We start from the raw sequence: 277,437 nt of genomic DNA, 5'->3' as shown, positions 1-277,437 counted from the left end.
CACGATTCTGCTATTTGGATGGAAACAGAAAGGCATCGTATAACAGTGTGTGCATCGTGTGTATGTGTATATCTATATAATAAGACATAAAGATTTTTGGAAATGTCTATATTTCAATGGCTGGGATTCAATGTTTCAGATGAATGGCTCATTAAATTATTTCCCGCCCAGTCACTCCCTTTTTCTCTCTCCCCTTCTCCCTCTGCAGCTCTCTATAACTCATTGTCTCTTTCTTTCTCCCGTCCATCTATCTTCCTCACTAATTGCCTCTCTCTCCCTCCAACCCACCCACACCTTAGCCAGCTCCCTTGTCGCCCCTCCATCTTTCCCCCCATCCCTACACGACCCGCTCGAAGCTCTCCATCGCAACCGACCCACTTGAAGCTCTCTATTGCCTCAAGCTCCATCGTCGCCTCCTCGTCGCCCCGTCACCTCTAACTCTATCGTCTCTGTCTGTACGCCTCCAGTTCCATCGCCTCCGCCTGTATGTGTGTGTGTATATGTGTATATGTATTTTTTGTGTGTGCGTGTGTATGTATATATGTGTATTTTGTGGTCATTTTGTATGTGTGCTGTAGTCATTTTATATGTATTTTGTGTGAGTATGCGTGTGTATGTATATGTGTGCGTATGTATGTACATTCTATAGTCATTTTGTGTGTGTGCGTGTGTATGTATATGTTTGTATTTTGCAGTCATTTTGTGTATGTGTCTTTATTTTGTTGTCTATATATACACAGATTTCGCCCACATTTTCTTCACGCAATGAGAAGTCTATGGACTCCGATGCCGAGCTCTTCACGCATAAGCTTTTTTGGGTGCGATTTATCTGTGAAATTATTATACTTATAAATAGATTTTTATTTTTGGTTTCAAAGTTTTATATATCATTGTTTTGATTTGAGAACGACTTATTATGATCCTTCCATGGTTTTGAAATTTGGTTGGAAATAGAAAGGCGTCGTATAATAGTGTGTGCGCCTTGTGTATGTGTATATCTATATAATATGACAAATGTTTTGAAAATGTCTACATTTCAAAGGCTGAGATTCAATGTTTCAGATGAATGGCTCAGATTAAATTATTTTTCGCCCAGTCACTTCACCTCTCTTCCTCTCCCTCTCTCTTTACAGCTCTTTTTTATGCACTGTCTCTTCCTTTCTGTCCCACTCTCCCTCTCTCTTTCTCTCTTTTTCCCACCCACCCGCCTCCCTTACTCACTATCTCTCTCTGCCTCTTTGTCCGTCCCACCGACCCACGCCGTAATCGTCTCCAATGTCGCCCCACCGCCTGTCGTAACCCCTCCATCTTTCCCCCCAATCCCTGCATAGCATGCCTGAATATCTCCATCACGGTCGGCTTGCCTGAAGCTCTCTATAGCCGCCATCACCTCAAGCTTCATCGCCACCTCCTTGGTGCCCCCCCGCCGCCTCCAGCTCAATCGCCTCCGCCTGTATGTGTGTGTATATGTATATATGTATTTTGTGCGTGTGTATGTATATGTGTGTGTTGTAGTCATTTTATATGTATTTTGTGTGTGTGCGTGTGTATGTATATGTGTGTCTTTTCTAGTCATTTTGTGTGTGTGCTTTTATTTTGTAGTCTATATATACACAAATCTCGCCCTCATTTTTTTCACCCAATAAGAAGTCTATGGACTCCGATGCTGAGCTCTTCACACTTAAGCTTTTTTGGGTGCGATTTATCTGTGAAATTATTGCACTTATAAATTGATTTTTATTTATAATTTCAGAGTTCTGTATGTCCCTGGTTGATTTGAGAATGACTTACTATGATCATTCCACGATTCTACTATTTGGATGGAAATAAAAAGGCGTCGTATAACAGTGTATGCGACGTATGTATGTGTATATCTATATAATAAGACACAAATATTTTTGAAAATGTCTACATTTTAGTGGCTGAGATTCAATGTTTCAGATGAATGGCTCAGATTAAATTATTTCCCATTTAGTCACTCCCCCACATCTTTCTCCTCCTCTCCCTCTACGGCTCTCTCTTACTTATTGTCTCTCTCTTTCTGTCCTACTCTTTCTCCCACCCACTCGCCTCCCTTACTCACTGTTTCTCTCTCTTTCTCCCACCCACTCGCCTCCCTTACTGTTTCTCTCTCTCCCTTCCACCCACCCACCCACGCCGTAGCCGGCCCCCGTGTTGCCCCTCCCTTTTCCCCCATCCCCACACAGCCCTCCTAAAGCTCTCCATCACTCCCCACCACCTCGAGCTCCATCGCCTCCGCCTGTATATGTGTATGTGTATATGTATATGTATATATGTATTTTGTGTGTGTGCGTGTGTATGTATATGTGTGTATTTCATAGTCATTTTATATGTATTTTGTGTGTTTGTGTGCGTATGTATGTATATGTGTGTGTATTTACATTTTGTAGTCATTTTGTGTGTGCATATAACTGCATTTTGTGTGTGTATTTATGTATTTTGTGTGTGTGCGTGTGCATGCATATGTGTGTATTTTTTAGTCATTTTGTGTGTGTGCCTTTATTTTGTAGTCTATATATACACAGATCCCACCGTCATTTTCTTTACCCAACGAGAAGGCTATGGACTCCACTACTGAGCTCTTCACGCGTTTAGTTTTTTGAGTGCGATTTATCTTTGAAATTATTGCACTTATAAATAGATTTTTATTTATGGTTTCAAAGTTCCGTATGTCCTTGGTTTGATTTGAGAACGACTTATTATGATTCTTCCACGGTTCTGCTATTTGGTTGGAAACAGAAATGCGTCGTATAACAGTGTGTGCGTCGTGTATGTGTATATCTATATAATAAGACACAAAGGGTTTTGAAAATGTGTACATTTCAATGGCTGAGATTCAATGTTTTAGATGAATGACTCACGTTAAATTATTTCTCGCCCAGTCACTCCCCCATCCCCCTCTCCCTTTCCCTCTGCGGCTCTCTTTTAGTCACTGTCTCTCTCTTTCTCCCACCCATCTGCCTCTCTCTCTCTCTCCCTCATTCTTACCCATGCGTAGCAGACCCCCGTGTCGCCCCACCGCCCGTCGTCACCCCTCTCTCTTTCCCCCCATCCCCGCTCGCTTAAAGCTCTCCATCGCCGCCATCGCCACAAGCTCAATCGTCGCCTTCTCGCTGCCCTACCACCTTCGCCTGTGTGCCTCCAGCTCCATCGCCTTCGCCTGTATGTGTGTGTATGTATATATGTATTTTGTGTGTGTGTGCGTGTATGTATATGTGTGTATTTTGTAGTCATTTTGTGTGTGTGCTGTGGTCATTTTATATGTATTTTGTGTGTGCGCGCATGTGTATGTATATGTGTGTGTTTATGTACATTTTGTAGTCATTTTGTGTGTGTGTGCGTGTAACTGTATTTTGTGTGTGTATTTATGTATTTTGTGTGTATGCGTGTGTATATATATGTGTGTATTTTGTAGTCATTTTGTGTGTGCGCCTTTATTTTGTAGTCTATATATACACAGATCCCGCTATCATTTTCTTCATCCAATGAGAAATCTATGGACTCCAATGTCGAGCTCTTCAAACGTAAGTTTTTTTGGGTGCGATTTATTTGTGAAATTATTGCACTTATAAATAGATTTTTATTTATGGTATCAAAGTTCTATATGTCCCTGGTTTGATTTGAGAACGACTTACTATGATTTTTCCATGGTTCTGCTGTTTGGTTGGAAATAAAAAGGCACCGTATAATAATGTGTGTGCGTGTGTATGTGTATATATATATGTATATGTTAGGGTTCAAAAGAAAATTCCTCTTTATTAATTAAACTTTTTTCCTTCTCATATGTATGTGTGAGTGTGTTTTTAACATTCCATTCAATTTAGTGAGAAATTAATTATTGGATTGGACCTCTTTTGATTTGATTTGATTTAACTGATTAAGTAATTTATAAGTAATTTAATTTATGTCCCAAACAGCACCAAATATGTCTTACCCTAGCCGATATTTAGTGTCACTAAAAGCGGGTAGATATTCATATGCATACATTTGTTGAAAAAGTTTACATATACACTGGATTCAGTATTTCCTATCACACAAAAATGGAAATTGTTAGCAAAAAATGTGATATATTTGGAAAAGATGTGTACCCTTTAAATTGAGACTGTAGGTCCTAAAAGTTTGGTTCTCATTATTCTGGGTTTTGCTTTGAAATATCTTTCTCAGTTCTTTCTCTCTTATTTTATAAACCTATAAAGTTGAAAGCTCTCACTCACAATATGTGTTATTTAAGAGTAATGCTATTCATCTCCATCAGAGATGAACAACAATGATTGCAGCGGTGGCAGGCCGAGAAGGGGCGGTAGTTTGAGAGAGAGAGAATGGTGGGAGAGATAGTGAAAGAGGGAGAGAGAAAGAAAGTGGTGGGTTTGAGAGACTGAGTGTGGGAGAGTAGTGATAGAGGGAGAGAGAGAGAGAGACAGTGAAATGGGTGGGATTCAAAAAGATAAAAAAAAATGAAAAGTTAAGGTTGCGTTCTCTTTATTGTTTTTAAATAATTTTTAGTTTTCAATTTTCTAAAATAATGAAAACACGTTCTCTTTGTTGTTTTTAAAAATGCATTTTTGAAAATAAAAAAAAAATTGTGAAGAAAACTCAAAACAACAAAAAGTTGTTTTGAGTGTTTTCATCCAAAATAAACTCAAAACTCAAAATATATTTATTTATTCATATTTTATTATTGTAATAGGAAAAAATATTATAAAATTTATTAACTTTAAAATGTATATATATTTTTAATAATATATTAACATTAAATATTTATAATTTACTTAATAATCAAATTTATTGAATAAAATATCATTAAAAAAATATTTTCAAAATTTCAAAAAGAACATGTTTTCTAATTTTTTGTTTTGAAAAATAATTTTTCAAAATGACAAAGAGAACGCGTTTTCAATTTTCTAAAAATAGACTACCAAAACAGAAAATTAAAAATAAATTCAAAACTCAAAACTAAAAATTAGAAAGCAAAAAGAACGCACCCTAAAGCTTTCTAAACGAGGAAGCTTTCTAGAATAGTGTGACCTTTCTAGAATAGTGTAAGTTTTAATTTTTTTAAATTTTTATTTAATTTTTAAGTATTATAAATATCAATACTTAATTTTTAAGTATTCTATTATTTAATTTTTTAAATAAAAAATACTAATATTGTAAGTTTTATTTTTTTTTTAGTTTGAAGAATTTGACATTTAAAATTAATTTTTTTAAAATCATGGATGATCAAATCTGTTTTTAGTGTAAAATTTATTCAAATAATAGTGTTGAAATTTAATGTAGTATTTAAATTTCAAAGTAGTATTCGAAATTTAATATTTTTATTTTTAGGTATTGAATTTTTAAAATTTATTCAATTTAGTGTGAAATTAGTTAATCTATTCTATTTTTTATTTTATTATAATAAAATATTTTTAATTAAAATAATATAAAAATCAAATAGTCAAGGGTTCCTGACCGTGCATGGTAGGTTTTTCGACCCTAAACCAGTGTGCATTTTAATGTTTGTTTTTTTTATGTAGTTACAATTTGATGTCTATAGTATTAATTGGTGTGTATTTTAATTTTAATTTCTTTTAAATTGTAGAGTAATGGTTTGTTGTACATTTTAATTTGAATTTTTTTTTTATATTTGATTTGTTTGAAATTATAGAATACAGGTTGGTATATATTGTTTGATAGTAATATTTTAGTATTTTTTATTATAAAACGTTAATAAGTGTACAATAACTTTAATTTCTATTTTTTGTTCAGTATTTATAATTTTTTTTTACTTGCTCTTATATTTTAATTTACAATATTGATGAAAATTATAAATTTTATATATTTGTTTCTTATTTGAGTTTTGTAAAGCGTTTAAGATTCAGGGTTACAAGCAAAATTATTACGTATAAATTATAACTGTATTTAAATTTTAATATTATTTATATTGTACCTTTAGGCACGGGTATACTCTAGTTATTATACAAGTTATTCAGTTATAATATATAAATACAACATTTTTTAATATTTTATATATAAACAAGTTAACAAAAATTACAATTATTGTGCATGACTAATTTCAATTGAATTATTATATATCAACAAAAAAAAATGACATGAATATATTTATTGCAATGGATATTTTCTCCAAAACTCATACCTTGCCCCCAAAACCAAAGTCTTCCATTGTACTTATGCTAATACTACTTTCTATGTGATGGCAAAACTCAACAATATCATCTTTATTTTCATATCCACTATAGATTTAATGTTATGGATTGATTAATTATTAAAAGTCTTCTCATACACAGATAAACATGAACTTATGTTTATCATGTCATATGCATTTGAGAAACTCCTACTTCTATGTCTACGACATGGGAGCTCACATATTAACTAATAATGTTCCTCATACATGATCATCAATTATCACAACAATCACTAGGTTTAAATGAGATTGATGGCATGAATTCTAGATCTCTAAACATTTTTATCGATCTTGACAGCCATTGTACCACACATTCATCAGCTAGCTAGCTGCATGTTTAGAAGTAACATTGTAAGTGGAGGAGCTGCTTTAACTTTGAATCATCAGCTAGCTCTCTGCAACAGGGAATGCGCTCCCAATATTGTTGGCTAAGCGATAGCACTTGATATTGACAGGGTACGGACCCAGCTGAACATGGTTGTCCTCCCCACCCACATAGAAACACAATGTGTAGAGCGCAATCTCAAACTCAGGGCTCACCCCAATCAACGTGCTTGACACAGATTTCAGCACACCGTTCCATTCAAACTGAATTGTAAGCAGCTGAGTGTCTGAGTCAGGCTGCAAGTTCACACAACACACAAGTGACATAATGTTTCAGCCTGGATAGATGTAATAAACACTATATATCAACCTGAAAATTGGTACGAGGGATATTCAAGAGAGCTGGTAAAACAGAGAGTAACAATTTCAGTTAGAAACCATTAGAGGAAAACCTCAGGGTTTACGATGATGTAGTTTGTTAATCCCATACCGAACCATGCCAAGTTGGTTAATGTGACTAGAAATGTTGCCATAAAACAGTTACCAACTTAAATCCTTTTCCATGACGATCCAGCAATACAAAATTTGTAAATGTTTCCTCTCTTTTTTCCCCCCTAATGAAATGAATGCACAACAGCCCATGCACATAACTGGTGAACTATATGTAGATCCATTGAGTTTCATACATATCCTAGAACTTGCAAATGCAAATGAACTCCTTGATCCTTTTTTTAATACAAATCTGGTTGTAATCATAATAGATGCTATTTTATGCAACCATACAGTATAGTTACATGAAAAACATTGAGGGGGTTGTGCCAAAACCTAATCACATAAACCATCTCATGCTACAAAAATTTGGAGCACATTCATTATGTGATAGGACATTCATGATGCCAACTGTTTCACAACAGACATCAAAATTAAGTTATGAAAATTATGCAAAGCCACTGGTGGCTCCGAAGAAACAAGTGAAAGAAGATCAAACAGAACGTATATTAAGTATGGAGTGGTTCATCTTGGACAGATATTTGCTCTCATTTTTGCTAGATTCAGACAAAATTCAACCAAAAAAAAAAAAGATGAGAATGTAAGACTTACTATCTGCCCGCGTCTACGAGGGAAAATATAACCTTGATAATCAACCCTTCCCTTTGCTTCTTCCAAATAAAACTGCAGGAGGAGAAAATAACAATACACACTAACACTTAGTATTCAAAAAGGAGAAAAATATTGTGATAAAAACATTTAGAGAAGGAAAGATAACTTAAAACCTAAAAATAAAAGGCCTAATACAAAAGGAGGTCTCTAGACTATTAAGAAATGTGGCCTTTAAGCCCTTCAACTAAAATTTTGACATATTCCCTCCTTCAATCAATTTTTTTTTTTTTTTTTGTGGTCACATTAAGTTCTTGGCATATCCATTAAAGTGTAAATTACACACGCGTTAAAGGAATGTGAAGGGGACGGAGGACAAACAAGTAAGCAAATTTTAGGGGCTTAATACATAAAGGGATCCCTGGATTATTAAGAATGTGGCCTTTGGCCCCTCAATTAAAATTTTGACATATTCCCTCCTTCAACCATTTTTTTCGTCACCTTAGGTCTTTCGATCAACTGAGAGTTAACGACCCAATTAACGACGACAAGTAAGACTAAACTTCTCTAACACATTAGATTAATTTATACACACCAAACTAAACCTTTGCACATCATCCCTTATAATAACCACAAAATTATATATAAAAAAACCCCAAATTTCTCAAATCCCTAACCCCTTTTCTCTCCTGCCTTTCTTCTATATTCTTTCTTCTCTCAGATGTACATCATCGTCACCATCTTCATCTTTTTTTTTTCCTTTTTGAGGGTCGCCGTCACCATCACAACCACTCCTCTCTTTCTAGTTGTCTATCCACCACAACGCCCCTCTTTTTCTCTTTCTTTCCTTCTTTCTTCTCCATCTCACTCTCAGCTCTACACCACCACCACCATCTTCATCTTATTTTCTTTTTGTCAACCACCACCACAATCACCAATTCACCATCACAACCACTCTTCTCTCTCTACAAAAAAGAAAAGAAAATGGAAAAAAAATCTTCATCTTGCAGCGCAAACCCACTATTTGCCCATGTCGCCACCAGCCATCATTAAAGCAAAATCCACCCAGTCGCTTCAGCCATGACTACCACCCAATCACTTAGACCTCCCTCTCCACCACCGCTGCCACAACTGCTTCTACACAACTACCACCCATTAAAAGCTCCACCCACCACTCCATAACATCAAAACCCACTTACCAGAAAATGCAAGACTAAATAAATTATGGATACAACACAATTGCAATTAAATAGCAAATTGCAACAACAATTTAAGAAACATTACAAAAATTTAGAAGTACATATTTTTCTTAATTGTCTCGGGAACTAAACAAAGAGGTAACAGAAACCAAACCTCATTCATCAATGGAAACAACCTCTACAAGCAAAGAACTATGATCTTCAAAAAAGAAAAAAAAGAACCGGACCTCATAAAAAAATGAGATATCAAACACAACAAAAATTGAATCAAGATCTTGGCTTGTCCAAAGACCTTGACTCATTTTCCACACCTAATCACATCACTGCTGCTGAAAGAGAGAGAGATGTTGAGCGGTTGGTTGTGGTGGTGGTGGTTGCGGAGGTTTTGGTTGTTTGAGATAGAACGGCTGGTTGTGGTGGTGGGGGTGGTGGTTGTGATGATTGGCCTAGGATGAGTGTTGGTGATTGCAGTGATTTTGGTGTTTTAATATTAGAGAGAGAGAGAGAGATGGGGTATCTTTTTGGTGGGACTTAGAATTTCAGTTGTAGCGCTGATGGCAACTAGGGATAGTTGATGCCGGTAAAGAGTTCATGGAGGCAAACAGGGCAACTTTAGGTGATAGGTTTGGAGGGGTGATAGTGGCAGGTGGAAAGATGGTGGTGGCTAAAGTCATGAGTTTGAGAGTTTAGGTTTTTTTTTTTTTTTTTTTAATTTTCAATTGACATCGCCTAAAATTGGTTTAATACATAAGGGGGTCCCTGGACTATTAAAATATGTAGCCTATAGCCCCTTAACTAAAATTTTAGCAAATTCCCTCCTTCAACCATTTTTTTCCATCACCGTATGTAATTGGTGTTAGCCTCCGTTAAAGGGTGACTTACAAGGGTGTTACAAGCATGTGAAGTCTCTATTAAAGGATGAATTACATGTGCGTTACAAGCATATGAAGGGGACTTAAGGTGACGGAAAAAAAATGGTTGAAGGAGGGATTATGCCAAAATTTTAATTGAAGAGGCTAAAAACCACATTTCTTAATTGTCCAAGGACCCCCTTACGTATTAAAAGCCAAAATAAAATACACATAACATGGATGTCATATGTGCAATGACTCATTCAAAGCTGTGTATCTTAGTCTCAAATGAATCTCAGCATGCCAATTAAATAAGGGTTAATTACCAAAATATGACTCACCTTTTACTGAATTTTCAATTATGTACCTAACTTGTACTTTTTTCAATACTAGGTCTAGACTTTCAATTTGTATCAAATATGTACCATCATTAGTCTATTGTTAAAAGATACCATTAAATGCTGACATGTCATTCTCAATTAAAAAATATGAATTGGCTGAATAAGGTGGCTTGGAATGCCACATCACTTCCCTCCAAATCACATGCTAAACACAATGAACTGAATCAGACATCTAAGTGATGCCAACTAAGAATTTGATACCTTCTACAAAGTGAATTTACATAGCATTCAAATAAAAGTTCAGTACATAATTGAAGTCATGGTAAAAGGTGAGTTTTTTTGGGGTAATTAACCCATTCATGGTGCAAGACCAATCATGAACTCACAATACACTACTTATTTTATCTGGAAGCCAGGGAAAAATGTTAGAAAGCATAAGAACATAAATTCTACTCTTTCTGTTCTTAGCCAATAATAAGATTTCCTTATTAAATTGATTAAACGGTACTTTTCCACTTCTCATCCATTTCTGTTAAGCAAAGAAAACTTAAACAATTACAATCATAAAGATTCATTTGCATAGTTGACTGATTTCCCATTGATTCTAGTTTTATGCTAGATAAGGACACCATTAACATAGAAAGCAAGATGGTTAAAGAGGTATGCACCTGAAGCCAGTTATGAAAGCCTGAAACTTCTTGCTCACCACAATGCTTGATTTCCCCAACAAAAACATGTTCAAATGCAGAAGAGCAACTCGATGTACCACCACGGCCATAAAGATCAAACCAGAGACCAGTCAACGTTCTCTTAAAGTCTTGATAATTCTCAGGCACAATGCCCTTGGATGACAGATACTTGTGAAGATATTTGATTGGTGCAGTTCTACTGATTTCTTCCATAAATGCTGCTTGCTCTTGGAGCTCTTGAGGTGTAACAACTTCTTTACACCCTGCCTTTGGATTATAATTATCTAGAAGAGAGCAGAAACGAGAAAAAGTAGGCCTCCTGAATATGTCCTCACTCAGCCAGGAGAACAGACTTCCTTCTGCCATGTCTTCCTTATGGAAAACCTTCTTCCCTTCACCACAGTCAATCTGATAGTCCTTCCCAGGTTCTAAACGGTTTAAATCAAGTTCCCAAAGTTTACTGCAAGCTTCTGAAAGGTTAGCAAGCTCTTCCTCTGAGGGCTGGAGGTTGTCACCATATTCAACCCCATTAGAGAATTCTTGCTCACTAACAGGGCGTTTGTATTCTTGCCAGTGATTCATTTGGACCTGTCAATTTATTGTTGGTAACATTTTGCATGAAATCAAGAGGTATTGATCTATACAGATTTCTTCAACACCAAAACATGGAAATAATGCATCCTCAGGCTATATTTGTGGGATTATTCTCACCTTGCAAGAATCATCACAAGCTCATTAATTCAAAATAGCATTTCAAAACCAAATCTTATCAAGCAGACTGATTAACCAATCTAAGGGATGGAGGTCGACACCATATGCAACCTTATTTGAGAAGTTCATTAATGACATAAAGCATCTTCTAAACCACATCTAATTGAGTTGACTAGTTAACTGAAAGAAGATTATGTTAGACTTGATACAATCAAAATTTATTACTAATTGGTTAGGTTCTTTAAGTAAAAAACTGATTATGATTAAGTAGTATGAACAGATAGTAGTGGTCTGCAAACTTGGGGAACCGAAACTCAGAAAGCTTACCTCTATCTTTCAGCAATTGAACAGTATGCATGAACTCTATTAGCAGTTTAGTAAACACAATCACACAACTTTAAAAGACACTGATGAATGGGATCATTTTTCAAAGTGAAGATGCAATATTGTCAAATTCTGATCCTAAAAGGTTTCCAAGATCTTATCTTAGTCACCAAGATCCTTACTGAATCCTGGTCCTATCATCTCAAGATGCTAGATAGTAGAACATAATTTATAGACTTAAGACCCAATTTATCAGCACAATGTCACCACTGACAAACTTGAACATCTGATCTTTACCCACTACCAGATAATGGTGCAACATGTGGAGTCCAAAATCCAGTCACAGAAGAGTTCACAAAACGGAACTTAAGTAAATAAAATATATAAAAAAAAAAGTGAGCGCATACTTGACAGACAAAGTCAAAAACAAACCACCTCACTTTTTATTAACTCAGGCAATGTTGGGGAATTCTACTCCAAAAATGAAACTACTATCTCTATTCCTATTTGATACATAATTATGAACATAAGGAGAAAAAGTACTTCAAGGCATTTGAACAATAAAAAAGTACTTATCAAGCAAACTGTATTTCCTTTGCATTAACTTTTTCTTTCTACTTTTCTTTTCTCTTCTTTTGGTAACACAGAATTACTTAATGCGACTGTGCAAGCTAGCACATCAAGAGTGAAATTTGTAGAAAAAGAATACATCCTCCTTGAACTCAGAGAACAAATAAAATACAGCCACTTCTCCACTCAATACTTAACACCCTTCATCTAAATGAATGACTGAATGATTTGAATGAGATCTTCGGACAGCCATCAAATTTGAAAAGGAGGCTCATACAAAGGTGTGTGATCTTCTTTTCAGTGGCTATGTCTGAAGATGGCTTACTACTCAAAGATGGTTGATTAATTCCCATGGTAAACAATTTAGTGCCCAAATAAACACCACTTTCAGCTTATGATCTTCATCCTTTTCATCCAATATATTAATATCTTTCCTTTATTTTCCTATTGTACTGGCACTTCAAAGGATTTTACTCTTAAATTAAGATTGCTTTCATGGTTTTCTTCTGAATTTTTGAGTAATCTTCTGAATCCTGATGACATTTGTCTAACGGTAGTATACGTATTCCTGATTCTTCACAAAATAATCAAATAAACCATTAGATAATTATTTGGTTTTGGAAAGATAATTGACATTACATTCATAGGGGTACCACTCAAACTACAAACTAAAAGGGGCAAATATATGGAAATCCCATGGACCTCAACAATAAACTCATGAATTACATTAAATGCACCAGAGTCAAGGCTGTAGTTAATGGGTTACATATAAATTTAAAGGATGAAATCTTTTGCACTGATAAGAAAAGAAAAAAAAGGGGGGACATAAAATCTTATTCTTCTTGGGACAAATAAAAAAAAAATGGCACCACCATACCATTTGTTTTTCTAGAGGAAGTGGGGTTTTGAGGTGTTAGGGTTGCACTAGGGCAGATGTTAATGCATAACTACAACAATATAAATGGTTGATGTAAAAGTAAGCATGCAGCATACAAGCCAACCAAGTTAAAATTCAACTACTAATGAAGCATCCCCATGCTCTGATTAAGAAAAAAAATATAGATACATGTTTATCAGGCCAAGCAACAGTCAAACTACTAAATAACATAAATAGGGCAGACATACTAGAGTGAGCATTATCACATTACGATGTCTTTACAAGTTGAGAACCAATCCATTTTCAATCTTAAATGACTAGGATATATGGTACAATCCAAATGCAAGTCAATTCAGCATAAAAAATAGGGTAAATTGCCCCCCAAACCCTGTGGTTTTGTCCATATCCACAGAGACCCCTGTGGTTTAAAAATGTTTCTAAAGGTCCCGGTGGTTTCCTTTTTTTGCTCAAAGACCCCTCTATTACAAATGTCATTAACTAAACTGAAAATAACTTAAATTAAGAAAAATTATATTAAATTAAGCTAAACTAAATTGTTGAATATTGTAATCATTTCATAGTTGACCCAGCTGATTAGCTGATTTATATGTTGTAGTTCAGACCTAATTCTTTGCCTAATTTTCTGCATACATATGTTCCACATTACTATAAATATAGATTAAAACTAAGACTCTTGCTCTCAGGCATTCAGCCAATTCTCTCTTCTCACATAAATAAAAACCTAAAATTCAAAAAAAAAGAATCAAATTCTAGTTGCCGGAACCCATTGCCAATGATGGGTGGTTCCACTTCTTTGTCTTCTTCAACCCATCATCCAAATGGTTTTCTAGTATGGGTTATGGAGAACCCATGCCAGAGACATGTTCCAAGCTGCAACATTTTTTTTTGTTATTATTTTTTATTTTAATTAAATTAAATTAATTTAACTTAATTAGGATTTAATTAATGTTGCTTGTAATGAAGGGGATGTTCGAGCAAAAAAGATAAACCATAGGGACCGCTTAGAGACATTTTTAAGCTAGAGGGGGTCCCCCATGCAAATGGTCTAAACAATAGAGGGTCTGGGGGCAATTTACCTACAAAATATTATGTTTTGTGCCTTCTAGGAATAAATGACCAAAAAACCTTATGGGTGGTGCGCTTTGGAGTCTTTTTTCCCACAGTTTGCCAACCATCATTGTTATCGTTGTCCTGTTTTATGTCCCACAAGAATAAAATCAAACTTGCATGGCAGGTTTCATAATAATACAACAGATAAAACTATCCTAAGCTAAATCTAGCCTTACATTCCAATGGCCTTGCTTGTGGTTTCCCTGTCTACCATCTTCACTCCTTTCATATCCCTCGTGAACAGCCTGCATTTAAGACAATAACAAGAACTTAATGATTTTTGGCACACTAAACTGCAACCTAAATAACATAAAATATGGCCAACTAGGTTCACTTGTGATTAAATTGTTGAACATACAATTAAAACCATAAATAATATGTGTGAAATGACTTACGTCAACGGATCCAAATTTTAAAGCTGGTCCAGAAGAAATTACACATTTTTGGTGCAGCACAGACCAGAATCACAAGGAAAGTTCCATGAAAAGAAGATAAGCAAATCTATATTGTGAACATAGAACCAAAATCATGTGATGTTCATCATGATTCAAGGGATGCATAAATCATACATAAAGTGGGTATGTAAGTACCATGCAAACAGTATATCCATTAGAATATCTTATGTTGACTGTAAAAGAGAAATTTATGCCATTTCTATTTAGTGTAACCTCTTGAAATACAATTCTAGAAAGTTGACATTAGCATTCATAATTATCTTGGGTGAATGAAAGTTGTCACAATTAGGATTCTTAGAGTTCACAGTGAGTTATTTTATTGTGATTTTACATTAAGAACTATGATTGACCATCTTAAATCAACTTTCTCAGACAAATCATGCATGGAGGAACGCTATTTGTATACAGCTCAGTTAGAATGTATCGAGTAACCTGCCACTGTTGAGCTACATAGTTACTTGGTTCTTGAAATGCTTGATACGTGGAACACAGTACAGGGATGTGGTATGCCACTTTTCCCAGGATGTGGTATAAGGGGGGTAGGCTACTTGTCTTTGCCTCCCCCCCCCGGGGAGGGGTTGCATTGTCTTTGTTATTTATTGCTAATTTGTCTCTCTTTATTTCCTGCTTAATTTTAGGCTTATCCTTTTTCTTCCAAAAAATAAATTTTATTTTTTACCATTACAATAATAACTTATTATTTGGTGTAGTTCCACTAAATAATTTTTACATTTTCTCCATTATAACCATGGTTGTCAAAGGCACAAGGTGCACTGAAGTGCAAACTAGTGCTTGGGGACTAGGCGCGAGGTGCAAGGTGAAGAGTGAGCCTTAGGCACATGAGCATTTATTCAAAATACTTACAAAATACTTATACACTGTTGTTTTCAATATGTACCTATAAGGAGGTAGAAGCATACTCATAAAATCATAAATGACAACTAGCAAACCCTATAACAACAACTAATATTATTGCAGAAAAACAATTCATTTCTTTTGCAATTAGTTTCTTCTAACTGCAAAAGAGATTAGAGGAAAGAAATTTATAGTAGAGCATATTGCAAAAAAAGAATTACAGAAAGACGATTACTTGCTTCTAATTTCTACTGCAATTAGAAGAAAGAAAAAAAAATTACAGCAGAAGGCAATGCAAAAACAGTTATAGAAAAACAATTAATTTCTTTTAAATTGCAAAAGAAATTAGAAGAGAGAGAGAGAGAGAGCACACAATAAAAACATTTATTTCTCAGCAAGAAAAAAAAATTCGAGTAGGACACACAGCAAAAATTATAGTGAATAATTGGTTTCTTCTAAATTGCAAAAGAAATTAGAAGAAAGAAAGAGAATTAAAGCACAACACAGATGTGGTTAGTTCTCCAGCGAGTGAACATCACTGCCAAAGGATCCTGACAATGAGTGGGAGATTTGGCAGACCTTTGGCTCACACCGCTAGGTTCATCTCTCACCGATATACAAGAATATCCAACCAAATCAACAAGAAATAAGATCTAAGATGACAAATGGACAAGAAATATGATTTTAATACACTTATATATACAAGGCAAGTGCCTCAGGCACCTTGCATGAGGGTTGTGCCTCGTGCGAATCTAGGCAAATTGGGAGACATTCTATGGTATTCCAAGACACCAAAACACCACTTCAGAACCAGTAAACATGCTATAGAATCAACCAACCACCCCCCTTCAGAACCAACCAACCACCTTTAGGTTTGATGGAAGATGGAATTAAACCCCCCACCAAGAAAAAAAAGAAAAAGAAACGAGGACAAAAAACATAACAAAGACCACATTTAATTGCCAAACATTTGATGCTCACACAAATACAATGCACTGAACAACTTTTAGGCCTTGCAATTAAAGAATGATGACCTTTCTTCATGTGATTCAATTTACAATCAGGGATAGTCATTTCATGGTTAACTACACAAAAAAGAATCTAGATTGGGATATAAATAAAATACACCTACTTGTACGCTAATTCACAAGCTACTACTAGTTCGATCAAGTAAGACTTTTAAGGAAAACAGAATTGTTGGGTGGGGGGGGGAGAGAGGCTAACCTTGCTGGGCGGTACAGAAGGGCGGGATCGAGGAGAATGCCGCTCTCCAGTGCTGGTACCAAAGTTTTGTTCCTGCGCAATACGCATTGAATCGCATTCACAATTTTTATGTTAACTCAAATCAAAGTTTCTTCACGACGATGTGCTTGCTCATTTCAGGAAATCAAAAACCCCTATCAATCTACCTCTTCAGTAGTCCACTGGTTTCGAGCGTAACCCGCGCGGCGATCACCGCCGGGATCGCAGTCATTCTGCTCCGCCCCCGACACCACCTGGGCATCAATTTCACCAATCAATCAATGAACAATCATCACAATCCCAATAACGAAGCAATGGTGCTAACCTGTGCCCATGTGGATCTGGATCGCTCTTCGGGCGAACCAGAGGCGGCCTCTTGATCCTCCGCATCGTTCCGGCCCAGCGCCATGTCCATCAAACCCTTCATCAGACCCTCCATTAAAGAAAGGGAAGCGAGGAAAAAACGATCCGAAATTGAATCGTTGCTGGAGAGAGAGAGAGAGAGATTAACAGTGAGCAGAAGAAGTTTGGATTTGGATTAATTGCTGGTGTGGACAGAGAAGAAGGTGTGATGGATTCATTGGTTGAATGTAGTTAGTTGGGTGCTAACGTGTCGGCAGAGGTCGAATGACCATCTCATCTCCAAGGTTGAATAAAGTTAGTATACGAGATCGGTAACGGTAAAAATAACGGCTAAATAAATTACATTTATATATATATATATATTTTGAGTAATGTTAGGAGTTATGATTCATAGTGATATCAGTATCGTATTAAATAGATGTCAATTGTCTCGTCTGCCTAACATCTTCTCCAATAAAAATAAACAAAATATGAATAGACATAATTCAATGATAAGATTTACATTAAAATGAGATTTTTAAATTAAGTTCATGTTTGTAAAAAAAAAAATTGTTAAAATTAGAAGAAATGTTGCTCTAAACCCCAATAATGAAATATGCTTAATCATTATCTCTAATTTCTAAGATTATTTTGAAATCATGGAGATATATTAGAGCAAAATTCGTTCAATACCTTTAAACTTATATGACTAGTTGTTTAACTGTTTTTCATTTCATGTGACTTCACTTGCAAAGCAACTTGATCATGAGAGACTTGTGGTCCAAAAGCTTGCAAGGGCCCACTTGAGGATAATGCCTTTTTTGTAACGCAACCTCTCAATTTAATGTCGATGCTCTCTCTCTCTCTCTCTCTCTCTCTCTCTCATTCTCTGGGATAAGAAGCGCAAAGCTTTACAGTTAGTCCTACCGCTGAATTTATGAAATAAGCAAAGGTGCCCAATTGATTTGCATCATAGTAACTGCATTACCTCTGGAAGACTGACTGCCTTTAGCATGCTTGAGCTTATCAACTTCTTCGGACAGCCTCTTAAGGGCATGTTTATGCTTCTCGAGCCCATCATCTACTATACCAGCTTGGCTTTCTCCTAATTAAAATACTGCAAGGATACAATAAGCAATGCAGTTTGCTGAATATCTAGTAAATATTGCCCTCATGGGTCATGCCATGTTTTTGCCAGGTTTGTAGATGGGGAAAAGGAATAAAAGGGCTGCGCCTTGGTAATTAACTAACATCTTATTTGCCACTCAAATTAGTAGCTGCACTGAAACTAGGTAGGAACTTGAGCAAGGATGAAGTATACACCTGATTCACAGACTTGAAAGACTCCACTATACACCTGATTCAAATGCTTTGCCTTCTCTGTCTTATGGTCATCCTTCTCTTTCTTCAACTCCTCTCTCTGCCTCTCCACAGTTTTCTCTAGAATCTGTGGGTACAAGTAATTCAAGAGGTGAACAGAAAGAAAAAATAGGGACAAAAAATGGAAAACTTGTGAAGAAGTTACAAATAGAATATTTTCATGCAGATGCAGACCTGTATCCTGGTGTCTTTCTCCCTCTCCTTTTCCTTCATTGCATGTTCAGCTGCAGCATCCCCCATGCCCCTCCTCCCTACTATTTGTAATAAAGAATGAACCTGATAGTTTGATGGCAAGATAATGCATGCCTTTACAGTAGACAAGAAGCTGTACCTTGCCTATAGTCTTCTAACTGTTCAGAAAGTGCTTGACACTCTTTGCTCAGTTCCTCCTCCTCCTTTGCCAAGTTTTCAAACTTTTTCTGCAGAATTGACAGAAAAAAAACATAAAAAAAAAAAAAAAAGTAAATGGAGGCCAAAATTAACAAGTAGTCGCAGCTTCAGACATCAATCAATATTTTGAAAATCAGGAGAATCAGAAGGATATATTCAAAAGTTTATCAAATAGTTATGAATACTGAACAATGTAGGTGTTAACAACCTTTAGTTGAGCTCCTAACTTCTTTGTGCTTCTCGATCTCAGATTTCAGAGAAGCCTGAAAGCCCACTGTTGATTTTGTGTGATTCAAAATTGTTTAAATGTTTTTTATTTGCATTTTTTGTTTTATCAAATTAATTGCATGCTGTTATATGAAATTGAGAATCATATTAATTATATTAATGTTATTTGAATTTAATTGTTATACATTTCTGTTATATATATCATGTGGGCCGAGTTTGTTATGGGTCGAGCCCATGTCCGTAGTTGCTGCTAGTCTAGCTCATTTTCAGATCTATTTGATGCTGCTATAAAAGGGATGTGTGACGCCCTAATCATTTTAGATTACACTCTCTCTCTTTCTGAAACCCTAAGTCGGCGATTTCTTGAAGCGAGACACTACCTGTGAATCCTTCTTTTTGGTTTCTAGTTTCGATCGGTTGGTTGGTTGTTTCCATAGTAAGATCGTGTGGTAAGTGATTGTATTGCTTTAATCTCTATATTGTTTTAAGCGCCTGAGGCGGAAAGATTGGTTGGCTGAAAGAACAGATCCCAAACCTTGATTGCGAGATCGGTTTAGAATAGATCCACACTTGTTCTTATTTTTGGATTTTGTTTTAGTTGTATTTGCAATATTGTTTTTACTTCCTTTCTTGAGATCTTATAATCGGTTGTAAACTTGAGATCTTATAATCAGTTGTAAACTTGAGAAATCTAGTGAATTGACTAAAGGCGGAGCCTCTACCGTGAGTATGATCTATTGATCCAAACACATATCTTGTTATGTCACTATTTGAGTGTGTGAGTTATGGTTGTAATCTTTCGTTTCTATTTACTACGCTTGATCTGTGTTTGGCCGAGTAAATAGGTTGGTTCAAAACCAACACCCACCAAAATGATGAAATATTGACTAAATGGTAAGCAACAAATATGACCAAATGTGAGTGGCAACAATTTGTATACTGCAGGAGATATTAGGTCTGGGTACCTCAATCTACAAACTATTGTTGGAAAATTTTGGTATATTCACATGTTCAAAATGATAAATGGTTAAATGAGAAATTAATTGAGAAACTGTTTTGGAGGCATGTGTATGTAATATAATATATAATTTATAAGTAAAATGAGAGAAAAATACAAGGAATGTACTTTGCATGCACTATGCATTGAATTATGAGGGTACACTATATGCGCACTATACCAGGCGACTGATTGAATTTCAATAATACAGTTACTGTACATGTACACTATGCACAACTATGCGCAAGGGTAGCTACTTATTTTATTATATAAATATTATATTATACTTTTAAGAAATGAGAGCTGCCACAGCCACTCCCTACCCTTCTTCCGTCATCTTCTTTTCTTCTTCCTTTCTTTTTCCTCTTCTATTCTTCATTCTTTATAAATAAAGGGCTTAGTCCATTGAAAAATAACAACAGAGTTTGTAGTAGAATTATTTTCTAAAAAATCTCATATTCCTCCAATTTTAATAGTGTTCCAATTCGCTATTAGGCTCTGAAGTTTATGCTAACTTCTCAGTTTGTAAACCGTTGTATCTTGGAAAACATACACTAACCAACCTCTAGCACATTTGGTGAGGTGGCGAAATACCGTATTTTATTCTATGTTGGTAACAATCTTAAATCAAACAATGAAAGGTAGAGAGTATGAGTATATTGAAGAAAAATTTTATTATATTTTTTTAACAATCTTAAAATAGATTTACTCACTGAAGTTTTGATTTACAATGGCTACCCCTATGAATTTTGATGGAACCTCTAATAACATGGCACAAAGATCTATTTCTGTGGTCCAGATGCCTATTACTATGCCTATGTACTATAGAGAAATGATTGAGAAATTCAATTGATTAAATTTTAAGAATTGGCAGCAAAAGATGTTATTTTACCTCACTACTTTGAATCTTGGGAGAATAACCTACCAACCTATCGCTGGATTAGAGTGAGTTTTTTCAAAATAGTGAGGTAAAAGAAGGAGAATAACCTGCCAACCTATTTTTAGGCCGAAGAGGTTAATACTGCTTGTAATATTTTAAATAGTTTTAATTCAAGGCAATGTATTAAGAAAACACCATTTAAGATATATTATTAGAGAAAACCTAACGTATCCTATTTTAGAATCTTTGGATGTAAGTGTTTTATTTTGAACACAAAGGATAATGTAGAAAAATTCAAGACTAAAAAGAATCTTTCTTGGGTAATCAAATTCTAGTAAGGCTTATAAAGTGTATAATATTAGAACAAATTCTTTAGAAGAATCCATTCATATAAAATTCAATGAATATTTTGAGGCTAAGAGAAATAATGAAGATGAAAAGAAGACAACAATAGATCCATCTAAGCAAATTTAGGTAAGTTTCCCAAGAATATAAATTTATAATTATCTTATGGATCAAAATATTAGAGAACCAAGTCAAGTTGTTGTGAGGACTAGGGCATTCTTGCATCAATATTGTAATAATGTGGCATTCATATCTAATGATTGAGCCAATTTGCATAGATCTAGCTTTAAGAAGATGAATTTTGGATCAATGCTATGCAAGGAAAATGAAGTTTGGAAATTAGTTTCTAGATCCAAGGATAAATCTATAATAGAAACCAAATGGGTATTCAAAAACAACCTTGATAAAAATGTTATCTTTAAATAACTTTACTGTATCATAGTTTAAAATACTGTGACATTTCTAATGATACTTATGATGGCTGTTATGTACTATTTCTAGTGCTTCATGACATTTCCATATTCATTACTTTTTGGTTATCATCCATCATGCTTATGTTTATATGGATTATTATGCTTGGATAATTTTTCTCATGATTTATATTATTTACATTTTTATTCTGTCCACTAACAATATCTCTTTTGATTATGACAAAAAATGGGAGAATAATGGAATTTTATGATATGAAAGAGAGATCTTATTTATGAGAGTTGTAATATATTTTGTTTATGGGAGAGAAAAATGCATGAGAATTATTATTATTATTATTATTTTTTTGTATGAGAGAATGAGAGATTTTGTATATGAGGAAATTGCATGTATAAGAGCTAAGCAATTAAGTTTAGCAATCATGTTTGGTTTTTAAAATTTTTAAAAAATATTTTATTTATTAAATTATATTCAAAACACTTTTACTTATGCTATTAGTATTTTTGAAAGGAGGAGTTTAAAAATATTTTATCAAATTAATCATCTCAAAAATTATATTTTTGCCATCATAAAAAATGGAAGAATATTGAGTCAACTTGCTTTATTTAATTTTTAATTAAGTTTTGATGATTAAACAAAATGATATTTTGTACCTAATTATTTTTGATTAATTTATAAAATATTTTGGCATAGTATATGCATTACCAAAACTATTATTTTTTATTAATTTTTTTTTCAAGTTATTTTAAAATGCATAAAAAAATTTATAATATATTTTTTTAAAATGTTACAATGAATAGTGAATAGTGAACAGTAAACATTGAACTATGATTCAACCGTTGTGAACAGTGATCGGACCGTTGTGAATAATAATCGAACCTTTGTGAATAGTGATTTTTTGAAAATGCCTATAAATACCCCAAACTCATTTGTAACATAATCCATTGCACATATTGCATATCCAAAACGCTTTCAAGCTAACATCTAAGCAATCTAAGACTCTCAAAACATTATTGCATATCAACCGAAGAGTCACAAGGCAAAAGGAGAAAAAGATTTACAAATCTACTTGAATTTCTCTATCAAATCTGAGGTCATTAATTTATTTATTTATTTAAATATTATTACCTCATATATTTTGTGCTTAATTGCTTATTTATTTTTGTCCAAATGTGAACAATTATTTGTAAATATTAAAACGATCATTGTGGATTGTATAGGTTTCTTAGAACCATTAAAATCTAGGTAAATGTAGTCTCTAAGATAAGTTAGGGTGGAAACCTTGGTGAGATTGGTTTAGTGGAACTCCAAAGGTAGTTAGACCTTGAGAAAATGGACTAAATATGTGAAGATATCGAACCACTTAAAATTGCTTATTGTCTCATAATTATTTATTCTTGCCATATCTTGTAATTCGCAATTTATTAATCTCAAACTCACATATAGATAGTTACAAAATCTTAATTTTTTTAAAAATAAATAATAAAAATTTTAATTAAGTAAATTGACAAAAATTTTAAACACTTAATTTATTTCCCTCTTGAGTGACCATATCCCATGGGACCTACAAAAATATTGTTGATTTTGCTTGTATGCTTATATATATATATATATATATATACAGAGCCGGCCTTAGGCCAGGGCTACAGCTCGAGACCCATAACAGATGGGGGCCCAAAATGATCCAGAAAAATTTAATAAAATATATATTATAATTATTTTTTATCCCTTTATTCTCTCTCCCCCCACCACTCACCCGCCAATCTAGAAAGTTGTCACATGTGCTTTACATTTGTCTCCAGTTATCTCCTCCACTTTCACAAAATTAATTTCTTTATCCCTTATTATTCTCTCTCCTCCCCCAACCCCCATCTACTTCACGCAAAAATCTAAAACCCAACACCATTAGTAGTAACATTTACTTGAAGTGAGTCATTCTTTATTTGGCTCCATTTTCTTTATTTGTGTTCTGGTTTGATATTACTCAATGAATGTACTCCTTGCCCATATTCACATCTTCAACATGTTTAAGTTAATTGCAATTAAATATTTGTAGTTTCAACCCCACGAAAAATGGAACAGTATATGTTGCGTCCTCTGATGGAACCATTAATTGCACTGATTTGGAGACTGGAATTTCACTGTCATTGATGGATAGAGTCAGCCTTGGGCCAGGGCTACCAAGGCTACAGCCTGGGGCCCATAACTGATGGGGCCCAAAATGATAAAAAAGTACTTTAATAAAATATATATTATATTTATTTTTTTGTCCCCCTATTCTCTCTCCCCCTCCACTCACCCGCCAATCTAGAAAGTTGTCCCATGTGCTTCGCATTTTGTCTCCAACTATCTCTTCCACTTTCACAAAATTAATTTCTTTATTCCCACATTGTTCTCTCTCCTCCCCTACCCTCCCCCACCCCCCATCTCTTTCACACAAAAATCCAAAACCCAACACCATTAGTAGTAACATTTACTTGAAGTGAGTCATTCTTTATTTAGCTCCATTTTCTATATTTGTGTTCTGGTTTGATATTGATCAATGAATGTACTCCTCGCCCGTATTCACATCTTCAACATGTTTAAGTTGATTGCAATTAAATATTTGCAAGTTCAACCCTATGAAAGATGGAATAGTATATGTTGTGTCCTCTGATGGAACCATTAGTTGCACTGAATTGGAGACTGGAATTTCATTGTCGTTGACGGATAGAGTCGGCCTTAGGCCAAGGCTATAGCCTGGGGCCCATAACTGATGGGGGCCCAAAATGATCAAAAAAAATTTAATAAAATATATATTATATTTATTTTTTGTCCACCTATTCTCTCTCCCCCCTCCACTCACTCACCAATCTAGAAAGTTGTCCCATGTACTTTGCATTTTGTCTCCAACTATCTTTTCCACTTTCACAAAATTAATTTCTTTATTCCCCCATTGTTCTCTCTCCTACCCTACCCTTTCCCACCCCCAATCTCTTTCACACAAAAATCTAAAACCTAACACCATTAGTAGTAACATTTATTTGAAGTGAGTCATTCTTTATTTGGCTCTATTTTCTTTATATGTGTTCTAGTTTGATATTGATCAATGAATGTACTCCTTACCCGTATTCACATCTTCAACATGTTTAAGTTGATTGCAATTAAATATTTGTAGGTTCAACCCCATGAAATATGGAAAAGTATATGTTGTGTCCTCTGATGGAACTATTAGTTGCACTGATTTGGAGACTGGAATTTCATTGTCGTTGATTGATAGAGTCGGCTTTGGACCAGGGCTACAAAGGCTACAGCTTGGGGCCCATAACTGATGGGGGCCCAAAATGATCAATTTTTTTTTAATAAATATATATTATATTTATTTTTTTGTCCCCCTATTCTCTCTCCTTCCTCCACTCACCCGCCAATCTAGAAAGTTGTCCCATGTGCTTTGCATTTTATCTCCAACTATTTCTTCCACTTTCACAAAATTAATTTCTTTATTCCCCTATTGTTCTCTCTCCAGATCTATCCTCCCCCACCTCCCATCTCTTTCACCCAAAAATCTAAAACCCAACACCATTAGTAGTAACATTTACTTGAAGTGAGTCATTCTTTATTTGGCTCCATTTTCTTTATCTGTGTTCTGGTTTGATATTGATCAATGAATGTACTCCTTGCCCGCATTCACATCTTCGACATGTTTAAGTTGATTGCAATTAAATATTTGCAGGTTCAACCCCATAAAAGATGGAAGAGTATATGTTGTGTCCTCTGATGGTACTATTAGTTGCACTACTTTGGAGACTGGAATTTCATTGTCGTTGATGGACCTTAAGTTCTTAACCCTAATGGATGATAAGTATCTCATCCAAAATCCAGTTGTTCTTTTTGATTCAGTCTTTTACTTCTCCTGATAAAGTTTTGGATGAAATGATGTAGTTTTTATCTCTGAAAATATAACTCTTTTTAATTTTTATTTTTATTTAATTTTTTTTATCAACTATGTTTAATCCATTTATTAAAGTGTCTTTACATTGTTTAGAATTCTTAGAGCTATTATGTATTACCGTGGAACTTAGTCTTATCTTTTAACTTAGATCAGTTCTCAAACTTAATGAGTTAATAAGATGTTATTATTCAAGTTTCTGATTTATAAATTCATGCTCAGGGGCCCATAATTAATAGGGGCCCAAAATGATAAAAAAAAATTTAATAAAATATATTATATTTATTTTTTGCCCCCTATTCTCTCTCCCCCCTCCACTCACCCGCCAATCTAGAAAGTTGTCCCATGTGCTTTGCATTTTGTCTCCAACTATCTCTTTCATTTTTACAAAATTAATTTCTTTTTTCCCCCATTGTTCTCTCTCCTCCCCTACCCTCCCCCACCCCCCATCTCTTTCACGCAAAAATCTAAAACCCAACACCATTAGTAGTAACATTTACTTAAAGTGAGTCATTCTTTATTTGGCTCCATTTTCTTTATCTGTGTTCTGGTTTGATATTGATTAATGAATGTACTCTTTGCCCGTATTCACATCTTCAACATGTTTAAGTTGATTGCAATTAAATATTTGGAGGTTCAACCCCATAAAAGATGGAATAGTATATGTTGTCTCCTCTGATGGAACCATTAGTTGCACTGATTTGGAGACTGAAATTTTATTGTCGTTAATGGACCTTAAGTTCTTAACCCTAATGGATGACAGGTATCTCATCCAAAATCGAGTTGTTCTTTTTGATTCAGTCTTCTAGTTCTCCTGATAAAGTTTTGGATGAAATGATGAAGTTTTCATCTCTGAAAATATAATTTTTTTTTAATTTTCATTTTTATTTAGATTTTTTTATCAACTACATTTAATCCATTTATTCAATTGTCTTTACATTGTTGAGAATTCTTTTGCTATTATGTATTACCGTGGAACTTAGTCTGATCTTTTAACTTGGATCAGTTCTCAAACTTAATGAGTTTATAAGATGTTATCATTTAAGTTTCTGATTTATAAATTCATGCTCTTTTCTAGGGCTATAGCCTGGGGCCCATAACTGATGGAGGTCCAACATGATCAAAAAAAAATTAATAAAATTTGTATTATATTTATTTTTTGTCCCCTATTCTCTCTCCCCCTACACTCACCCGCCAATCTAGAAAGTTGTCCCATGTGCTTTGCATTTTGTCTCCAACTATCTCTTCTATTTTCACAAAATTAATTTCTTTATTCCCCCATTGTTCTCTCTTCTCCCCTACCCTCCCCCACCTCCCATCTCTTTCACGCAAAAATCTAAAACCCAACACCATTAGTAGTAACATTTACTTGAAGTAAGTCATTCTTTATTTGGCTCCATTTTCTTTATATGTGTTCTGGTTTGATATTGACCAATGAATGTACTCCTTGCCCGCATTCACATCTTCAACATGTTTAAGTTGATTGCAATTAAATATTTGGAGGTTCAACCCCATGAAAGATATAATAGTAAGATATAATAGTATATGTTGTGTCCTCTGATGGTACTATTAGTTGCACTGATTTGGAGACTAGAATTTCATTGTCGTTGATGGACCTTAAGTTCTTAACCCTAATGGATGGCAGATATCTCATCCAAAATCCAGTTGTTCTTTTTGATTCAGTCTTCTAGTTCTCCTGATAATGTTTTGGATGAAATGATGAAGTTTTCATCTCTGAAAATATAACTCTTTTTAATTTTTATTTTTATTTAGATTTTTTTATCAACTACGTTTAATCCATTTATTGAAGTGTCTTTACATTGTTGAGAATTCTTAGAACTATTATGTATTACCGTGGAACTTAGTCTTATCTTTTAACTTGGATCAGTTCTCAAACTTAATGAGTTAATAAGAAGTTATTATTCAAGTTTCTGATTTATAAATTCATGCTCTTTTCTAGGACTACAGTCTGGGGCCCATAACTGATGGGGGCCCAAAATGATAAAAAAAAATTAATAAAATATATATTATATTTATTTTTTGTCCCATATTCTCTCTCCCCCCTCCACTCACCCGCCAATCTAGAAAGTTGTCCCATGTGCTTTGCATTTTGTCTCCAACTATCTCTTCCATTTTCACAAAATTAATTTCTTTATTCCCCCATTGTTCTCTCTCCTCCCCTATCCTTCCCCACCCCCCATCTCTTTCACGCAAAAATCTAAAACCCAACACCATTAGTAGTAACATTTACTTGAAGTGAGTCATTCTCTATTTGCCTCCATTTTCTTTATCTGTGTTCTGGTTTGATATTGATCAATGAATGTACTCATTGCCCGTATTCACATCTTCAACATGTTTAAGTTGATTGCAATTAAATATTTGCAGATTCAACCCCATAAAAGATAGAATAGTATATGTTGTGTCCTCTAATGGAACTATTAATTGCACTGATTTGGAGATTGGAATTTCATTGTTGTTGATGGACCTTAAGTTCTTAACCCTAATGGATGGAAGGTATCTCATCCAAAATCCAGTTCTTCTTTTTGATTCAGTCTTCTAGTTCACTTGATAAAGTTTTGAATGAAATGATGAAGTTTTCATCTCTGAAAATATATATTTTTTTAATTTTCATTTTTATTTAGATTTTTTTATCAACTACATTTAATCCATTTATTCAAGTGTTTTTACATTGTTGAGAATTCTTAGAGCTATTATGTATTACCGTGGAACTTAGTCTGATCTTTTAACTTGGATCAGTTCTCAAACTTAAGGAGTTAATAAGATGTTATTATTTAAGTTTCTGATTTATAAATTCATGCTCTTTTCCTGGGCTACAACCTGGGGCCCATAACTGATGGGGGCCCAAAATGATAAAAAAAATTTAATAAAATATATTATATTTATTTTTTGTCCCCTATTTTCTCTCCCCCCTCCACTCACTCGCCAGTCTAGAAAGTTGTTCCATGTGCTTTGCATTTTGTCTCCAACTATCTCTTCCATTTTTACAAAATTAATTTCTTTATTCCCCCATTATTCTCTCTCCTCCCCTACCCTCTCATTGTTCTCTTTCACGCAAAAATCTAAAACCCAACACCATTAGTAGTAACATTTACTTGAAGTGAGTCATTCTTTATTTGCCTCTATTTTCTTTATCTGTGTCCTGGTTTGATATTGATCAATGAATGTACTCCTTGCCCGCATTCACATCTTCAACATGTTTAAGTTGATTGCAATTAAATATTTTCAGGTTCAATCCCATGAAAGATGGAATAGTATATGTTGTGTCCTCTGATGGAACCATTAGTGGCACTGATTTTGAGACTGGAATTTCATTGTCATTGATGGACCTAAGTTCTTAACCCTAATGGATGGCAGGTATCTCATCCAAAATCTAGTTGTTCTTTTTGATTCAGTCTTCTAGTTCTCCTGATAAAGTTTTGGATGAAATGATGAAGTTTTCATCTCTGAAAATATAACTTTTTTTAATTTTTATTTTTATTTAGATTTTTTTGTCAACTACATTTAATCCATTTATTCAAGTGTCTTTACATTGTTTAGAATTCTTAGAGCTATTATGTGTTACTGTGGAACTTAGTCTGATCTTTTAACTTGGATCAGTTCTCAAACTTAATGAGTTAATAAGATGTTATTATTCAAGTTTCTGATTTATAAATTCATATTCTTTTCCTGGCCTCTTGTAGTTTTAGCTAACTCCTTAATCATATATTAATCAAATCCTCTTACAATGTTATGCCAAATTGAGAAATTTGTCATTTTGTTTTATTTTAGGAATTTTCTGCCCTGGAATTTTGTAAATTGTAATACATATTTTCATTAACTTTTCTTCTTTGTTATTTGATTCAACAAAAAACTTGATTGAGATTCTTGTTCTTTATAATTGGAAGTTTCAAGTGGAAGAAAATATGCTCAAAATCCTAGTTTTATTGTTCTTTGTTAATTAGTTTTATTTTTTTTATTATGTTGTGTTTATTATAAAAATCAAAAAATGTTTCCTAAGAAGCAACTTTCTGGAAATCTCAAGAGACAAAGAAAGAAAAAAGAAGAAGAAATTGCTCAAAGTTTAAGAGGATCTTTGAATAAATATTTTGTTAAACAAATCAATACTTCACTTGAAAATTTAGATGAAGATTTCCCAAATGAATGTGAACAACCAATTCAATTGGAAGAATTAGTAGAAAATGAGAATGAAGTGAATGAAGAAATTGGTGATCTAGATGAAAATGAAAATATTGATGAACCTTGCCATGAAAATGAATGTCCAGAAATAAGATTTGATTTGAACATTTATGATCCATGAGTTTGGGAAAATTTTGATGCAAAAATGAGAGATTTACTTGCAGAAAAAGGTCTCATAGGAGAAACTAATCTCAAATTCCCCATGGACGAACACAAAGGACATTTTTCTTCAAATTATTATCTTCATATGTTAACAAATGCGGAAACTAAGGATCGAAAATGGCTAGTGTACTCTAAGGAGTTGGATAAAGTGTTTTGTTTCTGTTGTAAGTTGTTTAAAACAATGAATTTTAGAAGTCAGTTAACTAGTGAAGGAACTAAAGATTGGAAACATCTTGGTGAGAAGCTTAAACAACATGAAAGTAGTATTGAACACCTTACTAACTTGAAGTCTTGTATTGAATTGCAAATCAGATTGAAAACAAATCAAACAATTGATATCGAATTACAAGAGTTAATCAAAAAAGATACACTACACTGGAAAAATGTTATTGTCAGAATCATCGATGTTGTGAAATGTCTTGTTATACATAATTTGGCTTTTTGTTGAACAAATGAAAAAATTTATGAAGATGGTAATTGTAACTTTTTAGGCATACTTGAAATGATTACAAAGTTTGATCCAGTAATGTAACACCACTTTCGACTCATTCAAGATAAGAAGATTCATTATCATTATCTTCAGGGCCGGCCCTGAGATTATAGGGGCCCTAAGCTAAATTTTTTATCGGGCCCTCTATGACTATATTTAAAAATAAAATTAATATAAATAAAAAATTATTATATAAAATTCACAATATTTCACTTTAAATTTACCTTTTTAGTAGTTTTAGATGAAAAATCAATAATTAAACAATTATAATTAATTTGTTCCAACATATGTTTTTCAATAGACATAAGGTCAATCCATTAGTGTAGATTCACTAATAAGAGAGAGATCACAAATATTGAAATATAAACACAAAATTAATTGGTAATTTAAGGGCTAATAAAAAAAATCAAAAGACATAACTGATAAATCACACAACGGGATGATGAGGACGAAAATGGAATCACTAAAAAGAATGCATAATTATGAAATCAATTGGATTGAGGACCTACACCTATGCAAATTGATGGCAGATGTAGTGATAATAGATGGATAAAAAATTGAGAAGGAGTGAAACTTAGGAAGACGATAGAGTCGCGACCATAGCCAAATACATGGAAACAGTTGTGATACAATCATATAAGGGAGAGATTGAGATTAATTAAAAATGCATGGAATAGTTGTAAGGGGATGGGTACTACTACTAGGCGCATAGGAATGAAATTGATTATTAATAAAGGAAGGTGAGAAATTGAGATTAATTAAAAATCATATTGATACTCATGGGATTAATTATTGATAAAATAAAGGTGAGAGATTGAGATTAATTAAAAATTTACAATGGTTTAAAATAGGCATGGCCGCTAACGTCTTTTTTATTTTTAAATTTATTATCTTTAATTAATTTTATTTTGTTAATTAATTTAAAATTTGAAAATTAAAATGGACATGGCCCCTGCTGGCTGAAAATGGGCATGGGCCCTAGGCTGCTGCTGCCTAGGCAGCCTATGCCCAGGGCCGGCCTTGATTATCTTAGCCATAAAATTCAAAATGAGTTGATAGCTATTTTAGCATCAAATGTTAAACATGCAATCAGTGAAAAAATAAAAACAACTAAATATTTTTCAATCATTCTTGATTATACTCTTGATGCAAGTCACAAAGAACAAATGACTTTAATATTGAGGTATGTCGATGTTTAAAGTACTCTAATAAATATAGAATAGTACTTTCTAGAGTTTCTAAATGTGGAAGATGTTAGTGTTAATGCCCTAATGCTAGATTTAGATGGCATCTGACATTTATATTTATGGGACTAATGATGTAATACTTGCAATATGTAATAAAATATGTTTTCATATTTAAGATCATATCTTCATTCATAGCTCCCCAATCATTAATATGAATGAGTCTTTAGATTTCCTATTGAAAGTCTTATTCTTAAGTGTTAAGAATATGTGACAATTGACATTTGTAATAAAGATATCTTAATGGTTATTCGCAGTCCTTAGGCTTCTCAGATGAGGACTATGATTAGTCGAGTATGGATTGACACATAAATGATGGCAAATCACATGCCATAATCATGAGATGGATATAGTATACATGTGGGTAGGTGTTAATGGAACGCTTACTGAATGTGACGTACGTGATAGATCACATGGTTCAGATGATCTATGCCATGTGATCTATCATAGAGTTCGATCGTGTTACTGGTTCTTAGACTAGAAACAACATAGTTGTTTTGTATGTCGGTGTTAGGAATTTTCCATTACTAAGTACCATTCGGTTACCGAGTGGGAGATGCACCGTGTGGTTCTTGTGTAATAGCGTACGGAAATAGGTGATTGCTAATGGGATTCATCGACCTTCGGCGTGAGGTGAACATCTTATGCGATCAGTGGTGGTTGTGGTTGTATAAATCCTTGACTAGGGTACACATGATTGGAAATATGTTTCTAATGTCGGAAGGTGTTTCGATATGTCATCTCAATTATACTACACTAGATCTAGGCATAGCTATCAAGTTAGTGAGTTCGATCAATCCATGACTCTCACTCGATCGGAATGTTAATCGATGGAAGGATTATATTACACGGGAATTGAAAGTTCAAATAGGTTCTCAAGAAGTATGACTTCATTACTAGTAGGATTGTACTGACATAATGTTAGTTGTCACTCAAGGTCTTTCGAGTTACATCGAGGAAATAGAGAGATCCTCATTGTAGACCAAAGTGTTTGGTTGGCGTCAAAGGTTTGACGTATCTCGATTGCTACTTAGTGGTGAACCTAGAAAGCCACATGCATATTCAAGTGTAGTGGTTAATTAAGTGATGAAAGTTATAATCTTCATTAAGGGTTAATAATTTTTACTGGGATATTAATAATGAGAATGGTTCTCATTGGATAATTAATTCTTACATAATATTTTATGTATAATAGTTATACATATATTATATTATATTATATTATATTATATTGAGAAAATTAATTTAAATTAAATATATGGAAATTAAAAGATAATTTCTATTATCTATATAATATATATGATATATTATTGAAAAGAAATATGCACTTCCATTATATATAATATATAATATATTTTATTAAAAATGGAAAGAACATTTCAAATTATATATGATATATAATTGAAATGGAATGAACACTTCAAATAATATATATGATATATTATATTAAAAAGAAAAATGCACTTTCATTATATATAATATATGTGATATATTATATTGAAAATAATATAGCCATCTCTTCCTATAAATAAGTAATCATGGAGAGAAATGAAAGTAAGAGAAATCATTTGGCCATAAGCTCTTATCCTTCTCATTCTAGTTGGAATTCTCTTAGCCATTACTCCCATTTTGCTCTTGATTCCATTGTTGCTAAGTGTAGCAAGTCCAACCTAATAGAAAGTCTACTAGTTTTTGGAATCTATTTATCTTTCATCTCCTACACTTAGCTTGGCTAGCACTTAAGCTAAGTTGTAGGATTCATTCCCTACTTAGAGAGTGGACTAATTAGGGCCCCCGTGCTTTCGAGGGACAGTTCAGTCTAACTGGCTAATTGTTTGGAAGCTGTTGGTGTGCAACCGTTGCTATCTTGAAGACGATTTCAAACTCTACATCGAACTACAAACCATCGTAAGGTATATATGGCATGATTTAATTTTGTATTGCATATGGTCATGGGAAACCAAGTCTTGTAAGGTGGTCTTGAACTTATTTCCGCTGCGTTCTTATTTATGTTTTTGAAAAAAAAATTAAAAACAATAAAACCCTTGCATCGATACACCAAGAGTTGACATTTTCCTTTAGAAAATACATCTGGATTAGGAATTTTTAATTAATTGCAAAATGTAATTGAGTCCCTTACAATTAATATTGATGATGTGAGGGGACAAGGTTATGATAATGGCTCTAATATGAAAGGAAAAAAATCTACGTGTACAAAAAAGATTACTTGATATAAATCTTAAAGCATTTTATATGCCATGTGGTTCTCATTATCTCAACTTAATAGTTTGTAATATGGCCAACTCATGTGTTAAAGCAAAATCTTTTTTTGGAGCATGTCAATGCATATATACGGTATTCTCTAATTCAACAAAGCGATGGAATGTGTTACTTGATTATATAGATGGTTTGATTTTGAAATTATTGTCAACCACACGTTGGACTTGTTTTATTTTTTGAAAACTATAGAATAAATGAGTTTATTTCTACCATAATTGATGCTAAAGAAATTTCCCTTGATATGGGAATTGAGCCTATATTTCCAAAAAAATGTCAAGTTTGTAGAAGAATACATTTTGATGAGGTTTCCAATAGTGATAGGGAACAATAATCAATTGAAGAATCATTTAGAACTAATTATTTTCTTGTTATAATGGATATTGCTCTTGGTGAATTGAAGAGTAGGTTTGAACAATTGCATTCTTTTGAATCTATTTTTGGGTTCTTATTTGATGCTGCAAAGTTGACTTCGTTTCATGATGATGAATTGAAAATTTTTTATGTGAATCTTGAAAATGCTTTAAAACATGGTGATGTTTTTGATATTGATGCAAGAGACTGATTTTCAGAATTACAGGTGTTGCAAGTGATGTTACCAAAAGAAGTATATGAAACAGATAAACCATAGACATCCATTAAAATTCTTGAGTTTGTAAAGAGTGTGGATATGTTAATTTCCTAATGTAATGGTTGCTTATAGGGTATTATTGACTATACATATGACTGTGGCATTTGCTGAAAGAAGTTTTTCTAAATTAAAATTATTGAAATTTTACTTGCGGACCACCATGACTCAAGATAGAGTAAATGGATTAGCGATATTATGCATTGAAAAGGATATGTTAGAAAACATTAAATATGATAGTATAATTAATGATTTTGCATATAAAAGTGCAACAAGAAGACATTTTAAATTATGTTTTGTGGTTGAGATTTCATTGCTATTTTTATTTTGTAGGTACATGTGATAATTGTTTTTGCTTCGATTAATTGTAGAGGATGAAAAGAAGATTAATCAAATCAAGAAATACTTACGGAGATTCAGGAGGAAGCATGTAGATTCAAATATGTAGTTTTCGTTTAATAATGCAATGTTTACAATGCGGGTACTCTTTTTTCTTCATTTGGGATTTTGTTCCATTGAGTTTTTCCCAAACAAGATTTTAATAAGACCCTAAAGTATTCCTCCTCATCTTTTGTAAATTTTTATAATTTTAATAAAATTAATTAGTTGATAACTTTTATTTTTTTATTTAATTTGTATAAAGTGGCACACTTGAGAAAATTTATCCCAGGCTTTAGAAAATCCAGAACCGACTATATATATATATATAATATATATGAGGTTAAATATCTTCATTTCTTAAAACATTTCATAGTTTGAATTGCAAAAAAACAAGTACCGTCCGGACTGAAATTATGGAAAATAGTTTTATTATATATATATTTTTTAAATTCTTATATTTAAAAAAGGGACAAAAACTGTAAGACTGGACCAGCCTAGACTACACCAGACTAAGCCAATCAGGTCCACGATATAAGTGGTCTAGTCTTTGGTAATCAATTTTGTAGATGTTTGGTCTCGACCACCCTACCTGGTCTAGTCCGGTCTAAACTGATTGCACACTCATAGTCATATCGGCAAAGAAACTACCATATATATATATATATGGGGTGACTTATAAAAACCCCAATCCCCATGACCTTCTTAGAATTAAACATCCATTTGATCCATCAAAATTTAGTTTGTTGAAATTAAATGGTGAATGTTGGAATTGGTCCAAATTGTTGGGCTGGCCTGGCCACTGCCACAGCCACTGCCGAAGATATTAAAATGGACAGGCTTGAATGCAAAATTGATTAGCGGGTCTCAATGTGCAACAGGACACCCACCCACCTACTTTGGATACTAATTAATACTCAAAGGTGAAGGTGGTGAAGGTGTGAGTAATATGTAAACAAACATGTAAATATATATTCACTTCACAGCATCATCCATTCTGTTAACGCTACCTGTGGGATGTAGATATTCTAATTAAAACTTCTCAATATCAGTTTTCATCTCTTGATTTTGTTATAATTCTCAAGAATTAATTCAATACACACTTTCTTTGAAAGATCATCAATTTGTATTACAGTTTGATTGTTTTTTTTTTTTTTTTTAATTTTTTAGGACAAATAATATATGGGCCGGTTTCTGATTTTTAATTTTTGTAAGACATTAATTGTTGTTAGTTAAAATATATAAGCAAAAATTTAATAAATACAAATACTAAACATATTTAATACTATATATTTATTTTGTGAGCGATACCATATATTAATAATTAATAACAATATTGGAGAGTGATGGTCACCAAATCCGGATTGAACAAGCAAGCACCAAGTCACCCATGCACAAGTTTGTGGGCTGGGAGATGATTAATTTATAATTAAGTTTGTTTTGAGCACACCGTTTCAAACCATGGACTATTCTAGCTAGCTAGAAACAAGGAATGAATGAATGAATGACAAAATAATCAACAAATTAAACTTTGATATATATATATATATATAAACTATCTAACAGAAATTATTAAAAGAGTAAAAATATCTATGATTCCATCACATAGAACTATCACAGTAGTAGTAGTAGTAGTAGTAGTAGTAATAATGATGATGATGATGATGATGTTATTGACTTCTTGTAACATTGGGCATCATTTAATTTGAAAAACCATTACTTTCCATCGAGGCTGGATCGGAACTGGGGAAAAGCGGATGTGGCAATGATCCAAGCGTTGGGTTGGCATTGATTGGATTGAATTGAATTGAATTGAATTGGCCAGGGAAAAGAACAGCAGAAGGAAAGCCAACAGATTGAAGGCATTAACAATAATAATAATAATAATAATAACAGCGTGTGGGATGGGAATGGGGATGGGGATGGGGATGGAAGGGGAGGTCTCTCTCAAGTGAAGGAAGGAAGGAAGGATGGAAGGAAGTAAACGCCATTAACTACACTCCAAGTTGCGTGGGGACTGATGAGTTGTTTGGTTGATTGGAGTTTGAGAAAGAAAGAAGGGCTTAATCATACAGCTCACGCTTACACTGCGCGCCTTTAAGACCCACATCTCCAAAAATCTTCTTCTTGCAATGAATGCTAGCAGCAGTATAATGATAATAATAAAGTAAATTTCGTATGCATTTGCTGATGGTTGGTTACGACAGGGATTTGGATGGGACAGGTCAATGGTATATATATATGGTAGAATCCAGACTTGTTTGCATGCATGCATGCACAATGGTTAAGACTCGTATGACAACTGTGTAGCTTGCTAGGTTGATATTTTGAAAGATTCATTCCCCACTTGAATCAATAATGTGCATGATGGCAGGAAATTACAAGGAGATCGACTAATATTGGAGTCTTTGAGGATATGAGCTAAAAACTAAAAAATAAAAAAAAGGGTTAATTTGTGAGTTAGTTAATTGAGTAGACAGACACCCTTCTATGCCTCTTAAGTCTCAATTGGTTCACCCTCCATGCATGATTATCGTCATGGAGGAGGAAAATGGCCCCTCCAATTCTCAAAATTTATAGGGAATTAATGTGCCATGGCAATTGACAAGAGAAGGAATAGGATGTCTTCTCTAATATGGTCAGTGTTAGTGTTGGTGTTGGTGTTTACAGATTATAAATTTTATTTATAGTTAGACTTTAATGAGTCCATGATTAAAATAGGCAACTCTATTAGCTACTCACGAGACCTTTCATCTATTTAGTGTTTACGGGATCTGTGTGTATGTGAGGTAGAATCTTATCATCATCGCTTTTTTTATATTTCACTTAAAAAACAAAACGAAATACAATAATAAAAAATTATTTTTATTTTAAACCTATGATTTCTAAATTTTAAGAAAGATTTTACCATTGCACAAATATTCATCCTCATTTAAAAAGTTGTTTTAAAAACAAAATAAACCGAAACCCCCCCTCCCCTTGAAGGTGATATTTCATTTGAAATATTTTATGGACAAAAATTATTGACAGATTAATACACTTCTCAAGAATTGATAAGAGCGTTGGTACGTAAAGTGGCAAGTCAAAAAAAAAAAAAAAAAATCATTTTAAGCGTTTTAGATACTTGAACTATCCTTTATAATCAAGTTTTTAATATTTAAAATAATTTTTTTAGACTTTTCACTTTATCAATACTTTTATCTATTCTTAGGAATTGTATTAATTATTTTTGTAAAATTTTCCTCTATTATGAATTAGACCTTAAGTTTTCTATTAGGTTAGAAATACTTTAGGAATATATTTTTTATAGGGTTAATAGAAACTGAATGTTAAAGACAAACTCCAACCATATTTATACAATTCTTTATTATTATTATTTTTTTTTGGATTACATTCCATTACTAGCGTTCTCAACCACCTTACTCCTAAAATTACAATAAGGAGGTAAATCATGGGATGTGCCAGAATGATCAGGGTGGTAGGCCTTGGCACCACTAATGCTACTCCTGAGGTCCTCCCCTAAAAAAAAACATTCTGCTTCCCCAAGAATCGAACCCATATTGAAAGCCCCCAGACAAGCTTGCTTGCCCCTTTGCCACTTGGCTATGCCCGAAGGGTAATTCTTCATTTATTTCTTTATACGTGGATTGCACGACTTATCTTTCTATTATATATATATGTATGTATGTATGTATGTATGTATACATAATTAAAGGAATTTTATATCTAGTGACTACTGACTATTGCTCTAAGAGTATAATAAATATACTTTGTTTTCAAATGATGTATCTTTATTACATCTTATACCTTTATTTAAAGAAAAATATACATGGTGTCGACATTTAGAATTAGTCGACTATGATTCGTTGGCCCGTCCTGATAGAATGATCTCGAGTATGAAGGAAAGAAAGTAATGACACAATCAATCAGACAATATGCAATAAGTTTTTACTAGATTCAGCCATAATTGTGTCTAGTCCATGACTGTTCTCTGATAATTTTGACAAAGTAACAGTCTGTATTTTTTTCATGTCTGTACAATAATTTTTGACCCCCTATTTATAATGTGAGGTATTTACAATTACATAGAACCACAAAGTGGTAACATGACACATAAGGGGACAAAATATCCTTATCAATTCCATGAAATCGGGAGTGGGCTCCGTATTACTAGGGATCTGGTTTGCATAAGGTAAAGTAGATGGGTCCCTCCTTCGGTTATTCAGTGACAATGTTGTTATGCGAGCTGAACAGTCAGCCAACAAGCTAGAGGCATCACTAGGAGCTCGCCCACTATTGTGGTCAGAGCTCGGGTTTCAGTAATAATGCGACCTTACTGAGATGTCTTCAGCCTTAGGTCTATTGGATTTCGAGAGGTTGGGCTCAATCTTTGGACTTATTCTCAGCTCAAAGCAGTCCAGACAATAGCCTAAGGCGATTCAAAAAATGTCCATAACACATGGTGCTTGAAGTTTAAGATAATTGCAAGAATATTACTCTTTGTGTTTGAGAAAATATAATAACTACCCTTGAAATTTAAAGTTACGTTGCAATTTTTCCTTACCATTAGTTAACTTTAGTTAAATATTCATAAATGATCAAAATGCCCTTATATTTACTAACTTCTTTCTCTTTCTCTTTCTCTTTAGAAATTAAATAGCTATTGTTATCTATGTTCTCTTCCAACGTGCTCTTTCTTCTTCTTCTTCTTTTTCTTTTACAACCCAACCTCCTTTACTCTCGCCATAGCCTGTTCAACCAGTGCCACTGTGGTCGTTGCCACCAACCACTTATGTTTTCGTCTAGTAATGAAATTGTTAATTCAAGAAAAAAAAAATATTAATTGAATAACGTGTATCTCAGTCGAGTAATAATTCAAAAAGAAAATGTCAAGTCTCGATACTTAAATTTATAATCAACTAAAAAGTTGATCTTAATCGAGTGACTTTAAGACTTAGTCAAGTAAACAAGAATATTAGTTGAGTAAGAACTATTGGACAAATAGTCAATCTATATGTACCTGGACTATTAATCGACTAATGAAAAAAGTTAATCGACTAAAGTTATATCTTAGTCAAGTAACAAAAGCGTTTAATCGAATATATATTTCAAATATTAAATAATTGAAAAATTGGTCAAGTAATAATGTATTTATGTAATGGAGTAATATCAAAGATTAATTAATCACTACTTAGCTTTTTTAAGCTCCAAATGGGTCTAGCTAAACCCATAAAACTGATTGTAAACGGTTCCAATTAATCCCACAAAATCTATGCATACAGTCCCAACTAAGCTCGCAAAAGCTAATTGTAAACTGTTATAACTAATCCTACAAAAGTTGTGTAAACAATTCCAACTGATCCCGCAAAAGTTGAATAGTAAGTTGTGAAAATTCTTAACGAAGAGTTAAGATAGTAGATATAGATAGTTAGTCAAATCACTATAAATTGTGTGTGCTGCATTCTTTACTTAGTTTTTATTTTTGTAAATTTTTCTTATAAAGTTTTGGATGATCTTAATTCATCCTCATTAAGAGTAATAGTTCTTCATGGTAGATTCGTACTTTCTCATCTACTTTAGTGTGGGCATTTTCAATTATGTCATGTGTATTAAAAAAGATATATTATACTTGGTATTCATGAGATTTTACTAAATTATATCATATATATCACATTAACATTCCTCTCCTAAATTAATGTTCACACATATGGATAATCACATACAACTTGTATCTCTTATCATATAAAGTAAATAAACAACAAATTTAATAAAAATGTTAGATAATAGGGTAAATTTCATGTAGCATCCCTTGGCTTAAAAAGAGGCATTGATTGTATTATTTGGGAAATAACATATATAGATCTGTTTCGACTTTTTTGGTCGCGCAATCCTTTCTCTTTGTCATCACATTATCACTATCAAACTTTTTATGAAATGATCAAAATACTCTCAAAATTTTCTCTTTATCTCCCTCCCCCCCCCCCCCCCCCCCCTCCCCCTCTCTCTCTCATTTCTACCTTAAACTAGAAAGTCTCCAAAAAGCCACAATTGAAGCATGGTTTCCTTTCTTTTCTCTCTTTAATTTCTTTCTTTGTTTTTCTAACATCTATTTTCTATTGCTAGCCTTTGAACTAGCCAATGAGGCAATTCGGAACTAGCCATCTAGGTTTTCAAATTTTGGTCTAGACTAGAAGATTGGATTAAAAAACATCTTCCAATTCAAAACCAAATACATTCAAATCTAGTCTTCTACTAACCTATGAAAAAAAAAAAAAACAAACAAACTAGTCTCAATCTGGTCCCAATTCTAGATTGAAGACTGAAAGTATAGTTTAATTCTTACCAAAAAAATCGAACCCAACCTAATAAAAGAAGGTTGAATGGTCTATTCATTTATACCTTAAGCTAGAAAGTCACTAAAAGGCCATAATTGAAGCATGGTTGCCTTTCTTTTCTCTCTTTAAATCCTTTCTTTTTCTGGCATCTATTTTTCTATCGCTCACCTTTAAACTAAGCCAACGAGGCCAAGTTTTCAATTTAGAACTAGCCATCTACATTATAATTGAAACCCAAATGAGAAAAAAAGAAATAAAGGAGAAAGAGAAAACACCTCATTCATCCTTTATTTATTTATTTATTTTGACAACGACAACGGTAGTAGCAGCGAGTAGGTTGAACATAAGGGTCTCCAAATTTTGGTCTAGACTAGAAGATTGGATTAAAGAACATCATCTAATTCAAAACCAAATACGTTCTGATCCAATTTTCTACTAACCTATGAAAAAAAAAAGAACTAGCCTCGATTTGGTCCCAATTCTAGATTGAAGGCTGAAAGTGTAGTTTAATTATTTTGGAATATTTATAAAGTTTGTGAATGTGTATACCTTTTAAAAAAATATTAGATTTTCTTGTTTCTTGAAGTTAATTTTGTGTGTAATACAATTAGTAGTGAATTACTTTTAAATTTACAATAGGAAATGGTAATTTTTTAGCTATTAATACATGTAAGGTGTATTTTTTTGGGTTCAAAATTCATATAAAAGATAAAAAAAAAAAAAAAAGAAGAAAGAAATTGGGACCAAACGAGACGAGATCAAATTGGTCCAATTTAGTTAAGTTTTCATTTATCTCAAACTGGTTTTCAATTTAGAATTTTTTTTTTAAAATTTCAACTTCAATTTATTCAATCTAAGATTGTGTTAGTCCATGCTAGACTAAATGAGCACCTCTAGTTGAACCTCTGATTCTTTTCTTCTTTTCTTTTGTTATTTTTTTTCCTATTCTTTTCTTCTTTTCTAGTATCTCTCTCTGTCTCATTCACTTTCTAAGTAGTGAATAAGTTGAGCTAACAAAGAAATAGAAATGACAAAAGGAGAAAAGGGTTTGGATTTTGTCTAATTCTTCTAACAATAAGGAAATTTATGTTATTTTGAAAAATATAAAACCCTTTTTGTAAAATTAAGTCTAGATAATAAGTATAGATAACTATTAGAAAAATGCTACTTGTACAAATAACTTGGCTACCAAGAGAATCGTCGAGAGCATCAAAATTCAAAAATACGTACCCTTACCTAATTTCTCGATGCAATCTCTAGATGAAGTCTCGAGCTTCATCCTGGATGAAGTCCGATCGAGCTTCATAATTAATGATGAAATCTGATCTATGAAGTTCAATTGGAATTCATCATTGGATGAAGTCCAAATCGATTGTCGGACTTGTACATCTCGTCGGTATATATAACATGATCCTAACTAGTAATACACTATGCATATACATTTCATTTCTTTATTTTGACCACGCGACAAAATTATTTAATATTCCCTTAACATCACATTTTGAGTGGGAGGGTGTGATGTAAATATGAAGCAAAATTCAAGAGGAAAATGCAAATTTGGTAAATAATTTTTGTAAATTGGGATGATATACACAAATTCATTCCTAATAATTTTATTATTATTATTATTAATTTTAAATAATACTACAACCATTAAAGAGTAAATTTTAACTCAAATACATATTTTAACTCTATGTACTTATACCATTTTTTCATTTAAACACTCAAACTTTTTATTATTTCAAAAATATTCTTGAACTATAAGATTTCGAGTTAATTACACTTCTAAAATTTTTATTATTTTAATTACACAATTGAATTCATTGATCTCTACAAATTTATGTGTAATTGACTTAAAATTATATAATTTAGAAATAAAGGTGTGCAATTGGTTACAACTGAATCGAATCGACCAAAAATCACTAATTGAACCAAGGCATATAATGCAACTAAAACGATCAAATCATCTAAACTAATCAAATTAACCGAAATTGAACTAACCGAATTTTGAGCTGCTATAATCAAACTAAAATTCTTACCAAAAAAATCAAACCTAATAAAAGATGGTTAAGTTGCTAATTTGGTTTGATTTTTTAATTAGTAATATTAAAAAAATTGAACCAAATAATTAACTTTTTTTAAAAAAAATAACCGAACCAAATCAAACATAATAATTGAATCGAATTGAATAATAAAAAATCTAAAGAGAAATAAATGAACCAAAATCAAACATAATAATTAAATCGAATTGAATAATAGAAAATCCGAAGAGAAATAAATGAACCAAATTGCTACTAATGAAAAATCGAATTAAAGTTTGATTTATTCAAATCTTTCATCACCCATGTTCAGAAATAAAATTAAAATAATAAAAAGTTTTTAAAATATTTTTTAAATAATAAAAAATTTAAATATCTAAACTAAGATATTTTTTGTTAATTTTTTTATGGGAGTAAGTGGACATAATCATAAAAAGATCAAAATGAATGACGTAGGAAGGAGGGAGAGGGAGACAAGAAAGTGGTCTCTCTCTCCGTATCTCAAGTCTGAACCCCAACTTGCATCATACAGCTCATCATCCATCCGCATCATTCTAGAATACACAGGCCTGGAGCCTCCGCCTCCGCCTCCACCCATCTTCCAATATCAACAAAATGCTTTACAATCAATCATATTTTCAAAAGATCTAACTTTTCCGGGAAAGCCGCCCTCCCCCATGCCACCGGAATCGATTCCCATCTCCGATTCAGTTCAGGGGTGGGTTTCCATGGCTGAAATCAAGCATATATAATTCGCCGCCACCCCACAACAAAATCAAATCGCAAGAAAGTGGAAGAAATTTTCCTGTATTAGAGCCAGTTACATTCTCTCACTGCCGTGGCCACAACACCCACCCCAGAGAATAAGAAGAAGAAGAAGAAGATGATGATGATGAAGAAACAGAAGCAGTTTCATAAACACCACCAACTCCAACACAAGCCAAAAGCAAGCAAGCAAGCAAGCAACCCTCGTATAACCATTTACATTTGTATATATATTCAAAATTTTCTTCCTCTCCGTCTTCGCCTTCGTCTTCGTCTCTGTAATGGAGCTCAGATTCTGGTTTTGGTCGTGATTAGGCGGCTGCGACAGCTCCTGTTTGGAGAGGGTAGTCTTGGGCCTTGGTTGGAGAGGAGTTACGCTGCGAATTCTTCTGGTTTTTCCTCAGAGCTCTCATGGAGTCTGAGAGGTTCCACTTCTTCTCCTTGGCTTCGTCTATGCCTATCTGTTCCCTTCTGCACTCTTCGCTGCAGAATGGAGTGTCCCCTCTGCAATTTCACAGACATAACCCTCAGACGGAATGAAGAGAGAAACCTAATTCAAGTTTAATTGAACACAACCAACACCAAGGCCCAAGTTGGAAAGAATTTCCTGTTTGGTTGCTGAGAAAAGCGGGGAAAATTAAAGAATTCCCCAATTTTGCCCGGAAATTTTCAACTACCAAGAACCGAAAATCACCAAAAACGAACTACTTTTGGACCAAACAAACGCACTGGGTTAAGAAGTGGAGTTAAATTAGGAGAAACTAATTACCTGTACATGAAGATGTCTTTGTTGTGGGGAAGGGGTTTGCTGCAGAGATAACACGCCTCCAAGAAATGGGGCTGCGGTTGCTCAAATCTCAGAGATCTGGGAGAAGAGGCGGTGGAGAGGGCCCGGCACAAGAGGCGGCGGCGGTGGCCGGCGGCTTCCGTGACGGAGAGAGAGGCGAGTCCGTCATCCTCTTCTATGAAACACGTCGACCTTCTGGCCGGCTTCGTGGAAGACGACTCCATGACTGAGAGAGAGAGAGAGAGAGAGAGAGAGAGAGAGATGGGACTTGGGAGCGAGGTCTGAGGACTGAAGTTTGGAGAGATAGGGGCTGTTACGAGTTATAAAGAGATACACGGAGAGGGATAGAGAGAGAGAGAGAAAGAAAGAGAGAGAGCAAAACTGGTGTAATCGACGGGTTTGGAGAAACGAGGGACTGAATCCATTGGCCAATGATTAAGCATCAGATATGCCCCTAATTATCTCACTAATTTACGGTTATGCCAGGATTGTGGGGGCGACGTCAGATTTGAACGGGGTGGCCAAAATATACCGACCCGACCCTGCCCTCGCATTATAGCGCTGCTGTGCTGCGATCATCGCAATTGCAATGGGTATGTTTGCAGTTTGATAAGGGCGGTGGTCGGGTCTTCTGTTGGTCCAAACTTGTAGGCCCAAACCCGCTCCACTTTCCAACGACCTTTCTTTTCCCCTTTTCTGTGGGATTTTTTATTTTATTTTTTATTTATTTTGTTTCTTTCTTCTCTTGTCTTCTCTGCTTCTGTAATAAGATGGGGCCCACCACGCCCCCTCCAATGCTCGTCAATTTCATCCACCTGCCTGCCTGCCTTCTGTCTGTACATTTTAAAAATAAATTAAACTCGAAAGCAGTGAGTGATGTCATTAAAGTTAATTACGAATTGTTATATGTATATACGTCTTAGACACGCACACACGATCACCATCATATTTTTTTTAAGAAATTCAATAAAAAAAAAAAAATCATTCATTTGGGAGATTGAAGTCAGTGGAAGAATAACAATGACAGCCAGTAAGGTGGGAGATAGCAATAACAAAATCCTATTATCTTTTAAATATCTTTTAATAAAATAATATTATAACAAAATAAATTTTAAATATTTTTCGTATGAAAAATATTATAAAATTTTTATTAAATTTTTTAAAATATATTAAATAACATATGCATCATTTTTTTGGGATTACGCTCTATTATTGGCGTCCTCAACCACCATGCCCATAAAGCTACACTGAGGAAGTAAATCGAGGGATATGTCCAAATGATCGGAGTGATAGGCCTTAGCACCACTAATATCACTCCTAAGGTCCCCCAGAAGGAAGCATTCTGCTTCTCCTAAAAATTGAACCCACACTAGAAATCTTCAGACAAACTTTCAGCCTATTCCTTTACCACTTGACTATGCCCCTAAGGAACATATGTGTCATTTTCTCTTACATGTAAGGTTTAATGTATGTTTATTTGGAATGAGTGAAATATATAAATATATATAAAAAATATCAGAGAAGAAATTATTTAATTTTTTTTAAAATCGTGAAATAAATTTAATAAATGTATTAAAAAGAATAGAAGTTATTATTCTTTTTTATTTATATCTTAATTAATAAATATTATCTTATTAGATTAATTAACAAGAGGGTTCGGTTCCGTTTAGGATGCACGCATCTTAAAAGAGTACTAGCCACGGCCACCGCAGTCGCCGGCCACTTCTTCTTCCATGACAATGGCATGCCAAGTTGAGAGCATTCCGTGAGCCTTGGGCGAGCCCCATGTCCCGTGACTTGACTTGCCCGCCAAGCAATGGCATGCCAAGTTGAGAGCATTCCGTGAGCCTTGGGGGAGCCCATGTCCCGTGACTTGACTTGCCAAGCATTAAGCATATACATATATATACATATGGGCCCTTTTGTAAAAGTATTGCCTTTTTAAGTTATTATGTCTGCCTGTAACTCTGTCTCTCACTCCCTAACATTAATATTTTTTCTTTTTTTTTTTTTTTTTTTGGGGGGGGGGGGGGGGGGGGGGTGGATCTGTCATTTCTTGATTCAAAAAGTTGCTCAGATATTGTATTTGTTGGATGTCTTCGTCACAACATGAAGTAAATTACATTTTTGTCTTCTTCTTCTATGAGATGAAGTTCAATTTATGACAATTTCTCTTCTAATGTATATCATTAATTGTAAATAACTTGCTGTTTTTTTATTAAGTCTCCCTTGAGCTATGTTTCTCTCCAAAATTGGAACAAAAACCCTTTTCTTCACACTAAAAATTTCAAATTTCAAGTCGATGAAAGAATGCCACCAATGATTGAACTTCTACAAACTAGTAGGCGGGTATATAAAAGGTGGTGTGGGGTAGGATGGAGTCTATACTCTTTTTCTAAATTTATCTTTGTCGGACAATTATTATGTTACTCAATACAGATAACATAACATTTTACTATATATATATATATATATGCATGTGTTTTCAACCACCAATATTAAAAGAGCTCTTAATGCATCCAAAACTAAAGGAATATTTAAAGCTTCCCAAACATTCAACTGTGAAATTTAGTTGCTCCAAAATCTTTCTTCTTTCATACGAATTTAAGGTCCATAATATAAGTTGGAATTTATATTTAATTCACTTGTACGTAAGTTGATTTCACATTGTGAGGGTTTTAATTTACTATAAGTGTGTTTTTGGCTAGTAAAATTATTTGTAATCGAGGTCAACTCTTGTACAAAAAGAACGATTTTAGTGCAACTTTCAAGTTTTTAATTTGAAGAGATACGACATAAACTTTTAAAAACGAATTTTCATAAAAATCTTAGATATTTTTATGCTTGCATATATTTGTTCATTAACAAGTTGAGGGATATATTTAAAATTTTATAAAAAAATATATATATCAAAATTCAAGAACAAAAATATGCATTTAGTTCGTGTAATTCATTAAAACTTGTATTTTATAAATTTATTTAAAATAATTAATATAAAATAGATGATATTTTGTGTTGATTGAAATAAATAAATAAATAAATAAATAATTCAAAAGTTCAAAATAAAACAACAAGTAGTACAAACACAACCTGTTATTGGATGCAGCGTTACACGTGCACAGCAGCAGCGCCACGCTGTTTGCCAGGTGTCTCCCATGCAGTAAGGCCGAAGAACGGCCATCCATCAGCTGTTTGCCAGGTGTGTCTTTTGCGTCAGCAGCTTCATTTATATATGTACTTCCGTTCTGTTTTGTACGACACACACACGGTAAGTATTGAGTGAAATGTAATTTTAACCCAACCAAAACGGCAAAACATAACGATTGACTGACGTAAAGAAAAAGAAAAAGGGCGTAGACTCTGCGTGGCCCTACCCACCCACCCGCCCGCAGCAGATCACGTCTCATAGTTTTGATTTGATGGATACATTTTTTATTATAAAATATTAATATTTACACTAAAAGCCTAAAAATATTTAAGGAGGTGAAATCATATATATGATCTTTATTTTTAAAATTACAAGTGCGGTTTTATTGGAGGCTTTTTTTTTGACATGTTTTATTTTTTAATTATATTATTACTTATATTGTGAGGAGAGTCACTTTGTGACTTTGAGGGTATGTCTTAACTAAAGATATAGACTTTATGAGTTTTTTTCTTAATAAATTCTTATTTATAAAAAAATTATTATCACCAATACAATATTTGTATAGGTTTTAAGTCTTTTAGGTGTCAAGTTTTTTTCATTTTATCAATCGCGTCATCTAATATAGTTTGTCACGATAACTAATAAAATATAATAACAATAAATGATAATCTATAATTGAAACTAAATTGAAAGTTTGATACTCCCATTAATTAATAAAATTAAAATTAAATCTAAAATTAAGAAAGAAATCTAATATTATTTACATGACTAAATAGATAATTTCAAAACATTTAAATATGGGCGATAAGCCACGTCCATTTGCCTTAACGTTTAAAAGTTTGACGAAAGATTTTAAAAGTCTGAGCTTGACTAGCTAGAACATTCGGACAAATTTTAAATTTTATTTAAACGTCTGAGAGTTATCTCTCATACATTTGAACCCTTCCGAAAGCTAAAAAGAATATTAAGATGCTTGAGTGAAATCTCTAGGATGTTCGAACAAGTGTTAGAGACGCTTGAAATAAGCAAATTCAATTGATATATTATTTACAAGATTGAACCCTAGTTTTCAAATATCAAAATAAAGACATCACTCTTTACATTCTTTAGGTCATCGGGCCTTCAAACATGGGCAAATGTTTTCTCTATCTTCTCTTCTATCCTCTCAAACAATTAGATTGATGGATCTATATTAACTGAGGTAAGGAGATGACGAAAAAGAGAAAAAAAATTAAAGACTTAAAAAGTATTAAAGATTTGCAAAAATGGTGAGTGTTCTTGCTAAAGCAAAAGGCATTGGTTGTGGTGCGAGTCCCTTGCATTTACATCTTTGTATTTATTTATTAATAGAAGTTATGAAAATGGATATTAATTTTCTTAAATTTATTTAGTTGTAAGTGATGGATCTCACACTTATTGTGAGGGAGTTTTTACTTGCTTCAATGATAGTTTTTGTTAAATAAAGAGATTGTGTATTTACTCACTTATAATCGAGGAGATTCTCACGTATCTTAATGTGAGAGAAGAAGAAGCGATCTTATTCGACAAGGGATTATATATGTAGGTTTTAGCTCCTTTATAAGATAGGGATTTTTTTATATATATATATAAATAAGATGGGGATTTTTCATACCGAACCTTTCAAAATTTACCTTAAAAGAAAGAAACTATAGGCTATAAGTCTCGAGACAACCAATTTAGTCCCCGGCTTGGCTTGGTTTAGTACATGGCCAACAAATTAGTTATTATAGAGATACGAATACTAGCGTAATAATTGGTAGGGCAATTAAGGGAGGAGAGAGGAGGAAACGAGGAAGAAGAGGAGAAAATGTGAGGAATATTGCTTTAATTCATCGTAATAATTCTGTATAAATGCCTAGAGCTAAATACATAACCACTTTTAGATCTTTAGGGAATTAAACAATTGCCTATAATATGTTCTTCGAGGCCCACTAAGAGAAATAACCAACGAGAACAACATGAAATAATGTAAAAATAATAACCAACACTAATAATAAAGATATGGACGTGAGTAACAACTGTCCTGACTTTGTCCGAAAACTACATACATCTCATGTATAGCATCGACATCAAATATTTATATACCATTATTGTATCTAAAAGTAATAAGGGTGTATAAATAAATAGGAATAAGAGTGATTCATAATAATGTAATGTAAAGTGATTAACTTTTGGCATTAAATTTGTAAATTATATACCAGTGGACACCAAAATAATTACTAAATATGAAAGCAAAATATAAGACTTCAACTTGAAATTGAAATTGAAATTGGGATGGGGCCAGGCTTACAAATGAATCTATATATTATTATTATTATTATATAGCAGACCTAACACTTCACACTTGTGTATAAAATAATGGGATTCGACAAGAGTGATGGTCACATTTGTTTAAAGTTGGAATTACATACGTGTTGTTTAGTACAAAACCAAGGGAAGATATCTGGGAAACCGGGGATGAAGAAGAAGAAGAAGGGGGCCAATCAGCCCAATGGCTCACAGATTTTTTGTGGGTTGGTTGGTTTGGATTGCGAAAGGTGGAGCCCCAATTTCAAGAACCCAACTTGCATCTGGGGGGGGACACTTGTTCTAAGACTTTTCACGTTACTTGCTCGCTCAGGAGTGTCCAATGACCCCATTCCCCCTTGGACTACTATAATAAAAACAATGCATCATGATGGCGATGATGACCACGATGGTGTTAGAGATTCTAGTTAAAATAGTTGTTCGAGTTAACGTTTGCCCATGCAGACAAAATGAGAGGGGGGGCCGTGGGGCCTCGCACGGCCCCCACTCCCCCGCTTTATATGCACGCGTCGAGATCTGTTAGTTAAAATATCTTTTTTAATCTTTATATTTATACGTTTCTTTATTTAAATATTTAATTTTTTTGTTATTTTAAATGCACCCATAAATTTATATTTTCCTTATAAATTTTTTATTATTTGTTGATGCGTGTAATTGACTCAAAATTACATACTTCAAAAGAGTATCTAAAATAATAAAAAAATTAAATATCTAAATTTGGGGGAGAATCTAGAGCTTAGTTTAGTTTGAGATGAGATGGGTTGAGTTAAATAATGGTTGGGTGTTGTTTCGTGAGAAAATCTCCTTTCTTAATTTAATCCTATCATCCTCCAACCCCCTGCTTGCTTGCTTCTCCCTTCCCACCGGAATTCATTCACTGGGAAAATGACACACACACACACACACACACACACTAATTAAGTATGATATATTTTAGTAGGCTGTGCTGAGTAATTTGGCGCCATGCGTTGAGTTGTTAGTAAAGGAGAAACTAAAATAATCACTTCTAGACAGCACAGCAGAGCGAGCGTTATCCCAAATCAACATTTAATTAAAATCTCTTTATAATTTACTTATCAAATCATTTTAGTTATATATAACAACTTTTGTTAATTAATAAAAGATGGGAGAGAGATTTGAATGACTTGAGATTTCGTTATCCATGGTGCTAATATAGTATCTCAGAATTTGCCAGTTTTGGATTAGAATATATATATATATATATATTTTATGACCCGTGCCTGGACTTCTCTCGTTTAGTTCCGGAGGAGATTGACTTTTTCCCTGATTCGACCTTCAGGTAAATTAGATACGTTCGCAAGCCTATACACTTTCAAACGGATTCGCAATCAATTCCTACCAAATTGGATATTTGTATTTCTCGAAAAGAGTTAAGCGAGCTGATCTCAACCCAACAGGTTGGCTCAATCTCCCGAGGCCTAAGCCGAGCTCGTCAGAGCAAGCTCAAGCATTGTTGAAACCCGAGCTTAGGTTGCGGATCCTAGCGAGCTCCCAGTAATGCTTCCAGTGAGCTCTTAGGGATATTCTCAACGAGCTCCCAGCGATCTCTCTAGCTCGCTGACCAATAGTTCAGCTCACCGGTCAAATTATTCAACTTGCATAACAACATTGTTGCTGAATAACCGAAAGTTACCCACATATTTTACCTAATGCAAACCAGATCCCTGATAATACGAAACTCACTCTCAATTTCATGGAATTGATAAGGACATTTTATCCCCATGATGTTATTTTATCACTTTTTGATTTTATGTAATTATAAGCACTTATCGTTTTAAATAGAGGTAAAAAATATCATTGTAAAGGGGATGCAACCATAAGAATATACTGTTACTCTACCGAAATAATCAGAAAACAGTCGTGGAATAGGTATTATTCTAACTGAACCACGTAAAATCTTTCTGTCTTTGCTTCCATTTGATTCCTCCTCCTTGCATTTTGGCTAATTTTCTCATTATGAGTCTAAGAATCACAGTCGGTTAATTTTGAATGTCGACATTATTTTTATCAAAAATTAATCTCCTGACATTCTCAAAAAACTTAAAAATTTTGTCAATTAAGCCATGTTCATGGAGAACATTTGGACTAGAATTTGTTCTTATTATACTTGGTGACTTGAGAATTTATTCGTGGATTACCAGCCTCTTACTATTGGTTATTATCTCTTTACATAATATTGATCATTACCCGTTGTGTAGGTCCCACTGAATAGCTAGCCTTTCATCAATCTTGAGTGTGAATACATTGTTGAGTTGACAGATCTAAAATGAAACCGATCCATACGTTAATACCAAACCAAAGAAACAATGAACATTCAATCATTGTGCATTAGTAATGTCACCCAAATTACATTTAGGCATAATGTCTTTCCTTTTCTATCTCTCTCACTCACTCGCATTTATCAAATGCGTTGGCATTGTTGGGTTGGCACAAAGCATGATGCCATATATTCAAGAGGAGGAGGTGGATTGGGTGTTTAAGAATTTAAAAAATTTGTGAAGATTTTAAAAGATAAATCATAAAATAGTGAAATGTAAACAAAAACACAATTAAAATAATGATACAGACATAAGAATTTTAGAGCGGTTTGATTAAACCCAACCTAATTCACTACTTTAATTCTCCACTAAGGATTTTTAAATTTATTAAAATCTCATACTTTACCAAGTAGATCATCTAGCATAAACTGCTAGAAAAATACAATCTTTTACTTATACACAAGTAGATATTCTAACTCATAAATTAATAAATACAAGAATGATATATAAAGAAAATATCTAAGAGTAGACACTTTCAGTTACAATGATTTCTCAAATGAAAACACAAAAATTATAGCAAGATAATACAATTGATAAGTGTAGCTTTTTGAGAAGTATGAATACAAATGTAAGTTCAAATTATTTTATTATAGTCCATTAAACTTCTCCAGAAATTTTTCGGACTGTATTTGTAGGTTTTTTCAAATATTGAAGAAAAACTAATCATTTTAAACTGTTGGAACTTACAAAAATAACCATTAAAGTGATTTGCGATAAAAACGATTGACAGACTCAAAAAAACGATTGACCGAAAGGAGAAAAAGAGTTGACATGGACAAAAATGGTCGACAATTTAGCTTTCAATTTTAAAAACATGGTTGACAGAATGAGTTTCAAAATGAGTGCAATATTCCGACACTCTTAACACATTTGATTTCAAACTAAATACCAAAAATTCATTTCAAATGAATATATATAGGATTTTGTAAATATTAAAAGCACATAAATCCATTGGAGTTGAATGAATAAAATATTTTCTATTTTTAAAAATAAAATTTAAATTATTTTCAAATATAAAAAATATAAAAATTTTCATTATCAAAACATTATCAAATACAAAAGGACAATCATTATTTGTGCTTTCTTAGGGTTGGAGGACCCTCCCAACTACAAATTAATGTTTATTAAGAAGGGTGTGTTGGTTGGTTATGACAAGAACAACCCTTAGAAGTAGGGTAATTTTGAAGAAAAATTCTTGAGAGTCAGACGGATTGACAGATAAATTTACAGAATGTGAGCTAAAAGACTAAAATGTTCTCTCCCACATTGTATTACACTTTTTTTAATATAACGTGGGTAAGGATATTTTAATATTTTATTTTTCATTATGTAAATCTGTCTGCTAATATGTCTGATTATGTAGAAGAAGAATAATTTTGAGTATCTTAATGTGTTAGATTTGTTTTGTTGGTGTGAATGGGCTTTGTTGGGCTGGCGCCACCTTAGCTATTATTATTTATGGTCTTAATAATTAGTAGCATCTATCTACACTACAGCAAGCCATAGCTAAGAGACAGACAGCGGCTGTTTCTCTTTCTTTGGGCTTCTCCTAGTTGCTACTGCCAGATCCAAGCCCAGAGTTACTAGACCGGGCTGGAATTAATGAAAACCAGACCCCCAATTTCATATAAGCTTCTCTCTCATATCAATTATCGCGTTAAGCTGTTGGTCTTAGATTTATTATTGCCCTTTTTGGCTTTGGATGATTCCACGGATGCCACTTATGGGTAACGAATGGTGATTTATGAGGTTGCAAGTATGGTTCTAATCGAGTTGAGTTGAGCAAAGTTGATCTCGAACTCGTTAAGTCAATTTTTTTTTTTTTTTTTAAGTAAAGTCATTAAAATTTATTTTTACATAACAAAAAATATAATAAATATAAGTATAAAATTTTAAAACAAATATAATAACATTGTTTAAAGAAACATAAACATCCTTATAGAAACCACAAACATAAATAATAAAATATTAATACAATAATAAAAAATATTTATTTTGTGAACTTGTTCACAAATTTCTTCGCAACCCAAATCGAGTCGAGATTTGTCTTGTTCAAGTTTGACTCGTTTATAATACGAGCCAAACACAAATGAGTTCTTATCGAGTCAAATGCCAAGCAATTCACAGGAAGCTAGGTTCGTTTACAACCCTGGTTATTAGTGAAAAATAAATATTTGATTGTTTCTCAAATTGGTTTGGTTCAAGCTAAAATAACGGGATAATGATGTTTTTAAAAAATTGATAAAGAGAATTTAAATAAGATATCATTTTTCTGAATGAAATTATCAAATAAAAGAATTTATATTTGAATTCAATAAAAAGAAAAGAAAAACAAAAAACCAAGATCATGTACATTATCCCCAAAATCCAAAAAAAAAAAAAAAAACAGATAAATTTGGGCCCCAATGGGAGATAGGCCTGTGTTGATTTTGGGTTGGGCCCATTAAGAGGTGACCACCTCAAGCATCCACTGTCTGACGGTGAGGCAGAGAGGGCAAGCTTGCGCCACCACCCCACATTCCGCGCATAGGCAGAGGTGGCGGCACGGCAGCACCACAACCGTCGCCGCCCGCTTCCTGCAACCCTTACAACACGGCCCGCTTCCCATCGCTTCCACTCTCTCCGGGTCAATGTACGCCGATTCTGCGTCCTCCGCCTCTCCTCCGCCCAACTCCACCGCCTGCTTCCCTCCGGCGCCGCTCATCACGACCTTCTGTAGCTGCGCCTGCAGCGCCGCCGCCGCAGCCTCCTGCGCCCTCGCGCGCGTCTGCCACGCCTGACCCTCCGCCCTCAGCTGCGCTGCCAGCGCCTCCAGCTCCGCGTTCCGCCGCACGGCCTTCTCTAACTCGGCATCCTTCTCCCTTAGCCTACGCGCCGCCGACACTTCCGCCGCCCCCAGCAGCTCACGGTAGTGCCTCTGCCGCTTCTCTGCTAACATGCGCCGCAGCTCCTCTCCCTGACATAATCATCGGCTAAAATTAACCCCCCCTTTTGGGTAACCGACATTGCCGGTCAAATTGAAAAATCCGGCGGGCCATATCGGGAACTTACCTGGGCTTGAAGAAATTGCTGGATTTCATCTCTCTGCTGCCTGATTGGGGCCGCAAAATCTTCCGATAAGACTGATAATAAAAGCGAAGATTGAGGAGAAGAAAAAGCTTGCCGGCTCAAGTTCTGTTGCTGTTGTAGTTGTTCGCCGGAGGCTAACCGGAGACCGGTCAACACATCGATTAGCTGAGATTGTTGGATGCGGAGCGGATTATATACCGACGATTCTCTTCCCCTCTTACGCGGATTACTTCCCACTGTGAAGAAATTCAAGACCGCTAAGAAAAAAATGTTGTTGTCCGGAGGCGTCAAGTTTGAGTTTTTGAGTCTCACTTGTTCCCCACTAAATCTTCAGATGAAATTAAAAAGACGACTCACCTCCGTTTCTGAGAATCATCATCTGATGGTGGCTCTGATCAACAAATCCTCCTCCCCCGCCGGGCTGTGGCTGCAACTGCAAGGAATAGTCGATAGGCGGGTTCTTCCCTTCTTGCACGCTCCTGCATGATCATGATCAAAACGACGACCCAACTTCAAATTAATTCACGCAGAGAGAGGGAGAGAGAGAGAGAGAGAGAGGAGCCAAGAAAATGAAGGAAAACCTTTCTAGGAAGAGCACGTTTGAAGGGTGCTGAGCCTGGACCGCCATTGCTGTCCGATGAGCAATATTCAGAGAGAGGGATAGAAAGACGATGAAACAAGTTATGGCGAAAGCAAGGCGGGCTCTGCGAAGGGACAAAACCCAATATATACACGAAAGAATTCAATGAATTTCAACGTGTACAAGAAGCGGCCTGGCGCCCAGCATCATGCTTCCTCTACTTTCTCGTCCTCTCTCTCTCTATCTATCTATCGCTTTGTTTTCACCTATATACTTTTCTTTTCCCTTCTTTTCCTTTGTTGCTATGCAGAGGGAGAAACAGAAAGAGAGGGGGAGGGAGAGAGAGAGAGATGCGACTGAATCGAATCGGTCCAACGAAGAGAGAGACAGCCTCTCCTTTACTTGTTCCCCTTCTTCGCTTGGCTTTTCCTCCTTGCCTTACCTCATCATCTCCCGCCCCATATATCTTCAATCAATACTTAAATCTTCAATTTTCTTTCCTTAAATTTTCTCGGGAAAGTTCGTAAAAAGCACATCTTGACTTGGGGCTCCCCGATGCAGCCCAACTCTACCGCTACAATTTATTTATTTAAAAAAACAACAGTACGATAGCATCAATAATTAATTAATTAATTAATTTGATTGAAAAAATAAATAAATAAATCAAAGCTTTCTTTCTAAAAATTTATTTTTAATTCTTCGAGATATGGGGTTTTCTTGATCTCTAATTTTGGGGAAAGGTTGAATATGACTTGGTTTTGAAGATTGAATCTCTCTCTCTCTCTCTCTCTCTATCTCTCTGTTTCCTTATCTTAGAAAATAGAGAAAGATCAGAAGACACTCCGACCCCAATGCAAGGTTGTTGGCTTGGGGCTCTCCTTACTCCTAATTCCCTTCTTCTCCCAGAAATCAATGTTTTTGTTGGAACAAACAAATTTTCTTCTATGACGACTATGTCAACATATTCATTTTCATCTCATCATCATCATCAAGCCCAAGGGATCATCATTCCACATATGTGATCTTCAAATCTTGAGATATATATATATATATATCAATCAAATTTCTAGTGGACTAAATAAATTCCCCACCCGCGCGCCTGCCCGCCCATATATACCCTGTCAATAATGCTTGCTTGATTAGTGGCTTTGAGATGCTTTCAAATCTCTTTTTCAGGATTTATCATTCTAAGTTATAAATTTCATTTTTTACCCGCTACTAATTAACATATTATATATATATGTATTTAAATCACGATATCTTATATATAGATAAAACCCCACCATATATATATATATATAGTTTTTAGTCATTCTTTGACAAAATTTTAGGTAGACTACTTTTTATTATTCTAATTAGTTTAAAAATAATATAAAAAAATGTCTATCTATCCCATTAATTGTTGAAAAATAGAAAAAAAAAAGGTTCAATAATGAGTTTAATTTAAAAAGAGTATAGCTATATATATACAATAAATCCTCAATAGTTTTCATAATAATTAATTTTATTAAAAAATTAACACGCAACAAGTAGTCATGTAATTAAATATATAACATATTTATCTATATATATTTCACTTTAATATGATCAGAAAGTACGTAACTGGGTATAAACTTTGAACCAATTAATTAAGAGAAGCTATAATTAAGCTATGCATTTTTCATATAAATCATGATATATAGAAGGGCATATATATATATATATATATATAAACAAAAAGAAAAGAAAAGATAAGATAGGGGGAAGGGGTAGTAGTTCAGCTTGTGGTCATGGGTAATTAGTCCATCCATCTTGAGAAGATAATAATTCACAATTCCAATACTAATTAATTTTTGTAGATTAAGCCATGGCTCCATCTTGACAGCAACGTATGCTTTGTTCCAACCACTATGTCCCTTCATCCACCATTCATATTAAAACCATGAGCCCTGCCTTCTTCTTGTCTTTTTCTTCCACAATTCAAACATCCATATAATACATGCTTTGTAAACTAATGCACACACAAATATATATATATATATATATATCTGTAAATGGATTCAAAGTCCAAACGTTTCACGGCTCTCATCCATTAATTTTATATTTAATATTTTCATATATATATATATATGTATGCATGTTTCTTTGATATTCGCATCCTAATTAAGACAAACACTAAAAAAAAAAAACAACTTTAAGATCAAAATAGTACGTGATAAACTTATGGAGATTTTTCCATAATTTGGCTTTCATTTTTTTTGGATGATTTTGTGTCCTTGAATGCATATATACATTTACATATATATATATATATATATGCGCGAGAGAAAAGGGGAGGAAAGCGCCTTCTCTGCAACCAAGAAGCATATATATATATATATGTATATATTTGCTTTAATTGATGGAGGGGAGAGGTGACAAAGAAAGAAAGACAGAAAGAAAGAAAGAAAGAAAGAGAGAAGCCACCTAATAAATGGAAAGGAGGGAGCGAGCAAATTAAATGTGAACGTGAGGATTTGGAAGAGCATCCCGCAATTTGTCTTAACCCAAAGGTCCCACCTTTTATTTAGTTAATTACTGATCTTCCTCTTCGATATCATGATCACCTTATATTATACATACAAAAGTACATATCATCCTCAATATATATATATATATATATACACTGAAATGTTCTGATAATTAGCTAGCTAGCTGGCTAGGGAGCTCTCTTGTTATTGATATATATCAATTGCGTGTCATTGATGGGTAGATTATATACGCCAACAGGAAGATATCATGATGCGTAATCCCCTACCTCATTCAGACTCCTCTTATTTTCACTTATAGAAGCCAACTTAATGCCATGGATGTTGGACCCACCCCTATATATATATATATATATCTCCTGCTCAACCATCTCAGCAAAATCAATAAACCAATGAATTAAGCAGCATCAGGTTATGATCGAGCAGATAATTAAGATTTCGAATATTTTGAAACTGATGATGGAAGATAATTATCTCAACATATCAGTCAATAGCGTTACATATGTATATATATACTCCATGAGCCAAATGCCATCTCATAATTCCTAATATATATCTCAGCCTTAATATTTAATTTGTAATTACTAAGATACATATATACTCTAAATTTATAAAAACTACATACAATCATTCATTCATGCCCTTGCATACGAAATCACATGGAGAAATATATTCTCTCTAACTTAATCTTTCTCTTTATAATCGCAAATTGCTCAAAACCATCAATAGTCCAACCGTTATTCAAAGTTGGATTAAATTTATTGTCGATGGGTTTTCTAACACAAAATCTTTAAAATATTTTATAATTCAACAATGATCATTGTTATATAACTTAATTTTGCTCAAAATTAATTGTATATAAATATGATTTCCTTTTACCCCAGTTCTCTTAGAGCCCCAAGACAAACTTTCCTTTTCTCTCCTTTTAATAAGCCTTGTTTTCTTTGTGCCTCCAACCGGTCAGTCCAGTTCATTATAAGCCAGAGACTTCGGTATGGTGGTTTATGGCTCCCATAAAGCATTGAAATCAACTAACCAGAAGCATCTTTCAAGTTCTTGGAAGACTTGATGATAGATATATGCGTTGATTATATTGAGAGAATTGACACCTTTTTAATTTATTTATTTTTTGGATTCTATCTGCACTGCAGCCTACCCAATTCAAGAACTCATTGATTGACGTGAGACATGGTTTAGTGCTTTAATTAACAATTGGAATTGATGATTAATCAACTTAATATATCTTTTCTTTTCTTTTCTTTTTTTTTTGAAATTTACAAGCTTATATGTACACATACATCATATATAATTCATTAATTGAGCACCAATATCTTTGCAAAATTTTTATATACAAATATATAACGGACGGTTACATATATGATAATTATATACGGCTTTGAAAAGTGTTTTATTTCTTAATGTGTAATTAGCATCAATAAGTTATGTTACCTTACGTGGAACTTTTTCAAAATTGGGAACTTATCTTAAAGAGCCCAGAAAAAGGCCAGGGAAATAATATATAACCATGAATTTTATACATAATTTTCATACAGAAACCATATACTGAAAAATAAAAAAGATTTTTTTATTTTAATTTAATTACTGTTTTTTTGTGGGTTAGGAAGTAAATTGTCTTTCAACAAAACAGAACATATATGGCCCTATTTTGCAGTTAGACGTTTCTTTTCTTTTCTTAATTATTTTTTTTTTCTTTTTCTTCAGTTAGGTTAGATGTTTTCATGATGTTATTGAATCTTCTTTTGGTGCTGTCTCCTCGAAGTTACTCATCAACTTTTGTGGAGGCTAATAGGAATCATGTCACAAAATTTCTAAAGTTAATTACATAAATAAATAAATAAATAAAAATATATATAAAATAATGTCAAAATAGTATCTTTATTGCAAGAAAAGATAGGACTGTCATGTACAAAAACAATCGTTCCCAATCTTTATAAAGCTTAAGCGTCGTACAGCAATGACCCTATAAAGTTTTAATGTATTTTTTTCATTAGAAGGCGAAAAAAATCTTATTAAAACCAAACAAAAATCTTTTTAAAAACACCTCTAGAATTTTAATGTAATTCATTGGTAATCACATACTGAGAAGCAAAATATATATTAAAGTATCTTATTACAAAAAAATATCACGGTCGCATCTTTAGTACATTAATTATTGATATATATATATATTCAACTTCAAGGGAAAGCATGGTTGAAGCCTTGCAACAAGAGAACGAAACAAGAAGGAACATAGAGGGATCCAACTAGGAGTGACAAACAAGCCACCAAAAACGCAAGGAATTGAAGAGGGAATAGGAGGGTGGTCAAGTCAAAGGGGAGGCTACCAAGAAGGGATTGCCAGCCATAAACCGAGGGGCTAACGAACTTAACTTGAATTGTAAGAAGGGCTTACAAATGACAGCAAAAGGGTCATATATAGGCCTAGAGCTAGCAAAGCCATATGATATGCTTCCCAACAAGTTACCTAAAGCTCTTCCAAATAGTATTAACAAGAGAACATAAATAAATACAAAAAAGATACCATAGCTAAAGAGAGCCAAAGAAAAAAAGGCCAAAAAAAAAACCCTAGTTAGGACCTGAGGCCTCGCCATCAATGTGATGGAAGGATCATTGATCTAGGGTGGGCACTAAAAAGCTTGCCCCCACGGCTTCAAGGTGGCTTCCTCCACTAGAGTAATCTTCAAAGTTTTCTTGAAAGATCATTGAGCAAACCTATTCATGATTGATTTGTTGGAGTTCCTTGACTATATATAAGAGGAAAATTAAAGAAAGGAGATAGCTCTTTTATGCCTTCTTTAAAGGATGTGATGGATTTTTCTCATAGTTTGCTTCATTGTCTTCATATGAGATAGTTGCCTTGAGAGGAGTGCATTGTGGATCCAGGAAACCAAGATCTAATGGGAGCATTATAGATTTACGAATTTCAATTAATGGAAGAAGGGGAGTTTAAGTGTAATACCCTAAGAGCCTAGAGAAAGGTAGTATATATCGAGGATAAATAAGGAAGAAAACAATACTAGCTGGATACCTTTTGGGCTGAATATAGGCAAATAACTCTCGGGTTAAGTGTGCTTGAGTTGGGGAAGCTCAAGGATGGGTGACCCCTTGGGAAGTTCGCATAGGCCCATCAGGGTAAGTTGTTCCGATCCATCTTATCGCTCGATGTGGGATGTTATAGGTGATATCAGAATCGACTCTTGGAGAAGGCGGTCCAATAAGGATGGGGAATGGCGTCGAGGCTCGAGAACCTGTACAAGGAGCGATTTTTGGAAAACTTCTAGGATGACAACCTTTAAAGGGGAAAAGATCTAAGACCAGTTATAAGGTTGCATAACGAGCACGTCATGCGCTCAAGGGGGGAGAATGTAATATCCCAAAAGCCTAGAGAAGGGTAATATATATTGAGGATAAGTAAGGAAGCAAATAACACCAGTTGGATACCTTTTGGGTTGAATGTAGGCAAAAAATTCCTGGATTAAGTGTGCTTGAGTTAGGGAAGCTCAATGATGGGTGACCCCCTAAGAAGTTCAAGGATGGGTGACCCCCTGAGAAATTTAAGTAGGCTCATTAGAGTAAGTTATTCCGATCCTTCCTATCGCTCGATGTGGGATGTTACATTAAGAGCCTATGTTTTTAGCTTATAGTAAAGGAGTATTCCAGAATAATGTTATTGTGGTTGGCTATATATGGATTGGTAGCCTATGTTTTTAGCTTATAGTAAAGGAGTACTCTAGACTAATGTTATTGTGGTTGGCTATATATGGATTGGTTTGTGGGTGGGGGGGGTTGGTGATTGGGTTATTTGGGAATTAGAGGGCAAAAGAATTTTCAATGTAGCTGAGCCTAATGCTTTGGTGGAGAGGTGTTTCTAGGAGAGTTGGGATTCTAACATTAAATGAGCTAATGGTAAGATGACTACATTTAAAACAACACGTCTTTCATAAGAAATAAAGAGAATTAAGATATTGTTACCTTCATATTGGAATGAACTTCCAAGAATAACTTTTGTTGGACATTGATTGCTACCCAAACTTGCAAACATTTGAACCAACCCTTTTAAGTAGCGAAGTTGTCATCAATAGAGACTAGGGTACATTTCTATTTAGCCATCTTCCATCCATTAGAACAAATCATTTGAATGGGGGAAAGCCTAGGATTTGAATCCAAAATAGTTCTTTTGAGAAGTCAACCTACTCTAGGTAGATGCTTGGGTCCTAACATTTTAAAACCATTAGCTTGCCCTGTAGTTTCCATGGAGTGCTCTCTAGGATCATTCCAACATCTAACTCATTTGAGAAGTGTAAAGTATAGAGGTTTTTTTTTTATTATAGGTGAGAGTGAGTACCTACCTATAATATTTTAGGATTTTTTGATGATACTTGGGTTAATGCTTTTTCGATGAGTAGATTTTCCTTTCAGCAGTGGTTTGTCATCTTTTTTTGATCAACTTTAGAATCAAGAAGGATCAACTAGGTCAATTAAGGGGTGCAACATTGTTTGGTCTTTAGGTAGGCGATTGGGTGATGGTAGTGGGATCAATCTATATGAGTTGTAGTTTTTTTTACTAAGGTAGTGTTTGTTAATCAATATATAAACAAAAAAAAATGAGATATGAAAAGCATCTTGGACAAAATTGTTTTTCATTGTATTTGTTAAATTTATCTAAAAAGAAGCCATGTGACTTCTTATCTTAGACTTTCCAAATAAATTTATCTCTCCCCCCCCATTCGAATAAGTTATCTTAAATCTTACAAATAAGTTATCTTGATGCAATCTTATCTTACTCATTTTAACAAATGCTACATAAGAAGGAAACATGTTATCAATGGAAAAAGAAGATGGATGAGTGGTTATAAGATTGGAATATTAGTGGAGTTTTAAGTGGGCAAAGAACAGAGATGATGTTGGGGAACATGACATAGAGAGACAACTGAAGAAAGCATTGGAGGTTGAGTTGTTGTTGTTTGCAGTGGGGCATCTTAATGGCAAGATGACTTTTCTCTGCCATAGAGAGAGAGAGAGAGAGAGAGAGAGAGCTTCTAAATTGTATATATTTCATAATAAGTTAATGGACTAATAGTCTGGTTTATCTTGAACTTAGAGTCATTTTTGCAATTTTATCTCGTTTTGAGAATTGCTTTAATTTGGTCATCGTATTTTAAGATTGATGTCAATTTTATCCTCAATTGACTTGGTGTGTGGCTCAACTTATGAGGCGATTGAGGTGGTATGCTGGCGTGTCCAATAATTAACACACTAGAAAAATGGCATAATTTTGTCGTGCTTTTGTTGCAAACCACAAACCAAAACGACTTCATTTTGCCTTATGCATAAAAAACCCCAAATTGTGGAATTAGGGTTTTAAGAGAGGAAGAGGAACTTAACAATGACAGAATGTGACGTGCGCATGTGAGGGAGATAGAAGCGATGCACAATGAGGAAGCAACTGTAACGATGAGGGAAGTGACCCACATTGACAATGACGAAATTGACACACCAAGATGATAGCCAAATCGACAAAAGTGACGCATGGCAACAGAGACGAAAGCGACCGTGCTATTGTTTCGTCTCCATTGCCGCGTGTCGCTTTTGTTGATATGGCTACCATCACGATGCGTCGATTCCATCATCGTTGGTATGGGTTGTTTCCCTTGTCGTGCATTGCTTTTGTCTCCCTTGCGTGCATCACCTTCCATCGCCGTCCATTCCTCTTTCTCCTCCTCTCTTGAAGCCCTAATTCCACAATTTGAAGTCTTTATGCATAAGGAAAAATAGTGTCATTTTGTCTTGTGGTTTGCATTAAGAGCACGACAAAACGGACAAAACGATGTTGTTTTACTAGTGTGTCAATTATTAGATACATCAACACGCCACCTCAACTTCCTTGTAAGTTGGGTCACACATAAAATTGACATTAATCTTTAAGTACGAGGGCCAAATTGAAGCAATTCTCAAAATAGAATAAAATTGCAAAATGGCCCTAAGTTTAGGATAAACTAGGCTATTAACCCTAAGTTAATTAGATAGGTCAAATGCATAAATTCTAAGGTGAAATTGTTATTTTGTAATGTCCAATAACTTTTATTATGTCAAGACATCACATGTCATATAGTTTACTTTTGAATAATTCACTCTAGACTTTAAAGGATGGGATTCGTTCATGACAAAATGCATGCTTCAAAATTCAAACTAAAATCAAATGCATGTAATTTTGCTTAAGCTCATATGAAATTTCTTTTTAAACTAATTCTATTTCTCTTTCTAGAGTTCCAAGAGAGCTTGAAATCTTTTTGTTACCCCTCGTAAAAATGGTTTTATTCACCAAACATCTCTAATCTAATCTCTCTAACCTTTACTCTTTTTCTCTTCTTTTTGTTGCTCTTGTTTTCTCTTCTTCACCTGTTAATTCCTTTTTCATTTTTTGGAGTGATTTTCTCTTACCTCAAGCATTGGTGGCATTTAAATTTCATCAAAGAGGATGATGATTGGTGCTGTAATGATAAAAATTGATCTTGAGGGTACATAGTTCGATGGCGCTCTAATCATGGGAAACCTAGTTACACCATATACCTAAACCTTTAGAAGAAACCTAACAACAAGGAAAAGTAACCAAAACTACACACATATACAAACACCAAGATCTCAACTTCTAAAAGCAATAACAAGGAATAAACAACTACAACTTTGAGAACTTGCAACTACTCAATAATGCTAGAGAAAAAGATCAATCTAGGGTTGATGAGAGCCAACCAAATTCAATGACAACCAAACCAAGCTACCTAAAACAAACACGATATGTTCTAGCATGGAATCTGAAAACATTCATCAGTTTTAACTTTGCATGGTAGAGCCCATATCCACATAAAATAGTGTCGTCTTCAAAAGAATCTAAGAATTGACTATTTATGGAGCATCAAGGTAAAGCCCTTAAAAATCTCAACATCATTGGAAGCAATCATCATTGCTTTGATGAGATTTGAAACAGTTAGTGGAGACGAGTGGGTTAGGGATCACTAAGGATCCTATTAAAGAGCCAGATGGGAGAATTGAGTAGAGTAGGTGATTCTTTACTAAAACAACAAGGTGTCAAAATAGGGAAGAAAGTGGTTAGCATGGGATGAGCCTAAGAAGGTTGTACAGGAGAAGGATATCAGGGGAGGAGAACGGCGATGGAGCCAAATGGCGAAGAGGCATATTTGGTGACAAAAAGTTTCCTTCAATCTTTCACTTGAATCCTCTTTTCTTTTTTCCTTCCGGTCCCCTACTTCAATCTCCCATTTTCTTGAACAACACTGGCTATCCTCTCTTCCTTTCCCCAAATCCACTAAGTCATCTCCCCAAATCCCTTTATATGGATCAATCCTTTTCTCTTCTCTACTCATTTCTGCTAAGTGCACCTCAATCCTTGTTGGTTTCCCTTGTTTGTGGTTTCTGTTGGGTTCCCTTATTTGAGGTATTTGTTGGTTTCCCTCATTGTTTAATTTAATTTCTATCACGAAGGAATCGTTGTTACCATAGCCGTGGGACCTCAAGGAAAGTTTGTGAAGTTTTGACCCCTTTTAATTTCTTTGCATCAGAAGTTGTTGATGGATAATTTTGTGGGCTCCTCGTGTTTGTTCCCTGAGTCACCAATGGTGCCAATGAAGTTGAGTTAGTGATCTTATTATGGTTGGGGCTTTTTCTCTTTTCTTTGCGATTTATTTCATGAAATTTTTTTATGTACATCAGGGCCCTATTAAGTTTCGTTGGTTGGTTATGTTGTCATCTTTGGCTCCTTAAAATTTGGTTCTTGGGGATATTAGTCAAGAGGATTCCTATACTTTACAAATTGTGACCCTTTCAAGTCATTCTCTTGCCTTTTATTGGGCCACGATAGAGTCATCCCTATGCTATGAGACTTTAAAACTACCTTATGGTAACCCCCTGGTTGGGTTTGCTCGCTTGATTGCCCACTAAAAGTCTTTTGGTTCTTTGCCTCTGATACCAATCCTTTTAGTTTATTTAGTGGCCTGATTTCATATTTTCCTTTTAATCCTTTGTTGGTTTTTTGATGTAAGGGTCTTAACCCTCCCTTCTCCCTTCTCTTGTGCTTACTGTTGCCTTTAGGCTTTAATTCCATGTTTAGTAAAATAATAATAATGTAATTAAATTAAATTATTCCTAGTGAAACACGTAAAATAATTAGAGTTGTATGCCTTAATTTTATTAGATGAAATTGGTTATGTGAATTTTAATTCTATCTAACAATATATTTATATTATTGTATTTTTATAATAAATGAAAATCTATAAATTAATTTTGTAATGATGGATTTTTTTTTTTTTTTGGTAATGATAGGTAGGTAATTGCAGCATGTGGGAAACCACATCTACTCAACTTACTTTTTTTAAATTTTCTTTATTTCGTTGTCTGTAAGGATAGGAAAGCTCTATTTAATGGCATGAACTAAATCAAAATCATATTCAACTAGTCCAAAAGAAAAGTGATCAAATTGAAAAAGAAAAAAAAAAAAAAAATCTTTAGCCCCATGGTATACATATTATTTTCTCCTTATCATAATATTTTCATAATTATGATATATTTTGATGGTTTAAGTTTAATTCATAGATATAATAATTTAACCATATCATTTGATATAGCTATTTCTCCTTGTATTGTATATTATGTTGCAGAAAATGACAATCCAACTGACACATGAAGATGGAGTTTAATTCTTAATTCATGACCTAATTATATGGCTAAAACTTCCCAGAAATGAACATACTTTGTAATTAAAACATGATTATTTAATTTTAATTGGAGAGAGAGGGAGAGAGAGAGAGAGAGTAATATATTTATGAAAATGTCAGGACGCAGGAGGAGGGCAGGGAAGGTGGGTGTGGGTGGTGGGTGTCAATTATACATGATTCATCTGTGAAATCATGCATGTATACATGTGTGCAAAAGTACATTATATGGCATCTGTTGTGATTTGATGGTGATAACGGCAAACACAAGAAGCAGCATCAAAAAGAAGAGAAAAAGGGGCATTTGAGGTGATGAGAAATTAGCAAGCAAACCAATTCCCCCATATACATATATATATACACTGCTAATCAAACAGAGAGAGAGAGAGAGAGGGAGAGAGAGAGAGAGAGAGAGAGAGAGAGAGAGAGAGAGAGTTTTGATTCTTTTGCTGTAAAACAAAAAAAACCCACTGAGACAGACAGATAGAGAGAGGGAGAGGCGTTGAATTGAATGAGTGGGTCTTTCGTGTTTTGCTGCAAAAGAATCAAATCTTTCCCTCTTCTCTCTCTCTCTCTTTCTCTCTGCAGTGCTGACTGCAACAGCATCATCCATCCTTTAATTCGATGTGGTCACACCTTCTCTTTGGAGCCATCCATCCATTGGGTCCATCTACCAATGGCTTCTGCTTTACCCACAGTTTTGGAAAGAGTTTTAGTGACGAAAACATATATGTTGTGACAAAGTTTTGTTACAAAACAATCTTAATCTCCAATAACATAACCCAAAAAAACAACATTGTTTTGGGAAGCTAGACTGCTTAATTATGTACGTAAAATATTTTATAGATATGTATGTATAGATGTTATATAGAATAATATAACTCGTATACATATATATATATCATGAAAAACATTGTTAAAATTATTCATAATAATCATAAAATATTACCAACTAAATTATTTTTAAGCATTATTTGTATATAAGTTTTGCATGAATAATATTTTTCACTACAAATAGGGTGAATTATACAAGTAATCCCAAGAATTTTACACTTCATTACAAACAAATTTCCATGCTTTAAAATTCGTCTTCATTCATTACTGCTGTATTTTGATTCTTGTTAAAATTTCAATCCTCATGCACTCACTCTATTTTCCACCAGAATTTTGCATTAACAGAGTTTGATGTAATAAACATTAAAAAAAGGGTCATGTGATGTTACAAGTATTCCATCCGTCCAAAAATTAACCTAAACCCTAAATTTATTAAATATTATATCATGTATAATTATATGTACAATTTACCTAACATTTATGTATTGTTGCAAAAAACAATTTGATGCTAGAGTTTTTAGCTTTTTTTTTATTTGTTGAAAACTTTGTATATAGATTTTATACGAATTTTGAATATTGAATAGTTTTTCTTTTTTACTTTTTATTGATTAATATAATTTTTATATTGTTTAAACCTATCTCGAAATTAATGTTGGGTCTCAGCAGGGAGCTTTGAGTGCGATCTTGCTCATGGAATGGAGGCATTTGGTAAATTTCTTGGGTCTCCTTTGACAGTACTCTCTCGTTGCATGCATATATATATATATATATATGGTGTTGTGTTTTCTTTCGGTTTACTGTTTGTTTAGGGTTGGGTTTGAGGTTTGGTTGCTTTTGCGTCTAGGGTTTGCGTTCTTTGGCCAGACTATTGGTTCTAGTACTAATTTGTATGGTACGGTTTGATTTGTTGTTAGTTTGGTCTTGTAGGTTTTGTGTGGTGGTTTGCTTGCTCCTTGCTCTTGCTTGTTGGCTCGTCCAAATTCTTCTGCCTGAGTTCGCCTCCCCCCTCCTGCTGCAGTCTTGTACTGTTTACTTTCTCTCTCCTCCATTGACTTCTTAATTAATTAGCAAAAGCAAAATTCCTCCCCCAATTTGGATTGGATGATCTACTTTAAGGATTATTAAGTTAATATATATAGTTGAAGAATTTAATTTGCTCATTTTATTAGATTACAACTTGATTTTGAAGTAATATGTTTTTTGATAATCTATTTTAATCATAAATATATAGTTTTTAAACAATAATATTTTACATCTAAATGTGGAGAATGATTTACTTCAAGAAAAAAAGATAAGTCATAAAATAATTAACATCAAATCATTTAATATTTGGGTTCTTCTTTAATTACAAGAAATATATATATATATATATATATAATTGGTTGAGGCCAGCAAATAGCAATGTTATCATCTGCATCTTAAGAATCAGACATAAACCACATCGATAATAAATAATGCATGTTTGGACTGCACGAGATGTGCGAGTGAGATGCCAAAATCATCAAATATTGAGGAATCTTCATCTTTCCTTCTATATATATTATATTCCCACCTTTTCTATGGGAAGAATTAATTGCTTGTGAAGATCACTCACGTCAAAACAGATCAACCACACACACACACATATATATACATACATATAGTTTCTAATTTTTTTTTTTTTGTTTCTGAATGAATCACTTTGAAAATTGTTTTTTTTTTTTTCGTTGGAAATTCATCTCAGAATATCACAGTTGAAAAGAATATATAATAAGAAAGATCCATTTTAATTAACCAAAAAACGAAGAAACAAAGAAAGATCGAATTTCATTTGTCTCCCTTGCTAATTAAGATCATGACATGCCTGCACTTCTCATTTTCAAAGCAAAATCATATTTGGATGTTGGTTTCTTCTCAATTATATGTGTGTGACTGAGACTTAAGAAAATTTTAATTTACTTTGCTTCCACGTTGCTTTGTTGCCTCCTCCCATTAATTCAGTCTCTGTCGCAATCTCTTTCATCCATGCCCTCCTCATCTTCCACACCTTCCTACCTAAGAAATTAGGAAGAAAAAAACAAAAAACAAAAAAACCTAATTTGCTAACATGAAAAGGTAATACAAGTATTAATGAAAGGAGGGCCGACATCTACTTCAACCTTTGATTTTCGTTACGTCTTCACCTGGTAATTGAAGAATGGTGCATAATCATGTGTTCACATATATAATTGAAAGAAGCCCATGATTTGCCTCCTCATTTTGTCTCTTTCTCATTTTTTCCCAATGATTTTCTTTTCTTTTTGTGTGTGTGAAAGTGATTTGATGATATATATACAAAAGGGAAAAGGGTAATAATTAAGGTCCACTATTGTCATTCTTGGAGGAAAACACAAAAGGCAAAAATTTGGGAGAAATAATTGGATCTTTGTCTGGTGTGTGCCCTACTGACTCCACACACACACACACATATACACATATATATCATCAGCGGCATTTAATTGTCCTCTCTTTATAATTAAAAGGGTGCCCTCTTTCATTTTATGGGCATTCAAGTCTTGCTTTTTCTATGACTACACAATATTAGGTGACAAAATAAAAATCAATAACCAAAGACAAGAAAAGAGAGAGGCACTGTCATGCTTAGTTAATTAATTTATTCAGTATTATACATTCATAAAGAGTAGTGATAGGAACTCTCATCGATATATAAGTTAAAAAATATAAGCAATTAGTAGATGTGAGAAAGCAATGAAACGTACAAGTAGCAGTAGAAAATCTAGTACGAGGGGCAATGGGTCCATCAAATCATGCCTTGCCACCACCTTCTTCTATTTCTATTGATCAGTTTGGTTGGTGACATTTTAATGCCATATATCTCAGTGTCACTTATTGGTTCTTATGAATTTATATTCTTCTTTGGGAAAGTTTGGTCTGTAACTATATATGTATATACACTTGTATGGTGGATTATACGTAATGATTGATTTTGCTTTCTCCTCCACCACCTACCAATCTTGGAGTTGGAGTGCTGATCAGTGCTTGTTTGGTAACAAGAGAAAATGGGGGAAAATGGATCGATGGGTAATGATCTAGAAAGAAAATTAGTTGAGCTCAAGGGAAAGGAGCTAGACCTGTAGACCAGAAGGTGCTGGGCGTAAGAAAATTAATTAACGACAATTAAAATATATATCGTTAACCCGCAAATAATTAAAGAGAAGTGATTGAATATAAGGGTGGTGAAGAGGTTAAGGAGCCTTAATTAATCTACCTCCTCCTCTTCCAATTAAAGCTGGACCCGGAGAGGAAGAAAACAATTGAAGTTCAATCGATCCCTGTGCTTCCTTAATTATGTTCGATAATATATGATATACCAACGCAATTAAAGCAGCCAACCATTAATATGCAGCACATTAGGTTAATTAGTTTGCAGATGGACAGTTTTAATTTGTTCGAGTCAATTTTGGAATCTCATGTTGGGAATGAATTAAGTTAATCCTCAAATGGCTTACGAAACATTGGGAAAGAGAGGATTAATTAGGAAGTCAAGAACCCATAATACGATGTTTAATATTTAGTGTCATTTCCTGCACACTCAACACACAATGAGAACTATTCAATATATTTATAATTAGAAGCTGGGATTATATATATATATATATATATATAATTAGTGACAATATTATTATAAGATTAATGAACCGACTACGCTTAAAGAAAGAAAGGGAAAATGCAAAAATTAGTCAATGGGAGAGAGGGTTAGCTTAGCTTTAGCTAGCTTGATTAATATAGACAAGATAGTACGTGGGAGTAGATCACGTACGTACGTATAATGTAGTAATTAATTAATTAATTAGGTGATCAGTGTTTGAAACCAATAGTCACACAAAATTTAATTAAATCATGATGCATACGTATAGTTTCAAAGCCACTTTAATTAAATTAAATTAAATTAATGATTCTACTACCTCGGATTCCTATTAAAAAAAAAATAAATTATTTTATTATTAAGTTGTTCTTGATTCTTTTACCCACACACACACGCATATATATATATATATATGCTGTTTTTTTTATATAATTAGTGGGCATGAGATCAACGTTACCATTAGATACCATTTTATTTTTTGAGTGTTCATCTAATTAACCATTTTGGTAGCAGCTAGCTGAGATTTTGGATACTAATTAATGATCAGTTTATTATCTGCGTTAATTTCTATATATTGACTCGTATATACATGGATTAATAATTAATATATCAACTAAAATAAGGAAATTTTGTACTAGCTAATTATGGGTACCTACTTTCATCTTCAAAATCAATACTTTTCCTTGCAAATATATATTTGGTTAAATATCCTTAATTAATTCCCTTTAGAAATCATATTTTTCTGACAAATATTTAGTTAACAATTAGATTCATACAAGCAACGGGTGAATCTTTCTTTAATTAGCATCTATCTATCAACAGAACTCTATATATATAAAAAATTAAAAAAGAATTGCGAAACAGTCTAAAAAGAATGGCTAAGAAGAACACATATATGGACCTATATATATATATATTCCAATTAGAGCATCGTATGTAATGTTGGCAACAATGTTTTGATCTTTCAAATGGTTTCTCCTAATCTAAACTTTTGCCTTTGATGAACAGAGAAGATGGGCAGCCATGCCTAGCATAGCAGGATGATTCGTGATTGAGATTTGGGATCAAGAGTGAGGAGAGAACCGGCCTTGCCTTGAGAGCCTTGCCTTGAGATAATGGAAATAATAATATAAAAATTCCCTTGGAAAGGTGATGTTGAGAGAAGATGAGATGAGCCACAGAGATTGGGAAGGATTGACTTTCGGCGTTTGTTTCAAGGGAAAATGGCCGAGAAAGATATTCACCAAGAAAGGTGGTGGTGTTATTGAGAATAAAGCAAGAAAAGCACCACCCCATTGGGACTGGAAGCCTCCCCCCCCACAAACCCCAAAATGGTTTTATTGAAGGAAGGAACTTTCTTTCTTTGAGGGAGAATTCAAATTCACAAAGATGCAACTTCCCTTTCATAATAGTGCCACCAGCCTTTAGACCCAATATTGCGTACCCCAAATGATTATTATTATTATTATTTACAGACTATATATATACCAACCAATGGGAGAGGGAGGGGATTGTTCCATTGTGCATCTTCCCTTCCCTTGACAAAGCAAAAATTGTGACAAGTTCCATCTTATGGGATTATTCTTTTTCGTGGGACCAATTCATCTTATTAGCAGCTAACATGACTTCGACTCAAAAGTTTAAATAACGTGCAAACTAATCTGTCAGCTGCTGTTTGGGTTGTCAACTGTGCCCAAAGTTGACTCCACATGCTAGAGGGAGACAGCATGATTTCACCACTGATTTGTGCCTATACAAAAGCCTGCCTTCGGTTCCATTTTTAAGGATTTGCATTCATTTATTTACTTTTGCTCTGATAGGGAAATTCCACTCTTAAGGACATTCTGCTTTTGAGGTATGGGAATGCTTTATGCCCAAAATACAAAGCCCCCAATTAAATCAAAGAAAGATGATTCCAGTTCCACTTGCTGATTGTTAATCAGCAACCAGCCCCAAATTATGACTCGGGTGAAAAACCATTACTAAGAGTGGTATCTCATTAAAGACAAATAAAGTTATGGTATCTCATTAAAGCAGCATCAAACACACGGCCAAAAAAGGAAAAAAAGAAAAAAAAAAAAAGAGGAGCAGCATGTAACAAACGAGGATTTGTTTGGAAGGCAGATAATTAGACTCACTGAAATCAACAAAGTAGGGAGCCTTCTCCACCGAAGCCCCCTTCTGATGATTTGTGCTGCACCCAGATCCATACAACCATGGATGGATGGGATGGAAATCTCTATTTTCAAGTCAGAAATAAGCAGCCTGAAGTAAAACGCAATTCTCAATCTACGTGCATATGTTGAGCTTGATGTTTAGTATGATGAATACCGCCCTCCCTTTCAACCAAATGGGTCATCATTCATTAGGACATCCTTCTGGAGTCCAGAACATAGCCACAATATTATGACCACCTTGTCTGGGATAAAATCCAATCCCCCCCTTGAAATGTATGTCAAATTATTATAGAGATAATATGTCCTCCCCGAGTGAAGAAAAACGTATATCAATCTGATTAAGAGCATCTTGATCAACGGTGGCCGTGCTAAACCATTTCGGTATGGAATAATCCGACTGTAGTAATCCAAGGGAAGAATCATTTTCAGAGGTCTCCTGCTCAGACATCTCGCTTCCTTCTGTCATAGTTTGGGCTGTCCTATGCTGATTGAAGAGCTGATGTTTCATCTCCAAGCAAGATTTTAGATCTTCCTCATTTCGAGCTTTATTCAACTTATCAAGAAGATCATCTAAAGCTGACGCCCTATCGGCAGGCCAAGATCTTACTTTCTCTTGATTTTTGATCAGTGCATCTTGCTTGTTTAAGTTATTGCACCCATTATCTAACTCAATCTTCCGAAGCTTTGCTAGTCCTTGATCAATGATGACTCTGAGTCTCTTTCTAAGATTTTCAGTCCTAGTAGGTTTCCATGCCAGCTTTAATTTTAGCCCTGCTTCCACCATCTTATTGCTGTCTTCCACAGATGTAGAGTTACTTTCTGAGAAGTGGGAACTGATGGATCCTTCACCCGTAGAATTCATACCAAACAACTTCTCTAGTAAACTAATGTTCTCCACGTACCGGTCAAAAGCCTGATTTCCTGCTTCCCGGTTTCCCTCCTTGTATTCTTTCAATTTCAGAAACCTCCATTCATTTATAATTGCAGCATCCTGAAAGGCCCATTGTATCAGGAAATTATTATCAAACCAAATTATTGGATCAGAGATGAGAACAAATGGGAGATGTATGTATGCACCTTTCTGGTCAGTGGCTTCCTTGATCTAAGGGGGCTCTGCAAATTATTGAATTGCGCAAAGTTATTGGAGAGTTGCCGAAGTGAAGTAAGCCTATGTGAATTCCTGTAACAAAGCCCAATGTTGAGACAACATTATTTTTGACCAAGGATGGAGTTGAGACTTGCCTTAAATGCCAAAACCAACTGAATCTTATGACCAAGGAAGATTTAAGTCAATTTTTACCAGAGTGATATACGTACATGTTCTTTTTATAAGTAAAAAAAAAAAAATGTTAAACAGAAACAATTATGAGGGAAAATCAAAATAAGCCTGTGACAAAAATGGTTTGCTTGATACAGCGAATAGGATATCATTGCCTTCAAGAACTATTACATTCCTCTCGTGCAAAATGCCCTAAATGACATAAAAGTGCGGGAATGCCAAACACATCTAATCTTGCACGTCAGAACCATGAATCACCTGGGCCAGGATCTGATGTAAAAGCTATCACCAACCCTACATCAGACTCCCTAACTACTAAACAACAGAGAATGAAACAATGACATGGTTCACTGATTTGCCACTGACTGTACACAACCACCAAGTAGTAGCAAGCCATCTCATGTTAACTCATGCAAGGTAAGAATAGAACTGACTACACGGTAAAAATGAAGGCCAGCTGATAGAGATCCAAATCTCCACAAAGACGTTCAAGGGAAGATAGCCCCATAGAAATGTAAGGATGCAAAGTTGCAAACAGACACCCTAAATAATGGGCTTCAACATCATTTGCCCTCTTGCCTTGCCCACAAAATGATGGTGAACCATATTACCTGGAGTGTGGATTGTTCTGTTACATGGAAAGGAAGGAGGAAAATGATCTTGCTAGTTGTTATATGTTATAAAACAGGTATGAAACTGAACAAACTTGAACAATTCAATTAATCATAAAATGTTTTTTTTTTTTTTTCATCTTGCATTGAACTCAAGATGGGTATATATATACACAAGATCTCCTTAAGAGATATCTCCTAAAATACAAGGACAAATAAAAAAAAAAATTAAACTAGACTTGAATAATAAAGATAATCAGAGAAATTTTGAACTTGTTGAACTCATTTTTTCCTATTTTTTCTGGAACTACTTTATCTCTTATCTGAACTTTTGGGTCAACCAGAAAATAGATATAATATCCTAAACTATCTCTGAGATATCCCACAAAATTATCATTCTTAGATCTAGGATCCAACTTCTATGTTCTCAACCTCTTTACAAAAACCAGGCAACCCCAAATCCTAACATGCTTAAGACTTGGAGGTTTTCCAACCCATATCTCATATGGTGTGGTTAAAACAGATTTAGTTGATACTCGATTTATCAAATAAATCGCAGTAAGAATAGCATAACCCCACAGTGAAATAGACAAATCCGTGCATCTTAGCATAGAATGAACCATGTCCAACAAGGTCTTATTCTTACGTTCAACCACACCATTCAACTATTGTATGTAAGGAGAAGTCAACTGTGAAATTATACCACAAGCCTTAAAATAATCAATAAACTCAATACTCAAGTATTCACCTTCTTGATCTGATCAAAGGATCTTGACATTTTTTCCTGTTTGGTTTTCTACTTCAGCTTTGAATTCTTTGAACTTTTCAAATATTTCAAATGTGTACTTTATTAAGTACATATAACCATACCGTGATAAATCATCAGTAAAAATTACAAAGTAGATATAATCAGCCTGGGCCATAACATTTATAGACCCACATATATTTGAATGTACCAATTCTAACAATTCAGTAGCCTTTTCCCCTTGTCCAACAAAAGGAGACTTAGTCATTTTCTTGAGAATACATGACTCACAAGTTGGCTCGGGTTCAACACACAAATCACATATAAGCCTACTCTCGCTGATATGACCCCGCCTTAGGTGCCACAACTGTTTGGGATTAATTTGATTACCCCGAGAACGCTTCTCTTTTAATGTGGTATTAGGCCTAACAACTATTTGTTGGCTATATTCACATGCATGTGTTCCCAGCAAATATAGACCGCTTATCATCACAGCTTTGCCCACACACACATTATCAAACATAATCAAACATTTATTACATGCAAAAGTAAATGTATAACCGTGATTTGCAAGTTGTAGAATTGAAACAACATTCCGAATCATATTCGATATATGTAAATGGTCACATAAAACCAGTACATGCCCAAAAGATAAAGATACAAAAGTAGTCCCTATGGCTAATATAGCAACGCTTGCCCTATTGCCAACCCACAAAACCACTTCGCACTTCCCAAGCACCCTACTTTGATTGAGATCCTACGCAGACGAACAAATATGAGAAGTAACGCCAAAATCCACAATCCAAGAAGCAGGATATCGACCAATCGAAAGATCAATCTCAATAACACACATAGAAGGAAAAATACCTTGACCCTCCGGGCGTTTTCCTTTAAAGCTCCTCAGATAGTCTAGACAGTTCCTCTTCCAATGTCCCTTCTGACCACAAAAGTAACAATTACCCTTGTCCTGAACCTCCATACCCTTTGTCTCTATCTGACCACCACCCCCGTTGGCTTGGAGAACATTTCTCTTTCTCTTCCTAGATTTAGGTTTCTCTTCCTATATTCTCATCCATTCATTGGTTTCGAAACTACTAAATCACCCTTCACACTAGCAACAACATATCAAGCACCCCCCCCCCCCCCCCCCCCCCCCCCCCCCCCCCCCCCCCCCCCCAAAAAAAAATAACCCACCAACCCACCCAAACATGAACTGAACTAGTATAACTTACACAACCACCCTTAACAACACACATTACTCTGAACCCCAAGATCCACATTCTCATTAACCACAAGCACAATATCAAGCACCTAATGACTCCACCACATTAAAGACATGCTGAGATTGCAGATCACACTCCTTGTAGATTGACAAGCCTTGTAGACAACTCTACTACTAATTGTCAAGACCCTAGTCCTAACTAAGGTTTTCTTTGAAGATAGAATTGGAATTAAGGGAGAATTAGATAGAAAGGAGGGAGAAACTGAAAAAAAGTAAGGAGAAACAAAGAGAACAATAGGGGGAAATGAAAGACTTCAATAACTTCTTGACAATTCATTCATAAATTCGCAATGTGGGTTATGGCTTTATATATAAAACTAACCAACATTTATTTATGATGGTTACAACAGTTACCACTTCCCTTCCGCAACTCCACTACACCTAACTACTCCTAATACATAGCTGTAAATAACAACTAGATAAAGACATAACAACTGAAATAAAAAAATAACTTCCTACTTCATCTAGATTGTGGCATTCCCTCCCCCAAGAAATCACAGTGACTCGCCACTATTTCTTCATCCAATCCTTGCTTTAACTATCTAATTCTTCCTTCGCCTTTTCTTGTTCCTTTCTCTTTTCTTTTGCCTCCTTTTCTTTCTCCTTCTTGGCTTTATCTTGTGGATGAAAGAGAAACACAACATCTCTTTGTTTAAAAAGTATTTCAGGCTCTCTTGAAGTACCCACTTTACTTATCTCTACACCATAGAAATGGCAACAAGACTGTCATATTGTTCAGGATTAGAAACATTCAAAACAACAGTCAAATATTCTCCAGCTAGAATTATCTTAACCTCCTTGATGCCTGATTTAACCGAAGCTATGAACTTCTCAACCTTCCCCGAAACCAAAGGCAAAGGAACATTATTCTTAGGACTTTCTTTCTCAGAACCATATTTCTCTTTCCCAATCTCAAGAAATTCTTTGCTAATTTCTTTCAATCCTAATGATTGATTGTTTGAACCAATCATCTCATAGTCAAAACTTCCAAGATAGCCATCTTGAGTATCTTCTTCAGAAACTTCCCTTTTTAAGGAATCAGGTTGTTCCTCTAGATCTACTTTCTGAACATCTTGGACTTTATTGTTTTTATTTGGAGAATGAATTTCACTGCCAATATCATCACTGTTAATGAATTTCTCAAGATCGGAAGTAATTAAAGAGTCATTCTCCACAATTTTGACTTCTCCTCATACTGCTTTACTTCAAGGAACTCCTGAGCCTGATTCCATGGCTGTTAATGGAATACTGATTCCTTGGACGAGTAATATATGGATCTCCAACAAACACAAGGATTGGTCTCTTTTTTTGAATAACTTGATCAGGATATTCCTTAGAAAATAATTCAACTAGAAGACTAACCTGATACCGTTTGGCCATCATGATCATGAGTTCGTCCAGTTTATTTTCAAATCTATCCATAGAAGCTTCGAGCGTTTGGTAACTTTCAGAAACGGAGAAAATCTGAAAAGAGCTAAATCTGAGGCTAAGAAACTGCTGTTCTGATACCAAATGTCAGAACTTTAGTCCTAACTAATTTTTTTTTTTGAAGATAAAATTGGAATTGAGCAAGAAATAGGAAGACAAACTGCTGCTCTGAAGATAGAAGACAGCAGTTACTGCTTCCCTTCCACTACACCTAACCACTCCCAATACATAATTATAAATAACAACTAAATAAAGATATAACAAATAAAATAAAAAAATAACTTCCTAATTCATCTAGGTCGTGACACTAATGTTGCAAGCATTCCAACTAAACTATTAGGCAAAACTCATTTAGCTTTTCGACTCCTCTTTTCAGCATCAATACTGTGAAGGGCTCGTTCAACCTCCCCTCATCCTTTAAAAAAAATGTATAGATGCTTTGATATGTGGCCACCTGCCACACCACATGCCATACGTCATTGCTGAAATAATGTAATGGCGAAACAATATTAGACCAAGTGCCTAATCATAATAGAAAGTATACAATGCTCACACCAACTCTGCACAAGATCTCTGTAACATAACTATGATCCTCAAAAAATTGATCAAAAATATGCCCAGGAAAACTAGTTTCCACTCTCCTCTTTGATGCAATGATTTTTAGGGAGCTCCACAATAACAGTGAAGGACTGACTCTTTGAGCATACCCCCCTCTTCAGCAATAATGCCAGTGTGATTTACCCCCCATCTAGTAATAATGTATATGACAATCTGATTTTTCCTACAGTCCATAGTAGCCATCTTCTGAAGAAACCTACTAATATAATTCATCAACCAAAACTGCCCTGGATTTCTTCTTCCAATTGATCTCCTCCAATCCTAAGATTCAAGGCCTCCTTCCTCTCCTTCCATCTCTGATTTAAGCAAGCTTCTCTTCCCTTAAAAGGGCAACCACCTCTCTTTCTTATCCAACCTTAGAGTTAGAACAACAACATCCAAGCCTTAATCCCACTTGGTGGGTCCCCATTTTCATACATTGCCTTTTTGTAATACCGTTCTATCTCAATCTTGCCTTTTCATACATTGCCTTTTCCTACAAGCTTAATCTTCTCACACAAGTGAAAACTGAACGTAAGTGAAAGATATTCATTTTTGTGTAATGGATAGTGTGTCTCCCAGGTGTGGAATTCTAAAAACTAAATGAGAAAAAAATACTTAAACCCCATTTAGATGAGTGACGTGTGTATCCAGAACTATCTGATGGATGGTAGTGTCTTAGGCAACAAGGCACCAGCTCTGAAGTTCCCAAGCTTCTTAGGCCCAATTAACTTGTGCAAACTCTCCTTAGCAAAAGAACCAACATTCCTCCTTCCACAATCTGCCTGTCTACTTCATTGCTTCCAGAAGTGGCACTCCTACAGGTCAGCACAACCTCTAAACAAGGAAAATACAGTTCAACACCCATGACGGACCCCAAGCTGGATCATCAGATATGGCAGAATAGCCCTTGACAAAATCTTGAGACATAGAACTGCAATCTGCTAAACCCCCTTTGCTAACATGGACAAGAGGCCTACAGCAACTTCTGGCCTGTTAGAATCACCCATCCCACACATTCAAAAGAACAAAAATCCTCAAAATCACAACCACCCATTGGGAGGAAACCAGATACCAGTTGGCTAGGGCTTTCTGACAGATGCAGGGAATAGTTAGCTTTGCCCCCAGTGGTAGCCTTCTTTAGTGCCATAACATTGTTGAGAACTAGCTCTGACCTTGCCAGACACTCCTTAGAATCAATCAGCTGTGAGACAACCTGAATTCCCTCCCAACATCACCACCAAAGGCCTGTGCCACTGCAAGCCCCACCATCACCCTTCAGAAAGACTCCAAGTCTAAAGGGCCAATCAAGTTTGCTGAAGAACAGCAGCTGGGTTGGGCCTTACACAACAAAACAGCTTTCCCAACCATGAACCAATAGTTGAAAATCACTTCGCCCACGATCTGAAGTGCCACAATAGGGGCTCCCCAACTCTTCATCCCAAACACTCTTCACATCTGCGCCCAAAACTAGGACTAATTTCTGCAGTTTGGCTTTGTTATATCCTGCCACAAACAAACCTAACCAGAAACATTGCTGCCTCCACACATGGGCGAGGAGCCATATCCCAGCCAGCTCCATCACCACCCCAGAATGATTAAAAGAACTGAGAGGACCATTAAATCAATAACATTGATTGTTGGGAAAGTGACGAACAAACAAAAAGAAAATTTCAAAAAACGACTCTCCTTTAAGCATTATCACTTCAAGAAATCCCAGAAAGCTCAGAATAATTCCTTGCTTTTGTCAATAAGCACATTCCCGTCAATATGTTCCTAAAGAATTAGAGATTATAATATGATGAAAACTAAGCATGCAGGAGGACCAACAAAAGTTAGAAAGCTCTGAACAACATGAGAGAAACATAATGCAAGTAATAAGTATAGAAACAAGTTTCACAAATGCAAACTTCTAAATATCAAATGTAAGCATCTTAATAAGATGCATGGACGTAGATACAATCTAAAACATCTAATGATCACAACTCACCCAGCGGGAGATGCCTCAGTTGACTGCTGATCGAATAAAGGGGACGCAGAAGATGGCGTCTTGTCCGAAAAAGCTGCGTTGGACTTTAAGACTGCAACCAGAAAAAAAGAAAAAGAAAAAGAGGTTCATGTTTGTAAAAGAGTGGGATAAAGAAAAACAATTAATTGAAATTTCTAAACCAGCCCTATATTGGAGGTTGGTTACAACTGTCTTAATGCTAGACTATAAAAACGGGAAAAAGCCTACACGGAGTTTCAGTACTGCATGTTCCTTTCACACAGCATAGCCTGTGAATTTTCTGATTAGGTTTCAAGAAGCTTAAGCTGTCAATGCATGAGAGGAGCAATATCAAGCCTCCATACCTACACTACTCTAATTGATATATCTTACTATAGTTCAATGAAGGTAGCAGCGACTATTTTTTATCCTAGCAGCCAATGAAACTACCTCATAACTTGGCACAGTAAACATAATTTTAATATTCAATTACCTGCCTCCTAAATAAAAGTTGATTTTATTAAAAAAATGGGAACTTGTGAGGATCATAAAGTACTTAAAATCACCATTCTGTCTAGTTGCTGGGCCCAGTCCTGCCCAGGCCTGATCCCATGACCCTTCTACAAGAAGTCACAAGGGACTACTCACATGCTGGGTATTCTTTTTGTTCTCAGTTTCCTTTCCAAGCCTCTATATGACCCAGCAAACTGTTTTGGAAGCGCTCATGACCACCCATGGTCCTATATTTACTTACTCGGCTTGGATTTGTTTACTCTTCTTTTAAGCTGCAGAACATGTTTGGTTGACCATACTTGCTACTTTGATCAATCAAAGCTTGCTCAAACAGTAAACACCTACAAGTTATCCTCCAAATTTCCAACCATCAAATGACCATTATTCTTGATCCACAATTTATACATTACCCACTAGAATGTTAATATACATCATGTTACGAACAGACAAAACACTCTAGGGAAAAACTGCCCAAGTTCAATCACAGGAAACTTGCCTTCATGGCTGGAAGCATATACACAAACTCGGAATATAAACACAAACTGAAAATATAAAGGAAAGAGAAGAGGCCAAGGATTTACCGTGGTTCACCCCAAAAAATAGGACTACGTCCACGTTGAGCTTCGGAGAAAAGAGCTCACTACACTATATGATAAACGGAGATTACACCCACACAAACAACTCACAAACACTCTCTGTACATCACTGGTTCACTAACAAAATCACCCAATAATCACAAATACAGATTAGAGGCTTGTACCTATCGAACCAGAGAACAAGAAAAACATAAACAGAGCATTTATAGAGCAAAATTGATAGAAAATCCCCAAAAAACCCTAGGCCGAAGACGACAATCTTTCCCTTCTCTTCCCCCCTTTTTCTCATCTAATGCTCCATATCCCGAGGAGAGAGATAAATAGTAATTTTAGACGGCTGGGATGGAGTCTTATAAAAGTAGGATGAGCGGCTAAGATCAGATCGTGCAACATGATCAATTATTCCAATGGAAAGGCAATCAGGCACCTGATGGAGCGAGGGATGGTTGTCGCGTGTGGCCATCCTGCTGGTGCCACAGGCAGCCAGCGGTTGCCACACGTGGCCTTCCTATCTCCAAGCTCAAACGACACCATTTGATGCTTCACCTCACCAATATCACATCATATAAAGCAATTTGAGCATGATTTAATAGTATAAACGTTAGCCATAGTTTGCTTTATAAATCATACTTCAAAATGAGAGTTTACAATTCACTATTCCTTTCAAATTACATTACATGCTAAGTGTTCTAATTTAGGCATATGTAACTGTTAAATAAGATAAGGAGTATTAGAGTAATTAACTTAAAATATTTGTATATATATGTTGGAACGAGATTAAGAAGTAGTGAAGATAAGAGACGGCCGAGAATCAAGATAGAGATAGGATTTTATCTTTTTACCTTTTTTTATCTATTTGTTGTATATTTAAATTGTTGTAATCTAGTCTTAGATATAAGGTAAGTAATCTAGTCCTAAAAGGTAAGGAATGTAATCTAGTTCTAAAACTTAGGAGAATTCTTAGGAACACTCTTATATAAATTCTGTTATATACATCAATAAAATATGAAGGAATATCGTTTCCTTTTTCCCACATGGTATTAGAGCTTCAGTCCTAGCTTGATACGTTGTAGCCCTAGTACCTTCATTGCACAGTTCCTTCCTTGTTTCTGCCTTCATCGCACAGCCTTCTATTTGATCCGCCAATCGGTTCTGCCTTTATTGCACAGTTCTTGGTCTGATTTGTTCTCACCCGAGTGCCTTTATTGCACTCACTAGCCTAAAGTTCCAAGAGCCTTTGGTAACCTACAACAGTTCAAGATTTCAGCCTTCCTCAGATTGCGATGACAGAATTATCAGATGTAGCAAGTCCAAATCCTGCAACTGGTGAGACAAATCTAGTGGAAGGACACCAGTCGGATCACTCTCCAGTAGCTGGTGAAGTTCCTCTCGCCTTTGAATTACCTATAGTCCATCCATCTTATAGGTTGGACGAAAATTCTTTCAATGGGCCCAATTAATGAAGACTCTTCTTAAAGGCCATGGGAAGGGTAACCATCTAGCTGGAAACCCTCCTATGGAAATGGATTCAACTTATATAGCCTGGGACATAGATGATTCTCGCATCATGTCTTGGTTATGGGGCACTATGCAACCAGAAATTAGTAGGAACTCTATGTTCCTGAGCACAGCCACAGTCGTATGGGAGACAGCACAACAGACATACTCCAAAACCCAGGATGCTTCCGTGATCTTTGAAGTCAAAACAAAGATCACATCTACCAAACAAAGCCAGCTCACAATCACGGATTACTACAACTTGATGAGAGGATTATGGCTGGAACTTGACCAATATCAGCTCATCAAGATGGTATGCCAAGAAGATGCTGCAACATTCAATCAAATAATTGAGCGAGACCGGATTGTTGAGTTCCTAGTTGGACTCAATCCTAAATTTGACCAAGTAAGGGTGCAAATTCTTGGTAAGGATAAACTCCCAAATCTAAATGAGGTTTTTGTAATTGTAAGGAGTGAGGAAAATCGAAGATATGCTATGCTAACTGAACATACCACCGAGGGATCAGCCCTAGTGATCAACAAGCAAGAAGGCAAAGGAAATAAAGCTGGAAAATCAGGGTTTCGGAACCTCGGCAGATCAGGATTAGGCTTCCAGAACTGCAACCCTAGTACTAATCGAGATTCACAGTGGTGTAGCTTTTGCAAAAAGCCTCGCCACACTAGGGAAACATGCTTTAAACTGCATGGGAAGGAGACAGTCTTGAGCAGGATTGGAGGCTTCAAGAACATGAAATCCCAAAGTTTTCATGTTAACAAGGAACAAGAAGAGGAGGTTGATAAAGGAGAAGCATAAGCTAATTTTACCCAACTTAATATCGAGAAGTTAGGTAAGTTAAAGGCTTTTCTCCGGACGTTTCAAGATGGAGGAACCTGCTCCTTTGCCCATCAAGATAACTCCCAAGGTAACTTCCCTTCCTATACAATTTTTTTAGCTTCTAAAATTGGTAAGAATAGCAGTTGGGTCCTTGATTTAGGGGCTACCAACCACATGACCCCTAATATTCATTGTTTTGTGACCTATGACACCCTTGATCCTACCAAACATATCATGATTGCCAATGGAACCACTTTCTCTATCTTAGGTAAAGGCAAAGTATCATTGAACTCTTAGGTTTCCCTTGAACAAGTTCTTCATGTTCCAACTCTAACTACCAGCTTAATCTCTATACAGAAACTAACCCAAAATCTTGACTATTTGGCTGTTTTCTCACCTTCAATGTGTAAGTTTCAGGACAAGAAAACGGGGCAAATGATTGGTGTGGCTAAAGTTCGAAATGGGCTCTACATCTTGGATGGGGAGAATGATTGTTCTACAACGAGACAACAACAACTTGTGGCTTTTTCTTCTTTCTCCCAATCAGCCTCTAACTTATATTCTATATGGTTATACCATTTTAGACTAGGTCATCCTCCATTTAGAGTGTTAATACAATTATTTCCAAATTTGTTTAATTCGTTAGATCCTAGTAGTCTTAGGTGTGATGAATGCATTGTTGCTAAACATCATCGAATCTCGTATCCAATTAGTAACAATTTATCTTCAAAATCATTCTACTTGATTCATTCTGATGTTTTGGGACCATCCAGAATACCCAATTGTTCTAGGGAAAAATGGTTTATTACGTTTATCGATGATTGCACTCGAATGTGTTGGGTATTTCTTCTAAAAGATAAGGTTGTTATTGGGTCCGTGTTGATCACATTTTGCAAAATGATTCAAACCCAATTTGGAACTACTATAAAAAGGTTTAGAACAAACAATGCAAAGGATTATTTTAACACTCACTTGCACAATTATTTCCAACAAGAGGGTATCATACATGAGTCATCTTGCATTGATACGCCCCAACAAAATGGGGTGGCAGAGAGAAAGATACGTCATCTTCTCAATGTCACCCGAACCTTACTTCATCATCATTATGTGCCAAAATATTTTTGGGGGAAGCAATGTTAACTGCTACTTATGTCATTAATAGGGTACCATCTAGGGTTCTCAATAGTCGAAGTCCTTTCCAATGTTTAACTTCATTTTTCCCAGACCTTAATCTTTATACTCAGTTACCCTTAAGAGTGTTTGGATGTGTATGTTTTGTTCACATACTCAAAATCCATAGAGACAAGTTGGACCCTAGGGCTCTTAAGTGCATCTTCCTTGGATATTCTCTAACACAAAAGGGGTATAAGTGCTACCACCCAAACACCCAAAAGTTCTATGTTTCAAAAGATGTCACATTCAGTGAATATCAACCCTATTTTGCTCCCATTCCAGCAAGGCCAGCAGATATCAAACCTATAGATATGGACTGGGAATTTCTAAATACTAGTCTCGAAACAAGAGCAGCCGGTCAGGGTCTTCCTTCCCAAGATACCCGCCCTATTATGACACCTCAACCCTTACCAACCAATCATCCTACAGAACAAGTTCACTCAAGGCTCAGTTCTCCTATAAGATACAAAGATTCTCCTTATATGTACAAGAGAAGGCAGCTCATTGAAGAACTGCAACCAAGCACATCATCAGCTCCGAATACTAGCCTTGAAATTACACCAAGTAAGGACTCAGCCACCACCTCCAATATATCGCAACCTCAACCAAAACTCCTAGACTTGGACCTTCCAATTGCCATCCGAAAAGGTGTTAGAACTTGCACCAAACATCCATTAGCTTCTTATCTATCATATCACTATGTATCCCCTCAACATCAAAGTTTCCTAACATCATTGGATGCAATTGCTATTCTCAAATCAGTAGAAGAAGCTGTGAAAAATCATAATTGGAAAAAGGCCATGCTAGAAGAAATGGATGCACTAGAGAGGAACCAAACCTGGGAGTTAGTTCCTAGAACAAGGGATACAAAACCAGTGGACTACAGATGGATTTTTAATGTCAAATATAAGGCCGATGAAACTCTTGACAAGTATAAGACCCGCCTAGTGGACAAGGGTTATACTTAGTCTTATGGTATTGATTATCTAGAAACTTTTGCTCCTGTGGTCAAAATGACTACGGTGAGAATTCTCATAGCATTGACAGCTAAATTTGTATAGAAATTGCAACAATTTGATGTCAAAAATGCCTTCTTACACGGAGATTTAGAGGAAGAGGTTTTTATGGAAATCCCTCCAGGTTTTGAACATGAAGGAGATGGGAAGAATCAGGTTTGTAAACTCAAGAAAGCCCTATATGGGCTCAAACAGTCCCCTCATGCATGGTTTGGAAGATTTTCAAAGGCCATGCTTTCTATGGGATACCATCAAAGCCAAGGAGACCACACCCTAGTTATCAAACATACAGGAGAAAAGGTAACAGTTTTACTTGTCTGTGTGAATGATATTGTGGTGACGAGGAATGACACAATTGAGCAAGGCTATTTCAAATAAAACTTAGCTTGGGAATTTGAAATCAAAGATCTCAGCCAATTACAATACTTCTTAGGTATAGAAGTAGCACACTCAAAGGAAGGTATTTTTCTATCACAACGAAAATATGTCTTGGATTTGCTTGATGAAACAAGGCTATTAGGAGGAAGGACAACAGTTGATCCCAATACAAAATTACAAGCTAATAAGGGTGGTAAAGAAGTGGACAAATGGAGATTTCAACGCTTGGTAGGGCGATTAATATATCTATCACATACTAGGCTTGACATATTGTTTGTTGTTAAACTAGTCAGTCAGTTTATGCATGATCCTAATGAAGAACATATGGCAACAGTAAGGAAGATTTTATGTTATCTTAAAGCTACGCCTGGAAAAGGGATCTTATTCACTCCAGGGACAGACTTAAAGCTTCAAGGCTATATAAATGCTAATTATGGTGGTTCTCTGGTTAACCGAAGATCTACAACCGAATATTGTGTATTCCTATGAGGAAATCTGATATCCTAGAGGAGTAAAAAGCAAGGGATGGTGGCTAGATCTAGTGTTAAGGCGGAATTTAGAGCTATGGCTCTAGGTGTATACGAACTCTTATGGGTAAAGATTATCCTAGAAGATTTGAAAATTTCGATACAAAGGCCTATTGAACTCTTGGGAGATAATCAATCAACTATAAGTATAACCTATAATCTGGTGCAACATGAAAAAACCAAGCATATTGAAATTGATAGGCATTTCCTAAAGGAAAAATTGGATAGTGGTCTATTGAAAATTTCATATATTCCTTCCAACCATCAAGTAGCTGATGTTCTTACAAAAGGTTTGCCAAATAGCCAATTTGAAGCCATGATCAACAAGCTAGGTATGATTGATATCTACTCCCCAGCTTGAGGGGGAGTGTTGGAACGAGAATAAACGGTGAAGATAAAAGACGAACGAAAATCAAGATAGAGATAGGATTTTATCTTTTTACCTTTTTTTATCTATTTTGTGTTTTATCTATTTGTTGCATATTTAAATTGTTGCAATCTAGTCCTAGATATAAGGTAAGTAATCTAGTCCTAAAAGGTACGGAATGTAATCTAGTTCTAAAACTTAGGAGAATTCTTAGGAACACTCTTGTATAAATAACATGAAGGAATACCATTTCCTTTTTCCCACAATATATATTCTCTTGTATTATACATTTTGATATACACACATTATTTTTATTCACTTGGTATAAGAGTCACTAGACAAACCTGAGTGCGATTTTGTGCACCCACTTTAATGGAGGTGCACGTAACCTCCATCAATTTTGTGGGGGCCCTATCTCTCTCCTCTCCTCTGTCCTTTCTGCTCTTCCCTCTTTTTCTCTAGCAACCCTCTCACTGCCTTAAACACATTTGCCGACCGCCGCGAAGAGGGAGGATGCAGCAACAAGGCAAGGCAGTGAGGATGTAATAGCAAGGCGAGGCAACAATGGCAAGACGGAGGTGAGAGCAAGGGAAGGGGAGAGAGAGAAGCAGGGTGGGTTTCTTAGGGAGAGAAACCCCCCCCCCCCCCCCCAAAAAAAAAAAAAAGACTTTTTTACCCCCCAAACTAATGGGGGGTTAGTTCACCCTCGTTAAACGGAGGTGCACAAAATTACAGTCAACAAACCATAACCCTAGTTCCAGTCATCATCATCGCTCTCGTCGTCGCCGCTGTCGCCAGCCATTGCCACTATTGCCGATCACTCTATTAGCCATCATCGCCGCCACTGCTATCCAACGCTGGTCTCTCGTATCTCTCTGGCTTACTTGATTCCCGATGACATCTCATGCATCTACAGTCGCAACTCTCAAATCTGGTGCGTGTTTTTCTCCTCGGCCAACGACTCTCAGATCTGGTGCATTCTTCCGTTGATTTGTGTTCGGACATCGATCGACCTTAGACCACTATCGACGCCACCGCCTTACACTTCATCGATCTGTTCCACCAACTGATCGTCGGCCATCTTCTCCAATTGACAATCGTCGGCCTTCTTCCCTCATTGTCTGCCGATTGCACCTTTTACCGTTTGTAGCCGCCGTCACCATCTTCAAGTTTCTGCCATTAAAGAAGCTTTAAGCTTCTCACCCAGATCTTGCCTAGATCTGGCCCAGATTCGACCTGCTCCAGATTCGGTTAGCTAAAATAGAGGGTTGTTCTTTCTGTATCATGTCTTCATCTACAGCACACTCTTCATCCACAAGCCTCTCTACCACGTCCACAATTGTAACCATTCCCCATTTTTTAGGCACACCAGTCATTACCACGGAGAAATTGAATAAACAAAATTATTCTACTTGGTCATCAGCGATTGAAATTTGGTTTCTTAGACATGAGGATCATTTATCAAAGATCATTTCAACTATTCTCGAGGAAAATCAATCTCAAGTCTTCATGAGTGTAATGCTCTATGGACTTGGACTTGGACTCAGACTCGAGCTCGTGTATATACGAGTGACATCACTTGTATTTATGATGTCATTGGTGCATTATTCAATCTACGACAAGTTGATTTAGATATGACCACCTATTTGGGTAAGCTCCAAGCTTCTTGTACTGATTTTAACAAGTTGATGCCCCCTGATACATATATCAAGAAACAACAATCGTAGCGTAATCAAATGTTTATTGTTCTATGTCTTCGTGGGATTCGATCGGAGCTTGAATCAGTGAAGGCACAAATTCTCGGCAGTGCCTCTCTACCTCCTTTGATGGAGGTATTTTCCAGGTTACTTAGAGCCTCTTCTATTACTACTAATTGTGGCACATCTGTACCTGGAGATCACTCTGCCTTTGCTACTACCCAGATTGATTCTCATCCTAGTCATGGAAGTAATTCAGGTGGACATTGCGGTGGCAAGCATCCTCAGCCCCAATGCTCCTATTGTAATCGTCTTGGTCACACTTGGAAGACTTGTTATCGCTTACATGGTCACCCACCTCAAGCAACTAGTACTGCTAACATTGTTGTTGGCGCTTCAGAGGGTCATACATCTATCACACCTAGTGATTCCTCACCAGTGACTATCTCCGAGGGGGAGTATGCTTAGTTCCTTTAGTTCCGGGCAGCACAATAGGCCACTTCACCTGTCACATCCCTTGCTCACACCGGTAACCCTATTGCTTGCTTTACTAAGTCCACATCTTCTCTTAGTCCATGGATCTTCGACTCTGGTGCCACCAATCACATGTCTGGTAATCATTCTCTTCCATCCCATATTCAAACTTTGAAGTCTCTACCTCTTGTTACATTGGCTGATGGCTTTCACACCTCAGTCATGGGTATTGACACAGCATTACCCCTTCCTACTTTACCATTGTCATCTGTCTTAAATTTACCACAGTGTCCCTTTAATTTACTTTCTATCAATCAACTCACTCATAGTCTTAATTGCTTTATACCATTTTTGTCTGATTCTATTCTTGTTCAGGATCGAAGAACTAGACAAACAACTAGCACGACACTTGAGTCTCACGGAATCTATTATCTATCTCACCCTGCTTCATCAGTGGCGTGCACAACGACTACTTTCCCCCTATAGGTCCATTGTTGGTTAGTCTCTACCCTATCTCAAGAAGATGGTTCTCAATCTCTCTAGTATTTCTTCCTTAGAATGTGAGTCTTGTCAACTTGGGAAACATAGTCGTAATTCTTTCCTGAGTAGAGTCAATAAACATGTTAGTTCTCCTTTTTCAGTGGTCCATTCGGATGTATGGGGTTCCAGTCGTGTCAGTTCAAAATAAGGTTTTCATTATTTTGTAACCTTTATTAATGATTTTTCTCGAACTACATGGCTATATTTAATGAAAACGCATTCATAATTGTTTTCTATCTTCACTACATTTTGTGTTGAAATTAGAACTCAGTTTAATGTGCCTACTCATGTTCTCCGTAGTGATAATGCCCTTGAATATTTGTCCTCACCATTTAAATCTTATATGGCATCCAATGGGATTCCTCACCAAACTTCATGTCCTGGAACCCCACAACAAAATGGGGTAGTTGAACGAAAGAATCGTCATTTAATTGAAACCACCCGCACGCCTCTTCTTCATATGCATGTTCCACTTCAATGCTGTGATGATGTTGTCTTAACTGCATGTTACTTAATTAACCAAATGCCATCCTCTATCTTTAATGACCAAATTCCTCATTCTGTTTTTTTTCCTTGAGTTGACTTATATTCTCTTCCTCCTCATATTTTTGGGAGTACCTGAATTGTTCACCATCTTGCCCCAAGTCGTGATAAGCTATCCACTCGTTCTATAAAATGTGTTTTTCTTGATTATTCACGCCTTTAGAAGAGGTATCGTTACTACTCTCCTCAATTAGCTCTCTATTTTGTTTTAGCGTATGTTACCTTCTTTGAGTCATCTCTTTATTTTCTCCCTTTGTCTGAGTTCTATGAGTCCGTGTATATTGGCTTACCTTTGCCTGTTCCTTTTCTTGACCTTTCCTCTTCTCTTTCTCCATCGCCCTCTGCCTCTCGCCTTGATCACCCCAATCTTCAAGTCTATCAGCAGCGTCCTTGACTTGTGGCCCCATCAATAGCACCTATCGTCGCTAGTCCAAGGGAGTCGTCCACTGACTCATCCTCTGTGCCCATTGGTTCTTCCTTCTCTAGTCCGTCTCCCTCGGTTTCTGATCTTGACTACTATTGCTTTTCGTAAAGGTACTCATCATTACACCACTCTCTATCCCATTTCACATTTTGTTAGTTATAATTCTTTGTCCCCTAGATATTATGCTTTTGTTTCTTCTTTATCTTCTATTTCTCTTCCTAAATCTGTTCCAAAAGCTCTTTCCCATCCCAGTGGCGGGCTGCTATGGTTGAAGAAATGTTTGCCTTAAATTCCACTGAGATTTGGTACCTCTTCCCAAGGGTAAGTCTACTATTGATTATCATTGGATTTACACTGTTAAAAGTTGGTCCTGATGGCCAGATTGATAACCTTTAGGCTCACTTTGTTGCCAAAGGATACACTCAGGTTTTTGGCCTCAATTATGGCAATACATTTTCTCCTATTGCTAAGATCTCCCCTGTTCACCTTTTTTTGTCCCTTGCTGCTATGTTTCACTGGCCTTTCATCAACTGGACATCAAGAATGACTTCCTTCATGGCGATTTACAGGAAGAGGTGTATATGGAGCAACCTCCTAGCTTTGTTGCTCAGAGAGAGTCTGGGATGGTGTGTCACCTTCGAAAATCCTTATACGGCCTAAAACAGTCTCCTTGACTTGGTTTGGTCAATTCAGTTTAGTTTTTCTTGAGTTTGGGTTAACTCGTAGTAGAGCTGATCATTTTGTTTTCTACCACTCTCAGTTTGGCCGCCACATTCTTCTAGTGGTATATGTTGATAATATAGTACTTACAGGGAATGATGATGTTGGTATCACTGAATTGAAGGCACATCTTCGCCAATAGTTTCAAACTAAGGATTTGGGTCCCTTGAAATTTTTTTGGGTATTGAGGTAGCTCGATCAAAGCAAGGCATCTATATTTCTCAAAAAAAGTATGCCTTGGACATGCTAGAGGAGACATGGTTGCTTGATTGTAAGTCAATAGATACCCCCCTATGGATCCTGTTATGTCATTTGTACTAGATTAGGACTTTATTTGTAGACGGCTATTTTGTACTACTGCATTTATATGTTTTTCTACTTTAGGGTTAGAATGAGTATTCTTCTAGAAGGCATGTTTTTAGAAGAGTGGATGACCGAGTTAGTTGTTTGTTATTTCCAGTCATGCAGTTAGGCAGTTGTAACTCACGTCCCTATGGTCTATAAATAGGGATCGTGGGGGTAGGCAAGAAAGTAGCTTCATTCCAAGAAGTTTTCTATTTCTATCTTGTGGGTTGGGATTGATTGAGTGACTGAGAGTAAGGCTAGGGATAAGCTTTTGTAATCTCAAGAAATTAGGTTAGCTTTCAGGATATATGGGCTGAGTGAGGATTTAGGATTATCTCTGTAATCATCCTAAAGATCAAGATAGTGGATTGGGAAAGGCTACAATAGTCTGGACGTAATCCCATAATTTGGGACTAAAAAAGGATAAATCACCTGTGTTCTTTACAGTTTTTCTTATTCTCATTCATTCTCTTTTATCGTTTGTGTTTTGGGAGGTTTTGAGTGATTTCTATGAGTTATTGGGTTGAGAGAGTCTATAGGGAACGCTGTAATTTTACTCTAATAGATCCGAATATCAAATTGTTACCAGGATAGGGGAGTTTCTTTATGACCCTAGGCACTACCGTCGACTAGTTGCGAAGCTTAACTACCTCACAGTCACACGTCCTAATATTTCATTTGCTATGAGTGTGGTAAGTCAGCTTTTGGATTCATCTTGTGACAGTCACTGGGATGTAGTGATTCGTATTCTTCAGTATATTAAGGCAGCCCTAGATCGGGGTGTATTGTATCAAAATCATGGACACAGTCAGATTGTGGGATATATGGATGCTGATTGGGCATGATCGCCTAGGGACCAGCGATCCACATCTGGATATTGTGTATTTGTTGGTGGAAATTTAGTCTCTTGGAAAAGTAAGAAACAAACTGTTGTCGTCAGATCCAGTGCAGAAACTAAATATAAGGCAATGGTCGTAACATGTGAGCTAATGTGGCTAAAACAATTAATTGAGGAGTTAAGGGTTACACAGGTCAAGTTTATGCAATTGATTTGTGACAATCAGGCTGCAATGCATATTGCTTCTAATCCTATTTTTCATGAGAGAACCAAACACATTGAAATTGGTTGTCACTTTGTTAGAGAAAATGTGTTATCTGGGGATATAGTTACAACATATGTGGGTTCCAATGATCAATTGGCTGATTACTCACCAAATCACTTAAAGGTTCTCCTGTGAATTATATTTGTACCAAGCTGGGCATGCTCAATATATATGCTCTAGCTTGAGGAGGAGGAGTTAAATATGATAAGTAAGGAGTATTAGTGTAATTAACTTAAAATATTTGTATATACATATTCTCTTGTATTATACATTTTGATATACACACATTATTTTATTCACTACGATACAAAACTCTCAAATTTATGATCTAGGCATCATCTTTAAAATCAACCTTGCCACTGGCTTCAATTTTCAATAAACTTGTCATGTATTATAAAATATGTAGAAGAAGATGAAACAAGCAGGAAGAACTGTATATTGCTTGCTTGATCTATTCTCGAGTAGTATGGGATATTTATAGACAACACCTAAGTTATTTCCTATATTCTAGGAACATATTTGAATGTTTAGAAGATAAAATACAATAACAAGAATCACCTAGGTTATCTCTTATATTCTAGGAACATATTTGAATGTTTAGAAGATAAAATACAACAACAAGAATTTAAAAAACTGCTGGGATATCTTGAATTATCTTGCCTTTATCCCTTTATTTTTGGAGTTTTCTAATCTCCAAATTACCTTATCACTTTATCCTTTTATCTCCTATTTTTCAGCCAGCTGTTACTTGAATAATCCTTTGAGTAAATTGAGATATTTCCAACACTTCCCCTCAAGTTGGTGAGTGGATATTCTCCATTCCCAACTTGCATGTAATTTCTTCAAATCTACTTGTAGGAAGACCTTTTGTAAAGACATCTGCCCATTGATTATCTGAAGAGACATACGATATGGTGATGAGACCATTGTCTAATCTCTCTTGGATGAAATGTCGATCAATCTTTATAGGTTTAGTTCGATCATGTTGCACTGGGTTATGTGCTACGCTTATTGTTGAGTTGTCACTATATAACCTCATAGGTTTTGCTCTTTTTAATCCCAAATCATTAAGAATAATTCTCAATCATAATAACTCACAAGTTCCATGAGCCATACTCTTAGTTCTGTCTCAGCACTAGATCTGGATACCATGAGTTGTTTTTTACTCCTCCATGAAACAATATTTCCTCTAAGAAATGTACAATAACTTATAGTAGATCTTCTATCTGCCAAGGATCCAGCATAATCAGCATCCATATAAGCTTCCATAGTCATTTTTTCTCATTTAAACAAAATTCCTCTCCCTGGTGTGGCTTTCAAGTATTGTAAGATTTTGTGACCAATTTGCAAATTTTTTTCATTGATAACCAAATATTTGAAATATTTCTATACAATATTTCAAATATTGTAAGAAATATTACTCTAGTTAGCACTCTAATGGAACATAATGACCAAAAGATTAACTAGGAGCACACAAGAAATAAATAAATAATGCTAATTCCTATACTTACACTAGAGTAATATTTCCCAAAATATTTGGTTATCAATGAACAAATTCAAAGAAAGGATCACATAATTGGAGATTATCAATATCAAAGTTGTTCTCAAATACATCCAAAAAGGGTTTATAAAGTTGCCTAATCATACTCTAGTTAGGCCTCTAATGGAACATAATCACTAAGAGATTAACTAGGAGATATACAAAAGAAATAAATAAATAATGCTAAGTCTTATATTTATGCCTTCAGTAGTATTTCCCAAATATTTTCTTATCAATGAACAAATTCAAACAAAAGAACACTCAATCATAGACTATCAACATCAAAGGTATCAAATTACATCCAAAAAAGGTTTATAAATGTGACTAATACTTTATTTAGGACCCTAATGGAACATAACAACTAGCAGATTAACTAGGAGATGAACAAAAGAAATAAATAAATAATACCAATTCCTATATTTATGCCAATAGTAATATTCCAAAATATTTGCTTTTATGCTTTCCATAAATGTGCCATAACTCTACACTTAGATTCGACCAAAAAAAAAGCCACCATTGTCTACTTTATCTGTTTTTGCATCTATTGATTCTCTGTTATACTAGTAAAGCCATATTCAATCAGTAATAGATATAGCAAAATATTTTGTAACAAATCAATATTTCTATTGCAACTCAAAATACTTTAAGAAAATATTTCACATACAGTTCAAATTACTACAGAATAACAATTAAACACACTTCCATAAATCCTTAACGTCTCTAGGCATGTTCACAAGTTTGCAATAAGAGGCCTCATTGAAATTCATAAAAGGTTGACTTCACATGCATCCTCCTAAGTCCATGGATTAGTATGTGTTTGATCCTCGTCAAGGGGTGCTTCCATTAGATGACGATGTTTACAATAACCCACAAGAATAGGTTGTCAATTGCATGGTAACTCTATGTACATATACTTTGGACTCATTGGTACTCCTGATGGAAACATCTCAGTAAAAATTAAAAAAGATACCTCAAAACAGTACCTTCATAGAACCAGAATACAAATACTCACAGATTAAGGCTCATAAAAAAACTAGAGTACATAATAACTGGCAAGTGAAGTCCCTAAAAACAGCTCCAAAGTAACACTAATAGACAGATTTAATATAGGCCAGCCGAAGTGTAGTCACAGAGGTTGGCCAGAAAACCAGAAAGGCCACACAAAGCAATATTTTAGAGACCAGTGGGCCCCACTCAAGGATGTGTGTCTTGGGGTAGCGTTTTGTTGACCAAACTTCACTAGCAAGATCGCAAACAAGCCACTCAGTAGGGTAATTTGGTCCAAAAAATTGCTCCACATGCAACTTGGAGCAATGGAGGCCTGCGTACTATATGTAACAACCGTGTACAGAACCAATAACAAATAGTTTTGATGGATCAAATACCCTCATACCATGTAAATTTTTCGTCTAACAGGAGAATGCTGGACAACCAACTAGCATTGCCTCTGTTAGTATTTATACAAAATAATATATTTAGAAGTTATAGTTATATCCCTATAACATATACCTAAGCATACAAATAACCTCTTAGTAGCTTCAAGACAAAAGCTGGCCACCATATCCATAGAAATATGCTTTAAATGATTAAGTTGAAGAAAAGGTAAGAGTACCTCAAATTCTAAATTTCTAGGGTATGTTTGATAGTATGGAAATTCCATGGAAAATGTCCCATCCAAGGAATTAGATTCCATCTTTGTTGTTTGACACACTACATTTTTCGAATTGAATTCCATGACATAACCATTAAAGCATCATTTGGCCTCTTTTCCATGGAAAATTCCATCTAGGGGGAGGTGATTTTTGTTTTCCATGCAAGTTGGAAAATGTTTTCTTTTCCAACTAAATGCTATCAAACACACCCTAATAGCAATCTATATACGCGCCTATCATGCCACAGTTCAATACAAATGCATACTATGTTCCATTCTTATTTCACATAACCTAAACAATCTGCATTTCCAAGTAATATAGGTGCAGATATCCATGAAAAATACACACATGCAACTATTCAAATATAAGCAGACTAATGCATTAGTCACTGCAAACCTCAGCACCCATTGTTAGCATACCATGTATGTGACATGGATTTTGAGCCTTTGCACAGCAACTCTTGCATGACTGATATGGGCACCTGCGCAGTTAATTCAGCTCACCAATTAATCAAACGAATAAGGACAGCATGTGTCAAATGACACTTTTATGCACCCAATATCTACTGTCTGGTGCAGAATACTTGTATAGTAGATATATCAATAAAACATATTCTCAACAATCTGCAACAAACAATCCAATTACAGTCATTTTCATCATGACAAATTTCTCCAATTTCACTTCATGTTTTATGCAACTGAAACAAAACAGACCTACAAATCAACCCAAATATTAACCACAGAAATAACATCGAATTCCCATTTTCTACCATACAGTTGCTGGACTGGAAAACAATTATGGAAATCTACTTCAAAAACAGCCCCTGATATTCCAGTTAATCTCAAGAATCAACCCCGATTTTCCAGTTCAACCCTTGAAAAGTTTCAGCTGGTCGAGACGACTAAGTATCCCGGTCAATATGTTTACATTATATACAAAAAGTTTTATATCAATTCCTATGTGTCAGTGTCCTTGATATAGTTCCTCTCACGTCTAACATCAAATTATTAAGATTTACAACCAAATCCTCACATTATGTGCAACCATTTTCCCTAGGCATTATTTGGTAGAGTGCGCCTACATATAAGTTATTAAAGACATGTATTGCGAGAAAAAACATATGTTAGAACATGCAGAGGAGATAATGGGATTTTTCCAATTACAATGGGTTTACATCAAGGATCTGCATTAAGTCCTTACCTATTTGTCCTAGTAATGAATAAACTCACTAAACATATTCAAGCAGATGTGTCATGGTGCTTGTTATTTGTAGATGATATTGCGATGGTGGATAAGACAAAATAAGGCGTGGATACTAAGCTCAAGATGGAGGAACAGTTTAGAATCTAAAGGTTTTAAATTAAGTAAAGTAAAAACTGAATATACAAAATGTAAGTATAGTAAAAATGTAAGTGTGGATAATGTTATGGTAAAACTAGAAGATCAAGTCATACCAAGAAAAGATTAGTTCAGATATTTTGGATCTATCAAATTAGTCCAAAAGAATGGAGATGTTACCCATAGAATTAAGGCATGATGGTTAAAATGAAAAAATGCATTTGGCATTTTATGTGATGGTAAGATTTTATTACAGTTGAAAAAAAAATTATAAGACCAACCTCATTATATGGCATAAAATGTTGGAAATAAATCACCAATATGAGCAAAATATGAGTGTTATGGAGATGCAGATGCTAAGGTGGATGTGTTGTCATATAAGAAACATTAAAAAAAAGGTTATTCATGATATGATTGAAATGGCTCCTATGGAAGATAAGATGTGTAAGACACTATTAACATAGTTTCATTATGTGAGAAAAAGGACCAATAGGGACTCCTGTGAAGAGAGTAGATGGAATGAAACAAGTATTTAACAAAAGAGATAAAGGAAGACCAAGGAAAACTTGGTAAGAGACACCTCGATTTTATATAATTATATGGGCCTTACGAATATAAGGCTATAGATAGTGTTGGAGTAAAATAATAATATAAAAAATACAGCTAACCCTCTATTTACCAACTTAAACTTTTAGATGAAATGACAGTTAACTGTTTAACATGAGGGGACATGTTGAACAATTGCATATGAGTTCAAACCTCAATGCTAATGTAAAATTTAAATAGTTGCACGTGTTTGGACCAATTATACAGTAAAGTTTGGCTACACATGAGAGGTGTGTTGAGAGTGAAAATAATAATATAAAATATAAAGGTATCTGTTGTAAACCCAAGAGAAAACCTTAGGGTTTTTCTTTGTATTTCAAACACTAATGAAAGGAGAACAAAACTGGAAGCACGAAAAATAAACACAACACAATAAACAGAAACGAAAAACAGAAACCGAGACACGAGAGATTTACCGTGGTTCACCTCAAATCAAGGCTACATCCACGTTGAGCTCGAGAGAGAAGAGCTCACTGCACTATGAGATGAAAGCCCAGATTACACCCACATAAGCCCTCACAAAACCCTCGATACAAACAATAGTTCGAGAAAACAAAAATGCCAAATAATCACTTAATACAAATTAGAGGCAACCCTATCGAACCATATAAAATGAAATCAAGCTATACAAGATTTACAGGGAATGAAGAACAGAGAAACCAAACCAGAACCCCAACCCCGAAGACGAAGGCTCTTGCCCTTTCTCCTTCTTTCTCTTTCACAATTTCTTTTTGTCAATCTCGTCTCAAAGTTCCTGTATCGGCTCACATCCCGAGGGGCGGGATTAAAAGCAATGACGAAGGGCCCGGATGAACGATCATAAAGTGAGGATGAAAGGCTGGGATTCAGTCGTGCAAGCACGATTGATTATTCCCAACAGAAAATGGCAGACGAGCAGGAGATGATCGGGCAAAGGAAAGGGCGAGATCAAGCGCCAGCTGAAGGCAGCCGATGGTTGCCACGTGCAGCCATCCAGCAGCTGCCAAATGGCAGCGTGCGGTTGCTGCACGTGGCCTTCCAACCAGCTAAGTGCAACGACACCGTTTGGAGCTTCACAGCCAACAGTATCCTACTTAAACTTTTAGATAAAATGTTGGTTAACAATTCAACATGGTATTAAAGCTGACAAAAGTCTTAAGTTCAAACCGTACCGCTAACCTAATATTTAAATAATTGCACATGTTTGGACTAGTTATGCCATGAAATCTAGCCACACATGAGAGGAGTGTTGAGTGTAAAATAATAATATAAAAGTATAAGCTAAGAGAAGAATGATTTCTATTTCACCATAAATGAATAACATGACTCCTCTCTTCTTATAGAGGGAGGATACAACAAATTAGAATATTTTAATTCTAAACTATAATTAATCACTCAAAACTTTAGGCCATCAATCAAGGGATTGGAGCCATTCCCCACTAATCAAGAGATTTGTCTCCTTCCCCACAATCAAGGGATTGGAGCCAATCCCACTAATCAAGGGATTTGTCTCCTTTCCATTTCAGTACTCCCCCTCAAGCTGGCTTGAAGATATCTTCCATGGCAAGCTTGCTCACTAGATTTTCAAACTGTTCTTATGTAACCCCTTTGTGAGGACATCAGCAACTTGATCAACTGTTGGAATATAAGGCATACAAATTACCCCATTGTCAAGTTTCTCCTTGATAAAATGCTTATCCACCTCTACATATTTCGTTTTGTCATGGAGAACTGGATTGTGAGCAATGGAGATTGCAGCTTTATTGTCACAGTAACCTTTGCCGATAAGGAAATAGGAACCTTCAAGTCCTCTAGTGATCTTTTTATCCACATAACCTCACAAATCCCGTGGGCTACTAAACGGAATTCGACTTCAGCACTACTTCTGGCTACTACATTCTGTTTCTTGCTCCTCCAAGTGACAAGATTACCTCCCACGAAGGTGCAATAGCCCGAAGTAGATCTTCTATCTGTAATGTTGCCTGCCCAATCTGCATTGATATAAGCCTCTATGTGTAGGTGTCCTCATTTTTTAAAGAGCAATCCTTTTCCAAGTGTTCCCTTTAGGTACCTTAAGATCCTGTAGGCAACTTCAAAATGCTCTGAACTCGGCGAATGCATAAATTGACTTACAACACTCGCTGCAAAAGCTATATCAGGTCGGGTGTGAGATAAATAGATGAGTCTACCCACAAGCCTTTGGTATTTCTCTCTATTTACCACATCTTTGACTTCGACAGGATGAAGCTTCAAGTTGGGTTCTATGGGAGTGTCAGCTATCTTACATCCAAGCATCCCTAATAAGCAAATCCAAAACATACTTATGTTGACGAAAATTCCCTCTTTTGATCTTGCAAATTCCATCCCAAGGAAGTACTTTAGGCCCCCCAAATCCTTGATCTCGAATTCATGAGCTAGCTTTCTTTTAAGCTCTCCAATTTCTGCATTATCATCACCAGTCATTATTATATCATCCATATATACAATTAGAATAGTCGTTTTACCATCTCTAGAGTGCTTGAAGAACATTGTGTGGTCAACTTGACTCTAAATGTAACCATAGCTTTTCACCGCCTTTCCAAACCTTTCAAACTGTGTCTTGGTGACTGTTTCAAACCATATAAGGATTTTTTCAATCTGCACACCTTGTTGGCACTAAGATTCTTCTCAAATCCAAGTGGAAGATCCATGAACACTTCTTCCTCCAAATTTCCATTCAGAAAGGCATTATTTACATCAAGTTGGTGTAGAGGCCAATTAGAATTCACTGCTAGAGAAAGAAGTACTCGAATTGAGTTTATCTTTGCAACCGGAGCAAAGATCTCTTGATAGTTAATACCGTAAGTTTGGGTGAACCCCTTAGCAATAAGTCTTGCCTTGTACCTCTCTATGCTCCCATTTGCCTTACATTTTACAGTGAATACCCATTTACAATCTACAGTTCTCTTGTCTTTTGGTAGCTCCACAATCTCCCAAGTTCCGTTCTTTTCAAGAGCATTCATCTCCTCCTTTACTGCTAACTTCTAATCCGGATCACCTAAGGCATCCTAAATAGTTTTTGGAACATGTTGATAGGCAGCCCATAACATTTCCCTACCCAAGACCTAAGAAATAAGGGCATAATAGGGATATTGAAATGGGAGAAGGCAAGTGGTGCATGTGCAGCCAACAAATTCAGTTAAGGGGTAGAATGGGAAGAGGCATGTGAGGGCAACAAATTCCTTTAAATAGAGAAGCAAATAGAATAGAAGGGGGGAATTTTTTGGTGAATATAGAGGGAGAGCGTGGACCTCTCGAAAGTTCACTTTCTTTTCTTTTCTTTTCATTTTGTTAATTTTCAGCTTGTAGTTGCTTCGATTATCAGTGTTCTATCAATTTGGTATCAGAGCATGATCCATGGGGGGGCTTTGTATCAGAGAGGGTGGGCGAGCTAGAGCGGAGGTTGGAAACTTACCAGCAGCAAATAGAAGGGAGGACGGATGGTCTGCAAGCGGGAATGGACTCGCTAAAGAACGAGTTCCAAAGGATGCAAGGAATAGAGAAGAGTTTAGCAATAGTGCTGGAGCAATTTAACCTGCTGGCGAAGAAGTGGGGAGAGCAAGAGAGGGGACGAAAAGGGAAACGGGGTGAGGAGGACATACAGGCGGACTCATCCTTGGCTCTAGGAGGATCGCCAGCACAAGGCGATCGTAGCCATGAGGTCAGAACGGAGCACGAAGCTTTCAGGAGGCAAGATGGTAGAAGTCGGTGACTAGAGATGCCGATCTTCGAAGGGGGCGACCCTGATGGGTGGGTTTTCAGGGCCGAGAGATGCTTCTCGGTGAATGGGTTGACGGAGGCTGAGAAGATGGACACAGCAGCTCTCTGTTTCGATGGGCTTGCACTCGCCTAGTTTCAGTGGGAACAAAGGCGACATAGAGTCAGGAGCTGGGAAGAGTTGAAGATCCATCTACGTAGACGATTCCGGTCTTCGCAAGAGGGATCATTGGAGGAGAGGCTCGTGGCCCTCAGGCAAGATGAATCCGTGCGGGAATACCGCCACATCTTTGAGACTTTGGTGGCTCTGGTGGACGAAGCTTCAGAGGCCATACTGGAAGGCTTCTTTGTTAATGGGTTGAAGCTAGAAATTAGGGCTGAGGTTAGGGTGTTACAGCCATCGGGTCTAACGCAAATCATGGAGACAGCCCAACGATTTGAAGAGAAGATTCACATACTCCAAGCCCAAGTTGGTCCTAGACCACCTGTGAACCCTACAACAGTTCCTTGTTCTTCACCTTGAGGACAATGTGAGTTTCGTGGGGGGAGTATTGATAGGCAGCCCGTAACATTTCCCTACCCAAGACCTAAGAAATAAGGGCATAATAGGGATATTGAAATGGGAGAAGGCAAGTGGTGCATGTGCAGCCAACAAATTCAGTTAAGGGGTAGAATGGGAAGAGCAAAGAGGGAGAGGCATGTGAAGGCAACAAATTCCTTTAAATAGAGAAGCAAATAGAATAGAAGGGGGGAATTTTCTAGTGAATATAGAGGGAGAGCGTGGATCTCTCGAAAGTCCACTTTCTTTTCTTTTCTTTTCATTTTGTTAATTTTCAGCTTGTAGTTGCTTCAATTATTAGTGTCCTATCACATGTAAGTTAGAAATATTTGAAAGAAAAGCCTTATGGTTATTAGATAGTTTCTAATATGACAGGTATTTGGCAATAGGATGTTTAGTACAAGATCTTACTCCTTTTCTAGTAGCAATGGGAACATCAAGATCAGACAAATCAAATGAGGGAGAATTTGAAGGAGTAAGTTTAGAGTTACCCAAACTGGAAGGAGGACCATCATTCGAGAATGCCAACTGTTCAATTACTAGAGGAACATTCAGATTAATAGCATTTCTCTGAGATTTTCTTCTAGTATAAAACTAAAGGTCAGGTCCCAGATTGCTTTGATCCATTTGTAGTAATTCTCCCCCTGGTTCCGACTCCATTATGCTTGGCACCTGTGAACTAGACGCATCCCGTTCTTTATTATTTTGAGCACCAGTTTCCTTGAATCGTTGATCAAAGTGGAGTGGAGTGTCAATCATATCAAACATGTTTGGAAGAGATTTAGAAATTTTCAAAAAATTATCTTCTTCTACATTATTATTCTCTCCCTAAAGATGATTTTTGATAAAGTAGGGTTGATTCTCCATGAAAAACACATCCATGCTTATGTGAGTTTTCTTTGTCAAATGATTAAAGCACTTGTGCCTTTTTTTATTTGGAGCATAACCAACAAAAACACATTTTCCAGCCGTTGGATCCAATTTGGATCAAAACATTTGTGGAATATAAACAAAGCAAGTGCATCCAAAAATTTTTAAAGGTAGCTCAGAGTACAACCAGCATATAGGAAAAGTCCTTTTTAGTGAATTCAAAGGTGTCTCAAAGTTTAAGACTCGAGCGAGCATTCTAGTGATTAGATAGTACGCAGTTAAAACAGCATCTCCCCATTACGGTAGCTAGCTGAATAGTCGTCATAATTAGGCTACTCTTGCTTATATTGTAGCTTATAATACTTAGACTTTATTTGGCATGGCTGGAGGAATGTTCCAACATGCTGTTAGAAGGCTATAAGCACAAGTGTGCGCAAGTGGGCAAGTTGAGGCAACTGTTTTTGGCACCTAAACTCAGCTCAGATAAATATAAACAATGTTCATCTGTGCCAAGCTGCATATGTTGAATGAAATTGGAAATTAGTTTCCCTCCAATTCTCTCTCTAAATCTCTCTCCCCATTCTAATCTCTCTCTCCCTCCCAAATATCTTCCATTCTCTCTCAATTCTTGTTCTCAATTCCTCAAGAACTCTCTTGTCAAACTTGTAATCTGACAATGTATTTTGGGACATTCATAGAAAACATAATAACCCTAGTTACCTCAAGTAAATGTCTATTTTTTCATTCAGCTATGCCATTATGTTGATGAGTTTCACGACATGTTAATTGATGTAAAATACTTTTTTCTTTCAAAAAGTCCCCTAAACATTCATTGAAGTATTTTTGTTTCATTATCAGACCGAAGAAATCTTTGATCATGTCAAGTAAATTTACCTCAAGTAAATTTTTGTTTCATTGAAGAAATCTTTGTTTCATTCATTGAAGTATTAGGCTTTGATCATGTAAAAGAAATCTTTGAAAACTGGTCACTTCGGATTTCTTAGTAAACGAGTAAACCCAACATAGTCTAGTATGATCATCGATAAAAGTTATAAACCATCTTTTGCTAGATAAAGTGGTTACCTTTGAAGGTTCTCAAACATCACTATAAATCAAATAAAATAGTTTTGAAGAACTGTAAGGTTTGGAAACAAATTTAACACGATGATCTTTAGACAAATGGTAGCTTTCACATTGAAATTTAGAACAACCCACTCATTTAAACAATTTAGGAAATAAGTGTCTTAATAAGGAAAAGTATGATGGCTTAGCCTGAGATGCCATTGCATTATTGGATCAAAAACAGAAATTGAACTATTACCACTCAATCCATAAGCTTTTTTATTATTGAAGAAATCCTCATTGAATTAGTAAAGTCCGTCTATCTCTTTAACACTGTCAATTGTCTTCTCCGAGTTGTGGTCCTGAAATAGGCAATAAGAATCAAAGAAGGTAATGCGGCAATTAGAATCTTTTGAGAGTTTACTAACAGACAAAAGATTACAAGTTTAGGAACATGAAGTACTGATTGAAAATCAATACTTTCAGATATTTTAATGAGGCCTTTGCTAGCAATAGAAGAAAAATTGTCGTCTTCTATTCTTACTTTTTCACTACCTGAACAAAGGGGTATATGAATCGAATAGATTGGACAAGCTGGTCATATGATCAGATGCCCCTGAATCAATGATCCATGGAGCAAATTTTAAGGAACTTGACAAGGCTAAAGGAGTTCTACCTGAATGGGCCAAAGAACAATTAGGTGTACCAGATAACGGATTAAATTGTAGCAGTTTCAAGATTTGATCGAGCTGCTCTTTTCTGAAGTGTCTTTTTTTTTTTTTTCCCTGTAAGTGGAGGGTCTTGTTTGTGGTTGCTAGACTAGAGTGATAGTAGATGCAACGTCATACATGGTGGCTAAAGTAGTAGTAAGGACAACACCAATTGAACAACCAAATCTGGGTATCTACGGAGACCAGATCTAGGTGTGTTAGCAAGTGAGGATCCGACGGCCAACGACGTCGGACCGAAGCAATGACAACAATTGAGATTGATGTCGGCCGGTGTTGGGTGGTGCAACATAACGACAGGCGATGGCTGAATTTGAGGAACGATGGCCGGATCTAAAGACCGACGACCGGATCTAAGGAAGACGGTCATTGACGACAGTCGCAGTAGAGACTAATAGCAATTTGTTGTTGTTGAGCACCAAAGAATAAGAAGGTGAAGGGTCAGGGTTGTAAAGGCTATCTGTCGCACATGCCACCCGAGTTTAGCCGTCGTCGTTGTTGGATCTACAAGTCGCCGTGGCTAAACCACTATCTACGGTAAGTCTAAAGTTGAAAGGTTGGTGGCCGTCATGCCTAGGGTTTGACAATGTAAGGGCTGCCTGAGGTTGAACAGTGGTTGCCGACGTGCCTAGAGTTTGACAACCTAAGGGCTGCCTAGGGTTTGATGGTGTAAGGGTGACTTCCCTGCTCTGATACCATATAAGCTACGAGAAGAATGATTTCTATTTCACCATAAATGAATAACATGACTCCTCTCTTCTAATAGAGTAAGGATACAATAAATTAGGGTATTGTAATTCTAAACTATAATTAATCACTCAAAAAATTAAGCCATCAATCAAGGGATTGGAGCCAATCCCCACAATCAAGGGATTTGTCTCCTTCCCCACAATCAAGGGATTGGAGCCAATCCCCACTAATCAAGGGATTTGTCTCCTTTCCATTTCAACAAAAAGATAAAGTTAACCCTCTATCTACCAACTTAAACTTTTAAAAGAAATAGTGATTAACAATTTAACAAATAAAAATGAAAGGAAAGTTAAAATTCATGTAGCAGATCCCACATAATGGGATAAAAGCTTGGTATGTTGTTATTGTTGTTGTTTGTTTGGGAAAGAGTTAATAATGGAATGAAAATGAGTGGAATGGGAAATATTGGAATGGAATGAAATGTAAAATACTTTGTTCACATTTGGAGGAGTATGCCACAGAACCAAGGCCAAATTTTGCTGCGGATTTATTTACCTGCTATGTTTCTTTATTATTCCATAATAATTCTCTTTTGTTCCAACTGTTAGTTAGTTAGAGAGAATGTCCAGCTGTAAAGGTGTTTGGGATAAGACAAAATAGTTGGTTATGAGGGCTGCAATCTGCTGTGACAGCACCCTAGGACAGCTATATAAGCCCAAACGGCTCCTATAAGTTGGTATCGAGTATCAATTAACCAATTCCAGATTCCTACTCTATGCATTCTCTCTACCTCCCAACTATTCCTTCTCTCTTTCTTTTTTCTTCTTCTCTAAACCTTTCTCTTCTCTTACAATTTTCTAGCGAATTCTAATTCACACCAGAACAAAAGTTGAGAGCGGTCACAGCGCAACTGTGACATTTGGTATCAGAGAATCGATTCCGGCAGCAGAGAACAACGTGGAGTAACGACCGAAGGCACTCGCATGAAGAATATGGAGTCACAACTCCAGCAAGTCACCTCGACCGTGGGGGAGTTCCAACATCGTGTGGATCGTTTGGAACTGGGTTTTGAGAAGAACTACGAGGCTATTGGAGGACTGGAGCGCAGGCTCGAAAATGGTTTGAATCAAATGAGGGAAGATCTCAACCAGATGAGAGAGGAGATGGGAAATCAGCTTCAGGGATTCATGATGATGTTCACCCAGCAAAACCAGGTAAGAATAGCCCCTGACTTCCCTCCCAGAACTGGAACAGAACCTATTTTACATAATGAAAGGATGAACCGAGGCAATGAGACCTCAGAGGTTGAGCAGGACGATGAGATCGAAACTGAAACAATGAGAGGAAGAGAGGACATATTTACTCCACCCCAACCAGGATTTCCAATGCCTAGAATGGAGATACCGGCATTTGAAGGAACTAATCCTAGGTGATGGATTAGGAAGTGTGAATGGATGTTCGAATGGTATAATATACCAGCAGAAAGAAGGGTGGCCCTGGATGCGGCTTACTTTGATGATACAGTGGATGCATGGTTCCAAGGATGGACCCGAACGAGGGAGAATTACACCTAGAGGGAGTTTTCAGAAAAGCTATGTGAAAGGTTCGGGGAGAGGACCATGTCGGACACTATAGAGGAATTCAATAAGTTAAGACAAGCGGGAAATGTTGGGTCTTACTTGAGGCGCTTTGAGGAGCTGAGGTCATTGATGAGTAACAATGACCCCCACCTATCAGAAGCTTATTTTGTTTCTAGCTTCCTTAGCGGCCTTAATGAGGATTTGCGACTGATGGTGAAAATGATAAGGCCTCGGACGGTGGAACAAGCAGCGGAGAGTGCCAAGCTGCAGGAGCTAGTGGTTAAAGCCCTTATGAAAAAGCAGAGACAGCAACAGAAAGTGATAACCGGTGGAAATTGGCAGCAAGGGGTGAGCAGTAAAGGGACTTACAAAGATTCAGCTAAAGGAAATATAGGAGGGAGAAATGTAGGTGGTCCGTATCAAGGGGGACGGATGGAGGAGACTAAGAAGCTTCCTGGCGCTTGTTACAGGTGCGGGGATAGGTACTATCCTGGCCACCAATGCAAACGCCAACTATTACTGCTGGAAGGAGATAAGGATGGTGAACTAGATGCGGAAGAAGTAGAAGAAGTAGAAGATTTCAGAGAAATTAGAGGGGAGAATGATGGAGAAATATCCCTCCATGCCCTCAAGGGGATCACCAACAACAAGATAATTAAGGTTGAAAGGAAGGTGAAGGAAGGCAGCTTGTCAATTCTGATTGACAGTGGGAGCACCCATAGTTTCCTTGACAATAGCACTGCTAGGAAGCTAAAGTGCCAACTCACTGGGACACCGCCCTTGAGTGTGGTTGTTGCTAATGGAAACCGGGTGTTGAGCAATTCGGCCTGCCTGGGTTTCATATGGGAAATGCAGGAAGAAGAATTTGAGGCAAACCTTAGATTGTTGCAGTTAGGAGGGTGTGATGTGGTGTTAGGAGTGGATTGGATGAAGAGAGTGAGTCCCATAAGCTTTGATTTCAACCGAATGGAAGTCTCATTTGAAAAAGAAGGGAAGAGGATGACGCTTACCAGTGGGCAAGAAGTTGCGACCTGCAAGATGATCACGAGTAAGAGGCTGCAAAGGGTCCTCAAGAGCAAATGGAGTCAGTTCACACAGCTGTTCTCCATTGTGGAAGTGGAAGAGAATCCTAATGGGAGAGGGCAGGGGGAGCTACAACTCACTGTCAGCCACCAGCGTAAAGGTGTCGATCAGGTATGCGCATTACCCTTTATTGATGAATTGCTGGCAGACTTTAAGGACCTCTTTGTGGAACCAAAGACCCTTCCTCCTAACCGAACTTCGGACCATGCCATTAACCTAAAACCGAATGTAGAGCCAATCAATGTCAGGTCATACCGTTATGCCCCCATCCAAAAAACTGAAATCGAAAGGATGGTAAAAGAGATGTTGAGCCAATCCTTCATTAGACCAAGCCAAAGCCCATTTGCTTCCCCCGTCCTATTGGTTAAGAAAAAAGATGGCACTTAGCGTTTTTGTGTAGATTATCGCCAACTCAACTCTCTAACCATCAAAGACAAGTTTCCCATACCCCTTGTTAAAGACCTTATGGATGAACTACACCAAGCCAAGTTCTTTTCCAAGCTAGATTTGCGCTCGGGCTATCACCAAATAAGGATGAAGCCCAAGGACATCCACAAAACGGCCTTCCGAACACACCATGGTCATTTTGAGTTCTTGGTGATGCCCTTTGGGCTCACCAACGCCCCAGCCACTTTCCAATCTCTAATGAACCAGATATTTGAACCCTATTTAAGGAAGTTCATCTTTGTATTCTTTGATGACATCCTTGTATACAGCCCCACCTTGGACCAACACCTCATCCACCTAAGAACCACTCTTGAGGTCCTTAGAAGAAACCAGCTATTTATCAAAAAATCTAAATGTGCATTTGGCCAAAACCAAGTGGAATACTTGGGACACTTAATTTTAGAAGAAGGAATCAGCACCAATCCCAGCAAGGTGGAGGCCATGCTCAGCTGGCCAAAACCCACTACAATAAGAGCTCTTAGGGGATTTTCGGGGCTGACTGGTTACTACCGCAGGTTTGTTAAAGGATATGGGGTCATGAGCAAGCCACTTACAAATCTGTTAAAGAAGGGAAACTTTCAGTGGGGGCCGGAGGCAGATTCTGCTTTCAAAGGGCTGAAGTTAGCAATAAGCAGGGTACCCACACTAGGACTGCCGGACTTCAACAAGCCCTTCGAGCTAGAGACGGATGCTTGTGGAGTCGGGATAGGCACGGTGTTGATGCAAGATGGAAGACCATTGGCTTTTCTAAGCCAAGCCCTCAGTCCTGAAACAAAATGAAATTGAATGAAAACTGGAAGATCTGACAAAAAGTACCTCGTCCAAAATATTTGATTAATGAGAAATTAAATCTCTTTGTAACAACCGAGAGGCTAACACATATATATAGCCTTAACAGCAAAGCTAAACAAACATAACAAACGCAACTAACAAATATTCTGCTACAAACAGAACTACAACTAAATAATACAACCATCCAAGATACAACACAGCAGAACACACAACCAGCAACACAAGAATGAGACTACAACCGAGATGTCTCATTCTCTCCAACACTCCCCTTCAATTGAGACTTGCCTGGAGCTGTCTCAGTCCTGCCATTAGCTGCCTTAATCGCTCCAACACTCCCTGTCAATTGAGACCTGCCTTGAGCGGCCTTGAGCTTGCCTTTGTCTGTCGCAATGGGCAAACAGCAATACACAGGGGGTCACTCGAAGACCAAGTTTATGACATAAAAACTGAAACCGATCCTTAGGTAACCCTTTAGTAAAGATATCAGCAAGTTGATACATGGTGGGAACATAACGAATTTCAACAGCACCACATTCAACTTTTTCCCGAACAAAATGCACATCAATCTCAATGTGCTTAGTTCTAGAGTGAAAAACAGGATTTTCAGAGATAGATTTGGCAGCCAAGTTATCACACCAAAGAATAGGAGGCTGAGAGCAGGAAAACCCAAGTTCTTGGAAGAGGGACTTTAACCACAAGACTTCAGTGACTCCTTGAGCCACTGCCCTATATTCCGCCTCTCCAACTGACCGAGCAACAACAGTTTGCTTTTTAGAACCCCAAACAATCAGATTATTGCCAAGAAAAGCACACCAACCACTAGTAGATCGTCTGGTGAGTTTATAGCCTGCATAGTCAGCATCCGTGTAAACACTTAGAGGTAAATCACAAGAGGATGGAGTGAAGACCAGACCTAAGCCAATGGTTCCTTTGAGATACCGAAGTAACCGCTTACAAGCTTGCCAATGCTGATCCTTAGGACAGCTTAAAAACTGACTGAGTTTGTTGACAACAAAGGCAACATCCGGTCTAGTGTAGGTAAGATATTGAAGAGAACCTACAACTGTCCGATATAGAGAGGGATTAGAAAACAGATCACCTTCATCTGTAAACACAGTAGCTGAACTAAGAGGAACATCACAAGGCTTGCAATCAGCCATAGCAGCCTTAGTCAGTAAATCAAGAGTATATTTGGATTGAGTTAGATAGAGGCCTGTAGAATCCCGATAAGCTTCAAACCCAAGAAAGTAATTCACCGAACCAAGCATTTTTAACGCAAAATGGTTGTCAAGATCATGAATAAAATCATGCAAGGCAGTGGAGCTGGATCCAATTACTAAGATATCATCAACATAAACAAGGACAAACAAAACAAATTCAGAAGTTCTCTTAATAAAGAGCGATGCATCAGAGATAGCTCGAAGAAAACCCCAACTTTGTAGAGCTGTTCGAAGCTTAGTATACCATGCACGAGGAGCCTGTTTAAGGCCGTAAAGAGACTTCTTCAATCTACAAACATGAGAAGGGCAGGACTGATCAAGAAAACCTTCTGGCTGAGACATGAAAACAGCCTCATCAAGATCACCATTTAAGAATGCATTATTGACATCAACCTGCTGGATATCCCATCCATATGTAACAGCTAGAGAAAATAAAACTCTGATGGTTGGCGCCTTAATAACAGGGCTGAAAGTTTCAGCAAAATCAATGCCAGGTGTTTGAAGAAAACCCTTGGCAACAAGACGAGCTTTATGCTTTAGAAGAGAACCATCAGGATTATATTTTGCACGGAAAACCTACTTACAGCCTATCAAGTTCATATCAGAAGAGAATGGAACAAGTTCCCAAGTATTATTTCGAATTAAGGCTGAATATTCCTCCTTCATGGCTTTAGTCCAGTTAGGGTCTTGGAGAGCTTCTTGAACAGAGTTAGGTTCTAAAGAACTCACCAAAGCATAAGGAGAAGAAAGAGAAAGTTGACGAGCTTTTGCACGAGTAATCATAGGATGAGTTGGAAGAGTCAAAGACTGTCTTGGTGGAGGAGCAGTAGGAACGTGAGAAGAGGAAGAAGAAGAATTGGACAAATCAGGAACTGACAGGTCCGGAACAAGAGGAGCAGCTGTAGGAACAATAGGAGTAGATGAATCATGTAAACTCGGTGCTGATGTTACTGAAGATAAAGGACTAGGAGGGAAAGATGAACAAGAACGTAAAACATGAGTAGACAGACTAGGAATAGAATCAGAATGAGGAGTAGAAGATTTGACAGAGAATAAGCAAGAAAAAGGGAACTCCTCAGGATTGAAAACAACATGTCGAGTGATATAAACTCGACCTGAAGGATGTAAACATTTATATCCAGCTTGAATTTGACTATAACCAAGAAACACAAACTTTGAAGAATGAAAATTAAACTTGTTCTTGGCATAAGACCTTAGATAAGGAAAGCAAGCACAACCAAATGGTTGTAAGTGCATATATCTCGGTTGTTTACAATATAGTTTCTCAAAGGGAGTAAGAAACTGAAGTGGTGAAGCTGGTAGCAAATTGATAGTGTAGACAACAGTTTGAAAAGCTTCAACCCAATATTTCAAAGGCATGTTAGCATGAGCTAAAAGAGTAAGTCCCATTTCAGCAATGTGTCTATGTTTTCTTTCAGCCACACCATTTTGTTGGTGAGTATAGGGACAAGAGAACCGAGACTGAATGCCACAACTATGAAGATAGGGTATAAAGGCTTTGAATTCTCCACCATTATCGGTTTGAAGAGCTTTGAGTTTGAAAGAATATTGCAACTCAGCAAACTTATGAAAAGTTTTGAAAATAGACAAGGCTTCAGACTTTAATTTCATTGGATACAACCAAATATATCGAGTATAGGCATCAACAAAGATAATGTAATACCTATAGCCCTCAATGGATAACATAGGAGCAGGACCCCACAAGTCTGAATATATCAATTCTAGGGGATGAGTTGCTGTAATAGGACAAGTTGCAAAGGGTAGCTGATGAAGTTTACCCAACTTACATGAGTCACAAAATGACAAATCAGTAGATGAACAAGGAATATTGATTTGATTAAGAACTTGTTTCAATACAGAAAAAGAGGGATGTCCCAACCTAGCATGCCACTGTTTACAAAGCCTATCAGTACAAGACATGCTGGATTTATTACAAGTTCGTTGAACATTATTACAGTTTGCTAAACAACAGACATTTGTCATGGAAGACATTGACGAATTTGAAGGAAAGGCAGCACTAGAGGAGCTAGGAGCAGCAGAAGAAGCAGCGTGAACAAATGCTGGATCCAGCTGATAGAGGCCATTCTTAAGAACTCCTTGAAGTAGCACCTTGCTCGAGGCCTTGTCCTTGATCAAACAAAAGTTAGAGTGAAATTCAGCAATTATATTATGATCATTAGTAAGCTGTGAAACACTCATGAGATTCTTTTTCATGCAAGGAACATGAAGAACTTGAGATAAGGAAAGAACAGAAGGAGGATTGGTTTGAGTAAGGATAGTACCAGTGCCAATGTGAGCAATAGGAAGAGCCTTACCATTTCCTACGGCTACTTTGTCATTACCACCATAGGGAGAATGAAGAGATAGATTTTGAAGACTAGAAGTGATATGGTTTGTAGCTCCAGAGTCTACACACCAAGAAGTATCGCCTAGTTGATAAGATGACGAAGAAGAAGACGGATATTGTTCATTCAACTGAGAAGGAGGAAAGCCATGATGAGTCTCTTGAGTAAACCCTAAATCTGTCAAGAAAGCTCCATTACCCTCATGAGACGCTACAAAGGCCTGAGAACTTGATTCATTTCCACCTCTACCAAAGGAGGGACGTTGAAAACTGCTATCAAACCGATGGTAACAACGATCAGCTAAGTGGCCTGGTTTTCCACAAAGTTGACAGTAAAACCTTTTTCCAAAAAATCGGCCTCTGCCTCTACCTCCTCTAAAACCATTTCCTCTTCCTCCTCTGTTTTGAAAACCTTGAAAACCTCCTCTACTATTATTATTTCCACCGTTATTTCTAGGCTGTTGTGGAGCATAGCTTACATTCATAGCAGCAGCTGAATCAAATTTAGGCAATCCACTAGATATCTCCATGTTCTTCGAAGATAACCTTTGTTCATGCATCATTAAGAGATACTGAACTTTTTCAAGGTCAATATCATTCATCTGATACGTAATTAAGCCAACAACAGTTTCATAATCTTCACCTAATCCATGCAGAACTGTCATTAATAGATCTTGATCATTCAATGGTTCTCCAATTGCTGTTAATGCATGATTAATAGTCTTGATCTTAAGAATATATTCAGTGATAGTCATATCACCTTTCTTAAGAGACCTAAGTTGCTGTTTCAATTGAAAGGAACGAGCAACCGTTTGTCGAGAAAACAAATTTTCAAGAGTATTCCATACCTCTGCTGCAGATTCACAATGAATGACTTGTCCAATTACCTCCTTATCAATTGTCGAAAACAGCCATCCTAGAAGAAGCTGATCTGATCGCATCCACCGTAGGAATTCAGGATTAACTGCTGGTTCCGAATTAGGCTCAGCATCACTCGATTGAACATACTTAGGCAGTAGATCAGTTTTATTTATGAAAGGCAGCAGATCGTAAGCTCTAATTGTAATTAAGATCTGTGCCTTCCAGTAGAGGTAATTGTTTAAGTCCAGTTTTGTAGGTGCAAAACTGAACGCCTTAGATACCGAAGCAAAATCAGACAAAGCAGCAGAAGATAATGAAGGAGACGAGGTCGAATCAGAAGAAGCCATGGACGCAAGTCGCGATGGCTCTGATACCATGAAACAAAATGAAATTGAATGAAAACTGGAAGATCTGACAAAAAGTACCTCGTCCAAAATATTTGATTAATGAGAAATTAAATCTCTTTGTAACAACCGAGAGGCTAACACATATATATAGCCTTAACAGCAAAGCTAAACAAACATAACAAACGCAACTAACAAATATTCTGCTACAAACAGAACTACAACTAAATAATACAACCATCCAAGATACAACACAGCAGAACACACAACCAGCAACACAAGAATGAGACTACAACCGAGATGTCTCATTCTCTCCAACAAGTCCTAGACACCTTGGGCTTAGTGTTTATGAGAAGAAGTTCTTGGTTGTCCTAATGGCTATTGAAAAGTGGCGCCATTATTTGGAGGCGAGAAGGTTTATTATCAAAACGGATCACGAGTCCTTGAAGTTTCTGCTCCAACAAAAGCTTCAATCTCAACTCCAAAAGAAAGGGATGACCAAACTAATGGGCTTGGACTACTCAATCCAATACAAAAAAGGGAAAGAGAACCTAGCAGCGGATGCATTGTCCAGGTGCCAAGAAGAAGCAAGATCTGCCGCCATGACTGTGGTAATTCCCGAATGGTGTAAAGAGGTGGTGGACAGCTATGAGGGAGATGACCATATTAAAGGCCTGCTGGAAAAATTGGCTTTGGGAAGTGGGGAGGTAGAAGGATATCCGATGATGGATGGGCTGCAGAGGTATAAAGGCCGGATAGTAATAGGCCACAAGGAGGAGCTTAAGAGGAAAATTTTGCAGTCACTTCATGAGTCTCCTTTAGGGGGACATTCGGGCATCCAAAACACCTACTTGAGGGTGCGACAGCTATTCCACTGGCCTGGGCTTAGGGGGACGGTCAAGGGTTTTGTTTTGGGGAGTGATACATGTAAGAGGTGCAAACATGAGAACGTGGCATACCCCAGGCTTCTACAACCACTGCCCATTCCAGAACAGTCATGGACAAGCATGTCCATGGATTTCATCGAAGGACTGCCACGTTCTGAGGGCAAGGATTGCGTAATGGTGATTGTCGACAAGCTCACTAAGTTTGCGCACTTTGTGGGGCTAGCACACCCTTACACAGCCCAAGAAGTGGCCAGGGCGTTCACTAACCGGGTAGTCGCAATGCACGGGGTCCCTAAGACTATCATATTCAACCAGGATAAGATTTTTACCAGCCACTTTTGGAGGGAGTTGATGAAAAACATGGGCACGAAACTCAACCTATCGATTGCATATCACCCTCAATCGGATGGGCAGACCGAAAGGGTGAACCTATCAAAGTCTCGAAGCCTACCTCCGCTGCGTGTGTTTGCTGCAACCTAAGAGTTGGCATAGGTGGCTAGCTCTAGCTCAGTGGTGGTACAATTCCAGCCACCACTCATCCATAAAGATGTCACCCTTTGAAGCTGTATTCGGGTTTAAACCTCCAATTCTACCAGCCATCGAATAGTGCACCTCAGCTGGTGCAGTTAAGGAGTATTTCCAGCAAAGGAGAGGGGTGATACAGCAACTCAAACAAGAGTTGGCATCAGCCCAAAACCGGATGAAGCAGCAGGCCGATAGGAGGAGGACTGACCGAGAATTTGGAGTGGGAGAGAATGTCTATCTGCGGCTGAGGTACCCCCATCTTAAAGCCATTTCTCAAGGACCAATCTCTAAACTTAGCCCTAAATACTTCGGGCCCTTCCCCATAACGGCTAAGGTAAGCAAGGTGGCTTATCGTTTACAACTTCCCGAAGGCTCCCACATTCACCCGGTCTTCCATGTTTCCCTACTAAAGAAGTCCACAGGGCAAGAACGAGTGAACCCAAGGTTGCCTGTTTTACCTAGGGAGAAGAAAGTCACAAAGGAGCCAGAGGCTATATTGGACAGAAGAGTCATCTACCATCGAGGGGCTCCTCTTATTCAGGTGCTAGTCAGATGGCAAGGAGGATCCGTGAGGGAGGACACCTGGGAGTACCTTCCCCAACTACTACGACAATTTCCCCGAACTGCCAGCCTCCTAAACAGTGTTCTAAAAGGCGCTAAGCGCTAGGCGCTAATCGGGCACCAGGCTGGGGCCTAGCACCTAGGGGGCCTAAGCAGGGCCTAGGAAAACTACTACTTTTTTTTTTTTTTTTTTTTTTTTAACTTTGTGATGTAATTTGATGTTATTTTCAATTAAATCAAAGTTGAAAAGCATCAATAATGCAACATAAACCAATAATACAACAATAATGGAATGACAAGTGAAATATAGAATTAAGCATGAGAAAGCAATTGTTGTAGATTAGTTCTGGGTTCAAACTTCAATAAGACAAAAGCAACAATAATGCAATATAGACCATACTTGAAGAATCTAAGTATCTAACTATCTAATTGGAATTCTTCCTCTCCATATTCTTCCAATACATGATCTTCATCACCCTCAAAATCAAATTCATTGAGCTCTTGCTCATCTTCTTCTTCTGATTGAAAATCATCTTCATGAAGCTCTCTCATCCTAGAACTTCTTCGAGATTGAAGCATCTCGTCTGCTCCGGATGCTTACCAATCACTTCCCAAGTAAGCCCCGTACCAGACTCAACTTCTTCATCATCTCCTCCTTCAACAATCCATCCTTCAACATTCCTTTCCTTCTCCCTCTTTTGCTTGTTCATCAGTTTTGCATTAAATTGGACATTGACAAGATTGTTCAATCGATGTACATCCAGTCTATTTCTTTTCTTCATATGTATCTACATAAATAAAATAAAAGTAATATCAATTTAAATGATAGATAAGTTATTGATATTAAAGAAATATAGTTCATATTTTCATAGGGATAATGACATTAAAATATTAAAAATGTTTTAAAATATGCACTAACCCTTACAAAAGTGCTCCAATTTCTTTCACAACCGGATGAACTACTGGTTAACGAGAGGATTCTTGTTGCCATTCGTTGCAATTTTGAAGTTTGATTTCCATAAGTCATCCACCATGTAACTACATAAGTTAACAAGTATAAAATAAACAAATTTATATACTAATACACATTAGGAACTAAGAAAAGGATTAAAGGAATTTTATACCTAGATTATAATTGTCATCATTTTTTGCACAGCCTTGAGCTGCCCACACTTTTCCAAAAGCTCTCTCTTTACGAGTATACTTTGGCAACTCAACATTTATGACATGACCTTGCAATTCAAAATGATCATCACCATGATAAAACATCTCCACACAATTAAAAAACCCATCCATCACTTCATTATCAAGATATATAGTCTTATTCTTGAAAAGGTAGTAGGGATTCAAAAGGTAAGGCGCCAAATGCAATGGACTATCTAGCCTATCTTTCACCCTTGCTTCAATAATCTCTATAACAGGCTGATAGTTTTTCTCAAGATTATTTAGGGCCTCCTTAATATCTTCATTTGCTTACTTAATCTCTCCATATAAAAAACCCATAGAAGGCTTTCTATCTACATCAACAATTCAAAGCACCTTTACCAAAGGTGCAAAAACCTTAAGGCATAAAGTTACACCATTCCAAAAAGCAATGCTCATCACAATAGCATATGTTGTTTTCCCTTTAACATTCTTTGACCATTTACACTCCTCTCATTCAAAGCTGGTAAACATTGACCTCAATTGGGCCTTTTTCTCCATCAAACTCTGCAAAGTAAGGAAAGAAAAAGCAAATCTAGTGACTCCCGATCTCACTATATCCCTCTTCTTCATAAATGACCTCATTAAGGACAAGGTCTTATGGTGTGCATAAAAGAATATTGTCAAACTCTTTGCCTGATCAATGACTTTCTTATATCTTGGCATTTTCCCAATACTTTCAAGCATCAAATTGATGGTGTGAGTAACACATGATGTCCAAAAGATATTTGGCCTCTTCAGCTTCAATAATTTTGTCGCTCCCATATTGTTGACAACATTGTCGGTTACTACTTGGACGACATTTTGTGGCCCAACTTGCTCAATACACATGTCCACATACTCAAATATGAGTTCACTTATATGTGCTTCGTCTGATGCTTCTTTTGAAGAAAGAAAAGCAGTACCCATGCTAGAATTAACACATAGGTTCATGATGCTCCTTCTTTTTCTGTCTGTCCAAGCGTCTGTCATAATAGAGCATCCATTTTGTGCCCACTCTTCTTCATGCTTCTTCAGTAAGTCTTTCATTCTGTCAACCTCTTCCTTTAATAACGGTTCCCTCAACTGGTATTGACTAGGAGGTTTGAACCTCGGCCCAAATTGACCAACCGCCTCAACAAACAATTTGAAGCTATCATGATCAATAGCATTGAAAGGTATACCAGCTTCGTACACCCATCTAGCACAATATCCTTGTACAATCTGTGTTCTCTCTTTAAACAATGCTTCACTAATATTTTGCTGCCTTTGCGTTATTCTCGAACTCAAACAAATTTCAAGACTAATGGAGCTTGCAAACTTATCTATAGGGCCAAGAGTACGAGGCGCTTTTTTGCTCCCTAACTCTTCCAATTCATCTTCATCATCCACTCTTTTCCCCTTGTCAGAAATATTAACCAAAGATCTCATCATATCTTCCTCATGCTTCTTATTCTTCTTCTTACTCTTTGCCTCGGCAATAGCATTCTTGCATTTAGCTTTATCATCCAGAGAAGATTTTGGACATGCAGAAACATTTCCGGAAATGTGGCCGATGTGTTCTTTGACTTTGTAAACTCCTCCAGACATAACTTTACCACACAACTTGCATTTAACTTTATCCATATTCTTCGGATTAATTAACATTCCATACTCCTATCCGACATCATTTGATTTCCTTTTAAGAACTGAGGCGGCATCGGACGATGCTTCCGTACTCCCAATTCCATCCGACATGATTTTCTTTTTTCTTCTTTTTTTTCCTAAGTAAATTGACATTGAATGATTGAATTAAAATAGACAATTAGGCTAACTAGCTAACAAACAAAGCCAAGAACTAACAACAGCCCCAAGAAGCAACAGCAAGTAGCAACAAAGGCAGCTTGCTACATTTGTTGCTTGCTTGCAAGTTGCAAATATTAATTTTTTAAAAACATTAATAATAATAATTAATAAATATTTGAATAACAAATAATCAAATATTAATATAAATACTAAATTAAATAACAAAAAAATAAAAAGAAAACAAAAGAGGGAGAAGCAACAGCTGCTGCTTACTGCTGGCTACTACTTACCGAAAGAGGTGGAGGCCCGGAGGGTGAGTGAAGAAGATGAAGGCTGAAGCTGCAAAAGCAACAAGAGACAACCAGAGTGTGGCGGTGTGCGAGTAGCGAGCACGAGACGGTGGCGACGGCGAGTGAAGAAGGTGAAGCTGCAAGAGCAAGAGACAACTAGAGTGTGGCGTGGCGGTGTGCAAGCACGAGATGGTGGCGACGGGCCGACGGCGACTTTGCAACTACAGGAGACGGTGGCAGCGTGCAAGCACGAGAGAGGCGACGGCGATGGCGATTCAGCAATAGACTGTTAGTGGCGGTGCGCGCGAGAGAGAAGGGGAAATCGACGAGAGAAAGGGGTAACGAGTAAGGGGAAACAAAACCCTAAAAATTTATACTAAATGCTTCACGCGGCCCAGGCGGCCGATTTGGCCGCCTTGGCGTCTGCCTTGGCTAGGCGGTTCATGAGGCTAGGCGTCCGCCTTGGCCACTTAGGCGTCGCCCAATACCGATTAGCCAGGCCGGCGCCTAAGGTGGCCGATTTGGCCATAATCACGGCGACCAGCGGCCGCCTAGGCCGCGTTTTAGTTCACTGCTCCTAAACATTTCTTAAGGAAAAGAAATCGCTTAAGGGAAGGGCATTGTCACAGAACCAAGGCCAAATTTTATTGCGGATTTACTTACCTGCTATGTTTCTTTATTATTCCATAGTAATTCTCTTTTGTTCCAACTGTTAGTTAGTTAGAGAGAATGTCCAGCTGTAAAGGTGTTTGGGATAAGACAAAATAGTTGGTTATGAGGGCTGCAATCTGCTGTGAAAGCACCCTAGGACAGCTATATAAGCCCAAACGGCTCCTGTAAGTTGGTATCGAGTATCAATTAACCAATTCCAGATTCCTACTCTCTGCATTCTCTCTACCTCCCAAATATTCCTTCTCTCTTTCTTCTTCTTCTCTAAACCTTTCTCTTCTCTTACAATTTTCTAGCGGATTCTAATTCACACCGGAACGGAAGTTGACAGCGGTCACAGCGCAACTGTGACAGAGTAGTGGATGGAAAGGAACATAAAATGCTTCTCCTTGCATGGGAGAGCAACAAAATGGATGGAACGAAAGGATACTAAATAACAAATGACCATTAATATCATTTTAATGGAAGATAGAGTGTGATTAAGTCAAGGGAAAATTTGAACTTTGAAAAAATTATTAAGGTTAATATTATCAACACACAGAGTTAGATTTTCAATCCATTATTCCCCCATTTGGGGGAGACAAGAAATAGGGGTTTGGAGGAGAATGGATGGAACTCTTTTCATCCATTTCCATTTCATTCCCCTCTCCTAAATGCACTATTACAGTTATCATATAAAGCTGCATGGTTTAGGAAGATGTATTGATATACACTAACAGAAGTAGACATATATATGTATATGTATGTATACACAGGATTAGAAGATCTTAATTTCAGGTACTTTGAGGAAAACAACTAAGTTGAATTCAGTTGGGAATTTACCTAGCAGGATTTCAGAAGTCACATTGACCCTTCTTCGAATAACATAGCTAGGCAACTGATATGTATATTAGACAAATTGACACATTCCAGCCATTTCTAATTTTGTAATTTCTTTTTATTACATCCCTAAGAAAGCCTTGTCTTCCCTGTGGTATTTTTTCCTTCCATTTACTCAATCTCTGGCATGTAAGTGTAGTGTGCATACCATCTCCCTCAAGATTAGCAAAATTCTGAAAAAAAGTTCTCAACCTAACAGAACTAGTAACAAGCGCCAATATCTTAAAAAGTAAATGATAGCCCCATCCATTTTACTGCATATACCCACTAGGTTTTTCTTACTAAATAATATTATCCCTAAAAAGTAACTGACAAAAAAATTGATTTAACCCTGGAGGCATAACTATGTTCCATTTTTCAGTTCTTTTCCCAATTATTCTATTTCTTTGGTTGGTTCAAGTCGTACAAAGTAGAGAACTACTCTTTCAAGAATAGGAAAGGGATTTAGGGACTCCTGATATATAAATTCTAGAAGTAGAAATACACAAGAAGAATAGTATTGAGGCATAAACAGGTTCCAGTAGTTGCTCCTCCTGGCACCATCTCACACCCACTCCCCATTCCTCCTCAACAGGAAGAAAATACTGATTTGCAAACAATGCCATTTTTTCTGAATCACAAATTATTTAGCTCCTAAACTAACCATAGGGTAAATTACAGTATTATGGAAAAGAATTTAAGCTCTACTGAAGGCTAAAAAACAAGATATTGTCCTGTTATAAGAAACTATATTCCTCAAACCAAAGAGAAAAATGGTGTTCTCCAAAGAGCACAACGCTTCCCACTTTGTTAGGGTTGGGAGAGTGGTTTGGGAGAGTGCCATATTTATACACAGCCTTTCCCTAACTTTTTTGCAAATATGATGTTTCTGCAACTTGAGCCAGTGACCTTCCAGGCACAAAGGAGCAACCTAACCGTTGTTACCACCAACGCTCACCTTTTCCCCCAAACTAAAGAACAAATAAATAAATGTTCGAACAATTAGGTCAGTCCCATCCTTTGCAAAATCAAAGACTTTCTCCATGGAAGCAACAAACTTCTCAGGGCCTGTTCCCACAAATTACCAAAGAAATTTCTCTCCAAGCCATCCTCCATCACGATGCAGAGAACTCTGTAATCTTCAATTCTGCGTTATATAATGTACCACTCACGTACTTAAACAAACACAACATCGAACACCTGATGAATTCCCAGAAACGAAATTGTCTATGCGCTCGTGCAAATACGTAATAAAACCCTGCAACAGGGCTTCGAACCTAGGTCTATATCCACGAAAACTTACAATTTACAGACTTCAAACAGCCACCCAAGTAAATAATGAGTAATTGAATATCGAAGAACCAGAACCAAGCGACTTGTGACAAACAAAACTCGAAAGAAGTACCTGGATCGAGCGACGTTGCCGCACTTGATACACTTTGGCTTGTTGAGGCCGCGAAGGTTCTTCGACGCGTTGGTCGCCGGGACAGTGGCGGCGACGGAGGGCACGGCGGCCGAGGCGGTGGTGTTATTTGCTGCCGGCGATGAAGCGGCCATTGTCTGTTGGACGCCGTTTGGTTTCTTCAGCGCTTCCTTCGTTTTTATTCTTTTTTCTATTTTCTATTTTTCATTTTTTATTTTCACATTATGTTTTGTTGCTCCCTTGCCGTGGCCGTTGACCCAAACAAACAAAAAGAAGATTAAATAAAAACAAATTATTGTTGGATTAAATTAGAAAGCTCCAAATAAAAAAATAATTAAATATAGATATACTTCTTAAGCTTTTTGAACTATAAGACATATCATATACTTTTACCTCTTTATACAAATTTTTTCTTAAGATATTATTATTTCCAAAATCATATTTTTTACAAAAAAAAAATTAAATAACTAAGAGTAAATTGTAAATAATACTTTTGACTTTTAGCAAAATTATAAGAAATTCTTTAGTTTTAGAGAAATAACATCAACGATTAAAAAACTTAAATTTTACCTTTCTTTTGTCTTATTTTTCTTCTTGTTCCTACTCCTTTCCTTTAATTTAAAAAAAAAAAAACAAGTAACTATTAGTTATTACTCGTCAATCACCAAAAACTATTTGAAGAGAGAGAAAAATAAAGGATGAACTCAAACCAAACCTAAGTTTATTGACCAAAGAATGAAAGAAAAAATATGAACCAAGACAAAATCTGGATTCATATGCAAAGAACTCATATTTATTGTGCAGGAAAAGATGATGATGATGAACCAAAGAGAGTGAATGATTAAGTGAAACATTACTTGTCGATTACCGGAAACTATTTGAAGAATTCAAAAACATTTCATCTTGCACCTAGATTTTGATTCGAAAAAGAAAGAAAAATAGAGAAAATAATGAATCAATCAAAGAGAGTGAGTGATTAAGTGAAACCCTATATCTCAAACTTATATTTGGGTTTGAAGAAAATGAGATAAGAAGATAAAGAAGAATAAATTAGAAAGAGTGAAACTCTTCATCTTGAACCCAAATCTATATTTGAGATAAATAGTGAACCCATATTTGAGTTTGAAGAAAAGAGAAAAGAATGTGGAGATATAGAAGAAGGGGAAAAATAAAAACAAGTCAAAGAGAAAAATAAAATAGATGCCCCTATCATCATTATGCCCACTACTATCATGAATGACTTTCTTTATTGTCTCACATCTATCGTCACCACCGTCATAACTAGCCTCCACCATTATAGATTGAGAACAAAAGAAAAAAACAAACAAGAGAAAGAGAAAGAGTGAGTGAATAATTGCCACAATGAATGGATGCCCCTGTTGTAAATGTTGTAATTCACGATTTGCCATCGTTTGTTTGGTGCAGACATAGGGAGAAAATAACATATGAGATAAAAAGAGAAAGATGTGGAAGAATAAGTTTAAATATAATCATTTTATAAAATTTTAATGGTGGTTAACTAACACTAGGGGGAAAATTGTAGTATAAAATTAAACTTTGGTATTATTTATATTTCTCAAATGTCATGAATTATTTTTAATTATCCCAAATCTCAAAAGTACAATGTGTAATGTTTCAAACTCAATTTTCAAATAGTTATTAGACACCCTTAAACTCAAAGATAAGAAAATACGATTTTGATGATAACCAAAATATTTTATAATATAGATATATTTTTATTAGCTCCTTATAAAGAAAAATATGTATTTTTCATGGCTATGTATCTTAAGTCGGCTGATGGTTTAGCCTAAGTCGACTGAAGTTAGATATAATGTTTCTATCTGATCATATGTAAGTTCAATAGACTTAAGATATACTTAAGTAGACCGAAGTTGGAAAGAATCTTGGCCTCTTGTCTTAGATAACCTAGCCTTCATCCAAAGTTGTGCGAATGGTTGTTAGACAACTTCGATCAACCGAAGTCCAACAGTTGTCTCTATTGTACTTTGTTTTTTGCATTTCTTTTGTTGCACGCTCAAATGTTTATTTATACAAAATATTTTTCACCTTGTACCTTAAAATCATATCCTAATTTCCTAATGCAAAAAGTAAAATCTTTTTTGAAGAAAATATGTTTTGACTTTACTTTTGTAGATCCTGATTTTCTTGTCTCTAACTTATATGATTTTTTTTGTCTCAAAAAGCTTATGGTTAATTTTGATATTAGGTTGTCTCATCAGCTTTCTCTAATTGGCTTTTTATACAATATATTTTTCTAATATGTTTGTAAACTAAGATTCCCATAGATGCTGATATGCTTCAGTTGTAGCTTGGAAAAGCTAAAGAATTTTGAATTTCAAAATTTCTCTTTGCCTGTTTTGGCAACAGCTAGTTCTCTGGAGATGTATATATGAGTATGGAGGCTAAAAAAAATAAAATAAATTGTTTGTAGTTCATTCAAACAAGAGTGAAAAAGCTCAAGTGCAGGAAGTGTGTTGTCTTGTGAAATTCTCGATATTGGTGACTTGTTTAAAATTGTCTCTTGTTATAAGTTTATTATTTTTATTCACTTGTGTGAGAGATTTGTATTTGCTAGCTGTGTGCTAATGATTTTTGCTTAGACAAAAGATTGTATGTTGGTTCTACCTCAACTAAAAGCTAGTGTTATATTTTCCCTAATGATACCCTCAAGCTCAGCCTTGAGAGAAATGACTAAGCTCTTCAGAGCTGAACTTCTACAAAAATTCTCATGTTCTTTATGGTTGCTTGATTTTATTGTTCTTATTCATATTGCAACCATCATTTAACAAGATCACAATTTAAGAGTTTCAACAAGAGTTAAAATTATAAATTTTTGAAAAACCCAATTCACCCTCTCATATTGGATATTTTTCTGGGTAACATGCTCATTATTATTTTAAAATACGATCACTTATTTTAAAATCGTGATTAAGAATAATAATTAAAGTATTAATGCTTCTAAAAATGTTTAGATTGAACCTCAGTGACATTATTATTATATATTCTTTGTTAGTTATTTTTAGCCCAATGTTAGATTTAAGAAATTCAATTAATTCTTTCTTTGACATGGTTACCACCTGACATCTTATCAAAGCCAAATATTTGAAATATCCAAACCATCTTCAAAATTTGTGAATATGAAATTTTCACAACAAATAGAATACTCATAATTTGATTGATGTGGAAATATTCAAAAGACTCAAAATTACCAAGCTGTCCAAATCATCTTGCCAAGTGTCCATATTAGTAAGCAAAAAAAAGATGACACATGTTCCTCCCACCTTAGTTGGAAGGACAACTACCAACAAAGAACTACCAGTTCATCACATCTCCAAGCAATCTGGAGGCCATTTCTCTATTTCGCTCATCTCATTTCTAGATGAGTAAGGATCAACACTATCTCTACCTAGCTTATCTCATACTAATAAATGCAAGATGAGTCATCTCTTATCTCTATCTTGTCTAAACATCCTAAGAGCATTGTGTCAGATCCCCAAATCTGACAAGGTATTGTTTAGGTATAATTAGGAATTGAGAAGAATTTAGAGAGGGAAATAGAGTAAGAAGGAGGGATGTAGCAGGGGAAAGAGAATGAAAGAAGATTTGAGAGAAAGATATAACAAAATTAAAAGAGAAATGACTCACATCATTCATTTCATAATCCCCATTCTTAAGTTGTGGCTTTATATATATAGCCTCCAACTGGAATACAACCAACCAAAAATGTACACCTAGTGATGCATGGTTGTTCCTAACCAACTAAGTACAATCCCTACACCATAAGAAAAAATTACATTTATTGTTCTACCCTTAGGAATGTGACAAATACCCCATCCCTTGAAACATTTATTATCCTCAAGAAATTATAAAAAGTTGGGTAACTCATGGGAATTGCTTGAGAAGATCAAGCAGGTATTCTCAGGTTGTGTGATCAAGGTGCCGGTGGGTCCACTGCATCAATGTTGAGTCATATGTTAAGTTTTGATGTGATGAGAAAATGAGAAGATAGTCTTAATGATGAACAAAATAGTATATTAGAGATAAAAGATGACAGAAGTTTAATCAAGTAAGGTATAAAATCAATTGAGTATATTGAAATAATAATCGAGAACTAAATCTCTCTTACTCTAGTAAAATGTCATCTAGGCTATTTATTGAGTTTATGAATTCATCTCCTTAATCGAGTATAATGTCAATAGTAATTGAGTAATTATTTTCACTCTATCTTGTAATCAAGTAAAATATCACTTTACTCAAGAAATGATTTCATTTGGCGTAAGCCTGTAAGTTAAATTGATTCAAATATAATTATATTTTAATCGAGTAAAATTCATTTATAATTGAGTAAGTCAATTCTGCTTAAGAGATAATCAATTAAAGGCTAAAATGTATTCGAGTGAGTATGAATCCATACTCGACTAAATATGTTTTTGTAATCAAGTGATTATTGTAATTTTTTGTTAGAATAAAATTAATCAAGTACTTAAAATTTGTAATCAAGTAAGTATTTAAATATATTCGAGTAAATTTAAATTGTAATCAAGTATTTTTTCTCCAGTGATCTGTCGAGTCTTTGGAACTTTGATGTAATCGAGTATTTAAATTTGTAATTGAGTAAAAGATAGAACAAAATTTCAGTCGAGTAAGCTTTATAAATTTTTGTCGCAAAATTTTAATCGAGTACAATTATTTTGTGATCGAGTAAATCCAAAAAATAATCAACTACAAACAAATGCACTTGGGTATCTATAAAAATGAATCGATTCAACTACAATTTATAATCGAGTAAAATCAAATAGTTTTTGAATTTATAGCTATTACATAGCATTTAATGCATGCAGTTTTTATTTTTTAGAGTATAATTAAATCATTAAATGATGATGGATATTTTTCAAACAATTTGAACATTAAAAATATTTTTTTAATTACTTTGTGAGATTGTTTAGAGACAAAAACATGGTAGTTACAAAAAAAAAATTCTTTATTTAAGTAATTTCCAATTGAAGAATTAAAGAGAGGAACACTATACAAGGAGCTAGAGTTTGAAGAAGCCAAAAAAAAAAAACAAGTACAAAATTGATGCACTAAAGAGAACCATAGAATTCAACGCCTTCAAGTATGCTTCATTGCTTCACATCCATCAAATGAGAAGAGAGAGTGTGTTTATCATTCCTATCCTTTATCTCTTTGTAAGTTCAAGAGAAGTGTCTGTATTACACTATAATCTCAAGCATTCTCTTGTATACTTTATTCATATTTTCTTGTGAGCTTATAAATATTAAGCCTGATTCTTGTAAAAGACATTGGTTGTGGGTAATTCTGTTTAAAAGTCATCTATTGTAAAAGGTTTGTAGTTTAGTATATTGTAAAAGTTATCAAAATAAGTTTGGTTGACTAAATTCTTGGTGAGGAGGCAAGGTAGTGGAATAGGCAAATAGCCGAACCACTCTAAAATCCTAGTGTACTGCATTCTTTTAATTTCTCTTTATCTTTTACTTTAGTTTATTTGAAACTTTTTTTTGGGTAAAAGCTTAATTCACCCCCCCTCTTAAGTTAACTTTGCTTCACAACCAAGACTTCGGTTAAGGGTAGGGAATTTTGGTAGATTACTTTCTTCTCTAGCACTATAAGTGACTTAACTCCTTCTGAAAGGTCTAAGCTAGTGAGATCAGTAGGCCCTATAGATTTTTTTTTAACAAGGACACATGAAAAATCGAGTGAATCAGCACTCCTTTCGGTAACTGCAACTTATATGCTATCTCTTCTACCTTGGCCATTATAGGAAATGGTCCATAGTACTTGGGACTTACTTTTGTTATAGGGGTTGTAGAAAAAAAAAACTATTGTTGGAATATTTTGACATTCAAATCAACCATGTCCCCCACCTCAAAAGGTCTCTCACTTCTCATCCTATCTGCCATTTTCTTTATCTGGTTCTGTACTATCATCAACTCTTTCTTTATCACCTTCAATGCCTCTTGTCTTTGTTGCAGGTACCGATTTGCCTCCTTTTCACTACCTTATTATTACATGACAATAGATATTAAGGAAGGTTTATATCTAAAGAGGGCCTCAAATGGAGATCTCTTCAAGGAACGGTGGAAGTTAGAGTTAAACCACCATTGGGCTAGTGCCTACCATTTATTCCAACTCTTTGGTTTAGAAAATAAAGTGCACCTGAGGTAAGTTTCTAGAAATTGGTTTACTCTTTTGGTCTATCCATCAATTTTGGGATGGTATGTTGTTGACATGGGTAACCCCACTCTCAATTGCTTGAATATCTCCTTCCAAAAGTTGTTGGTGAATATTTTGTCCTAATCTGAGATGATGGATAATGGCAGCCCATGTATCTTCACTACTGAATTTAACAGTAGCCTTGCTACCTTTGGGATTGTAAAAGGATGAGCCATACTTAATAAATGGCCAAATTTCATTAGTTTGTCTACCACTACCTTTTTAGATATGAGCCCTAAAGACCAATTCTAGTGACACAAAGGGACTCGATCTTATAATTCTTTAAATAATAATATTTAAATGACAAGTTTATGTTTTTATTTAAATTGTAATATGATTTAAATTAAAAACATATATCCATTAGTATAATAAGGGGTGGATACCATTCTTAAGTGTTAAGAATTGGAGTTCTGGATAATCCACAATTCGTTATACTATAAACACATTCCTAGCCATAAAGTTCATAACTTAGATAGTAGCAACTCGCAAAGGCCAACGCATAGTCTTTCTCCTTGTTCAGTATGACATACTGAAGGATAAGGTTGATGAGTCTCATGTTATTTTGTATGAGATATAGAAAGAAGATGAGTGGGTGCTCGTTACAGGTACGACTTCACTGAACGTGACTGTTAACATTAAATCACATGGGTTATAACTCACGGGTCAATGATTCAATGTTAGTTGCGAATGTGCAACTAGTCTTTAGACCTGAGATGACATGGATATCTATGTATTGGTGGATTAGGATATTAGAGATATTATATGATTGTTCTAATAAAAAATAATCATACGTATCTATGTGCCTAATTTAGTAATACATGAGGTATGTGTGCATCAGACATGAAATCTATCACCTCAAGATTTATGAGTAGGATATCCTATGCGATCTAATAATCACTTGACGATAAATCCTTGATCGAGGTAATATGATGATGGAATGTGTTCCATAAGGTTGTGTTATAATTAGTCAAGACTAATTTTGGATTTGATCATATAACGAGATTAAGAGATTCAACCTGCTAATTATGATCTCATATCTTGTCGGGATACAAGATAATAGAAGAACCATATAGTATGGTATCGTAGTAAAAGGTTCACAATACTGGCTTCATAATAAATTGAGTTATTATGACATATTGCTAAATATTACTCATGATTTATGAGAATTAATAGTTGATTATTCTCGTTGTCAATTTAATTGTGAACCCAGAAAGTCCCACCCAAAAGAAATCACTTTCAAAGATAAAAAAGATAAATTAGTAATTTTAGAATTACTAATAATAGTGTATTTATTTGTTGGATAAATAAGAATAATTAAATAATTATATTGTAAATATAATTATTTAATTATTAATTGAGTTGGGCTTTTTGCTAGCATATTAAGCTTGACCCAATGGTACTAATTGGGTTGGGTTTGTTAAGCTAGGCCAAATAGAACACTAGTTGAGTTGGACTTATTAAGATAGGCCCAATAGAACACTAGGGTTTTGATAGTGTCATATAAATAACTCCATACATTGATGAAACATAACTTTTTACCTTCTTGGAACACTTGAGAGTTGAGAGAACTCTTGGAGAAGTGTGTGAGTGTGTGAATCCAAAGTGAGATAGAAATTTTGAGAAAATTTCTACTTCATCTTTTCTTGAGATTCTTAGATCTAAGTGGTTTCGGGTGGATTGACTCGACATCCTACGCTTTGAGAATTATACGGTAATGAACTTAACGGTGAAATCATATTTCGTCAAGAGGTATCCTCATCCAAGAAGCTGTGTGTGCTTTCACTATCGATGAGGATCATCACTCTTCTCTTTCTCACTAAGCCTTTCACCTTTATTATCTTTTATGACAGGCAGTCTTCTAAGACATGCAATGATATCTCCCCACCTTCTTATCCGATAGCTTCATTTCTCGTAACCTCCAATTCACAAGCATCCTCTACTTATTCTTCTTCTTCTTCTTCTTCCTCTTATTGACCTTCCATTTGCAATAAATATTTCCTACATTGATGTTTGAGGGAATATCTTTCTCCACAACGAAAGCATAAACCAAGCTACCATTTATATTCCACCGAAAGGGATCTCGTCAAAGCGAGGTTGGGCATAGCCTTAGGAAGTAGGTTACCCTTATGCCTTATTTAATGGAAAAACTTAGACATGCCTTCTCCATTACTTTGTAAGTTGTTCCTTCCGGCCTAACGAAGCTAATCAGGCTAGTTGCAGTGGTGGCGGAGCGTCGTGATTGGGCGATCTACACAGTAAAGGGTGGTTTGCACTTGCAAGCGCTCTGACGCTCAAGTCAGTAAGGATTTAGAATGTTAGAGTGAGGCTTGGAAAAAATATACCTTGGCCTGTGATCAGGCTGGTTTATATAGAGATGTGTCACCGATCGTCATGGGAGGATAAAGGGTTAAGATGTACGGTAGTGATAGGGATCATCCTTTAGGATCTTGGATTTGAAGAGAATTATGAGCTAATGAGGATCATTGCGCGAGTTGTCCAAGGTTGATGGAATTTGTTATTGGCGCAAGAATCTCAGCTTAGATGGAAACATTATCCAAGCTCTTGGGCCTAGATGTAACCTAGGGATTGAGCTAGGTGCCAAGTTGTGGGTCAGCCCAATGGATCAGTACGGTCCAAAGGCCCCTAGGTCGAATGTTCGCAGAGGCGAGCATTCTAGCTCGGAACACAGCCGAGGTGGTGGTAACGCTTTAGTTTGCCCCAACCTTGGACCGAGCTTGCTAGAGTCGAGTTTGCTAAGGCTGAGCTTGATGTGAATGAGCTTGGCAGTTTTAAAGGGTGTTTTTCGAGGTACTGACAAGTAGTGCATGTGGTTTTGAGATTCGAGGTATCAAGTCCAAAAGAGGGGGAATCATGAGTAGATAGGGAGACGTTCTGTCACTTCCACTCATAGTGTTTAACGCATTCCAAATGGCATGATAGGTGGCACGATCTCTATGGGTGATTGATGGCACTTGATCTCTATTCGTTGGATGCATCGGGCCTCGATCTCAATCATTGAGTGATATTTATATAAGGGCATCTATAGGTCGTTTTCTCACTTTTCTATTAAACTTTCTGCATTCGTAGGCTATTTTCAAACTTATGTTCTTCTACAACCTTCTTGCTACTATATTGCATCCATCCTTAATCGCTAGTCAACTTTCGTCTTCAACACTTCGCCGAACCTCTCAGGTAATTGCTCGAATCTGATTTGTCCTTCCTTTGCACTTTTGTTTGTCATTGTGAGACCGAGGGGAAAATTTAGGGAGAGGTACGAGTATATGACTGTCATAGGGTGGATTCTTGTTGGGAAATTCGATGTCCTTGCGGGAGGTTAACTGTCGAGCCTTGTTGTTTTTGGTTTAGGAGGGTAATTTTAGGGTATAGATCAAGGTTTTGAGGGTAGCTTGAGATAGGCAGGGGATGTCGCTTTCTAATAATTCTGTTTGCCCTGGTCATTCGAGGACATTGTAGGTACTATGTACATGGCTAGAAAGGCGTCTGTGGACATCATGAATGGTGGTGAGGAGGCTAGGATTGACAAAGTGGGTTCGTCTTTGAGTCTGCCTTGTGGTGATATGCTTGAGTGAGCAAAAATGTGGTTAGGATTGCCTTGGTGTACGACTCTTCTGAGATGATCATCGAGTTAAGGAAGTGGGTACTTCTGTTGACTGTCGGGATTAAGGGCCTATTTGTGTGTCGCTCATGTGAAAAGGAAGAGCAAGTCCACATGGAGTTGACTTCAAACATGGATTTAGGGTTAATCTACATGTATAAGATGTTCTTCGCACGTCTTCGGCTGCGACTCCCCTTCACCAACTTCCAAAGCTCAGTGCTGGCGATGCTGAATGTCGCTTCGACCTAACTACATCCAAACAGTTGGGCTTTCGTTCTGGCCTTCAAAGTGCTTTCTAGATTTTTAGGTTAGGAAGCGAGTACAGAGGCGTTGTTCCAGTTTTTTCCAATCGAAGAGGGTCGACAAAGGTAGCTGGGTGTCCTTGAATGGTCTTTCGAGGAGGCGATTGTTGAAGCCCTTTGATAGCTCTTACAAGGATTTCAAGGTTAACTTCTCCAAGGTGGCTTCTTAGGAGGATTAGTTCCCCTTCTTCCTAGGCATGGATGGCCTGCAGAACTACCCTTTGTATTAGAGGAGCGAGCTGAGCTCTGTTATGGGGCTTGAATATCGGAGCATCAGTCTGAAGGATCAAGCGATGTTAGATGTGCTTGAGACTTCTCTAGTGCTGGAGACATCGATTCTCCTTAAGCTCGGTGATGATCAAAAAGGTTTAGCCGAGTATATGCGTAGGCTCCTATTTTGTTTCTCTTTTCCTTGCCACCATCTGTTTTGCTTTTCTTTCTCATGTCATGCTTACTTGCTTCTCATACTATCTGTTTCTTCTTTCAGACTCCATGGCTCCTAAGATAACCCCTGAGAAAGTGATGAGGCCTCTTGAGAGGAAAAGAGCCGAGGTGGCAAGGACTGGCTTAGTCTCGGCTAGCAAGACTGCTGAAGAGGCTTCTGCTAACACTCTCCCTTGCCCCAGCAAAGGGCTTTGTGCCGGCTTCTCGACCTGTCTCCAAAGCTGCCAAGGCTAAGGCCTCTGCCCTTTCACGGACCGAAGAGCCAGTTGGTACAGAAGAAAAGAAAAGTTGCCCGGGAGGAGGACGCTTCGGGTTCAGCTAATGGGTAACACTTGAGAAGCCTATGGAACAAGCAGTTTCGCCCCGAGGTGTTTATTGAAGAGCACTTATCCGACCTCATCGACCACCAAAAAATGTTAGACTTGGGGCAGCCTGGGCTTTATCGCTGGGTTGGTCTTTGTAGGCGGAGTGCCCGGCCCAACGACAGAGTGTCAAACGGGCACAAGGTCAAGCGAATAAATGGGGAGTTGGAAGCGAAGAAGGATCGGCTTCAGACGCAGGTTGATGAGGCAGAGTCTGCGACTGTAAATGTGAGATGGCTCTGTGAGAAGTTCATAGGCCTGAGAAGACTTTGGAGCAGGAGTGGGACTAGCAGAAGACTGAGCTTAAGCTGGCGGGGGAGAAGAAGATGAAGCTAAAGTCTGAGTTGGCGACATCTCTCTTTGAGGTTGACCAAGCAAAGCTCGAGGTCGCCCATTTGAAGGACAGGGTCGACAAGGCACGATCCAAGATTGAGGGCTTGCTAGACTAGGCCGTTGACCAGTTTGTGGTTGGGTAGGAGAAGGCCTTGTCCCATGCCCGACTGCTTTTTCCTGGGTTGACTTTTTCGCCTTCAACCCTTTCAAGGAGATTGTGGATGGTTAACTTGTGGATCTAGCTGTTGCTGACCCGATTGGCCAGCTTGATCCTTCGACTGGGGTAATAGAGGTTACGGAGAGTCGGGTTGAGGAAGCTGTCAATCGGTCGACAAACCCTGTCGTTATCGACCTTACCTCTGGAACAGTTACTACAACCGAGTGTGCTCTCAGACCTTCTAGCAGTAGTTTTGTAGTCTTTTTTCTTTGTAATATGTATATGCGCTTTTTGTAATATGTATCTCGATCTATAATAAAATGAAAAATTTTGTTCACCTGTACTGTTCGATGTTTGTTCTATGGTCTTGCTTTTTGTTGATTTTGTTTTACATGAATCACTTTGTAACTTACTCATTTATTTCCAACACAATGTTGAGCACGTGTTATCCTTTGTATCATCATTGATTTTAATCCTTATATAGCGCGCAACCGAGTTTGAGATTTTGAAGCATGAGGCCACGAACTAATTCTCAGTGGGCCCTTAGCAGACTTATTTTTGGATGTCAGTTTCGTGGTATGTTTGTACTGCTTCTTGTTTCATTTCAAATAGCTGATTGAGCCTGGCTGGGTAGGGCACAACTTAGTGTAGAGATCGAGATGACCCGAGGTTCACTCACCAGGATTTGCCTAGGCATAGGTGGAGGGATTGACCGGACCTGGTTGGGTAAAACATGACTTAGTGTGGAGATTGGGATGACCCGAGGTTCGCCTGCCAGGATTGGCCCAAGAGCAGGTGGGCGGACTAACTGAGATTGGATGGGCAGGGCACGACTTAGTGTGGAGACCAGGATGACCCAAGGTCTATTTGTCAGGTCTGACCCGAATGCAGGTGAGCGGACTAACTGAGCCTGGTTGGTAAGGGCATGGCTTAGTGTGGAGATTGGGATGACTCGAGGTCTGCTCGTCGGGTCTGGCCTAGGTACAGATGGGCGGACTAACAGTGCCTAGTTGAGCAGGGCACGACTTAGTGTGGAGACTGGGATGACCCGAGATCTGCCCGTCGGGTCTGGCCCGAGCGTAGGTGGGTGGGCTGACCGAGCTTGGTTGGTAAGGGCACAACTTAGTGTGGAGACCGGGATGACTTGAGGTCTGTCTGTTGGGTTTGGCCAGGGCATAGGTGGGCGGACTGATAGAGCCTGACTTGGCAGGGCACAACTTAGTGTGGAGACCGGGATGAAGCTCGGGGTAGCTTAGGATGGTGGTGTGCTGTGCGAAAGAATGAAACATTCGATTTTATTAATAAGAGGACCTCGACGTGGGACCTAGTAATATGCCATGTAACAGAGCTAAAATGACATAATCCAAGAAAAAAACAGACTGAATCTAAGTAAGAACACAAAATCAGGATTTAGCTTATGTCAACAAATGAATTAAATCAAGTATTCTTTGAACCATAAACAATTCTTTGAAATGGTCACGAGATCGTTACTCAGTTGTAATATTTTCGTAGACTAGTTGCGTTCCGCACCCTTGGCAAGGGTCACCCTGAGAGTTCGACAAGGTGGTAGGCTCCGTTGTCGAGACTACAAGTGACACGGTAGAGGCCTTTCTAGTTGGAACCAAGCTTTCCCTCCGCTAGTTGCTGCCTTGTGATCTCTACCTTTCTTAGGATTAGGTCTCCATCTCAAAAACTCAGGGGCATGACCTTGGAATTGTACTTTTGGACTGCCATTTGCTTAGCTGCTTATTCTCAGATATGAGCAAGGTCTTACACTTCTTGAAAGAGATCTAAGTCGACTCTTTGCTCATCCTTATTGGTATTCTCTTTAAAGCGTTGCCTTAGGGGGCTTGGTTCCTCGACTTCCACCAGAATAATTGCCTTTGACCCATAGGTGAGCCTAAAAGAGGTCTCCATCGTTGATGTCTGTGTTGTGGTGTGGTATGACCATGGCACCATAGGGAGTTCTTTCGGGCATGCCTTATTTTCCTGATCCAGTTGTTTCTTAAGCCTAATGAGGATGACTTTGTGGGCAGCTTCAGCTTGCTTGTTTGTTTGAGGTGAATGCCTAATGAATGTCGAGCTTCTTACAGAATTCTCGAAACTTTGCATTAGTGAATTGAGTGCCATTGTCGGAAATGATTAGGCCTGTGCATTTTTTCGGTTAAACCGAACCCACCGAACTGGTCAGTTCAGTTCGGTTATTTAGCTTATCGGTTAGCAGTTCGGTTAGAAGGTGGTTTTAGTTCGGTTTGGTTAGTTTCGATCGATTACACGAAAAAATTGAATCGATCTATATATGGAACGATGTCGTTTCGTATTTCTTAAAACAACGTCATTTTGCATTTAGAACCCATATACCCCAACCCCAATTTAGTTTGCGCGCCATTACCATTTGCCATTCGAGAGACTTCCCAAGTTCAGAGAGAGAGAAAGCAAAACCCTTACCCCTTCCGAACCCCAACCATCACCATTGCAACCGTCCGTCACCCTTGGTTCCTTCATTACCTTTCCCTTTGTTATTAGACGTCGACATAGTCACACAGGTGAGTCTCATTGCATCTCTTTCTCTCTCTCTCTCTCTCTCTCTCTCTCTCTCCGGTATTTAACTTTGTTTTTGGTTATGCAGATATCAACGCCGATCGTCTGTTGTCCGTCCACCGTCTGTCCGCCTTTCGACCATCGTCCGTCCATTCCTAGGTATTTTTTGATTTATTTTAGTTTTTTTGTTTTGGTTTTGATATGGTACTCAACTTCGTGTACACTGTTGCGACCCACTTATGCTGACTGAACAATGAAAATGTGTTGTAGTTGTGGAATTTTTGTGTTTGGTTGGGTAGAATTAAAGGTTTATTTCTTTATTTTGTGTTGTCTTGAGGTTCATTATTGATGTGAAAAATCTACATTCCTAATTTGTTCTCTGCTTCCAAACTAGGGTTTAGCTTCCGACTTCATTTATAATCAACCGATATGCATGATTTATGTTAATCTATGTAAAATTAAAAGAACTCACTAGAACTAGAATACATTTAATTAACAGAATACATTTAATTGAAAGAACTCACTAGAACTAGAAACTAGGGTTTTCTGCTATCTGTTTTCTTTTTGTCTCTCTCTCTCTCTCTGTAACCTAACAAAATACATTTAATTAACAACACTATTTAATTAAGTTATTAACAGTAGAATACATTAATTAATGGCAATATTTTAATTTATCCTTCAAAAATCATCCAATTACAAACATCATTATTTTATAACAGTAGAATATGCTTGCACAGTTGCACAAAACAGTATATTGCTTATGAACATAAATTTCTATAGATATTAGTGGTGGTATTATTTAAAACCCACTAAGGTTATCCTTCCAAAGCCATTCAAATAATGGTAATGACAACATTACTATTATTTGAAATAGACTAATTTTGATAATATTATTGTAATGTAACATGGAGTTTAAGTGTTATTGCACTAGTACTTCATTCGAAATGGCAACCTCAATGTCCTCCTCTTGCAATGTACGTAAAGTCATACTCCTATATGGCATTTTTGTAATTGATCATTGTTTTCATGTGTTGGGTTTCCTAATTTATGTATATAGATGCCCTTTCCAACTATAGTCTTTAATCTTTAAAAATATTTAAATTAAATTAAAATTACTCTTTAGTCTTTAAATACATTTAAATTAAAATTAAAATTGTCAATTGTATTAATCTAATTTTAGATGGCAAGAGAAGAAGACATGACTCACATCACAAATATCCCTTGTGTGGATGATAGTTCAAGGCATGCACTAATAGCACCAACCCAAGATAGCTAACTAGAAAATGATGGAGATGCAACATCATTTGGGAAGGCAAAGAGAAAACCAATAAGAGTTAGGTTAGAAGTTTGGGATCATTTTACCAAGTTTTCAAATTCAGAGGGTGAGATTAAAAGGAAATGTAACTATTGTTCTAAGGAGTTTTACTGTGATCCACAAAAAAAAAAAAAAAAAAAGAGACTACAGCTTTAAGGAATCATATGGGAACTTATAAGAAACACCCTCATGTTGTAGAATCTCTTCAAATGAAATTACATTTTCAATCAACTGCAACAGAGGGTGAGAGAAAGGGTGGTGATAATGTTGTTGTAGTGGTTAATTAAAAATTTGATCAAGTGCTCGCAAAAAAGGCTTTAGGTTGTATGCTGATGGTAGATGAGCTACCTTTCAAGTTTGTTGAGTGTGAGGGGTTTAGACACTTCGTGAATGTTATTTGTCCAAAATTTCGGTTTCCTTCATATTAGACTATGGCTCGTGATTGTTTTGAGTTATTCAATGAAGAGAGGTTGAACATGATAAATGAGTTAAAAAATTCTTGTCAAAGAGTTTGCTGAACCACTGACACTTAGACTTCAATTCAAAGGATGAATTATATGTGCTTGACAGCGCACTATATTGACAATACTTGGATTCTGAAGAAAAAAATTTAAACTTTTGTCCAATATCTAGTCATAAGAGTGATGCCATTGCTATGGCAATTGAGAAATGTCTCATGGGATGGGAACTTGATAGACTTTTTACTTTGACAATGGATAATGCTAGTTCAAATGATATTGTTATGGCTAATTTCAAGAAAAAAATGGCAAAATGGGATACTAGCATTATGAATGGCCAATATTTGGATACAAGGTGTGTGGTTTAGATTATAAATCTAGTTGTACAAAATGCTTTGAAAGACCTAAATGAATCGATAACAAAAGTTAGGGATGTAGTGAGATATATTAGACAATCCCCAGCAAGATTGAGAAAATTCAAACAATGTGTTGAAATGAAAAAAATTGAACGTAATGGCTTGTTATCGTTAGACGTTGCAATTAGATGGAACTCCACTTACTTGATGTTAGAGACTGCTCAAAAGTTTGAGAGGGATTTTGAGAGATTTGATGAAGAAGATCCTTGTTTTAAACTTGATCTTATTACAAGCAATTAGAATACTGATTTGAACCAAGTTATTACTGTAGATGGGAGACCGAAGCCAAAGGATTGGAATAAGGTCAGACTTTTTGTCAAAGTGTTAAAACATTTTTATGAGCTAACTTTGCGAGTATCAGGTTCATCATATGTCACATCCAACACATTTTTTCATGAGCTTGGTAAGATGTATTGTCTCTTACAAGGGTGGTTGGAGAGAAACGATTTTGAAATGGTGGAAATGACGATAAAAATGAAAGAAAAGTTTGACAAATATTGGGGGGATCCGCATAAAACAAATCACTTAATTTATATTGCTGTGGTGCTTGATTCGAGGTACAAGTTAGAATATATAGAATATATACTGAAAGAGATGCATCAAGGTGAGAGAGAAGTTGGTGTAGTTTTGTTATTAAAAAATTCCCTACATGCTTTATATGAGGAATATAAGAAAAAGTTGGGACCTCGAGGTGATGCTAGAGAGCCATCTGAAGTGTCTACTCCAACTGTTGTGGAGGATAAAGAGGATGACTCTAAAAACCCATTTTTTTCTCGGTTCAAAAAACATAAGTGTGGCGGTGGTAGTGGACCTATAATTGTGCCTTTGGAATTGGATAAGTATTTCAGTTAAGTGTGTGAGCCTCTAGCTAAAGAATTCAACATTTTGAAATAGCGGAAAACAAATTGTCATAGGTTTCCTATTTTGTCTTTGATGGCTCGAGATGTATTGACAATTCCAATTTCTACTGTTGTGTCTGAGTCTGCATTCAGCACTAGGGATCAAGTACTTGATCCATTTAGGAGCTCTTTATCTCTTAAAGTGGTTGAAAGCTTGATTTGTACGCAAGATTGGTTTTGGTCATCTATCATCCCAATAAGTGTTGAAGGAGATTTGGAGTATGTTGAACAACTTAAAGAAGGTAAAACTCAATTTTACTATTTTTTAAATTTACTCAAGAGTTAGTTAAGTACATGTTATTTTGATATTAAATAATTCATTTTACATTTTGATTTTAGAATTATCAAAGGTTATCATAAACAACAACAACTCAACGTCCAATATGGAAATTTAGATTTTTGATTTTGAAGATCTCGTCTCGTGCATTTGTAAGTATATATGTTTTCTACTTTCTAGTTATATATATTTTATATTCTGTAAATCAGTAAATGTCTACTTAGCTAAAGACATTGCTCTTCAATCATTTTCAGGTGTGGAATTATTTTAAATTAATTTGAATAAGTAGTTTGTGAAATCGTTAATCGTCTCACCTTCTAAGGTATGCCTCACTGAACAATTGCGGAAACAAGAAATAATATATGTGAATGTAAGTATTTTGTTGGATATGTTTAGTGGGCTTTGATATGTTAATGAATGTATGCATTTTGTGTTTTTTATGTTTAGTTGGCTTTGATATGTTGTCAAACTCTAAAGATAACAACAACAACAAAAAATTTTTGGTATGTGAACTGAATAAAATATTTTGTTGTTGATTTGCATGATTTGTATCTTGTTATGCTTTATTTTCTGTCATTCAATCTTAGAGGCAGTAATATTTGGAATAGAGGCTTCAATTTATGTGAACTGAATTTTTTTTGTTCATTTTCTGTTAGTTCACACTTCACATTGTTGCTTATTTGCGCTTAAGTTATATATATAATAGCTACACTGCCAGGTTATATTAATTTTGGATAGCATAAGCATAGCAGTAGCAACAAAACTATTAGGTTTTTCTCTGTGTTTTCTTCTCATTTAAGATAACACAATGAAAAACAAGGACTTGTTGTTTGGTTGGGTTTCCCATTACCATTTATCTTTGTCATGTCTTTTCTGTGCTAGTAGCAGTACTCAGCTTAGGTTTGTCATCTTATATAGGAAAAAACTAATGGTTAGATACTGCTAGAAAATTTGACAACAATCCCTATCTTATCACCTTCTCTGATTTCTAATTTTTAGATATATTATCTTTGAATCATCTTGTTTTATCAGGCTTTCGTTGGTTGGGAGTTTCAATTTTAATAGGAAATGACGAAGAATCATACTTGCTACTACCATTATTCTTATTCATACTTGCTCGACTCCATTTTGAATTTGATTTTGAGCTGAATTTTGAGATTTTAACAAAAGGCTAGTGGTTGGTGGCTGGAACTAGAAGTTTCCTGTGATAAAATGAACCAATTTCGATTTTGTTTGTAGGAATTCGGTTATGTTGGTTTTGTGTATAATTGGTTCGATTTTTTTCAATTATTGCCGTTATTAATTGGTTCGGTTTCTCAGTTTGATTACATCAAGCTCGCTATTGATTACTTCAATTTCAGTTAATTCGGTTAGTATAGATGTTTGGTTCGATTATCCTTAAAAAACGATTCGGTTCGGTTAGCTAAAAATTGACCGATTCAATTAAATTAAACTAAATGCTCACATCTAGAAATGATTAGCCCGAACAAGCTGTATCTGCAAATAATATTTTTCCATATAAACTTTTTAACTTTTTTGCCATAATCGTTGCTAAGGCTCAGCTTCGATCTATTTGGTGAAGTAATCAATGGCCACCATAATGAATTTGAGCTGGCCTAGGGTTAGGGAGAAATGTTCGAGTAAGTCAATCCCTCACTTGTAGAAGGGCTAAAATACGTTGAGGTTGGGACCATATATATATATATCATCTAAATATAGATATATACATATATATGTGCATAAGTACAAAAGACTATAAATATGATGTATGTATATAGATGTATCTAAAACCAATATTTATTTAACATATGAAACCCTAAACAAGTTCACGAAGATAACAATGGACTGAAAAATTGCAATATACCTTAGAATTGTCATGAGAGAGCTAGGGTTTGTGAGGAGAGATTACATAAAAGGGTATATTTGTTGTCTAAATGCTAGTTGTATGCAACGTACAGTTGTTGTCTTTTGTCTTTACTCATTCTAGGGTTTGCGAAATGGTGAAGAAGAAACAGGGTTGTTTTTTAACTTAAAGATGATTTTACAGGAATGACGTTATTTGGGCCCAAATAAGAAATGCTTGTATGAGATGGATATTTTTTCACAAAAATTAAAAACACTCTTTATAAGAATGTTTCTATATCTATTAACTAGACACTTAATTATCATAAAAATATTATTTCTAAGAGCATTTCTTTCAAAATATAGAAAATACTCTTTCTAGGGCATTTTTCTCCTCAGCCTGGGTGAACCACTTGCCCTAGTGGAATATTAGGTGGTAGCCTCACTACTATTTTCCTAATTAAGTTTATTGTAATACTATTTAAGTAATATTGTTTAAAAATTATTATTTTAGTAAAATACCCCCAACTTTGAGTTTTTTGTTGTACATGCATTAATGAACAAATTTAGTTATGTTATTTAAATGCGTTCCCTACTTAATATTTTTTATGTTTTACCATACATAAAAATTAATATTTTTTCTAAACAGATGTTTTCTGAACACCTTAGACAACGTAATTTTCTTTTAGTTGATCTGACAAGAAACTCTCTCTTCTTCACCCTCAATTTGATTTTGGTTTAAGTATTTTAAAAAACTGAGTGGTTCAGTTAGATTTAAAAGAGAGAAAAAAAAATAAAAAAAATCAAACCATGCACACCTATACCCTTAACTTATTGCATAAAAGGAGGTTAGCGTCTGTGCCATGGCTGATGAGAACCCTAATGGATTTTAATTAAGGGTCAGAATTAAAAGAAAGATTATGATTGCTCTCTGAAAAATTGGAGGAAAAGAAAAGTGAAGAAAATCACCCATAAACAAAACCATACAAATATTAATAGCTTGCGTCTGGTAAATTGAAAATGCATTACTGCACAAACAGAAAATTCATGCACAATTTTCATACGGGAGTTCATATGAAAAATACCAAAAAGACACGAGTCACAGTTACAAAAGTACCATTATCACATAATATCTTTTTGTTAAGAGATCTGAAGTTTCCAGCACCTGCGGGTGCTGAAAAATACTGCTGACCTGTTCAAAACTTTTCTAATGTTGCAGTTTGTATATGCAAACACATGATTTTCTCAGGCTATGCTCCAAGCTGGAATAGAATAGATTTTGGTTAGACGGTAATACCAAACTAAACTGAATATGAACATGCTCGGAGTTTCATCCATCCAAAGAGCTAAGCTAAAGAGGGAGGGAGGGAGGGAGGGAGGGAAAAAGCGAACCACAACACATATGCTGTGCTATACAAAGATCTGAACTTTATTCCAATATACGGGTGATTGAGCAAATTATGAAAATTCTATTCCTCTTTTTACCTTCTTCACATCACACTATCTAGAGTTCGTTCATGTCCTGTGGTCACTAGACAAAACTGCACATGTATATCACGGCTCTGCACAAAATGTCAACATATAAATATTTACACTGCATACGCTGCATTTCTTGGTGTTGCGTTGGCATAACATCTTGGAATCCTTCATGCCATTAACTAGGCTCATGCGCCCAAAACGTATCTGGATCTGGACTGAACAGAGAAAAGTCCGGAACTTCAAGATTCGCTATGTGCCAGTCAACAAAACGAGCTTGTACCAACTTGAATAGGAGCAGGACGGCAGGCAGAAGCCACCATCTGTCGTCCTCCCTGATGTTACCAGAGTACAAATGCCAATGAAATCCATCAGAAATAGAAGGAAAATGTTTAAGCCATGCATCATGTAGGCAGGGTACCGGAATTTCTTGATTTATTTTATTTTGTTCAAAAGAAATTGGTCTGTATATGCTCGGCTTTATACTCACCTAGTGACAAGGGAAATATTTCCTAAATTAATGACCCTAATAAACTCTGTGGTTTCTGATCATGATTTCAAACAAGGTTTCTATAGTATGTTGAAATTGGAATGCATGTCAACAAATGTGTTAGATAACTCATTAAGTTCTCTTATATATAAACTCAATCTGATTGTGAATAGGGGAGTAGGAATAGGTATAGGAAATTTAATCCTCCTAGAGTTCTGAGTTGTCACCTATAACGAGGCAATCCTTAGTTCAATTGTTGATAGATCACACCAATAACTTGTGAAAATGTGGCTGTGTGCTTCGAGTATGCATCAGGACTCAATAATCAGTGTAATAGCCTGTATTGCATAGTGATTTTAGAAATTATTTTAATCTACGTTTGAAATAGTTTGAAGAACATTATGTTGGAATCCGGATATCAATCCCTGATTTAGAGGGATGATTGAAAGGATTAAATCCTTGAATTAGAGTAGTAATTGAAGGAATTATTGTAGGTCAACTTTCTGTTTTAGTTTTTTGGTAGTTTCCTATTCTTGTATAGCCCAAGATAGAAAGATCTCTTGTTTGTATTTATACTGTACAACCAATTGCTTGTGGTAAGAAATCAAGAAATTTCTTCCAAAATTATTTGTTCAAGGTATTAGAGCCAGGCTCAACGCTAGTCTGACCTTCATCTCATCAATCCTTTTTTCCCCAACCACAACATTAGTTCTTTATGGCAGAAATTAATTCTTCTTTGGCAGACTCTTCCATCACTCCTGTTATTTCTACTACTTTAGCTAATCCCATACCAAACCTATCACCACCCTTGATTTTCATTCTCTTCAAATCACCCAGCACAAACTAAATGGAATCAATTTCGTGAATGGCTCCGATTTGTGTTGCTTGTTATGAAAGACAAGGGCAAAGTTGGATATCTTACAGGTGCTATTCCTATGCCACCTTCAACTGCTACTAACTATTGAACTTAGGATGCTGAAAATTTCATAGTCATGGCATGGCTCATCAATTCTATGGAGTCTAAGATAGGGTGGACCTATCTCTTTTACAAAACTGCAAAGGAGATACGGGATATTGTTCAAGAAATTTACTCGGATCTCGAAAACACGACCCAGTGTATCGAAATCCGTTATGCCCTTCGAACCACTAGACAAGGTTAACATGTCGGTCACCGAATATTGTAATGTTCTAACTAAACTTTGGTGGGAGATGGACCTTTTCTATGATATTAGTTGGCATTGTCTGAGGATGGTGCTAACTACAATAAGATGCTGGAGAAGGAAAGGGTATTTGATTTCCTACATGGCCTCAACAAAGATCTAAATGAATTTGTGGTCATCTCCTTGGTGCCAAACCTTTCCCCTCCATCAGAGAAGCTTTTGCTGAAATCAGACATGAGGAAAGCCACAAACGAATTATGCTTAGCAGCCCTTAAGTTCTGCCTTGGCAGTCCATCATAGTACATCTCAATCAAAGGATCAAAAACTCAAAGATAAACTCTGGTGCGATCATTACAATAAACCCCATCATACGAGGGACACATGCTGGAAACTTCATGGCAAACATGCAAATTGGAAGCCAAGAAGTCAACGAGAACAACATAAGTTAGCATACACAACTAACTCAACCATCATTTTTGAAAAACCGGATGCTCTGTTTACAGTGGGAAAGATGGAGATTTTACAATAGCTATTGAACCAGTCCAAAGTGCCCAAGGAAACTAAACCTACCCCGCAGACTAGCACAACCACTGTTGCTCATAGAGGAAACACTCAATCCACTTTATTATCTCAAACACATTCTAGCAACTTGTCATGAACCTAGGGTTCAAGACGGACTGAAATGGACAATCGGAAAGATCTGATTGAATTAAGGTTAAGAGCAGAATGTATTAGAGGGAAAATTGAAGAAGAATGGGGGAGAAATTAGAGAGAAATTGAGGGAGAGCAGAATAGAGAAATGAGGGGGAGATTGTAGAGAAATTGTAGAGAGAGAATCAGATTTCAATTATCAATTCAAACATACCCTCTCTTCTTACAATGGGTCTTTTTATAGGCCTTAGTTAGCTCCCTAACTAATTTCTAACAGCACCCATGTGCTCCTAACAAACACCCAAATATCTCCTAACAAACTAATATAACTAATTACATTATTGCCCTTCTAATTACCCTTAGTACATGACAATTTCCCCTCCTTGAAATGTTTGTTGTCCCCAAGAAACTTATTACCACCTAGCCATTGCTTCTTTATCTAATGCCCGCCTTCTCTATCTGATTTTTCTTTCTTTCTTTTCTTGTCCTTCTAGGCCTTTTCTTCTTCCTCGTTCTCAAGTATCCAAGATCAATTCCTGTCGTAATTTGGTCTAGAACTTCAATAGGAGCAACTTGATAGAGTTCAAGTTCAATACCAGCAGCAGTTGTTCCTACACCTCCATGGTGCACCACAGCTGCAAATTGAAAGATATCATCAGCATCCTCGAAATGCAGCAATGGAAGATTGCAGATTTGCCTTGGACACTCATACCAAGGCTGCTTGTGAGCATTAGCCTTAGGAGCTGGTGCAACTTCAATTTCAGCCAACAAATCATCCTTCCATGTGTTAGACAGCAACTTGGATTTTCTAGTAGGAGCAAAAACCAACACAGCAGCAATAGTTTTGTTTTCTTCAGCAAAACCTTCAACTTCTTCAGCTACCTCCCTTAGTTTTGTTCCAGCTACATCCTCTTTGGCAAAACCTACAACTTCTTCAACTACCTCCCTTAGTTTTTTTCCAGCTACAACCGGCCTCCAAAATTCCTCACCCCTTTGAATTTGCTGCTGGTCGAGAGGACTACTTTCATGATCATAACTCATAGAAAAATTCCCTTGGCTGAAAGCGAAATCAGCATCTCTTTCTTCAGCGAATGTATCCTGCCCCCTTGAATGATCATGTGAGCTGCCATTAGATATCTGAGAAAGAGCAATAGGGAGATTGTTTGAGGCTAAACATCCACTAGAAAAACTCCCAGCAGGCTGTTGAACTCCTTGAATGGTTCCTGCATGATGAAAAACAGGTAATGCAGCACCAGATTGAGTAGAGAATGATGTGGTAAAAGACGTCCCAGTACTCTTTGGAATATTTGAAGCCAATCCATTCATCCCACAGCCATGTTTTGCTGCAGAAATATCAATAGCAGCCTCAAAATGCAGCAATGGAGGTTTGTATTCTTTCCTTGAATACTCATACCAAGGCTGTTTGTGAGCATTAACATCAGGAGATGCTGCAACTTCACTTCTAGCCAACGATTGCTCAATGATTGACACCTGACCAAGTGTCTTAGCACTAGTAAGAGTGCTTGAGAGGCTGTCAATTGATTGCTTGCCTTCCTCTAATTCCTTTTCCTCACTTTTTTCTTCCTTCGGCTTCTCCATTTTAAGAAACTCCTCTTTGTTGAAACTTCCATGATAGTCATCAAAGTATTCGGCAGGAAAATTGTAATGATACTCCTTAGATAGTATCATTGCAAACTCTTGCAACTTTTCGCGGAACATTCGACCAAATTCCTTGCACTCTTCATCAAACCCACTGCTGGTTACTTTGTCCAATTGGCTGATCCCCTTCTTATGTTCCTTGTTGCTACCAACTGAAAGTGCAGCCTTCTTTGGCTGCCATTGAAGCTCCATTCCAGCAGAAAATGAAGCATTCTTTTGCTGCAATTTAGGGCTCATTTGCTCCATGTATGCACTGCTCCCCTTGGCTGCCTTTGTTTCCCTTTGCTCACAGCCTCTCCTAACTTCATGAGTAGGACACCCCACTGAAAATGCAGCCTTCTTTGGCTGCCATTGATGCTCCCTTCCAACTGAAAAGGAAGAATTCTTCTGCTGCAACTGAGACTCCAATGGTCTCAGATATGCACTGCTACCCATGGCTGAATTTTCACCAACAACATCCTTCGACGGCCAAGGAATGGGAGTTATATACATGCTTTTGTTTTGCATGTTGTAGCAGTTCCTAGACTCGCCTCAATTGCAACTCAAGAGTCGGGCACCCACTCCTCTTTGCCTTTCCACTTTGACCCAAGTCAGCCAAAAATTTACAGCCAAAATCTACCTCTTGTTTCCTTTGCTGACAGCTTGAGAATTATTGCAATCGCTGCCATCAATCAAGACTTACAACGGCTGCGACCCACACCCCAATCACTGTCCAATGGCTGGGGCCACTAACTCTCCTTCAGAATTTAATCTGAGAGATGCTCACCTGTTCCGATCTGCCATTGGATCACCTTCGGATTCCAAAATCACCAGCATAGGTTGGAAGGCAACCACAACCGTAGCACACACAGTGCCGAACAAGGCAGCAACACCCCCACAGAAATCTGGTCGGAATTCTCGATCAAAACTGCAACACCACAGCCGCGCCTATAGGAAGCTTATCGGTATGGGCGGACTGGTCTTCCAGTCTGGGCCATCCGCTTCACCCTCGGCAACTCACGCTCGCCTTGGACAGTCGCAACCCTCTGGCTGTCCACGGCACCACCTTCGACGGACTCCTTACTCACTACAATCCTAACCGACTAGCTGAGAATCACCAGTTCCGACGTCACTCCTTAAGTTTGCTTGGATGGTCGAGATCAGCTCTGCTTGCGATCGCTATGGATTCACGATCGCCTCCCCGCCGACTCCTCCTTCTCACCCAATCACCGACCACGACTGGAGGACCACCGCCTCCTTGAGTTCGCCTTGATCGACAAGTCCTGGGAATCGAGTTACGATCGCGGTAGACTCCGATCGCTCTAATCTGCTTCTTTTCGATGCCTTAAATTGTTGTTCGACCAACTTCCTAGCCTAACTTCCTGCCTCGCTCTAATCAGAATTGAGAGAACCGCGTCTTCCTCCTCTGGTTCTACCTACTCACTGGAACCGATGGCTATGGACCAGCAACCTAACTCACCCCTGACACTGCTATTGAATTCACTGGACCAAATGCGCGACTTTTGAAACCAGCTCGCAACTCCAAATCCAGCTTTCGCTAATCGCTGGCCTGCTACACTTTCAAAATTCGCCGACCTACGATTAGCTTCCAGAAATGACCAGCTGCTCTGCTCAATCAATTCCGCCGAGAATCAACTACCAAAATTGCACGAACCACAGCCGAAGAACGACCGCTCTGATACCATTTGTCATGAACCTAGGGTTCAAGACGAACTGAAATGGACAATCGGAAAGATCCGATTGAATTAAAGTTAAGAGTAGAATGTATTAGAGGGAAAATTGAAGAAGAATGGGGGAGAAATTAGAGAGAAAATGAGGGAGAGCAGAATAGAGAAATGAGGGGGAGATTGTAGAGAAATTGTAGAGAGAGAATCAGATTTCAATTATCAATTCAAGCATACCCTCTCTTCTTACAATGGGCCTTTTTATAGGCCTTAGCTAGCTCCCTAACTAATTTCTAACAGCACCCATGTGCTCCTAACAAACACCCAAATATCTCCTAACAAACTAATATAACTAATTACATTATTGTCCTTCTAATTACCCTTAGTACATGACACAACTGTTGGATTGTAAACAGTATGGCATCAAATCATAAGATAGAAATTTTGTTCCACTTAAAATTGTGATGAGAATATTAAGGTTGCAGTTGCTGATGGGAGTGTAATTGGTGTGGCTGGTTGAGGCACTATCTTTCTACCTGGATTAACATTGTTTTCTGCTCTTCATGTTCCACGTCTTCAATGCAATCTCCTTTCTATTAGTAAATTGACTAAAGATCAAAATTATATAGTCACATTCTATCCTACCTATTGCGTATTTCAGGACCTATCTTCGAGGAGGATAATTGGCAGTGTTGAGGAGCAAAATGGCCTGTACTACTTCTCAAGCGTTGTTCCCCCATCAACTCATAAGTCATTTAATCCTATTTCATTGTCTACCATTTCTCATTGTGATGTTTTGCTATGGCATAAACGACTAGGTCACCCTAGTTTCAATTATCTCAAAACTTTGTATTCGAAATTATTTATCAATAAAGATCCTACTTCATTTCAATGTGAACAAAACACCCACGCTCTCACCATTCTACTCATCCTTACAAATCCTCATAACCATTCCAAATTATTCATAGTGATATTTGGAGGCTAGCTTGTGTCTCAATTTTAACTGGTACTCGATGGTTTATCATGTTTATTGATGACCACACCCGTGTTTGTTGGGTTTACCTCATGAAGGACAAATCTGAGACTTGTTCCAATTCAAATAGTTTCATAAACTTGTACCAATCTTTTTCAGTCTTCTGTCCATAACCTTTGAACTGATAATGGTGGGGAATACTTTGCACAAGAACTTAACCAATACCTTATTGATCACTGTATCTTGCACCAATGTTCATGTCCCTTTACTCCCCCCAACAAAATAGGATAGCAGAAAGGAAAAATAGACATTTAGAATTTTTTGGTAATCTTATTCTCGTACACAAAATTGATTTACAATAGGATTTAAGGTTGATCTTGAAACCTTTAAAAGTCAACTAACCACTTAGTCAACTAACCTCTAAGGAAAAAACTATATGTTAGGAAGCTAACTAATAAAGAAAAATATCTATATATTTAGAAAACTAGAATCACGGATCTCCAAAATCTTTGTTATTCGCAAATTAGTCGAGCAAGTCTGCTAGTTACTCGAGTAAGCTTTCTGATCACTCAAGTAAGCTATACATTCTTACTTGAGTATGGTTTCTTCATTACTCAAGTATCAATTCATTCTTACTTGAGTAAATTGTCCATCCTTACTTGAGTAAGTTTTCTTCATTACTTGAGTAAGCTATCAATTCTTTAGCTGATTTCAACACTCTTCCTCAAGCTAGCATGAACATGTCTCCCATTGACAACTTGCTTACTAAATTGTCAAATTGTGTCTTTTGTAGTCCTTTAGTTAAAATATCAACAACTTGCCTGGAGGTAGGAACGTATGGCATTCAAATAAGACCTGTGTCAATTTTCTCCTTAATGAAATGTTTGTCAACTTCAACATGCTTTGTTCTATTATGGAGGATTGGATTATGAGCAATAGCAATGGCTGCCTTATTATCACAGTAAAGTTTCATTGAGATGAAGTTGAAAATCTTTAATTCTTCCAAAAATCTTTAGATCCACATCATCTCACATATGCCTCATGCAAATGATCTAAACTTGGCTTCAACACTACTCCCAGTGTAACGACCCGATAGTGGGTTCATGTGAGATAAATGAGGATAGAATATTTATTTTATTTGAGTAGGAATTGTGATGAATTATACATGATATTTTCAGGTGATGTGCAAAGAAAATGGAAACGTGGAAAAGTCAAAGGTTTGACTTGAGCAAAAGTGGGACCCACAATTATTTGCAAGGTATGTGTGTGGCTATTATTTGAAAAGTTTGTGGTATTTAATTCAAGCCAAGCTATTAATTGCATATAAGCATTTTTCCATTTAAGTTATTATGCATTAAGGGCATATTGGTAATTAGGGAGATATTATACATATATATATATATTGTAAAAACTTTAGGAGAAACTCAATAATCTTATTCATATGAACTATGAACACAATCAACTCTCTTATAGAGAGGGAATGAAACAACAAAAGAAACAACAAGAAAGGAAAGATTAATCAACAATAAGGGAAAGGAAAGATATATACAACCCTTTAAGAAAAGATCCTAATTCTAGTTTAGGAATTAATCCTAACCACATTTGGATATCTCTAGAAGGAAGGTGCTATATTAGACCAAATCTCCATTGCCTTAATCTCAGATATCCTCATGATCCAACACTCCCCCTCAAGCTGGAGAGTGTATGCCAATCATTCCCAGCTTGCATATTAAATCCTCGAACCTCTTAGTTGCAAGCCCTTTAGTTAACACATCCGCCACTTGGTCCTTAGATGAAACATAGGGTATTTTGATCAGTGCATCCAACCTCTCTTTAATGAAGTGTCGATCTATTTCAACATGTTTTGTCCTATCATGTTGAATAGGATTATAGGCAATGTTGATGGCTGATTGGTTGTTACAGAACACCTTGATTGAGCCTTGAACCCTGATCTTCAAATCTTCTAGGATGATTCTTAGCCACAACACCTCACATAGGCTAAGAGCCATTACTCTGAATTCAGCCTCCGCACTTGATCTTGCCACAACACTTTGCTTCTTGCTCCTCCATGACACAAGGTTTCTACCAAGAAATACAAAATACCCACTAGTTGATCTTCTGTCAATAAGAGATCCTGCATAGTTTGCATTTGTAAACCCCTTAATATCCAGTTCTTCTCCTAATTTAAACAAGATCCCCTTACCTGGGATAGCCTTCAAATAGTTTAAGATCTTTCTTACTGCTTGCATATGTTCTTTTGTCGGGTTGTGCATGAATTGGCTCACTAGGAAAACACCAAAGGCAATATTAGGCCTAGTGTGAGACAAGTATATTGCCTACCAGCCTTTGGTATCTGCCCTTATCTATTGATTGACTATTAGGATCAACTCCTAACTTGTTGTTAGGCTCTACTGGCACATTAGATCCTCTTCCTCCTGATACCCCTGTCTCAGCTAACAAGTCCAACACATATTTCCTTTGGGAGAGAAATATTCCAGCCTTAGAATAAGCAACTTCAATCCCTAAAAAATACTTGAGGGGACCAAGGTCTTTAATCTCGAATTCCTTGGCTAACTTGTCCTTGAGAATCTTTTGCTCCTCTGCATCATTCCCTGTGACTCTCATGTCGTCTACATATACCAATAGAGCAGTAACCTTCTCTTTGTCTGAATGCTTGAAGAAGAGTGTATGATCACCCCTGATTTGGTTATATCCCATACTTGTCATGGCCCTGAAAAACCTACCAAACCATGCTCTTGGGGACTGTTTGAGCCCATAGAGTGCCTTCCTTAGTCTTCACACTTGCCCTGCTTCCCCTTCCTGAAATCTAGGGGGCAACTCCATAAAAACTTCTTCTTCCAAATCTCCATGTAGAAATGCATTTTTAACATCCAACTACTGTAGACTCCATCCATAATAAGCTGCTAAGGATAAAAGAACTCTCATAGTTGCCATCTTTGCCACAGGAGCAAATATCTCAAGATAGTCTATGCTATATGATTGAGTGTAGCCCATGGTAAGCAATCTAGCTTTGTAACTCTCTAGGGTTCCATCAGCATTGTATTTGATATTAAAAACCCACTTGCAGCCAACTGGTGTAACACCCTGTGGTTGAGGCACTAAGTCCCACGTATGATTCTTCTTCAAAGCTTTCATCTCCTCCAACATGGCTTGCCTCCAGTTTAGATCTTTTAGAGCATCATTAACTGACTTAGGGATTTCAATGGAATCCAAGGATACTAAGAAGGCCCTGTGATTCTAGGAAAGACGATGGTAGGACAAGAAGTTGGTTAATGGGTGTTGAGTGCAGCTTCTTTTCCCTTTTCGAATGGCTATAGGTAGGTCTAGGTCATCAAGTTGGACTAAGGGTAAAGGTTAAATGGGATTCATACCTTGGCTAGGAGTTGATGATGGTACATGATGGGGCTGTTTATGTTTGAATACATAAGGAGATCCCTTATACCTGACAAAGGGTGATAACTCTTGAGTATCTGATTGCCCTTGCTCCTGCTCAGTCATACCTTGATTGAGGTCTGATTCATGACTGTTGTTTTGTGATTGAGGAGAGATAATAGGATGGCTAGGGGGCTGAGAAGATGTAAGAATAGGCTGAACAGAAGGAAAGAAGATGTCACTATCACAAGGAGGGTTGTCACTAGGAGGGTGGTCACCTTGAACCAAAGTCTCCCCTTGGGGACTAGCCTGGGATGAGCCAAAAAAAGGTGTAGATTCCACAAACGTGACATTCTTGGAGACATAAAATTTTTTAGTGAGAGGATGGTAACACTTGTACCCCTTTTGAGTGGGTGAGTATCTAAGAAAAACATATCGGATTGCCCGAGGATCAAGTTTATCGCGGTGTTGTATGAGAATGTGAACAAAGGATACACAACCAAACACCCGAAGGGGAAGAGAGCAATGGAAGAACTGATAAGGAAAGAAAGAGAATAGACAGTGAATAGGACTTTGATTTTGTAGTAACTTGGTAAGGACTCGGTTAATGAGATAGGCCGTTGTAAGGACTACTTCCCCCCAGAAGGATTTAGGAACACTGTGGTGATGAAGAAGAGATCGAGCCACATTAAGGAGGTGTCTCATCTTCCTTTTAGCTACCCCATTTTGTTGGGGAGTATCAACACATGAAGATTCATGGATTATTCCTTCTTGCTAGAAGAATTGGTGCAAGTGATGATTAAAATAATCCCTTGCATTATCAGTTCTTAATCTTTTGATAAGCGAACCAAATTGAGTTGCAATCATTTTACAGAAAGTGGGAAGAACTGAACTAATGGTGGCCTTATCTTTTAATAGAAAAACCCAAGTCATACGAGTGTAATCATCAATGAAAGAGATAAACCAACAAGCCCTAGAACAATTAGGGATTTTAGATGGTCCCCACACATATGAGTGAATCAAAGTGAATGGTGTAGAAAAGATTTTATTGCTAGGAGGATAGGACACACGATGATGCTTAGACATAACACAAACATCACAATGAAAAAGACTAGGATTTAAAGATCCAAACAATGTAGGAAACATGGATTTAATAGAGTGAAAGGAGGATGACCCAATCGGTAGTGTTGCAGCCATACATTCTAATAATTTGAGGTTGATTGAGATGAGCAGGCAGCAGCTGGAAGCTGTTCCTTTGTAGGATAAGTGTCTTCCCTCATTAGGTAGTACAACCCATTGCATTCTCTAGCAGCATCAATCATCTTCCCTGTTGTCATGGCCTGAAATTCACACAAATGAGGGAAAAAAATAGCTCGACAATTCAAATCTTTGGTTAGTTGGTGAATAGAGACAAGATTGGCTGATAAATTAGGTGCATGAAGAACCTGTTTAATGGAAAATCGAGAGTTTAGAGTGACTGTACCCTGGCCTGAAATTGGAACAGATGTTCCATTGGCTATTGTGATTTGTTTAGAGGTGGAAAGAGATTGGTAGGCATCAAAAACATGGGAATGGGGGGTCATGTGATCAGTGGCCCTAGTATCTAGAATCCATACATCCTGTTTATCAGTCTTAAAGGCTGAAAAATATGTTGAATGAAGGCAGTTACCTAAGGAGTCTTGGTGTGCAAGAGAGCATGCACCGTCTTGTAGGGTGTTGAGGAACAACTTCAACTTAGAGATCTCATCAGTGTTTACAAAATCAGCACCTAGAGCAGACTCAATTTGGATAATTAATCCCTCTTCTTCTTGACCCTTGCAACATACATATGCCTGATTCTTGGCTGCCAGATTTTTAAAACATCCCAAACGATTCAAAACCACTTCCTTTCCATGGAGTTTGAAACAAGTCTCTCTAGTATGCATCGGTTTATTACAAAAGGTGCACCATAGTGCCTATTTATTTGAAGCCCGAGACTGAAATTCTCCCCTTCCTGCTTTCATCCTCAATCCACGCCATGGCAGATTTTTCTAGACCAGTTTCAGTCACTACAGCAGCCCATCGATTGGAGATCACGGCTGATCCTTCTGATCCAGCTTCATGAAGCATTTCTGTCCTTCGATTCTCCTCACTTCTAACCGTAATGAAGACCTCATGGAGTGCTGGAAGCTTTTCTCTCCCTAAGATTTGCACCCGAACCTGATCAAACTCTGAGTTGAGGCCTGCTAGGAACTCAACCACTCTATCTCTTTCAAACATTTGACTAAGAGTTGTAGCATAAACACTGCATACCATTTTAATATTTTGATAATGGTCTAACTCTAGCCATAACCCATGCATCCTATTATCGTATTCAGTAACACTCATGCCCCCTTGTTTAGTGCTACTAAGTTTGGTTTTAACCTCAAATATAACTGATGCATCATGGATTTTGGAGTAAGTTTGCCTTACGATTTCCCAAATCTCTCTAACTGAACCCAAAAACATGTAGTTTTTACTTAGTTTGGGTTGCATGGCATTCCAAAGCTATGACATGATTTGAGCATCTTCTACCTCCCATGCTGGAAGTGCAGGATCTGTTGGTTTCGGAGGAGCCGAAGTCAGATGGCAGATCTTTCCCTTACCCTTGAGGAACATTTTCCCTAGTTGGGCCCATTGTAAATAATTCCTACCATCTAATCGGTAGGATTGGTGGATTCCGGGCAGCTCTCCAATTCCAGCTTCCATTGACTGAGCCATTGAAGTCGAGTCTCCAATTGCTAGATCTAGAGTCACTACTGAACTTCCTGACATGGTTGTTCCAGTTGGTGAGAAAGAGATTTGATGCAATGAAGGCACGTTGAACACAAACACAAGGGTTTCGACACTAGGGATGGGTTGAAAGAATGTCAGAGGGCTGATCTGGAGTAGCTGGAGGCTAGAGGGTGGCGCATGCGCCAGCGTGTGGGGGCACATGAAGGCTTTGACGGCGGTGGGTCTCTGGTGGTTTGCCGATCTGATGGTGGCGAACCCAATGGCAATGACGATGCTGGAAGGTGGTGGCCCGACAGTGCAATGAAGGCACTCGAACAGACTGGCAGTGAAAGAAGAACCTGATGAAGGGAGGGGAGGGGCGACTTTTGCAATGAAGGCACTAGGGTTTTAGTGTATCAGCCTATTAACGAGGCTCTGATACCATGTTAAAACTTTAGGAGAAACTCAATAATCTTATTCATATGAACTATGAACACAATCAGCTCTCTTATAGAGAAGGAATACAACAACAAAGGAAACAACAAGAAAGGAAAGATTAATCAACAATAAGGGAAAGGAAAGATATATACAGCCCTTTAAGAAAAAATCCTAATTCTAGTTTAGGAATTAATCCTAACCAGATTCGGATATCTATAGAAAGAAGGTGCTACATTAGACCAAATCTCCATTGCCTTAATCTCGGATATCCTCATGATCCAACATATATATATGAGTTAGGTTATGTTGAAGGAATTAAGTTGTATTCTGTTCTTCAGTTTGTATTAGTTAGCTTTCTGTTTGTAAGCTTAGTCTGTTATGTTTAAAATGTTATTAGAAGTCTAAGTCTATCATATAAATAGGCTTATCATTTCTATTTTGAATAACAATTGGACGAGGCATTATTTTAGATTCTCTTTTCCTCTTTCGTTGTTTCTCTCAACTCTTTAATCATCTTTACATGGTATCGGAGCCTTGCGACAAACGTCCATGGCTTCGAATCGTGATTACAATGCCTCGTCATTGCCTCGATCGGATTATTCTTCTGATTCGCAAGTCGATTTTCCATCGGTTGCAAAATCTTTGAATTTTGTTTCGATAAAGCTTGACACTAGTAACTACTTGTTTTAGAAAGCTCAAGTGCTTGCAACTATTCGAGCTTTTGATCTTGTTTCCTTCATTAACGAGTCTCAATCGCCTCCGAAATATATTCCAGATCCGAATACGAGTGCAGATGTTTCGGATCAAACGATTGTGAATCTAGCTTATTTAACGTGGATTCGTTCTGACCAGCTTCTTCTTGGCTGGTTGTTCTTGACGATAGACAAGGAAGTCCTTGCTCAAGTAATTCACTGTGAGTTGTCGAAGGAGGTATGGTCTTCTCTTGAGACACTTTATTCGCAACAAACTGTTGCCAAGTCGTTTTAGTTGAAGCAACAACTCAGGTCGGTTAAGAAAAACTCACTTTCAATGAATGATTTCATTTTACGTATCAAGACTATTGCGCATGCTTTAGCTACGATCGGTGAATGCCTAGGAGATAAAGATGTGTTGTTAGCCATTTTAAATGGATTGGATCATGACTATGACACTGTTGTGAGTCTAATCACCTATCAGATGGATGAGATCAATTTAGAGAAAGTGTAGTATCTATTGCTTATGCATGAGCAGCGTCTTATGTCTAGGAATTCTGTTGATTCTACTGTTGATTCGTCATTTGTGAATTTTGATTATGCTGTTAATGTGAATGTTGCGACACATGGTTGTAGATCTGGTAATGGTTCTGTCAATAACTCTAGAGGAGGATATATGTCTTGTGGATGAGGTTTTGTGAATTGAGGTGGTAGAGGTAGAGGCCGATTTGGTGGTCGATAGATTCATTGTCAATTGTGTGGCAAACCTGGCCACTTCGTGGACAAGTGTTATCATCGGTTCGATAGAAACTTTCAGCGTCCTTCTGGTCAAGGATTTGGTCAGGCTGGTCGAGGAGGTGGAAGTAATTTTTAGAATCAAACAGAGCCATATGCATTTTTGACTAGTCCAAGTGAGTCTAACGAAGTTTTTATGGCTGATCTAGGTTCTACTTCCTTTTATAATTCTCCAGCTTCTTATCCAGCCTTAGTTTGTCCGTATCAATATAATACTCAAGCTTCTTATCAGCCTTCCGCATCCAACTCTCCTTGGTTTGTTGATTCTGGCGCCACAAATCATATCACAACTAGTCTCAACAACTTGTCTTTGTCATCTCCTTATCAAGGCACTGATAAGGTAACTGTTGGTGATGGTAAGTCCTTACCTATCTCTCATATTGGTGTTGGTCATTTACAAACTCAATCCAATTCTCGATCAGTTCTTTCTTTACCTCATATTCTTCATGTTCCTCATATGAAGAAGAGTCTTCTTAGTGTCTCTGAACTCACAAGAGATAACAATGTTGTTGCTGAATTTAACTCTACCTTTTGTTTGATAAAGGACAAGGACTCCGGGTTGGTGTTACTCCGAGGAACTCTTAGAGATGGTCTATATCAGCTGGTTTCAACTTTTGATTCTGCTGTGCCTTCATCATCTATATCATCTCAGACCATTACTTCTTCCAAAACCTTTGACATTGCTGCCAATCATTGTTTCAAGACCTCAAATGTTGTTTCTTCATTTCCTAATAACAATTGTATACAATAGAATTTGATTTTACCAGATCTTCCTTTGAATGCAAATGTAGCTCAAGCAGTTTGTATAGGACAGCAATGGCATGCCAAATTAGGGCACCCTGCATTTCATGTATTGAAGCATGTCTTGAATAAAATTCAAGTTTCTTGTCCACAATCTGCTGTTTCATTTTGTGATTCGTGTAAGGTTGGAAAGTCACATAAACTTCCGTTTTCCAATTGTCCTATTTCAGCTAAACATCCTTTGGAGATAGTTTACTCGGATGTTTGGGGTCTTGCACCTATTGTCTCCATTGAGGGTTATCGGTACTACATTGTTTTTGTTGATGCCTATACCCGATATTCATGGCTTTATCCTTTAAAGTTGAAGTCTGATGCCTTCCAAACTTTCATTAATTTTCATAAACTTGCTGAGTTGCAGTATAGTTTTAAATTGAAAGCTCTTCATACTAATAATGGAGGTGAATTTAAAGCCTTTTTACCCTATCTACGTTCCTATGGCATTCAACCTCGTTTTTCGTGTCCTCACATGCCTCAACAGAATGGTGTTGTTGAAAGAAAGCATCGTCACATTGCTGAAATGGGTCTAACCTTACTTGCTCATGCTCACATGCCTTTTTCTTTTTGGGTTTCAGCCTTCCAAACTGCTGTTTATCTCATTAACCTTTTGCCCTCTGCTGCTCTTCATTTTCATTGTCCATTTGAGCTGCTTTATCATAAATAGCCTAACTATCTTGCTCTTCAACCCTTTGGCTGCACCTGTTTTCCCTATCTTAGACCTTACAATAGACACAAATTTGACTTTCATTCTTCTAAGTGTGTTTTTATTGGATATAGTCATGATCATGCAGGTTATAAATGTTTACATCCATCAGGCAAAATTTATATTTCCAGACATGTTCACTTTAACCTTGATGAGTTTCCCTATCCTTCTTTGTTTCAGTCATTTGGGAAACCTTCATTTGCGCCTCTTTCTTCTGGATTGTCAACTACACTTTTTCATTTTCTTCCTTCATTTTCTTCTAGTGTTCCTCGGGTATCTCAGTCAGTTGTTTCTCCTTTATCAAATTCTGATCCCGTTGTCTCAGCAGCCAACTCTCTTGTGTCCTTTTCGTCCTCTAGTTCTTCTTCTGATCATTCTTCAGTTCCACCTTCTCAACCTCCTCGTATACCTAAATATTGACTTCCTCTTGCACCATCTGTTCATCCTATGCTTACTTGTTCTCAAGCTAGGCAGTATTTGGTCTCTTCTCCTCATGTCCTTTTTACTTCTGTAGAACCTAGTACAATTCATGAAGCTCTGCTAGATTCTCACTGGACTAAAGCTATGCAAGAGGAGTTTACTGCTTTGCAGTCCAATCACACTTGGGATTTGGTTCCATTCTCCTCTGATATGAATCTCATCAGGTGCAAATGGGTTTTTTGTGTTAAGTATAAATCTGATGGCTCCATTCTTAGACACAAGACTCGATTGGTAGCTAAAGGTTTCCTACAAACACCGAGTATTGATTATGCAGAGACTTTTAGTCCAGTTGTTAAGACTCCCACCATCCGGGTTCTCCTTTCTTTGGTTGTTAGTTTTGGGCGGGATATTTAGCAAGTTGACATCAATAATGCCTTCTTAAATGGAGACTTGACCGAGGATGTTTACATGACCCAACCAGAAGGTTTTATTGATTCTCAATTTCCTTCTTATGTTTGTAAGCTTTGGAAATCTCTTTATGGCCTCAAGCAAGCTCCAAGAGCTTGGTATACTAAGTTGCGGCAGGCTTTACATGGTTGGGGTTTTGCTCGATCTATATCTGATGCATCTTTGTTCATTAAACGGACTGCTAAGGCAGTATTATTTCTTTTGGTGTATGTAGATGACATTCTTGTCACTAGCTTCGATTCTTTTGCTCTTAAAGATTGCATTCATGATTTAGACACCTACTTTGCCCTCAAAACGCTAGGGTCAGTTAACTATTTTCTTGGCTTTGAAGCATTTTGGAATGAGACTGGGTTGTATCTCACTCAGTCTAAATATACACTGGATTTGTTGCATACAGCTGGTATGCAAGATTGCAAACCATGTGAGACACCAATGGTTTTGGGGACTTCTTTTACTGATGAAGGTGCTGATTTCTTGGATCCCTCTCTCTATAGAACCTTTATTGGCTCTCTTCAATACTTGACCTATACCAGGCCTGATATCTCCTTTGTGGTAAATCGGCTTAGTTAATTTCTATCTGCTCCTAAAGAGCAGCACTGGACAGCTTGCAAGCGTTTGCTTCATTATTTGAAAGGTTCCATTGGTTTAGGGTTGTTGTTTACACTAGCTCCTTCTGATTTGACTTTAATAGTGTTCACAGATGCAGATCATACTGGCTGCAAGCTAACTAGAAAATCAACCAGTGGTCTTTGTGTTTTTCTTGGTTCTAATTGGCTGGTTTGGAGTTCAAGGAAACAGTCAGTTGTCGCTCGTTCAGTAGGAGAAGCTGAGTATCGTGCCATGGCCCAAGGTGTTACAGAGGTTATGTGGTTACAGTCCTTGTTTACTGAGTTAGGGTATTCTTTATCCCAAGTTCCTATCCTATGGTGTGACAACCTAGCAGCAAAAAGCATAGTCGAGAATCTAGTATTCCATTCTCATACAAAGCATATTGAAATCGACGTTCATTTTGTTAGGGAAAAAGTTGAGAATGGTGAAATTGATATCCGGTATGTGCCTACTATGTATCAGGTTGCAAATATTTTTACTAAAGGTTTGTCAAGGGACAAGTTTTCTTTTCTTTGCAGCAAGCTCGAGCTTTGGTTATCTCCTGTTCATACTTTTATGTCTAATGCCGATGATACCACTAAATTGAGGGGGAATGTTGAAGGAGTCAAGGCTTGTTAAGGTCAAGGCTTGTTCAGGCTTGTTGACTGGAGGTCCATATTGAGGGGGAATGTTGAAGGAATTAAGTTGTATTCTGTTCTTCAGTTTGTATCGGTTAGCTTTCTGTCTGTAAGCTTAGTCTGTTATGTTTAAAATGTTATTAGAAGTCTAAGCCTATCATATAAATAGGCTTATCATTTCTTTTTGAATAACAATTGGACGAGGCATTATTTTAGATTCTCTTTTCCTCTTTCGTTGTTTCTCTCAACTCTTTAATCATCTTTATAGGTTATGTATATAAGTGGAAAAGAAAGGAGAAAAAAGGGAAGAAAGGAAGAGAGGGTGATCGGGAGAGCAAAGGGAAAAGCTAGGGCTCAACTTCTTCTCTATTTTGCTTTGCTTTTGGTGCTTCAAGTGAAGTTTGAGCAAGCTAGAAGTGGTTTCATCTTCTTCTCCTCCTTCTCTTGGCTTGGTTTCTTGGTTTTGGAGGTGTGGAGATTGTGGTGGTTTTTCTTCAAGCAAGACTTTAAGGAAAGCTTGATCAAGGCAAATTCTACTCTCCTCTTACTCTTCTACATTCTTGGTTCTTGTTGTGAAGGATAGAGCAAAAAATATCCATGTTTTGCAAAGACTTGGTGTTTGAGGGTCCTATGTAGAAATGTTTGTAAATTTCTCCCATCCTTGGTTTAATCTTGCTAGTTTCCCTTGAGTCTCAAAATAAGGCTTGTTCTACCACATAAACTGAAAAGAAGTGGTGTTTTCTTGTTAGGGTGTAGTTTGTGCAAGTGTTTGGGGTTTGTGTGCAAGTTTGGGATGAGTTTCGGGGCTTTTTCCTTACTGTTTGTCGACAGTTTGCCTGCAGCTGCCGATAGTTCTCCTCTCGTTTTGCTTGGCAGCTTGCGCATGTTGTACTCTTTTGGGTATAACTTTCTATGGTGATATCCAAATTGAAATCCACTTTTTGTTCCATACAGTGATCTAAAAATCAGCCTAGGCAGCCGCCACTATTTTGGCCTAATCGGCCCCTTAGTCGAGCCGGTGCCTAATTGGCCACGACGGCCATCTAGCCCCATGAACCGCCTCGGTCGCACATTAAGTTTAGTATAAGTTGATTTAGGGTTTTTTCCCCCTTACCCATTCTCTTTTTCGTCTTGCCGTCGCCGTTTGCTCTCTATTGTCATTGTCGTTGATTGTTTCTCGTCACTTTTTCTTTTTGTCTCAGCCTCTCTCGTTGCATGCCGTTGCTGCCTTTTGTGGACAGTGAACTCACCGCTGTCGCCATCACCACTTGCTCTCTCTAGTTGCAGCTGCCGTCGATGTTGCCATCGCCGCTTGCAAGAAGATTTGCTCTCTCTCTCTGAGTCTCAACCTTTGTTATTTAATATTTATTATTTAATTTGATTTAATATGTGTTAATGTGCTGTTGTCTTTGTTATATATGCACAATATTATATATATAATATAATAATTCTATTAATATATAGGTATATCATATATGTGATCTGTTTATAACTTTATATATATATATAAATAGAGATAGATTTATATATATAACCTCTCTATATATGATTTGTTTATATATATGTATATATGAATATATATGTATGTAAATGTATTTGGGATAATATAAATTTTATTTAAATAATTTTTTTATGCCCCGCCTAGGCGCTAGGTCTCAGCCTGGCACCTGACTAGCGCCTAACGCGTTTTAGAATAATGGTTTCATAAAATAGACTTTATAAGCTTTGGCTTGATATATTTCTTGAATCATTTGGTTATGTTTTGAGCCCGAAATAGGCTCTTGAATTTACCACTCGTAATCTGGAAATTTTCTAGAATTTTGCCACAACAATCCTCTTTGTGTGGGTTATTCTTCCTACGACTGAGATGACGATTCTTGCCTATTTTACCATGTTTAATCTTGTTAACCTTTCTTAAATACTTGATGTATTCTATTCAAAAGCCTCCATAGGGTTTCGATTCACCCTATAACTCTTTGGGAATGATGTTTTCTTTGCTTGTGTAGTGAACATGTAAGATTTTGGTGTTACTTGCATGGATGTTGTTCTTATGCATGATGTTGATTGGTTGACATTGGGGGATTAAATGTGTTCATGAATGTTAAATTGGGATTGCTTATATATGTGTGTGCACGAAATATGATATGGCATGATTGTATTAAATGTGATCGAAATGGCCTATGTATGAATGTTTGATGAAGAGTTAATTTATAACTGTGTTAAAGTTGAGTAATGTTTATAGGGGAAGTTGTTTAAGTAATTCAAAACTGTCTTAATTATCAAAATGTTGAATTATTGGCATCGTGTCTTGATTGGTTGCCACGGAAGTGGTATATGCGTATATATTGGGCATGTGCAATTGTTATATGTGATATTTGTGATATGATATGGTTGCATTAAATGTGTTGGAAAAGACCTATGTGATAAAACAACTATTTTACCAACAAAACTTGATTCAAACAACTATTTTATCAACTATTTTATTCAAGCACTATTTTATCATCTCCTGTTATGATGATATCATCAACGTATGCAATTAAAACAACTATTTTACCTTCCCTTGAGTGCTCGTAAAATAGTGTGTGATCAACCTAACTTTGGATGTACGTTGAAGAAACTAAGGCAGATTAGTTGTAGTATTTTGTGATTTTATATCATTTATCATTTTGTATGTTGTGTTTGTGATTGGTTGGTTGTATTATTAGACTGTGGTTTCAGTTGCAGAGGATTGGCTAGTTAGTTATACTTTGTAGTAGTGATGGTCAAGGCTATATATAAGATAGCCTTTCTATTGTATTCGGTATTGAGATTTATTCTAATTTTTCTCAATCTAATTGGACGAGATTCTTCTTTCTCTCTTTTCTTTCTCTTTCAAACATTTTGTTTCGTTCTGTTTCATGGTATCAAAGCCATCGCGACTAGCGTCCATGGCCTCTCGTGATTCGAACTCGTCTTCTTCCTCTTTGTCCTCTATCGCTTTGTCTAATTTTGCTTCTGTTGCTAAAGCTTTTAGTTTCATCCCAACGAAACTTGATTCAAACAATTACCTATATTGGAAGGCGCAGGTTCTAACCATAGTTAGGGCTTTTGATTTGCTGCTGTTCATAAAGAAAACAGATCTACCGCCAAAATACATTCAATCGAAAGATAATAAGCCTATTATCAATCCTGATTTTCTAAATTGGATGCGGTCAGATCAGCTTCTGCTAGGGTGGCTGTTTTCGACAATAGACAATGAGGTAATTGGTCAAGTTATACATTGTGAGTTTGTGGCAGAGGAATGGACTACTCTTGACAATTTTTTTTCTCGTCAAATAGTTGCTCGTTCGTTTTAGTTAAAACATCAACTTAAGTCCATTAAGAAAGGTGATATGACTATGATTGATTATGTTTTACGAATCAAAACTATTAATCATGCACTAGTAGCAATTGGAGAGCCGTTAAATGATCAGGATTTGTTGATGACTATTTTGCATATGTTAGATGAGGATTATGACACGGTTGTCAGTTTAATTACATATCAAATGAATGAAATTGATCTTGAAAAAGTTCAGCATCTTTTGATGATGCATGAACAGAGGTTAGCTACAAAGAATATGAATATGTCTAATACAATGCATAAATTTTATTTTGCTACTACTATGAATGTTAGCTATGCTCCACAACAAGGTAGAAACAACACTGTGAACAATGGTAGAGGAGGTTTTTCTAATAGAGGTGGTCGAGGAAATGGTTTTAGAGGAGGTAGAGGAAGAGGTCGATCTTATGGCAAGAGATTTTTTTGTCAATTGTGTGAAAAACTTGGACATCTAGCTGATAGATGTTATCATAGGTTTGACGACAACTTTTAGTGACCTTCTTTTGGTAGAGGTGGTAATAAATCTAATTCTTAGGCGTTTATGGCTTCTCATGAGGCTAATGGAGCTTTCTTGATAGACTTAGGGTTTGCACCTGAGGCTCATCATGGTTTGTCCTCTCAGCCTTTGAATGAACAATATCAACCTTCTTCATCATCCTCTTATCAACTCAGGGATACCTCCTGGTGTGTAGACTCTGGTGCTACAAACCATATCACCTCTAGCCTTAACAACCTTTCTCTTCATACTCCTTATGGTGGCAGTGACAAAGTAGCATTAGGAAATGGTAAGACTCTTCCTATTGCTAATGTTGGACTCAATCACATACTTACTCAAACTAATCCTTCGTTTGTTCTTTCCTTGTCTCAAGTTCTTCATGTTCCATGTATGAAAAAGAATTTAATGAGTGTTTCACAGCTTATCAATGATCATAACGTCATTGCTGAATTTCACTCTAATCTTTGTTTAATTAAGGACAAGGTCTCAGGCAAGGTGCTACTTCGAGGAACTCTTAAAAATGGCCTATATCAGCTGGATCCAGCATTTGTTCATGTTGAATCACCAGCTGTTCCTAACTCTTCTATTGTTGTCTCTTCATCAGAGTCCTCAAGGCCTTCTATGTCATCTGTATTCTGTTTAGAAGGTTGTAATAATAGACAGGGAAATTGTAATAAACCTAGCATGCAAGTATCTTGTACTGAAAAAACTTGTAAACAGTGGCATGGTAGGTTGGGACATCCTTCTTTCTTTGTATTGAAATGAATTCTAAATAAAATCAATATTCCTTGTTCTTCTATTGATTTGTCATTTTGCGATTCATGCAAGTTAGGTAAATTGCATCAATTACCTTTTGCACAATGTTCAATTACAACAAAACACCCCTTAGAGTTAGTTTATTCAGCCCTAATTGCGTACTGTTGATCCCAAACCTTCGAGAATCCCTTGGTATGGTCACTCACCTTTTCGTTCATGTTTTAAAATTTACATATTAGCCTGAAAGTATGATAAACTGCATTTAGACCCAAAAGATTTCTAAAATACTTTTGATATAAAATTTCAGGTATTACAATAGCCATTTCCCCCTTGAGTGGTTGTTCCCAGAGTCACCCCCCCCTGTTGTTGCCTTTGCTTCCTCATTAGGGCCTCCACCACCATTTCCTACAATCGGGCACTCTTAGCTGCTTGCTTTACTGTTTGGGGCTGCAGCATTTTAACCATTGGTCTAGGCTCATCACTAAGACCACCTCATGAAACTAGACACAAAATAAGCTTGTTGAACTCCTCTATTACATCTGTTGTGCGAGAGAAGCACAAAGAAGGCACACAAACACAATCCCCAGAGAATATAAACTTTCGATAGAACTGAAAATTAAGGGACTCCCAACACAATCATGGCAAACATGTAGAAGATTCACAAAACAGAAAACATAAACAACCGAAAAATTAAATAACACAAAGAGGCACAGATATTTACCGTGGTTCACCCAAAATGGGCTACGTCCACGTTGAGCTCAAGCGAGAAGAGCTCACTGCACTATGAAGGTGAGGATTACACCGATTCACAACATCATACAAGGTTCTCTGTACATCACTAGCTTGCGAACAAAACAGACCCAATGACCACAAAACCAAGATCACAGGTCAACCTAACAAGCTAGTGAATTAAGAGAATATATAGAGGGCAAAAATGGAGACGAAAAGAATTACACAGAACCCTCACTAGGAGGGAACCCTCCCGAACCCTCGGCCAAGAGACAAAGCGCACAAAGAAACCCTAACCCTCTTTTTGCTCTCACCTTTTCGTCTGTCTGGTTCACATCCTGAGGAGCAAATAAAAGCGACGATTGAAGGCTGAGATTGCTCCTCATAAAGTATGCACAGAGGGCTGAGATTCAATCGTGCATCACGATTGATTATTCCAACAGAATTGATCAGAGGCAGGGAAAGCAATCGGGCAGGAGGATAATCAGACGCAATCAAGGAAGGGAAGGATGGTGCCACGCGTTACCATCCAGCAGGGCCAAGTGGCAACCTGCGGTTGCTACACGAGGCTTACCCATCCGCTTAAGAAGAACGGCACCGTTTGGTGCTTCACCTTTAACAACATCCATCATACTCCTTTAACTGAAGCATTCACATATCTTTTCAGCAAACTCCTCCCAAGTATAATCCCCTCTTACTCTAGACCACCCTTGAAACCACGCATCCTCTGCATCATTGGAGTATGTCATGGCTAAGGCTACCCTCTATCCCTTAGGTACGTTATACCAATTAAACAACCTCTCACACTTTCTCAACCACCATTTGGGATTGACGCCCTCAAACACTGGGATCTCCATCCGGGGCATGGGAAACCCCGGATGATGAGGGTTGGCATGGCCATCCCGTCTCCTATCCATCACTGCTTCTCATTCTTCCCTCGGATCCACCTCAATTTCAGAGGTTTCGATCATACGATTCATTCTATTTCCAGGTAATATAGGCTATGTTCTCTCCTAGGAGGAAAATCGAGAGAAACCTTACCGAATTTTGGCGAGTGAACATCACCATGAATTACTGCAACTGCACTCCCATCTCTTCCCAAATCTGCGAGAGAGCCCTATCCAACCTCCATTCTGATCCTTCCATTGAACTATCTAGCTTGCGATCCATCGCCATGATCGCCTCATGATTCTGTGTAGAACCTATCTCCAACTAATTGACTCTGTTCTAGAATTCTGTCATAGTCGAGCTGAATTGTTGCAGCTGCGACTCGAGATTTTTCATGTGAGTTCCCTCTGCCATTGGACCAATTTATCAAGAGCTAGGGCTAAGAATCGAGATTTGATACCAAAATTGTCACGGCTTGAGCCTAACAATGGTCTTCTTCCTAACTCGGAATGAATTAGGAAGATACAAAATAGAGAGTGGAATTTAGAGTGAAAGCGAGGGAGAGAGAGAGAGATTTGAGGAGAAGAAGATAGAATTCTCTTCAATTTCTCGATTTCCCAATCCGAAAGGATCCCAAATAGCACCTCACATGACAATCATTAGGACACTCCCAACTAGTTTAGTAGAACAGATCCATTTCCTACCATAACTCAATCAAAACATTGTAATGCTCAAGAGACTACGAGAAAACCTTGTCTTGTTGTTCGGATTGCAAATCTAATCTCAAAACAATGTGCAATGTTCTCCATGTCTGAGTAAATCTCTTGCATAGCTTCTCAAATTATTTTAGCCATGACAATAGAGCTTTCAGCTTCCCAAGTACCGTAGGTGGCTGCTTTAACATCAGGCATAGATGTTGCTCCTGTAAGATACCCAACCTTTCCTTTGCCCTTGATGACTAGCAAAACCAATTGGAACCGTTCTCTAAAATTGGTTCCATTTAGTTTGTGCCGACTAATCTATAGAATGGTTGTCAATGGTTGTTGTAGCAGTAGACATCAGTGTCACCTGAATTGGAACAAAATCAATTGTAGATGATTCACCAATTGTTACCGTTGGTGGATTTTCGACCATGACTTGCAGCTTAGAGTTCTACGGTTTGAAGGATGAGGATTGAAAGATTTCAGCCACATGGATAGGTGGCTCTAATACCATGAACAGAGAATTATAGGAAGAGAAATTCTCTAATGATATTATTCATCAATAACAGTCAAATATATACAGCAGAACTTCCTATATTTAGTCTTCATAGGACTAATTGATATAATTAATACATACAGTTGTAATTAGTCTATTTAATTATAGGACTGATTTAGAGAATCATAAAAGAACAGAGGGGGTTGATCTATTATTGTCAGGATGATAGACCGAAATAAGTCCAAACTGTATGTATTAATTATATCCTAACAATGCTACACTATAGTTTCGAAATGGAATTGTATAAGAGGTCAATAACCTCACCTTTTTGCATTCCATGTATTTGCCTCTTTTGGCTGCTGCAAAGATGAAAATTCATAGTAACATAAGCCACAGATGAAAGCCACAACCTGCACATGGCCATTTTCAACAAATTTAACAGCAAATATATATGATGGATACAGAAAGTTCTAACAGTGATAATATATCTGCCTAATGCAAGATTTAACACCAAGAAATGGACCGACATATGACTTCTGAATCCTCAATGCTGGTTAAAAGCTACTACCTGGAAGGCCACATACTTTATAGGCATTTAAGCTGAAACAGTTTGAAGGGAGTAACGTCCACTAATACAATTTAGTGGAAGTCCTTTTTCAATTAGGTCTTGTGTGCAGAAAGAAAAAACATAAAATAAAATAAAAGAGAGAGGGAGAGAATCTGGTAGATCTGTACACTCATAGGAGAGCGATAATCTGTAGACTCATCTACATCCTCTAACAAAGTTATCAAAGCAAGAGACTCTTGTTTCTTTTGCTGATATAGACTAGACTCATAGCTTTGTAGATTAGACTCAAAGCTCTCAGGGAGTGATCTCAAAATTTATGTGACAAATTTCTCCTGAGAAATTTGCTCATCAAGAATAAAACTTGAGTTGAAAATATCCATCAACATTGCACAGAGTGAGTGAAATGCATGTCATCCTCCATTTTAAGGGAGTTGAAGGTTGTAGCTATACTCTCAAAGTATTAGTGATTGTAACAGAATTTTTGCATCAAATTATTTCATTCAAGACAAAACATTAAAAATTACAGTTGAATTCTAATTCTTATGTTAAGAACCAAGATGGACATCAAATTAAGTAAATAGTTTGGCCCTATAACACTTAAGAACTCAATATCTTAATTTTTAGGTGTTAGTTGGAAAACAAAATAACATTGAGTTACATATTCTTATATTATAGAAGAAATTTAATTAAAATATTGAGTATAAGAAATAAGATTACATATAGGCTATAAAATTCCAATCCCTCAAAAAGGTGCTTAATTCTTGATATTTCATTTATTGAATTGTTAACCACCATCTTATCTAAAAAAACTTAAACTGTTAGATAGAGCGTTAACTTTTTCTTTATATTATTACTTTATACACACCCTCACGTGCGTGGCCAGATTTCACTATATAACTAGTCCAAACACATGCAATAATTTAAATATTGGGTCAGTGGTGAGGTTTGAAATCAAAACCTTTGCTTGCTCGGATACCATGTTGAATTGTTAACCATCTTCTCATCTAAAAGGTTAAGTTGTTAGATAGAAGGTTAGTTTTATTTTTTATATTATCATTTTTACTCTCAACATCACTCATTTACCTAAAAAGCATTTTCCCTATCTGTGATGGTAGTCTTTACTCTTAAAATTGAAAATTCCAAGTTTCTGCTAGAGCAAGCTTCAATAACAAGAACAAACAATGACACACTAAGTGTTGTATCGATAAAACATTTCACAAATGATTGTAGAGGATATCCAATAACAAGTACAAACAACACTACGCATTAACCCACTAGGTTGGGTAAACCACAAGGATTCTAGATTGCCAATCATCTCTATTCAGACCATATAAGAGTTTTCCATCAAATTTTCTTTAGTCTTCCTCAACCTCTTTTATTACAAACTTCTCTATTTCATCCACTCTCCTACATGTAAGCTATTGGTCTTTGTCTCACATGACTTAAGCTATCTACATGCCATGTGTATCTTATCTTCAATAGACACCACTTCCACTTTATTATAGATGACCTAATTTTGAATTTTATCTTTTCTTAAACAACCATCATAACTTCTTTAACTTAGTTATTCTCATATTTTACATGTCTTGGTACTTAGTTTAGTGTTTTGTCCCATACAACAGAGTTGATCTTATAGCATTAGTTTAGTGTTTTGTCCCATATAACAGAGTTGGTCTTATAGCAATTTGGCAAGACTTTTTTTTTTTTTTTTTTCTTTTTTGAGATTTTAAGGAATTATTTTAGATCCTTAAATGAAAAAGGATGCTTGACGAGTGAAGAAAGAGGACTTTAGTGCCTATTTATAAGAATAAATGAGATGTACAAAGTTGTGAAACGTATAGAGGGATTAAGTTAATGAGCCACACTATTGAAACTTGGGAGGGTATCTGAGTGAAGGTTAACTCGAGAAACTAAGGTATCTAAAACCCGAATTGGTTTTACGCCTAGTAAGTTAACAATGAAAGCTATTTAGTTATAGACACTCTATAGAAAGGTCTAGAGATAAACAAAAAAAATTATATATGGTATTTATGGACTTGGAAAAAGTTTATGGAGGTGTTGGAGAAGAAAGGAGCTTGGATTGCTTATATATAGGCTAGTAAGAACATATAATCAAGAAAAAATGCGTTTTAGGACTTGAGAAGATGTTGTGGGTTTTCCAATTACAATTGGATCACACTAAGAATTTGCATTGAGACCTTATCTCTTTGCTCTTGTGATGGATGAACCCATAAAGCACATCCAAGAAGTGTCTAGGTGTTATTTGCATACGATATTGTGTTGATAGATGAGACAAAAGCAGGCTAGAATAATTCTCTAAAAAGACATTACACATAGAATATAATGGCCTCATAGAGGATATGGCTCTAAATAGAGATGCATGGCGGCTAGAATTCACGTAGTTGACCCCATAATGAGATTAAGGCCTAGGATTGTTCTGAAGATGTTGAAAAATGAACTGTTCTTCACTTTATTACATAAGAGATACAGCCCTATTTATAGGGTCTAAGATTACATCATAGGAAAGATTACACTTGCTAAAAACCTAGGAAAGATATGGCTGTACAAACATAGAAAAGTTTGACTATACAAGAATAGGAAAGTATCCTAAATATGATTAGAGGATAATTTTAGCAGTTTCCAAGAAACCAAATATAAGATTAACTCCTAAACTAAGGATGATTTGACTAACAAATCTCTTTGAGATTATAGCCAATCTTCCTTATCTTCTACCTGTGAATCAACAGTAGATTTGAAGAAATTTTACAATTGCCTAAAATGCTGGAAACACTTAATTCACTTTAACCATCTTGTTGTTTATATGAGCACATTCTCAATAATCTCTTGTCATTTTAAACAATTATCCAGCATAATTAAATTGATATTTTCTTGGAATAACTTGATCCTCAAGTCTTAATACAACAACATCCCTTCTTCTAGTTTTACTAAGCTTGCATTTCATATATTTGGTTTTCAACTTGCTCTATTAGAACCAATGAATCCTAAGGCAAGTGATTAAGGATGCAAATGTGTCCCCATTGGGTCTCAATTAAAATAATCTTTCCTTACCTAGAATATTGTTTTCCTAAATATTTGCTTTTACGAGCTTCATTAATCTGCCTTCATAACTCAAGATTAGATTTAGTATTTCCATGCCTTCTTTTTCTCTCTCATTCACCATAATAAAGTCATTTGCAAGTAACATACACCAGGGTGCTTCTTGGATGTGCTTACTAATAAGTTCATCCATTACTAGTGCAATAGGGAAAGGCTATGTGAAGATCCTTGGTAGAATAATCCAATTGTAATTGGAAAAGACTCGATTTCTCCCTACGAGTCCTAACACGTTTTTACTTTATGATACATGTTTGTAGTAACCTATATACAAACAATCAAAGAAAAAGACTTCTCTAAGAATTATGTCATAAGTTTTTTTCAAGTTTATAAACACCATATAGAAATCCTTCTATTTAACATGGATTGCAGGGAATTCCACTATAGTAATTTAATTCAATCAATTTCCAGCAAGTCTTAATGGAATAACTTCATTAGATAACTTCTAGCTGAACTCCAAGTTAAGCACTCTATGATTGCAATTCAAATAATTAGATTTAGTGCAAAAAACCGAACTCAAACTTCTGTCAGTGTAGAATGAAAACTTGAGAAGCTGCAACAGAAACTTGATTCATAACATCACAAGTAAGTCAATTAACATTATACAAATTGAAGGTTGTGACCAGTGACTTAATGCTTATCAGAATGCATACCTTCAGAAGTTAAAAAAGCCCCCCAAAAACCATAGAGTTCTCTGTATTTGCAATAACATATGCAACATATAATGCACACTTGCAAGACTTACAGTGTTTGACAGAGAGGTAGCATTCCATAATGCATAGACACGAGCAAGTGAAGCTCTCCTGGGACGCTTACTGAACAAGGCATTCAAGCCTGCCGGGAAGGGAGAAAGCAAGGAAAGAGGAAGAATAAGCAGGACAGCAAGAAAAAACCCGAGTGATATCCAATAGAACTCAAGCAATGTAAGGAAGGTGACAGAAAGGTCTGCCAAAAGCAAGATAGAGATCAACAGCTGTAGGGTATCCTGAAACAAACAAAATATCCACAAATTAACTTAGAAAGAATATCCCAATAATCATTATGATCAATAATGTATTGCCTTTGGTATCTTTCAACAACCTCATGCCCAACAGGTCTTGTGTTCTGCAGTAAAAGGGAAAGTGGAAATAGGAGGTCCCGTCTGACATCCAAAGATTTCACAGTAGCATCATTGATTACACCTCCATTTATTCCACCAGAAATCCTCTTACGTGTTAATCCATGACTTGTATACTGACTCTGATGTAGTTGCTGAAGATTTCTGTGTACAGAAATAGCAGCTTTCCTGGAATATGGAGCAGAAAGAGATTCTTAACACTTGTATATGGCTCAAACATTAGTGGGGCCAAGATTGGGCAATGGCCTTTGTTAATGTTAAGAATGCCTATTCCTGGTTGAATAGGCCACTGATTAAAAAGAAACAAATGGTTCCTCTTAGTACCTCTATGGTTATAACTCATGTTAAACGGAGTAAATAAGACCTCATGAATGCACTGAAAACAGGTGAAACCTATGATGATATGAAAGAACACCAGAAGGGAAACAGAATGCTAATCTGCAAGTCATGATAACCTTTAAGAGGCTTTTCACAGCAATTTTCATTCAAGTTATTATTGTTGTCTTTGTCTTACGCATTTGATGCATCTTATCTAGGCAATTAGCATTTGGCAATACCATCTAAATGTGTATGGAGGGAAATTCATTGTTTCATGCAAATTGGTAGATAAAAGGTGCTCCTCATTATCACAATGAAGTTATTAACAATTGCAATTTTACAGAATGTGAAGCAGTTTCTTTCTTTCAAAACCTAAAATCTAATAGAGGGTTGGGAAATTAAATTTATTCATGTCTTCTATCTCCTAAAAGTTTTTTCATTAGCAAAACAGACAACATGGCTTCTGAGGTTGCTTATGAGAATGAAAAAATATAAGACAAGGCACAAAATCCAACATCTGTGTCACAATCACATCACAACATTGCAACAGATCAAAAAACATATTTATTGATGCAGTTGACAGTCTGAAACATTCACTGAAATGCATCTGAGATCTGTATTGTTGGTAACTAATTAATAGTATGCTATCTAAAGGTACAAGACATGATACTGCACAGGTGGAATCAATCATAAATAGATACAATGGCTCAGGCAATCACTTCATGAGAATCACTAAAAGGTACCTTGGATACCGATCGTGACTTCTCTCTGATTCGGACTGCTGCAGACTGTGGGGAGAATAGTCACCAACTACTACCAAGATACCCAGCTGATAGTAACCCGTGGCAGTGGCTTGGAACCATCCAAGCTCAATTCTAACTCCATGAAACTCAAGTTGTGGGTTTCCATGACTTCTGATCCAATCAATAACAGGGACTAAAGCAGAACAAATGGATCCATGCCTAACTGTCCTCAACTGGGCATTTAAGCCAGCCACCAAACGGTTCCAAACAGTTGCAGGTACATGCTGTGAATGAAATACATGAGCTTCAAGTGAGACGCAAATATCCAAATAAATGAGTCCAAAGCTAATCACATATTAGACTGCTGACAGACCTGGCCAAGAAGATTTGTTAACAACGTGTCACTGTATAGATTATAGGGTGACATATAGCTTCCATCCCCACCAAAAATTATGCACATGGGGAATCTCTGCTGTATAATTGTTACCATGTCTACACGCTTCTCATCACCACCAAGGAAGAAATCAATATATGCAATCATCAAGTCTGGGGTGGCTCCAAGCTGCACTCATTCCTTCTCATATCAATACAGCAAAAGTTTAAATATCTCCACAAGAAGAACAGAGACAACAAAACAACAATGATCATGAGCCTTAATTCCACTAGGTGGAGCAAGTTTAAATTATCTGTCACAACTAAAAAACATTCTCCAAGTGAATAATTTTACTGTTTCTTTTTGTTAGTAATCTGAGAGCTTATCTCGGATCAATTTTAAGGGGAGACTACAAAGGATCTTACTCATGGAATCAAGGCAGGATGTTTAAAGTGGAGAAGTGTGTCTAACATTTTATGAGATTGCAAAATTCCTTTAAAGCTAAAAGGGAAGTTTTATTGGATGGCTATAAGACCATCTTCATTTTATGGCTTAGAATGTTGGGTGGTGAGTGCAGCATCAAATTGCAAAATATGAGCATAGTTGAGATGAAAATATTACAGTGGATGTGCAGTCCTAGAAGAAAAGATAAGAAACAATATCATCATTATAATGTTTGAGTGGTGTCTATTTAAGACAAGATGCAGAATTCATGATTAAAATGGTTTTGGATATGTGAGGAAAGCATAATGATATTAAAGAAGCCCAATTCAATTAGCTGACCAAAGAAAAAGTCCATCTTGCCCCTTCTGTCTTCTACCCACCTGCAACATGTCTGCTAAAAGAAAAGGAAAGAAGATGATGAAGATGAACAAGCAGTGATGAAACTATTAATTTTTTGTCATCTTCCAACCCTGTCCTTCAATCCTCAAACACAAAAATGCTGAAACCTACAAAACCTTTATCACAATTCGATGTCTTCCCAAACGGGGTCTCCTTGAAACTGAGCTTTTACAATCCCCTTCATCTCTCTCTCTCTCTCTCTCTCTCTCTCTATATATATATATATATATATATATATAGAAGAAAGACTGTAAGGCATGTTGTGTTGTTGAGTGGGTTTCTTGGATTTCAGGGAAATTTCTAGTTTTCTCTTGTTCTCTTTACAAACTCAAATTCAAAATTCCCAAAACCTGACTTGCAATCCCAATTATCTCAAGGTGTTTGAGGATTTCTTGATTGGCTTCTCCCAACCGTTGCAACTGAGCAGGCATCACCAAGAAATCAATAAGGTCTAATGTAGCTGTCAAGAGTAAACCACTAATCCAATTTGTATTCTCTTAGGGTACAATTACCCAATTATATACAGTTGGTCAATGAAGAGAAGAACAGAAACTAATCTCTAAATTAGGCAATTACCTAATCATAGTCTACGGTAATTAGGAAACACATACAACCTAGAATGCAACCTGTAATATACATGCAGTCAAGATAGAGATAGGATCTCCTAGAGAAGGAATATGGAAATATGGATCTCGGGAATATGTATCTTGGTATCCTCACTCCCCCTCAAGATTGTGAGTGAATATCTTGCAGTCTAATCTTGCTCAGTAAACTTTGACACGGAGGGCTGGGAACTCCCTTCGTGAGAATATTTGCAAGTTAATCACCGCTAGGCACGAATGGGGTGCAAATCAAGCCGCTATCTAGTTTTTCCTTTATGAAGTGTGTATCCACTTCAACATGCTTTGTCCGGTCATGTTGTACCAGATTATGAGCAATATTGATAGCTGACTTATTATCACAATTGAGTCTTATAGGTTCTTTCCACTTGATTTTTAGGTCTTCCAAGATTATCTTGATCCATAGTAATTCACATATTCCTAGGGCCATTGATCTGAACTCTACTTCAATACTTGATCGGGCTACAAAACTCTATTTCTTACTTCTCCAAGTCACAAGATTACCTCCTAGAAATGTGCAATACCCCGATATTGATCTTCTATCAACAACCGACCCTGCATAGTCAGCATTAGTATAACCCTCAAGAGACAACTCTCCCCCTTTCTTAAACAATATGCTTTTACTTGGTGTCTGCTTTAAATAATGTAGAATCTTGTACACTATTTTGAGATGTGTTTCCTTAGGATTATGCAAGAACCGACTGGCCGCACTCACAACATAAGCAATGTTTGTCCGCGTAGCTAATAGGTAAATAAACCTTCCCACTAGCCTTTGGTAGAAACCTTTATCCATTGCATCATCTTCTGGGACATCTCCTAGTCGGTGATTAGGCTCTATGGATGTGTCAACAACTTACTTCCTAGCTTAGCAGTTTCAGCCAACAAGTCTAGAATGTATTTCTGTTGGGATATAAAGATTCCCTACTTAAAGTGAGTAACCTCAATACCCAAAACATATTTCAATCTGCCTAACTCCTTAATCTCAAATCTTTGACCAAGCAGCTTCTTAAGGTTTCCATTCCTTCCATATCATCACCAGTTACTGTAATATCATCCACATATACAAGCAATGTGTCATGTTAGTAGGCTATTACCCTTGTAAATAAAACGGTGCTTGGCATATCTGGAGGAATGTTCTAGCAAGTCAAGTGGGCAAGTTGTGTAGATGGGTAACCGTTTTGGTGCCCAAATTTGGTTGTGGATCAGTATAAAATGCACTGACCAAGCCAATATATACATGATCATTCAATCGATGAATTCAGTTTTCGCACACTCTCTCTCTCTCTCGAATCATCTCCCTCAATTCCTAATTCTTCATACTTTCCCTGTTCTTCCCGCTTAACCCCCTGCTCAACAATTGAGAACTTACCTAGTCAGATCGAGGATCTAACACAATGCAATCACTCGGCATCACTCCCCCTGAGGCCGAGTGATGTACAAATAGAGTGTGATCACCTTGGCTCTGTTTGTACCCCATACCAAGCATGACTTTGGTGAATTGTCCAAACCATGCTCTCGGTGACTATTTCAATCCGTAGAAGTCTTTTTTCAATATGCACACTACATCTTCCCTTGTCTTTGATCCAAACCTGCGCAATAATTCCATACAGATCTCCTCCCCAAGGTCACCATGTAAGAATGCGTTCTTGACGTCAAACTATTGCAATTTCCAACCTAGGTTGGCAACCAAAGATAATAGGACTCTTTTTTTTTTTTTGAAACTAGTGAGCACAAATATTAGTAATTAAAACCATAAGGGAAATACAACAATCCTTAGGAAACACCGGACCCACCCACCAAAAACCTGGAACAAGAACAAGAGAAAACCATACAATCCATTACACCCCCCCCCCCCCCCCCCCCCAAAAAAAAAAAAAAAAAAAACACAAGCCATTAGGGAGACCATGCCACCCAAGACTGACTCCGAAGCCAACCAGCCTGGAGACTTATCGGCCAAGCACAGAAGCAGACATGATGACCTGGTCCACCGAGTAAGGGAAAGATGGCTCCACAACCCTAATCCAAGCCACCAACCTGGCTAGCACCAAGTCAAAAATATCAACCACATCTAACCCCCGATCCTTGAAAACTAATCTATTTCGTTTTGACCAAACTGTCCATAGCGCTGCATTTTAGCCACTAGAGCAAATGTCTCACGATAAATGTTTGTGTATATCCCTTAGCAATTAATCTTGCTTTGTACCTTTCTAATGACCCGTCTAATCTATACTTCACTATGAACACCCATTTGCATCCCGCTAGGTTCTTCCCCTTCGGTAATTTCACCAACTCCCATGTTTGATTTTTTTTCGGTGCTGCCATCTCTACCTCCATGGCATCCTGTATCATCCAATCTTATTCCTTAGGGTAGAATTACAAAACTATATGTACAGTTGGTCAGTGAAGAAAAAAAAATCTCTAGATTAGGCAATTGCCTAATCATACCCTACTGAAATTAGGAAACACATACAACCTAGAGTATAGTTGGAGAGATGCAATCAAGATAGGGTCTCCCAAACTAGGGTCTAGGCGACTGTTTCAAACCATACAATGATTTCTTAAGTTTGCATACCTTATTAGGGGCTACATTCTTAGTGTACCTAGGTGGAATCTCCATATATATTTCTTCCTCAAGAACTCCATGTAGAAAGGCATTTTTCACATCAAATTGTTGAAGGGGCTAGTCAAAATTTATAGCTAAAGACAATAGAATCCTCCCCATGTTCATTTTTGTTATAGGAGCAAAAGTTTCTTGGTAGTCTATTTCATACGTTTGTGAGTATTCTTTTGCTACCAACCTTGCTTTGTACCTTTCTAGTGTCCCATTTGCCTTGTATTTCATGGTGTATACCCACTTGCACCCTACTAGTTTCTTCTCTTTTGATAGTTCTACAACTTCCCATACATTGATTTTCTCCAACGCTTGCATTTCAACATTCACAACAGTTTTACAATTCTCACGGTATAAAGCCTCAGAAAGGGTGTTAGGAATTGTCACGGTGTTTAAATTTGTGTGGAAGCATCTATAATAGGGTGCATCTCACGAACCACACAAACTTTGAAATTGGATATAGTGGCTATTTAGTACATTCACTGGTTCCTCTCGTAATGGCAATAGGCAAATCAATTTCTGGTGTAAACTAAGAAGGATTAGAAGGTATTACCTAATTTCTGGGTTCTGGGTTTGATGCTTGAACTGGCCTCGGTTCAAGAGCTAGATCTTTCCTTCTTGAGTAGAACTGAGAAAACCTATTATCAGAAGCATCCCCCCCAAGGATATAGGATTCGGTAAAGGTTCAAATGGGTCTTTAAGTGGATGTTCAAAAGGTTTGGGATTAGGTTGAGGTTTAGGGTACTACTGATGTTGCTTGGTTGTTGGTAGGTCTAGAAGAAAGAAATCCTTATCTTCCGCAAGTGTTGGCTCCCTCTAAAGATAAGGATTGGTGACGTATGGCTCTGTTTCATCAAATGTTACATCAGTAGAGATGAGGAAATTTCTGATTTGTGGATGATAGCATTTATACCCCTTTTGAGTTGAAGAATATCTCACAAAGAAGGTTTTGAGAGCTTTTGGATCCAATTTCCCTTAGTTTTGATCATGAACGTGAACATACGAGATACATCCAAATATTCTAGGAACAAGATGGTTGGTGATGCTAAGACTTGGATAAAACTATGGTAGTACTTCTACGGGACTTTTGAGACTTAATACTTGGGTAGGAAAGCGGTTGATAATATGAGTTGTTGGGAGAACTACTTCCCCCTAATAATGTTTCGGAACATTCCTTTGGAATATTAATGCCCAGGTTGTGGAAAGGAGATGATCATTTCTTCTCTCAGCTACCCCATTTTGTTGGGGGTATAGACATAGGATGACTCATGAATGATCCTTTCATTTTGGAAAAAAGTATATAGGGTTTGATTGAAGTAATCCCTAGCATTGTCTAATCGAAACCTTTTTAACTTGGACACCAAATTGGGTTTTTATCATGGAAACAAAGTTTGGAAGTACATCACTAACTTCACCTTTTGATTTGAGCATAAAAATCCAAGTAACTCTGGTACAAGTCAATGAATCACATAAACTAACAGGCTCCAGAAATATTAGGAATTGTGGATGGACCCCATTCGTCAGTATGAATCAAATCAAAGGGGACAAAGCTCCTTTTATTAGTAATGGGAAGGGATGCACATTTGTGTTTTGTAAACTCACACACCTCACAAACAAAAGCTTTATTTTCTAATCCTTTGAACAAGAAAGGAAACATAATTTCAAGAATTTTAAAAGAGGGATGACCAAGTCTATAATGGTGAAGCCAGATCAAGTCTTCATTGATGGAGTGGCGGTGTTTGGATAGGAGAGTTAGGGGATGATTCTGCTCACTCATGTTTGGTCTCTCAACCCATCAAGATAGTATAATCTGTCCTTTTCCTCAGCATGTCCAATCGTCATGCCTGAATCCTGGTCCTGAAATAAACAATGAGTTGAAAAAAAATATAATATTGCAATTTAGATCTCGAGAGATTTTGGTAATCGATACCAAATCTGTGGACAGTTTTGAAACAAGAAGGACATTTTTAAGGGTGAGTTTTGGACTGATTCCTATATCTCTTATTCCAACTATTGTAGTTGGTGAGCTATCTACAGTGGATATTTTTCGGTTACTTGAACAGGGAGTATATGTAGTTCTAAGAGGCATGGGTCATGTGATTTTTGGCTCCCGAAACAACAATCCATCTGTTCCTAAAGGACCTTGAGACATTTAAACCATGAGTGATTTAAATGTGCCAATGAACAGGTACTTGAAGGTTTCTCAAGAGTTGCCAAGAAGTTCAGTAGTTTCTCAATCTCCTCTTTATTGAAGTCCTTTGATTCCAGGCCTTTCTCTTCACCCTGTGGCGCTGTCACTTGGTGTGCTTGCCCTTTTTGCAGCTTATTCTGTCTGCCTTTGTTTCCCCACTCTTTACTAGGCGGTTTCCCATGTAGTTTCCAGCACTTCTCCTGAGTATGTCCTGGTTTGTTACAGTAAGTGCACCACAGATAGTCCTTTTCTCCCCCACTTGCAGACTTTAGTTCAGTCTTCCAATGCTCCTTTGGACCACAACTTGCAGCCTTTGTCAACATAGCCGAAGCTTCCAGTGGTTTTGTCTCCAACATCACTCCTCTTCTACTCTCCTCGGCCAAGACTTGGATTCTCACAAAATCAAATTCTGCATTTAGTCCTGCCAGAAAATCATAGGTTCAATCCTCAATAAATACCTTTAACATGGCTGCATCCTTGCTGTCTTTCATTTTTATCACCCGCCATCTCCTGCCACAGCCCCTTCAGCAAATTCACATATTCTGTGACAGTTTTCTCGCCCTGCTCTGTTGACATGGTTTTGACCCTCAACTCATAAATTTGAGCCACACCCTTGACTTTTGAATAGGTTTGTCGAATTGATTGCCAAATCTCCCTTGTAGTTGGTAGAAACATGCATGTGTCACTGATCTTCGGTGACATAGAGTTCCAGAGCCACGCCATAATCATAGAATTTTGCTTGTCCAATGAGAAGAAATTGGGATCTCCCTCCTTGGGGCTGGTTTTGAGTATGTGATTGAGTTTACCTTTTCCCTTTAAAATAGTCTTAATCAATTGTGACCATTTTAAATAGTTCTTCCCGTTGAGTCGATATGCAGCACTGACTTGCTGCAATTCGCCAGACTGTGGCAATGAAGGCCAACAGAACAGTAATGGCAAGGAAGGCTAGAAAGGAGAATTGCCTACAGAAGGCCTGAACAGCAATAGCGGTGAAGGCTGGCCATGGAAAGTATTCCTAAGGCTCGGAAACCATGACAGAATTTGAGAGAAAAATAACTACTTGATTTCATTCATTCTTTACAGTCCTATATATACATACAGTGAATAGACAAATCTACAAAAGGAAAACCTTTAATTAGAGAATTCTATGGAGAGAATCCCTAATTTACTAACTAAAACTGTCAATATCTATACATTGAATCTCAATCTATATATTGGGAAACTATTCAAAATATTCAAAATCTTCTTAATTCACAGCTTTCCAAAAAATACTTGAGTAAATCTGCCAATTATTCGATTAATTAAGCCAGCCTGTTTTCTGATAGATATGTGCATCCAATCTTTGGCTCCATGGAATTGATAAGCCATGCCATGACTATGGAATTTTCTGCCTCCCATACTGCATAATTTTCTGATGTTGCAGCAGGCATGGGTGGAGCACCATTCAGATAACCTACTTTACCTCTTCCCTTCATTACAAGCTGCACTGATTGGAACCATTCTATAAAGTCGGTTCCATTTAATTTGTGTTGTGTAATCTGAAGGGAGTGAGAGTAGAAGAAGAGAAAGTAGGCAAAAAAGAGAAGGTGGGTGAGAAACAGCAGGTGCAGAAGAGGACTCTACTGCAGAAAGAGTTTGAGCATTAGAGGCCAATAGGGCTGAATTTTGGTAGAGCAAAAAAAAGGAAGAGATAAGAAAACAGACCAGTTCTTGAACCTGGCTCTGATACCATGAAACAGATGGTGGAACGAATAAACTCTCTCTCAAATCTTTCATTTACAGGGATTTTACAATATATAGAGAGAGATTAGGATCAAGATCTCTAGCTATGCTAAGAAAATACATCTCTTAAACTAGGAATGTACAATTTAGGTAACTATCGATTACTCCAAGATACAGAAATCAGAAAGATCTTACTCAATCAAGATCCATAAAATAGGAATTTGAATGATTTCCAACCAGATCAGATTTCTCAGATCCCAACAGTTTTATTGATGACAAACATGTCCTTGTGACTTTAAGCACTGCAACTTCTCATTTATATTGAGAAGAGATAGAGCTTAAGCTGATAGCTTGTGGTCAGACTAACCGTGCCATTTTATTCCATTGCAGATATTTTCAAACAAAATGTATAAGACTTAAATTGAATTGGGGCCAAATCATAGACTGTTTGAGAAACTTAAGCATATATGCAATGTTGCATGTCCCATTGTGAAGAATAACCAATGCAGGAAAACTTCTTCGTACAATCAAGTATATATGCAGTAAACTCGAGTCCAAATCTTCTCATCAGCACGCCCTTTAGGCAGTTATTTTTTTCTTTGGGGTTTGTGTGTGTGAAAAGATATCCTAATAATGTGATCAGTAAAAGTTCATTTCATTATGATATTTCCACTCTTGCAGATATCTCCACCAACTGCATTAGCAAGACCAGCATTGAGTAATAACCTTCATTTGGTATTCATTCAGAATGTTCATGGAACCTATTTAGGTAGGTTCATACAAAGTATGTTAGCAGCAGTGCATGTACGCCATGAACTTGAATTATCCACTGCAGTTCACTTTATTTGCTTTTTCCTTATATTTTCTTTTGTCATTTCTCCTATTTTGTTTTAAGTCTGAAATTAATAGAAGGACAAACTCACCTATCCTGTTTTCCAGAAACTGAATGGAAATGATACAAGAAGGAATGCTGCCATTATTTCCAGTGCTATTTCTTCACTATCAACTTACCATCAGCAACGGAGCCAAATCTCATCTCAAAAGCATAAGTCTTAATAATCTGGGGAACTTTTTTGATAGATTGATCTAGAAAACATATTTTTAGCTTTATCTAGTAGAAGCATAGTAATAAAGAGCAAACATACCAGGCAATGCAGAATTAAATATTGAAGTGAAAATTAATGGAGCATTACTATGCAAATAAGTCAAACCTTCATTCCTTTGTATAGAGCTCTTGACCGGCAGGACCGTAGGCATGAATGGTCGTATTCAGATTTTACATATTCCTGAAGACGATGGATTTTATTCCTCCTACGCCACTGTTTCCAGGACCAGGCACAAGGATAAGCAAGCACTGAGAGTATGCTGTGCACTGACCCTTCCCACCAATCATATGCAGCAACAGAGTTGATATCATCAATAAATCTATTATAAGCATCTTCATATCTGCATCAAGAAATAGTTTGCACATCATCTTCAAGAAAATGAGATAGAGCAAGAAATTGAATGTGGAAATTCACGTTAGATCTATTGGAGAGAGATTCTTCAATTGTTGGGCTTCATTAAGCAGTAAAGGTTATCCCCTTAGCAAACAACCAGCCTGATTGCAACAAGTGAATAATTTAGGCTTCTGCAAGAGCACCAGAAAAAGTAAAAGCAGACCATATATGATTAATCAGCTGCTGTTCTGCCAAATCCAAAACCTAGTAAGAACATAGTTTCCAGTGATGGAGAGTCAACAGCGAAGTACCGAAAATTAAAATGTTCTACCCAGGCTACAACGTGCGGAGAATAAAATTACTTGGTCTAACATAATGATGCAAACAAGTATTGAAATGTAAATCAGGACTATCCCGTGCCATTATTCTAGGGCTTCAGAGTTCAAGGGTTCTCTTACACAATCTCAATTATTGCAGCAGGAGGAGAGTAAGGAAGATGCCAAGGTTCTCTGAATGTATTTGGACCCATGAAATATATCCTGTGAACATGGCTTTGAGTTTCCTCAGCTCTGCCCCCACGTACCTAGGGAATTTAGTAATAATACAGGTCGGTGTAAGAACATGGCCTTGTAGATTTAAACACGTGACATAATTATGGAACCTTCACAGAGGATAATACCTCTGACAGAGAAAGGAGATAAGGGAAATGGTGATGACTTTGGCGTTCAATTGAGTTTGCAGTGTGATATACAGAATCGGATCCAACAAATTTGATTCGCAAAGTACTTAACAACAGAGCTAGAAGCACTAGAACACAAGACAACAGAAGCACAAAAGGCCAGGGTCCTCCAAATGTGTAAATCAGCTCCTCAAGAGGAGTGTAACAGTTTGGCATCCTGTATTTCTCTGATATGCATTTATAGGGACAAGATTGTTGAGTAACTCCCCCTGCATTGATTATAAAACCACAAGACCTGATGGATAAGGTTAATTAATCCCAGAAAAAATAACTGAAGGTCAGTGACGGAAACTCCATCTCAGGAGTCACAACACAATCACCAGTATTACCTCTTACATATATGAAACTTGCACGATTTGGAAGAATCTCAAGAGGGCAGGGACGACACATACTTGGATTGGAGCCTTCAACATCCTTGTATGTACCAATAGGACATTCCTGAGCAAAATTCACATTCCCAAAGACATTTAGTAACTACAACATTTATCTCACACTCAATCAACATAAAAAATGACAAACTCATGGTGTTAAGACTTGCCCAACGAAGGGTTCCCAAAACATGCGATACTAGCATGCCAATGAACTAAAATTAGAAATCAAAAACTATTCTCAAACTTCTTCTGTTACTTGGCTACTAAAATAAGATAAATCATTAATGTTTTATTGCTAACCACCATCTCATCCAAAAGTCTTAACAATTTCAGCTTTTGGATGAGATGGTGGCAAACAATTTAATGGCATTAGAGCAAGCAAAGGTCCTAAGTTGAAAATGTCATTGTTAACACATGCTTGGACTAAGTGAGAGGACGTGTTGAGAGTAAAAATAATAATATAAAAAAGATAAAATTAGTCCTCTATCTAACAACTTAAGCTTTTAGATGAGATGGTGGTCAACAAATTAACAATTAACATGATAAGTTCAAAAGGAATAAGATAGATCAATTAATGATATCCTTAACACAGTTCATGGCATGTCAATAGCTTACTTTGTATCCAATGCACCAGTGCTGTTACATGATAATTTCTGCTACATTATCCAACTAAAAGGAGTTTCATTTCAAAAGTCAAATAGGGAATTCAATCCTTTGATTGTTCTAGGTTGTGCTGTGATTTGCTTCCCTTACTACTATTCTACAATCCTTTCCCTACCTCTTAACTGATTCTAGTTATTTACAAACACTGCTTCCTGTCAGTGAAAGAAGTTTTCTTTCCTTGCTTCTTTGAGAAAGGAGTGGTGGAGTAATACAGTCATTTGTTAAATCACAGGGAAACAAGAACCAAACCCTTAGTATGATACAAAGAGAGCTTCATGTAAATGCATCCCACACAGAAAAAACATCCAGTGTGGAATAAAAAACAATGTAATTTTGGAAAAGAATAAAGAAACAAGATCTGTCTGCAGGACAAATTTAGAAGAAAGAAGATTGAGTGTTTTTTCTTGGATGTAGACAGGAAAACATTTATATGGCCCTTCAAGTGCATTATGAGACAAAAATGCTGCTAATAAGAGCAAAGAAATAGCTAAACAGTTCAAACAACAAGCATACAGTGCCAAAGAAGGGAGAAAAATAAAAGACCTTGCAGAATGTACCAAAGAGGCCGTTTGGGCATTTCTTTCCCGTGACAGTCCCCTCCTCTCCGCAAAGACCACCACCATCTCCAGAACCCCCACTGTGAGCATACAAGATTAAGTGAACATCATTTCAAACAAACATTTAATGATGAAGAGGTAAATAGCTGGTTAAGATAACTAAGAGAGGGATTAAACAACTTCCAGCTTTAGAAACATTTTGCGAAGACACTACATTTAGGAAGTGTTTGTTAACCAAGATATGGGCTGGAAAAAGTGAGATATGGAAAGCATTTCGAACAAATTTGCTTTCCAATGCATTTGTTAAATTTATCTGGCAATCATTGAAAAAGAAGTCACGTGACTTTTTATCTGGAATTTTTCAGATAAATTTATCTCTCCCCCCCCCCAAATAAATTTATCATGGACCATACAGATAAGGAATAATGACTCATACACCCCCAATGCATTTCAAAAAAATTATCAAATAGTTTGATAAAAATCTTAGAGTGCTTCTCATATTTATTTTGATCATTCCATATCTTGATCTGGAAAGGATTCAAATCTTATCTTGATACAATCTTATCTTACTCATTAAAGAAATGAGGGAAAAAAAACTAAGAAGCACAGGCCATCAGGAAATTGCCACACAAGGTTGTGAAAATAGAGTATAAAATGCAAAATTTCATGATGGCCCTTTAATCATCCATAGTTACATTAATGAGGTGCAGTAAAGTAAATAATACACAGCTCTAAAACCAGTAGCATGTTGTACTGTCGTACTCATGGTTAAGCAAAAATTGTACAACTTCCACAACCTTACTAACATAAAAGAGAAGTTTGAATGTGAAATGTTTTTATCAATTATCAGATAACTTATAAAACAATACTTGTTTCTTTCCTCCTTGGGATACATCACCTGATACGAATCATTAACAATTTTAATCTCCATAATATCCAGCCAAATACCCTCCATTAGTCAAACTAAGAGTTGATTAATAGTGGATATGAAATTGGCCCATTTTTAATAGTTAATGCATTAAATTAGCCCAAATTTTACTTCTATGGAAATTTAGATTATTTAGCACTAAATTTTTACCATCCTGAGAATTTCTTATATGAAAATTGATTTGAGAATACTCTATAACAAAACCAGTAAATACTTGCTTCTTTTTTCACAGTTAAATGTTGGGAACATTCCAAAATTAAATTATAGAAGTGGTTTTGGAGGTTTGAAAAATGTGTTTCTAAGTTACACCACCATAGGCAGTTTGCCTACCTCCCAAACCACAAACTGATCCACCATGTACTTGAAACCACCCAATGCAATAAACTTGTAATCCTTATCCAAGTTTAATATAAAATTAGCACATTGCGTGCTTGAAAATAATTTTGTATCTCCATAATTTAAACTTGGCATGTTCCATTATGTAGTTGTGGAAAAAGAAGCAAGTATTACAGGTTCTGTTGTAGAGGAGAAATAAAAAATAAAACATAAAATTATTTTAAAATCAATCAAAATTATTCTGACAAAAGCAATTGCTCAGGATGATAAAATTTTAGCATTAAATAATCCAAATTTTCATATAAGTAAAAATTTCAAGCAGTTTAATACATGAACTATTAAAAATAGGCTAATTTCATACCCATTGTTAGTCTACTGTTAACTTGACTAATGGCAGGTATTAAGTTGGGACAATTTAAGAGTTCAAGTACTTTCTTTTTTTTCTGTAAATGAGACTTTTATTGAACAGAAAAAGAGGAAAACTGACCCAGCAAAAAATCTAACATCCTTGAGAAGGATAGACAAGAATAAGATAAAAATATGGGTCACTATTACAAACCTTAAATCCTATCAAAGAACCAAGTTTTGGTGGCATGTCTATAAGTTTATAAATTAGAAGTGAAATAAAATAATATGTGCAAAGGCTGAGAGGTTTACAATGGGATAACCACAAAAAAAGTAGCTAAGGCAATTGTTGTCAAGATAAGTTACCTTAGTCAGATGAAACCTGATAGGCATCCTAAGAACTCCAAGAAAAGGGAAAAGGAGGACAGTAATCCGGTGAACATTTCATTAAAATAGGAAGATCTATTAAAGTAGATAGCAACGGGACAGAGAAGGTAAACAGTGATGCCACAAATAGGTATGTTTTCTAAGCTCTGTTCAAATAACTCATCGAAAGTTTCCATCTTATAACACAATGACAAACACACAAACTATTATAACAATTTACTGGAAATTTGGCACAAATTAATCTTGATGTTTTCATAAATTTAGCACTGTAAAATGAATAGTAGGCATACCTACTATTGACGACACCGCAAACAGTTGCAAGAGGAACATACTCATCTCCAGTATATATCTTAGACCAGTGGAAATGAACTCTTCCACCACCCCCACCACCCCCACCCAGAGGCCCACCATGACCCCCATTGACAGATAAAGAAGCATTCTCTAAAAGCACAAGTTCTTGAAGGAAAAGAAGAATCGTGCCACCAGATCCGCCACCAAGCCCACCAATCAAAGTACCATCACTTATTTTTGTTGGTTTTGCATAACTTTGACCATCAGCTCTCATAGATCCATTTATTTGAACCCTTGAAAGTGGCCAATGCATGGATCCCAGCACTACATACAGGAAACAAGAAAAAAGGTTAGCAGATACAGTATAATGCCGAACACCAAAAATCAGCAGAGATAAAAATCATCATTAGAGCTCAAGGCAATTTTTCTTGGATGTTTCATAGCAATTTTTCTTTGTACAGTATAATGCCAAACACTCTTTTTTTTGTACTGGATTATTTTTTGCTGGAAAAATTAAATTCACAACCTGGTTCATTCTCTCATGGCCGAGAACTAAGAGATAAGGTTGTTAGGAGTTTACAAAATTAAAGGGATGATGAGATAAGGTTGTTAGGAGATAAGAGAAAAGGGATAAGGCGAAAGGGATAAGGCAGGTTGCAAAAGATAATTTTAAAGTTCAGCTAATCAACTTTATCTTCTAAACCTAATTCAAATTTGTTCCTATATTTTAGGAGATATTTATTCTTATACTTTAGGAGATATTGTAGATATTTTCTTGTATATATATTCCATACTTGAATACAATGAAACCCAAGAATGCTTTCCCAATTGATCGAGGAAGTCTTCTAATTACTCAAGTAAGTCTTCCCAATTACTCCAAACGTCTTCTAATTGCTCAAGTAAGTTTTCTCGCTACTCAAGTAACCTTTCCATTATTCAGCTTATTTCATTCTTGTTCATGGTATCAGAGCCATCAATGGTCGGGACTAATCCTTTCACCAATTCCTCATTGTCCTCTACCCTAGAGGGTATGACTTCTTCTATTCAAAACCCTAACAAGCCATCATCCTATGGAAATCATTCCCTCCAGATCACTCAACACAAACTAAATGGAACCAATTTCAGAGAATGGTTCCAATCCGTATTTCTTGTTCTCAAGGGTAAAAGAAAAGCAAGGTATCTCATTGATGCAATTCCAATGCCAACCTCAATAGACACGACTTATGGTGCTTGGAATGCAAAAAATTCCATTGTGATGGCATAGTTAATCAATTTCATCGAACCAAAGATTGGGAAAACCTACTTGTTTTACAAGACAACCAAAGAAATATGAGAGGCAGTGCAAGAAATATACTCAGATTTGGAAAACACATTACAGTGTTTTTAAGAATAGTAAAAAATCCAAGAAACACAACAAGGCAACAAATCAGTCACTAAATACTATAATTCCTTGACAGAATTATGGCAGAAGATGGATTCGTTTTATGATATGGAGTAGAAATGTCCAGAAGATGGAGTCAAATTCACTTAGATACTTGAGAAGGTGCGGATCTTTGATTTCCTACTACGGCTAAATAAAGAATTGGATGAGGTACGTGGTAGCCTGCTAAGCGCTAAGCCCTTTCCCACTATTCGTGAAGTTTTTGCAGAATTTAGAAGAGAAGAGAGTAGAAGATGGGTAAAGCTCACTGGCTCATTAACTACTGAGTCAGACGCATGCTTATCTGCACTAACTACTCATTAGAACAAAACAAATGCCTCACCCAATGAAATCAGAAAGCTAATAAGGATCAACTATGGTGCAATTATTGTAACTATACAAAACTATGTGTAGAGCACAGATGTAACTATACAGTTATGGCTTCATTGTACAATTATTTTACAGCTATTTTTTGTTTCCTAAGTTAGGCAATTTTCATGTGTAACTGACTCAATAGGGATAGTTAGCATCTATAATATATATATATATATGTATGATCCGATTATTAGAGATAATGAAGTTTTCTATTTCAAACTTTTTCATGGTATCAGAGCATTCCTAATTCCACTTCTCCATTGTCCCAATGGCATCTTCTTCCTCATCTAATGTACCCTCCATTACGAGTTCTAATGGAGGGATCTGATTCCTCTACTCTTCTCATTACAAGACACAGATTGAATGGACACAACTATCTTCAATGGTCCCATTTGGTTATGATGTTCATATGTGGTTGACCAAAAGATGACTATCTCACTGGTGCAACCCCTAAACCGAATTCAACAGATTCAAAGTACAAGGCATGGAAGGTAGAAAATAATATGGTAATGTCATGGCATATCAATTCCATGACTAATGAAGTCAGAAAAATTTTCATTTTCTATGAGACGGCACAAGTAATTTGGGATGCCGCAAAGGAGATGTATTTTGACACCAAAGACACAATAGACGCATTCGAGATTGAACGTATACTCCATGATTTCCGCCAAGGAGATCTCCTAGTCACCTAATATTTTAGTCGTGTAACTAGATATTGGCAACAACTTGATATGTACGAGACCACCAAGTGGGAGTGTCATACTAATGTTGACAAATATAAGAAAATAGTTGAGAGGAAACAAATTTACAAATTTCTTATGGGATTGAATAAAAATTTGGACAACGTCCGTGGGCAAGTCTTAGCCATCAAACCTCCATCAAATTTGGGTGAAATAACATTAGAAGTTCAACGCGAAAAAAGTCAGAAAAAGGTTATGATGGGCACAAGAATTCAACCACCAACCACCAAAGCATCTACTATGGTTTCTCAAGGAACCAAAACTGCACCAAGAAAGGAAGACCATGGTGCAATCACTGCAAAAACATAGGTCACACCCACGATAACTGCTAGGATATTCATGGGAAGCCCGCTGATTGGAAACCGAAAGGTAAGTGAGAGAGTCGTGAAAATCTTAATACGACCGAGGGTTCCAATGTAACACAATCCGACTAATTCAGCAAGGAGCAACTGGAAATTCTTCAATAATAGATCGCCTAAGCCTAGCAAACATCAATTTCCCCAAATAATACCTCCTCAGCAACAACAACAATAGCTCAAAAAGATAGTTTTCTGACTACACTTACGGTTAAAAAGGTGGACAATAAGAGTTCATGGATTGTCGATTCTGGAGCCATCGACCGTACGACTAGTGATGTATCTTTCATCCAAAATTCCACACCTTGTTCTAAGAATCACACTATGCATAATGCTGATGGATTTATCTCAAGGGTGTTCGGTACAAGTTCTGTTGTCATTTTAGAGAACCTCACTCTTAAATCAATTTTATTGGTTCCCAATTTGAATTGTAATTTTCTATCTATTAGTTAACTCACTTGGGAAAATAATTGTGTTACTAAATTCTTCCAAAAACATTGTGTTTTTCAGGATTTAAATTCGAGACAAACGATTGACAGTGCTAAATTGCATTTAGGACTCTACATGTTCAAAGTGAACAAAACCTATGGGAGATAGCCTCATAAGATAGTTGAAGGAAAACGGTCTTTTTCTGTTGTCCAGTCTACAAAAGATAGTGACACAGTGTTACGGCACTATCATTTGGGTCATCCTAGTCTTTTGTATCTCAAAGAACTTTTTCCATCGTTGTCAATAAAAAGTCCATTGATTTTCAACGTGAAACTTGTCAATTGTCTAAGCATGTTCGCAATTCTTATCTAGTTTAAAAATACATACAATCACATCCTTTTTCATTGATTCATAATGATGTTTGGGGACCATCTAAAATTAAAAGTGGCACCCGGGCTAGATGGTTTGTTTCATTCATAGATGACCATTTTTTGTCTCTCTTGGATATTTCCTAAACAACAACAACAACATATCGAACCTTTATCCAGCCTTTGTCTCTCTTGAATATTTCCTATGAAAGAAAAATCATAGGTAGGCCAATTTTTCAAAAATTTCAACAATATGGTTCAAACTCAATTCCATGCCAAAATTCAAATTCTTCACACTAATAATGCCAAAGATTATTTTAATTTCAATCTTGGGAAATTCCTAACTCACGAAGGCATAGTCCATTGAACAGAAAAATAGGCAGTGGTTAGATGTTACCCAGCACTCATGATTTCCACTCATGTTCCTAAATTTTTTGGGGGGGATGCAGTACTTACAGCTGCATATCTAATTAATAGAGTGCCTCCTTGAGTCCTCAAATTTCAAACTCCATGTCAAGTCTTTCTCAAGTCATATCCTTCGCATCGTCTCATCTCATCTATTTCCCTTAAAGTGTTTGGGTGTTCTTCCTTCATTCATATTCCCCACCAACATTGAGATAAATTTGATCCTACAACCATAAATGTATATTCCTCAGTTATACTCTAAATCAAAAGGGTTATAAATGTTATTCTCCTATCACAAAGAAATTCTATCATTCAATGGATGTTACTTTTTTGGAAAATTAGCCATATTATTCCAAAACTGCCATTCAGGGGGGCAGTGAGAATTTAGAATATCATTTTTGGGATCTTGTAAATCTTGAAAGTGTAACCGAAAATGAAACACCCCAGTCTTCTACTGTCTCTCCACCTAATCCACCTGTGTTTGTGCCTAGTTCGATTCCTTATGTCATAAAAAATCAACCAAAGTTATAGCCCCCAATTGTTTCTTAACCGAGTTCAACTCCAAAAGACATGCAACAAGGTAACACTGTCTCTAATTTTGAAGAGTTGAATTCGGATAATCTTAATCTGTCGATTACTCAAAGAAAGGATGTAAGGTCCTACACAAAGTATCCCCTCTATAACTTTTTATCTTACAAGAAGTTGTCCCCAAAATACCGTTCCTTTACTACAAATCTGTTGGCGATAGCAGATTCCTGAGAGTCCTATCAAAGGGAGATTTTTATCTCTATCTTCTCTTAGTATTTATCCATGTGTATTATTAGTTTCTTATTTTCTATTTTATTGTATTTTGTAATCTGATCTCTTCCTACAAATTAGGAGAGATATTAGGGAGTAGTATTGAAATAGGAGTCTTTAGGGTCCAAGAGTGTATGTCTATAAGAAAGCCCGTGTATCAGTTTTCTATACATGAAGAATTAGATTGATTTCTTCTACATGGTATCAGAGCCTCGTTATCTAGGGTTTTAATTTTACCTAGTTTTTTCATTACTTGGTATTGTTTGGTACTGTTTTTACGTGGCCTTCATTGCCGCGCCTCTTGGTTAGTGACCGATCGTCGCCTTCATGGTCTTCCTCTTCTTCATCGACCGCTTGCCTTCATTGCAGATTTTTTTTTTCTTCTTCCATCAATGAGTGATCTCGAAAGCCTTTGACAGTATAACAGAGACATTCGAGGTAAACCCTACATCCTCCACTCCTTCTCCTAGCATAACCGGAGATCTAAATCCGGTAGACTCTACTCCTATGGTTGCCGAATTGCCAACTCTTCATCAATCCTATTGATTAGATGGTAGGAATTATCTTCAATGGGCTCAACTAGTCAGAACTCTCCTCAAGGGTTGAAGCAAAGGAAGTCACTTGATAGCAGATCCACCGAAAGAAGAAGACCCATCCTTCATAGCAAGGGATGTGGAAGACTCAAGAATTCTGCCATGGCTATGGAGTACAATGCAGCCAGACATAAGTAGGAACTATATGTTCCTAAACACAGCCAAGGAAGTGTGGGAAACCGTCCAGCAAACCTTCTCCAAGGTTAGAGATGCATCAGTGATCTTTGAGGTAAAAACAAAGATCAACTCCACTAAACAAGGGCCGCTAACAGTGATCGAATACTACAATCAAATGAGGGGCTTATGGCTAGAACTCGATTAGTATCAAGCAATTAAAATGGTGTGCAAAACAGATGCCGTTGCCCTTCATCAAATTGTGGAGAGAGATCGAATTGTAGAGTTCCTAGCCAGCTTGAATCAAGAGTTTGATCAAGTTCGGGTACAAGTCCTAGGTAAGGACAAACTTCCTAACCTAAATGAGGTTTTTGCCATCGTTCGAAGTGAGGAGAATAGAAGAAGTGCGATGCTTACTGATTATAGTCCTGAAGGATCAGCCCTCTTTATCAAAAACAAAGAGGGAGACGGGATGAGGTTTCGGAGATCAATCACCCAAACAAGGAATACAAGTCAAGAAGGACAATGGTGTACTCATTGCAAGAAGCCCCGGCATACCAGGGAAACTTGTTTTAAATTACATGGAAAGGAGTTTGTGTTGAAGCAAATTGGAGGATTCAAGAATATGAGATCTCAAAGTTATCTCTCAAGCAAGGATCCGGAAGAAAAGGGTGAAAAAGAAGAGCCAAAAGAGCCAACAGAGGCTGATCTAAAGCTGTTAGATGCTGAAGAACTCAGCAAACTAAAAGCCTTCCTAAGAACCTTCCAAGATGGAGCTTCATGCTCCACTGATCAGCAAGGTATATCTCTAACCAATTGTTCTTTTTCAACTTCGAAAATTGATAGGGATAACATGTGGATCCTTGATTCAGGAGCCACGGATCACATGACACCTAATCCCAATTTTTTTGAGACCTATGAGCCCCTTACCACTGCCAAACAAATCACCATTGCAAATGGTGTATCAATCCCTATTACCGGAACAGGTACTATTCACATCAGCCCTTCTTTAACCCTCAGTCATGCTCTTTATGTCCCAAATTTGACTACCAATCTGATTTCTATTCATCAATTAACCAAAGATCTAAACTACTATGTTGTTTTTTCTTCTCATTTGTGTAAGTTTCAAGCCAAGGACACAAGGAAGATGATTGGTCTGGCTAAAGAGTATAATGGGTTGTACATTTTGCAAGGGGAGAATCCTAACACCAAAAGAAGAAGGCTTGGGATGGCATATTCCACTGAAACCTCTACTGATTTCTCCTCAATTTGGTTCCACCATCTTAGATTAGGCCATCCTCCTTTCATTTTATTAAAGAACATGTTCCCTAGTTTGTTTAGAAACCTAGAGCCTAGTGATTTCCAATGTGATGTGTGTGTCATGGCGAAGCACCATCGAGTGACTTACCCTACCAGCAATAAATTATCTTCTAAACCATTCTTCTTAGTCAATTCGGATGTTTGGGGACCATCTAAAATTTCAAACTGTTCACGAGCTAGGTGGTTCATCACCTTCATTGATGATTGCACTAGAATGTGTTGGGTGTACCTTTTAAAAGACAAATCTGCCATTGGGTCTACTTTACAACACTTCTGCAAAATGATTCTCACTCAATTTGGCACATCAATTCAATAATTCCGGACTGATAATGCAAAGGATTATTTTAACAATCCCTTGCATCTATTTTTCCAAAAAGAAGGCATTATTCATGAATCATCTTGTGTGGACATCCCCCAACAAAATGGAGTGGCCGAGAGAAGGATGAGACACCTTCTCAATGTCACCCGCACTCTTCTTCACCATCATCAAGTTCCAAAACAGTTTTGGGGGGAGGCTGTGCTAATAGCAACTTATGTGATAAATAGAGTGCCATCTAGGGTCCTAAAACATCTAAGTCCTCTCCAAAAATTAGCCTCCTTCTATCCTGATTTTTCTTTGCATTCTCAACTGCCACTTAGAGTCTTCAAGTGTGTGTGTTTTGTTCACATTCCTAAAAACCACCAGGACAAGTTTGATCCAAGGGCTCATAGGTGTGTCTTCCTAGGCTATTCTCCTACTCAAAAGGGCTACAAATGCTACTGTCCTACCCTAAGGAAGTTCTATGTGTCTAAGGATGTTACATTCCATGAAAATGAGTCATACTTTGCCCCTCTTCAAATCAACAGTCAAGGGGAGCCTAATTTCAGTGAAAATCTAGCCTTTGAAACTTCTGTTCCCTTGGTAGAAATCAGCCCTTTGGACCTTCACTGCCCTTCCATCATGAACCAGCCTCTATTCCCAATGTCGAGCAGTGACCATCAACCAACTCATGTCATTTCCCAGCCATCTCCAATTCGGTACAAGGGTTCTCCATTTGTTTACAAGAGACGATAGCACATCTCTACTCAGCAACCTATCCAATCATCAGTCCCTTGTCCAGCCCAGGAACCTACATCAAGTGAAGATGATGCTCCAGCAAAGTGCAGTCCATGCCCCGAACCTACTGACCTTGATCTCCCTATTGCTCTCCGGAAGGGAATTAGATCCTGTACTCAACATCCCATGTCCAATTATTTATCCTATCATCTACCTACCGAGGATTTCTCTCTTCATTGGATGCTATTGTTATCCCAGCATCAATAGAAGAAGCTCTAAAGAACCCTAAGTGGAAAGAAGCTATGCTAGAGGAGATGTGGGCACTTAACAAAAATCATACTTGGGATCTCGTGGCCAAACCCAAAGGTGTTAAGCTGGTTGGCTGCAGGTGGATATTTAATGTGAAATTCAAAGTTGATGGTACTCTTGATCGGTACAAGGCAAGATTGGTTGCCAAGGGCTACACCCAATACTATGGCATTGATTACCTTGAAACTTTTGCCCCAATCGAAAAGATGACTTCTGTTCGGGTTCTTATTTCATTGGCAGCAATACATGGGTGGCAACTCCAGCAATTTGATGTGAAAAATACATTCTTGCATGGGGATTTAGAGGAGGAGATATTTAGGGAACTACCTCCTGGTTTTCACCAGGAAGGGGAGGAAGAGTATATAGACTTAAAAAGGCCCTCTATGGGCTCAAGCAATCTCCACGTGCTTGGTTTGGCCGGTTTTCTAAAGCTATGCTATCTATGGGATATCATCAAAGCAGGGGGGATCATACTCTCTTTATCAAGCATCATGGTGATCTGGTGACAGCTTTACTTGTATATGTGGATGATATTGTGGTTACTGGTAATGATACTGCTGAACAGGTAATCTTAAAGTAGAACTTGGCTAAAGAATTTGAAATTAAAGGACTTGGGGTGCTGAAATATTTCTTGGGCATTGAGGTTGCATACTCAAAAGATGGCATATTCTTGTCACAAAGAAAGTATATTATGGACTTACTTATAGAAACAGGGCTTCTAGGAGGAAAAGGATCTAGCATACCAATGGATCCGAACCTAAAGTTGCAAGCAAATACTAAAGATGAGGTGATAGATAAAGGGAGGTTTCAATGTCTGGTGGGTAGGGCTGATTTATCTCTCACATACTAGACCTAATATAGCATTTGCAGTGAGCCTTGTAAGTCAATTTATGCATAATCCCTCCTCAGAACATATGCAAGCAGTAAGGAGGATTTTGAATTATCTTAAAGCTACACCAAGTAAGGGAATCTTATTTACCCCAGGGGATGTTTTAAAGATTCAAGAATATGTGGATGCTGACTATGGGGGGTCTCTAGTTGATAAGAGACCCACAACTAGGTATTGTGTGTTCCTAGGGGGTAATCTAGTATCTTGGAGAAGCAAGAAGCAAGGAGTTGTAGCAAGATCAAGTGCAGAAGCTGAGTTTCGAGCTATGGCTCTAGGAGTATGCGAACTTCTATGGTTGCAAATAGTACTAGAAGATCTAAAAATTCCAGTACAGAGACCCATTGAGTTGCTATGTGATAACCAGTTTGCGATCAGTATAGCTCAAAATCCGGTCCAACATGACCGGACAAAATATATTGAGATTGATCATCATTTCCTCAAAGAAAAGCTTGATTCAGTTCTCCTCAATATCTCATATGTGCCATTAAGGTGTCAACTGGCTGATATTCTAACAAAAGGATTGCCTACCGCACAGTTTGAAGACCTAGTATCCAAGCTAGGGATGAGTGATATACATTCTCCAGCTTGAGGGGGAGTGTTGGCGATAGTAGATTCCTGAGAGTCCTATCAAAGAGAGACTTTTATCTCTATCTTCTCTTAGTATTTATTCATGTGTATTATCAGTTTCTTATTTTCTATTCTATTGTATTTTGTAATCTGATCTCTTCCTACAAATTAGGAGAGATATTAGGGAGTAGTATTGAAGTAAGAGTCTTTAGGGTCCAAGAGTGTATGTCTATAAGAAAGCCCGTGTATTAGTTTTCTATACATGAAGAATTAGATTGATTTCTTCTACAATCTCATAGATATTCGGGTTTCCAACAACATTCAAGAAGCTCTCCAAATACCTAAATCGAAGCAAGCAATAAATAAAGACATTAGAGCACTTGAAAAGAATGGAACTTGGGATGTGGTCAACTTGCCCCTAGGGAAGAATCCAATTGGATATAAATGGATTTTCACCATTAAACACAATGCAGATGGAAGTGTCGAAAGGTTTAAGGCCCGTTTAGTTGCTAAAGGTTTTGCACAGGTTTATGGCATTGACTATCAGGAGACCTTTGCTCCTATTGCCAAATTAAACACTATTCGGGTACTTTGTCACTTGCAGTGAATCATGACTAGAACCTACATCAACTAGACATCAAGAATGCCTTTCTTAATGGAGATCTAGAAGAAGAAGTGTACATGGAGATTCCTACAGGTCTTAAGAATTAAACAAATCCAAAAAAAGTTTTAAGTTGAAGAAATCTATTTATGGTCTTAAGTAGTCTCCTAGAGCCCGGTTTGACATGTTCACTAAGGCAGTGAAGAAGTTCGGTTTTTCACAATGTCAATCTGACTATACTTTCCTTATAAAAAAATTCTCTCAGTAGAAGGGTATCTATTACTATTGTGTATGTGGATGATATAATTCTATCAGGAGACCAAAATTCAGGAAGTTTCTTGCACATGAATTTGAAGTCAGAGACTTGAGGAATCTGAAATATTTTCTCAGAATGGAAATTCCTAGATCTAAGACAGGTATTGTGATCTCTCAACACAAGTATGTTCTTAATTTACTTAAAGAAACCAGAATTGTAACGACCCGCTATCAGGGTCCAGATTTTTTGGCATTTAAGTATGTTTGGTGCATGTTTGTAGGGTGTAAGAGGGGGAGGTGGTTGCAGGCAACAGCTATTGACAGATTGCAGCAAGTTGTCAATAGGTTGAGGAAGATGTCGACGGATTGCATCAATCTGTCGACTGATTGACGAAACTGTCAACAGATCGCTCGAGACTATTGATCGATTGTTACCGGGTTCAGTTTCCCAAGCCATTTTCAGGTCAGTTAGGCAGTGGTGGAGCTCGATGGGAGCCTTCTAAAAGACCTTGGCTCATGCTAGGACATTCCTACATCATCTAAAGGGATATATGAATGAAGAGAAGAGAAGAGAAAGAGAGGAAGAAGCAATCAATTGAGAGAAACCGAGAGGAAGATAGGAAGGAAAGAAGAAGAAAAAGAAGAGAAGGAAGAGGCAACAACTTAAGGCAATTCCTCCTCTGGTTTAGGCAAGTTCCTATCTCCTTTTCTCCATTTGGCAAGTTCCTCTTCCTTCTTGCCTTCTCTATGGTTTAAATTCTCTATTTTCTAGTCTCCTTTGGGTCTCTTGAGTTGTGAGCTCCTTTAAGGGGCAATCTTGTTGTATTTCTTCCAAGGGCTTGGTTCTCCCTATGTTTCTTCACGGAATGATGTCTAACCATGTTAGGCTAGGCTTTAGTTAGGTGCATGCATGCTGGCTTATGTGATTTGGGTCCTTTATGTTGCTATTCGGGTTCTGGATGCAGGCGTTGTCAACTGATTTGGCTTGGTTGTTGACCGTTTGGTGTTGTGGGAGGAAACTGTCGACCGACTCAAGCAAGTTGTCGATCGTTTTGCCCCTAAGACACAATTTATCGACTGATGTCCTGAAGCTATTGACTGACCCTACCCTGCTTGTGATTTTGCTACCTTTAATTATGTTGATGTGAAGTTGGGGCTCGAGTTTGCATCATTCGAGGGTCACATACTATGAATGCTTGGGCACGGGCATCTTAGAATGACTAGGGTTGTGCACAAGCATTGCATTGTGTATGTATTACTATGTGGGCAAAGCATGGCTTGATGCCTGGTTTTATGGGGGCCCTGTATCACGTTTATACTTACTATGCCACTGCATTTCCTATATGTTGCATTGCATGGTTCCAGTGTGCGCGGCGGATTTATCCACGAGATGTACATCTACGATCTCAGGTGACGGGAGGATCGTCCTGAGGGAGCTTTGGGCTTGGCATATTGGTATGGGAGCTTCGGCTCAGTTTATTGATGTGGGAGCTTTGGCTTGGTATGTTAGTATGAGGACTTGAGCACATGGTGCGGATTTTGGAGCAACGGCTCGTGTTGATTTGCTTACCAGTTCATGGCTGTAGGCAAGTTTGGATTTAGGGACTTGGGTGCTAGTGTGTCTTATGTAGGCCCTAAGGACCATTATGTGCATGTTTACTTATGCGTTCACTGCATGGTCTAAGGTTCATGGTATGGATGGTTTTTTGGATATACACGTGTCGTGCATGGTTTTTTGGATATACACGTGTCGTGCAGGTGGTTTGGGTTATTGCCTCAGCTCTATTACCCTTTTGTTTCTTTATGCTTGTTTAGTCTTGTGAGTCACCCTTACTTTACATCATTCCAAGTAAAGGGAAGACTAAGATTGGGGGCGAGGGTGGTAGTATCTGACTTGTCAGGTAACAGGGTGTACAAGGCGGTCCCAGCCATCGAGTCTTGGGGGTGTCTTACAGTTTTTGCTTGCTAGAGGGTGTTTGTTACTCCTTAGTGCTGTGGTTGTATATGTCTTCGTGTTATGTTAAAGGTTTTGTTATGTTGTTGACACCTCCACGCCTTCTCGGCTATGACTATATCATGTTTCCGTTGTGCTAAGTTGTTGTCCCATGAATGTGCATGGTAGACGTTAAGCGTTCCTATTACCCTCTCATGAGACTTCCTTTCGGATTCCTGTGCTGACGGGATACCCAGTTGGGGGTTCTCACAAGAATGCTTGGATGTAAACCTGCAAATACTCTAATGAAAATTGTTATTAGGGATAGAGGAGAAGGAAAAAGTGCTCCAGCTAACAAAGGAAGATATCAAAGATTGGTTGAAAAACTTATCAACCTCTCATGCACAAGACCTGTTTTGGCTACACTTACTTTACAGTAAGTGTAGCTAAGTGTAGCCAGTCAATTTATGAACAATCCCACTGAATAGCACATGGATCGATTGTATCACATTTTGAGATACTTAAAGAAAATTCCTGGGGAAGGTCTCTACTTTAAGAAGACTAAGAAAAGAAATATTGAGGTATTTGTTAGTGGTGTACGCCCTAATACTAGATTTAGATCATATCTAGTATGTAATAGGAATACTTAATGATTTTCTTGCAATCAATAAAATGGTCATATCTTCATTCATTGCTCTCCAATTGTATATGAATGACTCCCTAGATTTCTTGATGATCTTATTCTTAAGCTATTAAGAATATATGACAAAGATCTATAGTACAGGATAACTTAAAATTATTCCTTGTCCTAAGATTTCTCATATGGGGACAATGATTAATCAACTATGGACTATGACATGGTCTACTACCTTTGATTAGTAAGAGATACCAATGATAAAGGATGATGAGTTGTATGTCATATTACATGAGATGCAGATAGTAGACATGTAAGTGGATGTTAGTTGAACATCTGCTAAATGTGATGCATGTAACATATCACATGGTTGAAAGGATTAATAATCTGTTACTAGTTTTCGATTGTGTATTTGGTCCTTGGACTAGAGGCGACATGGTTATCTTTGTAATGTACCTAAGGTTTTGATAGGAAGATGGAAGAATTCGAGAAAAATAGAACAAGAAGAGGGCAAATTAGAAGAAATGAGGGAGATAACATAAGAATAGGGGGACATACAGACTAGCAAAACAAGGAAAGATTAGATAGAAATCAGAGGGAGATCAAGTTAGAATTGAGAGAGAAGAATTAGGAATTTTGTTTATCATTCAACAACATATCCTCCAAAACAGTTTTTAGTAGCTTTATATTTTGCAAGTTCTCTTATGTTTTGCAAGTTCACACACATCGCAATGGAAATCCTCAACAGCTAATCCTTTGAACAATAAAGGAAACATTAATTTAAGAACAATAAAAGAGGGATGACCAAGACAAAGATGGTGAAGCCAAAGCTTGTCCTTACTAAACTTGGAGGACTTAACAATGAATGATAGAGGGGAAACTCTCCCTTTATTAACCTGTCCACTAGGTTCTTCAAGATAGTAAGGACCACCTCTCTCTCTAGCACGTTCAATCATCCTCCTCGTGCCTTGTTCTTGAAACTCACAAAAGGATGAATGAAAAATTACATTGCAATTAGAATTAGTGGTGAGTTTTTGGATTGACACAAGGTTAGTGAATAGCTTAGGCACATGGAGAACATTTTTTAGGGTGAGTTGACTGTATATGAGGACATCCCCTTGGCTAGCCGCGATTATCACCAAGCCATATGCAATGGTTATTTTCCTAGTACTAAGACATGGCGTATAGGAGATAAATCAGTGGGAAGAACAAGTCATATGATCTGTGGTTCTTGAGTCAATTATCCAGGCATTTAGAAGGGCTATACTGACGCAGCGTGTAACGCGAGTGTGAAGAAAACACACCAAAATAAACCCTTGAAAGAGCAAACTTCAATAGCCGAAGCTTGGCTTTCAAGAAAACGCAAAAACAAGACTGTTTTGCTAAGAAAACCCAAATAGGTTGCTGAAATTTGATTGATTAAAACTTGATTACAAACTCTAGATCCTAGGTATATTTATCGTGTTTGGCTAATCCAAATCTATCTAATATTTGGAAAACAAAATCCAACTAGAATTCTAATAGAAATAAATCCTAAATAAAAGTCAACTAGAATCCTAATAAAAATAAAACTCTAATCAAACATGAAGTAGAATCCTAAATCAAGTAGAAACATAAAGTAGAATCCTAAATCAAGTAGAAATATAAAATAGAATCCTAAATCAAGTAGAATTCTAAAACTTAAGAAGTATAAAAATAACATTATGGCACTACTATTTTGGTGATACTGTTCCTGTTTAGTTGGGTCAGCCTTGGGCCGAGTCTTGATTGGTGACCGCATCATATATCCTAAGCATGAAGGACATGAGAAGAAGAAGATATACATGTAAAGGTGAGAGTGCAAGTACCTATCCCCAGTTTTCTTCTCTAATGATCCCAACAGACTCCTTAATTTTCAATCTCCTCCCTATTGAGCTCCACTAGACTAGACTGTTCTCGGGGTATTCCTTCAACTAGCTGCTGTATAATAGCCACATAAACTTGCCCCTATTCTCTTGGTTGTCCATTCTTAGGAGGATTATCATGAAACTTCCAACACTTTTCTATGGTCTAACAGGGATTCTGAAATAGGTACACCATAGAGAGTCCTTGTTATTCACTTTTGATGAATCAAATGGCTTCTTATCCTCTCTAGTTTGCTTGTCCGAGCCAAGATTCTTCACAGTTGCAAGAGTCGAACTGTTTGCGGTGATTATCTCAAGCATCACTCCTCTTCTTCCTTCCTCACACGCACAATTGCGATTGTCTCATTTAGGGAAGGCAAGTCTTCCTATCCAAGGATTTGCACTCTAACTGCATCAAGCTGTAGATTTAGTCTAGCCAAAAAGTCATAAATTCTTTCTTTTTCAACAATCCTTTTTTGTAAGTCTGCATCATCACTGCACTTCATCTAAATACATTGATAATGGTCTATCTCTTGCCATGACATTTGCAAAAGGTTGACATATTCAGTGATTGACCAAGATCCTCACTTGGTGGTTGCCACTTTCGTCTCGATCTCATAAATCTAAGCAGCATCATGAACTTTGGAATATGTGAGTTTGACTACATCCTAAATCACCTTAGCAGTGCCCAAGAACATAACTGTGTCACTGATTTTTGGCAACATGGAGTTCCACAACCAAGACATTACCAACGAGTCTTCCTAGTCCCAAGCTACATATGTAGGATCATCCTTCTTAAGCTCAATTCTGAGTAGGTGACTTGGCTACCCTTTGTCTTTTAGAAACATGTGGATTAACTGAGACCACTTCAAGTAATTCTTTCTATTTAGTTTATATCTTGCCTAAATGTTCTGCAACCCCCTGCTTGAAGCCGTGCCGTTACTTTCAGAAAAGGTACCTCTGTTGTACTGCTTGACTCAATTATGTCCGTCATCATTCTGGGGGTTTGAGGGTGATACTAAAGTAGATTGAAGGACATAACTGGTTACCAAAGTTGCAAAACCAAGAAGAAAGAAGAAAACAGTGCCTGATTCCAGGAATACAAACCTAGGGCTTTGATACCATGTTCAAAAGAGAACAAGTAATCCAATCTATTCTCTTAGGGAAGCATTCCCCAAATATATACAGTTGGTAAATGAAGAATAGAACAGAAAGCTAATCTCTAAAACAGAAATTGCCTAAACCTAATTTCCCATAATTGAGTCTACTGAAATTAGAAAACAAAGAATGGAAAGAATAAATTGAATCAAATCCCGAACAACCTGTAATATAATGAACCAAAAATATAGTTTCCTAGGAAAGGAAATTGTATCTTCTAACAATTATCACATTCATGTGTGTTGGGTGTATCTTATGAAAGAAAAATCTGAGACAAACACCATTGTCAAACAATTTCACAAACATGTCACCAATGTCTTTCAATCCAACATCTCAATTTTGCGAACAGACAATGGGAGGGAATATTTTACTGATGACGTAAACCAATACCTTATTGATCATGGAGCCTTTCATCAGAGTTCTTGCAACTACACACACCCAACAAAATAGAGTGGCTAAATAGAAAAATACACACCTACTAGAAGTAGCTCGATCCCTTATGTTGTCTAGCCATGTTCCTAACTCTTACTCTTTTTTTTAATTTATTTATTTATTTATTTTATTGGGTGGGGGGGACAGCAGCCTATCTCATCAACCGATTACATTAAAAAACCCTTAACCTCTGCACTCCTCTCAATTGTTTACTTGATACATTCCCTCAAGTCCGACTATTCAACTCACTCTCTCCAAGAATTTTCAGATGCACTATATATGCTCATTACCAACATCCTAAAAAAGGAAAACTTGATCCAAGAGCCATTAAGTGTGTATTCATTGGTTATTCACCAACCACAAAGGGGTACAAGTGCTACAACCCTTAAACAAATTCTATGTTTCATATGATGTCACATTCCTTGAGGATCAAATTTTTTATCCCCATATTTCTCTTCAAGGGGAGAAAGTAAGTGAAGAGAACCATTGGGATCCTTCCATCCTCCTACCCATATCACTTCCATCTCACTCTTCTTACCAAAGTCTTCCTCTTTCTCAAAGCCCTCCAAGCCCTCAAATTCAGAAATTTCAGCACATGATCAGGTATTGACTCAAAGGGGAGAACTGAGTATCACTAAACCAATCATGGTTTATTCAAGGAGATCGAAGATCCCCAAGTTGTACAATCTTTTGAACCGAGGCCAAGTCTAGAACCCACAAATAAAGTTATGATGTTGAATAATGACTTAAACCTCCCAATTAGTCTTAGGGAAGAAATACAGTCACGCACTCAATATCTTATCTCAAATCATTTAACCTACACTAAATTGTCTCATTAGTATAGGGCATTTGTTGCAAGTGTAGATAGTGTAAAGATTCCAAAAGATATTTTGAGAGCTCTCCAAGATCCAAAGTGGAAAGCTGTTGTAGATGAAGAAATGAGAGCACTTTTGTAAAATAAAACTTGGGAGGCAGTTGATCTTCCCCAAGGGAAGAAAATTGTGGGTTCCAAATGGATATTTACTGCAAAATTAAAGCCTGATGGGGAGATAGAGTGATACAAAACAAGATTGGCGACTCAAGGATACACCTAGACATATAACATCGATTATGAGGAAACGTTTGCTCTAGTGGTCAAGATGAATTCAATCAAGGTTCTACTATCTCTTGCAGTTAACCTTCATTGGGAACTCTATCAAATGGATGTCAAAAATGCATTTTTAAATGGAAATTTGGAGGAAGAAGGATTTATAAAGATCCATCCTGCATTTAAAGAAGGAAGAAACAAGGTATGAAAGCCTAAGAAATCTCTCTAAGGATTGAGACAATCCCCTAGAACATGGTTTACTAGATTCAGCACTATATTAAAAATTTTTGAAAATATCCAGGGACAAACTAATCACACACTTTTCACAAAACAATCAACAAGTGGAAAAAGAGCCATCCTAATTGTGTGCGTGGATGATATTGTGATTACTGGTAATGATTATCAAGAAATTACAGAATTGAAAACTCACTTGAAAAGTGAATTTCAGGTTAAGGACCTTGGAACTCTTAAATACTTCCTTGGTATGGAAACAACTCAAAGTAAACAAGGAATATTTATTACTCAAAGAAAATATGTCCTAGATTTGCTAAAGGAAATCAGGAAGTTTGGATGCAATCCTGCAAACACTCCTTTAGAAAAAAAATGGAAGCAAAAGACCACTAAGAATGATCCTCCAGTAGATCATAAGCAATACCAATGACTAGTAGGAAAATTAATGTATCTTTCACTCACTAGGCCTGATATTGCCTTTAGTGTTAGTGTGATCAGTCAATTTATGCATTCTCCCACAAAGCGGCATTTAGAGGCAGCTAATCATGTACTAAAAGTATCTCAAAGGAACTCCAGGCAAGGGAATTCTATTCAAGAAAAGTGAAAACAGAGACATAGAAGGGTTTGCAGATGCAGATTGGGTTGTGTCAATTGAAGATAGCAAATCTACAACCGGATATTGCACAAAGTTATAGGGAAATCTTGTGACACGGAGGAGCAAGAAATAGTCTGGCATGGCTAGGAGTAGTGCTGAGGTAGAATACTGAGCAATTGCACAAGGAGTATGTGAACTCATTTGAATCGAGAGACTTATAAAGGACCCAAACATTCCTAGAACAAATCCTATGAAGGTGTACATTGACAATAAATCAGTAATATGCATAGTCCACAACCCTATACAACAAGATCGAATGAAGCATGTGCATATTGATAGAAACTTTATCAAACATGAGATTGACTCCAAAGTTGTTAACCTATCCTATGTCTCTACAAAGAATCAAGAAGCAGATATTCTTATGAAAGCATTGTCCAAACCAGGTTCGAGTTCTTAGTTGGCAAGCTACGAATAATTGATATTTATTCACCAGACCAAATTGAGGGGGAGTGTTGGAAAAATTAAATTCAAAACCTGGTTCTTTTTCTCATGGCCGAGAACTAAGAGATAAGGTTGTTAGGAGTTTACAAAATTAAAGGGATGACGAGATAAGGTTGTTAGGAGATAAGAAAAAAGGGATAAGGCAGGTTGCAAAAGATAATTTTAAAGTTCAGCTCATGAACTTTATCTTCTAAACCTAATTTAAACTTGTTCCTATATTTTAGGAGATATTGTAGATATTTTCTTGTATATATATTCCATAGTTGAATACAATGAAACCTATTCAACTATGAAACCTAAGAAAGCTTTCCCATTTGATATTCTAATTACTCGAGTAAGTCTTTCCAATTACTCAATTGTCTTCTAATTACTTGAGTATGTCATCCCAATTACTCCAATAAGCTTTCTAGTTACTCAAGTAAGTTTTCTCACTACTTGAGTAAGCTTTCCATTATTCAACTTATTTCATTCTTGTTCATTTTTCAAAATTCATTTCTTGTGCTTTTATGTGGAGGAAAAACAGATTTCAAACAACAAGAAGCTCAAGCCTTTATATCACTAGGTGGGATACGCTACATGAATTCTAACTCTCCACCATCCCACCTGTGGCCATATCAAACAAATAGATTAAAAACATGTTCAATCATTGAGTTTGTAATGAAGGCCTGTACAGTTTTTTAGTTTTTGATTCCAGACATTATGGAATGTTTCCTTTTTTGTCATTTCCCAATATTTCCAAAATATTTATGAATCCTTTCTGTTTTTGTGCAACACATCAAAAGGATATTTTGATCCTTGTCTATGGTTCATAAATAAGTTCAATTTTGTAGTAGACTCACCTGTGCGGTGGGTAGATAAAATAGAAGAAGTTTGTAGCAAAAGAGGTAGAAGAAGATAAAAAAAAACTCCACAGAAACCCTTAAACATGACATGATATAATAACTTACAGAGAATATGGCCATGGATAACAAATTCATTTAATTATGGATGAATCAATATTGATGCTTTATTACATTGCCTTTTATGAGATGACTCATAGACCTTACATTTACATATTGGAATTCTGTATCATTGATATTCTTTTTCTCTCTTTCTCTCACCCTTCTATACACATCTTTTTTTTTTTTTTTTTCTAGATTTTGCTTCACAACTTAGAATCAGATTGATTTTTCTTTTGTTTATGCAAAACAGATTTCAGTTGCTACAATGATATGACCACTATATCATTATCTTGACTGGTTTTTTGGATCCAGATAATGCGAAGTGATGAGTTGGTTATTAGTTCGATAGTATTATATCAAATGGTCAATCGAATTTTTATTAAACCCTATAGAATTAAGAAAATTAAGAGCTCGTTTTTGTTTTGATTAAAGAGAAAAAAATGAACGAGTTTATTATTTTTTTGTTCCATTATTGGGGTAGAAAGAAAAAACAATGGGTAGAGAGACCAAGTGGGATATGAAGGTTTGTGATTGTAGTTGTTTCAATAATGGTGTAAGTTATTAGCCTATAGAAAGACTTACCAATCATTCCACCTCCAGCTGCATTTCCGTTAGTGTCATTAGGGCCCTCAGTTCCACTTCCTAATTCACAAGGTAGATCAGCATCACCATATATATCACCACCTTTAGCCATCCATCCCTTGAAAAACCCAGAGCCACCTCTTCCACCATGTCCAGCACCAGCACCAGCTCCATTTGAATAATTTCCCTTTCCGATACCTCTTCTGCATCCTGGAAAGATTCTCTTATGAGTCTGAAATTTAAGCTCATTTTTCTCATAAAGCAAAGACTTTGATGCTGTAGAACTTGGAGATACTGAAAAACTAGAGCAAAAAAAGAAAGAAAAGAAAAGATATTTACACAAATTTTTAGGTGATCAGGGCTCTACTAAATCAGATTTTCTTACCAAATTGTGATGCACTTATCAAGCCATCAGTATCAATAATGATAGTCCTTGCCCTGTGAATGTGAATAATGCTTCCCATAATGAGGCCATTCACAAGAATGTCCTCCACCCTACAGATCTGCAAAATTCATCATGAAAAGAAAAGTTAGTCTGCTACACATATGTGATCTATCAATTGGAAGCTTATGAAGGTAAAAGCAGGGTCTCTCATCTCCAAGTATTATTATTTGTTTTCTATCACCAGCTTCTATTAAGGAAGAACTGCATTGTTGGTGTTCGTTCATTAGCAATCATATGGAGCTCAAGATCCAACAAGTAAAAAAGCAAAGTGTTGAAATTATACAAGGTATGATAGATGCAGAATCGTATAAAAATATCTCAAGGTTGAGTGGCATAGACAGTTCAAATGTCCAGACCTATTACTGAGTCTCCATAACAATATAATATTAATCAATAGATAAAAGGATGTATCAATACAATGACAATATCAATAACAATCCCCCCTCTGGCTAGACTATGTATATTAGATGTTCCATGCTTGTTTCAAACAAAGTTCATTGTAACTCACCCTAGAACTAAAGCTAATCTCTAGACTTCTCATAAGTAATTTTAATGAAATGCTATAGCACCTCTGGAATGAAGTTACGATCAATTTAATAGACGGTAAACGTTAGCTTCAAATTTTGCAAGGATGGTTTTTAACCAATGAACTCACATGATGTTAAGTCTCATTAACCATATAGATTCCATCAATCATAAAAGACAAAAATGATCGAAGCAACATTAATGAAAATCAAAATGCATGAAAACATCATTGAATCTGCCAAATCAAGCACAACAAGACTTCTTGAGGAAATGTAAGGATCTCCTTAGAATATTCACCAGCATGGACTCCCATGGAGAAACCAACTAGAAGTTGCACCATATAGACTTCATCAACCATATAGGAATTTCTTTAGTCTACAAGTGTGGACGATATTATTGAAAAACTTGAAGGTCGAGTCAGACCAAGAAAAGATCATTTTAGATATCTTGAATCAATCATCCAAAAAGATGGGACAATTAATGAGAGTGTTACCATAAAAGTGCATCTAGTGTTTTATGTAATGGTAAGATCCAATTAAAGCTAAAAGAAAAATTCTCTAAGACAATTAAAAGACCAACTTTGTTGTAATGCGCAGGTTGTTGGGCAATAAAGCACCAATATGTGCAAAATATTAAAATGAAAGAGATGAGGATGTTAGAATGGATGCATGGTCGTACAAGAACAAATAAAATTAAAAATGAGGTTATTTTTAATAAGGTTAGAATGACTCCTATAGAAGATAAGATACATGAGACATGATTAAGATGGTTTGCTTAAGTGAGAAGGAGGCCAATAAAGGCTCCTAAGAGAAGAATGGATGAAATTGATCAAATCCTTAGCAAAAGAAGTACATGAAAACCAATAAAAACTTGGTGGGAGACTCTTAGTGATGATGTGAGTTATAAGGCCATAGAAAAAAAAAAGGTTGGAGAGCTAGAGTTCATATAGTTGACGCCACATAATGGGATGAAGACTTGATATATTGTTTACTAACTAATACAAATAACTAGCCTTATTATTGAATATAGAGTTGGTCCCAAGCGTAGATAAAAGAAGGGTTGCCTTAGGTAGCTAACAACTAGCATAAAACTCATAGGATTTATTGAGTTGTATATAGAGACAATTAGCATTATGCCATGGCTTAGCTCATGAGTTAGCATTAAGTCATGATGATGTCATGGTATTTGTATATATATGTGTTCCATCTCTTAGTTTGTAATTAAAAGAGTAATTCTTCAAAATATCTCTCTCTCTCTCTAAATTCTCACATGGTATCAGAGCCATCAGTGAGAAAACCCTAAGCCGCCGCTATGTATTCTCATGGGCGCCAAGCTTGAGGATTTTGTTCTGCTACAACATTTCTCTGGAGATTTGAGTGAAAGATCCTCAGCACCAACGACTCCAACACTAATCCTCGCCGCCTAGATCTGCCATCACCGTGTTGATAGCACCACGCCAACCGTTGATGTCGTACTGGGTCGTCGCTGCTAGATTTGCTTCCACCTCACTGCATCAGTCGTCATGTGTTTAGCCTGATCCACCATCGCTATCTAGATTTGCCATCGCCAACACCAACGACCCCGGATCTGGCACCACCGACTTTAGATTCGCCGTCGCACATCCGCCCTCAACTACTTTGACTTTGCCAAATTTGAACCATCGTCGGCCATTCATTCCTTCACCGATCATTTTTGCTCTAGATCTGAGTCCATTAGTCTTTTTCATCTTCTCCGATTGTCGCAGTGATCGCCCTAGCCATTCACCCCTTCGTCGGTCGCTTCCCCTTCACCATCGCCAACCGTCGCCTTCCCTTCCTCCATCGCCACTAGCAACTCCAAATCCAGCCATCGCCACTAGTCCGTTGCCGTCACTGCATCAACCGATTGCCACCTCAAATCCATGCCACCACCATTCAAATCGGCCACTCTGCTCAAATTTGCACCTAGCTCATCCACTTTCCCCCACCGCTCATTGTCGTCCATCTTCGTTGGTGCTCCAGCAACCCTATGTCGTTTTTGTGCTCGTTGCTCCTTCCATCCTGTTTCAAATCTAATTTGCAGTCCTCGAGATATTTAACCTCAGTAACATCACCCCTACATGTGGCGTGTCGGTTTCAACATTTGTTTCCTATCAACCCTTTACCCTTTCAAACATAGGGACCCTTGTTATCACTTTTAACAAGTTGATAGGGTCTACCAACTATCTCTCATGGGCAGCCTCTGTGAAGCTGTGGTTCAAGGGGCAAGGACAAGCAAACCATCTCACTACGAAGGCAGAGGATGTCGACAAGCCAACAAAGCTAGATGGGAATAGCTTGATGCTCAGTTGTATAATATTTTGTGGAATCCCATTTATCACTTTGTTTTGCAACTCTTTCGGCCGTCTGAACTTGTTATGAGGTTTGGAAGGAAGTCATTGAGTGTTATACCAACGACGTTCAGTGTCTCTATACAGTTGTCCACTCTATCAAGAACATCTAGCAGGGTCACTTTATGGAATCCTATCTGGGCCAGATGCATTCTCTCATGCATGAGTTTGAAGCTCTTCTTCCATACTCTAATTCCAAAGCCACTCATGATTCTCAACAGGAAAAACTATTCATGGTTCTTACTTTGTCCAGTCTCAAGCTTGAGTTCGAGCCTATCCGCCATCAAATTTTGATAGGGTACTATGAAAGATACATACAAAAGATTGCTCAATATGGTTGGTAGTTCTTCCTCTATCGGTGCTTCTACAGGAACCCCTCCCGGCCTCTACTCATGTCTTAGACTTTAGGAGGTAATCAAGGCTGGTCCAGTAGCCGCTCTCGCCCTCAGTGCAACTTTTGCAAAAAGAAAGGGCATGAGGAAGATAAGTGTTGGAAGAAGCACGATCGACCAGCTGCCCCTCCTGCATCTCAAACATCCCGAGTGGCTCATATTGCACAAAGTGCCCCTAGTCCAATATCCGGCCCTCCAATGGTACCCCTACCTACTACTAACTATGAGGCTTTCTCGAAATTCAAAGCGTCTTAGCAATCTACGGGTAATCCCATGGCTTGTGTTACTTAAAACACTTCTATTAGGCCTTTGATTTTGGACTATGGCGCCACCGATCACATGTGTGGTAATAAGGATCTTTTTTCTACCCTTACCTTTTCTGAACATTTACCAACCATCACTCTTGCAAATGGCATCAAAATGCCAGTTAAAGGGATAGGGAAAACCTCTCCTACCTCCTCTTTCCCTTTAAATTCTATCATTTATGTCCCATGTAGTCCTTTTAATTTTCTTTATGTTAGTCAGCTTATTAGACAACCAAATTGTTCAGTAACCTTTACCTCCACTTCTGTTTGTGTATAGGACCGGGGTACGGGGCGGACGATTGGCGTCGGGCGTGAGTCACGGGGCAACTATCATCTTGTTGTGCCTAGTTTGCCGATAGCCTACACCAGTGCAACTTTCCCAAATCTCCTCCATTCGTCTCGGTCATCCCAGCCTCTCCAAACTAAATAAGTTAGTTCCTAGTTTGTCGTCATTATCCACCTTTAATTGGGTCATGTCAGTGTGGTAAACACGCTCGTAGTTCTTTTCCTAGTCGCATTCATAATAGGGTTGAGGCTCTCTTTTCCCTCGTGCACTCTGATGTATGGGGGCCCAGTCAAGTCAACTCTACTCTAGATTTTTCATATTTCGTTACTTTTATTGATGATTTTTCTTGTTGCACTTGGTTGTTTCTAATGAAGAGTCGGTCCGAATTGTTTTCTGTTTTTCAAACATTTACTATTGAAATAAAAACACAGTTTGGAGTTTCTATACGTACTTTCCATAGTGATAATGCCCTTGAGTATTTTTCCTCTCAGTTTACTACTTCCGTGACTGCTAATGGCATCTTACATCAATCTTCATGTCCTTACACACCTCAACAAATTGATGTTGCTAAGAATAAAAATCGTCATCTCATTGAAACTGCACAAACACTACTTTTACATGCCAATCTTCCCACCAAATTTTGCAGAGATGTTCTTATAGCCTGTTATCTGATAAATTGCATACCATCTTCAGTGTTATAGGACCAAATTCCTCATTCTCTTTTTGTTCCCTTCACAGCCACTTTATTCTCTTCCCCTTTGTGTATTTGGATGTATCTATTTTGTGCATTCTTTTTCATCTGGATAGGATAAACTTGCTACCAAATCTCTCAAGTGTATCTTTCTCGGCTACTCCCGATTGTAGAAAGGCTATAAGTGTTACTCTCCTGAGTTGAACCGCTATCTTATATCTGCTGATATTACCTTCTTTGAACAATAGTGTTTCTTCTCAGTTGCTCAACCCGATTCACAGAGTCTTGACCAGATATTGCCTATTCCTTTGTCTTCTCTTCCATTGCCGTCTTCAGGTCCATCTGTCTCCTCCTCTGCAAACCCCCCACTACTATTTTTTGATCCAAATTCCACAGATCCTTCACTTCTTACATATCATCGTCGTCCTCAACCCATTGCCGACACCAGCATTCCTCCAGAACCGGACTCTCCTGACTCACGCTCTCCGTCAGTGGTTCCTCCTACCATAGATCCTGAGCCAAGTAGCCTTTCTGTTGCTCTCCGCAAAGGTACAAGGTCCACTCATAATCCACACCCTCTTTATAAGTTTTTGTGTTATGACCGTTTGTTACCGCTTATAGTGTCTTTGTTTCGAGTTTTTCCTCTATTTTTGTTCCTAAAACCGTAGGTGAAGCCTTGTCACATCGAGGTTGGCGCCAAGCTGTGTTTGATGAGATTGAAGTCTTACATTCAAATAGTACTTGGATTTGGTGCCTCTACCACCAAAAAGGACTCTCGTTGGTTGTCAGTGGATGTTCATGTTAGATATGAGTCCCGAAGACCAATTCTAGTGACACAAAGGGACTTGATCTTGCAATTCTTTAAATAAAATTTAAATGAAAATTATGTTTTTATTTAAATTGCAATATGATTTAGATTAAAAACATATATCTATTAGTATAATAAGGGGTGGATACCATTCTTAAATATTAAGAATACGAGTTCTGGATAATACATAATTCGTTATACTATAAATGTGTTCCTGACCATAGAGTTCCTAGCCTATATAGTAACAAATCGCAAAAGCCAGCACATCGTCTTCCTCTTTTTTAATATGAGATACTGAAAGATAAGATTAGTGAGTCTCGTGCTATTCTGTATGAGATATAGAAAAAAATGAGTGGGTGCTCGTTAAAGGAACAAGTTCACTTAAGTGAACTGTTAACATTGAATCACAAGGGTTATATCTCACGGGTTAATGATTCAATGATAGTTATTGATGTGCAACTAGTCCTTAGACCTGAGATGACATGGATATCTATGTATTGGTGGATTAGAATATCAACTATATTATATGGGTGTTTTAATTAGGAATAATCATACTTATCCATGTGCCTAGTTTAGTGATACATGAGATATATGTGCATCAGACATAAAATCTATCACCTCGAGATTTATGAGGAAGATATCTTATGTGATCCAATAATCACTTAACAATAAATCCTTGGTTGAGGTAATATGACAATAAAATGTGTTTCATAAGATTGTGTCATAATTAGTCAAGATTGATTTTGGATTTGGTCATATGACGAGATTAAGAGATTTCACTTACTGACTATGATCTTATATCTTGTCGGGATATAAGATGATAGAAAGACCGTATTGCATAGTATCGTAGTAAAAGGTTCACAATATCCACTTCAAAATATATTAGATAGTCAGGACATATTGCTAGATGTCACTCATGATTTACGAGAATTAATAGTTAATTATTCTCGTTGTCAATTTATTTGTGAACCTAGAAAGTTTCACCCAAAAAGTAAACACTTTTAAAGAGAAGAAGGATAAATTAGTAATTTTGGAATTATTAATTATAGTGCATTTATTTATTGAATAAATAAGAATAATTAAATGATTATATTATAAATATAATTATTTAATTATCAATTGGATTGGATTTTTTGCTAGCACATTAAGCTTAACCTAATGGCACTATTTGCATTGGACTTAATCCAATTTGATTGGACTTAACCCAATAGATTACTAGTTGGGTTGGGCTTATAAAGATAGGCCTAATAGAACACTAGGGTTTTGATAGTGCCATATAAATAGTTCCATACACTCATAAAACATTACTTCTCACCTTCTTGGAATACTTGAGAGTTGAAAGAACTCACCGACTAGGCATCCTACACTTGGAGGATTATATGACGGGGAACCTAACGGCGAAATCGGATTTCATCAAGAGGTATTCTTTCATTTTTGTCTTCCATTTTTTTGTAAACCATATATTCTGAAAAATGCGATACCTATAAAAGTTTGATTTTATTCCGTTGTGGATATGATGAGATCTATGTAATCCAAATAATTCACACCAAAAGTGAGCCCCGATGGACGGGTGGATCGCTTTAAGGCTTGCTTGGTTGCCAAAGGCTTTACACAGATCTATGGGCTGGATTACAGTGATACCTTCTTTCCTGTTGCCAAAATGGCCTCTGTTCACCTATTTCTCTCTGTGGCCGCTATGCGTTATTGGCCGCTCTATCAGCTGGATATTAAAAACACCTTTCTCCATGGTGATCTGCAGGAGAAAGTTTATATGGAGCAACCACCTAGTTTTATTGCTCGGGGAGAGTTCAATGTAGTTTGCAAACTCAAGAAGTCTCTATATGATCTAAAACAATCTCCACGAGTGTGGTTCGGCAGGTTCAGCATTGTGGTTCAAGCTTTTGGTCTCACCCGGACTGAAGTTGATCATTCGATTTTCTATCGACACTCCTCTTCTTTATGCATCTACCTTGTTGCTTATGTGGATGACATTGTTATCACAGAGAGTGATCAAGTTGGCATACAGAAACTGAAGGAACATCTACATCAGCACTTTCAGACTAAAGACCTAGGCAAACTCCGGTATTTCTTGGATATTAAGGTTGCACAATCAAGAGATGGTATCTCAATTTCTCAGAGGAAGTATGCCCTTGACATCTTAGAAGAAACTGGCATGGTGAACTGCAAACCTTCATATAAAAAGACAAAACCTATGATTTTATAGCAAGACTTAATCGAGAGTATGATCTAGTAAAAATCCAAATCCTTGGTAAAGCTAATTTACCTTCACTTAATGAAATTATTTTAATTATACTAGTCGAAGAAAGAAAAAGGGTTGTAATGTTGCACCCTAAACCAGTCGAGGCTTCAGCATTAGTGGCTAATAGAGGAGGTCGTGGATTTAAGAAAGATCAACTGAAGGGAGACAATGGTAAGATAGTTCCTAAGCACATAGGGAGTGACAGCCGTGACAACCTATGGTGTACTTTGCGCAAGAAACCCAAGCATGCTAGGGAGATGTGCTAGAAGTTAAATGGAAAGCCACCAAGTAAAGAATGGGGAAATAAGGGTGGAAAACTGCATCGGAGTCAAGGGCAAGCCAATATGGCCACTTCACATGGGGAAGAACATATCCATGAACGAAAAGAACATAAAGAATTCAACTAGGAGGAGATTGAAAGGTTGAGGCAATTCCTAAGTACCTTGGACAAATCATCTATCTCAAGTAACTATTTCTTGACACATTTAGGTAAACCTCCTATTTCTTATACTTTAAATGCCTCTAATACTTATTCTCCAGATTCCTGGATCATAAATTCTAGCACCACTGATCATATGGCACCATTTTCCCAATTCTTTCACTCATATACTCCATGTTCTAGCCATAGGAAAATAGCTATTGCTGATGGTTCATTAATCACAATAGTTGGCATAGGAGAAATTACAATCAGCCCTACTTTCACTCTTAAAAATGTCCTTCATGTGCCTAAATTATCCACTAATCTCCTTTCACTATCTAAATTGTCTTCTAATGTTAACCGCAAAGTTATTTTTCTACCTTCTTGTTGCTTACTTCAGGATCAGGCCTCGGGACTGATGACTGAGCGTGCTAAGGAACGAGATAGACTATACTACATTGACAAATCTAAGAAACAAACTGCTCCCAAATGGAACCAACCCCTAACCTACCTCTCTAAACAGTATCAGCCCCACAAGGACACTATTTGGCTGCATCATTATAAGCTAGGACATCCTACTTTCTCCTTACTCAAGATTACGTTCCCTTCTTTGTTTACAAATCTAGATATTAGCAAATTTCATTCACATTTGTGAACTTGTCAAGTACAAGCGTGCTGATTTTTCTCCTAGCAATAATAGAAGCCCTTTTCCTTTTGATTTAATTCGTAGTGATATTTGGGGTCCATAAACTATTTGTAGAAATAGAATATTCTGTGTATATCTTAGATTCTATGTATATTCTATGTATATTCCTATTTCCTTTTTTGTTATTTCCCTTTTGTATTATTCTCTTCCTCTATAAAGAGAAAAGGAAAATCATTGTATTATTATCAAGAAATAGAGAATTATATTTTCTCAATCTTGTTTAGATGGTATCAGAGCAGGAATTAGGATTAAATCACAGCCGTTCAACTGTGAAACCCTAATTTCCTCTATTCCTCTGCCATACCCTAGAAGTCCCACCGTTCTTCACTGACCACCCTCCAGCGGTCGCCCCCTCTGAGATTCAGCCATCCCGACCGCTGCTGCTGCATCTTCAGCCGCCGCCTCTGGTTCCCACCTCTGGAACGGTCGCGATCTCCTAGCCTCTCGCAAAGGTCGGCTTTCATCAGTCGCGCCTGTTGCTATTCTCGGTTGCGAAGGATCGCGTTGCACTCCATAGCCGCTCCTATCCGTCGTTCGTGCTGCTTCTCCATCGGACGTCCGCACTTGTTGCTGTCGAGAAGGTCGGCTCTGCATCGCGCATCAGAGCCACTCCTATTCTTCGCTCTTGCTGCCTCATTTGTGCTTAGTTCGTGCGATTTGTGCTACTGTTCGTACTGCTCGTTCGTGCGATTTGTGCTGCGATTTGGGCAACTGGGTACCCAGATTCAAGGATCCAGATCCATGGGTCTTTGCTAGGGTCTCCATATTTGTACTGATCCAGATCCGATCCAGATCCAGATCCAGCTGGACTTAGATCTCTTCAATACATATGAGTGGAAAAACACAGAAGATTGCAAGATTATCTGAAAATATGGCACTTATGACTGCTAATGCTAATGCTGGTGGACGGCATATTGCGAGTCAACGAAAGGCAGAAGAAAAACCTCGTGTTTGGTGTGATCATTGCAATAAACCACGCCATACTCGGGAGACCTGTTGGGTGCTTCATGGCAAGCCAGCCAATTGGAAGTCTAGATCAAAGCGATCCCAATTGGAAGTCTAGACCTGTTGGGTGCTTCAGGCCCAGAACTCGGGAAAGACGATTGGCAGTGCTAGAGAAATAAACGGGCTCTATTATTTGGATGGGGATGTCTTGCGTAATAAAAAAGCTCACGGGCTGAGTGGTATTAGTTCTACTTCTGTTTCTAATCAAATAATGCAATGGCATCTTAGGCTAGGTCATCCCAGTTTTCCTTACTTGAAATATTTATTTCCTACGTTGTTTAAAGGAGTGGATCCTTCTATGTTTCAATGCGAGAGTTGTCATTTATCCAAAGATCATCGTGTTAAATTTCTTTCAAAACCTTATTGTCCTTCAAAACCATTCTATTTAATACATAGTGATGTTTGGGGTCCTTCTAAAGTCTCAACTTTGTCTGGCAAAAAGTGGTTTGTTACTTTTATTGATGATCATACTCGACTTTGTTGGGTTTACTTACTTGCAAAAAAATCAGATGTGCCTAGAACTTTCAAGAATTTTTTCCATTTGATTGAAGCTCAATTTAACACAAAAATCTGTATTCTTCGATCTGATAATGGCACTGAATATTTTAATGACTCTTTGGGGGGTTTTTTTAAAAGAAAAAGGAATTTTACATCAATCCACTTGTCGTGAAACTCCCCAACAAAATGGTATTGCTGAACGAAAAAATCGACATCTACTCGAGGTTGCCAGGGCCATCATGTTTTCTATGAATGTCCCTAAATACCTCTGGGGTGATGCAATTTTAACCGCTTCCTATCTCATTAATCGTATGCCCACTCGTGTTCTACAGTTTCAAACCCCCTTACACTCTTTAAAACAACTCTTCTCTCTCTGTCGTATATATTCTGAGTTACCCTTAAAAGTTTTTGGATGCACTTGCTTTGTTTATGTTCCTCACATTTTTCGTTCTAAATTGGATCCCACAGCTAAAAAATGTGTCTTTCTGGGCTATGCACCAAATAAAAAAGGGTACAAATGTTTTAATCCTGTTACCAAAAAAACTTATATTAGTATAGATGTGTCTTTCCTCGAAACTCAACCCTACTTTCCCAAAAATCATCTTCAGGGGGAGCATATTAAGAAAGAAAATAATTTTTTGAATTCTAATGTTGAGGATCCTCGTCCTACCATGATTGGTGCTCCCCTCCACTCTAATAAACAACTCAAGGATATAAATGTTCCAAATATTGTGGAACAAGGTGTGTCTGGTTCACAGGTGCCTAGCGTGATGGGATTGGAACCAGGGGGAGAATTACCACAAATGGATCAAAATATTCCAAAACCGGAGCTTCAGTTTTATACTAGAAGACAAACCTTGAAAAATACTATCAGTCCAAATATTCCTCTAACAATTGAACAATCGACGTCTTCGAGTGATGGGGTTTCCGATAGTTCTTCTTCTTCTCATGGTAACTCTAAACTCACTCCTACAGATTATTCTACATTTGATTTGTCTGATCTTGATGTCCCTATTGCTACTAGGAAAGGAGTGAGATCTTGTACCAAACACCCAATTGCTAAATACCTGTCATACCAAAAATTGTCCAATCATCATAAGGCCTTTCTTTCAAATATTTCTAACCTGCATGTCCCAAGAACAATTCAGGATGCCCTTGGTGATCCAGATTGGAAGTTAGCAGTCCAAGAGGAAATGAGTGCTCTTAGAAAGAATGGAACTTGGGAGATTGTGAACAAACCAGAAGGCAAAGCAACAGTAGGTTGTAAGTGGGTATTTACTATAAAATGTAAGGCAGATGGGAGCATTAAAAGATACAAAGCAAGGCTGGTTGCTAAGGGTTTCACCCAAACATACGGCATCGACTATCAAGAAACATTTGCTCCAGTAGCTAAAATAAACTCTATTCGAGTTCTCCTCTCCCTTGCAGTGAATCTTGATTGGCCACTCCACCAATTTGATGTAAAGAATGCCTTCCTAAATGGTGATTTAGAAGAAGAAGTGTTTATGGATCTTCCACCAGGGTTTGAAAAGAGCCTCAGGACAAACAAGGTATGTCGTTTAAAAAAATCATTGTATGGTCTAAAACAGTCTCCGAGAGCGTGGTTTGAAAGATTTGGAAAGGCGATGAAAAGTTATGGTTACATTCAGAGCCAAGCAGACCACACACTATTCTTCAAGCACGCCAACGACGGTAAGAAAGCAATCTTAATTGTCTATGTGGATGATATAATAATGACTGGTGATGACAAGGGAGAGATTGAAGAGCTAAAGAGGAGATTAGCTCATGAGTTCGAGATCAAGGACTTGGGTCCTCTAAAGTACTTTCTTGGGATGGAATTTGCAAGATCTAAGGAGAGGATCTTTGTCAACCAACGCAAGTATATTCTGGATTTACTCAGTGAAACAGGAATGCTTGGGTGTAAGGTTGCTGAAACTCCCATTGAACCCAACTTAAAACTTCAACCTGCCGAGGCTAAGAATGTGGTAGAAAGGGAGAAATATCAAAGACTTGTGGGTAGACTTATCTATTTATCCCATACTCGACCAGACATAGCATTTGCTGTAAGTGTTGTAAGTCAATTTATGCACTCACCTGGTTCACAACATTTTGAAGCTACCTACAGAATTCTGCGATACCTAAAGGGAACCCCTAGGAAAGGTCTACTTTTTAGAAAACGTGGACATCTTCATGTAGAGGCTTATACAGATGCAGATTGGGTAGGTAGTATAACTGACCGAAGATCTACATCAGGGTATTGCACCTTTGTGGGAGGCAATCTTGTTACTTGGAGGAGTAAGAAACAAAATGTGGTGGCCAGAAGCAGTGCTGAAGCTAAATTTCGTGCAGTTGCTCATGGTATTTGTGAGGTCATGTGGATAAAGAGGCTTCTATCAGACTTGAGGGTCTCCACTTCCCTTCCAGCTAAAGTTTATTGTGATGATAAAGCTGCAATCTCTATTGCTCATAATCCAGTTCTCCATGACAGGACAAAGCATGTAGAGGTGGATAAACACTTTATTAAGGAAAAAATTGATAATGGAGTAATTTGTATGCCCTGCATTCCAACAGTTAACCAAGTGGCTGACATTCTTACAAAAGGAGTACATAGAACTCAGTTTGAGAAACTTGTGAGCAAGCTGGCCATGGAAGATATCTTCAAGCCAGCTTGAGGGGAAGTGTAGAAATAGAATATTCTGTGTATATCTTAGATTCTATGTATATTCTATGTATATTCCTATTTCCTTTTTTGTTATTTCCCTTTTGTATTATTCTCTTCCTCTATAAAGAGAAAAGGGAAATCATTGTATTATTATCAAGAAATAGAGAATTATATTTTCTCAATCTTGTTTAGACTATTCCAAATATTTCTGGTGCACGTTAGTTTGTCACATTCATTGATGATTGTACACAGGTTACATGAGTCTTTCTCCTTAAATCTAAATCTGATGTGAGTGACAACCTCCCAAATTTTTTCTCCATGATCCAAACTCAATTTTGGGTTCAAATCAAACGATTTAGGTCAAATAATGCCCGGGATTATTTTAACCAGACTCTTTCTACCTATTTCCACCAAAGGGGTATTCTTCATGAGTCCTCTTGTGTTTCTACCCCAAGACAAAATGGCCTTGCAGAAAGAAAGAACGGTCACCGTTTAAATACTGCTAAGGCATTGTTGTTTCAGCAAAATGTGCCTAAGCACTTTTAGGGGGAAGTAGTCCTTACAGCAACTTACACCATCAATCGCCTACCATCCCGCGTGTTAAATTTTCAAACTCCAATGGCCATGTTATCTCACTTCTATCCAGGTCTTTCTTCCACATCTTCCCTTAGCCCTAGAGTCTTTGGGTGTGTTTCTTTTGTTCATGTTCACAACCATAATAGAGGGAAATTGGATCCTCGAGCAACTAAATGTGTCTTTGTGGACTATCTTTCAAACCAAAAAGGATACAAATGCTATCACCCTCCCACTAAAAGGGTTTTAATCACTGCCGATGTTACCTTTATTGAGAATGAATCCTATTTTTCTTAACCTTATCTTCAGAGGGAGACTTCAAGTATGGAAGTTAAGGATGAGCTCTCCTTACCTCCTTTCCACTTGAAGTGCAAAAACCTAAAGTTGCACCCGATCCCATGCCAAAACCTTTACCTAAATCTGCCAATCCTGAAAAACTTGCTCTTAAACATACAATTACAGAACTTGCCCTTACCCCTGCACCAAAAACCCAACCTTGGCCTACCTATCCTAAACTAGAATCTCCTATATCGAACCTCCCTGAACCCCATGACCCTGGAAAGGGACAAACCATTACCAACAACCGTTTCTCATGTATTTACAGAAGAATGACTAATCCAGAACCTGAACCAAAGCTGCACCTATCATCAAAACCAAATTTTGGAAATGAGGTAAGGTCTCTTAGCTCACCTTCTAAGACTAGTTCTGGGACATGAATAGATCTACCCATAGACCTAAGGAAAGGAACTTGAGATTGTACAAAATATCCCTTATATCCATTATCTCATTTTTTATACTTTCGAAGGTGCTCTCCAGCTCATAAAAGCTTTCTTGCAAACATTCACACAGTATCCATTCCTACCACATTATCAAAGGCTTTAAAGTGTAAAAAGTGGAAGAAAGTTATGAATGTTGAAATGTAAGCCTTGGAGAAAAACAATACTTCGGAAATTGTGGATTTGCCAAGAGGAAAGAAACCGGTGGGCCGCAAATGGATTTTCACAATCAAAAATAAAGCTGATAGGTCTCTTGAAAGCTACAAAGCTAGGTTGGTAGCTAAAGGATACACCCAAACATATGGAATTGACTACCAGGAAACTTTTGTTCCAGTAGTCAAACTGAACGCGATAATGTCATGTACCTAGAGTTTAGCTTAGGGCTAGATTGGCAATTGGAAGGATCCGATTGAATAGAACCGAGAATAGAATGATTGGAGAGGGAAATGGGACAAAAATGGGGGAAGAAATTAGAGGGAAATGAGGGAGAATTGCAGAAAGGAACGAGAGGGAGAATGGGAGAGAATTCTAGAGAGAAAAATGAGAGATTCAATATAATTCAAAAAACTCCTTCCATCCATTTACAGTAGCCCTTTATATAGGCATATCTGGCTGCTTAAGCACCTCTATGTGCTTCTAACCAATTGTTAAAATATCTCTTAACAACTATCATATGCCTATTACCATATTACCCATTTATTACTCCTTGGATCATGACAATTCCCCCCTCCTTAAGAGAGTTCTTACACCCAAGAACTTGTAGCGAGTAGCCAAGGCTCTTCATCCAATCTCAGTCCTCTCTATCTGATTTATTCTTCTTTCTTTTATTCTCTTTCTAGGCCGCTTCTTCTTCGTCCTTAGGTTTCCAAGCATAATTTGGCCCAGAACTTCAATAGAAGCAGCCTGATCGATTTCAAGCCCATTACAACTACCTCCTACAAAAGTTCTCCAATTAAGATTGGTCTCCACTTTAAGAACATAATCAGCCATTGGTTCATTCCCCAATGCAATACACAGCAACTCAGATTTGCCAATGGAAGTAAAAACCAACACAACAGCAGGAGTTTTGTTCCCTTCGACAAAACTTTTGACTGCTTCAACAACCTCCCTTAGGTTTCCTTCTGCCACCAATTGTCCTCGAAATTCCTTATCAAATCCATGTGCTTTCACAACATTAGAAAACATTTCCACTGAAAATATATCTCCAATCATTACCTTTTCCAGTGACAGTAGGGAACTGCAATAGCTCACCAACTGGAATTTGAACAATTAAAATAGCAAAATGCGCTACTTCCCAGCTGTCTCCTGCTCGCTACCATACACCCAAGATTTATCCTCCACAATTTCCTCCTCTAATGGTGCCCCAGTGTCCCTACAATTTCCCTTCCTATATGGTTATACTGATTGCATAGGAAGGGAGGAGCAAGTTCCATAGGTTCCTTGATGGCTGAAACATGGCCTCCATCCCCACCTTCATCTCCAAGATGATTTATAGACAGATTATCTGAGGAAACCATCTCCCTATCCGAACTATCAGAGGTATGAAAGCCATCCACATAGCAATTCTCATCTCCCATCTGATTTGCAAACTATTCTCAACTTCCTACTCTTGTAAAATGTGGTCTGCATAGATCTCTTTATCTAATCTCCTTTCTTCTTTGGAATCCTGAGTTACCCTTGACAAGTTTAATTCATTTAAAGCACCCTCTTCCTTAATATTTACTAAATTTTCAGTTGGAACCTCCTGATTCCCTGCAAACAATTTAACAACTCCCTTTCCCTTGTGTCTGCTAGAATATCCCTCTACTGCTGCCTTATCCACCTGATAGTTACAAATTCCCTTTGGATAATGCATTTCACCACCAATATCCTCTTTGATGTTATAGTCATCCTCCTTGATAATTATGTTGAAACCAATATACTTCTTCCACTCCACATTGAAAATTGGCAGTGAATTCGCTTCTCGCCTTCTTGACTTCTCCTTCAGTTGCTCCATTTTAAGGATGTCCTCTTTGTTAAAACTTCCATAATAATCATCAAAGAATTCAGCAGGAAAGCTGCAATAATACTTCTTAGTCAGTATCATCGTGAACTCTTGCAACTGCTCATGTAACATAGGGTCGAATTCCTTGCTCATATCATGTACCACACTTCTTGTTTCCGTGTCCAATTGGTTGATCCCCTTCTCAAACTTCTTTTCCCATGCCAGAGACTTCTGGCTAAACTCCTTGTGATGTTTGCCCTCAACTGGGAATGCAGAATTCTTCGGCTACAATTGCGACCTCATTTGTTTCATGCATGCACTGCTCCCCATGACCTCATGAGTAGGATGTCCCCCTAAAAATGCAGCATTCTTCTGTTGCGATTGAGACTCCAATGGTCTCATGCGTGCACTGCTCCCCACGGCAGACTTCTCAAGATAAGCTAAAGGCCAATAAATAGAAGCTCTGTACATCCTTAGTCCCCAACTTCCGTTCGGTCTCTGCTTGACATCCGTCACCTAGGATAAATGATCGCCTCACACAGTCAACGATCTTTAATTTTCCAACAAAATGAGCCGCCAACTGGTAATAAATCCAATTCCACCTCCGACCAAGCCTGCTACAACAGTCTCCTATACTCGCCACAAAAAGGCCCCGCTCTTCTTTGTCCCTTCAATTCAAACAAGGTTAACCAAATTTCAAGCTGGAATGTTCTCCCCTTTACTCACAGCCCAAACTTATATTAAAATCACTGCCTGCGGAAGAGAACTTAAATCACGACTGCAACAGCTGAAGTCCGCCAGCTCCGTGGCTGCTGAGAGAACAGTCTTTAATCCCTTTAGAAACAGATCGGAACCAATTGGCCACGTCACCTTCAATTTCCAAGCCTTAATTATCAGCAAACACACACCTCCTCCTGCATTGGAATCAATTCCAAGATTCAACCGAAAATTTCCTCCTTATTTCTCTATCTCCAACGCCTAATTCTCTATAATTGTCGAAATTACACCGAAAACATAAACTGAAGGCTAAGGAATTGTAGGATTACATAGATCTCATCATATGCGCAGCAGAATAATATTAAATTTGCAGGTATCACGTTTTTCAAAAATTATGGTTTACAAAAATTGATGGCAAAAACGAAAGAATACTTCTTGATGAAATTCGATTTCACCGTGAGATTCCCCGCCATATAATCCTCCAAGTGTAGGATACCGAGTCGATCCACTCGAAATCACTTAGATCCAATAATCTCAAGAGAAGAAAAAGTAGAATTTTTTTTCAAAATTTCTAACTCACTTTTGGATTCACACACATAGTTCTTCAAGAGTTCTCTCAACTCTCAAGTGTTCCAACAAAGGTATAAATAAAGGGTTAATGGAGCTATTATAGAGTTCCAACATAACTCTATTCCTTTAATGGGTTGGGCTTCTCAGGCCCATTCCATTTAATGCTATTGGGCTAAGCCCAATCTAATGGAGTTTAATTATGTCAAGTCCAATCCAATGTCATTGGGCCAAGCTAAATGTGCTACAAAAAAACCCAACCCAATTAATAATTAAATAATTATATTCACAATATAATCATTTAATTATTCTTATTTATCCAACAAATATATGCACTATTATTAGTAATTCTAAAATTACTAATTTATTTTTCTTCTCTTTAAAAGTGATTTTTTTTTTTTTTTTTTGTGGGACTTTCTGGGTTTACAAATAAATTGGCAATGAGAATAATGAACTATTAATTCTCGTAAATCATGAGTGACATCTAGTAATATGTCATAATTACCCAATTTATTGTGAAGCAAGTATTGTGAATTTTTTATTACGTTACCATGCAATACGGTCCTTCTATCATATTATATCCCGATAAGATACGAGATCATGGTCAGCAGGTCAAATCTCTTAATCTCGTCATATGACCAGATCCGAAATCAATCTTGACAAATGTGACATAGCCTTATGGAACACATTCCATTGTCATATTACCTTGGCTAAGGATTTATCGTCGAGTGATTATTGGATCGCATAAGATATCTTCCTCATATATCTCGAGGTGATAGATTTCATATTTGATGCACACATACCTCATGCATCACTGAACTAGGCACATAGATGTGTACAATCGTTCGTGATTAGAACAACCATATAATATCGCTTCCTAATCCACCAATACATAGATATCCATGTCATCTGAGGTCTAAGGGTTAGTTGCACATCTGTAGCTAATATTGAATCATTGACCCGTGAGATAAAACTCATGTGATTCAAGTTAACAATCTCGTTCAATGAACTCGTTCCTGTAATGAACCATCATCTTCCTTCCATATCACTTACAAAATGACACGAGACTCACCAACCTTATCTTTCAATATCTCATATTGAACAAGGAGGAAGATGATGTGCTGGCCTTTAGGAGTTGCTATTATCCATAGTAGAAACTCTACGGCAAGGAATATATTTATAGTATAACAAATTGTGGATTATCTGTAACTCGTATTCTTAACTCTTAAGAATGGCATCCACTCCTTATTATACAAATGGATATATATTTTTAATTTAAACCATATTGCAATTTAAATAAAAACATTAACTTGCCATTTAAATAATATTTAAAGAATTATAAGATTGAGTCTCTTTATGTCACTAGAATTGGTCTTTAGGGTTCATATCTAATAGGAATTGCTCTAGGAGTCATCGAAACACGTTTCCGATAGGCCTCCGAGATTCACTCGCTCCTTTTCACCTTCAAATTCAAACGAGAGGTGATCAGAATTACTATATCACCAAAGTCGTTTGACTTTGTTTCGCCACCACGAACGCTGGACTTTGCAAGTTCTTGTGATATAATTAACTCAGCTCAGCCTCTTACACGTTGCCCGCTCTGTGACACCTTCTAATTCAAAATCACTTGGGTTGTTCGTCTGCAATTTCTGACCAACACTTACTGAAATTCACAACCGAGCGACATACCGACTTTGCCTTCACACGCCGCAGTTGGATAGCTTCTGTTGAATCAGCAGTCAAAGTCGCTGCTAGGAGATTGCCTCTAGCACCGCCTCGCCAAGGAATTGGCAACCTCCATATCTAATCACTGACTCCATGTTGCCTACAAGTTGAAACTATATGTGGTCATCAGGCCTCGCGCCTTCTTTGTTCGGTTCTGTTACCGTCCTTCAAATCCATCTCAATCAATTCCAAGGAACACCTCGCTTGGTGACGATCTGTCCTTGGTTCCTTAGGAATCAGATCGGAATTGTTAGCCGATCGATTTTGTTGAAGCTCCATGATAGTTCGTTGATTTCGCCAGAATTTCACACTGCGAACTGATCAACTCTATTTGCCAAATCGCTATAACTACCTCAATTCACTACAAAAATCGATGGATTCATAGCTGAGGAACAATGCTCTGATATCAACTTACCGTGTACCTAGGGTTTAACTTAGGGTTGGATTGGCAATCGAAAGGATTCAATTGAATAGAACCGAGAACAGAATGATTGGAGAGGGAAATGGGACAGAAATGGGTGAAGAAATTAGAGGGAAATGAGGGAGAATTGCAAAAGGGAATCAAATGGAGAATGGTAGAGAATTCTAGAGAGGAAAATGAAAGATTCAATGTCATTCAAAAAACTCCTTCCATCCGTTTACAATAGCTCTTTATATAAGTATATCTGGCTGCATAACCACCCCCATGTGGTTCTAACCAATTGTTAAAATATCTCCTAACAACTATCATTACCATATTACCATTTTATTGCTCCTTGGGTCATGACAGGTGAGAATTCTTTTGTCCCTAGCAGCTAATCTTCACTAGCCTTTATAGCAATTTGATGTGAAGAATGCTTTCTTACACAGAGACCTTGAGAAGGATATCTACATGGATATACCTCTAGGATTCAGTGAAAACAGACTTTGAACTATAGTCTGCAAACTCAAGAAGGCACTATATGGCCTAAAACAATCACCTAGAGCTTAGTTCGGGAGATTTTCCAAGGTGATGCAAACCATGAGGCATAAACCAGGCCAGGGGACAACACCTAGTTCATAAAACACTCAGGTTTAGGTTTAGGTTTAGGTTCAAGTTCAGTTACAACCTTTATTTTCTATATTGATGATATTATAGTGACAGAGAACAATGAAAATGAGAGACAGAACTTGGGGAGATGTTTGGCTATGGAATTTGAAATCAAGGAACTAGGGAATTTAAAGTATTTCCTAGGTATTGAAGTGGCACAATCCAGGCATGGGATATTCATATCTCAACACAAGTATGTTCTTGACCTTTTGAGGGACACAAGGAAAATGGCTTACAAACCAACCAGCATCCCGATTGATCCTAATCACAAACTGGGAGAAGTTGAGGGAGAAAAGGATATCGACAAAGAAGCCTATCAAAGATTAGTTGGTAGGATGATTTATCTATCTCACACAAGGCTAGACATAGTCTATGCAGTGAGCATAGTAAGTCAGTTTATGCGCAAAACCAAGGAGTCTCACCTAAAGGTTAACCAACTAACCTTAGCTATGTCATCCTTCCCAAGAGCATTCTCAGGAATCATGAATCTTAGGAATCTAAAAACTTCTCCTGTACCAAATGCCTCCTAAAGGTTAACCAACTAACCTTAGTTGAGAAGGAGCTAATGCAATGGCATCAAAGATTAGGTCATCCTTCTTTTCTAGTGATAGGGAAGATTATTCCTAATATGAGTAAACAATGTAGTAATACCAATATATTTTGTGAAGCTTGTGAGTTCGATAAACACACAAGAAGTACTTACCCTACACTTAATAAAAGGAGTCCTAAGCCTTTCATGATTGTCCATTCAGATATTTGGGGACCTAGTAGGGTTAAAACACTTGTTGGATACAAGTGGTTCATTACCTTTATAGATTGTTTTAGTCGAACAACTTAGGTTTATCTTATGACACATAAAATGAGGTTGGTCATTGTTTCAAGTCATTTCACAAGATGGTAACTACTCAGTTCAATACAAAAATTCAAGTTCTCAGAAGTGATAATGGCTTAGAAAATAAGGATACTACTTTCCAAGACTACCTTCGAGATTAAGGAATCATACACCAAACCAGCTATGTTGATACCCCTTCTCAGAATGGTATAGCAAAAGGAAAAACAAGCATCTTTTGGAGTTCGCCAGGTTTATGCTCTTTGCTATGCATGTTCCCAAAGTTTACTGCGGTGATGCAGTTCTTACTACTGCCTATTTAATCAATAGGATGCCACTTACAAATCTCAATTTAAGAACACCTTTGGAACTTCTAATAGGAGTTTCTTCCTATGCTATCCCTCTCAAGGTGTTTGGCTACACCTGCTATGTACGAAACCACTCTCCTACAATCAGCAAATTAGACCCTCGGGCTCTCAAATGTATATTCATTGGGTATTTTAAAACTAGATAGGGTACAAGTGCTACCATCCACCTGCCCGAAAGTTCTTTGTCAGTATGGATGTCACATTTACAGAGGATGAGGGTTATTTTCAGTCCAACCTCTCACGTCTTCGAGGGGAGAATATCAATCCCAAGGTACAAGAAGAGCTATCCATGCAGTGGACTGATACTGCTATTGATTTGAGGGCAGAAGGTGGAGAAACTATTGATGATTAGAGGGAAAAAAGAGGAGAGGCTGCTGATGGTTTTTATAATTCAACTAATTTTGATAAACCCAGGCAGGAGGAAGATCCAGGAAATGTTGATCGACAACAGGGACCAAACAAACCTAGGAATGGGGAGTGTTTGACTTATTTCAAGAGAAAACAAGCCCATCAACAAAGTCTACCTAGCCAAAAAGATTCTCAGGACCTCACTGATCCAAGTAAACACTCCACTGAGTTTGAACAATTTCCAATTTGCAGCAACTAACCCTAATCTTGCTAATCTTGATGCTATAATTTCTGAGGCTAAACCTGTTTTTTACTCTTCATTTAAACTTTATGATTTGTACCTTCCTATAGCTATCAGAAAAAGAGTTAGGAGTGGTACATCCTATCTCCAAATATGTTACTTATGACTCTCTAATTTGTGCCTCGAAGAATTTTCTATCCTCTTTAAAATCTATAACAGTACCCACAGATTGGAAGCATGCTATCAGTAAACTATGCTGGAAACATGCTATGGAAGAGGAAATAAGAGCCCTAATGAAGAATAACACGTGGAAAATCATTGAACTACCACTTGATAAGAAACTAGTTGGTTGTAAGTGGGTTTTCACTATCAAGTACAAGGCAGATGGAACAATTGAAATATACAAGGCAAGGCTGGTGGCTAAGGGGTTTACTCAAACCTATGGGGTGGACTATGAAGAAACTTTTTCCCCAGTAGAAAAAATGAACATAGTACGAATTCTTGTATCATGTGTAGCTATTCTAGACTGGGACTTATATCAGTTGGATGTAAAGAATGCATTTCTACATGGAGAGCTAGAAGAAGAGGTATACATGGAAATCCCACTTGGTTTCAACAATTCGAAGAAGCAAGGGAGAGTTTGCAAGTTATAGAAGGCCCTATATGGTCTTAAGCAATCTCCCAAGGCTTGGGTTGTAATAAGACTTGGTTACTAACAAAGTAATGCTGATCACACCATGTTCTTTAAAAGAAAGGAACAAAAGCTAACTATTCTTATTGTTTATGTTGATGGCATAGTGGTGATAAGGAATAACCATGAAGGAATACGCCAATTGAAGGAATAATTGGGGGAAGAATTTGATATCAAGGATATTGGGCAACTACGGTATTTCTTGGGAATTGAAGTAGCCAGATCAAATAAGGGCATCTTTAATTCCCAAAGAAAATATGTTTTAGATTTATTGACCGAAACAGGTATGCTAGGATGTAAGCCTACAGATTCACCCATTGAAGTAAATCACGGACTTAGAGCTAATGAAGGAGAGAAGGCTAACAAGGGCAGGCATCAAAGACTGGTCGGGAAGTTGATATACTTGTCCCATACAAGGCTAGATATTGCATATGCGGTAGGGGTTGTAAGCCAATTCCTGCAAAACCCTAGGTCAATTCATATGGAGGTTGTCTACATAATTTTAAGGTATCTGAAAACAGCTCCTGGGAAGGGATTACTGTTTTCTAACCATAACCATTTGAATATAAAGGGACACATGGATGCAAATTGGGCTGGATCCCTAGATGATAGAAGATTAACCTCCGGTTACTGCACCTTTGTTGGAGGTAACCTAGTCACATGGAGGAGTAAGAAATAATCAGTTGTGGCTAAGTCAAGTGCTGAAGTTGAGTACAGGGTAATGGCTCTAGGCATATGTGAATTATTATGGGTGAATAAGGTTATGACAAAGCTAAGATTGCCTAAAAATGAGCCACTCTTACTATATAGTGACAACAAAGCTGCAATCAGCATTGCTAACAATCCTATTCAACATGATAGGACTAAACAAATTGAGATTGATAAGACACTTCATAAAGGAGACACTAGTTAATGGACAACTTTGCATCCCATTTACTCAGTCAAGGCATCAATTGGAAAATACCTTCACCAAGGCTTTACAAAGCAAGAACTTCATGACTATGATATCCAAGATGGGTATGGAGGATATCCATACATATGTAACAGTTGTCTTGCCAGCCTTCTTTTACCCGAGATTCCAACACTCCCCCTCAAGACATCCTATGGTTATTATGGAAATGTTGACCTTTGTGGTGCAAGACTGTAAATTGAAGATTCTATGGAGGCAATCAAGGAAGATAACAAAGAATCATGAATGTATATGACTTGTAATTAGGATGATTCTTATATATTCTTTTCTTCTATATTCTTTCCTTTTGTTTAAGATTCCTAAGCTATAAATTATGATGTTATAAATAGAGAATAATCCAAAGGGGCAAGGTGTCTTTTCCTACAGTTTCAAAACCTAGTTGCTGCTATTTTACACAAACAATATTGTCTTGGTGGATGAGATGAAAGATAAAAATATCAAGCTTGAGAAAATCAAATATTAAATATATAAAATCTAAGTTCAGTAAAAATAAAGTCCATGTGATGTCAAGCTAATACTTGATGATCAAGTTATTCCTAAAAAATGATCAGTTTAGATATCTCAGGTCCATCATTCAAAATGAAAGGAGATTATTGAGGAATTACTCATAGAATCAAGGCATGATGGTTGAAGTGAAGGAGTGTAATTAGCATTTTGTGTGATCATAAAATCTCCTTAAAGAAAAAAAGTTAAGTTTTATTGAATGATTATATGATCTTTGTTCTATGGATGAACATGTTGGGTAGGTAAAATATGAGCATAATTGATATGGGAATGTTATAATGCATGCCCAACAACTCAAGAAAAGGTAGAATTAAAAAAAAAAATCATTTGTAATAAGATTGGAGTGGTGACAATTAAAGATAGGATTTGTGGAGTGATTAAAAGGTTTGGACATGAGATAAAAACAGTAAGCGCGCTTGTGACATGAGTGAATGGAATGGACAAAATTTTTAGCAAAAGAGGTAATAAGGAAAAAAAAAAAAAAAAAACTTAATGAAAACCCCTTAAATATGGCATAGGATATAATAGCCTTACATAACATATAACCATGGATAGAAATGGTGGAAAAGCTAGAACTCATGTAGCAGACACCACCTATTAGGATTTAGGCTTGGGATTGTTGTTGTTGCAATGGTACTCGTGAAATAAAAGATTAACTAGTAGATTTATTTACTAAAGCTTTGGGAGAGCTAGGGTAAGATTTATGGTAACAAGCTTGCAACATCAATCATTAATGTTGTAGCTTGAGGGGAAGTGTTAATATAATATTTACATAATTAGATTTGTTATATATTGGTATAACTCAAAGTATACATTTATTATATTTTTAGAAAAAAAATACAAAATAGGTAAGCCTTAGTTGGTTATCCAAAGTATACCATTCTATCTAAAGTTTACAAGAAGCTTTCACATTTCAATAGCTTAATATATAGAGATATGTATAGCACATTTGTGAATATATGTAAATTGAAAGTTCCTAACATGCTAGCTTCAAACACTTTTTTGGCACTCCCCTTACACTTGGGCTAAAAAAATTTCAAAGCCTAGCGAAGATAGTTGGAGCTTGCTATCTAGTTTTATCTTTGGGTAATTTCTCACAAGTTAAGAATATTAGGTCAGGCATTTGCCATCCAACCTAAAAGCTTAAGCTATTAAACAGTACTACCTACCACTTAGGTATTGCGCAATATCTCCCCTTCCTAAATTTGATGTGGAATTTGTGCATAGTATCTTGCTCAATTCACTTTACCCTTTAAACAAGTTGGACCTTGCAAACTCCCCTTGAAGTGTTTGCATTTTGTTACAAGCCATGCTCTTGTCATCTAATCCAAAAGTTTGAGATCTTTTTTTTTTTTATTTAACGTGGGATCCACAACATATTGAAAAGAGATATATAAAATAAGGAAGTGCACTAACATCACCGTGACGTTTCAAGACATGATGAGCATGATTTTGGGTAGGTTAACCTAACTTTATGTTCCTTTGTAATCCATGATTCAACCTTTTAGTAGAGGGCTTCAATTTCTATGAGGGTCAAACCTCCCATCACAATTATTTTCTACCTCACAAGATTATTAGTTGTAAAATTCCATAACAATGCACAAGCAAAAGAAATTCCTAGGATCTTAAAGTATAAGAGTTGTATCTTACTTGCAGTGAAAAAGCCAGCGTATCATTAACATGACAATCATCAGGTGGAGTTATTAGATCCTTTGGGCACGATGGATTCTCGCAATGTGGTTTGGTTACCCTAATGAGAAGAAAATATCAAATCTCAAGGTAAAAATAGTCTTCTATTGTTAAATGAATAAGACAATTAATAATACAAAGAAATAAGCCATGTTTCATACTCACATGCTCTTGCTATTTTCATCATCTAATGGAGCTTGAAGTATAGAACCTGGCCCAACCTGTTAACAGATTTGAAAGATGTAATGCCACATAAATGGAAGAAGAACACAATTATGATTATACTACGGAATAAGAGAAACTACTTTATTCACATTAAACTCCTGCAAAGTGAAGATTGGAACACAACCATTGACATGAGACTGACTAGCTACTATCCTATAAATCAAATAAGAGTCTCTAAAAGTGTGAATTTATCTTGATATACTTGGTGAAATATTTAATTTTTAGAGCTCATCTATATGAGATTTAGATTTTTGTAACTAGCAAATTATGTAAACATCATTTAGAGTTGTTTTCATCTTTCAATCTTTTTGTTTTGATATTCATACCCAATTTGAAGTACCTATTCATAATTTGTGAAGTGATAAAGCTGGTGAATATTTTTCTTCTTCTTTCATTTCTTTTATATCTTCACATGATCTTTCTCCTAGATAAGACAAGCTTTTTGCTTGGTCTATCAAATACATCTTTTTGGGGTATTTCTAGCCTAAAAAGGATACTAATGCTATTCTCCTTATTTGAATTGTTACTTTACCTTAGTTCATGTCACCTTCCTTGAGACCATCCCATTCTTCTCACATTAGCTCCAACTTCTCTTCTACTTAGGAAGTTCTTCTTGTTCCTTGCTTTGATGCACTTCTAACCCTAGATTCTATTGACTCCTTATAGACTTATTATTATTGCCCTCTATCCCATATCGAGGATATACCTGCCCATTTGACTCACCTCCTGTATAGTTCCATTTGACTCACCTCCTGTATAGTTGCCTTCACCTGCTTGGAATCCGCCTTCTTCTAGTCCACCCATTGTTGATCGCTAGTCGCAAAAGTATTTGTACTACTAGTAATCCTTATCCCATTAATAGTTTTCTAAGTTATCATTTTTTATCTCCTTTGCATTATGCTTTTGTTGCCTCTCTTTCTACTGTGTCTCTTCCAAAAGCCTTTATTGAGGCTCTTTCTCATCTAGGGTAGTGATAAGCTATGACTAATGAAATGGCTGATTTGGATTCTACAAGTACTTGGGACTTGTGTTGTTACCCCTTGGCAAGTCCACTATTAGTATCTTTAGATGCATAGTATTAAGGTGGGTCCCAATGGCCAAGTTGACAAGTTAAAAGCTCATCTAGTCACTAAAGTTGTACTCAAATTTTCAGCCTCATGTTGCAAAGATTTTTTATGTCCAATTGTTTCTCTCTATTTGTGCCATTTGGCATTAGCCTCTTCATTAACAAAATATTAAAAATGTTTTTCTACACAATGATTTACATGACAAAATGTACATGGAGCAACCCCTGAGTTGTTGCTCAAGGTGAGTCTTGTTTAGTATGTCAATTAAGCAAGTCACACTATGGTCTGAAATAGTCTCCGCAAGCTAAGTTTGGATAATTTAGTACTGTTATGCAACAAATTAACATGACTCAGAGTGAGACAAATCATTCTATTTTCTATGATCATACATCATCCCATCTTTGCATTTATATGATTGTCTATCATCATACACCACCCATCATCCAATCTCGAGCTTTGCCATGCAAGGTTTGATAAAACCCTTAGCATAACATGGCATTAAATTCGAATCTAGATTCCATTGCATCATGTTAGTAGCGAACATGCTCCTTGAGGTCTTCAACCCCTTTAAAAACCTTCAATGGTGGATAACTAACTTTAGCATGATAGGTCACTAACAATGCTAAAAGAGAACGATGCCATGGCTGAACATGAATTATGGGTAGCTCACCGTTGTTAAGAGTCTCATCTCAAGGGTTCGAACCAAGGTTCTAAGTTTTGCACTAGTTAGGTTGTCATTTGAGTTGAACCCCTACAACAATATTTACTAGTTTTTCATGACGAGTATCTGACTTGGATTTTCAACATTTGTTGCTACAAGAGTGGTAGTGGCCACTCTTGTTCCTCGCAACAGACACGCTCCTGTTGTTGGCATCGATTTTTCTCATCTCGTTGATTGGAGGAATTTTCCCTATGACTTCTAGCATTCCTTCAACTACTACTACTGTTGTTACTGTGACGTGTTCGAGCCATGAAGTCAATTTCATGATAACCTTTCAATTCCCACAGATAACTGTCATGTACCTAGGGTTTGCCTAGGGTGTTTTGATAGGAAATTAGAATAAATCGAGGGGGAATCAGACTTAAAGGGAGAGAAATATAGCAAGAATTAGGGGAGGATTAGAAAGAAATTAGAGGGATCGAGAGAGAATTTAGAAGGAAATTGAGAGAGAATTGATGAGAGAGAAACGACTGAATTCAATTATCATCTAAAACATGTCCTACAAACAGTCTTCAATAGCTTTATATAGCTACTCTACAGAAATAACAAACTAACAGAAAAATACAAGTAAAATGTAAAATAGGCTAATTATTGTTTAGCCCGAGTAAAACTCTTGGGTCCTGACATTTCCACATAGTGGGATAAAGGCTGAATATATTGTTGTTGTTGTTGTTGTTAAAGCATTTCTTATCCGCAAGAAATGCCAAACTTCCACAACTTCCAATATGCTTTTTCCTTCTCTTCCACAGCTTGGATGGAGAAATTTTGAAAAATCCCTGGATGCATAACAAATTTGCAATAGCTCTCATATACACCTCGAATGGAACACAACCAAAATCAATCACTCTCCGTTGGTCATAGTGAATGTGAAAGATAAACCCTAGGGTATAGTAGATTGGAAATCAAGACGAGAGAGAGAGAGAGAGAGAGAGAAAAAAATGTACTGAAGATTTATTCTCAAAATGAATAATGACAGCCTACAAAATACTTTACACAAGTTGCATATATATACAGCCTTATAACCGAAAGAGAACCTACCGCCACAAACATAAACCAAATATAACAACAACACAAAACAGAATGAATGAAACAAATATAAACAGAATGTTATCTGAATACAACATTCTCTTCAACACTCCCCTTCAAATCATGCTCCTTCACTTGCTTTGCAGGAGAAAACTTTTTGCGAAAACCTGTCATTGCTGTACATCGTTGAGTACCAGTATTGACAGGGGACCATGCAAGTCTAAGTTTGCTGCATAACACCTGAAATCTGTCCCTTGGTAAACTCTTGGTTAGAATATCCGCCACCTAGGTCAGATGTAGGAACATAGCAAATTTCTACTTCACCTCTTTCAACTTTTTCCCTAACAAAATGCACATCAACACCAACATGCTTCGTTCTTGAGAGGAAAAGAGGATTTTCAGCCATGCTTTTGGCTGCTAAATTGTCACACCACAGAACTAGAGTAGAAACAATCGAAGAACCCAACTCAGCAAACAAAGATTTAAGCCATAAAATTTCCATTACACCCAAAGCAACAGATCTATACTCAGCTTCCCCTATAGATCAAGCAACAACCGATTGCTTTTTAGAGCCCCAAACAATAAGATTTTGACCAAGATACGCACAAAATCCACTACTACTCCTTCTAGTGTCTTTACAGCCAGCATGATCAGCATCAGTAAAAACTGTTAGACTCAAATTTCCAAGCATGGAGGAGAAAAATAAACCAAGACTAGCTATCCCCTTGATATACCAAAGCAATCTTTTGCAAGCCATCTAGTGTTGACTCTTAGGTTTGGAAGAAAACTGACTCAAATGCAAGGTCAGGTCGTGTATATGTCAAGTATTGGAGAGAGCCTATAATAGTTCGATATAGGGCTGGATTATGAAGATCTTCACCTTCATCTGTTAAGGAAAGTCTAGCATTCATAGGTGTGTCACAAGGCGTACAATCTTCCATACCAGCCTTCTTCAACAAATCCATAACATATTTAGTTTGAGTAAGATAAAGACCACCTGTGTTTCTATAGGCTTCAAACCCTAGGAAATAGTTGACAGCTCCTAGAGTTTTCAAGGCAAATTGACAATCAGGATCATGAATACAATCCTGAAGAGCAGCAGAACTAGAGCCAGTGAATAGTATATCATCAACATATACAAGCACAAACAGCACATAATCAGCTGTTCGTTTTATGAACAAAGAGGCATCTGCAATTGAATGAATAAAACCCCAGCTAATTAACGTTTCTTTCAGCTTATTATACCAACCTCGAGGAGCTTGTTTCAGCCCATATAGAGATTTTATCAACCGGCAAACATGAGTACGCTTTGAAACATTCACAAACCCTTTCGGTTGTTCCATATATACTGTTTCTGCCAAGTCACCATTTAAAAATACATTGTTCACATCTACTTGCTGAATTTCCTAGCCAAAAGACACGGCTAGAGAAAACAAAACCCGAATTGTGGGTGCCTTAACCACTGGACTAAATGTTTCACATAGTCAATGCTTGGATTTTGTAAGAAACATTTAGCAACAAGTCTAGCTTTATACTTTAAAACAGACCCATCAAGTTTAAACTTAACCCGAAAAATTCATTTGTTTCCAACCAGATTCATATCAGCTGTATAAGGAACCAATTCCCAAGTGTGATTCTTTTGTAGAGCATTGTACTCTTCTTCCATGGCTTTAACCCATCGTGAGTCTAAGAGAGCCTCACTAACAGATGTTGGCTCAAGTGAGCTCACTAAAACATGAGGAGAGTTGTGAACAAGTTGTCTGGACTTAAACCAAGTAAGCATAGGGTGAAGTGATGGAGCTGGAGGAGCTTTAGTTTTAGTAACCTTTGAGATAGGTGGAGCAGAAGGTGCAGGAGACAAAGAAGATGATGTGGTGGCAGCAGGCAAACTGTCTGATGCATGCAGAACTGGATCCGGAGAAGGAGCAACTACGGGACTTTGATCAGAAACAGAAGGATAGACAATAGGAGAAATAATAGGATGAAGAAACTCTGTGGTAGGACTGTGAGATTTGAACTTTGTAGATGATTCATCAGTGCGGGGAGATGAAGAAAATATAGTCAAATAAGGAAAGTCTTGTTCATTAAATTGGACATGACGAATAGTGTAGATGCGACCTGATGGATGAAGACAACTATAACCAGCTTGAATAGAACTATATCCAATAAAGATACACTTGGTTGAATAAAACTCAAACTTGTGTTTATTGTAAGGTCGAAGCAACGGAAAACATGCACAGCCAAACGGCTTGAGCAAATGATAATTAGGAGGTTTTTGATACAACAACTCAAAAGGAACCTAAGATTGAATAGATGTGGAAGGTAGAAGATTAATCACATGAACAGCAGTGAGGAAAGCTTCTACCCAAAACTTTAGAGGCATTTTAGCATGAGCTAATAGAGTCAATCACATTTCAGCTATATGCCTATGCTTTCGTTCAGCAATTCCATTTTGTTGATGAGTGTGAGGGCATGAAAACCTAGACTGAATGCCATTGTTATGAAGATAGGGTAGACAAGCACGACATTCCCCTCATTATCTGTTTGCAAAGCCTGAAGTTTGGTTTGAAATTGATTCTTAGCCAGTTTATGAAAAGTACTGAAAACTGACAAAACATCTTATTTGAGCTTTAAAGGATATAACCAAGTGTATCAAGTATAAGCATCTACAAAAATGATGTAATAGCGAAAAGGTATCCAGCTAGTATTGTTTCCTTCTTTACTTATCCTCGATATATACTACCATTCTCTGGGCTCTTGGGGTATTACATCATCCCTAGCAGGACTTGACTTATCACAAGTTTTTGATTAACAATTTACATATCCTTAGCAGGATTACCAAATTCCCATGATTTAGCTAGACCCATTGTAGCTTAGGATTTGAGACTCGAGCTGGCCCAAAGATCTTGAGATTAAGCCTAGCCCATAGAGTTACCAAGGTTGATCCTGCCCAAAGGTTAGGAAGAATGAGCATGGCTCAAGTGCCAAAACTATAGGCTAGTGAATTCAAGCTTTGCCCACGTAGCTATCGAGGCCAAGCCAGCCCATGAGGATATGTGTCACACATGCAATATGTTGGCATATAAAAAATATTAACCATGTTTCACTAAATACCTCCCAAATATTGAAATGTTAAGAGCATTTATTTTTGAATTATGTTGTAATAATTGTTATCTTTGTAAAATTTATTTAGTCGAAGTCTCATTCATATTTAAAAGTTTAGGTACTTTCAATTCATACAATTAATTTAGTGCTAGTTGAATTTGCTACCATATTATTCGATTATAAACTTTATGAAAAGCTGTATATACCTAAAAAAATTAAAAATTCCAGTTACTAAAATTATATAAACATTGTCATAGATATTTGATTCTATTTACAAGCATTTTTACTCTTCCAATTTTTTACTATTTCACTTTTGCTCCCTAAGTGCTTTCAGAACATTTCATTTCTGAGATAACTAAAGCAGCACATCAAATGAGATTTTGATCCTTTGGTGCTTTGGAAAATACATTCTATCATATTCCTAAGCAAAATAGATTTCTTATGATCTAACTGCACTCCAACTCAAGCACAATGGCATTAGCAGCAACCTCTTTCAGCTCATCTCTCCCACCTTTTACCTTAATGCTTCATATACATCATTTAAGGTATGTTTTACAACATTTAGGCATGAAAAATCTTAGTTAATTCAGATTATTGCCTTGAATGTCTGTAAGTTCTTAGTGAATTCCAACTGCAGAAATGAATATCACACATAATTAAGCATGCAAGAGACTCCTTGATAATTAACAATGCAAAAAGAAAGCATATCAGATATCAATGAATATCTTACAGTAATGTTATAAAATTGTGATAAGGACAGTCGTTGACTTATGATTGCATCATCATGGCCTTTCAACTTAAGAAATCCCTGACCAAAAACCGCCAAGTTTTTATTTGAATTGATGACCGATTTTTCCTGCCGAATACAAGAAATTATAGTCAAGACCTCTCTCTAAATTTACAAAATATATGGATGATTTCCAATGCCATACCGCAAGAACAGCAAGATTCCTCAATTCTAGGATGGAGGTGGTAAAAGATCCACCTCCATCAATTTGGATTCTGGAGTTCCACATGAGTAACATTTTGACAGAGACTCTAAATGCACCATAAACCTTCACATAGAAAATGAGCTATATCAGACTACCAATAGAAAATATGTAAAACACCTTTGTCAAACTGTAAGGTAACAACTAAAGAAGCTAAAAAGAAGAGAAAAAGATGAATCATAGAGTCTGAAACTTTGATTAGACTAGGAAAAGGGATTTGCAACTTGGTGAAAATAAGATTTTTAGGGGACAGTCTTTAGGGTTGCGCAAAAGAAAAAAAGAAAAAGAAAAAAAGAAAGAAAAAAAAAACAAGAGGAGAGAAGACATGTGTCACAAAATAAAATTAGATAGAAAATAGAGATTATCCAGATTCAATAAGCAACAACACAAGAACAAGCATGAGACACTGTAGCCCAAGAGGGGGAGGGGGATGATATTCATTGCTTTAGCTCACTTCAACTTTTAGCTATAGTTCAGTTCCTTCATTGTTATGTTAGTTGAATGTTGGACCAATGTAATACGTTGTAGGCCTGGATTTAGTAGGCTGAGGCCTTGTGTAAATAAAGGCCCACGGATAAGCATAGCTAGAGGAATGTTCTAACATGTTACCAGGCAAGTTGTTAAGCAAGTGGGTGGGATAACCGTTTTGGCGCCCATTTAGGCCATAGATCAATATAAAAGCAACAGATCTACGCCTACCCCACATGTTGAATGAAATCTGGAAATTAGTTTCCCTCTCAAAGTTTTTTCCCTCTCAATTCTCGTTCTCTCTTTCTCTCTGATTCTCTCAACTCTCTCTTCTCTCTTTCTCTCGCCATTCTCAAGCGATGAGAATTCACTTGTCAGATCAAGAATTTGACATTCATGTCTCCACAACATTTACCAAAATGCAATCAAATTAGAACATTAAGCCAAAGCTCTTGTAAGTTGATGGGAAATCCAGATCAACTTTTATGCTTCTAGTGCTGTGATGTGAGCTATTGAAACAGGTTTGTTCTTTCCCACAGCACATTATGGAGGTGCATGCATAAAGTTTTGGAGCTCCTTAAGCATGTTGATTAGGATCATACATATTCTATGTTTATGAATGTATCATAACTGGCAGCTAATTCCTTCTGATGGTATTGAACCTGAAGTCCACACACAATTGCATTTCAAAGAGATATTTCAATGATTCTCATGTTTCCGTTTCTAAAGGAAAGGATACAGAATATCATTAGGAAGCCATCTCATGCTTCTGAAAATTTCAAAATCTTGCACCATGTTTAATATAACAAATATGGGTCAATGATTTTACTCTAAACAAACAGGATAGATAGAGGAATTCAGCAAGTCCAGGATTCCACATAAATTGGTCAATTAATTTTGCAGTCTAAAGGACCCTGTACATCAAAAATTAGTAACTCATATGGGCATATGTACAAGATAAGAAAAATCTAGAGAAAATGAAAAAATAATAATAATAATAATAATAATAATCTTGAAGCAACAAGTCAATTTCATCTCAATACCTACTGGTTCAGATGTACAACCATTCCTGTCAGCATTCAGTTATATCTAGCTCAGATATGGAAAAAAGAAATGGATGTGTGCACATAAATAAGACAGCTTGAATGAAGATATTTTATGAGATTCTGGTAAATTATACCTTTATGCTGGAATAGCTCATCAAAAGTTCTTCTGCAACAACCTCAAATTCTGAGACAGGATAATCGGACAATCCAAAGATGATGGTGCTCCCACAAAGTAAACTAATTTGACCTCTCACCTACAAAACCAAATATTAGAACAAAATCTTAAAAACAAGTCTTGAATTGGACCATCCACTTGTATCAATTCAGCCAAAAAATAAAAAAAATAAAAAAGTTAAAAAAGAACTGAACACATCAACACAACAAAATAAATATATTTATTTACAAAAATTAAAATCCTTTTAAAAACAAAAAGTGATTCAAGTATGCCACATCAAGAATTATTATTCTATGAAATTTATAAATACGGAGGAATACTGGACACTCATGGAACTAAGATTGGATAGTTAAAATGGAAAAGTACATTTGGCATTTTATGTGCTAATAAGACAATTGAAGTTGGAAGGAAAAATTTATAAAATAGATATAAGACCAACTCTGCTGCATGGCATAGAATATTTGGTAGTAAAGCACCAACATGTGCAAAAGATGATCATAACTGAGACGAGTATGCTAAGATGTGTGTATGAGCTAGTTCATTTTGATCTTCCAATTAAGTTGGAAAATTTGGGAATATAGAAAGCTATGTTTCATTAGTTGATGAGTAAGTTGGAATGGCTTGTATAACAAAGAGAAAAAATATTTGACGATTTCTCATACCCGGATTGCCAGATAGCTCCTGATATCCACATCTCGAATAATAAATCAAAAACATACTTGCATTAAGAAAGAACAATAATAAGTCAGGGCCTACCAATCTCGATACCCAAGAAACATTTCGAGGGACTTCGATCCTTAGTGCAAAACAGAGAATGTAAAAACAATTTTTTCTTACTCTTAATATCATCACCTATAATCACATCATAAACATGTATTAATACCATAATCACCCATTTGTTAAGCAATAATTGAAGATTGAATGATACACGATAGAGGAATAAAAGAATCTGTATATTTTTAAAATTTATAGTACAAGGTATATATACAAGAGTATACGAAGTACGCTAATAACATTATACCCTTACATAAACACGTCAACATTCCTCCTCAAGCTGGACCATGTATATCAAGCACATGACTGGGAAATATCGAACGGGATTTCATGATTTCAAGTACATGACTATAGTATTTCACCAAAGGGACCAAGTCATGCGATTGCAAGGATTGGTGGACTCAGTTTTGGACGAGGCTACTTGTATGGCAATGGGTTACCCTGGATTGGAAGGCAACAATGTTGACAGTTTGCCGGTGGAGTATGCTAAGATTTTTGCTAAACCTCAAAGGTTACCACCACCCCGTGCCCACAATCACCACATCAACTCACTGCCAGGAACAAAGTCGGTGGTCGTGCAACCATACTAGTATCCATTTCTGCAAAAGGACAAGATTGAGCGATAGTGTGAGCTCATGCTAAAACAATGGATTATTTAGCCCAACCAGTCACAATTTTCATCCCCAATACTATTGGTTAAAAAACACGACGACACGTGGCATTTTTGTGTGGACTACCAAGCTCTTAATGCTCAAACCTTGAAAGACAAGTTTCCCATACCCGTCATTGACTATTTGCTGGATAAGCTACATAGGGCCAATTATTTCATCAAGCTGGACTTGAGATCAAGTTATGATTAAGTCCCAATAAACCCTACAAATTTTGAGAAAACAACCTTTGGGACTCATCACGAGCATTTTGAATTCTTGCTAATGCTTTTCAGTTTGACTAATGCCCCCTCAACCTTCCAAGCCCTCATGAATGAGGTATTTTGCCCCTATCTTCGTAAATTTGTATTTTGTATTCTTTGATAATATCTTAATTTCAAACCCACGCTGAGCATTTAATGCACATGTGGACAATTTTTACAAAACTATGCAACCATCAATTGTTTCTTAAAAAAACCAAATGGTTGTTCTTGCAATTGCAAGTCATCTATTTTGGACACCTAGTATCTGCAAGGGGAGTGGAATTTGACAGCTGTAAGATTACTGCCATCTTGGAATGGAGACAGCCACAAACTGTCCAAGCTCTCAGAAGTTTTCTTCGGCTTGCAGGTTATTACAAAAAAATTACTCAATTTTGGGTTAATTTCTGCACCACTGACAGCTTTGCTGCGTTAGAATGCTTTTGTTTGGAATCAGGAAACAAAAACAGCCTTCACCAAACTCAAACAGTCTCTAGCCATAGCCCCAGTCCTTATTTTGCCAAACTTATCTCGGCCCTTTGTGGTCTAAGGTGACACCTCTGAGGCCAAAATTGGCACCATGCTACACCGAGGGGGACAGCCTATCGCATATCACAGTAGGGTTCTGGCAAAACAACACCTTTGCCATCCAACTTATGAGAAGGAGTTGATGGGCCTGCTAAAGGCTATTCAGCATTGGACACCATACCTATTAAAAAGATCTTTTCGGGTACATATTGACCATTGTAACCTCAATTTTTTATAGGAACATAAAACTGTCTCTTCCCCATTGCAGAAATGGCTGAGTAAACTTATTGCCCATGAATTCTCCATTGAGTTTCACATAAGAAAACAAAATGTCGTCGCTAACGCCTCATCCCACCGTGATCAAGATGCAGGAGGTTGTGGCAGTCTCTATGCCTCATCTGACTATTTTTCATTACATGCGAGACAAAATTCGGGAATTAACAGTGATGGATCATTGGTCTTCAGTTTAGGGGCAGCACCAATGAGATAATCATCCTTTCCTCGACCACAAATGAACATCATAACTAAATGAGACCACTATAGATAATCGTGGCCATTCAGTTTATGTCCGATAATAAGAAGAGCGGAGGAATCGAATCCTCCTGTTGGGGTCGAAACTAAGGGAATTTGAAAAGAAGAAGAAACTTCAACAGTAGAAGCCATTGCAGATGAAAAAACACGAGAGAAACAGGATCCAAATGCTCGGTGGAATATAATGGAATGAGGTACAGAATTGAGAAGAACAAACTGAGATTATCAGATGCAGATTTGGAATGAAATCATTCACAGACTTGGAATGAACAGATTGGCGCTAGGACTGCTTTGATACCATGTAGAATTTGACAAAAAATCAACTTCCTTTCATTCAAAATTTACAGAACAATATATATGGTACAGATGTAACTGCTCCATAAGAGTCAATTATGACTTGAAAACTGCCAAACAAGGAAACAATATATCCAAAAAATAAAATTATAACAAACTGTACACTCAAATAGAATATTCAAAACTGAATAACTACATGTTTTCTATAATAACACCTATAAGCGTCGGAATACTAAGCAGAAAACTGAATAGGTTGTGCCTATTCTGGGTTTGGTTAAGGATCAGATTAGAGTTATTCTTGTTCCTATTCCTATTTTGTGCAATTGTCAGTTTTTCATCACTACTAGGAGTCTTTGTGTGGTAGGAAACTTCTTAAAATTTGGTTGCTAGCAGGTGCAGTGTCCTAGTAGAGTCTTCTAGGCTTTCTTACAAATAATCTCTTGTAAGTACTGCAAAGGGATCGAAAAATAGACTTCTTTTTTTTCTGCATACTTTGTGTTCAAGAGATCAAATGGTTCTCTCTAACGAGCCTAGCCTAAACATAGGATGGCAAGGACGGAAGTCTCTGATCATGGAGTCGATTCTTTGGCAACATGTTATTGTTCCAATTTTACTCAAATAGTTGATGCAATTAAAGCCTTTTCCTTCTGAAGTTTGGGAAGAACATTTTACCCAAATAAGAATTATTACTCAAAACGTTTTAATTTAGACACTTGAACAATGTGTTCTGAGAACAAACAAATATGTTAGTCCAATGTCAGGTTAGGCCATTAGGAAAGGCTAGGTTATACAACAGCTAGTCCAATCCCAGGTATCCAACCAGGGCCACAGTGGGACCAGAGATGGGCTTTGGCTAAGCCTAAGCCTCCTAAGCCTGATAGGATATACTAGGCGGGGAAAGGCCACATGCACCATGGCCATTGACCAATTTTGTATCCCTGCCAAAAGAATCAAATACTAAAGATGAAGCATCTGTATACCTAATATAGACAGGAAAATTTAACCGGTCATAAGAGACAGTACATTTAAAGATATATAACCATAGATATTTGAAGGAGACAATGTTTGCCTACCTGAACTCTTGTCCAAAGTAGAGGCACCAAAACTTTTGCATTGTTCTCCACAAAAACATTTGACCACAATGGACTGGTTGGAAAATCCAGCAAGGGAGTTTCAGTTTCTGTTGTCATATTGTCATTCCCAACCCTTAAATTTCGTACTGATGCATCAAAGTACGTGCCAGCTGCTCCTGAATTCCAAGAGCAGCCAATACTGAGACCACCTGTCAGGGAAAGTATGGATCATATCCAATATATCAACCACCAAGAAATTCTAAATTCTCATCAAACACCTTAGCAAAACTAAAAATCTAAGGTAATTGGCCTTTTATTTTTCAAGTCATCCTCAATATCCATAATGCAAAACATGATGTTAAATTTTCTTAAAAAACAACCATACACATAAGCACTGAATCAGATGAACAGAACGAAAATGAAAAATCAAAAAAAAAAAAAAAAGTCAAGACTTTACATACATAATGAAGAAAATCAGAATATTTATATTTTGTCAAAAAAGGAAACAAAGAATGCAGTAAGGGAAGCAAAATCAAAAGCTAATGAAAATTGTGACCAACTTGAAACAAAAGATAGGGAAAGATATATATATATATATATATAAAACATAGCTAAAACAACAAAGAGAGAAAGAAAAAGATTTGAGCCAACTGCATAAAAGATAAAAATCAAAGGTGCTAGGATTTTTGGGCCTCTTGGAAACAAAAATCAATCATGATAATCTTCAATGGATTTTGAGTAGGAAATTTCAAGGTTGGGCTGAGGTGAACAACTTTGATATGCATGCTGTAGGTAGAATCCTAGTTTTATGGAACCCAGATAAGGTTTCTATTGAGCCGATTGATATTAACCCCCAAGCCATACATTGCAAAGCTACCTACAAGGTGACTCAGTCTTCAGTCCGCATCAGTTTCATTTATGGGTTCCATTCTATTGTGAGTAGAAGGCCCATTTGGAACAATATTATTGATATGGGTTTGCACTGTCATGATCCGTGGCTTTTGCTGGGAGACTTCAACAGTGTGCTAAGAGATGGGGAGAGAATAAATGGATCTGATATCTCCCCATATGAAATCAGAGACTTCTTTGAATGTTGTCATTCTGTGGGGCTGTCAGATATTCAGTCTATTGGGTGCTTCTTCTCGTGGTCGAACAATAAGGTTTGGAGTAAGATTGATAGAGTTATGGTGAATAATTCGTGGCAGCTTGCTGGCCTTCATGCCCATGCCAATTTCTTACCCCCTGGTTGTCTATCTGACCACTCATCCTTAATTGTATCGTTGTTTGATGAAGTCCTTTCCAAAAGAAAGCCCTTTCGGTTCCATAATATGTGGGTGGTCCATCCTGAGTTCCAAGGGATTGTGCATTCAAATTGGAGGATGAGAATTAGAGGCTCTAAGCAGTTCATTTTATGCAAAAAATTACACGGTCTAAAGGGACAACTTAAGGAGTTAAATAGAAGGTACTTCTCAAATATCTCTGAAAAGGCCAAAACAGCAGCTCTCGCCTTTGATCTGGCCTACAAGGAGTTTCATGACCAGCCGAGGAATGTTGACTTACAATCCAAAGTCACTGAGCTAAGGAAGAAAGCTAGGAATCTGGCTGAGGCAGAAAAGCATTTCTTCTCCCAGAAGGCTAAATGCTCCTACCTCCTTAATAGTGACAAGTGTACAAATTTTTTTCATGCGATGGTCAAAAGGAATGCTAAAAGGAACTTCATTCCAGTAGTCTTCAAGGCAGATGGGTTCCCCACATCCTCCATGCAGCAGGTTGAAGAGGAATTTCTCAATTATTATTAGGGGTTGTTGGGTACGGAGGGCGTTTGCGATCAGATTGATGTCACTGTGTTTGATGCTGGGCTGAAAGTCTCTAATGTTCAAGCTCAGAACCTCACCAAGCTTATCTCTAGGCAGGAAATTAAAGATACCTTGTTTAGCATAGGGGAGGACAAGTCCCCAGGCCCTGATGGATATTCATCCTGCTTTTTCAAGAATACCTGGCATATTGTGGGAGATCAATTTTGCGAGGTGATTGAAGAATTCTTCAGCTCCTGCTCTCTACTAAAATAGGTGAATTATACTATTGTTGCCTTAATCCCTAAATCCTCTCATGCGTCTACGGTGCAGGACTATAGACTAATTGCATGCTGCAATGTTACATATAAAGTTATCTCCAAAATCTTGGCTGCCCGTTTGGTTCCCATCCTAGATTCTTTGGTTGATCAAGCTCAATCGGCATTCATACAAGGAATAAGCATGGTTGACAATATTCATTTAGCTCAAGAATTACTGAGGAAGTACAATCATAAGAGAGTTTCTCCTCATTAGATCGCTAAGGTGGATATCATGAAGGCTTTTGATTCTGTTAACTGGCAGTTTATTAAGGATGTTCTTATTGGTCTCAGCTTCCCCATTACTTATATCAACTGGGTGATGGAGTGCATCACCACTACCTCCTTTTCTCTCTTAATCAATGGCAACTTATGTGGGTTCTTTAAAGGGAGGAAAGGCTTAAGACAAGGGGATCCCTTGTCCCTGTTCCTATTTGTTCAGTGTCTTTTCCAAATCACTGAAGATTGCAACTGACAGCTCTAATTTTAATTTCCATCCTCACTGTGGCAGCCTACCCACCTTGCCTTTACAGATGATCTTATGTTGCTAGCCAGAGGGGACATTCCATCAGTTAAAACCTGCTTAGACTGGCTTTCTAATTTTGAAGCCAAATTTGGGCTATATGTGAATGACCTCAAATCTAATATCTATTATGCTGGTATTGATGATCATGACATTGAGGCCATCCAGAATTTATCCAGGTTCTCGAAGGGTCAAATGCCATTTTGGTATCTCGACATTCTGATTCCGGTTGCCAAGCTCAAAGTTAATTACTACACGCCTATCATAGATAGAATTGCTGGTCATATTAAGGCTTGGAAATGTGTTTCTTTATCCTATGCAGATCGATCGGAGCTGATCAAGAGTATTCTCCAGGGGGTGGAGTGCTTTTGGCTCACTTTCTTGCCTATTCCAGCTGCTATCATAGACAATATTACTCAGTTATGTAGGCAATTTCTCTAGAATTCTCATCACTCCCTCGCTTCTTGAAAGATGTCTGCCTTCCGAAGAAAGAAGGAGGTTTAGGCTTTAAAGAGTTAAGATGCTGGAACTTGGCTCTGTTGGCCAAGGTTTTATAGAACTTCCATAGCAAAAAGGACACTCTCTGGGTCAAATGGGTTAACCATATTTACCTTGGCTACGATATGGGAGAGATCATGCAAAAAAGATGACTCTCCTCTAATGAAAAAAATATTTGCAATCAGAGATTCATTGTGCTGCCCGGAGAGGTCGGTGGCAGCAGCCATTCAATTATTTGAGAGCTGGAATCAAGGTGGCACTATCAAACTGTCATCTGTTTATAATCACTTTCGCCCAAAGGGTTCCAGGAAAATTTGGGCCAGGGATGTTTGGAATTCAGCAATGCCCCCTAAACAAGCATTTATTCTATGGCTTAGTACTAACTCTAGATTGCTTACGAAGGATAACCTGTATGTTTTGGACATAGAGAGAGGTTGTGGGCTTTGTGGTTCTTGCGATGAATCCAACAAGCATCTATTTTTCCAATTTCCAGTGAGTTCGGTAACTCCGCCTGGGGATGTTATCCACTGCCGGTCACAAGCCCGAATAAAGGATGAGGGTTGTGTTAAGTAGCTGACAACCAACGTAAAACCTAGTCGGATCCAAAACATGAACTCTAGACAAACTATGAAAAACCATTGGTGTGTAACCCTTCATAGCGACGCACCACACTGCCCGCGTGTAGTGTCAAGTGAGCTAGGGTCGCTACATCGGCGCCCGAATGTAGTGACAAATGAGCAAGAGTCCCTGCATTTGCTTGGACGGATATGGATAAAGAAGCTAGTCCAAAATCAAAAACAAAATCAAAATAAAAAACAAAATCAAATTCAAAGTCAAAACCAAAACTAAAATCATAGATTAAGGATTGGGTCATGGAACATAGGAACATTAACAGGCAAAGCTATGGAAATGGTAGATGTGATGATTAGAAGAAAGATTAATATTATGTGCCTTCAAGAGACGAGATGGTAGGAAAAAAAGCAAAAACTTTATCAGAAACTGGATATAAAATATGGTACACAAGAAATGATCAAGGGAAAAACGGAGTGGGGATTATTATGGATAAAAGCTTAGTAGATGAGGTAGTGGATGTAAAGAAAATAGGAAATAGGATTATTATGGTGAAGGTTCGTCTAGGAAGAATGACTATGACTATCATTAGTACATATGCACCAAAAGTGGGGTTAGGTGAGGAGATAAAAGCAAAATTCTGGGAGGACCTAGAGGGACTCATACAAATGATACCAAGAGGAGAGAAAGTAATTATAGGAGGTGACTTAAATGGTCACGTGGCTAGACACAGAAATGGCTATAGAGAGGTACATGGAGGGTATGGATTCGGGAAAATTAATAATGAGGGCAAGTCTATTCTAGAATTTGCTATGGCATATGGGCTCATCATAACCAATACTAAGTTCAAAAAGCGGGATGAACACTTAATCACATATAAAAATATCGAATCAAGCACCCAAATAGATCACTTCCTCATGAGACAAGAGGATCGATTATGTTGTAAGGATTGTAAGGTGATACCGGGGAAGTATTTGGCTACTCAACATAGACTTTTGATACTTAACGTCCAAGTAAGAAATTGGAAGAGAAAAAATCACATAAAACAAAATCCAAGAATTAGGTGGTGGGATTTAAAAGGGGAGAAACAACTAATCTTCAAAGCAAAATTAAGCGGTCGAAGGGAATGGAATAGAGAAGGACAGGCAAACAAAATGTGGAGGGAAATGGCTACTGCCCTGAGAAGCATGGCAAAGGTAGTTCTTGGAGAGACAAATGGTAGAGCCGCAAACCTTAAGGAGTCTTAGTGGTCGCATGAAGAGGTACAATTGAAAATTAGAAATAAGAAAACTTGCTATAAGGCTGTATATCAATGCAACAATGAAGAAAATCAAAAAAATTATAAAGAAGCGAAAAATGCAGCAAAAAGAGCTGTTAGTGAAGCAAAGTCAAAAGCACATGAGAATCTATATAAACGACTTGATACAAAAGATGGAGAAAGAGATATATATAAATTAGCTAAAGCAAGAGAAAGAAAAACAAGAGATCTAAACCAAGTGAAATGCATAAAAGATGAAAACCAAAATGTATTAGTGAATGAGGGAGCGATTAAGGAGAGATGAAATGAGTATTTTACAAAATTATTCAATGATGGTGGGGACACAAGAGTTAGGTTGGAACATCTTAGTAACTCCGAAGGGAATGTGAGATATACATTTTATCGACGCATAAGTTCAAATGAAATAAGACAAGCATTAAAAAAGATAATAAGACCATTTTCAATATTTGGGATCAGTAATTCAAAAAGATGGAGAAATTCACGATGATGTCACGCATAGAATTAAGGCAGGTTGGCTAAAATAGAGAAATGCATCAGGGGTGTTATGTGATGGTAAAATCCCATTAAAACTAAAAGGAAAATTCTATAGTACAGCTATAAAACCAGTCTTGTTGTACGGCTCAGAATGTTTGGCAGTTAAATACCAGCATGAGCAAAAGATGAGCGTAGCGAAGATGAGGATGCTAAGATAGATGTGCGGCCATACAAGAAAAGATAAAATTAGAAATAAAGTTATTCGTAATAAGGTAGAAGTAGTGCCAATCGAGGAGAAGATGAGAGAGACTAGACTAAGATGGTTTGGTCATGTGAGAAGGAGACCAAGAGACGCTCCTGTGAGGAGAGTTGATAAAATGGAACAATTAGTCAAAAAAAGAGGTAGATACAGACCCAAGAAGACTTTGGAAGAGACATTAAAGTTTGATATGAAGTGTATGGACCTAAATGAAAATATGACAAAAGACAAAATTACATAGAAGTCTAGAATTCATTTAGTCGACCCCACACAGTGGAATAAAGGCTGGATATGTTGTTGTTGTTGTTCCAGTGAGTTCGGGTATTTGGGGGAAGATTAAAGCTTGGATTGGCATCCGTCGATCTATGTGATCCATTGTCAGTGCTTTAAAATGGATTAAAAAATAAGGTCAAGGATCTTCTTGGCAACCTAAGTCCAAGAAAATAGCCCTAGCTAGCACAGTCTACTACTTATGGACAGCCCGAAATAGGCATATTTTTGAAGGCCAAAGACCATATGTGGACAGCATTGTTTGTAGGGTTAAAACACAAGTATACAGGACCATCTTTTCTTTGTATCCTTATGTTTTATCTCATTTTGAATCCCTTGCTATGGGTCATTAGTCTTGGTCTTTTCATGTGTTCCTCCTGGGTATGCCTAGTGTATATGTATAGTCCATTTTGATCAATGCATACAGTTATTTACTGATCAAAGAAAAAAAAAAAGAGGGGCATTGTTTTTTCAAAATTATTTACTATGATTCTTAAGTCTAAAAGGATGTTGAATGAGTGGAGAAATAGCACTTTAGTGCATAATTACAAGAATAAGGAGATGTTCAAAGTTGTAAATGTTACACAGGGATCAAGCTAAAGAGCCATGGTATGAAACTCTAGGAAAGAATAAAGAGCAAAGGTTAAGGAGAAAAACCAATATATCTGAAAACCAATTTCGTTTTATGCCTCATAAATCAACAATAGAAGCTATCTATTTACTAGACATCTAATGAAAAAGTCCAAAGGTAAGTAAAAATATTTGCATATGGTATTTATAGATTTAAAAAAAGCCTATAACAGATTCTTCACTGCTTATATACTGGTTATTAGGAACATGTATGATCAAACAAAAACATACTGTTGGATTTGTGGAGGAGATGCTAAGACTTTTTCAAACACAATTGGATTACATCAAGGATCTATGTTGAGCATTATCTATTTGCTCTTGTGATGGATGAACTCACAAAGCACATCCAAGAGTAAGTATCTTGGCATGTTATTCACAAATATTCTTGTCTAGATGTATGAGACAAACAAAGGAATGAATAGTAAAATTATGAAAACCAAATAACTGTAAACTAGATGACCAAAACAAAATAGTGGAGTATCCAAACCAGCTCAAATGTTCAATACCTTTCTATCATGCCATCACTGTAAAAACATACCTGAAAGCTAGATGACTTTTGCTCGTCATGTCAAAGAAACAGTAACCAAGGAAATTTCTGGTCACATTTCTATAACCATATACATGATTTTTTCTTAGAAACACTTTAAAAATGAATCATCTATTTATTAGAGAAAGTTGACACGTAGATAAGATGAGATTAATAGTTGATAAACAATTATTGCTTATATCAGAAACTGCAAACAAAGATGTGGGATCAGTACAAACCATGCACAGTGACTTTTACTTCTTGTTGTCTGCTATAACAGTTCATTGATATTCTTCCACCTCCTCCTCCACCCCATCCTCTCCCTCCTGCAGCACTTATAATACCAAATCCTTTCCTATTCAATTAAAATGAAATCCAAAGAGTTAAGGAGAGAATATTGCAGATATTAGCACAACTTTATGGCTATTCTAGTGCTTAAAACTGAATTGATTGTGTATTAAGTTTTCTTCAGAATCATTCTAGGGTAAAAAATAAAAATGGCCAAAATGAAAAACCAGAAAGAAATAAGCACATTGAGTCCCTTTCATTTTATCCAAATAATCAAGAATGAAAAAAATAAAATCAATTTTTTCACAGCTTTTCTTGATACATAAGGCTGATGATTATATTGTAATAGCACAACCTCCTTTTTATAAGATTTGTAATAGCAAAAACTAGGTATACATATTGGGCCAACATGGTGTCATGTACCTAAAGGGGAATAATTGTAATAAATAGAAAGGTTGGTAGGGTAATTGTAATTGTGAGGATTGTAGACATTTAAATGTGGAAAGTGGCAACCGTTTCGAGTGCCAACTTTCTACTAGGGCCGAGTATATAAGCTCACCCTGTTTTATTGAGGAGGCATCGAATATCATTTGCACTATTCAATTTCCCTCTCATTTCATCTTCAACTCTTCTCCCTCATTTTCTCTAATTCCTCTTTCCCCAACACAATTCCCGCCAAGTTCTCTCTATAAAACGAGAGAACATCTTGTCGAATCCAAAAGATTTGACAATTGGTATCAGAGCACCGTTCTTGGCCCCAGAATTCTAACAAGTTGTAACAATGGCAAACGACACTCATATGAAGTAGATGGAATTGCAGCTTCAACAAGTGACAACCACAGTGATGGACATGCAGAGTAGAGTCGGATCCATGGAGGACTCAATTGGAATGGTAGTGGATAGAAGGACGGAGAAACCTCAGATCGACTACGCGGGGATATGCGCAATCAGATCAGAGAAGAGATGAGAGAACGGAGCAATATGTTGTGCTCTCAGATGCAACAGTTTATGCTCATGTTTTCAAGCCAAGCGCAAGTGAGGATGTCTCCAAATTTTCCCCCGTGAGAAAGTTCAGATCCGATATTACTGAGAACCAGCACCAATCAAAGGGTGGTAGGATCATTGGAGGTGGAGATTGATCCAGTGGCAATGGGGGACAACGGAGTGGACAAGAGGCCAGAGATCCAAGTGAATTTGACTCACCACAACTTCCTTGTTCCAAAATTGGAACTACCAGTGTTCGATGAGACTAAGCCACGATGGTGGATCCGACGATGTGAGTAGTTGTTTGGAATACATCAAGTGGCCGAGAATCAGAAGATGAATCTGGTAGTGGCCTACTTGAATGACATAGGGGACATATGGCATCAGGGATGGTCAAGGGTGAGAAAAGAATATAGCTGGAATGATTTTGTGAAGGGATTATGTGAGAGGTTCAGGGAAAGGAGAACTATGGATATAGTTGAGGAGTTCAACAAAATGAGACAGAAAAGATCAGTACAAGAGTATCAACTTCGGTTTAAGGAGTTAAAATCTCTTATGCTTAATAAAAATCCATACCTAACCGAAGATTACTTCGTGTCAAGTTTTATTAGTGGGCTGAGTGAGGAACTCAGATCCGCAGTAAAGATGACAAGGCCAAGGACAGTCCAGGAAGCGGTAGAGAGTGCTCAGCTCCAAGAGTTAAATGTGGAAGCCTTGATAAAGAAGCGGAGGAATGAAGGCAAGGCAAATGGCTTGGGTTTCTCACCACTAGTGGGGAGGATGCAAGGAAGGGAAATGTATAGGGCTAGGGAAATGCCAAAACCACCACTATTACCACCACCTACTAACACTGGGCAACAAGGATGCAGGGGAACCGAACAGAGGAGACCCCCGGGGTTATGTTATAGGTGTGGGGATAAGAATTTCCCCAGACACCAATGCAGGAGGCAATTGCTCTTGTTGGAAGGGGGAGAGATTGAGGAAGACGCAGGAGAAGAGGCCATGGTGGTAGGGGATGATTGGGAAGATGAAGACAATGGTACTATATCCGTCCATCCCATAAAAGGAGTGGCTAGCAACAAGATTATCAAGGTGGAAGGGAAGGTGCAAGAAGGAACACTTATGGTCTTAATTGAATTGACGAAGGGACAGCTAGAAAAATGAATTGTGAGTTATCTAAAACCCAACCTCTAGCAGTAGCAGTGGCTAATGGAAGAAGGGTATTAAGTAAATCGGCTTGCATGGGATTTTGTTGGACAGCAAGGGGAAACATTTGAAGTTGACCTTAGGCTGCTAAAATTGGGAGGGTGCTAGATAGTTTTGGGATTTGACTTGATGAGAGGGGTAAGTCCTATTAGCTTTGACTTTAATAAGATGGAAGTTACATTGGAAAATGAAGGCAGGAGAATTACACTCCAAGGAAATGTGGAAACAGGGTCCTGCAAGCTGATTAAGGGAAAGAGGTTGCACAAGCTGCTCAAGTGCAAGTTTTCTCAAGTGGCTCAATTATTCTCGATTGAGACCAGTGAGGAGACCGAGGAACAAAGGAAACAGGAGGGTCAGTGTTCAATGGCCACCAGTAAGCCAACCACAACCCTATGGCAGGTACATGAGATGGCCTTCCTTTATGCATTACTTATTGAGTTTAGGGATCTATTTGCAGAACCTAAGGACTTACCTCCTCAAAGACCATTTCATCACTCTATTCCTTTACAACCAAATGTTGCACCAATTAATATAAGATCCTATAGGTACCCACCGAAGCTCAAAACTAAAATTGAGAAATTAGTAAGAGAAATGCTAGACAATTCTACAATCCGTACCGGCAAAAGCCCATTTGCATCCCCCATCCTTTAGTTTTAAAAAAAAAGGATAAAACCTGGCATTTTTGTGTCGACTACCGCTAGCTCAACCACATCACATAAATTTCCCATTCCCATTATTGAAGACCTCCTAGATGAACTAAGCCATCCATTCGTATTTTCCAAACTTGACCTAAGATCCAGCTATCATCAAATCCAGATGAACCCAACTGATATACCCAAAACCGCCCTTAAAACCCACCATGGGCATTATGAGTTTACGGTAATGCCCTTCGGATTAACTAATGCACCAACAACATTTCAAACCCTAATAAACCACATCTTTGAGCCTTATCTTCGAAAATTTGTGTTAGTATTTTTCGATAATATATTGATCTACAGCCCAACTTTTCTCAGCACCTAGAACACCTTAGAATTGCATTTAGCATCCTTAGACTCAACGACTATGCATCAAAAGGTCCAAATGTGACTTTGCTCATAAGCAAGTGGAGTATTTGGGGCATGTGATTTCTTGTGCTGGAGTTAGCACTAACCCCAAGAAGATTTCAACTATGGTAGCATGGCCTAAACCAGAGAATATCAAATCCTTGAGCGGATTCTTGGGGCTAACGGGCTACTATAGACGTTTTGTGAAAAACTATGGAGTAATAAGCAAGCCACTAACAGAATTATTAAAAAGGATAACTTCAGATGGAATAAAGAGGCAGAAAATGCATTTGGGCAATTAAAGCAAGCCATGTGCTATGTGCCTGTGTTGGGGATCCCAGATTTTAGTAAGTCGTTCTTCTTGGAGACCGATGCATGTGGAACCGGGGTAAGGGTTGTGTTATCTCAAGAGGGCAGACCGTTGGCTTTCATGAGTCAAGCTTTAGCCCCAAGACATCAAGGGCTTAGCACATATGACAAGGAGTTATTGGTTGTGCTGATGGCAATGGAAAAATGGAGGCGCTATTTGGAAGGGGGACAATTTATAATCAGGACGGATCATAAGAGTCTCAAGTTCCTCACACGACAAAAGTTACACACTAATTTGCAGAAAAAGGGTATAGCAAAGCTAATAGGGCTGGATTTTGTGATTCAGTATAGAAGAGGAAAAAAAAACGTGGCTACAGATGCCTTATCAAGGCGTTATGAAAAGGGAGACTGTGCAGCCATTACGACATTGGTACCAAGAGGTGACATGACAACAAGCTATGATAAGGGATCTTGGACAAGAGAGCTACTGGAGCAGCTCAGTTTGGACAGCAATAGCAGGCAGGGGTACACCATATGCAATGGCCTGATGAGGTACTAGGGGCGGTTGGTGGTTGGAGAATGTGAGGCTTTGAAGAGAAGAATTTTCCAAACCATGCACGTCTCTCCCCTAGGGAGACACTCAAGTATCCAGAACACTTATGACAAGGTGAAACAAGTGTTTTATTGGCCAAGATTAAAAAAATCAGTAATGGAGTTCGTAATGCAGTGTGACACTTGTAAGAGATGTAAACATAAGTCAATGGCTAAACCAGGCCTTCTGCAGCCCTTAGGGGTTCCAGATCAAGCTTGGGCTAACATAACCACGGATTTTGTGGAAGGGTTGCCACGATTAGAAGGGAGGAACTGTGTCCTAGTAGTGGTGGATCCACTGACTAAGTACAGCCACTTCCTCAGTTTGTCCCATCCATTCATGGCACAAGAGATGGCTAGGGTGTTTCTGGACAGTGTGGTGAAGTTACATGGGTGCCTCAAACTATCATTTCAGACAGGGGATAAGGTGTTTACTAGTTTATTTTGGCAAGGTCTACTAAAATCTTTGGGCTCTAAGCTCCATATGTCCGCTACTTACCACCCGGAAACTGATGGCTAATCGGAAAGAGTTAATCAGTACCTCGAGACCCATATGAGGTGTTTCTGCTTTATGCAGCCCAAGGAATGGCACAAATGGTTGTCCTTGGCGCAATGATGGTACAATTCCAGCCACCACCGGTCCATTGGGATGACATCATTTGAGGCTCTATATGGATATAAGCCTAGCCTATTACCATCTATGGGGGAGCCAACGTCTATGGCAGCAGCAAACACCTATCTACAACACAGGCAAGAGATTCTACAAACCCTGAAAACAGAATTGGCCAAGGCTCAAAATTGGACAAAACAGCTAATAGATAAAAAGAGGAGTGAGAGAGCATTTGAGGTAGAAAAAAAGGTATACCTCAAACTCAATCAACCCCATCTATGAACTCTCTCGAGGCAGCCTATTACTAAGCTAAGCCCCAAGTTTTTCGAGCCTTATACCATCACTGCCAAGGTGGAACCAGTAGCCTACAAGCTGCAACTACCCAAGGGAACACGCATTCACCCCATGTTGCATGTGTCCTTACTCAAGGGAGCAACTAGGGACCAAACAGCCAGTCAAACCCTCCCCATTCCAATCGGGGAGGAAGAGCCAATTGTCAACCCAGTAGCTATCCTGGACAAGAGAGTGATTTTCCAGCAAGGAGCCCCAATCACCCAAGTACTAGTGCAGTGGTCCTCATTGCACTCAAACAATAACACTTGGGAATATCTACCAAAGTTCCTCCAATAGTTCCCAAACGCAGCTAGCTTACTCAGCATTCTTGATGACAAAAATTAGCTTAAGGGGAGGGGAGTTGTCATGTATCTAAAGGAGAATAATTGTAATAAATAGAAAGGCTGATAGGGTAATTGTAATTGTGAGGATTGTAGGCATTTAAATGCGGAAAGTGGCAACCATTTCTGGCGCCAACTTTCCGCTAGGGCCGAGTATATAAGCTCGCCCTGTTTCATTAAGGAGGCATCGAATATCATTTGAACTAATTCCTATTCAATTTCCCTCTCAATTCTCTCTCCCTCTCATTTCATCTTCAACTCTTCTCCCTCATTTTCTCTAATTCCTCTTTCTCTAACACAATTCCTGCCAAATTCTCTCTATAAAACGAGAGAACACCTTACCAAATCCAAAGGATTCGACACATGGCACGTCAACTCATCAAGACTATTGTATTCATCAAGAGATGTATTCATGAGACCAATATATTGAGACAAAAAGTGGACCAATAGCCAGGCTGCAATAGTGCTGACTGAAGGGTATCTTTAGGTACACTCCCATCTAAATATGAATCTGAAAAGGTTATCTCTAGCTATCTCCATGGGTGGATCTACCGTGGGAGTGTACCACCACTTAAATATTTTTTTTTTTTTAAATATTATATTTATTTTGAGTTTATATTTTTGCCCTAACTAATCTTTTGGTTCAAAAAATTTTGAAGGCATAGATTATTATGATAATTTTACTTATAACTATAATTCATCCTAAATATCATCTCTTCTTCTTTTGTCATTCTCTAACCCTTCCTCCATTTTTATTTTTTTTTTATTTGCATTCTACCTTCTTTTTTATCTTTCAAATTTCTTTGACATTTTTTTTTTCTCTCTCAAATTTTGTTAACAAGTTAGAGAGTATTGAAGATGGGTTTTCAATTTTCTTAAGTACACTACTCGGGCTGTTTGGTTTTTAACAGAACCGTGAAATCCTCAAACCACAAACGCAACGTTTGAGGATTTCTCAAACTGTGCCAAACCGCTCTCCTGAAAAACCTCGCAGTGCAGTGTGGTGTCGTCGGTTTCCGTAATTTATCGATTTTTTCCAACACCCCTAACTACAGGCAAAATCTACTTATTAGTTCATTTATCTTTTGACATTTTGATGTCTTTAAAGTAGATTAAAAGTGATTTAGCTTATTTTCCTAATTTTGATTTGTTAATGAATGATGTGGATTGTGGATTAAAAATGTTTTTGATTTCTACTTGTTTAGGTCTCATCACTCATAGTTTGTCTCTATAATCTCTGTATTTGGGCAGATGAAATTTAAATCAAAAGTGTTTTTGAAGGATTACGGGGCTTTAGTAATCTTGTACAAAAGTTAGTAACGACGAAGGAAAATGATGTGTATCAATTAGTTTACAGACTTTTGACACTAGCATTAATTTTTCCTATTGCTATTGCTATAAAAGAAATAGTATTTTATGCCATGAAACTTGTCAAGACCCGACTACGCAATCAAATTAGAAATTAATGGTTGAATGACAGTTTAGGTGTGTACATTGAAAATGATATATTTAATGAAATTAATAATGATATCATTATACGATGTTATCAAAATATGAAAATAGATCGAGAATATTTATTGTAATTTATCGATATATTTTTTTAATATTATATTATTTTAAATTTTATTTTATTATTTAATTTTTGTCCACCCAAATAAAAATTTCTTACTCCGCCCCTGGCCATCTCTAAAAGGCCCTCGATCTAAACCCAAACCCAAAAGCAGTGGGAAAAAGCTTCAAAGACTTGGTACTACTGTTAGAATTATTAGTATTATTGTATGTATGTATTGTAATTATTGTATGTGTGTGTTTTATTTGTAATTAGATTAAGCCCGTAGGTGTTTAAGACCCATTATGCCTATTATAAATAACAAGCTAAGAGAGGCTAGTCTCTTAAGTTTTTCTCTAATAATTATTTTCTCACATGGTATCAAAGCCAACCCTTGGCTAGGGGATTACCCTCAGTCGTGGTCATGGACTAGTACCCTGCCGATCACCTGGGCATGTATCAGTTGCTAGAGAAGTTTCGACGTTTGGGGGGGGGGGGGGGGGGGGAGGGGGAAGGATGTGTGTGAGAATCCCACATTACCTCAACAAGGAAAACCTAGACTATATATAAGGAGGAGGATTGGATCCCTCCACCTGTTAAGCTGGCTTTTCAGGTTAGAGTTCTACCTCTGACCTCTCACACAGTATCAGAGCCATCAATGAGAAAAACCCTAGCCGTCGCTATGTATCTTTTTCCAGTCACCTTCAAACCCTAGCCGTCGCCGTCACCGTCACCGTCACCGTCACTGCTCGTTCCAAAACCCCACTGTCCAGTCACCACTTGCTAACACTGCCACCACCCTAGGGTTCGCCGACATCAAATCGGTCGACCGCCAAAGAATCGCAGCCGCCAGACCACCCATGCGCCGCCTCCACACGCCGGCGCATGATAACGCGTCCACCGACCGTTTTTCTCCGGTTTCTCCAAATCTGACCTCCGACAACCCCTAAAGCTATTTCCAGTGTCAAAGTCCTCTCTATGTCTGATCTCAGTGACACGGTTTTTGCCGGTGATACTCCCACTCCAATTTCTGCCTTTACCCCAGCTACCTCTCAATCCTTTACTATCTCCAATCTTGGGGCGGCTAATATTATCACTATTAAGTTGATAGGGTCTGTCAACTATCTCTCATGGGCAGCCTCTGTTAAAATGTGGTTCAAAGGGCAAGACCAAGCGAATCATCTTACCACAAAGGCTAAAAGTGTGCCAGAAGCTAATCGGGCTAAATGGGAACAAGTTGATGCTCAGTTATGTACCCTCCTATGGCAAACTATTGATTCGTCCATCATGCAGCTCTTTCACCCCTTTGAAACTTGTGTTGATGTGTGGAAGAAAGCTAAAGAGTGTTATACAAACGACATCCAACATTTGTACACTGTGGTCTCTAATATCAAGAATTTTAAGCAGGAGTTGTCCATGAAATCTTATCTGGGCAGGTTCAAGCTCTCATGCAAGAATTTGATGCTCTTCTTCCTTTTACTACGACCCACACTGAACAGATTGCTCAACGAGAGAAGTTTTTATGATCATTGCTCTCTCCAACCTGAAACCAAAGTTTGACGCCATCAAGTATCAAATCTTGACTAGCTCCGCTAGTCCTATCATGAAGGACTCTTTTAAATGGTTGTTGAATATGACAGGTGCGCATGGTATGTCCTCTTCTTCTCATGTTGTTCCTCCAACCGAATCTTTAGCTCTTGTGTCTCAAGCTTCTACCGTAGGAGAAACTAGAGGACGCAATAATAGTCGTCCACGTCCACAGTATACCATTTGTAAGAAACTAGGTCATCTTGAGAACAAATGTTGGAAGAAACATGATACCAGTGCAGATCATGTATTTCAAAGCGATCCTAGTCCTGCTCCATCTCCATCAGGTTCGCAATTGGTACCTATATCTGCAGCTGAGTATGATGCCTTCCTGAAATTCCAAGCCACCCAGCAGTCTCATCCTGGTCATCCCATTGCTTGTGTTGCTCAAGGCTCATCTATTGGTTCTTGAATTATAAATTCTAGCGCCATTGACCATACGTGTAGTAATGAACTTCTTTTCTCCTCACTTACCTATTCTGATACTTTGCCTACTGTTACCCTAGCTGGTGATACCAAAACTGCAATTAAAGGGATCGGCCAAATCACACCCACCACGTCTTTCTCATTAAATTATGTTTTATATGTTCCTAATAGTCCTTTTAATTTGATTTTAGTTAGCCACCCTTAACTATTATGTTATCTTTACTGCTACCTCTGTTTGTGTTCAGGACCAAGGCATGGGGCAGATGATTGGCGTCGAACATGAGTCACAGGGTCACTATCATCTTGCTGTGCCTAGTTCGTGTAGCTTACACCAGTGCCGCTTCCCTAGATCTTCTCCACTATTGTCTCGGTCATCCCAGCCTCTCCAAACTGAAGCAATTAGTTCCTAGTTTGTCATCATTGTCCATGTTTAGTTATGAGTCATATCAGCGTGGTAAACACGCTAGTAATTCTTTTTCTCGTCAGGTCAATAATATAGATGAGGCTCCATTTTCCCTTGTGCACTCTAATGTATGGGGGCCCAGTCACATCAATTCTACTCTTGATTTTTCATATTTCGTTACTTTCATTGATGACTTTTCTCGTTGCACTTGGTTGTTTCTTATGAAGAGTTGGTCTAAGTTGTTTTCTATCTTTCAGACATTTACTGTTGAAATAAAAATACAGTTTAAAGTTTCTATACGTGCCTTACGTAATGATAATACTCCTGAATATTTATCTTCTCAATTTACTACCTTTATGACTGCTAATGGTATCCTGCATCAATCCTCTTGTCCTTACACACCTCAACAAAATGGTGTTATTGAGCGTAAGAATCGTCATCTTATTAAGACTACACGGACACTCCCTTTACAGTCCAATCTTCCCACCAAATTTTGGAGCGATGTTGTTCTCACTGCATGTTATCTAATCAATCGCATGCCATCTTCAGTGTTACAGGACCAAATTCCCCATTCTCTTTTGTTCCCTACACAGCCGCTTTATTCTATTCCTCTTCGTGCTTTTGGATGTATCTGTTTTGTGCATTCTTTTTCACCTAGACAGGATAAGTTTGCTACAAAATCTCTCAAGTGTATCTTCCTCGGCTATTCCCGGCTGCAGAAAAGCTATAAGTGTTACTCTCCTAAGCTGAACTACTATCTTTTGTCTGCTGATGTCACATTCATTGAATAATAGTCTTTCTTTTCAGTTGTTCAGCCTGATTCATAGAGTTTTATCAGGTTTTTCTTGTTCCTTTTTTTTGTCTTCCGCTGTCCTCATCGGGTCTGTCTGTCTCCTCTGTGGCGCCTACCCTACCATTTTCCAGTCTACCTTCCACGGCTCCTCCACTTCTTACATATCACCATCGTCGTCATCCCACTACCGGTGCCAGCATTCCTTCAGCCCAGGACTCTCCTGACTCGCTCTCTCTATCTGTGATCCCTCCAACCCCGAATCCTGAGCCCGACAATCTCCCTGTTGCTCTTCGCAAAGGTACACGGTCTACTCCTAATCCCCATCTTATTTATAACTTTTTATGCTATGACTATTTGTCTCCATCTTATAGTGCATTTATTTCGAGCCTTTCCTTTGTTTCTATTCCTAAAACCACAGGTGAAACTCTGTCTCATCCTAGTTGGTGCCAAGCTATGTTAGATGAGATTAACGCCTTACATTCGAATGGTACTTGGGTTTTGGTGTCTTTACCACCAGGAAAGACTGTTGTTGGTTGCCGGTGGATATTCACTCCCAAAGTGGGTCCTGATGGCCAGGTGGAACGTCTTAAGACTCACTTGGTTGCCAAAGGCTTTACACAAATCTATGGGCTGGATTACAGTGATATTTTCTCTCCTGTTGCGAAAATGGCCTATGTTCGCCTCTTTTTCTCTCTGGTTGCCACGTGTTATTGACCACTCTATCAGTTTGATATTAAAAATGTTTTTCTTCATGGTGATTTGCAAGAAGAGGTATATATGGAGCAACCACCTTGTTTTGTTGCTCAAGGGGAGTCCAATGTAGACTACAAACTCAAGAAGTCTCTCTATGGTCTAAAACAATCTCTATGCTCAAGGCAAGTGTAAATTGAATGTGGTAACGGCAACCATTACAATTGTATAAAGCGGTAAGGGCAACCATTCTGTTGGCGCCAACTGCTGGGAACGAGTATATAAAGCTCGGCCTAATAAAATTGTAACAATCGAACATTTGGAATTGATTCCTATTCAAATTCTTCCCCCCAATTCTCTAATTCTCTCCCCCTCAATTCTTCTCTGTTTCCCTTCTCCTACTCTCTTAATTCCCGTCTAAACTCTTTTACTAGGAGAGAACCTTGCCGGATCCCAAGGGATACGACAATTGGGTATTAAGTTGCTCAATCAGGAGATGGTATCTCAATTTCTCAAAGGAAGTATGCCCTTGACATCTTGGAAGAAACTGGTATGGTGAATTGTAGACACCCCAATGGATTCGAATGTCCGACTCTTGCCAGAACAAGGGGAGCTTTATTCAGATCTAGGAAGGTATAGGAGACTAGTGGGCAAGTTGAACTATCTCACAATCACTCATCCCAACATTGCTTTTGCTGTGAGTGTAGTTAATCAGTTCCTCAGTTCTCCATGTGATTCTCACTGGATGTTATTATCGATATTCTGACATATATCAAAAGAGTATTAGGTAAGGGGCTACTCTATGAGGATAAGGGGCACACAAATATTTGTTGTTATGCAGATGCATATTGGGCAGGATCTCCTTATGATTGTCGGTCAACCTTTGGGTATTGTGTTCTTGTGGGAGAAAATCTGATTTCTTGGAAAAGTAAGAAACAGAATATAATAGTTAGATCTAGTGCAAAGCCAGAGTATCGGGTTATGACTAATGCAACTTGTGAGCTCATCTGGCTTAAACAACTCCTGCGAGAACTCAAGTTTTGTGAAGTGTCCCCTATGAAGCTTGTTTGTGATAATTAGGCTGCCACATTACTTCCAATCCAATGTTCCATGAGCGAACTAAACATATTGAAATCGACTATCACTTTATTAGAGAAAAGCTGGTTGAAGGTGTTATTGTTACAGAGTTTGTTAACTCCGATGATCAACTTGCAGATGTCTTCACAAAGTCTTTAAAGAGTTTTCAAGTGGAATATATTTGTAACAAGCTTAGTGCATATGATATCTATGCTCTACCTTGAGGGGGATTGTTAGAATTATTAGTATTATTGTACGTATTGTAATTATTGTATGTTATATCTAGGGTCGCTGGAACTATTTTCTTGAACAGGAACTCTACCACACTTACTCTCACACACTCACGGATTTGATCTTAAGAACAGATTTAAAAGAGTCAACAGAAAATAAAAAACAAAAATTAAAGGAATTGGCAAAAGACAAAGTTAGAGCAATCAAACCAAACAAGAACACCGAGGATTATCTTGGTTCGAACTAATTTACATAAGTCCTACATCCAGCCTTTAAAGAGAGTAATCCACTATAAATCTTGATGAAGAATAGTACAATCAATCACTTGCACATCCCCACAACCCTCACTGATACACTCGAGAACCCTTACTGCAGATTACAAAGCTTTCTCTCAAACTTTCCTCTAACAGTAAAGCACTCGACTCAAAGAGAATGATCAGATTTCCAGTCATTCGACAGTCTACCTATCGCCTCCTATTTATAGACATAAGAGGCGGTAATTACAAGCAAGAGAGAACCCAAAATAAAATACCCTATCTACCCCTCACTTAAATACATGCAAATTAGACTTTTATTCCTAATTTGCTACTGCCGAAAAATAATCTAACATGACCGAGATCTTCTAGATTATTCATCCACTCAAATGCAAAACTCAAATAACATTGTATGTGTGTGTTTTATTTGTAATTAGATTAAGCCCATAGATTAAACCTGTAGGTGTTTACGGCCTATTAAAAATAACAAGCTAAGAGAGGCTAATCTCTTAGGTTTTTCTCTCATAATTATTTTCTCATAACTACAATGGTATATTGAATTTTAGAAGCGCAATGTGATGTTTATTTCTTATAATAAAAAATCTTTAGTGCTAGTTTCAAGACTAAGTGGGGTTAGTTGTATGTGTAATTATCTACTCAACAACCAGGAGAAATGCTTTTGTTTGTGGCATTGATGTCCACACAACTAATCACATTGCCACGACAATCAATTACTTAAATTCCTACTTTATAAGTTTTTATTTTAGAGCAACCTGACTGAAAATTAATCCCATGTTTTTATCACACTTTGTTTTGAATGATTGTTATCTTTCTTCTACTAGAATCAGAGCATATAAAAGCTATTTTTGGATTTCCAAAGAGACAGACCATCTTTAAATCATCTTCCTAGTGGTGATAATACAGTATTTCATTCATGACTGTTAGTATATGACTATTCTGAACCATGTCTGAACATTGTCTGCTCTCTGTACAATTGTGATCTATGCATGCACGCATTTTTCATGTGAGCCTTCAGGTTTATTGCAACACCTTCTAGGAGAAAAGAAATCAACTAAAAGGATACAAGTATTTGATTGTTCTGAGCAAGTAGGATACACTTACAGTTTCAATGCATATATAATGACACTTCCGCCAGAACCTCCTCCCCCTTTACTTCCACCATCCCCTCCTTCTGCAGTCACAGATCCATTTAGAAAGAGCATGTCCTTCACTTGAAGCATAACACGTCCTCCACCATTCCCCCCATACTGATGATCAGCAGAAGTGCCACCACCCCTACTCCCATAACTCCATGGTTTGGACAAAGTAGACCAAGCATAAACATCACCTCCCCAAAAGTTTGTCTGACTACTTTTCAAACAAGAAGCACCTCGGCCGCCATGCCCTCCACCTGCTCCATCAGAACCAACTGGTGTGCCACTAGTCTGAGGAGGTGGTGAGCCACCCAATGATGTGGTATTTATAGAAGAATTATTACCCAAAGTTAGATTGGCAGCAGAAATGACTACAGAACCAGCAATAATAGCAGCATATTCACCTACTTCAACATTTCCAGATACATTCAAGCTTATAAAACAGCCCTCTACTTGGCAAACAATCAATACATTGGGAAGGATCTTTATGTTTCCAGTTCCAAATATATAAAGATCAGAAACTAAATGCAAATTCGATTTCAACAGGCAAGTAGTGTTGAATGATCCAACACCTTCCAGGTCCTCGCAAGATACTGAATCATTAGATAAGTATGAAGAACCAGATGTTTTGAAATAGATAGATGTCACCACATCAGAAGCATTACTTAACAAGGAACCAGAGTAGTTAATTTCATTTTCTGACTCAATGGTCAGACCCCCATACAGCTCTGGACTAAGAGAAAGCACTGCAACAAAAATAGGGCCAGAAAATATACACCAGTAAAGGCAGCCAAGAATTAGCGTCGGATGCATCACCCTTGACAAAGACAATTATTAATCCGGTACACGCAACTAGACCTGCAACTAAAAAATAGGTTGCCACTTAGCTCAGCAAAGTCAACCTAATCTAGTCAGTCGGCTGTGAAGCTCCTCCGGATCAATTCAAAATTCATTCAAAGCGTTATATGTAGAGGGTAAAAACATCCTGAATGGCATCACCTGTAAACTCGTGATTCATAGAACATTACCTGCCAATAGGATCACCGATTAATTTAGGGATTAAGTTCTTGATAAAGTAAACAACAAAGCAACAAAATTATGATCATACCTATGGTGTATATTGACAGAGTTTGGTACCAGTTCCAGAAGACTAAAAGTTTGGAAGTGACAAGCTAATGTGTAAAACTTGAACCTAGTTAAAATATTATGCAACAAAAAATTAAAGAAATTCCAGCCCAAAACATCTTGCCATTATGGAGGTCTAAGAACAAAATAAAACAAACTAGAATCAGAGCCATGAACAGACACACTTATCAAAAGATTTAAATAACATAAAATGGCATGAAACAAGAACTTCATTCAACAGTAATCAGATAGTCATAGAATTTTAAAAGCATCACAAGATTATGCTTTTAGGTCTTGAATTTAGCTATGTACTATTAGGGAAGCTAGTGCCTCATTGGGCAAGGCACATCCACTTTGGGACTAAAACAACACCTATAACCTCTACTCCCTTCAAGCTTTCCAGCCTTACAACATAATCCCAAAAAGACAAAAGTACCCCTAATACAATCATAGGGTCCTGACATCCTAATACTGCAGTAGTATAGTAATTCTAATCAATCAGCTTAGGGAAAAAGCCCTAGGTGACAAGCGCCATCACGAGGTGACCAAAGTGGGATGTGGATCTACTAGGCCTATGATTTCCCAATGTAAGAACATTTGGCATTAAGACATTGAGAAAAAAAATATCTAATTGGTTTCCTAATATTTATGAGTTGTTCAAAACTATATTATGATATTTTATTATTATTTATTGCACAATTACATGAGAAAGGTTACTTGAGAAAGTTGGAAATGAGTACGCACACATTAGAAAACTTCTTTGGAATTAAAGTGTGATATATTAATTATTGAGAAAGCTCTTACGTACCGACTTATTCTATTTACTACAAAGCTTACCATTCATTGGCCTGTACCATTTTAGGTCAATAGTAAAAATGTAAGCGTATACTCTAAACAATATGATTCCACTATCACAACCTCCTATAAATCCTAATGGTGTATGTATTTATTTTGAAAAGATCTTGGTTATGCTAATGAATATTCTAGAATTTTAAATCAGGTATTCAATATAGGTTTGCATGTTCCTTGGGGCTAGGCCCACTGTTCATGGTTGGTTCCTTGCCTCTGACTTTAGATTCTTTTAGTATTTCAAGAAAAAGAAGATTGGAATTCAATGAAATGATAAAAAAATTTATCTTAATGAATATGGAAGTCCTAACCAGTTAGGGTACGGTGTGCAGTACACAACCTCTTTAACCTAGATATTCTACTTGTCAAAAATATATATATACATATGTATGCATTGACCTCTTAATCAGTTTAATGATGCTTTTCAAACAAAGAAGTATATGTATTGATGAACAAGTCTCACCAGACCATTCTACCTAATTTCAAAAATGAAACCATTTCTTAGATAACATACATCCTCATTTCTGTTAACCTACAAGGTTCCCCTTTTGTTTGAAATATAGCTGTTGCCCTTAGTAGCATTTCAAGGGTTGAACTACTTTTCCCCTGCAACTGAACATATTTACCATCTATATAAGAAAATTGATTGACTAGCATAGATCTCAGCAGAGGTAAGCAACATTAGTTCTGACTTCCGATACCCTCAAGTTACAAATTTTTACCTGTAACTGTTATTCCATTTATATAATTTTCCTAGCTGGAAATGGAAACACAAGTAAGCTGTCCATTTTACATTTCACAATTTGCTAGGAATAATCTGTTGTGCCTCATTAATCTATCAAAATAATTGTAATTGTTGAACTAATTTAGGTATATGATATCACACATAGCCCAAAATGAAAAACAAAAACAGTAAGCTCTATGTTTTCTGTTTCTGTTTCAGCATAAACAAAAATAATCATAAAAACAAACAATACCACAAAAAGTTGTGAATTTTTTGGCACCTGGCATGTACCACAAAGCAACCACAACCTATTGACAATAATGTGAAAGACGAGCTGAATATCAATGCCGAGCAGAATTTTAAGATTTTCATGTATATACCCATCCATATCACAACAGAAACTCACCTGTTCAAGCAATGCCAATTCATATCCCAACATCGCCCCCAAAAAAAAAGACTTACATAAAGTATACACTACTCTATTCACACCTATACATTCACGAATATACTTTCATTCATCGCTTAAATTATCAAGATACCAGACAATCAAGCCCAACGTAACGAAGTAAGCCACTATTCAAACACGATAACCATAAACTTGGTCCTAATTTCAAATGTGAATTCGCATTTCCGCCGCAGATCACAGAGTCAGCGAATCCAAACAATAAAACCACGGCTAATTCTCGAAATAAAGTCCGAATCTCAAAATCCTCAACAACTATACATACACAAACACACACACGTATATAGGTCAAGTGATTGAGTGTGAGAGATAGAGAGTACCAATGCGGAAGACTTACAGTGAATCTGTGAGAGATGCAGAGCTCCGCTTTCGTTTTTCCCTAATTCTCTATACCGATCACTCTCTCTCTCTCTCTCTCTCTGTGTGTCAATGCCGCAATGCCTGTGTATATATTTATAATTATATATATGGCGGTGTCGCTTTTTGCTTCAGTCCTTCTCTTTGCTACGGCTTTTTCTTTTGCTTGGGGTTTGATTTGGTTTCGATCACTTTTCCAACTCTGCTCTCTCTCTCTCTCTCTCTCTTTCGTGCGCTCAGAAGTAGCGTCGCCCTGTGTGCGCGCGTTCACACGTGTGTGCGTGTGATTGGAAGGGATAGTTAGTCTCCACGAGTCCAAGCTACGTCTTGCATGATTGCATCGCTGGACTCCGGTGGACATTTTATATGGATGCGAACTCCTCGTTCAAAACTCGCCGTCTTTTCGAAACAAATTTCGGAACTGCCACTCCGTCCCATCCCGTCCCGCGAATCTTTTTCCTGCTTTTTGCCGTTTAATAATAGTCACATCTAACTTATATATTAATAAGAGACCATGATCTAGCCTCGTAAATAGCTGCTGTTAAACAATTATCTATTAAGCTAAATTGAATTGCCTAAAAATGAGGTGCTGTTAAACAATGATCCCATCCCATTTGATCTCTTGTAGAATATTTGATTTTGTTCAAATTGTTAAACTCTCAGGCCTATTGGGGGTGGTAGAAAATTCATTTTTTATGGCAATTCTTTTTCATCAATGTATACCCATTGAGTAGCACATATTGTCATCTCTAACAAAAACTAAATAAATGGATATGTAAGTTCTTAACAAATTAAAATCTAATATATAAGTATGGCTATATGATTTTGATGTCAGAAGAGCTTTTCTATTTAAGTTAAGCCAAACTTTAGGTAAAGTCATTCCATAATTCCCATTATCCAAGTTATTGTCAATCTTACTTATAATTGGATTGAGAATAAACAAAAAATTGAAGACAAAAGATATAAACAATTAAAAGAAAACTTAAGTAAAATATCTGTGCCCATGTACAATGTGAACAATCAAAATGTTCAAATCATTTCTAATTAACATATGACAACTGAGCTTGATTTGGAAAAGAATTCTTTTTTATCAAATATTACTGTTATTTTGTTTAGATATAATAATATAATTTATATATTAAGAAATTATCTTTAAGTCGGTAGGCTCTTGCAAAGAAGAACGTCGTCAGATGATACAGAACAGTTCTTGTGCAACCATTTTAATACTTAAAATAGATTATTGAAAATGTTTAAAGAAATTATAAAACTTTTAAATCAATATTAATAATGTACGTTTTTGTGAAATTGAGCCCTTTTATTTATAAAAAACTTCGAGTTTGAAAATAAACATTTGTTGTATTTCAAAATTGACTAAGATTTGAACTTCTTATAAATAACGCTTATCTGTTATAAGTTTTTTGAATAGACTTTCGTCATCATATTTGCACATTAGTTAAGATTTTCTCGTGAGATGGGGAGATTTCTAGGAGATTGATCTTTTAGAGCCTTGTTTGTTAGTATTCTGAATTTAGTCTGTCAAAACTATCGATAATCTCCCAAAAACTATCAATAATTTCT

The 277,437-nt window shown here is 37.0% G+C and overlaps 6 protein-coding genes, 1 long non-coding RNA gene and 1 other non-coding gene across 11 annotated transcripts; 1 reads left to right on the top strand and 7 right to left on the bottom strand.

Moving 5' to 3' along the window:
* Window positions 1–6,257: 6,257 nt before the first annotated feature.
* LOC127812764 (uncharacterized) lies at window positions 6,258–17,281 on the bottom strand. The gene is made up of 8 exons (XM_052353289.1): window positions 17,198–17,281; window positions 17,040–17,126; window positions 16,855–16,926; window positions 14,497–14,565; window positions 14,336–14,401; window positions 10,687–11,295; window positions 7,631–7,702; window positions 6,258–6,826 (listed from the first exon to the last, which is right to left on the bottom strand). The coding sequence occupies exons 1-8, from the start codon at window positions 17,279–17,281 to the stop codon at window positions 6,593–6,595; spliced, it is 1,293 nt and encodes a 430-aa protein (XP_052209249.1). The 3' UTR covers window positions 6,258–6,592.
* A 923-nt stretch (window positions 17,282–18,204) lies between these two features.
* LOC127813565 (uncharacterized) lies at window positions 18,205–18,846 on the bottom strand. The gene is made up of 3 exons (XR_008026130.1): window positions 18,769–18,846; window positions 18,538–18,661; window positions 18,205–18,331 (listed from the first exon to the last, which is right to left on the bottom strand). It is a non-coding gene; the product is annotated as an uncharacterized LOC127813565 (long non-coding RNA).
* Window positions 18,847–44,317: 25,471 nt separating this feature from the next.
* Window positions 44,318–45,432, bottom strand: LOC127813562 (FCS-Like Zinc finger 2-like). Its single transcript, XM_052354584.1, has 2 exons — window positions 45,076–45,432; window positions 44,318–44,810 (listed from the first exon to the last, which is right to left on the bottom strand). The coding sequence occupies exons 1-2, from the start codon at window positions 45,315–45,317 to the stop codon at window positions 44,618–44,620; spliced, it is 435 nt and encodes a 144-aa protein (XP_052210544.1). The 5' UTR covers window positions 45,318–45,432; the 3' UTR covers window positions 44,318–44,617.
* A 9,758-nt stretch (window positions 45,433–55,190) lies between these two features.
* Window positions 55,191–57,028, bottom strand: LOC127813561 (BOI-related E3 ubiquitin-protein ligase 1-like). Its single transcript, XM_052354583.1, has 4 exons — window positions 56,559–57,028; window positions 56,335–56,456; window positions 55,960–56,213; window positions 55,191–55,864 (listed from the first exon to the last, which is right to left on the bottom strand). The coding sequence occupies exons 1-4, from the start codon at window positions 56,603–56,605 to the stop codon at window positions 55,352–55,354; spliced, it is 936 nt and encodes a 311-aa protein (XP_052210543.1). The 5' UTR covers window positions 56,606–57,028; the 3' UTR covers window positions 55,191–55,351.
* Window positions 57,029–74,269: 17,241 nt separating this feature from the next.
* Window positions 74,270–124,952, bottom strand: LOC127813229 (uncharacterized). Its single transcript, XM_052354094.1, has 5 exons — window positions 124,759–124,952; window positions 98,736–98,797; window positions 82,380–82,470; window positions 75,525–75,627; window positions 74,270–75,438 (listed from the first exon to the last, which is right to left on the bottom strand). Exons 1-5 carry the CDS (start codon window positions 124,908–124,910, stop codon window positions 74,734–74,736), a joined length of 1,113 nt encoding a protein of 370 aa, XP_052210054.1. The 5' UTR covers window positions 124,911–124,952; the 3' UTR covers window positions 74,270–74,733.
* LOC127813228 (uncharacterized) lies at window positions 120,226–124,745 on the bottom strand. Its single transcript, XM_052354093.1, has one exon. It carries the CDS (start codon window positions 121,396–121,398, stop codon window positions 120,226–120,228), a length of 1,173 nt encoding a protein of 390 aa, XP_052210053.1. The 5' UTR covers window positions 121,399–124,745.
* Window positions 124,953–145,037: 20,085 nt separating the features above from the next.
* On the bottom strand, window positions 145,038–276,172 carry LOC127812869 (uncharacterized). Of its 4 annotated transcripts, none has more exons than XM_052353392.1 (24): window positions 275,840–276,172; window positions 273,450–273,533; window positions 272,310–273,369; window positions 258,712–258,827; window positions 251,334–251,542; window positions 247,186–247,305; window positions 245,481–245,603; window positions 245,279–245,404; window positions 238,570–238,625; window positions 238,366–238,465; window positions 212,370–212,487; window positions 211,985–212,194; window positions 191,432–191,756; window positions 189,132–189,225; window positions 187,884–187,992; window positions 187,495–187,763; window positions 187,274–187,398; window positions 186,588–186,822; window positions 177,390–177,578; window positions 177,017–177,300; window positions 175,919–176,123; window positions 175,584–175,823; window positions 171,481–171,566; window positions 145,038–145,804 (listed from the first exon to the last, which is right to left on the bottom strand). In XM_052353392.1, exons 3-24 carry the CDS (start codon window positions 273,152–273,154, stop codon window positions 145,648–145,650), a joined length of 4,341 nt encoding a protein of 1,446 aa, XP_052209352.1. In that variant the 5' UTR covers window positions 273,155–273,369; window positions 273,450–273,533; window positions 275,840–276,172; the 3' UTR covers window positions 145,038–145,647. The 4 variants fall into 4 exon arrangements, with proteins under 4 accessions (XP_052209352.1, XP_052209353.1, XP_052209354.1 ...); XM_052353393.1 differs by lacking the exon at window positions 273,450–273,533 and having other exon boundaries at window positions 272,310–273,199; window positions 273,341–273,369; XM_052353394.1 differs by lacking the exon at window positions 273,450–273,533 and having other exon boundaries at window positions 272,310–272,632; window positions 273,118–273,369; window positions 275,840–276,170.
* LOC127813824 (small nucleolar RNA snoR35) lies at window positions 148,994–149,074 on the top strand. Its single transcript, XR_008026229.1, has one exon. It is a non-coding gene; the product is annotated as a small nucleolar RNA snoR35 (small nucleolar RNA).
* Window positions 276,173–277,437: the final 1,265 nt, after the last annotated feature.

This window comes from Diospyros lotus, chromosome 11, assembly GCF_014633365.1.
Source record: "Diospyros lotus cultivar Yz01 chromosome 11, ASM1463336v1, whole genome shotgun sequence".
Classification (NCBI taxonomy): Eukaryota; Viridiplantae; Streptophyta; class Magnoliopsida; order Ericales; family Ebenaceae; genus Diospyros; species Diospyros lotus.
The sequence above is the reverse complement of the archived record's forward strand: the minus strand, read 5'-3'. Positions and strand labels throughout refer to the sequence as shown.

What these genes read in the sequence shown, in the direction of transcription:
- LOC127812764 (XM_052353289.1), bottom strand. Translation starts at nt 17,281, where the DNA reads ATGGCGCTGGGCCGGAACGATGCGGAGGATCAAGAGGCCGCCTCTGGT. An exon ending in CCAGATCCACATGGGCACAG is followed by an intron (nt 17,127 to 17,197) that starts GTTAGCACCATT and finishes ATTGATGCCCAG; the next exon opens with GTGGTGTCGGGGGCGGAGCA. An exon ending in CTTCTGTACCGCCCAGCAAG is followed by an intron (nt 14,566 to 16,854) that starts GTTAGCCTCTCT and finishes TCTTAAATGCAG; the next exon opens with GCTGTTCACGAGGGATATGA.
- LOC127813562 (XM_052354584.1), bottom strand. Translation starts at nt 45,317, where the DNA reads ATGGAGTCGTCTTCCACGAAGCCGGCCAGAAGGTCGACGTGTTTCATA. An exon ending in AAAGACATCTTCATGTACAG is followed by an intron (nt 44,811 to 45,075) that starts GTAATTAGTTTC and finishes GTGAAATTGCAG; the next exon opens with AGGGGACACTCCATTCTGCA.
- LOC127813561 (XM_052354583.1), bottom strand. Translation starts at nt 56,605, where the DNA reads ATGGCGGTCCAGGCTCAGCACCCTTCAAACGTGCTCTTCCTAGAAAG. An exon ending in GATGATTCTCAGAAACGGAG is followed by an intron (nt 56,214 to 56,334) that starts GTGAGTCGTCTT and finishes ATTTCTTCACAG; the next exon opens with TGGGAAGTAATCCGCGTAAG. An exon ending in AGCAATTTCTTCAAGCCCAG is followed by an intron (nt 55,865 to 55,959) that starts GTAAGTTCCCGA and finishes TGATTATGTCAG; the next exon opens with GGAGAGGAGCTGCGGCGCAT.
- LOC127813228 (XM_052354093.1), bottom strand. Translation starts at nt 121,398, where the DNA reads ATGTTAATTAATCCGAAGAATATGGATAAAGTTAAATGCAAGTTGTGT.
- LOC127813229 (XM_052354094.1), bottom strand. Translation starts at nt 124,910, where the DNA reads ATGGCCGCTTCATCGCCGGCAGCAAATAACACCACCGCCTCGGCCGCC. An exon ending in GGCAACGTCGCTCGATCCAG is followed by an intron (nt 98,798 to 124,758) that starts GTACTTCTTTCG and finishes TTAACTGCGCAG; the next exon opens with GTGCCCATATCAGTCATGCA. An exon ending in GGAAGCCACTGACCAGAAAG is followed by an intron (nt 75,439 to 75,524) that starts GTGCATACATAC and finishes TGGGCCTTTCAG; the next exon opens with GATGCTGCAATTATAAATGA.
- LOC127812869 (XM_052353392.1), bottom strand. Translation starts at nt 273,154, where the DNA reads ATGCATCCGACGCTAATTCTTGGCTGCCTTTACTGGTGTATATTTTCT. An exon ending in ATTATATATGCATTGAAACT is followed by an intron (nt 258,828 to 272,309) that starts GTAAGTGTATCC and finishes TTAATTGAATAG; the next exon opens with GAAAGGATTTGGTATTATAA. An exon ending in GATAAGTGCATCACAATTTG is followed by an intron (nt 212,195 to 212,369) that starts GTAAGAAAATCT and finishes GAATCTTTCCAG; the next exon opens with GATGCAGAAGAGGTATCGGA.